Source organism: Mchenga conophoros, linkage group LG7 (genome assembly GCF_057382185.1).
Source record: "Mchenga conophoros isolate Kocher_MC1m ecotype Shallow Benthic linkage group LG7, M_conophoros_male_GT1.1, whole genome shotgun sequence".
NCBI lineage: Eukaryota > Metazoa > Chordata > Actinopteri > Cichliformes > Cichlidae > Mchenga > Mchenga conophoros.
Window position 1 is genome coordinate 53,660,085 of NC_140532.1, and position 243,601 is coordinate 53,903,685.

Here is a 243,601-nt window from a genome sequence, read left to right on the forward strand (position 1 = left end):
CAGGAAAAAAAAGAATCTATATCAGAAAAGAGGAAGCACTCAGAGAATGCAAACCTACCCCAAAGCAGCTAACTCTCTGGGCAGTATTTACTTTAAAGGGAATAATATTGTATTTTGTATATAAAAATTATATACAAAGGTAATGGATAATAGGTATTGATTTGTAAATAACTGGACAGAAATAACTTGAGCTTATTATATCTTAAACTGCATTGTATTTCTAACTAACTAGGCAGCTCATTCCCTTTCTCTAGGCAATACATCATACATTTTGGGGTCAACTGGAAAGAAAGGCAGATGTGAAATATAAAAGTGAAATCAGAGATCAGGTGTGACATGATATTTGGATGGAAACTATAATGTGCTAGTTTGAATCCCCATATGCCAGTATCATTCCCTAAATGTTAATAATAATAGACATTTTATGAACATTTGACCTTATATGACTTTGAAAAAAAGGTCAGAGGTCCAAACTAACATGATATGTCACTCCCTATATGCTTATATGTTGTCAGTACAAATAATGGAAGTGAGAAACATAGTTTTAAATAACTCTCCATGCATTATTATCACTTTGACCTTCAGATCAATCTATTGACCTTGATGAGAAGTCAGGGGTCAAATGTGTACACTGTACTTTCTATATGCTGACAGCACACTTGTAACAATTGTAGTTTATAAGGCTTTTTGTCAGTTTTCTCCCATCAAATCACTGAAGACCATAAAGACATTGGTGGATGTAAGCCAAATTTTAATGGATTGTTAAGTAACGACACCTTACACCCCTGCAAAGTTTTATCGGAATTAATTCAAAACTTTTCCAGCTATCTCCTTTACAGACAGAATGACACACATGCATTGAAGTGCTACCAAAAACAAAACGTCCTTCCGGAGATTACAGGCGGTAAAAAGAAAAATAACCCGCTGCCAAGAACAGCAGAAACTTTGAGATTTAGATCAGAAACTCACACTTACTTACTTACTTATTACAACGAAATGAAAAGCTGACTTTCATGTGTGATGGAAGAGAATGCCCCATGTCCTTCACTGAGAAGGCTGAGGATTAAGGTCCACTAAGGGTCAGCTGCTACAATGTTTTCTAGCAACCTTTTGAACCCTCCCCAACTCCAATTAATTTCCCAAGTCATGTAACACAAATAGTTGACAGGGATGAATGACAGCTGCCCAAAGGTTCAAACTAAGACCATCTAAAAGATCACATCTTTAATATGATCTTTAATGGTATATATTCTAAAACAGCAAATCTAATATTCATGTAGTTATTATGAATGAAATATAAATCCAAAGCCTCTCCACATCCTGAAATAAACAATCTAACAAGCATAGGATAACTGGGCTACACAAAAATGAGCAGAAACGGGTCGAATTTTGTAAGATGCAGATGCAATAAAGGATTCATTTATAGACATGTAGTGATATCTGGCACTAGTGTATCCCCCACCACCCTGTTGCAGATTCATGGTTTGAAGCTCAGTATCATTCCAAGCAAGGACTCATTACCTCTGACCAGGGGCTTCCGAGTCACTAAAGGCCTAACGTCATTTAGCATGATCGTGCACCTAAAGTAGACCTGGCAATTATAATAACAGAGCAAAATGCCAGCAACTCTCAGTTGTTGCTGTGAAAGGGGCGTTTGATTTATTTTCCGTGTTGGTAATCATTCCTGTGTGTTTTGACCTCAACCTCAATCAGTGCACATGGGGCAAAACATCCACAGTCGTGCACATCACTCAGCTGTTCTCCAGCTCTCCTCCCCCCACTTAAACCATAAAATTGCTTCTGTTTCCTCTCCCCTGCTTTTCCTCTTTCACTGCCCCACATATTTTATCAAAGTCAAGTGATTTCTCTGGTGCAACTTTTCCAGAGAGGCACAATGCTCTGCAAAAAGGCACAAGGCAGAAAACTACTTTAAATTGAAGGGGTGTTTCTTTCTCTAATTTTTTTTTGTTTGTTTTATGTTTTTTTTAAGGAAATAATGGATTGTGGTGCGCCATGGTGGTTAGCACGGTCACATCACAGTAAGAAGGTCCGAGGTTTGACTCTAAGCCAGGGATCTTTCTGTGTGGAATTTGCACGATCTCTCTGTAAACTCTGGCTTCCTCCAAAAGACATGGATGGGGTTAGGTTAACTGGTGATTCTTAAGCTGTATACACAATGGTAGTGATTCATTTGTTACACGTTGCTTTGAAGCTGAACAGCTGGTCACTGGATGTTCCTGGTTGCCACTCGAATGTATTTCCTATCAGGTCACATGTCAGTCATCAGTATTCTACAATTACCTTCTTCTTCTATTGTTTTGCTCATAACTGCTTGAAGTAATCAAATATTATTTACTTTTTATGGTCTAGGATTGCCATATTGCTGCACAACATGACAGTCAGAATGTGATCCACTGCACTTAGGTAAATAGCATGTTTGTACGAATGACTGTAATAGACTTACATATTAGAAAAAAAAACTTTTATGAGTCATGTTGATGCTTTTATGGCTAACTGCTGCTGCAGCTGTATCAGAATCAGAATCAGAATCAGAATCGTGTTTATTGGCCAAGTATATGTGCAGACACATACAGGGAATTTGGTTCCGGTAGATGGTGGCTCTCAAGCACAGCAATGTAAATCTCACACACACAAGTGTCTATATATACACATTACACATACATACACAAAGCTATGTAAACCAACTATAAATAACGAATCTAAACTTATATACATAAAATACAGAAATGAATGAGGTGGAATGAATACTACAAAATGTACATAAGGTGCAGTTGCAGTCTGGCAGTGGGAGCAGTGTGACAGGTCAACTGTTAAGAAGGGAGATGGCGAGGGGAAAGAAACTGTTCCTGTTTCGGGTGGTCCTGGTCTGCAGGCTTCTGTACCGTCTGCCAGAGGGCAGCAGATCAAAAAGTCTGTGTGCAGGGTGTGAGGGGTCTGTGATGATTTTCCCTGCCCGTTTCCTGGTTCTTGAGAGAACCATTAGGACTCGTCAGACTAACACAGCATCCACCCAAAGACTTTGAAGTAGAAAATGCCATTTATTGGGTTTCCATAGGCAAAATGCAAAGGTGCCAAAAAAAGGAAGCCCCGCATTTGTCTTTGATCTCTGCTGTGCCACAGTTTTCAGTAATTAATTAAAATGAATACCCAAATGATGAGAAAGTTCATTCTTTTGTATATTCACATTCTTCTGATGGAATAACTGGTTTGGTTTAGTTTGTAGTTCAGTTTTCTCCTTTCCTTCAACTTCTTATATAGCTTGTGTGTATGTTTGAAAGGTCTATAAAGTAACAAAGTCCATTCTAAAGCAAGTTATACTCTCTTACAGAAAACACTGCAGCTGAACTGACTTAAACACATTGTGTGTAGTCTAGGCTTTTCTTCCATTACTTATGTCACTGTGTGAAATATTTGCATAATGCCTGCCTTGCAGCTAGTTTGGAATGCCCTCAAACAAGGAATGAGCAACTTTCTCTGTTTTTGTTTTGTTTTTAATTTCTTGGCTGAGGCACACTGTGAACTTTAAGGCCCAGTTCCAATATAACCCCAGCATCCTCTTCATATACACTCCCACTCTGATTGCAGCTTAACGTCAAGGGTTAAGTGCAGCTTCAAATCAGTGACCCTTAAGTGGGAGTGGGTTATAAAACCATTCAAAGTCAAGTCTGCATCAGTGCAGACTTACTAAACACACTCACCAAAGACAGTACTAGCAGTGTAACTCTAACTTGTTGTGAACTAATCAGATTACTGTCTTTGTTTCACAAATAATGTAACTCTTATATTTAAAGGTTAGCTTGTTGCTTTCTCTAATAAGCGAGTCATTACTGGCAAATATTTCCCTGTTCCTATTGTTCTGACTAAACAAGCAAAACATTAATAATAGTAATAAAGAGTCGGCATACAGCTGCTTACTACTTGAATACTCAGTTCAGTTGTATCAGTCAGGTCAGCTAGCAGAATTTCAAAGAGCGCGTTATTGAAGATTTCACATGACTCTGTGTCAGGCTGATAAGTGTTGAAGCTGTTATGGTGCTCTGAGTTCCACTTCATATTTCACAGAAGCAAGCTAAGCACACCTCCACAACCCTAGTCGTAAGGCTAACTGAAGAAGAGAATGACACCACTGCTACTCCTGTGAAAATCTAATGGTTAGTGTTTTGCTAAAGCTGTCACTTGGAGGGAAATAAACAATGTTGTTGCAGCTCACAGAGTGAAAAAGGTCCATATTAACACACTATAACACTATAACAATGATGCACTATCACTGCATTAAGAGACAGGTGTAGAACAGGCTCCACACACTGTGGAAAATCCCCAATAAACCTATCAAAACCTAAATTTATAAATGGATCTTTTGTTTTGCTTTTTTGCATTGCAAAAGTCGCTTTTCTTCATAAGTAATGCTAATCCCTTACTTGATTATGCGTCAATGGCAGAAAAGTTAGAATATAAACAATTACCTTTAAAGTAGACATGAACCCTTACATATATAAAGGCAGTTAGCCAAACAACAATCTGCTTAAGAGAAAGACAGTGAAAGGATAAACAGATAGTACAACCTTTGTTTCTCACAGAAAAATCATTGCTGCAGCCAGGTGCAGTACAAAACGGATCCCCAAAACTGTTCCAGTGAGTTAATGGTTTTGTCACTAGTTAGCTAACATAATCTAATCTAAGTATTAGCCAAAATCAACCAACCAAACACATGATGTCACATTCTGTTCTGGCAGAAAAGGGCACTGAACATGTTCTATAAACTTAAACTTTAAACACTTGTTTCTTACATCCAGCCTTACAGACAGTTTTAAATCTATGAGCGTTCATAAGAGCAGGGCTCCACAGTTTACATTAGTCTTTAGTGGAGTGTATCATGTCCACTTTAAACGTTACACAGATGTTGCAACTGATTTGAGTCTGACATGGACAACACTCTACACACTTCAAACAATGAGTTACAATTTTTTTTTTTACAAGGGCTGCTTACAAAAAATTCATACAATATATTGGTTAAACAAAGCTCCAAACAGAAACCCTTCTGATAAATAATAAATGCAGGAGCATTACTGATTAATTTTTTCAGTGCACTTTAGAAGATTAGATCATGGGCTGGGATTGCCAAATGAGATGCCATGTGAGAGCTGACAGAATTCCACAGAATTCCAGAGGATACCACTCAACTGAACACCAAGACGAATGTAAAAGCTGTTCAGAGTCGATACCACCTGAAGAAGAATTGTTGTGACAAAGGTGCCGGAAACGGACTACTCCTGGGGGGAAAGCTCAGCATCTGGCAAGGAACGAGGTTAAATGGAAGGCACTTTTTGTGGTCATATGTCTCACTATGGGATGAAGAGGATATAAGCATGAAGAGAAAGGTGAAAGGTGTTCCAGAGTTTGCCACTGTATTTTTAGCCTCTCCCTAAGTTAAGTGACTCTTGTGCAGATGCAAACTTTATTTGGGGTCACTCTCGTCATGGTGTGGGAGGATTTAGGGACCAGATTGGAATTTGGCCTCGTCTTACCCATGAGTAAAGTAGACCAAATGTTCTGTTGGCTGGAAAGGTGAGTCTTCATGCACTCCCAGAATTTAAGGAACTGAAGACCCAGCAGATAACACTATTTAGGCTACAATGGCAATGTTTCCCCATAAAAACAGACAAAGTGTATAGCATATCATTAGCTATGATTATACACCCACAGGCAATTACAAAATTATAATGGTGAGGTACAATTAGAAATTGCATAAAGTTTAACAAAAGAGTGGGTGTGGTCTGTGTTTTCCGGTGCATTCCATGACAGTAAAAACACAATTCCATGAATAGGCTGTATTGCACAATCCAATAGCTGCACTTGTCTTTTTTTTTTTTTTCATGTTCAGATTGTGGTCCAAACTTTCACAGGTGAGCTAAGTGCTGTTGGCTTTTCTATACTCATAGAATTGGACCAGCAGATATTTAACCCAAGTTGCCTAATTTTTTACCCATAGACATTATAAATGATGGAAATAACCACATAAGTTGGTGAGACCCTGTTATAAAACTAGATGCGACAACGAAGGGGTGAATTTGACTCAGAGAGTGGATGATCATTGGCCAACAACTTATGAATCACAAATGAGCAAATCCTGTGTGGATCAAGATTTACAAAACAGATTTGCTTTTTAGTTAATATAGTGCAAAATGAGTAACCAAGATCATAAAGTCATCCAGAAAAGCATTTATGGAGGTCAGGGTTGAACCTTTCCCATATACCTCTACAGGACAAGGCGTCTTGCTATCAGAGGGATCATACCCCAGTGGCCTTTAAAAAAAAAAACTATACAGGTTTAAAGTATTTCCAGATTGGCTTCATTTTTCAGAAGCTACATCGATCTTGAAGAAATCCATCCTTCATACACATTAGAAATCCCATCACCAGCTGTGAGAGGTAACCAAGAACACCAGGAAAGGTATAATTTTTAAGTTATATTACAGTAAAGTGTTAACGCTGGCAATAAAAAGCATTTATACACGAAAAGAGTTGTGTAATATTTCTGTTATTATGATTCCTTCAGCCACATATGTGTTTGCAGATGCACAGACACACATAAACTTATATATGCATACTCCAGTACTGAATCAGATAAGAGGACTCTTCAACTACAGCAAAGAACAACAGGTATGCCTGTTCAGCTCTTGTCAGGAAGGATGTGCGCCTTATGGGTGGTAAAACCAGAAACGCATGCAGGTCACACACAGGCACGCATGCACTCGCACACTGACACACACACAGGAAAAACCTGTCTGTGAATAAGAGCCTCTATTGAAATTCCTGGCCATAGTCTAGGCTCTAAATAAGCACAGAGGTGTGAGGAGAAAATCACCATCTCCATTTAAAGGGAGCAAAAACTTCACACTTCCAAACGTCATTATGCTTATCCAAGCCCTTATCGCAGCTCAGGAATTACTCAGTCCGGCTGCAGTCAGATCACAGGAGGCCGCCAGATATAACCTTCCAAGAAAGGAATAAAATAAAATAAAAAAATAAGCTGAAATAAAATGCCCACAGCTACTTTACAACCACCCTATCAGTGCTATGCTCCCGCTTTCACTCAGCCATGCCGAGGGTGTTTTGCGCTGATAAATTTACCTAGTGTACATCTGAGTGCTGCAGAGGGAAAGAGTTCGTTGCCAGCCCGAGAGATCGGGAGACCCTACACGGGACTAACACACCACAACTGCCAATACTACCCCTATCTGCCACGGGCTGCACGATGGTGACATTAATCATTAAGTGCAATGAATGTGAAAAAATACATACAGGGGGACAATGAAGGCAATCGCAAGAAGGACATTCAGAGCGGCAATTTTAACTGATCGCAAAATATGCAAACATGAGCTCTGTCTTGATTAGGGAAGTAGCTTAGTTCACTTCTTCTGGTGCAAATACTATCATTAATATCATAGTAAAAGAGTAATTTGAAGAAAAGCAACCTGTAAAGACAGTAACACAGGTTGATTCTATTTGCAGTCTACATCGTCTGTGAGGTAGGAGGTGTGAGGTGCAGAATACTAATATAGAAAAATGCTTTTAAGCTTCAGGGGTCATAACCTGAGACATTTTAGCCAAGTCTCCAATCAATTCCAATTTTTTCACCACAGCATCTTGTGTCATATTTGCAAGCACAAAATGGGAGCAAATTGTTGTATCTGAGTAGGGACAAAGAGGATGTTCCAGGTCATCCCAGACACATTTGCATCCCATCAGTTGTGGAGCTAAGCATTCTGGGTATTATCCATAATTCTATTTTCTCAGTGGTGAGCATTTCAGGAGCAGTTCAGTGCTGTAGTACTTCATATAATGTGTAAAGAACAATATCATTCGATTTTTTTTATTTAAATTTGAGCCCCATGCAATATTTTAAATGCACTTTTGACTTCAAGATACTTTATATCATATTTTAAAAACCTACTGAGCAGAATTACACTGTGACGTTATCTTTTCCACTTGAACTCGTTGTTCATGGCTCCACAAAAGCCAGAAATACTGCAAGGGATACACAGAAAATCAAATGCATTACACGTACATTTTCACAGGTGAAATCATTCGCAGGCCGAATTCTTGTTCATAAATTTCTACACAAACGTCAGCAATAAATGCACAAAAACACCTTTTCATTCGTACACACAGACCTCCACAAACAAACCCTCACTGCAACAGCACAGCATTGTGCGGATTAAGGGTCCTCGGTGGTTGTTTGCCTTTTTAATGGTGTCCTAATTATCATTTAACCCTAATTAACCTGCATGGATAGGAGCCGGGCCTGATTAATCCCGCACATTGTTGGCCCGCTGTGGAGCGGAAATCAGCTTCCTCATTCACTCTTTAATCAGCTTTCTTCCGAAGCATTGCATAAAATGATGTGTGTTCAGTACATGCGCACACCCACACACAAAAAACCTTTTCAGCATCATCATTGTTGTTGTAAACATGACTCCACAAGGACAGGCAGGGTGTTCCAAGGCTTTAAAGTTTCCTTAAAAAGTTTTGCTAGTTTTGTCATTAAAAAAAAAAAAATCCTCCTCATTTACCCATAACCATTTTTCAAATATAATGCTTTTCGATGTCATGTGAAAATTCATGTTGTTTCTACTGCTACCTCAAAGTCTCCCTTTCGAGTTTTAGATTTCAATTTGATGCTTTCATGAACTGCTGGTTTTAATTTTTGGAGTTTAAGGCATCAGTGATTCTCACTCTGCAGAGCTGTTTATGAGAAAAGGGAAATAAATAAACAATTCCAGTCGGACCACCCGAGTAACACCTGTGTTGCTGCAAGACACAGAATTCCCTAAAAGTCAGCCAGGTTGGCCAGAATGAAGAGCGACTTAATACCTAATAGACATTTTTAATTTTGGTGTCATGAACTTTCTTGAAAAGCTGTTAACATATTTGCATTGTTCTTATATTACACTAAAGAATAAAGTCTTAAAATGATCTTTGTTGGCTACAGGGTAAATGACACTTTTATATGTTTATACTGGTTTTGAATGAGCAGTCTGACTTTTTTCTTTTGTTTTCTTTTTTTTTTTTTTTTTTAGAAAAATGTGTATTCTTCCAGTAAATCTAGAGGTACAGTGAACGTGATACAACCAACAGCATAGCATCAATACTGCAAATAGGGGCAAAGCAAAAACTTCAGCTGTAGCATCTAGCAACTGTACAGTTTATGGGGCTGTGTGTGTCACCGTTTGCATAGCTTTTCTGATACACAGACAACATGACTATGGGAATTAAACCATAGCTGGGACTGCAGAGATGCACGTGCTGCAACACTTGCTAAAAGAAAAAGAAAAAACCGTATGCAGAACCCTAACCATCATTGTAATAGACAAATCCAGTCAGGTAGGAGGCAAAAACCCAAAAATAGACAAGATGTCATCAAAAAGGGAACCAAGGGGGCGGGGGACACATGTAAGAATTCAAACAAAATACCAGCAACACTGTGGGAACACAAGGGACTAGTGGAAAAGCTGGATAACACAGTACAAAGACAATCTGGGAAGTGATGGAGAGAAACAGGGGAGTATATTCTGGGGAGAGTGATTAGGCCATTGGGAACAGGTGGTGCAGAAAGTTGTCGAGAAACCAACAAAGGGACAAAGGGAGGCAGTTAAACTAACGACAATGTACAGAGGCTGGCGATGGGTACTGTGAAGTAGGTTTAACAAAGTGTCCAAGAAATCATTTTCTTACCCGTTTACACAACATCAGCAACCCTGCGAAGCTGTCACAGAAGGTTTGGTTATTAACTTGATACGCCAGCCTTGGGTTTCCAAATTTAGCTATGAGCACATACACATGAGAGAGGTGGTGCTGGCAGCATTTAAACAAAGAAGTCACAAGTCGATCACAAACAGGGACAGGTTACAAGCTGCAGAGCAACATATTTTAGAGAGGAAGGGCAAACTATCATTTTTTTTTTTTTTTTAAATGCAAAAAGATTAAAAACAAGCTGTTGAGTCAAAGCAGCAGTGTGTGAGTGTGTGATAGGAAAAGTGCTCTACAGAGTGGAAGGTCTATCCTAATGTTAAGAGCTCTAGCAGTACTTATAACAGTAAAACTGCTTTGAATGTGGTCACTGCCACAAGACAAAAAGACTTTCAAAGGATCTATACTTTTCATGGATGCTTGTCAGGGAAAGAAAAAGACTTCGCTGAATGGACTGATAACATGCAAAGTAGGCGAGATGCCCTTTCTATCTCCCCACAGAGATGAGAGCCCTTCCAAGAATGGTAACACTATTTTACAGAGAACTGATTTGTTTAAGACAAGACTGTAGGCAGTGGGTTCCTACATGCTGATCTTCTCTATCAACCCCAACCAGTTCCAGAGCAGCTTAGGTATGCAGCAATGCAATAAGTTAGCAATTAGAAGTGTATCACCTTTGTAAAACTGAAAACATTGCTAGACCTGAAGGTTTTTCATCAAGCACCGAATGCTGATTTGTGGTACAATTGCAAACATTAAAACTTTAAATGACTTGAAGCTAAGCTTAGCCCCAATCCAGAGCCATAATGTTTGTGTGCAGTCATCAGCACACTGGCAGACAGCTAGTTGTTTCAAAACTTGTTTTAAGCAGAAAAGGTAACTACAGCAGAGTGTTTAGAAATATCCAAGATTTAAAAAAAAATAGATGATAAGAAATATGGTTCTTAATATGGTATATCATGTATATCATGAGCAGCATTAGGAACGCTAAAGAACCAACATAAACACAAGTACTGGTAGATTCCCATATTTCTGAAAAATGTGGGCTAGCAAAGCTCTACATACTGCTAACCATGGCAGGACCATACTCTGTTTCACTCCTTGTCGTTAAACCTATTTTCAAAAATAGTGAATATTGCCTTAACATTTTGGTGTTTACTTAACTTTTGCACTGACAGGATAACTTTCTCAACATGCACAATTTTTATTTGCCCTCAAGACATCTATCTATACGTATCCCACTGTTCTGATGATAATGCTTGAAAACTGCAGCATGCTGGAGTAAGATGGAAAAATAATTTGAGTCGGTGGTTTCACTCTTTTACTGTTTTACTGCATAACAACACACTACTTAAATTGTATGCAATACTTTTGCATTATTTCAGTGAAACCATGTCTTCACATCAAATGGCTATCATTTCCAGAAAGGCAACAGGTGATATTTCATGGAAAAACTGAAATTCATTAGAAAGCAATTACTTTCCAGTCACAGCCTGACATTATCAAGCTGCTACATACTATACCTCTGAAGGCAATATTCCAGCAATGACTCTGTATCTTTTCCCTTTTACGCTTTTTTTCTTTGTCTTATCTATCTTTCATTTGTTCAACCATTTGTACCCAAATGCATCAGCCATGAGACATTGTGGTCCAATGTCTCGTGGCTGATAAGCTAAACCTGGCCAGCATTACTTATTTTCTGTGTAACAGTTCCTGTTTTCCATCCATCCTTCAGTTTCCCACTGATTAGCTGGGTCTGTCTCGTGGTAGCAGCATGCTAGGACCACACATCCTTCTCCCCAGCTATGCCATCCAGCTTCTTTAGGCTCAGTAAGGATACGTATTCCTTTCAGTTTTTTGTTTCTGCCTGACGTCGCTTCTCTATGAAGCCTGTCTGAAAAACTTTTAAAAGAGAAGGCAACAGGACCTTCGTAAGCAACTCCTCGGGCCAAAATGGAAAAAGAACAAAAAATCCTTAAAGATACAGAAATATATATACTTTTAAAATAAAGGGATTTTATAAGGTGGCATTTTATTTTATTCTTTTTCTATTCTTTTTCTTTTTACCATTTATTATTACTATAACAAACAGATAATGTACTGGCAGAAAGTTATCGAGACATTTTGTGTCTTTTCTACTGATTCAATTTTTCCTTTGCTTTTCTTTTTAACAGAGCACAGATGATATGATCATATGATGATCTTTTAACATTAATGAATTATATTTTAAAACATAAAGATGTATACTGATTCACTATCTTAAAAAGTGGTAGAATGTGACAATATGCTTTTTTAATATTTAAAAAAATGCATAAAGTTATGGTAAAATAAATGATTTAACCTTCTTCTGTGCTCCTCCCTGTCTGTGCCTTGCTCACCTGTCTCTGTCGCCTCGTCTTGCTGTCACAATACTTCTAGAACCTAAATTAGACATATTAACATATTAGCCCCTTCCAACACATCAACACAAAGAGCTGATGGTTGACTAGCTCCCTACTATATCTCACACCCTGTTCACTTCGTTTTGTCATCTGTTTTTAATATTGTAACTTACTCTTGTATAGTACATAGAAAAATAATTGAAAGTATTAATTAATACACATGATGAAATGCACTCACGATGACAAACTGTGAAAAAAGTCATTCGTAAGGTGTTTTACAACCCCCAACTTTATAGCTAACAGGTGGATTTTCCTGTTTTGGTGGAGCTAGCAAACACACCACTTACTCCTTATCTATCTATCTATCTATCTATCTATCTATCTATCTATATAGAGATAGATAGATATGACAAAAAATTATGGAGATAGTGTTGCTTGTCCTGCTTACTTGTTGACAATTAAAACTAAACCATGCTGTTCTAATAGGAAGAGCTGATGCTGTGAAATCACTTTACTGCTCATTAAATTGAGTCTCGGCTCAGCTGTATCGTGGACACCCTACGGGATGTTTGTAAGAAAGAAAAATCAACCACTGGTCAGTGAAATCGAAATGTAGCAAGGTCTGCTACATTTCAGCAGGAGTGTGTTTTATAGCTTTATAAAAATGGAAAGGAGTTATTGTTAGCTTAGCCAGATTATGTGTGTTACTCATTATTCCTCACTTTTTTAGAATTATAAGAATTGCCCTTTGTCCATTCCTCAGACTACATTGGGAAAACACTTTAAGGGGGTCAGTAAGTTTAAATTGTACTAAACATTTGGCTCATCAAAGAGTAATTTGCAATAAACTCACAAGTCAACTAGATTTAATAAAGGTGAGGGATTTAGACTGAGCAAAACTAAAACATATTAAATTTATATTTCTGGATTAAGAATTCCCGAGTTGAATGTACAATTTCCCGTCTGTAGTCAGTGATGGAGTTTATGTAAGTCAACAATAAAATATGTCACAAGTCAATATTTATTTAGGATTATTTAAAACATTTTCTGAATGGGACCCCAGTTAAATCAGTCGAACCATCAGTCGAACCATCGATCCATACGAGACATAAAATTGCTGCTACAGTATATCCTTCTCCAAAAACTCTTTCCTTGCTTGCCTTCTTTTTTCTTCCATTCCTTCTTTTCATTCTTGCTCTGTCTCTCTCAGCAGGCAATTTTACCCATTCACTTTTTTTCTCCTCCTCATGACTCAAGTCACGAGTCATTAGAAAAGCCTGACCTTCTGGGAAAGGTCTTGGGTGAGCAGTGATAAAGTGGGGTTGGCCCATTGAAGAAAGCTATGCTGTAGCACTAAAATAGGTGCAGCTATAGTCCAAAGAGCAGACTAATGGTCCTTAACCTCCATGTGTCATTAGCCTGGAATAAAGACTGGAGGGAGGAATACAGACTAGAGGAAAGTAAAAAGTCATACCCCCCTTTCTCTACCCTGTCTGACATGGATACGTGGATGACGTGAACATTAAATGTCCTTTATGTGCCTCTGTATAGACATTTTGCAATAACTGACAAAGTATTCGTTTAGTTATGCACTACTCAAAAAACAATAAGGGGAGAAAATCTTTATTGATATGCACTGTGTCATTTGCTGAGAACAAAAGGACAAAAACAATGGTTAAGTTTTGAGGCCTGGATTCAAAAGTCATACCAAAAATTCAAAGGAAATTGAAATTACAGGCTGGTCTAGCTTATGTCATAGTGTGGTTCACTGATGTCTTGATGCATCCAGGTAAGGAAATGCTACAACGTTAATCTGAATGTCATGACCATTTAGAAAGAACCATTCACAGAGAGCAGGGGAAAGGCTTCAATCACATTAGCGATCATGATAATTTGCATACTGCAACTGTACTGTTCATAAGGCCAAGGAAACCAGCAGTCAGCTGAGACTGAAGAAGTCACTTGGTTTAGTGATAAAACAACACTCAGTAAAATATATGTCTCCAACATGCTTATATGAACTCTTGACAATGTCTGCTGATGAGAGACAAGATGTGTCCTGCAGGATCTCCTCACAGAGACATCAGATGTTCTCAGAGTCAGGTCTGGGGCGAGTGAGGGTCAGTCAGTGACATGAATACCTTTGCTATGCAGGAACTTCCAACACACTATCTTGCACCAGCGGGAATCCAAAGTGTTGCAAAGGTTCTTCAGTTATTTGAAACAGAATCAGAATACTTTAATAATCGTTAAGGTAATTATGTAATTACGCCAGGTGAATAAGCATTGGCTACAATCAGCTGATTTGATTTTGCTTTTTTAGAGGGAAAATACAAACTTTTTATTTTTATTGAAACAAAAGGACAAGAGTGCAATGGTGAAATGTGTAACTCCTGCTAAGGAGTTACACATTAAGTTTTATATTGCTAATGGGTAATTATGTGACAGTGCAATTCAGGTCATTTTATGGAGTAACACAAAAGTAATGTAATGAGTAATGTACAGCAATTAACTAACATACTTTTAAGAAAGGTATCGTGTATTGTGCCCCTCCTCTATGACCCTGATGAGCGCTCCTTCCATATTGGCTCATCTTCTAGTATCTGTTCCGCATTCTTGAGACTGTTCTGAGACAGAAGGTGAACCTTTTTTACAATATCACATAGTGATGTGCCAAACTGGATTGGATTTCCTGTGCAAGCAGAATGGGAGTAATTACTGTTTCATGCTTTCAGCAGTGACAAGGACATTAACAAAAAGAAAAACTAGACAGTAATCAAAAGAAATAACGTGAAAGTAATGTTCTGTGGCTACCACGCCCAAAACAATTACCTTTTTGGAGATATTTCTTTTGTGGCTTTCCAGTGCACCTGTTGCCACTTTCATTTGCCACAAAAGCTGGTGGAATTTATTCCCCCCTTGCTAAACATATTGATACCCCTGAAGTTTAAAATACTTGGAGTTATACTGTGATCGTCAAATGTTACCTGAACCTTTTTTGAGCACTCCATATTGAATGCTTATGATCACATTCTTATGGTTCAACGAGATTGTGCTGGGTTTTGCTTACTTTTCGCCTTTTATATTTTTTTAATTTCTGTCATCACTCTCAGGTGTAGTTGCTGGGCTGGCTTGGCATTCCCCGCTCCACCCATGTTTGGTATGAAGCAATCAGGTGATATGTGTCAGGGCAGGGTTGTGCCACAGTTCTTTGCCAGATCGTCATTGTCACTAAGGTAACCTCTGCGGTTTTTGCTTAATCTCGGAGTCATTCGTCTGTTTGCTCAATTTCTGTCCTCCTCACTGTGCAGTCTGCATGGAGCCTTACCTCGAAACTTGTTCTTGAAACTTGTTTGTTCAGGTCGCTACTTACTTCTGGTCTGCGTATACCACCACCACTGCTCCATTGAGTTCGAATACTGCAAAAGAAGGAACTCACCTGCTTGCAACCTGCCTGCCTGCACTTTACTTGTGTTGCCTTGAAACTTCTGCACCCACCCCACCCTAGTAATGCTCCTGAGATCTCATTCGCTTATGCAAAAAGCAAGACAATGAATATCCAAAAGACTCTGTGCCAACTTCAAACCACCAATCAGCGTCAACACTCACTCTCTTCTCCAACAGCGCTCTCTTGCGCTCCCCTGAAATGTAGCCAGATATTAACTCCTTGAACAGAAATGTTGTCATAGTTTTTAACAGGGTTTTGATATCCTAAAATATTTTGTTTTGAACTGCAATTAGTTATTTTCATGACATTGTTTTTACTAACATGTGTCCTAATATACACACACACACACACACACACACACACACACACACACACACACACACACACACACACAGAGTCCAGGAGAGGAAAGGTAAGGAGAGTAGAGAGAGCAAAACACACTTAAATATAGTCAAGTGCACATAAATAACATGAACTTCAGGCCATATTGCGACTGTAAAACATAATTTTCATTAGATGAGGGACTTTTAAAACATAGAAACTTGGTTTTAAACTCTAACTATTTATTTATAAGATCGATCAGCTATTTAGCACTAAATAAATAGCATCATCTTTGAAAAGATTTTATGATATGGAGAGTTTAACGCTAACAGTTTTATCAAGACTCCGGCTGCATTTTTATCAGATCTTTTGTGAAGGCAATTGAGAAAAATACGTTTTCCGCACCGAGTAAAACTGAAAATATATACACTGTCACTGGTGAGAAAAATGCTTATTATGGACACATTGTATGCATAAATCATGAATTTACATTTTTTGACTTGAGTGTTTTTAAGGCTGAGATAAACACATTTATCTTGACTAAGGCCACCAGTTTTGACATTATTTCAAAAAAATTTATACTGTGGCAATGCCTTTGCTGATATAGTGATAAGTGCTATATATCTCCCCCACCCTGCTGCCCCAATCTTCTAAAGCAACAGCACAGGCAGTCTGTTTAGCATATCATGACCAATCGATTCATGGGTGTGTTAAGGAGTTGAAGTCGAAGTTAAAACAAGCAGACCGGAGTTGTGTATGTATGGTTGAGGTCTGCTCCTGTTATACTATTGACTGTATGAAGGTCAGCTATATCTTGCAGGTACATAATTTGTAAATATACTGCTTATGGTGGGAGAAAGTTTTTCCTGCTGCGGGCCAACACATGCTTATTCTAAGGTTGATTATTGAATAGCTGTCCATCACTTCGTTACTGTAGTAGACAGATATCCTGCTCAGAGAATTGGCACAGGCAGGAAACAGATGGTGCCATTTTTTATTAATGACTAACATCAACATCACGCAGTGTACACATCAAAACAAGATGCACATATCACATATTACACCAGTGACTTAATATATGCAGCGAAGCCTCTGAGCATAAACTATACATACATCATCTTGTGAAATGCATCAGGCTAGGACCACCACTCTGATGTTTGCAGTTTCTTGTGTGAAATAGCTGTACTACTAAGAATGCAGCAATTAACCCAGAAAGGTTTGTCCATGTATGTTTAAATTGCTGGGATATGTACTCACGTAAAACATGCATGCATGCAATGCCATCATCCACATTGTCTTTCACTTGGCACATAGCATCACATATTAGAGAAATAACAGCTCAAGGCAAGTAGTTTAGGTGAGTCTCTATTAACAAGTATGGTCAACAGTAGTCGGCTCTATAAGGGTTTTGCATTGTTCAGATCAGCAAAAATCCCCAGAGATGCTGTAAATTGTGAATCTATTCAATATGAAGTATCATACTGCTATGCTGCTATTTGTGTCTACAATAAGATAAAGGCTAATCACAATGATTGGATATTCTATTTTCTTTTGAATTTCCTCTCTTCCACAGAAGTGCATACGAGTTCAGCTACTGACCACAGTAATAAAATCAAATAATAAAACATTACGTCAATAATATCTTAATAATATTTTATTGTAACTTTCTTTCAAATATTACATTTTCAGTAAAACAATATGAATCCCTGCTTATTTTTGTTATCCTCTTCTTATACACTCAAGACTTATAAAGTCAGTAAGAAAAAAAAAATACTGACAGGTGAATTGGATCTCTCATTAAAATGCAATGTGTAGCCTTGGCATTGTTGCAGACCAAGCAACAATGTGCCTCACACACTACAAAAACTGTTCAGGAACAGCTTGAAGGATACAACAAAGAGCCCAAGGTGTTGACCAGCCACAAACCATTTGCAACTCCCAGATCCCAAAGGATACACTCCTCATGTTCTGAAGCCCTACACAGCAGGGCGCCACAATATGTGATGTATAAGTAATACTGAGAAACAGAAAGACAGAATCCTTTGTGTGAAGTTTTTCCGCAGTAACAACTTGTATCAAGTGGGCAAAAATATGATAACTGGTAAATTTTACAGCTGCCATGTAATATGCAGTGACAGCTAGTAAAATTCCCTGTAGAAAAAAATCGAATTTAACCCTTTACAGAGCTTACTCCACGAACAACTACTGTTCATTTTTGATCCTATTTGCCAGGAGTTTTTGAATATAGTGTAAAGATTGCTAACGTCCACACCCACACATGAATAACTAAAAAGATGAGCATCAAAACCGTCTTTCTTTGCATGAAGCTAAGCTGCTAGTTATTGTTAATACAAAGTTACCATTAGCATATTTAGGACCCAGTTAGGAAAAAACTCAAATTAGTTGAAAGTAAATTACAAATTGCTGCATATCATAACATAATAATGTAATGCTTTAAATATAAATAAAATAAAACAGACATTCCCAAAGTCACGACTGCTGTTGCCCACTTAAAAACGGGAACATTTCATGAGGCCAAATCTCAAGTGTTCATTCTAATCAAAATACAACAGAAAGTGTATTTTCTTAAAATTCTTATTCAAAAATCATAAACCACACAAATTAATGGCTATAAACTGCTTATGCTACCCATTCATATGCAAAGTGTTAAAGCATATATATCAGTCAATTTAGGTCAGAGTCATGAATAATATCACAAACTAACTACCTTCGATTACCAGTTTTAATTGAATCTTTATAAAAATAAATAAAGTTATATAAATATGTCTCTTAACATACTTGTAAATAATTTCAAAGCTAGTTTCTCTTATCACTGCACTGCACTGTAAGTATCCTTTTTGGCCCACCAGGGGGGCCAGTAAAGCAAAGACTACAGCTTAGCTACAAAATGTTATAGGTCAAGCCCTGAACATTTTGGTTCTCATATATAGTCTTGCACATAAAATGTCAAGCTATAGGTACCCTATATGACACTAGGACCAAATTCCAACATATTATACTGGAGATTTAAGAATGAGTTAAAAATGCAAGAAAAAATAAACCCTTGAATCTGAAAACTGCAGCATGTGTCATGTTGTGGGAAGCATTTTGCTGCCTTGATTTGTCATGCAAAATCAATGCAATGTTTGTTCATTATAAATGAAAACAGGAAACATTTCTCCCCAGAGTAGGGAGTAATCTCTTTCAAAATGACAGCACAGTATGTATGATGTGACTCATATGTACATTTTTACGGTCAATAAAATTTTAAATGAACACCCATGTCAGATTTTGGAAAGATTTGTTAGGCAGTCCTATCCAACCACCAAGGGAGGGAATATCTGTTAATCAATGCTGAGGTGCAGTAAAGTTGTAGTGATGGGATTTCCGGCTCTGTTTTGGAGAACCGGCTCTTTTGGCTCCGAACCGGCTCTTCAGGTTGTTTTGTTGCTTTAATTAATCTATTATTCACAACAATATAAAATTATGCACAAAAGGAAAAAAGTGGCTTTATTTATATATGTTTATATATAAATATATGCGGTGGCCCCTAGAGACAAAACACATACAAACGCCAAAACACATTTCTAGCATGAACTGAACTTCCAAAACAGAGCTACTAGATCACTTAAATTGCGCAATTGAAAGCATGAAAGCATATGTGTATTGTTTGTGTATTTATACACAAACATTCATATATATTCAAATAATTAAAAAAAAAAAGTTCATTTACCTGTTAAGTAAGGCCACAAGCCAGTGCTCTGGCTAAATGTGGAGAGTTGAGTATGGAATGCCATCTGGCATAAACTCTTTGCCAAATCAAACATGCTCATGAAGATCATCAAGAATAAGATTTCAGATGAGAATAAAAATGGATTGGTTGGCTATACCAGTCTGGCTGTCCAGATTAACAATGACACCTACTGTCATTGTTAATCTGGCCATTATTAACCTGTTCCCCAACTGATCCACAATGGAAACTGTGCTACTGCTGGCCTAAGACAAGGGAAGAGAAGAAGTGGAAGGGATGTTTGGGAGCAGTGAAAGAGAACAAAAGGCAGGAGTGCAGAGGTGAGAGTAGGGACTTTAAATGTAGCAACTAATAATGTGAGAGACGTCACTCATATGACGGAGAGCCGGAAAGAAGATGTATTGTGCGTGTGAGAGATCAAGTTAAAAAGAAGTAAGGCCAGGGGGTGGATACAAGACTGTTTGACCCCAGTGTAGAGAAGAAGCCAAATGGAATAGTGGTAAACTTGAAGAAACAACATGTCAGTAGTGTTGTAGAGGTGAAAAGGGAGTGTGAGATAGAATCATGAGTTGACGCTGGAAAAACGGGGGTGTGATGTTAAATGCTGTCAGTGCATATGCCCCAAAAGAGATGACAGTTAGAAGACAAAGAAGAATTCTAGAGTAAGTTTGATTAAGTAGTAGAAAGTATCCCTAAGGGGTAAGGAGTGGTGCTTGGAAAGGACTTCAAGGATGATGTAGGTAAAGGGAACAGAGGTGATAAGGAGGCGCTTGGTATGGTGGTAAGGAGAGGGACACAGAAGGGGAGGTGATAGTGGATCTTGCAGAAAGAATTGAAATGGCTTTAGTGAATACATACTTCAATAACTGAGGAACATAGGGTCACAGGCTGAAAGAGATAGGAGACTACAAGGTTGGGGAAAATAGAGCTAGTAAGCATCAGATTGTAGTGTGTCAGATGACTTTGGAAATAAAGAAGGATTAAATGATGGAAGCTGAAGATGGAAGAACATTATGCAGTATTCCATGAGGAGTTGAGACTGACTCTAGGTGGTAGGGAGTGGTTACCAGATGATTGTGAAAGTACAGCTGAAGTTGTGAGGAAGAGAAGAAGATATTTGATGTATCCTCTGGACAGAGGAAAGAAGACAATGAGATCTGAGGGTGCAAAAAGGAGTCACAGGAAAGTAGTCAAAGGAAGAGGTTAGCAAAGAAAAAGTGAGATAGCTAGGGGAGCTTAAGAAAGTAGACAGGAGTATTGGGAGGCTTGGTGTATAGTGAGATTTAAAACTCAAAGGAGAATGTTTACAGTGATTTGTATGTGAGGCTGGGCAATAAAGAAGTAGAAATGAACTTCTATACTATCGATGGGCTAGACAGAGAGATCAAGCTAGAAAGGATGTGCAGCAGATTAAGGAGAGTCTGTTTAGAAGATGAATGGGTTGTTCAAGACTTGCACACTACTGGTAATCTATCCAAGAACAACTGAAACTCTGTATTTACGCAAATACTAATTGCCTGCCCATTATTACTTACTCACATTACTTAACATGCCATATGTTTACATTCCAGATGAGATCAAAGCCACAAGAGGCAAGATTTCAGTTATTGTCATTAGTTCAAGTTGACCAACATGGCAGACAGGAAAGGTCAAGGGAGAACTAAAGTTACAGTAAGCTTATCCAGTCTTGCCTGAAGTCGTTTGAGTATAGTAAAAATGATTCATATTTTACTGACTGAAAGGTGTTCACAATAACCTTTCCCTCAAGACTCGTCCTGTTAATATAATCTATTACATTAAAAAGGAAGCAAACATGGGTTAGTGGCAAGACTAATAACAGACCCTATACCGTTCTCAGGGTATCAACAGTTTTCATAAGAAAACGAAAAAAGAACATATGTGGTCTTAATGAAAATTGCACATCAAAGACAGGAAGTAGATTAATTAGAGCAAACATCAAAGGCTGGATCTTACAGGAAAGCTTCATATGATCACATGGGTGATTCATGGTGGTTCTTAGCACATATCATATATCAACGACAATGTTGTTTTTTTTCTACAGACACCCCTTTCACCACCGATCACGAAAGCCTTACTGTTTGTCACAGCAGAAAACCAGTATGTCCTATTGCACTCGCTACTGCCTGGATTTGATGGAATTTCAAAAATGCCAGCAGCAGCTTTCTGTTTACATTACAGGGTGACATATACAGGCCAATATATAGCTTTGATGAACAGAAGTGCTTTCTTGCATCAAAGATCAATCAGATGAAATTCAATTTTCCTTATATTGCTTTGGTTGCCGCAAAATGTTATGTAAGCTAGCAAAACTATAACCGTGTGTGGCCTCACTAGGTGTCAGCTCAGCAGCAATTTGCTTTTTTTTTTTTCTTTCTTTACTTCAGAATGCGGAGGGATAAAACTGAAGTGATGAAGGAGATGCATGCAAGACTACACAGCTTTAAGTCAAGCTTTGGTTTCAATAAAAAATGCATATATATGTTCCTCCCTGCTGTTTTGAAATAATATATGCACTCCCTTGTGCTGCGGTCATTTATTATACTGTAGCTTCCACAGTGCTTATGAACAATTTCATTAATGTATCCAATATTCCGCTAGCAGTCATCAATATAAAAAGGCTGAATTAATCTTACTGTGTCTCTCACATTGACTGATTGCCTTGTCGTCTATACACTAAGTGAATTAATTATGTAGTCTCATGTCAGCTTATGAGCACCTGAGATGAGAAAAGGAATGAGGAAAGCTGATGAAAAGATGTGTAGTACAGTTCATTAGAGACAAATCATCCAATGATTCAGACTTTATGATTAATATGCATGCTGATGAACATAGCAATATTAAAGAATGTAAAATTCAATTTCAGGACCTCTGGTGTGTGCTGCTTGAATACCAATGACGATCAAACATTTAGTTAGCAGGATCAGGCTAGTGCAGGTTTTCAGCATATGTGTACACGTATCCCTTCGCTCTTTGAAATTCATGACGGTGTTAAAGCTCCTGGATTTAATTAAACCAATTCAGGCGCAGTGGCAAACTGCATTGGTTAATGCAGTGCTGTGGAACAAGCAAAGGCAAACTGGGAGGTCACAACAGCAGGGACTGCATTGCTACGAAAACAATAATAAAAACATTGTTGGAGCAGTGGCGAAATGACAAGATATTTTGTGCGTATATCTGTCTCTCCCAGTGAAACATTCAATTGTCTGTCACACTAACCATACACAGAGTTGATAAGGCGACTAATTACTAAAGCTAGCACCAAGCAGGAATGTAACTATTTTGATAACGCAGTCAACAAATTAAGCAATTTACTGGATTACTGTTAGATTAGCTTACAAAAAATCTTTAAAACTGAAAAGAAGTAAGTCAGAAGAATTTGACTTCAAGCACGATTTCTTAAAAATTGGAAGCATTTTCCCCCCTGGTGAACAAGCTTCATGCTGCACCAGGTCAGGCTGCTTAGAGCTATGTGCAGTGGTATGACTGGTTGATGAGTAGCGGTGCAAATTCACATAAGGGAACCAATCCAACAACATTAATACCAGCACTACGGTATTATTAGTTGCAGAGAGACAATTTTCTTCTTTTATTTTTACTTTTTAGATTTCTTTTTGGGACATTGCACTGCACAACACAGGGCAGAATCAAACCCAGGCCCCCGTGGTAGCCTTTTGGCACATGGGTCACCTGCTCAACCTGGTGAGCTATAACAGTTGTCCTCTTTTATAAAGCGAATAAATCAATGCAAGATGTCAGGAGGGGTCATGCTGATGATTTTATCCTTTGGAAGATTTGCTGTTGGTGTCCTTTTTTTGATTCCTTAAATTTTAACACACAGATTTGTCTCATTTTCAAACTTCATTCATTCTTCATTCTTCAAGTTTCGTACAGTGGCCCTGAGAGGTCAAACAAACTGAAACTTGACAAATAGAAAATTGCTGCAAAAGCACACAAAACACAACAGAAGTTGAGTAAAGTAAAAGTTCAACATACAAAATCACTAATGTGACGGGAGAGCTGCGTAAATGACAGGAACCGAAAGATGCAAAGGATTGCACTTAAGAGCTGTGCAGGATTCGCTTGTGTCGTGTTTTTAGAAAAAGATGCAAGGTAACGTGAGCTGTAATCACATGAATCATATAATACTGTAGATACATGTTTGATTTAGTTGTTGTGATGTTTTTCTATTTGCTGTTCTTTTCTGACGTTGCAGTGCGTTTGACCACTCAGGGCCACTGTAATTTGGGGCCTAAAAACCACTGGTTTGGATTAAGGAAAAGATTGTGCTGTCAATAGCTCAAGCTGACTAGAAATCCACCCACACTTATTATTGGGATTGCAGTTATACTTTTAGAAAGCTAACTGCTACCCAGAAACTAAAGCCAGGTAATGGTCTCAGTTCATCCAGAAATGTGTCTCCTCCATGAAATTCTATGGCATTAGCCATCAGCAGCCAATCATGCCATTTCTTGCTGTTCATGTTCATCGGAGCCTCTAAGCACTGTAGCAGTCAAGTGCTGTAGCTTATATAAGCCACTGCACAGTAGCGTACTGATGCAATTTGCTATAATTGCCAATGACATGATCTGACACAAAGTATAGCTCCAAACCATCTCAACAGATGTTTCACTAGTGCACCTTTTGGTCGTTTGAGCAAAGCATTCCTCACTTACCACTGAGACCTGCCAAGTTTATCTGATGACAGAAAGTAATGGCAGGGCGAACAGGGAGTCATTAGAGAAAGTAAAGGCAGTGCACTGTGGAGTGTTTTTGGGGTTAAATAAAAATGTCTAAAACTTGTAACAATCCCCAAAGGCTTTAAGCCTAACGTGCACTTGCTGCATGAAAGTCTGAGTAAAGTACAGTTTTTTTTACCCTCAGGTTGCCACTTGACTTTTAAAAAGTTGTCCTCATTTATGAACACGCAGGAAAGAAGATTCTCTTTCACTCGCTCCCACTATCTTGAGTGGAAAAATTCAACTCACCCACATATCTTACCTTGGGAAGCAGGCAATCTTCCATGTGTCTACAATTATCTTTCAAGCCTGTGGCATTCCTGTCTGCATACCATTATGATTCAATTTTGAATAGGCTCTAGCTTGTTTACTGTTCTCATTATGTACTTATTTAGGCTATAGCTTATGTGATTTTGAAGTATTTTACTTCTTTATTCATTTAAACTCTGTCTAATGTCTACAAGATTACACATATATTATAATAAGTCTAGAGTTTTGTGTACATCTGAGATCACTGAGTTGCAGCTGGGTGTTTTTTTACACACATAATTTTACTCTTATTGAGATATGTAATCCACAGTCCTGCTTTTTAAAAAAATAATCTGCCACAGAGAAGGCGTTCGTTTTTAATTTGAAACATACAAGCTTTTCATGTGCATTTTTTGTGGCCTATAAAGCTATTGGGTCAATTAAAAGCATGACATACAAAAATAAAAGCTGTAAGATTATGTTTTTATTAGATGCCAAATCCTTCGAATACATTAAAATAACTGCTTCAAAATCATTTTGATAGTACACTGACTCTTACATTCCCATTCCAGCTTCTGCTCTGGCAGTATATAAGCTGGGTGAGCGGGTACAATCTCCTGGGAAAGGTGCATTGCCAAGGACGCTGAGAGTGGAGCTTGGCAAGATACAAGGCCAAGCAGCAGGGGACTGGCTGAATGACCTCTGAATGCATAGAGTCAAGAGGGAGCAATATGCAAGGAAGCAGGAAAGAACAAGCCAGCATACTATTACAGTGGCATGCAAACGATTGTACACTTGGGGCAAAATTTCTGAGAATAGCTGAGAGAGTAAAAGATGAGGAGTAATCTTAAAGGGGACATATTTCTTTTGAAATATATTTTAAACAATCTTACTTGGGCATTTGCACACTTTATAGCCTCATAATAACAGAAAAGCAGAGGTTTGGGCATCCTACATCCCCTTTTTCAAGTACAATTTGTGAATGCTCTTTAAAGCCTCTGAGAAAATTCAGTTGTCTTTTAAGGGATTTTCACCAATTCTCTCTGCAAAAAGCTTTTTTGCTCCTGTGAGATTCTCCGGCTGTCCTGCATGCACTGTTCTTTTGAAGAGCATCCACAGATTTTCAGTTTAGGTCAGGGGACTGTAAGGGCCAACTCAAACATTTCCACTTGTGCCTCTTATGGTAGTACACTGTGGAACTAATGTGTTTTTTCATCAAAAATGAACGTGTTTGCTTTCAGAATTTGCCGTAATTTAATTGACTCTATTTTTCTCTCTAACACTGAAATACTCTGTATGCCACTGAAATACAAACACAAAGTATACAGCAAGTGATCCACCCCCGTGCTTGACAGTTGGAGAGGGTCTTACTTTTCATCCCTCTAAACATGGCTTTGCACATTGCGGGTAAAGTTTCACTGCATAAGGACCAGTACTCTGCTAATTCTCCCTCCGCCTTTTAAATGTACCATTCTAGTAATCCCAGTGTTGTCTTTAAAAGTTTTGATGATCTTAAATTAACCTCCACTGTTTCTGTGAAGTGCCACTGATGGTCTACATTCATAAAATAGTCTGCTTCTATTTCATGGACATCAGGTGCTTTCATTTTCAGAGTGATGGGTATCCTCATAAAAGAGGATGGCTGTCTCATGGCTGTTGGTTGTTAGGACAAGCTTTGAGAAATCAGTGGATTTATACATTGTCTACTTTTATACTAACACAAGTCTTTACTTTTAACACAAGTGTTGAGTAACATTTGCAGTAATGTAAAAGTACTTCTACTTCAATTACATGAAGTTTGGGATCTCTGTTTTTGCCAAAAGGCTTGTTGTGAAAGGTTGCTACATTCTTCAAAACTATGCAATTGGTGCCTGAATGACTTAGTGCGCATGGCTTGAACTCACTAAACCGGTTTGACGCTGCAGGTTTTAAAACTAGTTCTTTTTAATATAGCCACCCATTAATATAGATTGGCTGACAGCATAAGTATTAGATGCTATTTCATGCATTAATTTATGCACTTACTGTAGGTATTACAATTTTGCAGCATTATTGTTTTTTAAACTATATACATGTAGTAATGTGGCCCTCACTGGACCTGGTAGCAGCACTGGTTTCCAGTGTCATGTATTGATTTAAAGCGAGCACCAATTCAATTTTTCCATTACAGCTGGTGCCCAACAAAGACTGATGAAAGTTAGATCTGCTGAGGCAACAGGGAGCGGTCTCTGTGCTGACTGATCATTATCTTTTGTCCTTAGCCTGAGCTTCAGCTCTGTGGGTCACTTACTGTACAGCTCCTACTAGCAGCTGGCTTATCATACATCTTGGACTCAGCTACTTTTCTAATAGCATTACAAGCAAGCAGCGATAATGTCATATGTTGCTGCAGCACTGCAAGCGATGACGAAATGGTGTTGTTACCTGAATTGATAAATCGACATATTTTGGATTTAAATGATAGAAAAAGTGGAAGTTTTAATTTGAGATTGAGTGCTTACAGTAGCTGGTAAAGCAGATGCTCCACTGCTCACAGGACAGCTGGTTCCTTTCCTAGCTCCTTCATAAAGTACATCAGGAGAGAAAGTTTACCACTTAACCCCATCAGTTAAGTATTAAATAACATGGAGACCAATGCAGCATTTGATGCAGCCAACTTTATAGAGCCCACGGGACATGTGGAAGAACCTTAGCAGAAAATTTGCTATCTTAATTTGTTTAATATAATACTAAAGTGTAAGTATTTCTTAATTAGCCTGAGGAGGCGCCACACATCACTGATACTACTGAGCCATTTAAGCCTTTTAATCTGCAGTGTATAGTGCTGGACAGAGAAAGGCTTTTTTGAAGAAATTTATTTTGTTTTATTTGATTTTATTTTTGGTTAGCAATAGAATTTCTAAGCTGATCACATTTATGTTCCAGTAGGCAGATCAAGCATACAGTAATAGACTAACCTTTGCAAATTATGCCATCTCCACAGCCAGGTGGCATGTTTCCATTTTGTGACATTAAATGAGGTGCTGTAAAATGCTTAAAAAAATAAAATAAAATAAAATAAAAATACACTATTTACATTTTGCACTGCTTTTTCATAGATTCCAGTTCTCATTTAAATAACATGTATGTATTTTCCCAGTGTGCTGAACTAAAGTTCAAAAATGCCACGATCATTAGCACTTGTGAAACAACAAGCCTGAGTATATGTGGTATATTTGGTGGCTTTTCCTTCTTACATTTGTTGATTTCATTGTGCTTCATTGTGTTTCTAAGTTATCTTCCCTTCTGTGTCATCATGTTTAGTGTCAGTCTTAACGTTAGTTACTTCCCTCTGATTACTTTCTGTTTTACTCCCTAGTTAGTTTTCTAAAACTTCCTGCTTTCTCTCCTTTGTGATTGTCTGCCTTGCCTACTTGTTTTCACGTCAATCTTATTTCCACCTGTACCTAATCCCCAATCACCCCTGTGTGTTTTGAAATATCCCTGGGTTTCCCCTAGTTATAAATTTATTCTCACGTTATTCTTTGTGCATATATTTTTACTTCATATTCTGTTTTACTTTCCCTATTCACATTTTGTGTACCTTTGATTCTTTTTGCTTGCATGGGCATTGATGGCTCACCTTTTGATCATTAAATATGCCTCTCAGTCCTGCCTGTGAGTCCTCTCTCCAACATTCATGTAATTTAGAAATTACTCAAATTTTGCAAAGTCTAGCTCTGGTTAGTCTATTTGGTGATGGGAAAGTGCTGCATGCAGTCTAAACTCTAATTTCATTTCATTTCAATTAATGCAGTCTCAATTCAGTTGCCATACAATGGCTCATACTTGCAAAGTAAAAAAAAAACCTGAAGCATAATATTAATTCAGATCCTTTAGTTGGTCCTTGGTTGAAGCACCTTGGCAGCAATCCCAGATTTGCCTGTCCTTGCCTTGACAGGATGAGGTTTGCACACATGAACAACTACTTATCTTCTGTTAAATTAGATGAGGACAATCATTGAAAAGCCATTTCAGGGTCTCTCCAGAGATGTTTGCTTCCAGTAAGGGCCCTGGATGGGCCACTCATGGACACTCTCAGGGTTGTTTCTTTGCCATTGTCTAGGCTATATTCTTAGAAAATTACTGTTTCTCAAAGTATAAGTCTCCTCTAGGTCCGTTTAATTTTCCCAGCCAATTGCAAACCTATTTTCATGGGTTATATGAGTTTCATGGGAGGAGATTCCATACTGTATGAGTGTTGATTTCTGCAGCGATGTTCTAGTGAAAGTGTCTTGTGTCTCCACATAGGATCTTTGGTTCTTAAGCTGGGCAGACACTGTGCGATTTTTTCAGTCGCGCGATTCAGCTCCTGCTCAAACTGTACGATTGACTCGCAGGGGTTAGAAGTTCATAGGGTCTCACACTATACGACCCGATGCTCTGATGCGACCCGAGTGCTCACACTGTGCATCCATAAAATGAAGGTTATAACAGAAATTCTGTCGCTCGCTCTCCCTCTCTGTCTTTCACTCACACAGACACACCACCACCATCAACTTTGCTAAATTGCTAATGAAAAACATTGACCAGGCAGCTGTGATTGAGCAGCAATGTAGATCCAACTATTTTTGCGGTTGTTGTGGTCGTGATAATTTTGTGAGGCCACATCGAAAAGGCTCGGATGAGCTTGCCATAGTTCTACAAGTTGTACCTCCATCGCTTGTGTCCAGATCACACGCTGCACTGCCGTGCTGCGCAGTCTTTTTCGCTGACATTTGTGTTTGCGCGTGCGCAGTGTGAGAAACTGCGGTGACACCCTCACGACGGTCGCGAGGATTTCAAACCGGTTTGAAATCCTCACGACCAAGCGATTGATGATCGGGAGCTGGTTGTGAGGTGTCAATCGCTTCTCGTTACCCCACGTATACTACACGATGCACGATGAAGGCCAAAATCGGGCCAATCACCAAATCGGTCGCACGACTAAAAAATCGTCTCAAAATGGGCCAAAAATCGCACAGTGTTTGCCCAGCTTTAGTTACATCTTTTAACAAGATCCCTGATGATCAGATAGGCAGGTAGCTGTTAAGAGTCCGGATTTGTTTTGTATTTTTAAACTCCTTCTTCTGTCTTAGTGTTCCTGGGATCCTTTAGTGCAGCAGAAGATTTCTATGTAGTTTTCAAAGTTAGTCACTGCAGAGCATCTTGTGGAAAAACCCTAAACTTGCTTTATTTCAATGGCCTGCAGGGGGGAAATGTTCAGTTGAAAAAAGTAAGTCCGGCTTTATAATTCAATTCAATTCAATATTATTTATATAGCGCCAAATCACAACAACAGTTGCCTCAAGGCGCTTTATATTGTGAGGTATACTCGACAATAATACAAGTCTTTATAAAAGCCTGTGTGAAGATCCAACTTCTAACTTCAGTAATGGCTTCAGTGTATGGAGTGTGTGGTCTCTAATGCTAACCTCACCCAAATCCAATGCTAAATGTGAGGCTTCAAAATACTAATACCAAAGGTTGTTGTGGCTATGCAAGCCTTTTTGTACAGCCTGCACTTCAACTTCATTGCTGGGTTTAGCCTTATATCCACTCTCAGGTGTCAGATTTCATATAAATAAGTAACAGCTTTACCAAATGTTCCTGGATTTTATTCTTAAAGTGGTCATTGCATACACAAATCAGTGTTCAAAAAAGATATCTGACTTCCAATGCAGAGGTTGGGACCTATAAAAACCAAACTTGGTGGGAAAACGTGTGGACCTAAATTGAAACCCTAAGAAATGTGCATGAACCTTTTGGAGACAAATGAAATCGCAAAAGAAAATGGTGAGGAAGTGAACTGAATCAAGACTCGCTGAGGAATCTACATAAAACAGTCCCTCAACTCATCTATTAAATTTCACTTTATATTATTTTGTTTTATTTAAAGATTCTTTTTATCAAGATTTCAACCAGCGGTGGTATTTGGGCATCTGCTAGTACCCAAAAACTACTCTTAGAGTGTCTTTCAATTGTAAAACATCACAAATCTCATCGCTGTCTCATCATCCCATTTCACACTCTCAGCAGGCTACATTGGTAGCTTCTATTCAGTTTTTGTTAGTGAAATAGCAGCAGTGAATACTAGTGTGCTGTCAGGCAAAAAAAAATTACATTTTGGTTTTGCTTTGTCATTATGTGGGATTCAGTGCTGATTGACATGGAGAAAACACATTTAAACCATTAAACCATACAAGGCTTTAATGTCACAAAGTGTGGGCAGAAAAGCCTACGACTGCATGGCAAGTAGATTCACACCCTGTACAGACTCAGTATACTAGAGTTACATGTCAGTCCAAGTTAAATCCTTGGTACTTCTTCTGATACTTCACTACAGTGCATAGATTAAAGTCAGTGACAGGTGATAGCTGCTGATTATTTTCTCATGCAGGGCTACAGACAGGAAATACAATGATGGATTTTCAGGGCTGGTGTGTAGTAAGCAATCAAAACACTCCTATACTGCAGCGACAAAGGGAAAGCGCTCATGCTTAAAGTGTAAACCCAGTGCATTTGCTGACACACAAACACACTCCCTCTGTCAAGCTTAAATCAAGTCTTCAAGGAGGTTGCAGACCTGAAATAAATAGAATTCACCAGAAGCGCTTTGCTCCAATTCTCATACAAGTCCCTTTTGGTACTTTACCTTTTTAAATACTTCTTAGCTACCCCGTGTAAAGGGTATTGACTTCCATGACTTACTGTAAGTTGTTACTGTGGCTCATAAGGGCAGCACCAACATTAATATTGAGACTTCTGTTGGATCTGTTTATCAGCTTTGTGAATAGAAGTTAACTTAATAATCTGGCATCACCTTTGAATGGAGGAAAACAATAAAACAATCAACTAAGAGTTAGAATCAGCAAAATCCATGGGAAATCTAGACAAGTTCATAGTTCAGTAAGTTTCATAAAATACCCTAGACTGTTGATTTGGAACTAATAATTAAGTAACTGCAATCAAAGGTACATCTCAGTAGTCAGTGATGTTGAAGGATTTGAAAGTTCTGGATAGCACAGGTTGGCAGGATTCACACCTAAGCACCAATAATTACACCATGGTATATATATATATGATAATTTATTTACAAAACTCATGAGGAAAAATTCAATTCAATTCAATTTTATTTATATAGCACCAAATCACAACAACAGCCTTCTCAAGGCGCTTTATATTGTAAGGTAGACCCTACAATTATACATACAGAGAAAAACCCAACAATCATATGACCCCCTATGAGCAAGCACTTTGGCGACAGTGGGAAGGAAAAACCGGAAGAAACCTTCGGCAGAACTAGGCTCAGGGAGAGACGGCACTCTGCTGTGACCGGTTGGTGAGATGGGAGGAAGACAGGATAAATATGCCTGAAAAGTAAAGGCTCTCCCTCCCATTCTACTTTTAAGCACACTAGGAACAACAAGTAAGCCTGCAGTGCGAGAGCAAAGTGCTCTAATAGGGTGATATGATACTACAAGGTCATTAAGATAAGATGGGGCCTGATTATTTAAGACCTTGTATGTGAGGAGCAGGATTTTGAATTCAATTCTGGATTTAGCAGGATGCCGATGAAGGGAAGCCAACACAGGGGAAATATGCTCTCTCTTTCTAGTCCCTGTCTCTTGCTGCAGCATTTTGGATTAGCTGAAGGCTTTTCAGAGAGTTTTAAGGACATCCTGATAATAATGAATTACAGTAGTCCGGCCTAGAAGTAATAAATGCATGAACTAGAAAAATACACAAAGATCCAATTAAGACTATTTAACTAACAAAGAGAAGACTATATGTGTGAAGGAGACGGAGTGTCTGCCATAGGAATGTGTGTGCCTCTTTGTTCTTCTACATGTAGTTGGCTGGAAACAAAGAACTTTAAATTTCCTTACAATGTCCAGTGATGTTTAAGTAAAGTAAAAGTAAGTAAAAGGTATGATCTAACAACACTTCAAGTCAATTTTCCAGTTGTTGATCAGAGTAGAATGGTTTAGTCCAAACAGGGAAGTTTGGTGGTCAAATTCATTTGCTGTCTTTTGACTTCCACACAAAGGGAAAAGTGTGGTTTCCTCAGTCCTATGTTAACCAAGTTAGCATTCTGTGCTAAACATCTCACAGCTAACATGATGATGTTAGCTGCCGTTGCTAACGTAATCCTTTAACTTGGTTCAAGTAAGAGGAACATAAGGTAGCTGTGGCTCAGGTGGTAGAGGTCTATGAATTGGAAGGTCAGTGGCTCAATCGCCTGACTCCTCCTGTCCATGTGAATGTTAGATTAAAAGTGGTTAGCTGCTGTATAGATAACTATCAATGTGTGATTGGGGGAATGAAGCTTAGTAGAACGTAGAAAACATTTTGGATGCTCAAATGGAGTAGGTCCCTTTTTTTGGTTAGTGGTGGGTACCAGCTAACCAGGAAATCTTCCACAGAATGTCACATCACTATAGTTAGAAGGTTTCTTTTGTACGTACTGTATGTTTTTATGAAGTTGGATCAGTCTGATGGTCCGTTCAATTTGAGGCCAGAAATCAGGATTTACAAATTCCAAGTTTACAATATTCAACTGGAATGCCAGATCAACTCGAAAGTCAGAGCATCCCACCAACTGACTGAACAATCCAACATGTAAACACTGCACTGTCAGTACTGTGTATTTGTGATTCACTAGATAACCCATATGCAGCGCACTGACCAAGCTCTCTCTATGATTATGCTGCAGCAGTAGTTTTAAGCTAAAAACACCCAAAACAAAACAAGCCTTGTGCTGTAGTGCTCTACTTTTGTTGTACACTGCTTAGGTGCAAAAAAAATTATATACACACCGTCTTAAGCCAATGAGGTGGGGCATTTGTAATGTCACTGGTCCTTGTGTGTTGAAAAAGATGGAAAGAAGGTTTTGGCACTGATCAGAATACCTCCTCTGTGCATTCTTTTGACGTTTACTGAACACAACCAGCTGGGAGAACACCTTGGGGCAGATCCAGAAACAGCTATACATCTGGAAGCTTCTCAGGATCCTCCAGAGAAAAACACACTATTGTGACTAAATGGAAAAGGATGGATGGATGAATGCACTTAGCTGTTGAATAACATTGACACATACCAAAAAAACTGAATGCTACAGTATATTACAGAAGCTGGTAAATATCCATACACTGAAATGTCTGAATGAGTAAATTCAGCTTGTAGAGTTGTTCACAAACAGTACTGCAAATGACGTGCACTTAATCCAACCTGCCAAAAGTTTCTCACTTCAAGGAAATACTAACAGGATCTGGCAAAAAGTCATGTAGTCTCTGTCAACAAGTCAAAGAAACATAATGATAAGGAGTGATTAGGGATTTGCTTCCACTGCTGTATGAACAGTATGTCAGCATTGTTTTGATCATACCTTTTCTTGTTCTGACTAAGTAGAAAAGTGACTGATAGAGGCACACACTTTGAAAACTACACATGCTGCTTTCTCTCCTTTTTCCATCTGTCTCCCACACACACACAGTACAATGTTCACTCCGGAGTATATGCAAGCCACAGGAGCAAGCCCCATTTTTAAGGTGGAATGCCAGTCGATGTGAGCAGATCCATCAGTGTTCGTCTCCCACTGAGATACGGAGATGATGGATGGATCTAATGGATTGATTTAAGACTCAGCTCCCCGTACTGGCTCACTGTATAACTGAGTGAATGCGAGAGCAAATAACTTCAGCTGGTGGGGAATGCATTTATACCGTGCACTTCCTCAACAGCTCATCCGGCTCAGTTCATCCATCACTCTGGCTGATTGTCATGTTAGGCTTTCTCAAGGTTATTCTGTATGCATTATTATTTCTTAATAAGGAGGTGGTTTGACACCAGCATTACTAGATCACTTTGTTTATGTTTACTTTAATACCAAAAAGATTATTTTTTACCCTGGGCCTTCTTGGAGTGACTGATTAGGAAGCTATACATTATGTCAGTTGGGATTATATTACAGATTGGATTCTTACATACTGTAATTACCAGTTACCTGACAATAAAATTATATTCAAATTAAGGAGCATATTAAAAAAAAAATTATTTATTTTTAGGTAAAACAAATATCTATTAGTCATTAGTTTCATAAATCATACAGCAGATAATCCCATACAGTTTGCTGTAGTAAAAAGTAGCAGTGCTTTGTTCACCAAACTAAAGAATCTATAATATATTCATTTTTGCTAGCATTTTAATACAATTTTGTTTATTCATGTACGAGCACTTCTTCACACTTTGCAGAGAGCGAGTTTAATAATGAATATTTCTGTAGCTGACGTTTCATTTATATGTGTGTTCATGCTGTGAATTATTCCATTTACGATTTTCTGTCTACCTTTGCCTGCCTGGTTTTTATTTCTTTCTATTAAAGGGAAAATGACACATAGAAATCAAAAACAATGTGTCACCTGCATCATTCAGCTGCTAATTTGTGGATCTGGTGGTTTAGACTCTGATAAAGCTTTCATAAATCCAGACAGCCTTGCTTTTGTTCTGCATATTTCCAGTCTGCTGAGAAAATGTGGGATCATTGTCTTTGTATAACCAACTGCAGTCGAAAAAATAAAAGACTTCTGAGACATCTAGAAGACTCAATGAATTACACATACAGGTGTTCAGCTGGAAGCATGTGGATCAAGCCAAGTGTGTTTATGAGCAGAAATTTATGTTAATTACTCCTTAGACATGTGACAATTTGGCGAGAAAATTAAAGGAGCTTCATTATCACAGTACAGTATGTCAAGTAAAAGATAATAGACGTCTTGGTTTTATTCTCTTTACTCCTTAATTCCTTTTTTTCCTGTTTTTCAACAAGCACACACAGAAGACTACTGTGCTGCTCATCATCACAGAAAGGAAGTGAATCATTATGATTCAGTGTTATTTGCACACAGAGCCACATGTCCCATGGCCATCGAGAGTCAAAGAGATTAACACTGGTTGGGAAAATCTGGAAATGTGCAAACAAACAACTGTGAGCCCTAGATCCACAAGATATGTTGCATCTGGGCCAACTCCCAATGTCCACACGCGTAGCTTCAAGGACTTTGATGAGCATTCCTGCTGAGACACTGTGATGGCTTAATCTTGTCCTTATGTCAAATTGTGAAGTGCACAGCTTGCTGACAGACTTTTTGAGGCACGCTTTGCATGTGCATTTCTGTAGACTTTGCCTGAGGAAATTACCCACATTGGAGAGCAGTGTTAAACAAAGGGTTACAAGCATGCGACCAACAGCATTTACAACTTCTTTTTGTTGTTTTAAACCTACTCAAATAAGCATGGAGGGAGCAACCAGCCCTGAGGTAACAGAAAAAAAGATATTTGCAAGAAATAGAAAAGGCTTTATTAAACACATCTTATCCTTGAACGTATAGACTGAGAGACTCAACTAGCACAAAGCCTGTTTTGATGCCATCAACATTCTTTGCCATTCATAGTCATACCATTTCAGGCCATAGCACAGTAAATGCCCCTTGTAGGTGACGTCTGTTAAGCCTGTGGACGTTTAGTCATTAGGGCTAAAGGTGCCTACAGAGTGACTCATTATAGAAGCAGGAGGACACATCATAAAAAGAAGGCCTCTGCTTACACAACTCAGCTAGATATTTCCTTTTTGATGGAATCTCAAACACACTGACCTCTATGGGACATTGGACCATGATCAAAGGTATCTCCACTATCACAGTCACAACCCGCCATGATAACACTGGTCTATTGCCCGCTGTTATACAGTGTATCTGCCTCTAAGGTGGGTACTGGTTTGGGGCCCTCATACTAGTCTAGATATTTTCCTCAATTCTCATTTGCTTTCGAGCAGACCACAGGACTGCATGTGATTCTAATTTTCTGAAAACGAAACTTTTGTTTCATAAACCTATCAGGGAATTGCTGATCATCATCTGAAGAGTAATTTGTACTTTCAACCAAGAAGGTGTGTTTCATATCCATCCAGGTAGTCGCTATGTTGCAATTACAGCTGTGCAAACCTTAATCACATGCATACAGTTGGAGAATACTTATGCGTTTTTGCTCCTAGATAAAACTACTTACATTCAGTTGAAAAAAAATCAGCTAAAGTAATTAAAGTGGCAAACCTGTTTCAGCTAATTAAGTGTCTTTGAAATGTAATACATTTAAGAGTGCTAAAGCCTAGCTTTTATTCTGCAATTTGTTTTTGGCCTTTCTTTACCCAGCTATGGATGTTGATAATTTGCATTACTATATTGTTGAAAGAAATAGAAATACAATATGAATGATCTCTGTGCAGGCAAGGGTAAGAAAGTCTCTACTGTGGTCTAATACATAAGTGACTCTAAAGGACATGAGCGATTAGATTAAATAGAAAAAATAATAATTTCTAGGCTGTAAAATCAAGACAAAAGAGTTAAAGGCAAAACGAAAAATTTGTGCCTTTAAATTTGCACGTGTTATTGGTGATTTTTATTATACAGGTGAAAAAAAAACCCTGTAGGTTATGTGTAATAACCACCAGTCTTATTACCATTGGCTTTATATTCATATTAATAGTAAAAGCTGCTGCATCACTGTGGCTGTGACATGTGGCTTTAAAAGAGTACAGACCAGACTTGAACATCACTGCTGTGCTGATATATTCTTGTTCAGTCTTAAATTGCCACCTTCATCTCTGCATTACTGAATACTTCTTTGTAAAACCTATCACCCACTGTCATTGTTGGCCAACATAACCATAACTTCAAATCTCAACTTGTGCTCAAAACAAATGGCCCTCCATTTATCGCTCCAGGGATAGTGCGTCTAACAAGGGCAGAGGCTTTTTGTTACTCTCTGGTATTTTCACCCAGATCAGCTTCTCTTGTCATACACTGACACCTGTGTTTTACCGCAGCATGTTTTCAAGCAGCATTTTGCCCTTCTTTTAAGTGAGAACGGCTGACTGATTGAGTAGGACAGATGACTATTCAAGTTTAGGCTAGAGCCAATCCCAATCCTTCCTCTGGTTTTCCACTCAAGGTCGATGGTGGAACAAGGGTAAAGGGTGTCATTCGGCCTCCCAGAGGTACAATTCACAGTGGCAGACAAGCAAAACACCTGAGCTGTCAAGCACCAATTTAAGACCTTGCAATATACTTGCCTTACTTTTTCACAACTTTTCACAACTCAGGAATGATTGTTACAAACTGCCGGTTGGAAAGCCATTTTTTAAATTATGACTCGTTGACATCAACAAAAAATGGCAAAGACAAGAAGTATGCATACTTCAGTGATTCACTCAGTGATTTTGAAGAGTCAGAGGCTCTTTGTGAATAGCACGTTCTTTGTTGTAAGTGCCGATGGTAGAAATGTTAAGTCAACAAGCTACACAGTCACATGTTCATCTGACTTTAAGGGAGTGAAGCATACCATGATGAATATTTTGTTCTTTGATAATTTACTGCCACCATTTATAGGTTTTCCATTTCAAAAACAGAATCTTACATACACATATTAAATCATAACCGCACACAATTTATTGTGCTTGTTTTGAAATGAGAGGAAATTTAAAGCTTTGTGGTTAAGAAGGAGAAACAGATAATTGGTCTCAGAGGATGTGATACATAATCTGAACTTTGTTCTGAGTATCATTATGCTGTTTCAACATGTACACTGCCAGTAGCACAGTTGGCAGTTTTCCCAGATTTTTTAAACTACTTTAATAGCACTTCAGCTAACAAAGTTAAACTTAAAACTACCCAAATCTAACAATGTGCATCAAAGTACATCAGTGTTCAAAGTACATCAATGTACAAAGAGCATCATAAAAATATTAAAAAATAGCAGTTTTAGATGCAAGTTTTGCCATATACATGCACGTGTGTACTTCCATTATTACATTATTATCTTAAACAAACTAAAGTCGTTTAAAATAGCCTTTCATTGCTGAGATGTATTTGAACTCAGTGAGCACAGGTATATACAAGTATTTAATTAAGGTCCCAACTTTAATACCACTTGAAAGAAAACACATGTATTGCACAATATTAAATATAAATATATAAAGTACTATGTTTCACTTACTGCATTATAGCCTTACATTAACCTGTATTATCACTATCCAGCCACAGGGTGGGACACAAGTGTACTCCTAGCACTATTCCCAAGTCCAGATAAATCGGAAGGGTTTCGCCAGGAAAGACATTCTTCAAAAAGTCTGTGCAAATCACATACGAGGATCATCAAGAATGAGATTTCCATATCAGTTCAGTGGAGCCCCTGGGTTAACAATGACTGGGCCAGTGCTGTTAACCAGCAGGGTGCTGGTGGAAACTATGCTGATGTTGGGTAGAGACAAATGAGTTAACATTCTTGTATGTAGTGAAGGACGACATGCAGTGTGTGGCAAAAGAGGATAGGAACGGTGTGAGATGGAGGCAGATGATTCACTGTAGCGACTCCTCAAAGAAATGGTCAAACAGACCTGCATTAATAACCACACATTTTTTAATATTTGTACTTATATGGATAGACTATATTGATATATTTTGTAAGACTGCTCCTAAGGACAGAAAATCATTGATTATAAGATTTGGACATGATCCACGTTCTGGTTTAAACCTCTTCTATTTACTCTTCTCTTGCTTCCTGTGAACCTTGACAGACACTTGACAGAGAGAAAAAAATCTGGCTCTGGAGCCTACCTATATTTCAAGCATGCTGATTGGCTGTAGCTCTAAACCCTGGGGCAATATTGCACCAATCACCAAAGACAGTTTGTCTTCACCTTTGCATGAATGTCAGAAGCTTCAGGGCAAGATTACTGGAGGGGCTTTGCGGGAATTCAGTTAGTCAATTTGATTTCCATAAAACATAAGAAGCAACATATCTCTGCACATCTGACTTGAATAGATTTTTTTTTCCCAATCACATCCTAGTGTGAGAAGCATTACTCTGTTGAGAGAACATGGTTTTTCTCTCACAGTGGGCTTGATATACTGTGCACTTTGAATTTTCTGAATGCCGACTTTTAAGGCAAATAGAAATTAAGCTATATTCGTCTTATTTAGAGGTGATCTTACAGTGATACAAACTAAGAGATTATGTACATTTTTCAGGCATCGTAGCTTTTGGAATTTCAACATGTTTGTGGCTGAATTGCATATTCATGACTAATTTCAATCTTTATTAATTCAGAATTTTTTATAGGATATCTGCATCAAAATGATAGGGTGCTTTGATCTATAAGGTAATTTGCACGATTAATGAAAATAGACTTAGCTGTTTTTCATGACTAGTATTCAAATAATTTTTTCAAAAATCACATCTAATTCAATAATATATTAATAATAATAATAATACAATATGATATAAAATCAAGATTAAATATCCCCAGTTTATTCTGACAAATTCGTCTACAAAACGGTCAAATTACATTTCAGCAGTACTAAATGTGTCAAAATCAGGGTTTGGTTCATGTAAACCAGCGCTACCAGGATCATTACTTTGTTATGAAATCATATGGGAGTGCGGTGGTCTACATATTGATAAATATTAAATATGATATCCAGCATGTACTTGATTACCCTTGTTGCATTTCTTTCTTTTCTTTCTATTAGACCTACATTCATAAAATCCTAAGCCTCATTCCAGAAGCAGTTTATGGCAATATATTAGCATATATATACTCTATAATGATGTACTGCTTCACTCGACACTCAAATATAGTTGAAAAGCAAGGAAGAGAAAGACCTTGAAATCGACTATATCACTGTGCCCTTCTGTGTCAAGAATCTCTAAGTATCAACAGTAGAAATTGTTGCTTGAGAGCACGATGCAATCCCAATCTCCACCCTAAGGTCTAATCGCTGAACCCTTACAGACTTAATGGAAGTCACAGCTGTGTGACTTCACAAAAGCCCCAAAATTGTATAACAAAGGGAGGAATGGGAAATAATATTGTCATATCACAATACACATTACTTGGAAACGGCGAATTACCATTAGGAAAAGAAAGAAAGAAAAAAAAATAGCTATAGAGACACAACACCAGAATGTTTTAGAGTCACTGCCAAAACTATCATGTCAGGAGAGAAATAAACATTTGCAAGAATGCTAAGCTAATGGTTAAACTCGCCATAAATAACCACATATTATAAATAACCATGTCAGCAAATAGCCACATACTGTCATGTACAGATGCATTTCTCAACAGTTTTATTCCCTAACCTATTCTTGTGCATACATTATACATTATGGGTCAGTATAGAAGGCTAGTAATTTTATTATGAACAAGTCCCTAAGGATGAGAATGTCTGCAGATATGCAGACCTAGAAATTGAGTGAAAAAAAAAGTTTGGAAAGACCAATTTAAAGCCCTTGTGCCTTTTTATGCCCTTGTGCCCTCAGCCCTGACATGTTTAGCTGGAACACGCCCCTCAAAGTCCATGTCTCAGGAGCCTGGGTCTTTTTGTATAGTTGTGCAATTTCTGAGCACAAACACTGAATAAAGACAATTTCTAGATTTTTTTTTTTTTAGTACTGTCTTTCCTGGACATAGCAGGCACTTACAGTTGTGCACGTTCTGTAAGTATTTGACATAGGTTTGTAATTTTGCATTTGTACATCACAACAGTGTATCCTAAATTAAGTATTCAAGAAGTGATTGGAGAGAAGCTTTTCAACTTCAATTCAAGGTTTAACAAAAGGAGTGCATTAAGTGTTTTAGTATTATGGCTATTTTTATACATAGTCCCCCATTTTCAATTGACTGAAAATCAGTTTCATGGTTGAGTGAGACCTGTATCCTCATTATTCTGTGAAAAATTAAGCAGATAAAAGATCTGGAATTGATTCCAAGTGGCGAATTTGCATTTGGCAGCTTTTCACTACAATATCTTAAAAAAGAGGGTTAAAGAGATGTTAATGTAACTAAAGGAGGTCACCAAAGACTGAAACACTGAAATAAATCATCACTTTAGATGATTCTTGAAAAGAAACCCTATGCAATGCCCAGATCAACAACACCAGAAAGCCCAGAAAACCGTGGAAGACAGTGAAGTAGATAATTGCTCTTAGGGAGGTGGGGATATCATTGTTAAAATCTACAATCAAATCAATGCCTTTGTGTTTACAACAAGAAGCAAACCTTTATACTAAAAAAACAGGAAGACTAAGACAAACTACCAGAAATGATCTAAAAGAGTCTGCACAATTTCGGAAAAAGTATCTTGAAACTAAGGTCAACTTGTACCAGAATTAAGTGATGACAGCTCATGATATGAACCATAGCATATCAACATATCATCTGTCAGATATGGTGGAGGTAATCTTATGGCATATCCATGTCTTCAGCAGTAAGTATACAGGGCTAAACGCTCTGCTCAGATTCAGCCAAATGCTGCTTTACTGTTTCATACTGCAAAAGGATAGTCACTAAAAGCAAACTGGAAAAGCAACTCAGTAGCTTCTCAAGGCAAAGAAATGGGATATTCTCCAATCTTTAAGTCAGTCACCTGATCTCAAACCAACAGAGCATGTTTTTTATTTACTGAAGACAAAACCGGCAGAGAACCCCAGAATCACTGAAGGAGACTGCACTAAAGGCCTAGTAGACCATCTCAAAGGAGGAAACATAGTACTTGGTGATGTCCATGGGTTCTAGACTTCAGGCAGCCATTGGCTGCAAAGGATTTTCATCCCGTTATTAGCCATGTACAAAAAAAGCTGGGAAATCTTGCAATACTTTTGTTAACCCCATTATGTCATCATTCAAAAACGTAGGCGCCTAACTGTGTCTGGATTTCATACAGTTGCATTTTGCATTTGATAACGCACTGAATTCACAGAAGTTACTGGCAATAAAAATCCAGTTTTAGTCAGATTCTCACATACACCAATTAATTAATTCAGCCCTGTCCTGGACCTAAGATCCAGCCAAAGGCGAATGATTAGCAGGGGGAGGAAGAGACCTTCAGTCATATCCCTCTTTGTCCTTTTGCACAGAGAATCTCCAAGTATCAACAACAAAAAATTGTTGCCTGAGAGTTTGTCCCAGGGGTCTGATTAGCTCCATGGGCCCCTGGTACTGCCACTGGAATGGCTCTCTAAAGTTTGAGCCCACAGCTTGAGGGCAGTGACTCTTTGTTGTCTCTGGTGTGTCCTGCTTCATTTACCACACACAACCACAACCACAAACACAGACACTCATGCACACAGAAGACTCGAGTCTGCTCCTTGTGCACATGAATCCTGCCTCTTAGTAAGTGGCATGTACCTACTTGTTTATGCTTAAAAGGAGAACAAAGGTTTGTACCTCTAAACTCAGTGGAAGAACACAATCTTTGTTTTTATTTAACTCATTTTCTAAACAAGACCTGAATTCCACATATACTGTCTATCCCATAATACCTACAGGACTGATTCCTAAACTACCATCCTACCATTTACAGGAAATAGGTTCAGGGAGACATCAGCATCAAAAAGAGTGTGAAAGTGAAATAACACTGTCATAAACTCATAAGCCAAATGCGTTTTTGTTTTTTTCCTTCTGATTACTGCAAGTCCTCTTGATGTTCAATGCATTGAAGTGAATGTTTTTTGTCTTGCCAAAATAAAAAAAAAACAGGCAGCCGAACTGGTCCACTGTGGAGAGTTTATTTTACATACAAATATTTCCACGTTTGTATATAATATTGTGTATGAGAAGGAAGAGCTACACAGTGATGAGGAAAAACGTGCACATATCCATCTTCAGGAAGCTGATTAAGCCCTTGTCAAAGTGTGCTGTTTGCTGTTGAGGAAGAAAAATCCTTGACATCTTAATGACCTTTGTGAAGTTACACTACATCCAATTAAGTATGGCACATGCATACTGTATGAAATCCCAATATATCTAAACAGACCACCAGAAGTCTTCATGATTTAAATTAGAGTTTAAAAAGAAATGTGCGCAACTGTAACTGCAGCAATTGTTACTTCACTTCCTCTATTGCCATGGTGATAATTGCTATAGCCATGAAAGGACCGCTGCAACAATTAACATTAACCAGTCTGGCACATGGCCTGCACAGTGACCTAAATAATAAACATAAAATAGAGTTATTCTCTTTATCACACCAAGTGCCTTATAGCAAATGGGTTTAAATATATATATTCACTTTTGAAAAAGTAACTTTTGTTATGTATTTTCATAATACTGTTGGTATTTTACAAAGTGCAGACCAGCTGCTTCATATATGTATATTTATAGTATGCCAGCCTCTTCAGTTAACAGTAGCTCTCTGTTTGTCCTTGATAGCTTGCCACGCAGCTGGTAGACTATGTTGCATCTTATTGTGAAGGGTTTTGACTAGATGTTCTAGCAGTTTAGCATCATCCAGCACTTCGGTCACATTTAGCTATGGGCAGAGGCAAAAAAAAGTTTGAGTTTTTGTTCTTCCAATGAACAATGTTTGACTTTTGTCTTTGTCTCAACTGTGACGTAGGGGTAGGCAACACACACAAACACACACATACACACACACTCATTTTCACATGTTAGTGAAGACATTAAATTGACATAATACTTCGTAGCCCCTTACCCTGACTTAAACCATTACCCTAAACCTAACCATAAGCTAATTGTAACCCTAACCTGAAAACCACATTTTGAGCCTCAAAAATGGCTTCAGATTTGTGAGGACTGGCATTTGGTCCCTACAAGTATAGTGGCATGCCAATTATTTGGTCCTCACAAAGATGCTTAAACAACACACACACACGGTCCCAAGCGTACATCCTCACTTGATGCCCAAATGATTCTATATGTTGTTTTTGTTATTGTCATTCTCTAAATCCCTGTATAGCTCTGGTTCACCTGTAATTTGTGCTCTCACTTGGTTAACCTAAATATAGATCAGTGCTAATTGCATGACTTGTTTTTGAAAAAAAAAAGAAGTAGAAGGTTGTTACCTGTGTTAAATCCATTGATTCCATATGGTTGTGGTTTACACATTCAGCTAACATGCAAAAGATCCCTTTTTCAGTTCTGGGTGGAGGCTCAAAGCCCTTGGGGGTTGCATCAGGAAGGGCATCCATGGTAAAATCTGCCAAATCAAACATGTGGACCTGCTGTGAATAAGGTGGCAGCTGAAAAGAGCTTTTTTAACTGTGTTACATCCATCCTGCCTCCTCCTTGCCATTAATTTCAAAGCTTTGCTTTTTGGTTGCCAAGGTGATGAGTTTCAAGTGCTGCTGAAACAAAAGTTCCTATTGAAATATATTATCTGCAAACTGGTCATAAAATAATGTGAATTCTTCTCGCAGTAGACGTGAACAAACATATTGCTTTTATCACAACATTTCACATTTCTCTGCAGGCTGTCCTACATGTGCTGCATATGGACTGGGACAAATTTGTTGTCGGTGTTTGTTTGTTTTACTTTTGTCGAGTTGTGCTTAGTTTTGGATAATATATTAAAAAGCCACCTTAGAGAGAAGTGATGCCAGTATCTTGACAGGGATTTGATTCAGCAACCAGCAGCTTACCAGCAAGGTTAAAGCCAGCCTCACCAAGGAACTTTTATTCCATCCAAGCTTTAAATTAGTCTCAAGAATATTGCAAAGAGAAAGATAACCACTTTTAATCATCATGCTTCTGTCATTTACATTTATATAGCATGGGTGTAAAGAGCCTTACTATCTAACCCAAAATGGCAATAGTTTCCTCAAACTTGGGGACCCTTTTTTAATAAAATAACAGTTGACATAGCTGATGTAAATATTTGTCACTAATAAAATAACACAGACATTTCTTTTTTGTCCTGAAGGGTGAGAATAGGGATAGAAATTTGTTTTGATGAGACAGCAAACGCCAAATGCGCAGCAGGTTAATGTGACCACCGTGTCTTTCGAAACACAAAGTGATTACGAAGAAGACATGATAGAAACATTTAACCAATACGTCCTTGCTTCTTTTTGCAGCACTGGCCTTCAGGCAAAAGAAACTTGAAAAATAAAACAAACTACACAAAGTCGCTGAGTGGGAGGATTAACGTTAAGAAAGTTTTGTTCTCTAAGCTGTAGGTGCAAAGAGGGTCGGCTATGCAACACTAATGCAGACTTTAAAAGTTATATTTTTCAAAACTTAATGTGGATAGAACAGAACAGAACTGTTTACCAGACTGATAAAAATAATATAAATTATAATAGTTTTTATTGTTCTCTGCGTTCATATATTCGGACACTCACTGAGCACTTTATTAGCAACATATGTGAAATATAATGTAAAGAACGAAGCTTGTGTTTTTTTTAATATACAAATAAAATAATGTTGTGATTGCTACTTTGGGCTAAACCCTTTATGTTGACCACTAAATTTTTATATCTGCCTTTTTGAGACGTGAGATACTTTAATATTTCTTCATTATGTTAAGAAGAAACAAGCATCAGCTAGATTATTTTATTCGTAGTATACTACTTGTTGTTGTTTTTTTTAATTTTTGTGTTTTTTTTTAATAAATAAACATGCTGGCCATGTTAGATCTTCTACATTTTACACTCAGTGGCACATAGGACAGAAAAAGAAGGGTCATTTTAGCCTTGCTGTGCCACAGAAGATGAAACGTACTGAGTTCTGCAGGAAATTTACATCATAGCTTATGAAGTAACTAAAACCTTCGACATGCACCTCCCGAGAAAATTACATGTCAGGTTAATGCAATGAAAGTTAAAGTGTAGGGTCAAGAGGGGTTACGGTTACGTTAGGACATACAAGTCTAAATCAAGCTTTAGCAATGATATCTTAGGTGTTAGAAACCTTATTAAGCCTAATCTTTCTCTAGTTTCAAGAAGACTAATTATGACGCCGTAATCCTCTAATGCAAATGGCATCTACACACTTTTGCTGTGTGTGGCTGTGTTGTCAACTCATTAGTCAAGTCAGGAAAAATCAACATGGTATAATAATAAAGATGAATGATAACCCTGAATTTCTCTTAGCCTAGCTTTCTGAAAAGGCTTCATAGTTTTTAAACTGGCTTCTTGAGCATAATGATGATTTAATTAATCGACACAAACATTAGTCTACAGATTTGGCACTAGGCTGTAATCTATGAGCCTATGAACTGATCCATAGCTTAAAAAGTGGAAAAACCTTAAACTGCAAATTTGTCATAACAAACGTAACGTATCAGTTATTTTGTGAACAAAAAAACATACTTGTAGTGAAAGAAATTCACACATCACTGCCACATATCAAGGGTACTTTGATTATGCAAAAATGTCTTCTTGATTCCTTCACTTGCGTCTCTTCCTTTTTTTTTTTGCATCTCTTCCAATCAATAACATCATGTAGACGTTCAAACTAACAGACCTTTTTTCTATACGCTTATTGTTGGGATTTTTACCATCATTTAACATTTCTTGTGAATTTTCTAATTTATATAAGGATTAATGTTATGTGTCATGATTTTCAAGGTTCAAGGTTCTTTATTTGTCACATGCATAGTTATACAAGTATAACACACAGTGAAATGTAGCCTGACACGCTCCTCGACATGTGCAAAAATTGGGGGGGGGGGGGGGTCTAGAGGAAGAACATTATATATATATATATATATATATATATATATACATATAGTATATACACTGGGTGAATGTGCAGTAGTAGCAGCAAGCAGGTGAATTCTGTACATTAATATGAATAGACATCTGACTATTTTACAGGATAGACAATATAAACATATTTAAAATAAAAGGAATTGAAATGTACATTGTGCCTTGGTTTAGTGTCTGGAAGAGAGTCCTGTCTCAGTCAATTATAGATGATGTGAGAGGGCGGGTGTGTGTGTTTAGGGCACGGATGGCTTGGGGATAGAAGCCTGCGGAACCTTCTACCAGATTGCAGAAGTTGGAACAGTTTGTTGCCAGGATGGGACGGGTCCTTCAGTATCTGCGCTGCTCTAGTCTGGCATCTCCTGGTGTAGGTGTCCTGAAGCGGGGGGAGAGCAATCCTGCAGCAGCGTTCTGCTGTACGGATCACTCTCTGGAGAGCTTTTTGGTCCTTCACACAGCTGTTCCCGAACCACGATGTCATGTTCTGTGTAAGGATGCTCTCCACAGCGCCTGTATAGAAAATCCTGAGGATCTTTGGAGAGACCCTGAACTTCCTCAGTTGTCGTAGGTGATACAGGCGCTGCTTAGCCTTTTTGGTCTGGACCTGAATGTGGGCAGCCCATTCAGGTCCAGACCATAGTGCCCAGGTCTGAGCACATAGTGCTCAGACCTGGGCACTATGTGGCACTTTTCTGGGCACATAGTAAACCACCACATAGTTCTGAAAAAAATGGGAACTAACACTGACTTGACTTAATAAGCTACTGCAGAGGGCTCCTCTCTTCTTGCTCCAGGTCTCCTCAAAGTGTAATTAAGGAACTGGAAAATCCTACATAGCACAGAGGGAACAATTTCCGGGTCGCAGGAGGAGAGAAGACGAGAGGAAGCATCGGTTAGACTAATGAAAAGCACCCAGAGTCTTTCAGTTAGTCGAGTGATTAAAGTGGTAGGTTCAATTTTAAATGCCCTAAAAAATGTTAATGCAGCCTCAGTTATATGGCACTCCAACATGTTTGGAGTAGCATACATTTTGGGAATATATTCGCATTGAAGAACATGATTTATCCACCATAAGGTCATCTCAATTCTTTTTTCCATACCATCATGTCCTGTTGAAAATCATACTGTTGTTATGAGGGGAGGCCAGATTTTCTTGGTCATCTTCCTGCAACATATATAGCAGTAATGTATACCTTTTTACACAACTTCACTGAGTGTGTTCATCCCGTGCATCTGCTCACAAAATTAATAACAGCTTCTTTACGCTGCCCAAACAGGGCTTTATGAGCATGCACTTGTTCCTGAGACTGTATCCGGATATAAGGCGATCTGTTACCTGTCTAATCTTCTGATATTGTACATGTCTGCTTCTCTCTCACGAATGAGGGGAAACCATAAGAAAATCCCTTAAAAAACAAAACTGAGTTGTTTTGGCTTTACATTAGATTTGCATTATTTAGCATCTATATTTGCAATATGCTGCTGATATATATTGTTCAGTATATGGATAAGTAATTCACCTTAACATGCAACTTGCTTTTTCCACTCAAATGAAATATTCAATAATTCTGTCTTTGATTGAGCAAAATGCTGTATAAACATTTAGCACTAAACGAAAAAGGACAAAATGTATTTAGTGTCACCATTCACCATATGAGTGATTTGTTCAATAAATAATGCTATGCTTTTATCTCGGCTTTTCCATTATAGACCGCAGTGACTGATTTATGAATACTAAGCACTTTTCTGTTGAATTGGATAGAAAAACAGACCAAATACTTTGGTTTTCTCCCTTTGCTTTTGTAACATTATTGAACCTTTTAGCCATCCACGTCCTTATAGCCTCTAAATAACAAAAGGCAGTGGTGAATTGAAAAGTCAAGGCTATTATTTCAGTATTGGCTCACACATTGTACAGCGTGGTTCAAGCAGAGCTGTTGAGCTTCAGGAATGTCGGACATGTACGGTTATGACTGAAGGTTGAAAGCATTTCTCTACAGACACTCCTGCTCAAAGACTGAACAAAGCATCTTCAACCATCTCTTACAGTGGTATACCTCATTCTTATAACCCTAATCTTTGACCTATGACCTTTAAGCAATACATACTAAAATGCTGTATTTTTTTGTCTTTACCCAAATGACTGGAGCAGAACTGGCAGAAATCTTTGGTTTCTATAAGTTGTAAAAACTTGAGATTTTAAATATATTCATGCAGTGTGTGATTTTGCTAAATTGTGTGGTATCACTGTGATGCCATAGGGTGTTGCATTGGGAAAAAAAAAGAGTATGTTCTACAGCTCTCTCCATACTCTTTCATTTGATATATTACTCATTATGGTTTCTTAAAAAAATGTTTCAAGTAAAGCGCTATACAAATGCAGGCCATTTACCATTTTACCATTCAAAATTGACCTTGGACCCACAAGGCCTGACCCAGTATTGTTGTGTAGTTTGAACCAATCCATAAAAAAATTGGGGCAGTATAGTTTTTACTGATTTACACATTTGCCATGGACCTTGACCCTCACCCACTTTTCACCAAAAATAAATCAGCTCGAGCTGTTATTGGTATCAGACAAAATTTTAAAATTATATCTTGAAAACTGTGGATGCTGTGTAACAAACAGACAGACATACTGTCTACCCTCAGGGGGAGGATAATATTTACTTGATTTATAGTAAGCTCTTGTAATTATGTAATAATTACTAATTGTAACAATAATGTTGCATAATTGGGTCATTTTCACATGAACAGAGGCATTTTATATGACTTTACAAGTTAACAATATAAGTAAAGCATATGTCTTATTTTCCTTTTTCTGTCAGAACAAAACTGGAATGTTTTGGTAAAAAATTATGCACTTTATTTTATTTTTGTAACACACTTTGAAGCAGGGTAACAGATTCCTTAATTGCAAAGTGCAAATCAAACAGTGCCAAATTGTAACTAACCCGAGGACAACTGTTTGAATCTGCCCGATTTGTACACTGAATTTTTTTTTTTTTTAAGAAAGTTAAAACAGCATCTTTTCATCGTGGAAGACAGTTTGATTATTTATTGAGTTTTTAAATTACTTTGTTATGAGCTATTAACTGTTTTTGATAGTGGGACACGTATCTGTACTACACAGAAACTGTCCATGTCTATAGCTTCTGGATATCTCTTAGTTCGCAATAGACAAACGCTGTCGTTTTAGTGGTCACAAAATGCCACCCAAAATAATATTACCCACAAAGAGCATTGAGCATTCTTTATTTCCTATGAACACTTTAGGGACAATATAGCACAGTTCAAAGCCTGATAGAGCTGTCAAGGGACATCCAGTTATGTTATTATTTTATTGTCAATCACCAACAAGCTTCTCAGGATTTTAGCACTTCTGTCATCTCTCAATGAGTAATTACAACAACATATTATATGGAAGCGTTACAGTGCAGCAAGTCAGTGTGTCATTTTACAACAGCTGTTTTCAAAACTGTAAACCAGACATATCCATTCAGTTAGAGCATTTCTATTGTCTATGTTTTCTTTTTTCTGTTTCTTTTTTTTTTCTTGGGCTTTCTGATTACTCAGTACTCTTAAAGCCACATCAAATATTTAATGCACAGTTTATAGCTCTTTATATTATCAAGTAGTTAACCTTGCTTGACTGGCTGACCTCTGGCTATGACTTGGGGAAATTAGCCACTACATTTAGGTTCAATAGGGTAACAGCCGAGGTCAACCTGTGGTGATTTAAATAAAAACAGATACACAGTTTGAATGAGAGATCCCAGTATTTGCTCCAAATTGAAACTGATATTGCGAAACAGAATATTTCAGACTTTTTTTAAGTGATTAGAAGGCTGCCATCATCTCGTGACATTTCAAATGCAGTGACAATAGACAGGCTCATCACCATATTCTCACAGTATTCTCAGTAAACGCCAGCAGTAGTTTGCGAATGTGGGTTTTTATATAATCCTGTATTTAGACACAAATTTAAGGCAACTTAATAAATGAATATTAACTTTTGATTACTTTATACTTCTACTTCAGTACTTTTCTTATGGATTTATTGCACTTTAGTATACTCTTATGCCATTAAATTCATCTTACATACAACTTCAAGACATACTTCTCAGTTAAATATTCTTTGAAGATGTATCAAATCATTATGGACTGATATCAGTTAAACTACCCAACTGCATATAATGTAGAGTGATGAAAAGTAGCTATGCATATTAGAGAATTGTAATTGAGAAGTTCTGAGGCACTTTACTGTTTTAATTTCATGCTACTTTATACTTCTGCAGAACCATTTCAATGAGAAATTGCCTACATTGTTCTCCACTACATTTATCTGACAGCTATAATGACTTACTTTACAAATTCAAATTTCAAAAACCTTTAATGAGAATATCTATCCAATAGCAAGAATTATTTTCACCTCGGCCAACTATACCATTAAAATCCTATTTAAATGCTAATGTTTCTGTAATTGTATAACACAAAATAATACAACTCTGACAAAAGCCAATTAGTCGGTACTTCTATATTTATTGTAGAATTTGCAGATGATATGCACTTTCACTTAAGTAGTGTTTAATTCAAGATCCACAGTTGGAGTATTTTCTTAGAGAACAGCACTACTTTTGCTTACAAATGGATCAGAGTATTTCCATTACAACCATATCCCAGCTGAATGGCTACTTACAGTACGGATGAAGGCTTCAGTAATAGTGCAATATCAAAAGCAATGCTTTGCAAGTGTTCTCTGAAAATTAGAGCGGGTATATTATTTACATTACTTAAATATTTCGCGCCCCATTCCACATCTCATTTTGAAAAGTGAGAACTATCGCTCCAATAGAACTTGGGTGGAATGAGAGTAAAGTGAGAAAACGCCCACTTAATTGACACCAATTGTAAGCCATATGGTCATATGTTAACGGCAGTAATTAGAAAATCGTAATTTTCCAGACAATGCCATTGGCAAGAGATGCAACACACCGGTGTCGATTTTAATGACCACACTGTCGTCCAGAACTACAGGTTCGAATGCCACTGGAAACGTCAGAAACAGGACAGAGGTAATTGGTCATTACATCTGGTCAATACAGGCGCGAGCACAAACAACTGTCTGTGTGCACGTGCACACACGCACACGTTTTGTCAAGCCCTAACAGGTCCACCGGGGTTTCAACAAGACCTCGTACTCACTTTTTTTTTTTTAATCTCCCTCTCTCTCTCTCTCTCGCCCTCTCTCGCGCTCTGAAACAGCGAAAGCTGTTGGCTCGCGCGCGCTCAGTCTAATTATTCCACTCTCGCGCAGCTGAGTGGCGAGTGCTGAAAGCTCCGCACCGCTTTCCATCTCTTCCTTCCGCACTGCGATTCCGTTAGGAGACGGTCCTCTTTGGCGGACACGTACTAGCCCACCTGGACAGAGGTTTTCATCAGGACACGGAAACGTGTTAAAAGGAGGCTCGTGCAAACGACAAATGCACGCGACCCGAGGCCGGTGCCCCCAGACCCGACGGGGAGGGAGACAAGCAGAGCAGTGATGGGACAGTTCTCGGGAGGATGCTACCTGAGTTTTTTCATCTTTGTGCTTCTTGGTTCGCAGGCGCCGACCACATTAGCGAGAGGTAAGCTCAACACCGAGACACTTTTTGAAGAGCTCAGTGCTTTTGGTGGCGTCTCACTCCTCCCGAATAAACTCAATAAAAAGGTGTATGCCCCGACAGACTGTGTTTCTGATGCTGACTCTACTTGTTTAGGATTTTTTTAAAGTAATCTTTTTTCATGTCCAGGTAGTGTTAGCAATTTATGTTTGCTTGACAAACAAACAAACAATAAAGCTTCAGACACCTTTATAAATCACATAAATTCAAATTAAATTAGGACGAGTTTTTTCTTCTTTTTTTGTCGTGCGCAACAGACTGGCTAAGATTTGTTTATAAATGCTGCTTTAATAGGTTTAACGTCAGTTTCTTCTAGTGCAACAAAATGCTTATTACTAATCTAAATTTGCTTCCTTAAGGATATTCTCTCTGGAGTACAGTTAAAATGACTAGGTTCTGGTTGACTTTGATTTCACTCAAGAAATGTTTGAGAGTCTCCTCGTGTTTTTTGTTTATTTTATTTATAAGATAACATAACCTTTATTAGTTCCACGCGTGGGAAATTTGTTATATTTTCAATGTTAAACCCATCTCAGTTAGACAAAGTCAGTATTGTGATGGACCAGTTATAAGTGGTTTAATAGCAATTAATAACAATGTCTTAATTCAATGGCAGTGACTTTTACCTCAAGAACACCGACTCATATCCTTTAGCACGGCATAGTCCTGTCCTGTCACTCATTTTCTTACTGCTCTCATCTTACTTTTCTTCTTCTGAGGCTTCTCAAAAAAGCTTACCATTCATTCATTCTTTCTGTTGCTCATGATGACACTCACTGTGAATGAAAGCAGACTGTAATAAAACTGCTCACACTTTAAATACTGATTATATCGTCTATAATATACAAACGTGCTGTTTAGTGACTAAATTATGCACAAGGTATGGTATAAATGACACATTATTCACATTTCAAGTGGGCTTTCTAGCAATTATATGCTTTTGAATATATTAACATTGGTGCCCATGTGCATCATTGTTGGTTGCTGGGTGATTGTATGGTAATGGAGCAAACTAGTGAAACATGCTTTGAATGTAGTTTTCCACTCCTATGCTTTGTCGTACTGAAATTGAGAGCCAGGACAATGTTTAACATTATTTGTTAAATCATGGCATTTTGTTTAATTATGATTGCTGGTGAGGTGGGGGGGTGGGGGGGGGGGGGGGGGGGGTTATGTTTCGCAATGTGCAAATTGTGATGCTATGTTGATAGCATACTGGTAAAACTAGAGAAGCTGATAGCTTGGTGGCCTTCCTCATTTTTCTTGCTTTACTTTAAACAATAAAATACCTCCCCCCCTTCGCCAAATATGCACGCACATGCATATCTTCTGACAGTAGCTGCTTTTTGTTCGAATGTTGACAGGCATGCAAAAAAAAAAAAAAAAAGGCTAAAAGGCTCATTATTTGTGCGCATACAATGTAACTGGGAAAAAGTACTGTACTTCAAAAACCCAATTTGGGGCTTGCTCTAGCCATTTTTATGTCCACTCCTCTGCAACTGGATGATCAGAGGGTTGGGTTTTTTTTTTTAACCTTATGAGGTTGCAAGTAGACTCCTGCAAAAAGCTGTAAACAACAGATGCAGCTTCAGCTCCTTTGAACATTTTGTCAAATCTAGATTACATGTGTTTTTGGTGTTTCCCCTACATAAGACAGGCCCGTCTTTTATGACATTATATCACATGAAAGTAAACATCTGAATTTATCAGTTATGTGTCACTACCAGATTCAGAATGTCTGATCATCAGTAAGCTGGTTACTCATGATGTGACGTGTTCTATTTAGCCAGCAGATTTGAATGTTCATTGACTTAATGATAATACAGAAAACTGTTTTACTTAACTGACAACATTTAATGAAACCTGTGGTTATGCACATGTTATATGCTGTCTTTTGTCAGAGAATAGATAATCAGAGAATCTTTTTTGCTTCCGCCAAATCCATCCTGACCTATTGACATCCATTTATCTCATATGGTAGCGTAACAAAGGTGCATTTGCAAGTCAATTAGTTAACTAGCCCCAAGGTTTTTATTTTTGCATCCCAAGTTTTGAAATCAGCTTCAACTTGGAAATTTACATAGCATAAATATTATATTAAGCCAAAGTATCTTAAGGGCAACTTTGCATGTAAGGATCAGGGGGTTTTACCGATCTTTTAAAGAAAAGTAGGTTTAAACTAAGGCAGAAATGTGTTTGAGATAACCTTTCAAGACTGACTGTAAATTGTATTTATAGAACCAGCTACCATGGCTACATTTCCATGTGAAGTGTTACATGATTTTTTCAAAGGCTTGACCTAATATGCTTGGATAGAAAAACAATAATAATGTTAGTGCATGAAAGGAAAATGTGCTTGTCTGCCCTACACATTTTTTAAAGGCTGCATGGACGTATTTTGTAATATATCTTTCGGATTTGAAATGGCTTTCACTTGGGCTTTAAAAATATTTATAACATACAATAATACTGATGTCTGCAGTTAAATACTTTATTCAGACATGAAATTAAGTGCTATGGAAAGGTAGTCTCCACACACACACACACACACACACACACACACACACACACACACACACACACACACACACACACAACTGGTTAAATAATGTAAAAGCAAGATTACTTTGCACATGATAAAATATAAATGGCACGTTACTCACACGTGTTGACACTAAATTTCACTTCCATAGCCACATACATGTAGAGAGTCCCCTATAAGTAAATATTATTTATCAGTTAGATGCCAAGTTAAAACACGGTCATCCAAATGCATTCAATGATGGGATAAATCACTTGTGTTCAACAAGCAATTTTATTCTTAATGTGCCGAGAACACCAAGTGACAACAAAAAAAAGACCTTAACCCAAAAGAGGAACCTTGCAGTCAGTGCCTGCAGGGGGATTCAGCGAGGAAATGCTGCTGATAAAATGTTGAGCAGCACCAGTGAACATTACAGACGTGTTCAGTGTTTCTCCTAGGTTGACTGCTTTGGGGGACAGGTAGGCTGTGGGAGTGATAACCCCCACAAAGCTTCTTTAACCTTATCAAGTCTAATTGAGGAAAACACTTCTGACAGCTAGTAAGGAAGACAAAGGGTGAGCTGAGCAGGGTCGCACAAAGATACTATCAAAAACAATTCCAGCAGTGCCAAACAACACCACTTGAACAAGAGGTTCACTGGTCAAGTGCCAAGGAAGGCTGGTTCTGTGGCTTGATATCCACCTCCACTGATGATCAGATGGATTTCAGGTGTGGATGATTCAGGCGCTCAGAGAGGGGCGTAGCAGACAGGCGTGAAATATAATAAGAGAGAGATCTCTTTTAAAAAGAGGCCAGAAGAAAGTTAGTGGCCATAACAAGCTTATTCCCCTGTGAATAAGAGCTCTATTGTTGTCTAAGAAGAATTAATATCATATCTGTGCGACATGGCTGCAGTGGGTTGGAGTGGGTTCTTCATTATGATGAACATGGGCACTCTAGATATATATTTCTGTACTCTAGATGCATCGAATATATTTGCGGCTGAAAATTGCTCCCCAACAAAAACAGCATCAATTTGTTAAAGAAAAATCACGTAAATATGACAGATTTACAGAGCACAAAGTGGACAACATACAATAGCATATACATGCATACAAATAGTATAACAATGACACATACTATGGCATATAAAAGCATTAAATAAAGCATAGAAAACCACCTGAACACAGCCAATTAGCAAACCATTGGTATAGCAATTACTTTAGGCTATAGCATAATGCACTTTATGTATAGCTATTAATAATGAAGTAGCCTAGTTTTAAATAACGGGTTCACGATTGTCAAATCTTTATGCATAACATCTGAATTAGTGGTTTTGGAATTTTTTTTACTGTCACACCAGTGGGCGAGTCAAAATTTCAAGGTGTATTTATTGCACATGATGTTCCACCAGTTCCTCCATAATAATCCATAGTCATGACTTTTCAGTCATAGCATTTATTTTTGTCTGTGTTTTTAGCTGTTTTCTTATGCATAGAATAACATCAGCAGGCTAATAAAATATTAAGTTGCACTAGCTAGGTTAATGATTTTAGCTTTTGTATTTAAAACCTGGCTTACAGTACACTGGTGAAAAAGGCCAGTCCTACTTCTGCTTTAGCTTGCTGCCCACTATATTAGCAGTGGTCAACTTCTCCTGACAGGTGATTTACTCAGGTGCAACTGAAGTCATAAGACAGGTAGCTTTAACAGCACTGTCTACTGACAGCCTTTCCCCTCCTTTTTTCTGTGGTCAGTCATGTGGTGTGATGGGTATGTATGATTTTCTATACAAATGAAACTGATCCATTTCCTCCCTTGTTAACCTCTTTGCTGTCAATCAAATTGCTTTAATCTGTAATGCTCTACAAATACACTGGTTTTCTCTGTTACAGAAGTTCTTTAAATTATTATTTTAGGGCACCCATACATACAGTAAAACAGTCTATTCATAGCTTTTTGTGTAGGTGTATAGCTTACAGTTTGCAATAAAAACGTATCCCTGCCTGTCCTTGCCTCACAGCCCATCAGTAGGTACACCGTTTGGCAACAACTAATTTCAGTTTTTCAGAAGAAAAGTTTCTGTTAGTCTTAATTTTGAGTCAAAATTCCCATGTTACTGTAAACGTATTATTTAGGCTAACATTCAAATATTAAGTCAATAATTGGTAATGGCACCTCTAATTTTTTACTAATACTGCTAGTATTGTGATTTTGGCTTCTCAAAATTAAACGAACATGATTGAAAGATATTGAAAATGCATTTTCTGCCAGTAGAACACAAAGCAATCAAGTGCTCCCTAAAATCATTGCATAATAACCATGTCTACATGTGCCAATCACAGCTGTTCCCTGCACCACTCAGCGAGAACTTTCCTGAGTGCACTTGACCGCACTGATATACTACAGACCATCAAAACAAAAATCAGCTGTCTGTCACTGGGGAAGGCAAAGAGCTTGTCTCTTGAAGCAGATCATCATCAGTTCTTTAGAGAGACTTCAAATTTAGGGAAGTGATGTTCACCAAGAACAACTCATATGCAAAGAATGCTGTAGAGCTGTGTGCACTGTAAACCATCACAACAAACTTATTCAGCTATCTGAAAATACACCACAACTTGCAATATGATGATTGCATGAAAGCAAAGAAGAACAATACAGTGGTTGCTAACATAAATTGTATAACTGAGAATGAGCCTGTAAAGCGGGTGAGTGTATTCATCCAGCTCACAAAGACACACTGAAATCACCACAGGAATCACATTCAATTTGGCTAAATATATTTGTTCAAATAACATACTGGACAAAAGATGTGCTATGCCCTCGCGGATATTTTTTTCCACTGTGGCAAAACCTGTGCTTTATGCAAAAAGCAGGGAAAGTAGAGAGGGATCTCACAGCTGTTGGGACTCTGCAATAAAATGTTGATGTCACCAAAATCAATTATGTATCAGTGACAAATGATTGTGATCTCAGTAATTGTGATAGCCCTTTTGGGCATATTCATGCACCCCTAACCCCTGTGTATTATTTTTAAAATTCAGTCAGTATTTTTATTTCAGGAATATTATTTAGTTTGTCATTTAACATCTGTTTTCAGTGAAGTATTAATTTTATATATTGAAATTGCCGCCAAAAACAGCAACAATAAATAGCAATTACTGCATCTCTGGAAAATAAATATCATTTTATGTAACTTCTACTAAATGTTTTTCTTAAAAAAAGACTACATAAACAATTGTTGATAACACTGATGATGATAAGTATTGTATCAAAGCTGTAAAACACCACTATCTTGATGCCACTATTAGTTCAATCAGTTTGTATTTGCATTTAAAGTCTTTCAATTCTCTTAGTCTCTTAACAAAGCAGAAGAACAGAGAGAGATACCAGCCTAGCTGAGCTTTTGAATTCATATCACTGCATACAGTGAGAGAAGACCATCATTTGCATGGCAGTACTGTCCATAGATTTTTGCTGAAGGGCTGTGAAAAGTGGCTACATCTAGTAACAGAGTCGTTTAGTTGGCAACAGTGATGGGATCTGAAGCGTGATGATGGATTCTGTGGGGGAGAGGGATGTTAGGTGTACAAGCTGGCACAGTCTGCATTGAAAAAAAAGATTGAATTCTAAAAGTGAAAAATGAATATCTACCTAACAAATGAAAACTGGAATAGTTGACAATTGTGTTACAAGCCTATTTTGTCTAGGCTAACATGTAGACAAAATTTAAGTAATCAAAGAACCTGATAATTCCAGAAGGTTCACAAACCTTTTCTTGTAACTGTGTGACAAGGTAAGACATTAAAACAAAAACAAACAGCAGAAAGGCAGGTTTCTGTGAAAGGCATGACCTAAGGATGTGAATGAATTGGACAAGATTCAGCAGCTTCTTTTAAAACATCTCTCAACATCTCAGGTCCAAATGGGCTATATTAGGTAGGGTCGTAAATGTGCATTGGACCGTAAATTGTCAACCCAAAGCAAGACTAATCAGGTTGGTTGGATAACTACAGTGCTGTTATAACCTTTGTGCAACAAAAAGCTTATGCTATATGTATAATATTAGGACCATGTTTGTTGTCTTTCATAAATTCATTGATCAAGCTTCTGTGAGTTGACCATGCAACTCCTTGTGCTACTAAAAATGCATCTGGGCTTGAGCATGGAGTAAGTGAAAAAACTTAAGAGAGAAACAGAGATACAGAGAGGGAGGGGAATTGAAATGGGGAGGTGGATAAAAGGCAATGGAGTCATCTCTGCCATGTTTAATTTATCACAAAAATGACTGCCAGAATCTTGCTCAAGCTCTGGCTTTCACGTAACTGACATTACACATGATATGAATTCACGAGCCCAGCTGGGCTAGTATCCACTGTTGTTTTTATTCTGCTGGAGATCGCATGGTGGTCATATTCCCAGTTTCACTACTGCATTATTTAAGGGGAACCCATTTCTCTCCCCAACCTATCAACCCCATCTTCTGTCATTTATTCTCCACATTCCGAAGGAGCTGAGCTCATGCAGTCAAAGAGCCAAAAGAAATATTCTCTACAGGGAATATAGAAAGCTGCAAAATCAAATATGTGGAAATATTGACCGTGTTTTGGCTGCTTGGACAAAGCCCTAACTGTAAGATAGCTATTCTTTTTTTATGGGATCCTGGGATTTTGAAAACTTTTAGATATAATATTTCCTGCAGATCTTTGATTGGAACAGAGTCCTTTTTGTTGGCTAAAAAAGCCAAAAATAAATAAATAAATAAAAAACCAATAAAAAAACCACTATATTATAAACTGGTTGCTGGAACATTATATATCTATTCAATTCAAGCATGGTTGTGTAGAGCTCTTCCTTACTACAGTTACTACAGTAGAGTACAAAGACCACTAATTGTCTCAGCAAAGATTTCAATTTATTGTTTGGGATTTTATTTTTAAACACACAAAACATGAACAGATTTCCCTGATATTTATTATGTGTAGTTGTGCATTTACTCATTTAGTTTATGCTCTGCCCTATTTCAGTCATCTGCTAGTTGTGTTTATGGTGCTCCAAATGCAACAGGAAAGTTGCAGAATGCTCTCTGCTGGACAGACTGGACAGATTACAAATGCGGCTACAGAGGGATTGCTTTACAGTTAATGTCAGATGATAATATTTGCTTGGCTATATACTGGTTGAGGTCTACTTAAGTGTCTAGTCGGCTTATGTGAGCTTATATATTTTTATAATCATTATTTATTAAACAGTATTGTTACTTATGTTATCCAGTGACCAGAGAGGTTTAGGAATAAAGAACTGTGGACAAAAACACCAATAGCCACAGAGATCCCGAGAAGAACAAATGAATCCCTATTAATTTTAATCTAGAGTGACACCCCAAATTTTTCTGGAATAGTTGCCATATTTTTTCTTTATACTGTTTTAACATATTAAGGTTTATAAATTTGACAGCATGAAAAGCATTTTTGTATATTTTTATTTACATTTTGTACGGCTTCTCAGTTTTTGTGGTGTAATAGTAAAAAGAGAGGACAGACTAGGGCTGCTCGATTATGGCAAAAATGATAATCACGATTATTTTCACTGAAATTGAGATCACGATTATTTGACGATATTTATTTAACCCTTTAAGACCTACTATAGAACCAAGTCCACCAGAGCTTATGTTATTATTTTACATGCTGTAGTGCCATTTGTGGGAGCATTTCAAGTTGCTATACATCAATACAACTGTTATAGCCCATATTTTAATAATATGTATGCATTAAGTCCATAGTAATTACATAAATTGCAAAAAAGTGCAATAAACTACAAAAAAAATTGAAAATCGCTTTTGTTTTGTTTACATATATTTCTACTTGGAGAAATTTAAGAGGTTTATCCCTCAAAACTTTAAATACAATAAAGTTGCAAAAAATAGTTTCCCACCACAGGAAATTTATTTTGAGTGTCTTCATAGTTTTATTTTGGAGATACAGCAATTTTTATATACTGCAGGAAAAACAAAAAACAATCCTATGATGCAAATTTGCAAAGAAAACAGCATGTGCATCATTTCACTGTGGGAAGTGTTACGAACAGCTGATAGGAACGGCAAAACGTGTTTCTGGAATATTATGTTTTTGTTCCTGCAAGCGCTTTTTATGCAATTTTTGCAAAGCTATATGTGGAACAAAACCGTGACCGAGGACAAGCTGATGGCATAAGATGTAAGTACAACTCCTCCGGTTTCATATGCAAAACAAATTATTGCGCTAGCTTACACGGTTCAGATTCTACAGGGATTTAACAATAGTTACGCAAAACGGAGCGTGCTGCTCTGACCGGCTTTAAAGGGTTAACAATGACTTTAAAAAAATAATATAAAATAGTGTGCAACACCACTGAAGTTTTTTTTTTTAAACTCTCTTTTCAACCAACGGCAGTCACTCTCCAAATAACTTCTGCTTAGCTTTCCGAGCTTCCCTCGGGTCCTCTTAATCAGCGGTCTCCAACCTTTTTTGCGCCACGGACCGGTTTATGCCCGACAATATTTTCACGGACCGGCCTTTAAGGTGTCGCGGATAAATGAGGGAGGGGCTAATAATCGGCTCAGTCATTTTTAATGATCGTTGAAAGCCCAGATCGTAATCGTGATTAAAATTCGATTAATTGAGCAGCCCTAGGACAGACTAAAAAATAGATTTGTAAAAGTCAGCCAAACCACTATTTATCCATTAACCTAGATAAACCCAGTACTGACAGGTACTGATAGGTGTTGAATCCTCAAGCATAGCTTATACAGCTTGTGTTTTCCCATAAACCCACTGCATTATGCCCATATGTAAGTTCTATGTGCTCACAGGTGGGAAGAATAACATGGTGCCAAATATTGCTATTTCACTTCCCTCCTGCAGGTTTGCCCTCAGCCTTGTATCCACAACCTTTTCACTTACTCTTCGATAAAAGCGCGTATTGCTTCCTTGTGTTTTGAAATAATACTGAAAAGGAGGCCTTGGAGATAACTGCCCATCCACAATGCACCATTGAATGTCTCACTGTTTAACTCAAGGGCACTGGCACAAATGTTAGATTCATAGCGTACACCATTCACTTCAATGCCAAACACTCTCTCTTAACCTCTCTTTCTCTTTCTCTCCCTTGTAGCTCACAGTTTATACCTATGGGTAGCACTGTTGTTTCCTCTAAAGTGCTTGTGTTTTTGTAAATGCCCAGACCCTTCATCGTTTTCTTGTTGTCCACACCTCCCTTGCAATTCCTTTCGGTGTAATTTAGTTTCAGTTGTTTATAGCTGTGACAAATGTTTTGGTTCTGCTATCATTTCTCAACTCACCTGACTGAAGGAGGAAGGAGCCAGGACTGCAGAGGTAATGTAAGAGAGCAGGGCATGTAAGATGAAAAAAGCAGAGGGAGAGAGAAACACAGACGCGAGGTTTACAGTGCAGAATATCTGAGTATCTCATGTTATCAGTAACTGCCACATCAGTTTGTCAGTAACACGAGCGCCTATCTCTGCTCTCCATGATAAATTAATTTCAAGCATAATCAGAAGCAAATACATATTTAATGACTGGGTAGTAAAGTACTGGTATAGTGTGTGTTTACAGAATGTCTGCTTGGTATGTGTACATTTTTTTTACATGCAGAAGTCATTATGATTTTAACCATCACATCAGCAGTTTTTGAAAGACACCCCAGTCTAAAAAGGACCCTCACCATAGTCTATCATATTATGAAGGACATAACTGATTGATGTGAAACATACTGGAAACGTATCCAAAAAAAAGGAAATTGTAGGAATTCCAATTAAGGCTCCTTTGTTCCTCACAAAAGATATCTTGCCCCCCATTATATTAAATGGTTGTGCTTTAGACCAGTATGTTTGTCTTTTTTTGTTGGTGGTGGTTTGTTGGTGGTGGTGTGTGGGGGAGGTTGCGTAATGCACAACTGAACCACAGTTATGCACTTGCGTAGACAAAAATCAAAGTTTGCGAGATGAAAGAGTTCTTAAATGCCATGCTTTTTCCAAATTGATGGCATTCAAGATGAACTATGTTTAAATGTTCTGGATCTTGTTTTTTGTTTTGTCTTTGTCCCTTCTCTTTTATGAACACAGTACTTTTTGAAAAGTTGGTTGACTGTTGCGAGACAGGCTGGTTCATCCACATTTCTTATGTCTAGTATTGCCTTTTTGAATTCATATGCATCCTCAAGGGCCATTTGGTGCTTTTATGAGTGTCACAGAAACAGGATGGGGTTTAAGAGTCCCTCTGAGCATATGAAGCTGACATAATACCTCTCTGAAGTCATGTGTGACTGTATGTTTTAAAACCAACAAAGCTCTGTCATTGATAAAATAAAACGCAAAGCTGGATGACAACTGCCTTTGTGCCTTTATGTTTTTCATTCCTGGAGACAAAAGAGAAGATTATCAAACACTCTTTGACAATTGCTAATCTAAAATGTATGAAACCGAAAATTATAGTGAACTGTGCAAACAGACTGTCTCATCGGTCAAAAAAAACAAACAATGAATAGCAACTACAACTCAAAATCGCAGCTTATTGCTATGGTAACCTATAATTGGTAACTTCTGTTCCCAAAATAGTAAGAGATAATTATTTCTTAAGCAAAGTAAGCTTTTAAACAACTCTAACTCTGTTTCCCAAAGTAATAATAACAACATTAGTGTAGTAGCGAGACTTAAGAAACATGTGTATGCATGTGTCAGTTGTTTGTAAAAATTTAACATCAAACAAACATAAAACAAAATAAATGAAGCTTCTGATTAATTTGATGGCTCTGGATCCTCAAATAGATGCCTGTGTTTTTGATGGAGAACCCAGAGCTCCTGGAGAACATCTCTCTACAGAAAAAAGCCCTTTCTTGGTTCAAACTTGCCCCTAACATTAGTCACTTGAGACTGTTCCTATACATTTGTTCTTTCCATTTTTTTTATTCATTTTTGAACATATTGTGTTCCATCCATCCATATGTTCAAGACAGATCCACTGCTGCTATCTTATCTTGAATATCGATTTCAATGTGTTGAAGTGCAGTTGGTCTGCAGTTCATCTTTGGACATGCATTGGGTCAGAAGGTTTTATTGGTTCAGACAGGAGGCACGCAAACTGCTATTCAATTCAATTCAATTTTATTTATATAGTGCCAAATCACAACAGCAGTTGCCTCAAGCCACTTTAGATTGTAAGGTAAAGACCCTACAATAATACAGAGAAACCCTAAGCGGAGGATGTAGAGGAGATATTTAAAACCACACTGTGCCTCATTACATCTGCTTTTTATTTAACTGTTTATCTTGGCTTACTGTTTTGTTTTTATTTATTTATAGCAATGAAAAGCAGGTTTATCCACAGCTTCAGTAATTATAAGTTCAGAGTTCACCAAACCTTCTGTGACGTTGATGTCTCTCTCTCTCCTCTTAGACTCTTACAGCTGTGCTAGCTGTGAGATAAGCAACATAATTGATGTTGGCAGTTATCTAGGGCAGAACATTTTGGGTGTATGTTTTTGGATAATATTACAGTAACAGCATTACCGTTTTAAAAAATAACAAAAAAGTAAATAAAGACACAAAACCAGTTTCATTCACAAGCATGATTTGAACCATGTAACCGATAGGTTGAGGTAATTAGTCAAAAAAAGTGATGAATTACATATTACTTGCTAGTTTTCTTAAAAGTAACACTCTACGTTACTTAATTACTCACTGGAAAATGTAATTTTGTTACACAACTGCATCACTCTGTAACTCTGTAAAATGACCTGAAATGTAATGCCACATAATTACTTTTTAACAATATAAGCCTAATAATTTAAAAGCAAAAATAAAATAATAAAAAAGAACCAGTATAAACCTGAGACGACAGGCCCACACACTGATATTTCCCTATCCTAAAAAGGACATGCATAAGATCTTGTTTATGAACACAAAACCAACAACACAAAGCAGTTGAAAATCAGTCCATGGAGACTTCAAAGCGATGTAAGAAGAAATAAATACAGATGAAGCTAGCAATACCATACCATAGCAATCCTGTCCTTGCAATACAAATAAAGGTAATGTCCATCTCCAGTTCGCACCACCATTTTCCTCTTCCATGCAGACATACTGAAATCAGCATATTGTAGCAAAAAGCTCAAGAAGAAAAATGCATTGTTTATCTTTTTTTTTATTCTATCTGCCTGACGTGCAGGTAGCATAGTATTATCTGCACGTCAGGCAGATAATCTGATGTTATTACTTTTGTAATCTTTGTAACACAAGTAATAACATATTGTAACTGTAATATGATTACTGAGTTTAGTACAGTAATGTGTTGCATTACAATACTACAATACAGAGAAATGTAATGCGAATACAGTATACCTGGAATGGATTATACCCAACAGTGAGCACACACATTATCAGCACTACTCAAGCAAACTTCAGACAGAGTAAGGGGACTCCTCATAGCCTTTTTGTTATGAAAAAAAACTAGCTTTCTTTGCAGTCATTGCAAGATTCATGCTCTGTGCGTTTAAGTTACCACAATGTGCTGTTGAGATGACTGTGACTCTTTATTAAATGTGGCTTAAAAGGGTTACCTTGAAGATCCATGTGACCATCACTAACGTAAAGGTATTTAGGAAATTCATTGATTATTCATAACTGAATAACTAAACATAAAACAGGATAATGCATAACTGCATTTGCTCTTGTGTTTCATAGATATAAAGCAGATGGCATGCAAACATGAGCTGCTAGGTAAAAATGTAAATCTATATCAACCGGTGAGGAACCCAGTGAAAGGAAAAATGGAAGTAAATGCTAATAGTTTAATCAGAATAGTCACACATGTAAAAGGGGAAGCATGTGTAAGGGGAAGCATCAGCCAAACGATATATGACTATACAGGGAGTGCAGAATTATTAGGCAAATGAGTATTTTGTCCACATCATCCTCTTCATGCATGTTGTCCTACTCCAAGCTGTATAGGCTCGAAAGCCTACTACCAATTAAGCATATTAGGTGATGTGCATCTCTGTAATGAGAAGGGGTGTGGTCTAATGACATCAACACCCTATATCAGGTGTGCATAATTATTAGGCAACTTCCTTTCCTTTGGCAAAATGGGTCAAAAGAAGGACTTGACAGGCTCAGAAAAGTCAAAAATAGTGAGATATCTTGCAGAGGGATGCAGCAGTCTCAAAATTGCAAAGCTTCTGTAGCGTGATCATCGAACAATCAAGCGTCTTATTCAAAATAGTCAACAGAGTCGCAAGAAGCGTGTGGAAAAACCAAGGCGCAAAATAACTGCCCATGAACTGAGAAAAGTCAAGCGTGCAGCTGCCAAGATGCCACTTGCCACCAGTTTGGCCATATTTCAGAGCTGCAACATCACTGGAGTGCCCAAAAGCACAAGGTGTGCAATACTCAGAGACATGGCCAAGGTAAGAAAGGCTGAAAGACGACCACCACTGAACAAGACACACAAGCTGATTTTCATGCAGGACAATGCTCCATCACACGCGTCCAAGTACTCCACAGCGTGGCTGGCAAGAAAGGGTATAAAAGAAGAAAAACTAATGACATGGCCTCCTTGTTCACCTGATCTGAACCCCATTGAGAACCTGTGGTCCATCATCAAATGTGAGATTTACAAGGAGGGAAAACAGTACACCTCTCTGAACAGTGTCTGGGAGGCTGTGGTTGCTGCTGCACGCAATGTTGATGGTGAACAGATCAAAACACTGACAGAATCCATGGATGGCAGGCTTTTGAGTGTCCTTGCAAAGAAAGGTGGCTATATTGGTCGCTGATTTGTTTTTGTTTTGTTTTTGAATGTCAGAAATGTATATTTGTGAATGTGGAGATGTTATATTGGTTTCACCGGTAAAAATAAATAATTGAAATGGGTATATATTTGTTTTTTGTTAAGTTGCACAGTAATAGTCACCTGCACACACAGATATCCCCCTAAAATAGCTAAAACTAAAAACAAACTAAAAACTACTTCCAAAAACATTTAGCTTTGATATGAGTTTTTTGGGTTCATTGAGAACATGGTTGTTGTTCAATAATAAAATTATTCCTCAAAAATACAACTTATCTAATAATTCTGCACTCACTGTATACGGATCTTGAAATTAGTCCTACTCTTACCATGGACTCTAAAATCATTTAGACTAGCACTGTCTTAGAAGAATAGAATAGAATAGAATAGAATAGAATAGAATAGAATAGAATAGGCCTTTATTGTCATTGTACATGTACAATGAAATTATGGAATAAACACAAAATAATAGTCAGCTGTTCATGACTTCCATGGCAGACACTGTCCGTTCTTGCTCCTTTTTATCCTCATCTGTTCTGAGGTAAAATGGCACTCTTTATGCTCTTTATCCACTTCTCTTTCAACCATCAGCATTCAAAGTAGCACTTGTGTTGGTGTTGTTCTGTGAACAAGAGTCTTGCTCTTATTTTCTTGATAATAATTGTTTTCACAACATACCATGGACAAATAGCATTACAGTAACATAGTCTTCGTAGTGAATTCAAAGCCACATGACCTCCTGCGGTCATATTGAATATGTTATATTTATAATTAATTTAAATGTGAAGCTTGTGCTGTTTGATTATTATTTAAATTGAAAGTCATTAAGAATTTTGAAACAAAATATGAGTTCTTTACATTGGTGAATGACTTGAACCACTTAAATGTTCATTCATACATGAAGGGTGTGTGTTTTCCTCTGCGCCGTCAATGTGGTTGCAAGGTTATGCATGTGTAACTTTGATGAGGTTCCCCTTCAGCCAAGGACTCCCCTTTGTCATTAAGACAGATAACGTCTATTCTGTGCATCGATGTGGTTACATTCGTTTAAAAGCTACTTTTGTTTCAGCTCACAGACAGCAGAATCAATAAATCGTGTTACCAGTTTCTGCTTCATTTCACCTTAGCCGGTTTAGACCAACTTAGCCCCAAAGCTGAAGACAAAACAGAACATATAGTATAAAGCCACAGTGCCTTTATATAGCATTTAGCATAAAGCATCTCAGATTAAATAATTATTATTAATTTAAGACCAAGTCATAGCATTTCCCTGAAGACACCAAGAACATCTTATTGTATGCCTTCACCTATAAAACCCCACATTCCTCCCCAAAGTATTAAAAAATAACCTTATTATCCTACAATTCCTTAGAATAATGGATGCTGTTGTTTCCTGATATTTTCCACAGTATAGCTTGGTGATGGACACACATCATCCTGCGGCACTCACTTCCACGTTTAAACTGTTTTGCATCATCTGAGAGGGATAAAGGTCCAACAGAGGTTTGCTTAAATACAGATTTTTCAATAACCTATTGGAAAACATAAAAAAAATATGTCACCACATTTATTGTGTTGTCCACATTAAATGTGGTGATTCAGGTGTTTTGTAAAGTGGCTGCATATTCAATAACGCCTCTTTGTGTTTGCGTATATTACTTTTTGACAACTTTGTTGTCAAAAGTCACATTCGAAATAGATGTGGAACCCTCCGTCTTAGAAGGTGAGATATCTACAGTGTTTCTGCTGAATGACTCTTGGAATTGTCAGCCTGTCATGGTCTTCAGCCTGTGCATACACATGTACTGACAACAGCCATATTCAAAGCACTGAATTGTAGAAGCATTCGAAATTGAAATGTCAGGTTGAAACCGACATGCCGCGAATTAGAATGAGGGAAATGGAAAAGATGAGCTATTGTGCAGTAGCATCTTCTCTTGATATTTTTTCTGTGCATAGTGTTTACTGACTGTAGCCAATACTTAGAGACCACAGTGGATAAAAACTGCATTTTTCAACAGAAAACAGTCGAGCTTGTCCTCTGTGAAGTACTATAATGAGAGTCCAGCAATGGCCACATTCTCCCACTTGTTATCTTGAGATTTGCTAATGTCTAGGTATACTTCTCTTTTCCTGTGTATGTGTGTGTTGTATACTTGTAATCCAAAACAAGGCCTGATAAAATGAAGAGATAAAACCCAATTACCAAGTAAGCAGTCCTGAGTCATCTCCCATTTGTTCCAACCATTGTCTTCTCTACTACTCTTTATCTCGATTTGTATGGTTTACTCAAAGACCAGACCAGCTGATTGTAATCTTAGGTGAAAAGAAACGAGATAAAAAAGAAATTCTGAAAAAACAGAAGTGCGAATGAGCTAATCGATGCCAAGCAGCTTGCACACAGGGAATCTCTTTTTCTTTAGTGTAATCTTCCAGCGTGATTGTGAAGTTTGTGTGCGCCAAGCTTCTGAGGGGACCAATTAAGGAACGACGGAGCAGGAGTCTGAACTGGTGGCTCTCCTAATAGCCTACAGGCTGGAGTGGTCCTGATCCATAGTCAGTCGATAACACGAGCCTCCCTAGTCTCAACCAATGAATGCCAACAATCAGATTCAATACAGCAAAGAAAAATAAAAGCCAGAATGTGAATGTGACAAAACGTCCTTTTTCCCCCCTTTTGGCACCACAAGATGTAAGATGTTTTGCACAGTAAACCCAGGTCATGGCTGAAAATAAATTGAGCCGAAAAGATATTTGAACCCCCAAGCAAGTGTGAGACAAACCACAGAATGATTTTGACCTTTAGAAAAGATCCTACAATCTAAGATCTTTTTAAGCTTTAAGCTCATCATCTGAGTGCAAGTGTATGTGTATTCTTTTAGGTTGGATTTGGTCTGTTTCTTCACTGCCAGCTGAGTACTGTGTTTGTTGTATCCCGTACATAGTGGAGTGATATGCTCCTGACATTCAGCTCTCTCTGCTGACCTACAAGGTATATGATAACCTACAGGTACAGGAACAGTGGGTTTGTTTTCAAGGCTAATGGAGAACACTCCCAAGACAGAACAGAAGTGGGTGATGTTATAGCCCATCTCAAAGGGATTTTGTTCACTCTTTGCAATTTCACCTAGATGGTATACAGCCCATAATCTAATGTGACTGCTTTAATCTAATCGATAACCATAGCTATCGTTTACCACATTATAGTAACAAAGTATACTTTGAATTACTGCACTAAGTGGGTTCCTTTGTGTTGAGCTGCATGATATGTGCAGACTTGGGTAACCCAATTGCATTGTGATAAATATAATGCATTTAATAATACATTTAAACTCCTTGGACGATCGGGGCAAGCATTTCGCCTGTATACTGGTATAGAGATATCTGAAAAGTTCTCACTACAAATGAAATCATAACCAATATACTGGTACGTCTGGTATATGGCCCAGCACTCAATATAATGTAATATAGTATATTATAGACACACACAGAGAGATATTACTTGGTTGGGCTGCCCAGGTACAGCCACCCATATATACAGCAACTCATCTGTGCAACCATCTGTGATTGATTTGTTAGTGGACAATCCCTTTGCTTTATTGTTTTTCTTGGAAAGTTGACCAGCTAGCTCCAACCATCTTGGTCTTATGTATTCCCTGTTGGCTGACTCAGTAACTCCGGCCTCTGTTGTGGTTTAATTCAGTTGCTTCTCCAAAAAGATCTTGTTCCAAGGTTGGGCATACTCCAAATCAGCTCTTGGACTGCATAATATAATATAATATAATATAATATAATATAATATAATATAATATAATATAATATACACTTAGAAGTGTAAGTTTCATTATGCTGGTGAAAAACCTGCTTTGACATCCTGTCATTTCATATTATTTCCACTCTTCTCTTTTCAACCTGACAGATAAAGGCATTTTTGCATGTCCATTGTTCTTTCTATTGTGTTGTTTCATTAATGCCGCCCATTAACTGCTTCTGGGAAATATCTGAAAGTGGGATGGACAGAAATGCATATTTTACAAGACAGCCTTGTTGTTGGCGTTAAAGCTGTGCAAGTACTGTAATGCCCAGGAATCCTTCTCTTTGTGCTTAATATGCTTTATTCTAATTCTTCATTGAAGTGAGATAAATTGCTAAATGCTGTGAGTAATTGAATATATTTTGTACTCATCCTCACATCTGTATTTGCTATAACCTAATACTGCATGTCCATTGCCATATAAAATTAACATTAATCTAAAATGAATATATTTACATAGGAATAAGGTATTGATTGTATTTTGTGGTTCTTCTAGTGAAGGAAGCCAAGAGACAGGTGAAGTTTGCAGACCTAATGTGGCTATAGGTGCCACTGATTTCAAAAGCATTTGCACCTCATTCCTTCAATTCAAAGGTGAAGTCAGTTTTGCTTGAGAAGATAGCTAAGCAAAATAAGAGTGAAGTGATATTAGTGATATTAAGAGCTGTTCAATTTTTATAACAAATAGTAAGGAAAAGTGTTTCACTGCTTTATTAACTCTTTAAGCATACAGCACACTGGACCATCCTTTATGGCAGATATTTCTGTCCTGCAGTTCATTGTGACACACTATCATACTGTTCATGAAAGCAAATGATGACAAATGAACATAACTGTTAAGTGGTGCAGATAATGTAAATACTAATATTAAGTTTTGAGTTTCATGGGTTAACTTGATATTATGCACTCAGCCTTCAATAATAACCAAGGTAAACCCACAGGTGAACAATGAACATGTCACGGTCCTGGGTCGGTGACCCAGTGCTTTGAGTTTCTTGTGTCTCTGAGTTTTTGTATTATGATCTTAGTTCTCTTTGTTGCCCCAGTTTATTCTATAGTCTAGCGTCTTAGTTTGGCTTTCTTGTATTCTGTTTAGTTTTCTGAGTATTTAGTAGCTGCCCTCTGTGTCTCTTTGTTGTTTGTTTCTGTGTTTCTTAGTTTCTCTGTCTCCACTAGTCAAGTCTGCATCTGTGCTACTTCCTGTTTTACTTTGAAGGTCTGTGTCTCATGTGAGTGTATCGTACTTTGCTTCCTTGTCTCGTCAGTTCTGATTTCCCCCAGCTGTGCTCTTCTTCTGTGCCTCATTCCCCTCGTTTTTTCTCCAGTGTATTTAAGCCATGTATTTCTCTGTGTCAGGCTACGTCCACACGTACCCGGGTATTTTTGAAAACGCAGATTTTTCTATGCGTTTGCGCCTTTTGTCCACACGTAAACTGCGTTTTCGGTCAGTGAAAACTGAGATTTTTAAAAGCTCCTGCCAGGGTGGATATTTTTGAAAACTCAGTTTTTGCGTTTACGTGTGGACGAAAAAACGGAGAAAACGCAGCGTCAAAAGTGTGCGCATTTTTTGACGTCATACTGTGTGCCAGGTTATTGTTTCGGTCAAATGAATTTCTACAATGGCGGACTTACACAAAATACCATACTGTTTATTTTACTCTCTGCAATGCTTACATATACACACACAGTTACTGCCCCTCCACACATAGGACTCAGTTCTACTTCTATGCGCCATCTTTGTTTACTCTTTCCCACCCAGGCTGACTTCTATTTGGCCAACATTTCTACACGGATAGGAATATAGCGCCACCTGCTGCTTTGGCATGTTCCTAGCAGCGTTTTCCTTCGTTTTTGACTTTTACGTGTGGACGGGATTTTTAAAAAAAACGAAAACGGAAAATCTCCGTCACAGAAACCTTAAAAAAAGTGGCTCAGCTCTTTGCCAGGAAGCAAATATAAGAGTGAACAGTGGGAGCAAGTAGTCTCAGTGTGGCAAAGATTTCATTTCACAAGCTAATACATTAATTTTGTCTTTTAAAAAAAACTAGCTGTGGTTGAAAAGTTATTATTTTCACAGTTTAGAGAACATTGTAGTTTCACCACAGCAGACCCAAGTCAACAACATCCCCTGTCACATTATTAGCTGTATCCAGATCTGTGGCACTTAGATTCTGTGAGCACTGAAGTTCACTCTTCTTTATGAGCACTCACCTCATGACATTTTCCATCGAGGTCAAGGACCAATGAAGAGGAAAAGAAGTAGAGGCCATTCTTTGGACTGAAAAGTTTTGTAATACTTTTTAGTCACATGTTTGCTCCTAGATATGCTTCTACAGCAGGTCTACTTTTAATCTCGAATGTGTGGAAACGTTAATGTTTCAATGGTGATCACTTAGCGCTATGGAGTTGTGGATTAATTTGAGGATTTTTGATAATAAAGTTATTCAAGTTACTCGATGAGTCAAGTAACAGTCTTTACCTGGAAAAAGTGATGTTAATATTTAAGCTGTTAGGATTTAGCAATTGCCAAATACTAACTATATTAAAATGGGACATCTAAGTAAGTTGCTATTTTTTTTCTTTTTTGTAGTCTGTCCTGTCAGGAAGCTTTTGCAATTAGAATTATGATCTGAATACACTGTTGTGCCAAACACATTTTGCTTTTCCAAGGTCGGCTCTATAAATTCTCTATAGGCTCCTCTTGTTCAGGGTTTATCTGTTTATTTCTTCATTTCTGTTTGTGTTATTTAAAGTTATTACATTATATGTGTTAAACAGTATAACAATGTATAAGGCAGGACAGGTGGGAGAGAGAAAAAGGGGGGGGGGGGGCATGTAATAAAAGGACAGAGTACAAATAGAAATGCATAATGTATCGCCAACTACTCCACCTGTAAGAAAAACATACAATACCTGGAACACAAAAATTTGAATCTAGCACCACACTAGAGCAGGGCGATATGGCCAAAAATATTTATCACGATATATACCGTATTTTCACGACCATAAGGCGCACTTAAAAGTCTTAGATTTTCTTCAAAAAGTACGGTGCGCCCTATAGCGCAGTGCGCCCTGTGTGTTGTAAGGAGGACGTAGTAGAGAACACCATGAGAACGCTAAAGGGTGAAGTGTGGGCGTTGATCGTATATACTGGACAATCGCACATACCTGTATAAAAGGACAGGTATGTGCATTATGTGGAACATCGTTGTTTTAAAACAACCCTGAAAATGGCAAAGAGACACGCTTATGAAGCACAGTTTAAACTGAAGGCCATCAGCTATGCGGAGGAACATGGAAATCGAGCAGCGGCGAGAGAATTTAAGATTAACGAATCGATGGTTCGCAAATGGAGGAAGCTAGAAAACAAGCTCCGGCAGGTCAAGAAAACGCAGCTGAGTTTCCGCGGACATAAGGCGAGGTGGCCCGAGTTGGAGGAAAGACTCGAGCAGTGGATCATCGAGCAAAGAACGAGCGGGAGAAGCGTTTCGACGGTCACCATTCGGCTAAAAGCAGTTTCACTAGCTGAAGAGATGAACATTGAACATTTCCAAGGAGGTCCGTCTTGGTGCTTTCGTTTTATGAAACGGTGCCATTTTTCCATCCGGACCAGGACTACGGTAGCGCAGCAACTTCCAGCGGATTATAAGGAAAAGCTGGCCATCTTCCGCTCCTACTGCAGCAAACACATCGGTGACAAACACATCCAGCCCAGCCACATCACAAACATGGACGAGGTCCCGCTCACTTTTGACATCCCGGTGAGTCACACTGTGGAGAAGAAGGGGACCAGCACGGTAGCGATACGCACAACGGGGTATGAAAAGTCTTCTTTTACTGTTGTGCTTGGCTGCCATGCTAATGGACAGAAACTGCCGCCTATGGTGATTTTTAAGCGAAAGACTTTGCCTAAAGAGAAGTTTCCAGCAGGAATCATCATTAAGGCAAATGAAAAGGGCTGGATGGATGAGGAAATGATGAAAGACTGGCTGAGGGAGGTGTATGTAAGGAGACCAGGTGGTTTTTTCCACGCATCACCATTGCTCTTAATCTGTGACTCTATGCGTGCCCATCTCACAGCCGATGTGAAAAAACTAGTGAAACAAATGAACTGTGAGCTTGCTGTCATTCCAGGAGGCCTGACAAAGGAGCTCCAACCGCTGGGCATCGGTGTGAACTGCCCGTTCAAAGTAAGGCTGCGAACGGCCTGGGAGCGATGGATGACCGATGGAGACCACAGTTTCACCAAGAGTGGAAGGCAGCGCCGGGCGAGTTACGCCACAATTTGCCAATGGATTGTAGATGCTTGGGCTAACATGTCTGCTGGCACTGTTGTTCGAGCTTTCACAAAAGCCGGCATCATTTCCGAGGAGCCGCACGGCACGGAAAGTGACTCTGACAGTGAAGAAAGTGAACTTGGCATGTTTGATGGAGATTTAGCGCAGCTGTTCAATTCAGACACAGAGGATGAGGACTCCGATGGGTTTGATTGATGATAAAAATGTGAGTACCAAACTTTGTTTTGCTCCTGCTTTATTTTTATATACGCACACTTGTATGCTTGTGTGTTGTTGATGATGACGATTACTGGTAATAAAAATGTGAGTACCAAACTCAGTTTTGCTCCTGCTTTATTTTTAAATATGCACACTTGTATGCTTGTGTGTTGTTGATGATGACGATTACTGGTAATAAAAATGTGAGTACCAAACTTTGTTTTGCTCCTGCTTTATTTTTATATACGCACACTTGTATGCTTGTGTGTTGTTGATGATGACGATTACTGGTAATAAAAATGTGAGTACCAAACTCAGGTTTGCTCCCGCTTTATTTTTAAATACGCATACAGTACTTGTATGCGCCCTATAATCCGGTGCGCCTTATGTGTGTGTTAAATACAGTAATAGCACACATAACTGAGACTGCGCCTTTTAGTACAGTGCGTCTTATGGTCGTGAAAATACGGCATTTGAAAATTTGCGATAACGATATAATTGACGATATAATTGATGCGAGACAAAATACCAGAGGTGTGGACTCGAGTCACATGACTTGGACTCGAGTCAGACTCGAGTCATTAATTTTATGACTTTAGACTTGACTTGAAAAAATGTTCTAAGACTTGTGACTTGACTTGGACTTTTACACCAATGACTTGGGACTTGAATTGGACTTGAACCAGTTTACTTGAAAAGACTTGATATTTCACCCCAAATATAAAATTTAACATACATATTATATAGAGATTGAAAATGTGACGTCATTCACGGGTAGAACCGCAAAGGATTCTGGGAACTCGTGGCAAGAGGTACTAGCGCACGCAGGCTTTCAATTGAAATCAGTCACACAGCGATAAAAAGAAACACAAAAAATGGCAAGAAGCTGTTGTATTATTAACTGCAATAGCCGGTCGCATGACAGCCACGGGAAGCCGACGGGTAAAGAGATCGGTTGTTATCGGATTACGTCGTTGAAGAGAAATTGTTCGAGCCATGTTTCCGAAGTAACAAAGACGCGACGGGTGGCCTGGATTGCAGCCATTCAAAGACAAAATATAACGTCCCAGAACACTCCAGCTCACAGGTTAGTCTGCTCCAAGCATTTCCACAAAGGTCAGTCTGCTGTTGTAGTTAATGCGTCATTTTCATAACATAATTGATGATATAGGTTACAAGCAAGTCTGGCGCTGAACAGAAATTGTCGCGCTATGCTCCTTTGTTTATTGTGCATAAATAGTGAAGTGTCCTGACACAATATTGCGTTTCGCTTCTGTTATTATGGTACATTGACAAAAACATATACTTTTATTCACAGGATAAAACAGTTTTTTTGTATCACTAATTGCCCAGTACGATTACAGCATACAGTATTATTGTCACTGCTACATTTCTGTAACACGTACCAGAAATTATTTCCACTACTAATTAATTACCGTTGAGCTCAAAGGTCCTATTAATAAACGGTTAACGAATGTGTATTTATGAAGACGATTTGTGAGACTGGTAAACTTATGATATCTACGATGGCCTTTACTTTTTACACGGTGCATTTCAAGGTCCTGCACCCATCCGTCGGTAAACTGTACCTGGGCTTGTTGCAGTGACCTGAAGTTACTAAACTTCATGAGTGTATGCACTCACTCCAAGAACCATATAATTATAAATATGCATATAAATATGCTACAATGAGATAGCTGAATTCATCTAACTAGCAAATGTTGTCCAGGCTACGTTGGTGATGCAGTTTTTTTTTATATGTATGATATTTTTGTCATGCGATTTTAAAGCCGGTCCTACAACCGCATCCAAGAATAACATGCAGCGTATCTCAGAACTGTCGGTGAAAATTATTCTTGGAGCTAGGTTTAATTGAGCTGCATTTTAAAGAGGTGCAATTTCACAATTTGTGTATATTTTCTAAGTTCACTATTTTGTCATGTGTTGAGAAAAACACAGATTTAAAAATTACATGGTCTAATATTTACATTTAGCATAACTGCAACATGCTTTTTTTTTTTTTTAAAGACTCGAAAGGACTTGAAATTCAAAATTTCAGACTTGTGACTTTACTCTGACTTTTACACCAGTGACTTGAGACTCGACTCTGACTTGCCTGACATTACTTGAGACTTGACTTGAGACTTGAGGATAAAGACTTGAGACTTACTTGAGACTTGCAAAACAATGACTTGGTCCCACCTCTGCAAAATACAACTTCAACTTTACTAGCGCAAAAAAACCATCCATTTATTTTCACTTAAACAAGCAGCTGTTTTTTTATGTGCATTAAAGCTATATAAAAATTTAACAGTGCAAATGCAACTTCCTTGCTGAAAGTTTAACCAAAAAACATTTCCAGTAGAAATGGGCTGACATATCCTGAGCATAACCATGTATAATATCCACTGAAGTTAAAAAGAGGTGCTTTGCAACATTAAACTGCAGTGTGCCAAATAAAAAAGTCAAATATGTATTTTTCGGACCACAAGGTGCACGGGATTATAAGGCACATGAAGCAAAACAAAGCAGTCAGATAAATCAAGCTTTATTCAACTCATTCTTCTTTCTTCCTCCACTTCTGTACCATTGATTCATTAATGCTGTATTCTGTCACAGCTGCTCTATTCCCATGTTGTTGCAGTATATTAATGACTAACCTTCTATTGTGGATGGACTATCTCAGTTGTTCTCCTGACTGAAGTTTTGTCTGTTTACAGCATCCTGCCATGCGATTGCATTTGTCTCTAACCATCAGGAACCCTCACGTTAACTTCATCAAGTGGAAAAGTGTTAGCGTTCATCCTGTAGCTTCACTGTTTATGTTATGCTAACATAGCTGTGTCGCAAGCAGGGACTGTAATCCGATTACTTTTTTCAAGTAACGAGTAAAGTAAGGGATTACTATTGCAAAAACGGTAATTAGATTACCGTTACTTTCCCGTAGGAACGCTGCGTTACTGCGTTACTAAAACTGTGATTTTTTTGCGAGAATGTCTCATGACAGTGACGTAAGCAAGTGCGACGTTCGTGACAACAGCTGTGTGCAGATCAACAATGGATAATATAACGAGTGCGGGAGAGAGTATGAGCGTGCAGCGTTTAAAGCGTGGAAGTACTGACCTTACTTTAAGTTTGATTCCATAAAAAGTGACAAAAACATTAGCATCCATTGTGCGTGGGAAGAAAACTCCTTTTTTCAGCGAAAAAAACCCCTAAACTTCCAAGCAAGCACCGAGTGCGCTACGAGGTAATGGGAAATTCACAGAGAAACTCACGGATTCTTCAACTGACCGCTGCGGCACACCTGCACCAGGGTAAACCTCCGCCTACCCAACTCCTGCTTTACAGGTGAAAATAGAGCCAAAGGACCGCTAGTCTTTGACTTTATTTATTTTCTGCTGTTATTTACTTGCATCTATTTGAAAGACTGAGTGTAAACACAAAAAATAATTTATTTTATGTTCTGGAATGTGCAGAAAATAGGTTGAAATATTAAACAAATTTCTTCCAGTTAGAGAATGTTGCATATAATTCAATTTTTGCTTGATGCATAAAGTTAAAAGATTAAAACTAATAAAACTAGTTTTAAAAAGGGACTTTTCCATTTGATTACATTTTGTATGATAGCTTATGCAGAAAAAGTAGAATTGGGCTGAAAGATCTATCGCTTTCTCACCTATTCAGGTTGTAAATCATGTTTTTAAAAGGTAACTAAGTAACTAAGTAATTAATTACTTTTGAAAATAAGTAATCAGTAAAGTAACGGGATTACTTTTTTGGGGAAGTAATCAATAATTAGTTACTGATTACTTTTTTCAAGTAACTTGACCAACACTGGTCGCAAGCGATCACGTAGCACATCATTATATACCAGCTAGCCCAACTTCAGTAACCCTACAAACGTCACTGCTGTTTAGTTTTCTGTCTTCATTTATGTTGAAGTGATAGCAGAGCTGTACGTTAAAATTTTGTCAGAAATCTCTCAGTTAGAACATGCTATATCATGCTTAGGTAACTAGCGAAACTAGCGAGCTAACTTCCTGCTAACTCTGTTAAATGTAATAAATTCTGTTTTCATGGATGCCTGGATGTTAAACTTAATTGTCACACCTGGTAAAGCAGCAATGCTGATTGTTTTATTAAAGATGAAAGAATTTAGACAGTTTTTAACTCTCAGTGATGCCGCAGTGTTCGTTTGACTTTGGGACCTGAAGGGGACGGAGTTTTGGACCCAGATTACTCCCATTTTACGAGCACCTTAGTCCAACAAATACGGCAATAACTACGGCCCGCTTGCATGTTCTACTAAAAAAAATGTGCTTTGGTGGGTATCTAACAGATAAATATGTGCGTATGAAAACAAAGTCACTGCACATGCGCGTTTTACCCATATTCTATCGCGATATTTTATTTTCTTATCGTTGCCTAACATTGTACCGGTATTACCGTGAACGGTATAATATGGCCCAGCCCTACACCACACACATTACAGTCTTCTTGTGGTGTGTGTGTGTGTTTGCGTGAGTATGAGTGTGAGAAAAAGAGTCAAGAGGTGGGAGTCCCAGATGACCAGCGCCAATGGGCAGCCGACCCCACTAGAGGTCAACCACCCTGGTTCGAGCCAAGATCAGGGTCCCAGGACTTCCGACACCCAAGACCCGACACACACACATTCACCATTCGCTCAATCAATCACACAAACCTAGCCAATCAGTAATGACACACAGAGACACGTAAGTTAGAAAGATCCTTTCTAACTCACCATTACAGTGGTCACTTTGCACTTTCAGGCATAAATTATGAACCAGTTCCATTCAAATTCCCTACATGGGTGTTCACCAAAATATGCTCATTAGAGTTTTCTGACCCACTGCTCCTGTCATACAAGAATGACTAAATTGAAGCAAATAAACATTGTGTTACATATACCTTTTCTACTGGGAGAGCACTGTCATTTTTTTAAAAAAGGCCTGTCATATAGAAATAATAGTATTCGAACAAATCACCGGTGCTTCGATTTTTCTAGTTACCACAGTCTTCTTGGAATAATAATGTTGCAGACACAAATTGTCACCCAAGACCCAAGACAAGACATCTTTGTGTTGGGTCCTTTTACGGTCCTTTATTTTCAGTGCTTTTTCTTTCTACTTAACATCCTATTGCAGATAATTTAATTTAATTTGTTTGCCTGTTTTTGTTAGAGAGAACAGTTTAAAATACAGTTCTGCTAAAAATGTAGCATTACTTTAAAGCAGATTAATAAGACACCAGCAATGCTGTGTAGTGAATGCTAGCATAAATAAAATGAACTGAAACAATCATCATTATGTTTTCCAGAAAAAAAAACCCTTTGTCATCATCGTCATTTATTCCCTAGACGATAAACTGGCACTTGCGAATTGAAACTTTTTGATATAAAGTCAACATGCCTGCAACTGCCGTCTTTTCCCTGTCTGCCTTCAGATCTCTGCAAGCAGTTGTTGCATAACGCAAGGTGTTCAACATCAAATTTGTCATTTTTTTTCAGACATAGCTAAGGCTGCTGTATTGGTGGGGTTATCCTCCAGCTTTGAACTACAGTACAGTGTAGCTGGTGATTATCAACCCAGATGGGAAATCAGTCTGTTTCTGAACTAACTGACTCTCTCCTCATTGTACTTCCTTAATGGAGGCTTTACTGTTGAATTATGGGAGAAGCATTGATATTAAGCAACAAAGGACAGAGCCAAGGCAGTCATTAGACATTCTTCTTCATCACTGACCACACATTGCATTGTTTGTTCCTTGACAGTTTTATTACCTATAAAACTTGATGTCCTTTTTCAAAGATAATTAACAAATTTTGCCAGACTTCAGTATTTTAGTGCCCATATCCACTGAGTGCACTAAGGATTAGTCATTAAATATATTTGGAAAACCTTTGACATTGTTAATATCATGGCACTGAAGATGTAAATGTTGCTCAAGCAACCTCTGGATGACCAGTTTCAATCATAAGGTGATTACATAAGTTGATGGTATTCAACCTGTCTCCAAGTAATTGTGGCCCAGCTCAGACTGACAGGAAGCACTCACAGGACAGTTGGCGAATGTTTGGTGTTAAATTTATAAATGCAGTCAAGCTGCGCTGATGAGAGCAACTCGTGTGGAAAATGTCTCAAATGGTTGCCAGCTGGTTGTATTATAAATATATATTGTTATAAAACCAAGGTTACAACACGCCTTTCTCATTTTACAGTGAAATCTGTGTTCTGCAGAAAGTTTGTCAATATTTGTGAAGGAATTTCTGAATTTCTTTGAGGTTCTGGCAAAAAGAAATTCAGAAATTCCTATAATATTCCTAATTTAAAATAACTATTTAAGTTAGATAGTTAATGTTAAGAATAGAAAAGCATTTGTATGAATGTGTGAATGGTTGAATGAGGTTTCTGGTAAGAAAACGCCTTGAGTGCTCAAATAGAGTAGAAAAGTGCTATATCAGTACCAGTCCATTTAGCAAAGAGACTCAGCTTGAGGTTTCACGGTGAAACTATTAGCCAGTGGGTTAAATCATTGTAGCTATTTTCTCTTTTATTTACAGTCTGTGGTGGAAAGAAGGGCTCATACTGACACAGAAATGTTTTAATGGTAATTTAAAAGGAAACAACACACTGTTAAAGGTCTGCAGTCAGTGGTCTTGGCAGCCAGCATCCAAAGCTAATAGAAACCTGTTACGGATAAGAGGAACAGGTGTGAAGCAGGTGGCTGAATTTGATTTGACTGTCATGGTGGGAAAACAGAATAGGGGCAGTGAGAGGGCAGACATGAAAGTTGTGATCTCCCTGTTTTATTTTCTTCCCCCTCCCCCTCCTCTACAGGTAGTGGAGCATTAACCTTTAGCCAATGCTTCTAAAATGAGGGCTGGGGCGAAGGGAGTCTGGTACCCTAACAGTACGCTACCAATCTCCAAAATCTCTGCTTTTTACCCCTGTGACCCTTCCTTATTCATGCAAAAATGAGAGCTCAGCAAAGGTGGTAAGCTTTGATCAAGTTAGCCCTCTCTCCATATAGCTTACACAGGACAAAAAAAACCTGTGTGAGCACATCAGAGAATGTGTAACCTGAAAGCTGAGTTAAAGAAACGTGATCAGGGGCATCAAATGAAGTCCAGCTGTTTTTATACAGTGTTCTCTGACTGTTTGACTTCTCAAAGTTTAATTTCTTTTAAAATTATGAATTGCTAAGTAAAATAAATGCTTACAGTCTTGTGATAAGTTTTTTCCCTTTGCATTCCAGATGGTTTAATTAAGCAAGACAAACTGTGTTTTCTGAACAGTTTTTTCTGAATCTCAGCTGTAGACTTCTAACTACTGTAGCTTGGGATAGGGAAAGTGTCGTGCCTTTATGATTTTAACCCTGAGGCATCCTTTGTCGTTGTTGAAACTGATATATGTAATAGGCTGTTTTATCTAGCTATGCTTTACAGTTCCATCTCCTTCTATGATTTTACGCCTAAAGGATGCGCTGATCCAGCCTTTTTTTTCTCTAGACACCAATTCCAGCTAATCTCAATAAAAACTTGGGAGGCTTTAAATAGAAACATAACTTATAGTATTAACTATAAGTGGAGTTTTCTACACATTTTAATTTCATTGGAAACTGAGGTTCTGAAAGCAGTCAAATGCATTCCAGTTGCTAAAACCATTTTTCTTCTGATTTAAAGTCATTTACACTTTATCTTTTTGTTCTGTTGGAGATGTGGAACTGGTGCTGTAGAAAAAAGAAAGGTAATTTTGTGTAAATGTATGTTTTTGTCTATTAGGCTTTTAGGCAGTTGTTATTTCAAGTTGTGGAATCACTTCATCTGTGTATCATTAACATTAGGGCTGGACCATATCATACCGTTCATTCATTGTATGTATAATGTTGGACAACGATAAGAAAATGATATATTGCGATAGAATATGGGTAAAAGGCGCATGTGCAGTGCCTTTGTTTTCATACACACATGGCAGAAAAAGCATGGCGGCGATGGAGAATGAGGAGGGCGAAAGCGGATGGTTAAAAGAAACAGATGAACTAGAATTGGTTTGTAAAAATGCGAAGACTTCAGTGGTGTGGAACTGGTTTGGCTTTCGTCTGTCAGATACACAACAAAGCACTATTTTTGGTAGAGCATGCTAGCGGGCCATCGTTATTACCGTGTTGTTTGGAAAATACAGCACACTTAAAATCAATCCTTTGATTTTTCTGAAAATCAACAGTGCCCCTTATAATCCCGTGTGCCTTATGTATGAATTCTGGTTGTGTTTACTGACCTCGAAACAATTTTATGTCGTACACGGCGCTCGAAAATCTATCAAATGTTTCAGTACGACTTTGATAAGCTACGAACCCGCACAGTTTGATGGATTGTCAGAGCATTACGGCTATCGTAGGCAGGAGCCTCGCGGAGTGATACGTACTGTGCTTCAATATAATATTACAGTACTGTGTGTGTATAACCTCTTTTTAAGTTTTGTGGATATTATACATGGTTATGCTGAGGATATGTCGGCCAATTTCCACTGGAAATGCCCTTTTTTTTCCTACCTGTTTGTCTCTCTACAGATACATAGAATCTCCAAACTATCAGGTTGTACTGTGCCACTGTACTGTGATACTGGAGTTCAGTTGTATGGTATTTTACTTGCCAAAAGGCGCCATATGCTATTTAATGACAGGTAGCTCTGTTCAGTTTTAGGACTGGTGTCCCATTGCGAGGTAATTGTCACTGTAACCCAGATGAACCACCACAGTATTAAATGTCGCAAAAGTCTGGTTTGGAATAGAAGTGAAAAAACTGGGATTGCAGCTATATCATGGGGAGATAATGATAAGTCAATATTTTTTCTGACATACAAAGAGTGTAATGAAATTATTGCTTAAGCTCATGACCCAACTGCATTTTTTGATACATTTTCTTTCTTTGTGGGCCTATTTTTGACACAAATTGAAATCTGATTGCCAGTGAGTATGACAGCTCAGTCTAACCTTTGGAGAAAGGCTAAGAATAAACACTTCAATAAACTGTTTTTGATGGCTGGTAGCTGTTGTTACCTGGATATTCAGACACTGTACTGTTTTGGAAAGGTCACCTGTCCCAAACATATGGATAATTGGGCCTAAAATACCACCTGGCATGTTTTCTTCTCACAAGGCGTCCTGTATTCTTTCAACCTTTACAGACATCCTATTATACCTTGTACCATATGGAAAGGCATTCATGTTCTGTCAATCCACATAAGACATAGTTCAATTCATGTATGTCAAGTTTAGCGGATCATTTCCTAGAAATTCTCAGGGTAAAGTATTTGATGCTAGATTAAAGCCATTTCCGTCATGTCTTTTTATGGACTATAATTGTTGGTGATGAGCAAGATGTGGTTTTGATCCAAGTTTCAGTTAATAACGTGCTTCTTCAGAAGCCAGCAACACTTCATGCCTCCAGCCCACATTTTTTTTTATCAGTGATTAACATAAAAAAAATATCAGATATTTAATTTAAGTAAAAGGTCTTTTATTTATATATATATATATATATATATATATATATATATATATATATATATATATATATATATATATATATATATATATATTCTCTATGAAAATCATATTAATTCACATTCATTTAATAATAATAATGGATTGCATTTATATAGCGCTTTTCAGGGCCCTCAAAGCGCTGTACAATTCCACTATTCATTCACACACTGGTGGAGGCAAGCTACAGTTGTAGCCACAGCTGCCCTGGGGCAGACTGACAGAAGCGAGGCTGCCATATCGCGCCATCGGCCCCTCTGGCCATCACCAGTAGGCGGTAGGTGAAGTGTCTTGCCCAAGGACACAACGACCGAGACTATCCGAGCCGGGGCTCAAACCGGCAACCTTCCAGTTACAAGACGAACTGCCAACTCTTTGAGCCACGATCGCCCCGATTTCACTCTCAACCCACAGTAACTCTGTGTCCCATGACTTGAATGTATTGAATGTATGTAGGTTTGAATGTTTTATTGTAGGGCCTACCTTACAATCTAAAGTGCACTTACTTTATATATTTTATATCACTGTTGTTGTGATTTGGCAGTCTATAAATAAAATTGAATTGAATTGCTGCACTATAATTTTACAAAGGCTGTGTTACATGGTTAAGTTACTTTTTTGGGTTATGATGTTACACTTTTACTTAAAAGTTAAAGAAAAAACTACCCAGACTACATTTGTTCTTACATCTAAGTTGTTATGCCATGTCACTGTGGAAATAGATTCACACTTTGAATTAGGTAGTCTGTCATCAATGACAGTAGCTCAGTGTTTGAATTGCTTTCTGCAAGCTGCAGTCATCAATAAAACATTCGGTATTGTCTTTTCTATCATGATAGCAAATTTCTTTGAAATATTAAGATAAAATTTTGAGGCAATATTTTCTACACCTACTTCGGATTGCTGCTTAGTTTCAGACAGTTTAACAAAAAATCTTAGCCCTGTATGATGACTGTGAGAGCAGATATTTCTATTATGATAATCACATTGCTTTAGTTGTGACCACAACCCCATCTACTCCATCAAATATTAGGTGTAATTTAATTTTAATGCAGACTATAGAGGTGGCTTGGAAACTGTAAGATGAATAAATTGGTCCACCATAAATTTTTGTGAAAATTTTTTTTTTCAAAACTCACAAGGGTTTAATTTCAGATGACACAGGATACAAAAGAATGTCATCGAGTAGAGAAGAACTTTAAGTTGTAATAGAATAATTATACAATGACTGAATGTGTCTGACAGATGGCATCGCATGCTGTGTTTTGGGGTTTTTTCTGAGTCAGTTCTGAGAAAACCTCCTTTTAGTTCAAAGTCGGGACATTAGTGGGGGCTTCTTCTGTTTGTAAAGTGAATGATTTCCTGTTGTCAAATGAGAAGGCCATCGTATTTGAGTCATAGTGGTCTCTAAACATAGCAACAGATGTGGCCTTGGAATCAGAGATTGAACAGAAGGTTATATTTGTTAAGTTAGTTATGTTTGAACGTTATATACTTCTTCCCTATGTTCAGTGTGTGTGTGTGTGTGTGTGTGTGTGTGTGTGTGTGTGTGTGTGTGTGTGTATTTGATTAATAGTTGATTACAAACTTATGATGTCTTTGATACTTTGTACCAAGCCACAATACAGGACTGTTTGTTACTTGCTCAAAAACAAATTTTTGTAGCCTTGTTCAACCACAAGCACACAACTGTACACTGCAGTGACAATATTGTCCACCTGGGCAAATACATGTGTGTGACATGATAGCGTCGTGAAGTTAGAAATGAGGAAAATATGTGATGTGTTTGTCTGATTTTCTCTCAGCAGGCAAATTCACAAATTGCAGTTCATTTACTTCTTTGTTGTTGTTGTTTTTTTCCTTTTTTATTATTATTATTGTCTGCTCATCCACATTTACAACAAAGCTTTTGAGTTCTACCACTTTTGATGTTATTCACTTGTGTGGAGGTGGGAAATTGCTATTCACTCAGAAATGCCATCACCAAGGGGAGTTGTCAAGCTCTGATCTGCAGCAAGGGCATACATCGATCTGACCTGTGCATGATGGTCCCCCTGGACTAACCACATGCAACCCCACTTCCCACTGCTAGCTGATGGGTGTGGGAGACCACGAGGTGCCCTCTTCCGCTCATCTTGCTGTTCTTCGGTTTTCCAACTCGTATGCTTTTTGTCTTAGTGTTGCAAGGATGAGTAAGGGCTCTGTCCTGGAGGCATCTTACTCGCAGCCCTCTCTGCTTCTCTGCTTGTTCTTCCTGCCTGCTTCTCTGGAGCTGTTCTTTTTTTAAAAACTCAAGTGTCAAAGTTCTCATCTTTCCTCTATAGGCAGGTTTGCACTTTGTCTTAATTTGGGCAGTGTTGTTTTCATCCTACCCTTTTAGGAAGTGCAGAAAGCAAAGAGCAGCTTTGTAGATTTCTGTGCCCCACACCTACACTACAGAACTACTAATTCTTGTTGTTTGAAGTCTGGTCTGTTGGTTATAGCTGTTAGATGATCTTGTGGATAAAGACTGAGAATGAAGTTTGTACAAAGTTTTCTATCAGCAGACTGGAATTAAAGCGATTAAAGTAGTTGGTCACTGTTCTTAGATAGTAGATGCTCACATTTCATTAATATCCTGGTACTGTCAGTGGTTCTGTGGCATTTAAAACATGCTGATTGAGAGTTTAATTATGTTCTCATCATAAAGTTGGCATAGGAAAAGGCCTGTAAAACAAAGTCTCGGTGAACTTAAGCAATAGAGGACTGTAGTGAGAGAAATCATGGTGAGTAACTGCACTATAGCATCTTGAAATATAGGGAAATAAAAGTCATGCGGTGTAAGAGTCAGAAAATGCTTTGTGGTTTTGCTGCAGCACTGGGTTGCTTTCTGTTCAAGGAGATGTTGTTACAGGTGATTGCTGTTTTGTGTGTGCTATGTGTATGTTATCTGTATTTGTGTGCAGGGGATGTAGGGCTGTCAAGGACTGGTATTGAATAGTTGATAAGTACCGCACAGCTGGCTGAAACTGTCAAAATCCCTACTGTGCTGTTGTCCACACTAAAAGTTGAGTCCTGTCATCCTGCTGGTCCCTTCTGACTACAAATCTGAAGGGGTTTACCCACTCACAATTTAACCATTTAACTTAAATTCTTTTCTAAATCCACTTGTAACATTTTATCTTCGATTCTACCTTTCTTAAGTGACAAAACAAATTTCCCACGTGTGGGACTAATAAAGGTTATCTTATCTTATCTTATCTTATCTTATATGTTTTAATTGTAAGTTTTCTGTCAGCATAAAATAAAGCCACAATTTTTCCTCCTACTTTTGAAGACCGTTACTACTGCTACCTAACCTTTTACAAAGACGATCTTATAATAAACACATCTGTTCTGAGTTTGCTATTTAACCTGTGTGTGAGAGCCAAGTTACACAGGCCTAGAGACCAGCTGGTGACCTCTTGGCAATTACCAGTCGCTAGAGAAAAATTAGCTGGTTGTGACTAGTTTCTATAGCAAAGGCAACTTTGCAATTGATTGCTAAACCCCAGTCAAACACTCACTAACTAACCAGTGAGCTGCAGTGAAACTTGGCAAAAGTGGGATGCAAAACCTAGTGACAAGAGGAATCACAAGGAGGTTTTTGGTTCAGCATCTTTTTTGCAACTGATTTCACCCAGCAACAGCCAGCAGCCTCCAGCAGTTTTTTTTTGCCTAATGACCAGAGGTTGACTCTACTGAAACCATAGATATTGCTTGATATTAACATAAAAAAACCACCGCAAACAATTTTAAGAATCTGCCAAATTTCCATATATATAGATTACCTTTAAATGGAGAATTGGAAGGAGTCAAATCAAAGACATTCATTTAATGAGTACAAAGAAATCAAATATCATTAATTATTAATTATGATAATTAAGGGATTAATCGATACCAAAGCTGTGGTACATTTAGCCTTAAATGGTACAATTCCAATCCTTATCTCTTAGTGTTGCCACTGTTCTTTGTTGCTTTTACGGTAGATGAATGAGAATATGTTGTAATTACAGTTAATCAGAATAGGGGAAATGCCAAGTCTTAAAATGGAATGAAAATTCAATAACCCCTTTGTGTAACCATTAGTTCTGCTCCAGAAAATCTCTAAGAGTTCATTTAAGTGATTAATTATGACAACAAGAAAATGTTCAGCCTTGGAAAACACTGGCTTGCAGTAATTATTTTGCACAAGCTCGAGAAAAACTCAGTCGGTCAAAAACTCATTTGGTTAAATCTGCTTATCTTTACTAGTTACACAGTTGATGATTGGTTAAAACCTTTACTTACGTGGCTTCTTATTAAGCCTACATAGAACTTCTTTCATGTTTAAACTCTCACAAAATGCTGATTACAGCAGACGCACTTTATGAGCAGGAAATGTTGCTTTCGTTTCATTTTTCACTAATCTTGTTCATGAGTCTTGAGTGCTCCCAATAAAATGCATGCCAAGGTGAACGAATTTCTCCAGAAATGCTTTGCAAAATGCAAGCAAGAGCATGCCAAGTCCCCTGATCTTCAGCTCATTGAATTTAATATCATTTAACATGTCACAGTGTTTTAGGGTATGCTTTATGTTTTCTTATTGGAATGTGCTTGTATTAAACAGTTTTTTCATGCTTTTAATTACTTTATTCTCAGATGTGTTCCTCTGTGTGTTTTTGTGCATTATACAAAAAATATTCTCTCCACAGTATTTACAACCACAGCTGTCAGAACCATGAAAACTTAACAGTTTATAGTTTAACAGTGCTGCAAGTATTAAAATTTGGCCTTCACTATCAAGGAAATTATCCTCTGTTGTTGCATATCACATTAACCTTCCTTGGCCTTTACCCTTGTTGTTCAACCACCCCTTAAACAGAGAAAACATCATAAACTAGATGGGATAAACTCCTAATGGTTTTTTGTTCTTGCTGTGCCTAAGGGGGTGTCGTGGCCTTTCATCTGCATCACCACAAACTCCACCATCTATGAGTTGGACTCTCATATTTGTCAACTTGAAATGCATATTTTTTAATAAATTCATTCGCCCACATTGGTCATACCTTTGAACCAGTGGAGATCTTATGCTGATACCAGCTGCACTTATGCATGCTGGAAAGTTTTAGAAATTGATTTTTTATTTTTTTTTTACTTTAAGTCAAAGTGAGTTTAAGTCAAGGACTACTGAAACCTCCTATACTTAGTAACTTTCTTGGATCTGGTGCTAGGCATGCTAGCAGCTGGTAGCGGGTTTAATTAGGCTTTTAAGTAACCTTAGCACGATAATTTAAAACTAACTTATTGGATAGATTAAACTTTTTAATGTGTGCTGGTGCTAGAACTAAAATCTATAGTAGAGTACAGAGGGGGAAGATGAATGTCTGTCAAAGATGTTGCAATCCTTTCCATAGTTGCTGGAATATTCCAATTGAGCTGTTTGGCGAATGAGCAAATTGTTAAAGAAACCGCCATTCCTAGTGTGCCAGTGAGGTAGTTATGTGTATTTAAAAGAAAAATAAATAACTAAACTAACTAAAAACTAATGCATGAGGATGAAATTCAGAATACCAACTAAATTGTGTAAAAAAGGTGGGACCAAAGGAAGTGATCCAATCAGAAGTAATCTTCTTGTGGCATAAGGTTGATCTGCCCCCGACAAACAGGATGAGAAAGAAGCTCCCATGTTCCCTGTTTCTCATGAAAACCTGTCAGTGCTTTAGAGGAAGAGAAGAATAGACAAATGGACACATTTCACATTTGATATCAAGGAAAGTATGAGGCTTTGTAAACTTTTACACTGAATCAGCTTTAGATTTAGTCTAAAATATTTAGCCTCAAATCTAAAATTTAGATCCTAACTCACATTAATTTTAAACGGACTCTCTCAAATGCTTTGTTTTTACATTCATTAAATATTATCCTTAAAAAGTCTGCAAACAAAAAGCAAAGAAATCACTGGAATTAAACAGCAATAAATATTATCATATCTTAAATTTGATTTTTAAAAAAAACTTGAAAAGCTTGAAGGCAGCAGATCTATGGCAATGAGAGTAATAGCTTTGGTTTTTGGGGTACTGTAAATTCTAATCTCGTAAGTTTAAAATGTGATATTAACTCATTCACTGCCAGCCATTTTCAAATCAGGTAACTCCCCACTGCCAGGGTTTTTGAGCATTCTTACTCATTTTTGAAGAGCCACAGAAAACTGTGTGTTATGATCATATAAACGCTGAACCTACCAAAATGAAGAACAGACTCTCTTCTTTCATCCAAAAAAAAAAGCTTGTTTCTACCATTTTCCATTCTTTAGTAATCAGCTGTAGAAGAGAGGTGGGTTCCACCAAAAATGCCTGTTTTGACCAAAAAAAGGGAGAAAACGAGCTTTTTGTGAAAAATACATTTCAAGCAGAAAAGTGCCTTTGACACTAATATTTCATGCTTTGTGACACCTCTAACATATAAAATAGTTTTTCACTTCTATAAAACAGAAATAACACTGAGAAAGGTTATGTTTTATCAAAACAATTTATTTACAAATATATGAAAAAATAAAATTCACTGACAAGCTGCCCGAGGTTGTATTCTGGCCCCTCCCATTGAAAAACGTAATTGACGTCTATAGACGTCAATGGCAGTGAATGAGTTAAGCAATTCTTAGCAATGTGAACCTTGTTGTTGTGTCATTAAAGATGAAACACAGTTCATAATTAACTCACATAGAACTAACAGGCTTAATAAGCAGCCCATTCAACCTGAACCATGAATTGCCCACAATTGCCCAGCACAAAAAAAGTTTAAATCTTTGCTATAAAGCATTGGAGATATATTTCACCACAGTTTTTAGAGAAAGATAAATTTTTAAAAAAATGACAGAAAGATAAATATTTTTGCAGACAACAAACATGTCTTTAGTACTTTGTGAGTGGATATTTCTTTCTGGCTTCATATCTAGTGCTAAAGTGCAGCAGATGTGCCACTTTTGTGACGCTAAAGTGGAATGAAGTTATTGCATTAATGGAGCTTCAGTTATATTTTAAGTTGAAGAAAAATGTTAAATGTCAAAGTGTTTGGAGGTAAAATCAGTTCCGTAGGAATAAGTGCTCAGGTGTTTGAGATTTTTTATACAAACTTCCTTGATAATTGGCGTGTCAGTACAGAAAGAAAAACACATGAAACACACATTTGAGTCTGTTTCTCTACCATCCATCAGTGAGAAGAGGGAAGCAAAGCTTCAAAAGGTAATTACATTTTGATATCAAAGAACAGAAAGCACTTAAAGCTTAAAGCCCCAAAACATCTAGTCCGACCTATTCCTCCTTTTTTTTCAGAGGACGGGGGTGTAATGGTTCTTTTTCATTTCTTGTGCATGCTTGTCTCTCTGTACGTATTCATGTGTTCACTGCGGGTCAGGAAACAGCACTGTTTATTTGTGTTTGCATATTGTTTGTTGACAGGAGTCTTTACGCTTCACAGAACAAAGGCAATGTTTTCAATTATAGCGAATTTCATTTGGGTGATGCATTGTCATGGCTACCGACTTAGACAGGTGCTGTTAGTTATAAAACGTATGCGTCTCTTTTTGGGTCTGAGATTGCAGCAGTAGGGAGGAAGCGGGGCTTCTTAGAGGGTTTCAATGGCCTCGGGGACAACTGTAGCACTCAGTGTATTTTATTCATTACACATTAGAAAAACCATCAGTAGTGTGTCCTCCAGAGAGTGTTTTGTTCAGGGCTGCTATGGCCTTCACTGTATGTCTAGCATTTCCATCTGAATAGCAAAGTAGTGAGAGTAAATAATCATTGTTAGAGTAATTGTGATTTACCAATTCACAGAAGAAAAATAATCTAAAATGAAAACTAACATTCAGGGCTTGAGATAATGCTAATGATGTTGGGAATGTAGACTGTGCAGTATTGAAGATTGACTGTAATGATAATGATTAAAGGCATTGATGACACCGATGCTAATGGTGATGTTCCACGGGCTATGATGGGGCTGATGGGACAGGTGCTTGAGGTCAGAGGGGCTCATTCACATTTCCAGCCTGACCATATATGTATATAATTATTTACATGTCCATCATTTCAGAGGTAAGACGAAGACTTCAAAATTAGATCATAATTGTGTCCTATATTCGACCACAGGGCCCCAGTGCCCTTCGCTGGTAGGAGCGCAGTTTGAGTGGTGTCAGGGGTAATCAAGCATTCTATTTTCCCACTCTCATCACTTACTGAAAGTGGGACGCCATCTCCCTAACTGGACCTAGCAGACACACTGCAGCCTGTACAATTATCGAGCCATTGCATGAGGTCACTTACGCGATCAGCGGCAGTTGAAGACAGTTCTTATGTAAGGGTCTACATGCAGAATGTAGCAACTGACAAGAGGTTAATGTGAAGCTGTTGCTGGCATGTTAATGTGCATGTCGTGTGCTTAACTAATTATTCATTTTTTAGCATGTTATCGAATCAATAAAGCATGAGAGACAATTTCGATGGTTGCTTTAACTTCTGAACAAAATCAGTAGCTTTGTATGGAATATGAAATGACACATACGGGGTAAAATGGGGTTTCATTCAGTGTTGCGTGTTCAATACCTTACAGACACCGTGTCTGGGTTTGGATAAGGACTCAGAGCTGAATAAGACAGTGAAATTGGTTCATCACAGCACCAGAAGAGCAGAGTCAAGAATTTTCTAGACGTGTCATTTTAGCTTCAGCTGCCCTCTCTCTTTCATTGGGTTCTGTTCTCTTGCTTTCTTTTATTGTCCTCAACAAAGCTTAAAACTGCTCCATAAATTCCTCGAGGTTCTGCATGCCTTTCTTGTTAAAGGGAACAGGCTCAATAATGAAATGAATAAAAGCAGGCTTAATGTATTATGAATGTAGATGTGCAAACGGATTCTTGCTGTAAGGCCTTGTTAAAATGTGAGCATGCTTGCTTACTTATCAGGTGAGCTGATTAGTGTAGCTGTATAATATGCAGTTGTGTGTTGCTTTTTGCATTACTTTTCTTTGCTACATCTTGTGTTGTCCGTGAGCTTGTGCTGTGCGTCAGTCCAAGTTTCCAGGCTTTGTGCTGCATGTTTTCTCTTCATGACACTGTTTTTTCCCCCTGTGTTCCCTGCCTTGTGATATTATGTTTTCATCCAGCTGCTATACCCTTACAGTATATTGAGTCATCCACGATTCTCCAGAAGCGCAGAAGTGTGTTGTGTGCCAACTGTGCATCGTGACCTTGCTAAGGTGCAAAGAATCTCAACTCAATCAATGCTATTAATTAATCACACATCCTTGTAGTCTGTGATAGAAATTCTGGAGAAAGGTAGTGGGTAAATACAAGCACCCTTGCATACTACTGTACCTGATGGGTAGGCAATAGGCTGAGGTTTTAAGGTGGAAATATATTAATATATTCTTTGGCCCCTCAACCAACCTAGTGCTTAATGTCTGCCGCTGCGCTTTAATCCCATTTTTGTCGGACTGCCATTTTTTTCTGATGAGGAAATATTGAGTTGAGAACCACAAACCCCAGGGTTGTTTCTCAGCAGCTTGCCGATGTGCTTGAACTGTGAAAAGGAGAGAGGGGGAGGAAGGAGAACAGAAGCAGGGGGTGATGATGGTGTTGTGGTAAAGGTGGGAGAGGGGGCATAGAGTTCTCTTGCAGGTGGAATTGTTTTCTATCTGCTGAACTGGAAAACATTTCAGAGAAAATATGTGGGAGGTTTTGTAGAGGAGTGCCAAACTGCTGTGGTGAATAGTAAAGCTTGAAAATACAGCTCTTAAATGAAACATACTTTACCTTTTTACTTTTACCGTTTATTGTGATCGCAATGAGGAAAGTGAGCGTACAGTACAGTAGTGACGCTGTTTTCATGACATATTCACATAGTACAGATTTTTTTTTCTCTACTTGCAAAAACATTTGAATGAAAAGTAAAAAAGGGTGATTTTGTTGATCCAAGTCTCAAGAAAATCTGTTGCCATGTTTAACTGTGATCATCTAAATGTCCTCCCTTAGGGAAAAACCCTGCGAACTACATGCCTCCTAGGAATTTTTCTTTTCTTTCCATTTACATTGCCAATGTTAGCATTTCTTAACATCAGCTCCAACACTTTAGAGATTGCCTTGATTTGATCATGACAAAGAGGTGGAAAGGCAGGGTAACAGACAGAAAACCTTATTAAGCCATACATAAATGAATGTGGAAAAGGGATTTGCTATGTTTTGTTTAGTGCCGACCATTGAGTGTAACACTGTCATACTATTTTGCTGTTACACCAGACAACTTTTCACATATGGTCATGTGATTCTGTATCACATTGTTTTCTCCATTACATAAACACAGCTAATGTTCACACATATATTTTTTTAACATGCTGGATTGCCAGACTGCAGTAATATATTCCTGTATTTAGATCCATCTCTGTATACGTAGAAGACTGAAATCTTTTTCTTTTTTTTAATATTTTTATATTTTTTATTGAGCGTCAAGAATGTAATACAAAGATATACATGTAACGAAGTCACAATGCTCCTTTTTATATGTGTACCCCACCCCAAGAACATATTGGACACCAATCCAGAGAGAAAGAAAAAGAAAAAATTAATTAATCAATGAATTTAAATGAGGCACATCAAAATTCACCATATTTAAAGATGTGCACTTAAAAGGCAATAGTTTGCACAAAATTAATCGCCATCACAACAGTAAGGGTATACAGTAGCTGCCAAGCGAGTATCAGATGGGTATGGTTTGAATTTTCTCTAAATGTTTTAGCAATGTATCCCAAACTGCAAAGAATCTCTCCTTCGACCCCTTGACAGTATACTTTATTTTGCCACTTTGGGTGGCTTTTTTGACTTCCAGTGCAATAATATCCTTCTGCGCGCAAGCAGTGTAGTGAAAGCAGTTATGTTTTTGTAGCTTTTCCTTAATGTTCTATGTCCTCTGTCTGTAGCACCAAATATACCCATAACTACATTGGGTTGAAGCTCAACATTGAATGCTTCAGACAGTGTTTTGAAAATTGTTGACCGGTAGGCTTTTAAAGTTGGACATGACCAAAACATATGTGTTAAATCTGCAGAAGAATTTCTACATCTCCCACAGCTTGCATCTATGTTTGGAAATATTTTGGCCAGTCTCGTCTTAGAGTAATGAATGCGGTGAAGAGTCTTGAACTGTATGATGTTTAATTTGGCACAAGAAGTGCTGTTGTTTACTGTTAAAAGAGCACTCTCCCAGGTCTCCTCCTCTAAGTCCACCCCCAGCTCATTCTCCCAGTCCGCTCTGATCTTTGCCATTGTTATATTCTTAAAGGAGGCTATACAATTGCTAATTCTTGAGATAAGACCTTTAGGCTTAGATGTGAGTTTCAACAGATCATCAACACCAGCAAATGGTGTTATATTTGGAAAGTTGGGGTTATAATGCTGAAGGAAGTGGCGAACTTGAAAGTATTTGAATAAGCTGGACCGAGGGAGGTCCAATTTTTGTGACAAATCCTGAAAACTTGCCAAGACACCGTCTATGTTCATGTCAGAAAAATTGTGGATGCCTCGTCTCTGCCAAAGAGCAAATTCAGAGTCTAGTCGGGCGGGAGGGACAAGGTGATTATTATGAATAGAGCTCAAACGGAAAAGATTTTTAAACCCAAAGTTCTTTCGAAATTGAGCCCATATTTTAAGAAATATGGAAGGCTGGAGGTGACCAAGGCTCTAAGGGAGGTGGAATGCAAGATGCCACTTCAATTTGGCACCAATCTTCATCTGGGGTGTGGAGCCAATAAATGATTTTTTGAACATTTGAGGCCCAGTAGTAATGGCCAAAATTTGGAAGGGCTAAGCCACCGAGGTTTTTAGGCCTCTGTAACAAATCCAGCCGTATTCTAGGATTTTTCCCATCCCATATAAATGAGACCAAAGCTTTATCAATAGATTTAAAAAATTATTTTGGAAGGTAAAGTGGGATACACTGAAATAGATAAAGAAACTTGGGGAGTACATTCATTTTTATACAATTTACCTTCCTTGCCAACGATAGATGAAGTGGCTTCCATTTGGCTTCCGATTTGACCTTTTCAAGTAGCGGGCAGAAATTTTCTTCATAAAGATTGTGCAAATCTCTTGTTATATTTATGCCTAAATACTTAAAGCCGTTTTTGGCTGTTTTGAAAGGTATAGCACTGCTCTGTATTTGAAGAGCCAGGTCATTAACAGGATAGCATTTGCTTTTACTGAAGTTCAGTTTATACCCAGAGAAGGAGCCAAAGCTGCTTAGGGTGTGGATGATATGGGGGACACTTGAGACGGGATCAGATACATACATTAACAGATCATCTGCATAGAGAGACACTCTATGCTCTTCATCCACCCTATGAATACCTGCAATTGATGGCAAGGTTTTGAGTGTAATAGAGAGGGGCTCTATGGCCAGTGCAAATAACAATGGGCTGATTGGACAGCCCTGACGGGTACCTCTTGTCAACTTAAAATATCATGAACGCTTACCATTAATGATTATAGAAGCTTTGGGTGATGAATATAAAAGTCTTATCCATGAGATAAAATTAGGGCCATAGCCAAATTTCTTTAAACAAGCAAATAGATAGCCCCCATTCCACCCTATCAAATGCTTTCTCTGCATCCAGCGTGATAACCACCTCAGGCACCACGCCGGACACAGGAGGGTGGATAGCACTTAGGAGCCGACGGCCATTCGTAAATGAGTGACGTCCTGGAATAAAACCGGTTTGGTCAGCAGATATTACGTCGTGGATTGTAGTTTCTAGATGTAGGGCAAGAGCCTTAGCCAAGATTTTTACATCACAGTTTAGGAGTGAGATGGGACGGTATGAACCAGGCTCTGTGCTGTCTTTACCTGATTTCAGCAGGAGGAAAATAGATGCTTCAGTCATTGTCTATGGAAGTGACCCACAAGACAAAGAATCATTAAACACATTAAGTAAGATTGTCGTTAGTTGGTCAGAGAATTTTTTAAAGAACTCAATAGGATCAGGGCCCGGTGCCTTGCCATTTTGCATCTCCCTTAGTGCAGTAGTCACTTCTGCATGCTTGAGAGGAAGTTCAGCTTCATTCCTATGGGCCGCTGTTACAAGAGGAACCTGAAGATCACCAAAGAAATGCTCCATATCAGAGCAGTCATTTGTAATCTCAGATGTATAAAGATTTGAATAAAACACAGTGAAAGTTTCTTTAATTTCTTCGGGGTCAATCGTTAACTCACCATCATCTTTTCGCATTTGTGGGATTTGTTGTGCGGCTGAGCAGCTAATGTGCTAATAAACGTCCGGCTTTGTTGCCATGCTCATATACATAACCTCGTGACTTTAACAGACGTTCAGTTTTTTTGGTTGATAGCAAATTATATTGTATTTGGAGGCCTAGCTTCCTTTTATAAAGCTCAGGAGAGGGAGAGACAGAGCATCTACCATAGAAATGGTTTTAATTAGTTCCTCTTGCCTAATTCGATTAATTTTGTTTTTTCTAAACGAATATGAGATGATTTCTCCCCTGATTACAGCCTTTAGTGTCTCCCATAAGAGAGAAGGTGAAACATTATCTTTCTGGTTAAAAATTAGAAAGTCATCTATTTTGTTTATATCATTTCACAGAAACCCTCCTCTGCCAGGAGAGTCCTGTCTAATTTCCAGGGCGGGCGTTCTGATTGGTAGAGAGGAAAGGCGAGGTCTAAAAGTACAGGGCATGATCTGACTCTACAATGGTTAAATATTCACTATTCTTGACTAAGGGGAGAAGATTCTGATCAATGAAGAAATAGTCTATTCTACTATATGAATGATGTACATTAGAGAAAAAAGAAAATGACTTACTTTGTGGAAATAAAAACCGCCAGGGGTCAACACATCCTATTTGGGCCATAAAATGAAATCTTTTTCTTGTGTCATTGAGTACTTACCTTTGAGCTAAAGAAAAAGGAGGTTTCTGAAACTTCAAGGGTCTCTCATTTCTGTAGTGCAAATATAAAAAGAAGGAAGGTCTGCCTCTGAGAATCCGAGAAGAACTTTGGTTCCTGCAATTCACAGTCCATCAGTGTAGAACATGATAGCTAAGTAGCTGGAATTGTGATAGCATCAATAGATATTATGATTAGTCAGATGGTTTCAAGAGAGAAGAAAATGAGACTGATTAAAATAATGTAAACTCCACAAGAATTAAGAAAAGAAAACCTCCAACATTTAATGCCCCAAAAATGAAAACTGAACACTGAAGTTCCAAGTGGCTGTTTGGCACTTCAGTGTTCTCAGGTGAGCTATATAGCACTTCTATTCAAAACCCCACAGTCGCTCTTACACTGAAGAGCAGCTTTGATAATGCAGATAAAATAAAGCTTATAGTAACGTGTGTAAAGTCTTTGGTTTGTTTACTTGTCCTTTTTCTTTTTGTTCTGTCACCATCGCTTTCACCTCACAGTTTTAAATGCTGTCTCTCCTCACCCTGCCCTTCTCTGTTTGTTTTATGTTTTTTTCTCATGTTGGAAGTATTTCTCTTTTATGCTCTGTTTGTCTCTTCAAATGTTTTAATGCGACATATTTGTGGTAATTATAGCACTGTTTGAACAGCAAGAAATAAGGTGCCTTTATTCAAGGAAAGGATGAGATGAAGTTGTGACATTGGGCTGCTGAAACTGTAGATTCTCTTAGCACATGACGGAGTATTTTTTGCTTTGTTTCTGATGTTTTGTAATGAATATAAGTGATATGTTAGACTGAAATGTTGACATTCCAGAAGTAATTAGCCTCCATCACTGATAGCTCTGACGTGTGACATAATGCAAAGAGAGTATCAAAGAGTAAAGGTCAATAAGTGTTTAACTGACTTGTAATTTTCTCAGTCGCCTTGTACTACCTTGATAAATTGTTTAGGTGGCACCTTAAAAGTCCTGTAATTCTGCCGGGTTTATGTGTAAACAATTACTGCATTCAATTATTGAGTCGGTGTATGTAATAACCTCTGTCGTCAGCCCGCTTGTACCAGCTTGTAATTCTTCAAGCTTTATGTGGTTAATAGAAGAGTATCCACAGTACCGAACGTAAACGGCCTACCAGAAGGCTGCCACGGTAAACTCGTGTTGCTGCCCTTGGACAGAGTCACCTCCAGCAATGCGACTGGTGTGCTGTGCTTCCCTACGTTATTTGTATAAACAGCTATTGATCCTATAGGAGGGACTGGCACAAGTCAGCAACTTCATCAGGAGCTAAAAAGAAATGAAATTACATTTTTGATGGATGCTCCTGTCATAGAGAAAGAAAAACAAATGCCTGCAGCATCATAGGTCCTGCTATCCTTTCCAAGCAAGGACTGTGCAGGTAAACCAAACTATACTGTAAGTTAATGTAAAAGCCCTTAGATCTGTCATAGTTATTATTATTCATGTCTATGACTAGCGTGTCTCTGACACTCTTAGAGGTTGCTAATTTGTTTCTTTTTGGTGGGTGCACCTTCGCATTCCTTTAATGTTGCCTTGTTAACTCTCGACTCAGTGATCGAAATGTAATTCCCCAGAGCAGCGCTGGCTTGAGCAGTAGCTCTTGGAATGAGAGTGCTAATGAGAGCCCAGCAAGCTCTTTCATAATGAAACATCTTTGAGGCCAATTGTCCATCACTAATAATCATATGGTAATAACCACCGCAATAACCTGCACTGGGGAGTTACAGTCGGTTTACTCTTTAAAGTGCACTCTCCTCTTCAGTAAGAAAAAAAAGAGCGAGAAAGGCGGTGATAAAAGTTAAAACGGCAGAAAAAGACAGTAATGAAGAGTGCAGGAGTTTTATAAGAAGGAAAATATGTAGGTGGAATGCAATTAGTCAAGAGCTGGGAAGGAAAGTGCAAGAAAGAAAAAAGCAACAGAGCAAGAGGTGACTGTTTCTAACATATGACATACGAAGCATGAATAACTGATCAGTTGCCATCTTACGGACAGCGTTTAGGTGTTAACAAATGCGCCGTTCATCACAATTTTCTTCCTCTGATGCAGGGTATGAGGACTGCATTAGCGCCACCACAGGGACTGGCAAACGGGAGAACATAGTGGAATCTAAATTTATTCCATCCAAAATCACAAGTATGCAAGCAGTAATTTGAGAATCAGAAACGGGCACAGAGCCATTTTGAATGCCACTTTAGGTTTGTCCATGCTTTGTTCAAGTTTCTTTCTCTTTTCTTCGTCTTTTTAAGTGTTAGAGATTTGTAGTGCAGGTTTATTAGTATGTTTTCTTGCCTGTCTTTAAACACTCAAGAGCAAATTATGTCTTCAAATACTAATCAAAGCCACAGAGACATTGCATTACTAGAGCCACTCTAAAAGAATGAATATACAGCCACGGAGTGAATATCATTAATTTTTGGAAAATTAAAAATATCAAGGGCAAGGACATCCGAGGCGTTTTATAACTCCATCTCCATGGTTACAAGGACAAGCTGTGTGACTGGTTTTGAACAGAATACACATCACTCTGATATCTGCTATGACATATTTTCCCATTACTTTTCAGCAGGGTAAAATTACACAGGGGAATAAATGGGGAAATTATATAAGCTTTTTATTTTCCACAGTAACTTTTCTGCTGGTCAAAACACAATACAGCTGAAACAGTATAAATGAATACCTTAGAGAAAAGTGGTGGAAGTTGGCACATTAATGGTATAATTGCAGCTCAGTGGAGAAGCCTAACGCTGTGGGTTTCCAGAAAAGCTATTATTTGTGTGATGCCATGGAGTGAGGGAAGGTCTGCAGTGATGGGTCAATAAGAGAAAGAAGAGATGAGCCAAGATAAACAATAATGCCACAGCTCTGTCTGTGCCGGCATCGGTCACACTGGCCTTACATGTGCAGCCCAACACAAATATACACACATACTTGCAGACAAATAAACATACGAATGCTAACCCAGTGGACCGTGAGAGACTGCTGCTGAGGCTAAGCACAGTAAATAGAAATGGCTCAATGCCCAGTGAACCCAAGCCTTACAACGAAACACAAAATGTTACACAACAGGGGCATGCAGGGTTTTTTTCTAAGGAAGGTCGTTCATTTTATTTAGGTTCTGTTAATCTATGATTAATTACCAATTATGTTTGGGCTTCCGTGCTCCCTGTTTCTCATTAAAAGATGAGAAAATGTCAGCACTTAGGAGAAAGAGACATATTGACACATGTCACATTTGATATCAAGGAATATAAGACACTTTGTAAACAGTGTTAAGCAACTCTCATCGGGAAAAACACAGCAAACTGATATTTAGTCGATCAAAACCACATGAAAACTAACGTAATTTAACATGGATGTTGAACAACTGAATGACATTTTAGTCAAAAGACTGACTAAATGCTTCATGATGCATTTGGAAGTACTACAGGTAAAAAGGCATATTTACAGTAGAATGACAAAGGGACCTTTAATGACCAGTATGATATTACAGTACATTTCTAACTCATGGAGAAACAATTATCTCTAGGAGATATTTTAAACCTACTGCAGACCAACCCTCAATTAGCAGCTTGTCAAGTTAAATCAAATTGTGATGAACCAAAAGAGTGCTATTTAGCTTTTAACCTTGAGTTAAAAATAATGAACGCATTATGTAGGTCCAAACTGAGAAAGATAGTGGAAGTGATTTGTACTTCTGCAGGTTACATTACATACTATCTTACTTCTAAATGTTCCTGCCTCTCAGGAATTACTTCCTAATGTAAATGTTCTTGACCAGAATTATCTAGAAACGATGCTGAAAAGCTACTTTCTACCTGTATTTGTTGTGCCAGCTTTTCTGACCATAGCTGCACTGATCTGCTAAGCGTGTCCATAAAGCTCCATTTTCAACCATTTTCTTTTTTGCTTGTTTTTTATGCCAAACAGAGCTAAAGTCAGATTCTTTTTCTTCTGCCATATATTGAGCCCAGACATATTTTTCCTGGATTGATGGATTCAGTTACTTCTGAAAAAAAGTGAACAATAAGACTTTTGATTGTCGGACATTTTGCATTGGCCACAAATAACAGGGGAAGTGGTTATAAGAACAAATTACAAAAGCGAAAATAAATGTATTGAAGTGAATGAATTGGATTGATAGAGTGTATTAAGAAAATTGAGGACTATGTCAACACATAATTGGATTCCCTTTTTGTGTGAACACACATTCCCTGAATGCAGACAGAAATGTGGGGTGCATAAATAATGTTGACAAGGTGTATAGCTTGAGTCATTAGCATTCTCATATATCAAAGCTGGATTTTAATAAAATCCTTAATGGAAAACTAAGTGAATCATTTGTTCAGATGTGTTTGTGGCTTTGCTTTTATTTCTAAAGCTGTAACTCTACATCCTCTATTAAAACTGAATTTTGAATAACTGGTAGCAGCCACTACCAAATCGCGTTTTGAAAATGGTCCCACAAACTAACAGTGAATCTTGACCAGCAAAACATTAACCACTGGGTCAGTGAAACTCTTAAACTAGTCATTAAGCGAGGAGTAAACATCACTGTAGCACCTGGAAACAACGCTGCCTGACCTTGAAATATGAGTGTTTTCAGCTCATCATCTCTGGGCAAAGGCATCCACCACATCATTAAAATCCAGTGCTTAGACAAAATCTGATTCAATAGTCACCACTGGTGAGGAGCGAGGGGCCCCCTAGGGTCATTTTCCTCATTTTCCTCTTACTTTCTCACCTGTTGTCCTGGTATGTGACCCTTTTAACACATACACACTGGATAAGCCGTTCAGTTTTCCAATAAATTTCATTCACAGTATGTCTGAAAATGATGTAAATTCAAATGGTTTGTTATGTGAAGGATGCCGGCGTAGTGCCAAATTGGTGGAGAAAAAACGCCTCATGCTACACAGCTTTTTATGTCTTATGCTCATTGTTCTGGATTTACAGCTGGCACATTTACTACAGTTCACTCATTCTCATCAACTCAAATGTTTTTAGAGGAAAACCCTCTGATAAACCCGCTCCATGCCTGACACAAACCATGGATAAGGAAGTTAAAAATGCTTTTTTCCAAGAATTGTTGGACAGACAGATAAACAGAAACAACAAAGATACCACCAGCTAAAAGCGTGAGTGTTGAACAGAAATCCCAATCTCAATTCATTCGAATGTACACTGGTTTGTGTTAAAAATCTAAGGAAATCATTTATTTTGTCAGCATCAGGCAGTTTCACCTTGAAACATGATAATATTTGTTGTAGTCAGTTTGTTTGCTGGCAGCTTTTAGTCTTGAGTTGATGGGATTTTAAAAATGAGAAATTTGTCCGTCCTTGGGGAGTTTACCTGTGTGTGCGTGTTGGCTCAATTTCAGCGCATCTGGGCCGATGAGCTTAAGCCATGGCAAGGCCTCTTTCCTCCATCTATATGTCCGTCCACAGTTCACAAGAATCCCTACTGCTCCTAGAGCATTGGTCAGATTTTATTGAAATGTGCGCGCAATGATCACCTTATAGCTCTTTACCCAGACGGTGCTCAAGGTCAGGGTCACATTTGTTGTTTTACTGGCAATAACTTGTGAATTGTGATGGATTGTGAGCAAGATGAGCTACTACATCACTGGTGTCATTTTTTATGATTGTAAAGGTAAATGCATTTTCAGTTTTACTAAAAAGTAGTGAGGAAAAAGAAAAGGAAACAGTCTTGTCTCTTTTTATAATCAGACCACATTCTTTTAGGCGAAACAACAGAAAAGTCTGGTGATGTAGTTAGCATGATTTCCGTACCAGTGCAGTATAATTTGTAACCTCTGACATATATATTGTAAACACATTTAAGGATAACATTTTGGACAACACAAACAAGAATATTGGCAGCCTCTATACACGTTTGGGATTTAACCCTCTCGAGGCAGGCGTTGCCAGTTTGCAACAGTTAAAAACTAATAACCTGATTTTTACTCAGAAGTACCACTGCAGGACTTGGTTGTGCATTAGCAACAAAAAGTTTAACTTTAGCCTAAGAGGGTTAACCACTTCATTCATTCGTTTACCTGTAAGTTAGAAACTTATTCACTTATTCACATGTTACCAGCTTTTTCGTTGACTTCAATGACTTTGAAGGTTGGAATTTGCTTATCTGTATTTTGTTTAACATTCCATAATTTGCATAGATCCCTATCACACTTGTGCATCTCATTGAAGGATGTTTATTTTGTCCCTTGAATATCATTAAAGTTCCCTGTGCAGTTCTCTAAGACCAGTAAGTCATTTCCATATTAAAGAACATGATGCAGTGAGTATATTTCAAGGTAAAAAATAGACAAGGTTAAAAACACAAGGCAACAAAATGGCCAAATTAACTCCAAGTACATGTACATGGATATTGATGATTTTCCTCTATACATTCAATTATTTTGATTAACTAATGTTTGTTTGGCTAGATTAACAGAATCCAAGATGATAACACAACAAAGAACGATTTGTACTCCTTAAAAATGGTTTAGGGTGAAGCTTACTGCAGTGCATCTAACACTGCAGGCAGAACAGCCAATAATAAACATTAGTAGTGAATAAACTGCTTTTAACTGTTATTCATGGTAAGGCCATCTTAATTACAAACACTAGCTAAATTGGTGAATTAGAGGAATTAGATCCCCTGGGATATGCAGTGTAGTGGCAAATAGCACCAGTTATCAATGCAGGGTTATTTAAAGGCCCTCTGGCATGCTTTTATCACAGATGTCGTTGTAGAAAATCTTCATCTGCAACCGTCTCTGGAAACGTACACTCCCACTTCTGCTACGTTACGTATTTCTGCATGCAAATAAACACACTTCACAATGCAGCAGTTTATTACTTCACTCCTATCTGCAGCCTGGTTTTGTATAACTGAGTTTCTAAGTGTGAAAAACCGCACATACAGCACACACAAACACACGTATACACATCCTTAGTACAAAGGGGTCATAGCCACGTTGGCTGCGCACCCTAAATGAATGTAACAAGCATTTTAGTTGACCAGCTCATTATGACGTGATAATTGGCTCCGGACCATCAGACTGTGAGATGATGGGCTCCAATCTTGTTAGTTTGGTGCATGTGTGCAAGTGTAATATAGAGTGAATTGTAGTGTGCTTCTGTTTACAACAAAGCCTCTGCCTGTTCCCCTGGGTAAACTAACCAGCCTCACAGAACATAACAATAATGGTTCAATTCAATTCAATTCAATTTTATTTATATAGCGCCAAATCACAACAAAAGTCGCCTCAAGGCGCTTCATAGATACAGAGAAAAACCCAACAATCATATGACCCCCTATGAGCAAGCACTTTGGCGACAGTGGGAAGGAAAAACTCCCTTTTAACAGGAAGAAACCTCCGGCAGAACCAGGCTCAGGGAGGGGCGGCCATCTGCTGCGACCGGTTGGGGTGAGAGAAGGAAGACAGGATAAAGACATGCTGTGGAAGAGAGACAGAGGTTAATAACAGATATGATTCAATGCAGAGAGGTCTATTAATACATAGTGAGTGAGAAAGGTGACTGGAAAGGAAAAACTCAATGCATCATGGGAATCCCCCGGCAGCCTACATCTATTGCAGCATAACAAAGGGAGGATTCAGGGTCACCTGGTCCAGCCCTAACTATATGCTTTAGAAAAAAGGAAAGTTTTAAGCCTAATCTTAAAAGTAGAGATAGTGTCTGTCTCCCGAATCCAAACTGGAAGCTGGTTCCACAGAAGAGGGGCCTGAAAACTGAAGGCTCTCCCTCCCATTCTACTTTTAAATACTCTAGGAACAACAAGTAGGCCTGCAGAGCGAGAGCGGAGCGCTCTAATAGGGTGATATGGTACTACAAGGTCATTAAGATAAGATGGGGCCTGATTATTTAAGACCTTGTATGTGAGGAGCAGGATTTTGAATTCAATTCTGGATTTAACAGGAAGCCAATGAAGGGAAGCCAAAACAGGAGAAATATGCTCTCTCTTTCTAGTCCCTGTCAGGACTCTTGCTGCAGCATTTTGGATTAGCTGAAGGCTTTTCAGTGAGTTTTTTGGACATCCTGATAATAATGAATTACAGTAGTCCAGCCTGGAAGTAATAAATGCATGAACTAGTTTTTCAGCGTCACTCTGAGACAGGATATTTCTAATTTTAGAGATGTTGCGCAAATGGAAGAAAGCAGTCTTACATATTTGTTTAATATGCGCGTTGAAGGACATGTCCTGGTCAAAAATGACTCCAAGGTTCCTCACCGCGTTACTGGAGGCCAAGGTAATGCCATCCAGAGTAAGAATCTGATTAGATACCATATTTCTAAGATTTTCAGGGCCGAGTACAATAACCTCAGTTTTATCTGAATTAAGAAGCAGAAAGTTAGCGGCCATCCAGGTCTTTATGTCTTTAAGACATTCCTGCAGTTTAACTAATTGGTGTGTGTTATCTGGCTTCATGGACAGATAGAGCTGGGTGTCATCTGCATAGCAGTGAAAATGTATGCTATGTCTTCTAATGATACTGCCTAAGGGAAGCATGTATAATGTAAACAGAATTGGTCCTAGCACTGAACCCTGTGGAACTCCATAATTAACCTCAGTGTGTGAAGAGGACTCTCCATTTACATGCACGAATTGGAGTCTATTAGATAGATATGATACAAACCACTGCAGCGCAGTACTTGTAATACCTACAGCATGTTCTAATCGCTCTAATAGGATATTATGATCAACAGTATCGAACGCTGCACTGAGGTCTAGCAGGACAAGCACAGAGATGAGTCCACTGTCAGAGGCCATAAGAAGGTCATTTGTAACCTTCACTAAAGCTGTTTCTGTGCTGTGCTGAGCTCTGAAACCTGACTGAAACTCTTCAAATAAACCATTCCTCTGCAGATGATCTGTTAGCTGTTTGACAACTACTCTTTCAAGGATTTTTGATATGAAAGGAAGGTTGGAGATTGGCCTATAATTAGCTAAGACTGCTGGGTCTAGAGATGGCTTTTTGAGTAAAGGTTTAACTACAGCCAGCTTGAAGGCCTGTGGTACATAGCCGATTATTAGAGATAGGTTGATCATATTTAAGATCGAAGAATTAATTAATGGCAGGACTTCTTTGAGCAGTTTTGTAGGAATGGGGTCTAAAAGACACGTTGATGGTTTGGAGGAAGTAATTATTGAAGTTAACTCAGAAAGATCAATTGGAGAAAAAGAGTCTAACTTAATATCAATGGTACTAAGAGTAGCTGTAGATAATATTACATCTGTGGGATGATTATTGGTAATTTTTTCTCTAATGATAAAAATTTTATTTGTGAAGAAGTTCATGAAGTCATTACTAGTTAACGTTAAAGGGATGGTTGGCTCAAAAGAGCTCTGACTTTTTGTCAGCCTGGCTACAGTGCTGAAGAGAAACCTAGGGTTGTTCTTATTTTCTTCAATCAGTGATGAATAGTAAGATGTTCTGGCTTTGCGGAGGGCTTTCTTATAAAGCAGCAAACTATTTCTCCAGGCTAAATGATGATCCTCTAGATTTGTGACACGCCATTTCCTCTCCAGATTACGAGTCATCTGCTTTAATCAATCATTAAGACAGAGAATCAAAGACATGATAGATTAAAGAGAAAATGGCACAGTTCAATTATGTCTTGTAAGTTGTTGTGGTAATATATTTAATGGACATTAAAGGCTTCCCAAAGACTTTCAAATCTTGGTTTCACATCATGATGTCCATCTGATTTCAACTTTGAAAGAAGTCCTTGTTTTTTTAACTTACAGGACGTTATTGTACTTGACCGGAAAATTGCATGCGTATTCAACTGGTTTTCTCTATCCTACTAGATTTCTAGAGCACTTTACCAGCAGTTATTGATGCCTTCCTCTCGACAATTCTGAGCTAATATCAGTTGTGCCTTGATGAGAAAAACCAGTCTAAGCAAAATGCTTGAGACATATTAAAATATTGATGACACCAATATGGATGTGATAAAGTTTGTTTGATTATCGCATTAATTTTGAGTGGTGCATCCTTAACCTGAACTGATTACACACAAGTGTGCATCAGTCTTTCCTGTAATTATCCCTCTCAGCAATAAATGATGCATTAAATGAATCTTTTTTTTAACAAAAGTGTCAGTTATCAAAACTTTGTGCAAAATTTTAAAAATAATTTCTTCATTAACACTCAATTAAAGTGCGAATAAACATTTCCATTCACAATGATTTTAGAATAACAAACTACATCTGAGTATAATTATCGGCAGAACATGCCATCTATTTTAAGTCTGCCCCCCATAGCTAATTACACATTTATTTAATTCTGTCTAGCAAAATATCTGAATGAAAAGCATCTTTATGGTCTTCCAGCTGGTGTCGTTTTCTTATTAAACTCTGTTTGTTGAGTTGGACTATTTAATACTGATGGGATGATATTAGTAATTTTACGGGACAAAGGAGAAAAAGATGAACTAAGAATTAAAGTCAGAACAAGATGGAAAAGGAGAGGCACGAGGTTAAAGAGTAGGGGGAAGGAGGTAGTTTCAGAGAAATGAATCAGGGGTCTTGACGGTGACAGGGGCCCTAAGGCTGCGTGACACCTGGCATCTTTCATCTCTAGCCATGTCACGTCTCCCTGCCACAGTCCTCAAGCTAAGGATGCTGCAGCTACGCAATGGTATAGAAATGACAATGTGCAGCAAAGAAAGAAATTAAACAAAACCTCAGCATGGGCTGCATGTGGGGAGAAACTAGAAAGCAGACGTTTTGCCTCAGATCTATCCATATCACTGATGCAAAGACGACCCCCAAATCCATTACAAGCCAATTATATGTGCTGGGCCAGGGCTGGGGCTGGGAACTCACTCGTGAACTGCAGTGCTTAATCCACAAAGAGGAACTAATAGGAAATTTGAAAATAGAATCCACACTTGAGTAACTTTGGAGGGATTTGGTTGGATTAATGAACTGTCAGACTCACTGTCAACATGCTGGGGAGTGCAATCCTTTACCAGCCTTTGCTAGTCCGTTTCTAGTCTCAGTCTTTCTAGTTTCTCTCTGCTCTCTCTAACACAGCAAGTGTTTAAACTGACATGTTCTCTTCCTCATGAGCAGGATGCCAGAAGAAATAAAAATGGCTCTTGTACCACCTGTGCCTAATCTGTCTGTGCTAATGTCTCTGTGCTTTTAACTGTAGATCTCATCTGTTATATCCACACACACACACACAAATAGGGCAGAATACTGTTCCCTCATGAGTGAAGAGCCTAAATGAGTTTCCCCTCCTGGAGCAAAGGCAGCATCTGCTTTAGTCCGAGGGGACACATACTACAATCACCAGAGCTACCAGTCACCACTTAAAGATAGCACAAGAGGAGAGGAAACGAGGGCTGAAACCAAGAGGAAGAGAGGTTAAAGCGACAAAGAGTGGCTCACAAACAGAAGGGAAAAACACTTAAAGGAAAAGAGTGAAGGAGAGCTGTACAATTGAGCCTGTATGAGATCAATGGTAAGGATCCTCAGCGAAAAGCCTGAGACAGGAATACATATTCAAAGAAATCCAATCCATGTTGTGGCTGTCCCATTGTTTTCAAGACACTTGACAGGAAAGATAGATACACCATTTGTGGTATCTAGCAGTTCATGTCATTGTAGAAAATTAAAGGATAGATCCATCAGTGCATGATCTGGCCACAAACACAAGCACAATAACAAAGAAAATTGCTTTTTGATGAGCCTGTTTATAACAGATCAAACAGGAAGCACAGCAGCACAGTGAGTCATTTGGTTACCCTGAGGCAAGAATGTCTGAACATGTTGTAGACCTTTGCCTGTGGGACTATTTGTTGAAGCAGACATTTTTAGATACACAAAAAAAGAGTCGTGCCACTAAACTGGATACATAGACAAAAATGGTGAGCGGGAAAGTCCAGAGCATGTCATGTTCAAAGGCACTAATGAAATCCTTGTCTATTTTAATTCTGCTTATTTCAGCTACTGCTTTTGACACCACTATGTCGCCCCCCTGATAATTGAAGTTGGTTGATGTTTTTCGTCACACTCTAAAGGGTCCATACTTGGAATTTTTGAGCAGCAATTGCAATCTATTTGTAGCTGATTATTTTCATATTTTTAATTTGAGTGAATTTAAGTGTCAGAAATCATACTGATGTTACATTTATGTGAGAGCTGGGCTTGTCTGGCAGGTGAACTATATGGCTCCTTGTATTGAGATTTGTTTCAGCACAGAAAGCTGGGACAATAAGTAGCATAGCTGCAAGTGGTTGCAACAAAACAACAGCAGTAGATGAATGTTGCGTGGTTTGTTTTAGTATTGGAGCTGTCCAGCTGACTGAGAAGAACAGAGTGGAACTCGTAGAGAAAACACCTCTTAAAGAAACAGAAAATACATTAGCCGTGATGGTAGTCCTTGCCCTTGGGAGTAAACCACGGTAATTCTGCAAACAAAAGCCCATTCACTTTATAGCTTTCTTGCCAACACTATTCACTGTGATACGTCACATACACCAGATAAAATGAAAGGAACAGCCAATGACAACCACAACAAGCGCAGCATCACTTTACTGCTTGGTATGGTAGTGCTGTTTCGTAATACATTTTTAATATTAGCAGAAAAAATATATTTTTCAGCCAAGCTGTCATTACCACTACCGTTTTCACTTCATGGCTATTTTTTCTTTAGTCTTAAATGAAAGTAAAACTCTGCCAAATCAAACATGCAGAGCAAACTGCTGTGGTGACCCCTTGTGGCAAGAGAACAGCTAAAAAGTTTCTTCTTCTCCTGGCATCTGTCACTCCTCTCATTTACAGTTTCTCTCTTCTCCAACATTGAAACTCCCACTCAGACTCCGTAGTAACTTTTCCATCCTACTCCTGTTCTTCATCTTCTACCACTTCTGTTTTTCTTCAGGTCAGTTTGGTGCGTGAGTGGGTGTGGAGATAGCACTTTTGCTCTCTACTCAGTGTTGTACTTGATTACCTTGCATCATCTGTCTGTACTATAGGGAATAGGCTTCTATCCAGTTTGACTGGCAGTTTATCTGTAAGTAGAGAAAAGGGCCACGGCAGAAGCAATGAGTTTTGGTGTGTGTTGTGTATTTTACACATGTTGGATCACTGCTCTATTAAAGCAATAAGATATTTGTAGTGATAATCTGCCAAGAGAGACAAGACACAAAGCCCACTACTTGCACACTTGGTCCTACATCCTTGTCTTTAATATTGATTTTTCGTAGACATGATACATGTTTTTCCATTTACTTGTCAAATTTTATGTTCACAGACCCAATGCTGATCTAATAAAAGACAGTCTGAGATCCATTCTTGCTATTCGCCACCAGCGAACAGAAATGTATTGGCCTATTCCTGTTGGAACTATAGAGCAGTACGGCAGTCTAAAACACAGCAGCCTTGGGCATTTTGTTTGCATTTGTATGTGCGGGTAGGAGAGATGTTATGGCACTGGAGGTGATGTGTGTGTTTTGTGTGGGTGAGAGCTTGTGACAGCACTGAGTGACTCCTTTTTCACCTGTTAACAAAGACAAGTTGCTAAAGTTTCACATCAAAATAAAGTTAAATATGAAAGAGCACCACCTTTCAAATGCAGCAGACAAATGAAACTGTACTTAAGTCAATAACATAGCCTTTACAAGCCTGCCTCTGTGCCCCGGGGAGCTTTGTATGTGTTGGCACTTACAACCTAAATGTATATACTCTGCCGGGATCACATGAGGAGGAAATGAGGCCGGTGTTGACAATGAGTTGACATTGGAAAAGCTAACAAGCCATTTGTTGTTGGTATTAGTCCAATACACAGTAAAGTCATGGACTGCAAATAAAAGATGGACATGGCTGTCCACTGTGACGTGAATCATTGATTGCAAGAGAATTCCAACCAAATATGTCCCAGAATGCTTTTTCCTTCCACTTACAGGTTTACAATAATCAAGTCAAAGCAACACTCAAGAAAAAAACATTATAATCCAGAAACCCAGCGCTTACAAGTCAAGAGTATTTGTCATCACATTCTCAGCATGAACTTCACATGCAGGCCTGTAAACAGTTCCTGGTAGATTTAGAACTTTGACTGCATTATTGGAACTCTTTTGGGTTTATCTTGATGCACATGTTGTCTTTTTGCAAACTGTGAAATAAATAAGCATTTTATTTTTTACTTCTGGTACAGTTTATAAAAAGGATTGTATATAGTTATGACATTTATATCTAGATAAATATGTGTAAAAATATAGACACTAATGTTATCACATTTTATAGTAGTTTATTTCATTACTGTGGACTTACTGTGTTAAGCTGGATTTTTAAACATGACAGTCTTTGAGTTTTACCTGCTTGTGCAACCAGCCTCAAGTGGCCTCTCAAGGAACTGCATTTTTGACGCTAACAATTATATTTCAGCCCGGGAGATTGCCGCTTGGATGAAACGTGTTTGATAAAGTCGTTTCTGTTCTCGTGCAGATGCCTGGCATTTGAACATATTTAAACTCAATATATAAATACAGTTTAACAAGAAAAAGAAATTATGAATTAATAGCTGTCACGAGTGGAATGCGACCCATGTGACTGAATTTTTAACAAAACATTAATTTTCTGTTTGTAAATATGAAAAAATAATAAAATTCATAATAACAATAATTTAAATGAGTAACTAAGAAGCAGTTTGAGAAGTATTCGTCACTTGGATTCAGTCGTATTCAAAGGAGGATGCAGTGTCCCACTCTCACTGAAGATTCCTGACGTTGCTCCAAAAAGAGATAAATATGAAATATGAGAGCTTTCAGTACTGCTTATGCCTGCAAAATAAGTCAATTAGTCATGGCAGGCAGCAGTCAAATGGAGATTCTGCATGATGGTCTTAACGAGGGCCGCATAGGACAAGCGTCCGACAGCTCGTTAAATTAATCCTTTGGGTCTGCTGCAAGTGGAATGAGGCATGTGTCTGTGTGACCTGCTTATGTCCTCCACATTACATTACACAAAAACGTACACACACAGGCACACACTCACACAACAGAGTCTGAGCTCCAAATGGACTGGAGAAAATATTTCTGATCAAAGTTTCTTTCTGGCCCCATGGTTGCTCAGATTACATGAAAAACCCTGCCAGCGGGGAACTCGGGAGTCTCTCGCTCGCTCGCTTACTCACTCTGTCGCTTTTCCTCAGTCAGTTTTTTTCTGTGTTGTTCTATTTTTCCTTTTCTCTGACTCATTACATCTTATAAACATAGCCCCCTGCAACACAAGCGGTCTCAGTATGTGGGATCTAATGACTATGTTATGTGACAGCTTGATTCAGGAAGTCTGGGTTTTCCTGTGTGGTTTATGTATGATTCACAAATTAGACTAGCAAAGTTTGACTTTTTGCACCATGTTTAAGTAAATATGTACGCGTGTGCCTTATACATGTATATGACAGACACAGATAAACTTGGAGTATTTTCCTTTGTTCATTCCCTCTATGGCCTCTTTATTCCCAGAATTCTCTCTTAACCAAATATTTTCCAGCTCCACACCGCACCTCCATCATATATGAAAGATCTCACCCGAGTCCCTTCCCATTCCACTTCATGAATAGCAAATCCACTGATACACTCTGTATTGCAGAATGGACATTCAGCTACCCTGGTCAGCAAATGGCTTTGTCCTATCCATCTCAATCTATTCAGCATTGCAGCCTCTGGTCACCCAACTGAAACATAACCAAAACAGGCTCTGGTTTATGTTTGTCATTCTGTGTATGAGCAGAATGTGAGACTCTTTCTTATCCTTGGGTGCATCAGCTAGCAATTTACTCCCCACTTCTTATTTCCCAACCTCAACAGAGTCCAATAAATTGCCCTGGGGAACTATTCTTGACCCCTTGTGTTTTCTGCTTTTCAAGGTACGTCTGCCTAAATCACTGTCTCACCCTCTCTGACACCTGTGTCTATGCGGCACAATTCAGATACGCCTCATAAAGTTATCACAAAACAGCTTTGATAACCCCCATACAAGCCCACACACACAGACACACAAATATCCACACAATATATACTTCACCATGCAGATAATAATGGTATAGACATTACTGGAGTGATTTAAAGTCAGGAATTGCACTAAAATATGTTATTAGAGAATGTTATTGGCAAATTGTGAAAGGATGCTATAATGCAGAGTAGAGTGAGAGCGAGAATAGCTTCACAGTAAATGTAGAGGATGAAGATGTGAGACAGGCTATTGAGGCTAGCTCGCAACCATCATTTGTTTTTCCCGGGTCCAAAGATTATCTGGTTGAGTGATAGAGGTGGCCTTGATCAGCTCTCTCCCCACGCACAGCCATATATCAGATGTCACACTGCTGCAAAACCATCAACCCTTTACTGGCCTGGGATGCACATATTTACCATGGTAAATGGCACGCCTTCTCAGTAAACACTCCTCTTTTTCACCAACCATCAGCATGCAGGAATTGATGGTGCATCGCTCGCTGTACATTCTCTGTAATTGCTCACTTCCACATATGCAGGGCGAAAAATGATCTGGACTAGTTTCTTGAGTGAAACTTTCTAAAGGCAAAGAAGGCTCTTGGTGCTTCCTCCCCCTTTTCTTTGTGCTTTTGATTATAGCACACACTCATTAGGCTGCCAGCATTTGAATTGTACGAATCTATCAAGTCGATCAGAATTAGCTGCAGGTCCTTTTTGTAAAAAGAAGTACAGGCTTGTCATGATAGAGAGGATGAATGAGTTCACTGAGCAGAGAATGGACCTAGAAAGCTGATTGCAAGGACTGAACGGAGAGGGGGAAATATGTTCACCCATTAATTAATCTAATAGTTTTCATGGGACAAAGACAGCATATCTCTGCTGACTGCATAACGAGAGTCTGGAACAAAGTCATTCACTGCATCTCATTTAAAATTATGTTAGTGTGGGCTAAAGACCAGGAGACGAGGCAGCTCATGAAAAAGAAAGCCTTTACCATACATATTTCTCTTGCTGTTTATTTAATAGAATATTCATTAAATCCTTTCCTGCTAAATCCAAAAGAATATATATATATATATATATATATATATATATGCTCTTTTGGCTGTAGAAATGAAAGATGTTCTTTTCTCTGAGAAAGATTTTATTCTGCAGGGTTCAAAACATTAATCAGTTATGAGCGTGTCACATTGGAAATCAACAAATTAATTTTTAGCTGTTTTGATTGGTTGATGTAGCAGTGTGAAAGTGGTACCGGGATTTGATTGGAGAATTGAGGTGATATCACAGCTCAGTGGTGCAAAACATTCTGGGAAACAGCCTAGATCTTATTGAATTTTAATTCAATGGATCTATGGTCCGTATGATACAAGGGGAATGGGAGCAGGAGGCCTTCTGGGCATCGTAATTTACCTTACCCATTTTTTCCAGAGATTTCATATGATATCAATTTAATCTTCAACATTTTATTTCACACATAGTGTACACAGCCACACATAGGCGAAGGATTTTATTTAAGGTGTTGTTTTGCTTGTCTATAGACCATTTCTATAACCGTTGTATGAAGTTGAATTGTATGCATTTAACACTAAAATGGAAAGGACGGCACTTCAAATAATGCTCGACAGGCTAAAGGTCTTGAGGGATTTTTGATCATTATAACTTATTCAGCTTTTCTGCACATTCACAAATGCTAGCTTTAGGTAGGCTGTTGGACCAAGGTAATTATCTCACCCACAGATCATGTGGTATTTTATAATATTTATTTACCAACGTTGGTGGTGAGAAGTATTTAATTAATTAATTAATTAAGCAATTAAATGTGTTGACTTTTGCCATCAGAAGTCAGAATTTGTGTTTCAGAATGTATGGTGAAGGCCATTAGTGTTACTGCACTGTATAAGGCATGTGGATTGGTTAAAAAAGAAGTTCATTATACTAACAAGTACTAACAAGAAGGTCACTGAGATTGCAGTCCTCCACCAAGGCTAATGCCCTATCTCGTAGTTTATTTAATGGAACGAGATCCAGATCTGCACTAAATTTACTGGGAACAGCAAACCAGCAAGTGGTGCTGAATACACACCTCTGTCAACTATAATTTATTAATCTAAAAAAGGGGAAGACATTCTAAAATGGGAACAGATTAAAATATGACATGACAAAAATAAGAGAGAAAATTTAACAAACAAAACGAAAAAACACATGAACAAAATAATGACAGCTTTCTGACCTGAATATGGGACCTAGGAGAGAAAACTTGCTCTCTCTCAGTCATTATGTTCCCTGAGCTGCAGCATCGCTTTCATGAACCAGCACACACCTTATCATCCCATGAGAAGACATGAAAGATGTCGTTTAGGGATTAGAGGTAGAGTCATTTTGTCTACTAATAAAATCAGAATCTAGAGTCATTACCTTAGATTTCTGAGCATTTAACTATAAGAAATAATAACAATTTTGAAGTTTGTTTTTAAAGTAAGCAAGTCAGCATTCTGCCATTTACATCAACCACAAGAAATTATTATTAGCTAAATACAATACATTATATTTACATCACGGTGACCAATGTCAGAACTGAAAATACTCCACAGGAGCAGTACACAAGTGGAAAAGTAAAGTCTATTATAAGATTCTTTCACTACAATAATGGACAAACCCATGAGAGAAAATGAAGCTGCTAACAGGTAAATTATTACTTATGCAAAAAGCAATTATAAATATAAGTAGTTGTGTTAAACAGGTTAGCCGAATGCAGTTATTGACACTTTGAAATTTAGGAAATGGGTAAAAGAACACATACAAAAAAGGAGTTTCGGTGTTTGTCTTGGCAAAAATTTGCAAATAATCACTAACTTATAAATGTAGACATGTTGACAGAATGTAGCAATCAACCAAAGTCTGCAATGCTGGTTGCCAACTGGTTTTATTCTGATTATATTCATGGTTTGTTCATAAACATTCATCATGTATTTGAATGTCATGGTAATTTGGGCTTTTTTATTTTTTTACTTGAACTGCTCTTTGGGGTGGCATGATTCCACAACATATATCTTCAATGACTAAAACAAGAATTTGAATTTATTTTATATTTCTTATATTTCAAGTATACATACAGACTCGCATATATCTTATAATCTTATAAAGTGCTGAAGGTTCTACAATATCTTTTAACTCGACGAGGCTGAGGGTTGTTAATTTTTTATTTATCAACGACAACTGTTAAAATTTTCCAGCATAAAAAGGATTTTTTTGACAGAACTAATTAGAATTAGAATTATGCTAAAAGCTTGTTGATGGGTACCAAAAGCCCTTGGATGAGGTGCAACTTGCTAAGGGACTTATTGGAGGGGTTCTGTGTGAGTATTGGATAAAATAGTAAATATATAGTGGGGGGGTTTCCCACTTGAGCACTCAAGTGCTCTATACAACATCACCCATTCAAGTCCATTCATAGACAGCACTTTTTTCTACACCCAAGTGATTTCTATCTAACATTCACACACATTCAAACACATTGGAGAGCAGCTTAGGATACTGTGGGATGCAGACTGGAGCAACCAGTGTTTGACCCACAACGTTCTGACTTTTGAACCCAATTCTTGTTTTGGAAAGTCATTAAAGATGTGTGATATGCAATTATTCCACAATGTGAAAAGAAAAGTGCAAATAATTCATTAAAAGTCCAAGATTCTGTCCTATATTAACTCTGTAACTATTTATGGAAGAATTTCTGAATTCCTGTGAGGTTCTGGCTGGATTGTGAATGGAAATAGTAAATGGGAATTTCTGTGTATGTAGATGGAAGCAGATTTGCAATAAACAGCAACATTTTCATAGATTTATTACAATTAATCACAATATTATCACAAACTGAGCAATTGCCAACTTGACTCCATTCAGTTGCAAACAGATAGCAGACTGACTCCAACTTATTGCTGTTTTATCTGGACATATCAAAGTCACTTTGAAGTGAACTGGCTGTGAGTGGTTGCAGACCTTTTTCCTGTGTTTGAAGCAACCATTGTAGCAGCTAGTTTATTGCACATGGGAGAAATAATTTAGGTTGTACTGCAGTCTCCAGCCAATGTTTTCCCTTGTGTAACTGACTGTAACATGAAAGTTTGTTGTTTTGGTGCAGTTTATGGCTTTGAGATTTGCCCCCCTTTTCTTTTTATCAAGAAAAAAAATATTTTCCAGGGCTCAGAGAAAATGTGAAAATGCCCTCAGTTATGTTTCTGCTTACAGGTTGTCTCTTGACCAGATTACCCGAATTACACTAAGTATTCTATGAAATGCACTTAAAACTTGAAAGTATATTGAAAAGATTAATAAGAGCAATATTATTACAAAAATTGTTAAATTATGTTCGATTTCATTTCTGCGGTTGCTTTAATCTAGATTTTCTAAGAAAGTGCCAACAGGGGCAGGTGGCAAACTCTCATTAGTGGTGTGGTTTAAACTTTTGATTTGCATTAAATTCCTTTTAATGTGCTTTGCTTGTAATTATTTTTGCCAAGACATGGCATTCTGACTGAAAACTTAATCACACTGAAACAGATTTGCAGCTTTATAACGCTGATCAGCTTGGTTTCCCACAAGTTTGGGAAACGATCACATTGTACTCAATAGTATGTGCTCAAGAGCAATCAGTCTTTAATGAAAAAGAGAAAACAGCGTGACTTGAAATAATCAGCGAGTGAGTTGCTGGAACTCTGGAGGGCCATTACTCGCAGTGTTCATATTATTTTATTTTTATTTAATTAATAAGAAATGAGTTACAAACTTCATTGAAATTAGATAAAAAGACAGGCAACAGCACACACTGCAGAGCATTTCATAAAAAATGAAGATATTTCCATAGTACACAAAATGCTACCTTTTCCCAAACAAATTATTATATCAAATGAGCTTATCCCATTCTTTCAGCTTGTGATGGTTGAAAAGCTGCTTCAGCCAACCAAACTGTTCTTGCCCACCAAGAAGCCATAAGGAAATCCTGTAGCCCAGCTGAAAACGGTGAAACTAGACAGTTACATTTATCTCGACTCCGATTGTGCCTCTGTCTGTTTAGTGGTAGCTTTATATGGACACCTGACACGGGCGCTCTTACTGCTCTGGACAGTGCTCAGAGGGACTTGGGCCCCAAAGCTTTTCTGAAGAGGAATGACAAACCTAAGGTGGCGAGTTGAAAGTCAATCCATCAGTCTGAATGAATCTCTAGTAGCACAGCTGTGGACAGGGAAGATAAAATAGAAAAAAACATTATTGTAACATTGGATTGAGGGCAGTTCAGGGAGAGCTCCACTTCCAAGCATTTAACTTCGACTAGGCAAGGTTCCTTGGCAACAGGGATTAGTCACAATGCTCTGTTTAGGTGAAGATATGAAATGATGTTTTATGGATAAATTGTCATTGCAAAGGAGAAGATTACAAAACCTTTAACATAAGAAAAAAAATCTTCTGTAAAATCCATTAATACCCGTGAAATTACGGTTTTTAGTGAGTTACTTTGTAGGTTGTTGAATCAGTTTGTGAGAAGTTAACTCTGGGGGACAGAGCCATGGATTCACACCTGTGACAAGTTGTCTTGACAGCAATGACCTTTGAGGAAATGTATTACGGAAGCTGATACCTTATGGACAGGGTTGATTATTAGTCTTTATGTAGATTTTATAATTGTAAGATGTTTCTGAACCCTTAAAGAGTCATAAACCCTCCACTATAGCATGTCTGGCTAAAAAACAAAACCCCCAAAATCTGAGACTGTGCTTCTCATGTTGCCTCTGCAATATTTGCCTTTCTTTGTATTCATTGTTGCAGTCTTTGGTCAACTGTTGAGTGGTGTGCTCTGCCCCATAATGCTCCACTTTGTTCACTACAGCTAAAAGCAACACACTGGAGAAGGAGACAGAGAGAGACAACACTGAGCAAAAACAATTCACTACAAAGCTTTATAAAGACGGATGTGGGGGGCTGCATAATTTAACTGATAATTCTTTTTTAAGTTCATCAACATAAGCACAGTGTAATATTCTTTTATAACATAATTTTATGCATCATTGGTATAAAATATTTATTATTGATGGCTTTAATTTCAGAAGCAAGTAAATGCCATGAAATTAAGAGGAGCTGTGTTGTTGTCTGTGCACTTTTCTCCTATGACCTTGCCATGACTCTTGTGAAAAAAGAAACAACTAAAGGCCACAATAGTTCAACATTTTGTGTGTGTGTGTGTGTCTTGAGGAATATCTTAGCTGTGAGGTGAGATTTACTGTTTAGGTTGTATTTTGTTTGCTCATCCATCGACTTTCTATTCATACTTATCCTTTTAAGGCTTGTGCGGAGTTCGGGTTGGAAACTAAAACCGCATCCACAAGTCAATAGTCAGTAAATACCCTGAACCCTGAGAACAGAGCTGCACTCTGTGCCTTAGAGAGAAAAGTAAAGTCTTTTGTTCACCTATCAGCTGAATCAGTGATCACTAAAAAATGTTTTCCCTTATCTTCTGAAAGGAATTGTAATGAAATGTCTTCAAATCTGAACCTGTTTGAGGTAATATTAATAGTATATGTAATTACATTTTGTTCTCCATCTGTGTATTCCCAGTTATTTATTTTTGCCATTGCGGCATTGAGACCCCTCTGAATATTCTAACACAGCAATCACTTGATAATCTAGACAGGTGTGGGCTGATCCTTTAGTAAACCAGGAGGTAATTACACTATTTGCCATATCGACAGACTAACCAACAGTGATTTTACTCACACAGTCTTGGAAAAAGAAACAGAGAAAGCCACATTATATCCCAGTCTAACCATGGGAGTCTCCAAGGAGGGGGGTGGATTTCAGCAGAGAAGGAAAGAGTGAACACAGTATAAAGGGAGCTGCTGAAAAGACCAAGAAAGGAAGTTGGAGTGTTGCATAGTGAGCCAGTGGAAAATGGAAGCGTGTGGGAGAAAGAGAGGGAGTGAGTGAGAGGTAATGAATAGCAAATCAGCTCCTTTATAAAACTCCTGCTTTCACTGTTCAATCAGAGTAGCCCGGATTGGCAATTTTCCTCCGGCACAATAGAGCAGGCCCAAGAGGGCCCTGGCCTCAGTTCAGAGAGGGAGAGAGGGAGAGAGGGAGAGACAGAAGTAAGACCTTGCCAGTACCCGGCCCTACCAGCCACACTTCTGTCAAGTTTAGCAAAAACAGCACAGACAACAGGAGGTACTCAGTAGCGACTTGCCCTTTGACTCGTCTTTTCTCATATACATTTCTTCTGTTCACTGATGTATGAGGGTCGTGAAAGTGAACCTGTGAAGGTGCGGCAAGCTCCTCTTCCTCGCTACAGTTCATTTGCATAGAGGAACTCCCCGTTTCCTCCTGTGATGCAAAATAGCCTCGGGGGTAGAGAGAAAAGGGGGAAAGATGCAAAGTGACTGACAGTAGTTCACATTGTGCACACTGCTGGGTCAATGCTCCTTTTGCATTTTTTCCACTGCTTGGAGCTTTCTGTGTATGTGCACACACTTTTCCCGTCCTTAATCATTCTGTTGGATGAGACGTGCTTTAGTTCAGGAGCAGCAGCTCACCTTTCATATGAACATTCTGAATGCAGGATTATAAGTTAGTATGTGTTTCATTTGTTTTTCACACCCAAGCAGTAATTCAGTTAAAAGACAGTTCGTCCCCAAACTAGAGTTAGGCATCTTTTTTTTCTGGCCTGCAGTGCTATTCATCCATCTAGATTGTTTGGGGTGAATTGTCTGGTTTTGGAGATATTGGCTCTTGTCTCTTTAAATAAAGTGGAACCAGATGGCAATCCTTTTATATTGCTCAAATTGCTACAGAAATTACATTTGGAAAAGTAAGCATTAGTGTCTGTTACCAGAAATTATGGCCCAGTTATTGGGCAGTTTCATTTTACTATTTGCCTTCCCCAGCCAAAAGAAGTGGGCAGCTAGCTAACATTACAGCTGAGCTAATGGGGCGGATGCTATTAGTGTTTACATCCAGTCACAATGTTACTAGTGTGACTGTTGTGATGGATGGAGATAGGTATGAATACATCCATGGCTCTGGAGAATGATATGGTTGGAAGGTGTAGTTTGGCAAAAAGAAAATAGTTCCTTCCTGAAATTGCTCACAACAAGTTTGGTGGATATTTTTTATTTTATTTTATTTTTTTGAGTAACTTGGTTACAATTTCTGGAAGCAGACATTTCTACTGAAATATCTTTTTGGGGGGGCGATTAGACTGCAACTAAGGAGTAGCCATTTAGTTCCATTATATTCAAGAGAAGGCAGACGTCTCTACAGTGGTTATCCAAATAATAATAATAATAATAATAATAATAATAATTGAGACAGATAAATAATGCTGAAGGCCAGAGGAAATTTTCTGAAGTTCTGATGATCCTGAGACATTGGTAGTATATTTCTACACTGAGCAATTTATGGAGTGAAGCAGCTGTCTTAGTTTAAGACAATTGTTATTGTATGACATGCCAACTGAAATTAGAAAAGAACTGCTCATTAAAAGTGAACTGAGCTTGAAAGAAAAAAAGCCACACACAACTAATTTAGTCCAGCATAATAAGACACTTGATCATACCGTTTGAGCATTTACTCTATTAATTTAGCTTTGACTCCTTTAAACTGTGGCGGTTACATAAAAGAGCAGAAAACAAAAACATCCTAATTGCCTCCATAAAGTAATATGAAGTGCTCCACAGCAGGCTAAGCAGTTGAATGGTTTTGCGAAGTCAGCACAAACTGAAATCAACGACAAACGCGTACATTTATACGCGCGCAAGCGCTGACTAGCTGACATTATGTACATTCTCTCACCTGCATGAAAATATGGTCGCGCACACTTCATGGCTTACAGCATGCTTTGTATGACAAGCTGGGTGGACGGCATTAGTTGCTACTCGCAGGAGGAATAATTACTCTGGACAGTGGTAGGAGTGAATCCAGATTTACTTGGCAGAGGCATGTGGAAATCTGCTGCCAGTGTACACAACTAATACCTGCCCTGTGTCACTCTAGGCCACCAGGCCCCTGAAACAGCAACATCTCCTCCCCCTGCATTAAGTCCCTTACAGCTGGCAAGCAATGTAGACACAAGGCTTAGCACAGAAATCTAATACTGGCATAGGCACAGCATCGGAAAGGCAGAATTACTAGAAGAGCAAGTTGGAATAAATAAAGGAGTTCAATATTCTGAAGTTTGCAGACAAGACTGTCATTGACAGTCTCTTCTAAGCATTCTCTTCATCGCCTTATAGTAGACCACCACAAAGTGCAACACAGTTTTTCAACACTAAGAAGTTTTATGTCTGTTTTGTTGAATCTATTCATACATTATCTTTTGTCAGCTGGTATGGGTCACTGAAAAAAAAATACAAGTATAGTCACAGTGTGCAGCAAAATGATAGGTGTTACACTGAATGACGTTTCTCACGTTTAAGGTCAGGACTAAAAATCTCTGACTGTTCTGGCTGATCCTCGCCACCCTTTGTCAAAGGATTTGAAGTTTTTTCTGTCTGGATGCAGGTACTGTATGCACGAGAAATAGACTCAAAAACTCATTTGTTCCAGATCTCATTGGTCTTTTGAATAACTTACTATAATTTTAATGTTGCTTTTTTTAAATTTATTGGCTATTTATTAAATTTTCCTTAATGGGTGTGTGATTTGTGCTGACTATACAACAGATTGCCTCTTGGGGATAATAAAGACATGCTTGATCTTCAATCCTTGATCAGCAGGGGTAACAAAACATAGTAGATACTGTTGTGGTTTAACTGTGAGGTCAATATTTATCAGTTTCTTCATTTTTACGCCTCAGCACCGACGTAACCGGAAAAGTTGTATTTCGTGTTTATTAAATATAGCCAGGTGATTCAAGAATTTTATCTGCTTTAACTTGTTTCAAGGTTTTCTCTTACAAAAAAATTGGCCTGGCTCTGCATGTCGTATTTTATGTTGTACACCATCTAAGGCAAGGCTTTTATTCTATTACTGAACACTCAGAGAAGGAGTGCTTCTGACATCTGTTTTTCCTTGTTGGTTATTTAGCTATGGTTATTTTTTCGGCTCTGAGGTACTGACCTAGGGCCTGAGGAAGCGCTTGTTTTCTAATACAGCTGATACAGACAGGAAAAGATTATTAAAGATAGGTTAGAGAAATTGTTTGCCATCATCAGTGCATTAGTCTCATTTCCCTGAAGTGTTCACATTTTTTTTATTGACTCCAGCATCATGATTTCTGCAGTTGTTTGTCACATAGGGGAATTTCAGAAAGCCAGTGAGGCAGCTGTATTTTTATATCTACCTGTTGCTCCTGACTTTTATATTCTAAATATACTTACCTGTATGTAATGTAGGATTTTGTTGGGCTCATATTTGTAGCAAGTAGCAAAAATCCTATATTAATTCTTTAACTAAATAACTGGTACAAAAAACATCCAGTTGAAATTTTTTAAGAATATTTTTAAAACAAAATACAGGTTTTTTTAAAAAAAGAAAAAAAGCCCTTTTTCTCTGGAGTACCTATGAGTACCTACTTGGATAAACTCACCATGGTTCAACAACGTTCAAAAGCAAATGTGACATTGTGAGACTGCATGCCATTGATTGGCTGGTTGGTGGCATTGTGCGATGAGTCATGAGAGCATCTCCTTCACAAAAATCAAAACTACCATTTTGGAAACCTGGCAACAAAAGACATGGCGACAAAAAACAACGCAGTGGTCCCTGAGTCTGACAAAAAGCTACAGACCGAGCAGCAGGTATATTCTTGCCATCCACCTTTGTTGTAGCATTCATGTCGCATAATAGTTATGTCATGGGATGCTTGGCCACGTTGCTATGACAACGGCCACGTAAATTAGATGGTGGTCAATTGTAATGAAAAAACAGTCAATCTGAGTCGAGTTGTGGTGAGCCATGGCGAGTGCGAGTAGATACTAATGAAAAGGGCTATACAGTTAAGGCAACAGGGACCATCCATTGTGATGATGTTTAATTTTTGTTTAGTCACTTCCTGCTTAGAAAGCAAAGGTTACTGTTTTAGTTCTAGCCAGAGGCACAAATCCACTTTGAGGGTTGCATCAGGCAGGGCATCACCTTGCTTTGTTCTTGTCATATTTTTAAATTGCTCTCTTTGGTTTTATTGTTTCAGTTCTTGGTCCTTTATTTTCCTTCTTTTATTTATGCTTTCTGGCCATTTTCTGTTTCCCTTGTCCTGATATCTAAGCCAGTATATATACAGCCGTGCTTCTTCTTGCTTCCTGTCAGCTTGTCTTGTACTCTCAATTAATCAAGCATCCCAGCATTCATAGTGTGTCATGTGTTTTATTTTTATTTTTTTCCTTATGTTGACTTTTGAGCTTCTTGTGTATAATCTTATGGAGTGTGTTTGGATTTTGCTTTTGATTCCTGCCTGCTTTTACATTTATAACTGCCGAATGATTTTGGATTAAATATTTGGATTATTGAACTTTCATTCGGTTCTGCATGTCTCCTGTGTTTGGGTCCTCCACCTGTGGAACCCTCACATCAATTATATGATTGCAAAATTAATTGCAAATAGTAATAATGATATTAAAATGTGGAACTAGGCTTGCACCTTGAGATGACTTGTTGTAATTTGGCACTATGTAAATAAAATTAAATTGAGTTTAATTGAAATGAATTGATGCTGCTTACAGGGAAAATAGTAGTTGGACCCAGTGGTGATCTCAAACCACTTGTCAGGAATGTTAAAAGCCCACCAGAGTCAGCCAACTGATAACTGCTGTTCAGTTTAATCATTATAGGGATCCCAAATAAATGGTGCATATGATGGAAATTATGCTCCCATGAGAGGATGCTGATGGGGAATTTTCAGAGGGTCTATTGTTTATATGCAAACATAACAATTACAGTTGATCAGTTTTTGTGACTGGTATTCTGGATATTGTGTATGTATACTGTCTTAAAACCCCTTATTTAGGTAGACGTGTCGACCAAAAAGCAAAAGGTAAGACAAGAAGTTGTAGATTTCTATTGACGTGAGATGTTTGGAGTAAATCTTTGTATCTGAGGTGACGCTGAGAGGTCAAACACAACTTCCATTGTGTTTTGTGTGCTTTTGCAGCATTTTTCTTTTTGCTAGTGTTTTCTTAAATTGCAGTGTGTTTGACCTCTCAGGACCTTCGTATATATCCTTAATAGAAATACATTGTCAGGCTTTATATAATAATTGTTAAGTTAATTGGTAGGGATCTGCATTTTAAACTAAGCACAAATTTATATACTTATATGAGTTGTTTTTTAAATATTGATTAATCATTAGGTTTGATGTCTGTGTTTTCTTGTAATACCAACAGTTAAAAATGCACAGAGTATTTTTGTTACGCCAAGAACAAGTCTAACACTTGAGAACTTAAATTTGCATGATAATCACCTTAAATGATTAAGCTATATCTTTTTTTTATTTCACTCCCCTGACAAATCTGCAGCAATAGTTTATATTCGTTTATATGTTATTATATTCGTTGTCACTTGTTTTATGTTTGTAACAATACCCGTTCTAAACATCCTGTAGCATTATTATGTCCTCTGTCTTGTCTTCATCTGTTCATGTTGCATACTTCTTAATTCAAAGTGGTGGGACTTTATTCATTGGTTTCTTTTATGTGCAGAGCATCCTCATTGATTTATTGACCACATGTTTGGCCACATGTAGTTGTCCTCTTTCTGCTATCAGCGGGTCCCATATGGATCCCTTCAGGATGGACACAGATGGACACAGTGGGGCTCCAGAGCCAGCCTGGCTGACACACCAGCCTCCTGTTTCCTAATGTCCCTCACAGAATGGCAGCACATCACAGAGTCACATCAGGAAGACTTTTGATTTATCCGTTAGCAATGAAATTATTAAAATGCAAATTTTCCTTAGCCTCATATATTTGCTCTGGTTGTATATTTTTCAGATTAATTAGTGCCCAGTGCTAGTTTATTCAGCTAGCATTCATCCATAGAAAGTAGTGCTTTCTATATGATGATGTTACACAACAACCATTTGAAAAGATACACATTACAGTTCAGTATGATTATCATCCACATACATGCACAGCTGTATAAGACACAACACTATAAGAAACGTTCCTCGTACTTCCAGTTATTTAACATACATGTATTCAATAAAATTAGTCCACAACAAGATTTGTTGCCCTCCAGTGAAAAAAGGGAATTATCAAGGGAATTATCAAGCCCTCGTGATTTTGTATTGCATGGTGGCACTGAAAAATTAAAAAGATAAAAGATTAGAAAAGTAGAAAATATATTAAACTTTCAGCTCTTGTGTGGTGATAATAACCAAGGGGATCCAATTCCATCTCAGACAGACTGTTTGAAGATCAAAGCATTGACTTTATCTCCCAAATAGTTGAAAGCGACCAGAAAGAGGGCAGGGAAGGCCAGTGCTCTCCCTACATTCTTTTCCAGGCCTTATGTACCACATACAGTAGCATATGCTGTTATGCTGGACAGTAATTATATGATTGATTCAGATGTGAATGTATAGAATATCATTCTCCAGTACAAATTTTAGATTTTGAAGAAGAAAAAAAAACTCTTAAAGAAACAATTTAGCTGAGCCTGGATCTTCTTTGCCTACATAAATGATCTACAGTAGATAATATTCTTTCATTAGTTTAAGAGAAATGTAGCTTTCAAGTAGCTCCAGCTTATATTACAATTAAATCAATTTTTACATGTAATCACAAATCATGTTGTAAGCCATGTCTTCAGGACATGCTCGTGAGCAGCAGTAAATTATAAAAGATCCCAAACCTATGAAGTTCTGAATATTAAATTAATTTCTACCTAATCTCCAGAACTCAGAAAATGGTACTTTGGGCTGCTCTATAGTCATCGTTCTAATTCTGGGCTGGTATGATTGAAAGCGTGAGTATGTTATATGTAGATAGAGTATGTAGATATTAATAAACACTATAGCTCAGAATAACAGCTTTAATTACAGTGGCAATATTTGCCGTGAAAACAACAGTTACACACCTTTCTATTTTTAAAGTGTAATGTATTATCAAAATTCTATGTCAGTGCCATATTGAATATAGTAGACTGGTTTGACTGTATGTATGTTCACATTTGTTCATTATGCAGCACACCTTTCCTGTGCTTTAGTAGGAGTCAAATTTATTGTTTGTTTGGGGTGCAAAAGCACCGGAGATTAATTTTGCAAAGGGTCGCGCAACCTTAATCATTTATTTATTTTCATTGCCTGAGGCTCATAATATTCATCAGCATTTTGATGTATAGGTGGATTCATTTACTTCCATTTTAACTGTGGGGAGGCCAGACATTTATGAATATTTTCTGTGCAATTAACATGCCTTACAGTGTCGATGAAACATTTCACTAAATTACAGGGGTGAGATCATGTTTTAATTATCTCCCAGTGTATTCGAACAATGCTGTGAAAAAGTGTGTTCAGAGTTATGGCCATATTCAGTTCATTATTCAAAACATTAAAGTAAACGAGCCCAGAATATTGTATTTGTCCTCCTCTCACTCTGTAAACATCTGGGCTCTGAGGACAACTATCAAATTCACTTTCCAAATCAACAGCTATCTTGATCGCCGGTCTTACTGGTGTGAAGAAGCAATAACTCGATCTAAAAAATTATGACCTCTAGTTAGAGACATTGTCCCTGGTGAATACTATAACAAGGCCAACATTTGGCACTGGAACCGAGCATTTACCCAGTGGGAAGGCGAGCGGGATCAGACCTCTGGATGTCAGGATAATTGGCAAAGGCACCTGGATCATACAGCAGGAATGACAGACTGACATTCATTACCTTTAATAGTATTTCCTCCTTCACTCTGTCACATCTCCCTTTCTCCTTTTCTCACCATCACACACATTCACTCTTTTTTTTCCACTCTGTTTGTGTCTTTGCCCTCGTCAGCCCTCCCACCGTCATCCCGTGGGTCACCATGCAATGCCTCTTTGCCATTGTTATCCTTGGCACCTGAGAGATAAAGTCACTCCTGATGACTGATGACCACAGGTCCATGCAGAAATGAGCAGCAGTTTGTAATGATACAGATACCCTCAAGGCTGTATCTGTACAGCCATGTCAGGTCACAGGCTGGATCAGCAGCAGCGTTATGAAGTACATCGTAAAAGTCCTTGTAAATAAAGCAAGTGTTCTTTCAAGCAGCACTCACAGAGCAGAAGTTGAAAGAGACAAGTTCTTAATATGAATAAATGGGAGTTTCATCAACCTTTAACCTGAACACAGCAGAGGACTACCTAACTGATATTTGAGGGGCTTTTTTATGATTCTGCAGTGACTGGAGCAGATAATGACCAGCTGTGGGCATCACTCTCTCAGCTACTAAGGGACCTCATTGGCACACTAAACAACCTCATTATGACACTTTACAGATGCCATCTTGGCCACTTGTGAGGCTATTATGTTGGCTTCTCACAATCCCCTGGTCCTGACAGTGCAGCCACGGTTCGGCTTTAGTTGGGGACCTCCGGGCTTCTGGGCCGGGGAGACATGAGGTCGACAGCCAAGCTTAGACAGTAAGCAAGCTGCAGCTCATTGTGCATTAATTATTCTACATCTCTCTTTTAACTTTCCACTCCCTCAGGTTGTTTACAGAGTAAAGTGAGATGTGAAATCCTGCCATAAATTGACTTGAAAATAACAGATTATCCAAAGAATTATGTATATAAAGTACACCCTCACACTTGTAAAAGAATTGCAAAAGCAGTTCCCCTGTCTTGTGAACAAGACGCAGAGTAAACAGTGGTTCTTAGCCAAAGGCACTGCTGCGATCATTTGTACAGCAAGATGTTTAAAGCATTGGTGTACAGTAGGATATTGATTTGACCATTCAAACCATCTTTCTGCAGGGTTTAAGATGTACTGTGTCTAGAGGTTAGTCAAGTGTAAGTGCAACTACATATGTCAAACCACACAGCTCAACTTCTAAAACCACTCAGAGGAAGGAAAATCACCCAAAGGGCAAGTTATGCAGTACAAGTGAACTCATCTCTGCTTTGCATGGAACTATATAGACGTACAGGAAGCACCTAAGCATTTAAAAGTATAACAAAAGACTGGGAAAAACACATTCCTGAATGCAGAAGCAAATCAAAGATGAACAGCACTAACAAATGTATTTTAAAAGAAAGATATATACTGGGCTTTTGGGAATGACCGAAAAACTCAATTTAGGGAGTAAAACAATTCTATTATCGACTTATTAGCCTGTATTGTTTACAAAAGTACATACATATATAAAATGCCGAAATTGTACTGAAAAGGAAAGTGATGTAGCCATTGTTTCTTAATATTGCAGTAATGTTTTTCGTAAACTACTTTGCATGAAAACACTGGCAGACGCTCTAATGCAGTTTTGCCAGATGCTGCCTGCATTGTACCATTACTCACAAGGTATCCTTTGGCGGTGGTCCTTGACACACTGGCCACAGCATTGTTGGCCACTGAGAGATAATAGTCCCATTAGAGACCTGCAAACTCTGCGTTAGGAGGTTGTGGTGATTTGTTCAGGTTCATTCTCTGTTCTATTTCACTTTAACTCACTTTTTACCTTGCAAAATAATTAGTAGTTAGGATTAGGGACTAAAACTACTTTAATAGGTTTGGGAAAAGATCACGGAACCCTGCAAACGGAAGACATTACATGCTGGGAGTAACAGGCCCTTTCACAAACCACCTTCAAAGGACATTTTTGTGCATTAGTGTGGCACCCAGCTTTGACAAAACAGCATTATCTGACACCCTGGAGTTGTACCTGCACTGATGGACAAACTATGCTAGGACACCATATTGTAATAACCTCTAGCATCTTTATATTCCCTAAAAGTACCAGTGCATATTGGATAGCACTAATATTGACTACTTTATTTGAAGGTACGGATTTCGCTATCAGGTTTTCTTCAATTTTAAGTCTAATTAGCTGGAGATAAAAGAAAAGTCTTAAGGGAACCTATAGCATCTGCTGTGAAGAGCTATACTAGACATGTAAAGATCTTATCTTTTAATGCTCTTATATTATAAGCTGAACATATCTTTTCGGTGCTGACATCAAAAAGGTAATTTAAGGCATGAGTCGACCTTTGTTACATGATAGACAGATAGAAAGTTAATGAATGTTAAAGAAACCTGGCATGTGCAGGACTGGATTGTAATAATAATTATTATTAGCTGAACATAAACAGATTTCAGTTGAATTTTCAGACTGGTGATTGCCAAGTGGAGGTGACATTGCTTCTGTAGCTCCAGTATTACCACTTAACTGCATCAGCATTCATTGCCCTCTATGCATTTAGTACTTTCCAGATTCTTAGTTAGATCCTATGTGTTGCAAATTGCCAAAGATAACATATACATGCCCTCCTCCTAATTTGTAGTATTCACAGGGAACACCCTAAAATATTTCCATGGAGATCGGCTAGTAGCACACAGCCTGAGTTTTAGTTCACAGCAGAAATTCCTTTTTCTGTAGATTAGCAAATGATGTTTCTGCTGCTAGTCTTTTTTCTTCTAGTAACAGCCTTAGACTTTTTGCAAATGATAGCTTGTTGAAGTGACAAAGAAGTTTTTAAGGCACAAGCAGCAAAATGTTCACTATTCAAAACATAAACACCAGCATTAAGCGAGGTCAAAGCAAAACTATAATTACTGCCACTTGACAAATAACTAGAACGCACTGCTTCTGTTCTGTGTGTGATTGCTTCTTCTTTACTTTGGGCTATTCAGTTTCAACCTTGGTATTAACGTGATATTGGAAAGCTCCTCTACAATTTAAAGTATTTTCCTGCAACTTCATTAGTCACAGCAGACAGATGCATTAATCCTGGCAGTTAATGAACTGCCTCGTTCTGTTACTCAGACTTGATTACATATAAAAAATGTGCTAGCTTTCAATAGCGCCGATGCTTGCAGATGTTATTCATTTCAGATTTGTTACTTGGTCAGAACACAAAATTCGAATTCAATTTAAAGAGTATAATTTTTCTTTATAATTTTTCCAATAATAAGATCCTTGCTATGTCTGCATTATGCACTGTACCACTAAGATCAGATCAGCATCACACTGCAAAGTAATTATGCAATCACAGTGAAAATACTTGAAGGTTCAGGTTGTAACCTTGCGATCTGCAGAGATATTTTTAGGAGCTGGGACACACACAAAACAATTTTCTCTGACATTTTCAAGCAATCAAACTGTTACTCATCTTCTTGACAAACCATATCGACACATCAGGAATTCACTTTGGTGATACAATTAGAAATTATGCATACATTTGCATAAATGTTTCCATAAAATCCTTTTGTTTTGTGCTTTCCCTCCAGTGAATGATGGCCTATATTCCTCTACTGATTGCAATCTAAACCTACTGCAACAGCAAGAATATTAATGGATAAGCTGTAATTCAGTTAGGTCGTGATTTGTAAGTACTCGATGTGGTTGAACTCTAATAGCGGCGTTAACTGACAAAGTTATTGACAGCATTATTCAAATGTCAATATGTTTTGAAAACTGTATCAGTGTGGCCATTAACCACCTTTCTGTTTCTTCCTAATGCTGTCAGACAGTGTTAGGAAGAGAAATCTTTCTGCTATTATCCTTCTTGAATTCACAGTTTGTGTGTGTTAATCTGAGTTTTATGCATTTGTAGCTTCATCTCAGTAGGTATGCAGTGATGTTGATGTTGTACCTTGCTGTTTTTCTGCAACATGCAACCTGTGATGATCAAAAGCTTCATCAAAACAGCTCGCTGTTGCAGATCAGCTGCATCACGCTCAGAATGTGCATTACAGAGTCTACATTGTGAAACTCTAAACGGTTCAGATAATTGGATTCCTCACAGTTTATCTCTAAATACACTATACTGTTCAAAGAAACACTCTTCAGGCAGAACCATTAAACTAAAATTATAGCAATTCTTATGGAGTCAGAAACATACAAGTGGAGCATGACAGCTGTCTTTGATTAGCTTTGACTCTACTGTTACTCGGTGGCCATCCTTATCTACTGTGAAACATATTTGCAACTCTCAAAGTCTTCGTGTTTCGGCTGCTGCGATATCTGTCTCCATCTCAGCCTATTCAAGCATCTTCTTCTGTCACACCAATCCTCTGGATGTCCTCCTCCATCACCTCTCCCTGTGGTCTTACACTTTTCGTCCTGTCTGTCAGCTCCATATTTGCCATCTGTTGTTCAGTATCTCCACTATCCCTCCTCTGCACATGTTCTAACCATCACAGCCTTAGCTTTGTCTCGAACACCCTCAACGTGAGCTGTCCCTCTGATGTACTCATTTCTAATTCTGTCTGTGCTGGTCACTACTTCTCATGCGCACAAGTATTGTGTCTTACTTCTAATGACTTTCATTCCTCTTCTCTCCAGTGCATACCTCTACCTCTCTAGGTTCTCTTCTACCTGCTCCTTACTCACACTACAGATCGCAGTGTCTTTTGCAAACATCATACCACATGCATACACCTACACAACGTCATCTCTCAACCTGTCCATCAAAAGTACAAACAAGAAGGGGATCAGAGCAGCCCCCTGTTTTAATCACACCCCCACCTTAAATCCTTCTCTGCCATTACTTCGTCATGCAGTACCGCAGTCCCTCTCTTGGCATCCTATCCCATGCTTTTTTTGAAACTCTCAAAATACTTGAATACATTTTTAGACAGCTTTGATGGCACAATACAATCAAGCTGTGCCACAAACTGCAGTTTTGAAATATCCACTTGGTCCAATAAAATCCTCACAGGGCCCCGTGTTAAATTGGCAAACTGAATTAAGGTTTGTGACTCTATAGCTAATTTCCAACTGCATCAAAATTGCACGGTGTGGGGGTGGGGGTTTAATAACTTAACCATTTAACTTTTACAGAGACTTAAAGTTATGCAAGATTAAGGATTTGGCTGCTTTGAATGAAAACTGGATACAGACACAGGCAGTTACAGCTACTAGCTAACTGCTGGACATCACGCCCATTAATTCCAGTCACTGAACTGTAGCAAACAACTCTGCTCGTGCTATTGTTGGTACTTTTTGAATGTATATTATTATTATTATTATTTTTATTGTTGTCATCTGGCAAATACTATTGATTGATTGATTGATAATACTTTATTCATCCCGAGGGAAAATGGGTTAAGGCTGCCGGCCGTGCCAGCGCCATCTTACCCTTCCGACCATACATACATTACACAAACATCACATGGGGAAGACAGGTCAGAGAGGTATAACAATGGAAAATGCACAACATGAGGAAAGACGAGGAGAAAAAAGAACTCCCCCCAGACTGAGCTCCAACAGGGAGATCAGTCTATGCTATGTCTATACTTTGCTCTGTGTATAATTTCGCTAACATATCATCCAGAAAGTCTGTGCTCTAGTTTTGTTGTGTGAATTGTTATGTGAATAAGGTTAAGGTGGCAACAACTATCATTAATATACAATCTGCAGTTACAAAAGTTCTTTCAACGTTAATGTAACTCTCTATGTTATTTTATTATGTTTGGAAATTTCTGAAACGTGAATTATATGACACCAAGAGTCACACTTAAACACCAAGGCTGCCTTGCAGTTTTCCCTTCAAACATATTGATTTAGGTAAATATTGTTAGCTTTGTCCATAAAGAGAGATTGCACAATAACAGCAGGGAAGATGCAAAAGAAATGGAGCATGCTTTTTGCTGAATGAATTGTAACATTAACTTTCATATGTAAAATTGTCAACATTAAAGACACAGCTAGGAATTTTAGCATCTGTTGGCATCAGCTTGACAAAAGCCACACTGCTAATTTAATATGTACTGCAGCAAGTCTGGCTCTTAGCGTCACTTACCTGCATGCCAGATACCAATTTGTAAGGTTTTTAATTGGATATGTGGAAAACGAGTACATTTATAATGTAAATACTTGAGATTTACATTATAAATGTAAATCTCAAGTATTTACATTATAGTTAGCAGCGATGCAGGTGGATGCTTCTCTGGTGTCCTGGATTGTTGATTACCTGACAGGAAGACCACAATATGTACGTCTCCCACAGTGTGTGTCTGACAAGGTGATTAGCAACACAGGGGCACCACAGGGGACTGTCCTCTCCCCCTTCCTCTTCACCCTCTACACCACAGACTTCAGCCACTGCACAGAGACCTGCCATCTTCAGAAGTTTTCTGATGACTCTGCGGTGGTTGGATGCATCAGCAGGGATGATGAGACAGAGTACCGGGCTGTGGTCGACTCCTTTGTCACGTGGTGTGAGCAGAATCATCTGCAGCTCAACGTGGCAAAGACCAAGGAACTGATCGTGGACTTCAGGAAGACCAGGAAACACTTGACCCCTGTTTCAATCCAGGGGGTCAGTGTTGACATTGTGGAGGACTATAAATACCTTGGAGTACACATTGACAATAAACTGGACTGGGCTAAAAACACCACAGCACTTTACAGGAAGGGCCAGAGTCGTCTCTATTTTTTGAGGCGACTGAGGTCCTTCAACATCTGCCAGAAAATGCTGAGGATTTTCTATGAGTCTGTTGTGGCCAGTGCGATCCTCTATGCTGTTGCATGCTGGGGGAGCAGACTGAGGGTCGCAGATGCCAACAGACTTAATAAACTGATCCGTAAGGCCAGCAATGTTGTGGGGATGGAGCTGGACTCCCTCAAGGTGGTGTCGGAGAGGCGGATGCTGTCCAAGATAAAGACAATGTTGGATAACACCTCCCACCCACTCCATGACATGCTGGTCAGTCACAGGAGCTCGTTCAGTGAGAGACTGAGATTACCGAAAAGCACCACTGAACGACACAGGAAATCATTCCTGCCTGTGGCCATCTCCCTGTACAACGCATCCACTTAACACACTGTTTGCTGCTACAGCTACACATGTTTCTTTTCCAAATATTTATTTATAAGTGACTTATGTATGTATGTATGTATATATATGTATATATTGTACTATTCTTAGTTAGCGTATTGTCTGTCTTGTCTTAATGTTGGTTTAAAATGGAGCACTGTAACAAAAAATAATTTCCCCCAGGGATCAATAAAGTATTCTGATTCTGATTCTGATTCTGATTATAAATACTTGAGATTTGTGCAAGTTTTATTGCACATATTGCTACCTGTAAGGTCAAGATGTTCTTACAGTGTAATAACATGCATGACCTATATAAGATTTAGCGCTGCTTACTGATCACGTCACCCTAGTTAATAGTCAGGAATTGGAGGAGGGGGTGGAGCTTTTGTGACAACATTGTCTCAATTAAGCCAGCCAGCCAGCTAAAACATGCTTTGTATATTAAAGATGTGCCATTATGAATAGATTTTGATGGACAAAGCACTGGCACCGTCATTAAAGAAGTCCAGTGACACGCGTGACCTGGGGTGTGGAAAAACAATGAGGCTCCCAGAGGAGAACATCAGGCCAGGGTAACAGTGTCAGAGGAGAATTATGATGAAGGGATACTGATGCACTTGAAGTGTTTTTGTTCTAGAGGCTTGTAATTACAGCCAAGAGAGCCAGGGAATAATTATGTAAGCTCTATCAGTGAATGAGGGGTAGGTGGAGAAAATGAAAATCAGAGATATCATCAACCTCTCAAAGAGGAGGGACGAAAGAAAAGTGGAACATTACTACATTTTCTTCCTGTGTTCAAAATAAAAAAGAAAGAGAGCAAAGACTATTCTTTCTTCTCTCTCTCTCTTCTTGAGCTGTTCTGATATTTTCCTCTCCTTTTGTCTCCTTCTCTGGCATTTTTTTCCCCCCTCGACTCTTTGACTTTTCTATCATTTGCACTCTCCACACTGGTCTGTCCGCCTTTCCCTCCCTCCTTCCTCTCTGAGAGTGTTCCAGACTACTCAGGGCAATTACAATTTAAAATGACAAAATGGAGATCATCATCATGTCACAAGATCAAGTGAAATGAAATGGCCCATGGAAAAAGCCGACGTATGCTAGTGTGCAGCCCTGTGTGTGTGTGTGCGCGCGCTCAAATGTGTGTATGACGCAGTGTACTGTGCTTATTTGCTCTGCTGTACTTCTAACAGTGTATGACATCTGCCCAGTACAGTGCATTTGTATCAGAGTTTCTGAGTGAATCGCCCTCAGATGCAGTCAGAGCTAATGTAGTGGAACAGAAGGAGGGTCGTCCTGGTCTGCTCATTTTCCCATCACCATTACTCCCAACTATTCACTTGCACTCTTGATTGGAGCTGCATTCCTCTCACGGTGAAGTCAGCATTTTTTGTAAGCCAGTAAAATACATATAAATCCTGCATGCACTGCTCCTTGATAGTCGTGATCCCTGAGCGGGATTTTATTCTGCGTCTCACCACACTTTGACTCTCTTCACAGGCTTTTGAGGAGGGAAGAGAATTGGAGCTAGTCATAAAAACACACACTCCAGTGGGTTCTGTGTATTCTGTGGGTTGCTGAATTAGTTTTTCCTTTCTCTGCTTCCTGTAACAGATGGTCTTATAAACTTTAACACGACTTATGGAGAGAAAAAGATACACTAGAAGGACTTTAAATTCAGTTCTGCTGTTATTCAAAAACACACTTTTACATCCTAATGCTCTTCCAATATTGGGTGTGTGTTTTAAAACATGTTTCCCCCGCTTGGCACTAAATGTGGCATTAAAACCTGAGGCTTGTGCATTGAGCACTCAAACTTCCAGGTTGACCATACTGAGCTATAGCATTTCCTCACACATATTTCTCCAAGCGGGGTAACCTGTATTCAGTGCTACATATCTTTTTCCTCAGCTTTAATTACACTATAGTCAGACAAGTCATAGCAGCAGCCTCCCCCTCCAGTTGCTGTGCTGATCAATAAGTGGCCTGAATCCAAAGCCATTGCTTCGTGTAAGGTATACTAGCAGGAAAGTGGTTAAAAAAAAAAGCAGAGAAAAAAGCAGAAATATGAGAAAATTATCTCATTGCCTTGCTGCTGTGCACACATGCAAACTATTCAACTGATCATCTTTTCATAAGTGATTTAATTTTATCGTTTCAAAAGCTAATTTAATTCTTTACGCTCATTTTAAACTTCTGGTTAAAGAGGTACATTTTTTTGCTTTTTGTTTGCAGCAAATCAGCACAAAAAGAGTGTTTCCCCCTTGTTTTCCTCTTGAGCAGTCACAGGGCATATTGTTTGGTAAATGTACATGCTGTTTGTCTAAATGCAAAGCTCAGGCAGACAGGATGAATACAGCCTTGCTCATCTTTAAAAGTGCCTCTTTTTTCCTTTTCCTTTTTTTTTGTTGTATATCTTTTCAAAAGAAATGTATTTCTGATATTCAGATATAAACAGAGCCACTCTGGGGATGATGCTGAAATGAACACGGTGGCAGAGTGCACCATTACTGTACCAAGTGCTAAGATAGAAAAAGAGGGAGAGAAGCAGGGGGTAAAGTGGGAGAGGGAGGGATATGAAGTGAGGGACACAGTGCTTGGATGGGTAGAGTGGAAGATTTGTGTAGACAGAGAGCAATATGGAAGAAGATGATTGAGAAAGATGGACAGGGAAAGATGAGAGAGAGAATAAGAGGGTGGATGATTTAGAGACAGCAGGAGAGCGCAAGAAAGAAATAGGGCCAAAAAGCAGTGAAAGGAATGGAGACAAGCTAAGGAGCCGGTGACAGGAATAGTATAGAGGAGGTGTCATCGTCAAGGGTGTCCAAGTAAGATGCCATAAAACACTCCCTTATTCTGCGTACTGTCACAGCATACCGGCTGAAACCCACAAATTGTCAGGAATCGCTGTGCGGCAGGCAGGAGTTGGACCCAAAATGCAGGACTCAGACTCGGGGAGATGAACTCAAAACACAGCTTTATTTGCTGGGAGAACAAACATACAAACTAGACTAAACTGGGAAACCATAAACTAAGAACACACAGGGAGATCCACACACAGCATGAGGGACGACGTCACGCTGAACAGAGGGAGACGCAGACAGAAATACACAGAGGGTTAACGAGGAAAGTGGGAACACACGGGGAACACAGGTGACACTGATAATCATAACGAGACAGGGCGGGGTGAACTGAACATGACATGTACGGGCGTGAGAGTCACAAAGTAAACAGGAAGTGCACAGAGGTTCAGACAGGAGGAGAGAGAGCACGGGGAAAACACAGACATAACGGGCTGGGAAAACATGAAACAACCACAAAGGGAGACGAGGGCTCATAAATACATAGAGGGCACACAGGGGGAAGAGAGAGCACGGGGAGAACTTAGACATAATGGGCAGGGGAAACATGGAATAAAACATAAGGAGAGACGAGGGCTCACAGATACACAGAGGGGCACACAGGGGGTAAAAGCCATGAAGGGAAAACACTTAGGGAACAACACAACAGGGCAACTCAGAAAACATGGCCTAAGCAAGGAACAAAAGACAAACATACAAGAAAACTAAGAACACTGGGCCAACATGGCCCAGGACCATGACAGTACCCCCCCCCCCCCCCCCCTCAAGGGCTGGCTCCAGACAGCCCAAACACAGAAAAACAAAACCAAACAGAAAACAACCCAGGGCGGGCGGCGGGGGCCCAGGACGGAGGGCTCGGAACAGAAAACAAAAGAAGAGCACAGCAAACACCGGAGCCCAAGAAAACAACCCAAACACAGAGCAGTTCAGGGGGCCGACCATGCGGAAGGCAACGGCGGAGACGTGAAAACAGTGCAGGAGGCCGGCCGTGCGCAAGGCAACGGCGGCGACGTGGAAACAGTTCAGGAGGCCGGCCGTGCACAAGGCAACGGCGGCGGCGAAGGAGACAACGGAGCAGTTCAGGAGGCCGACCGCACGGAAGGCGGCGGCGGCGCCGAAGGAGACGACGGAGCAGTTCAGGGGGCCGACCGCACGGAAGGCGGCGGCGGCGCCGAAGGAGACGACGGAGCAGTTCAGGGGGCCGACCGCGCGGAAGGTAGCAGCGGCCCTCCAGTCCCAGGCGTGCTGGCCATGGCCTGGTGGGCACAGGACCAGTCGAGGCAGGACCAGACGAGGCAGGACCAGACGAGGCAGGACCAGACGAGGACGAAGACTCGGAGGCCGGACCAGACGAGGACGAAGACTTGGAGGCCGGACCAGACGAGGACGAAGACTCGGAGGCCGGACCAGACGAGGTTGCAGAGGCTGAGGCCTTACCAGGCGGAGCTGCAGAGGCTGAGGCCGGACCAGGCGGAGCTGCAGAGGCTGAGGCTAGACCAGGCGGAGCTGCAGAGGCTGAGGCTGGACCAGGCGGAGCAGAAGCACAGGCAGAGGCTGGCCCAGGCGTAGCAGAAGCACAGGCAGAGGCTGGCCCAGGCGTAACAGAAGCACAGGCAGAGGCTGGCCCAGGCGTAGCAGAAGCACAGGCAGAGGCTGGCCCAGGCGTAGCAGAAGCACAGGCGGATGCAGCCGGACCAGGCGACGACGAGGCGGTCGCAGGTGGCGGCTGGACAGGCTCCTCGGGCCCTCCAGCTGATGCGGCGTGAGGCTGAACGGGCCCCTCGGACCCTCCAGCGGATGCGGCGTGAGGCTGAACGGGCCCCTCGGACCCTCCAGCGGAGACAGGAGGCTGAACGGGCCCCTCGGACCCTCCAGCGGAGACAGGAGGCTGAACGGGCCCCTCGGACCCTCCAGCGGACGTGGCTTGAGGCCGGATGGGCTCCTCGGGCCCTCCAGCCGGAAGAGACGGCTGAAGCAGAAAGCAGTCCGAGGCGGAGAGAAAGCTCACGCCATTCCTAGCAGGCTGCTTCCCAGCCTGTACAGCTGACGTGGAAGGAAGCTGAACGGGCTCCTCGGGCCCTCCAGCAGACGTGGCATGGTGCTGGACGGGCTCCTCGGGCCCTCCAGCAGACGAGGCATGGTGCTGGACGGGCTCCTCGGGCCCCCCAGCTGACGAAGCAGAAGGCTGGACGGGCTCCTCGGGCCCCCCAGCAAAAACAGTTTCAGAACCAGCAGGCCCGGGGACCTCTGGAAAACGCAGAGCAGGACTAGCAGGCGCACGGGCCTCCGGCAGGGACAGAGCAGGACCAGCAGGCGCACGGGCCTCTGGCAGGGACAGAGCAGGACCAGCAGGCGCACGGGCCTCTGGCAGGGACAGAGCAGGACCAGCAGGCGCACGGGCCTCTGGCAGCGTTGATGCTGACTGGGGCTGAGCAACACATAGGTTAGGCTCAGGAGGCAACAGTTGGGTGCAGTCCTCGGCTGACTCCTTAGCTCCCAGGGGTCCAGAGTCAACTGCGGGTTGAAACTCGGACTCTGGGGAGGCCCTGGAGGTAGTAAATGTCTCTAATCGGGCCAGCTTTCGAGGGACGAAAACAGTCCTGTTGAGCATGTTTTCCTGCTTAATACGAGTGAGAAAAGTTGGCTGCTCAGCAGGAGACTGGGTTGAGAAAGACTGAAGTGACCGTTGTGGTGAGAATGAAACTAGTGAAGGAGCAGATGATTGAGCTGCAGGTAACGGAGTAGCTAACTGGGCAGCTGACTGAGCTGAGGGCAGCTGAACAGCGAGCTGGGCTGCTGAATGGGCTAACGGTTGAGGAGGTGTTTGTAGTGAGCGTGATGCAGGGGGTGGTATAGGCTCCCCTGAGCCTCTAGGGCTCGGTTTAACTAGCTGAACGAGTTCAGAAGAAACAGTTCTGCTTAGGCTTCTCTGCTCTAAGAGAACAGGGCAGAAACAGCCCGTTAAGTCCCCCTCCCCACTCTTGGGTTGCGAACCCACAGCGTCATTCATAGATTCAGCAGTACATGTCAAAACTGAATTCAAACTGTCCAGGGTTAACTCTGTATCGACAGAAGAGTTCTTAGCAGGCTCCAACAGAGGGTGCACAATCAGAGTTTTGCCCATGCATTCTGATTCTTCAGCGGAAAAAGCATCAACATAATTAGTCAGGGAGTCTTTTCTTTCTACGGGGCCGGGGTGAATGTCCATGGAACAAACCGCCTTCACCTCACTACTCTTAGCCGTGAGAAGAAAACAGTTCCCATTACTATTTGCAGGTGAAGCAATAGGGGTACAAGCAATAGGGGTACAGTCAACATCACTCACCATTGCCTGCTGTTCTGACGAGTGATTGGGCTCCGGTTGTAGTGAGGAATGACGGCGGTGGCGCCGCTTCCTCCTGGCGGCAGGGGCTGAGGCGACAGGAGAAACTGGTGACGATGGAGAAAAGACGTCCTCGTCCTGCGACCACATCGCCGCCAAGCAGGAGGCAGGTGAATTAAGCCCTGAGCGGCAAGAAGTGGAGCTCTGTGGCCGCGGTGCAGAAACGCCTTTCCCCTGTTGCAATTGCTGCTGTACGGCGGCCGACTCCGCGGAGAGCTCCTTGTGTTGCGGCCGATGCCGATGCGGCGGCTTCGGCGAAGAATACTGGGCGCGGACAAAGGCTGCAAGCTCCCGAGCCTGTAGCACCTCCTGGGCTTCATGCAGCTGGTCCATGAAGCCCATAAATCCCTTTAGTGTGCGCAAATGAGGATTCCCCTCCAGGATCGCTTCTATAGCGTTAATCCCAACTGCCATGGTCTTAGCGTCCTTAGTGAGGGAAACCCGCTCGATCAGGCGGTGGATGCGGGAGAGGTCATGTTCCCGGGATGAATCCGCTGGGTCCATGTTGTGGTGACGTCGTACTGTCAGGAATCGCTGTGCGGCAGGCAGGAGTTGGACCCAAAATGCAGGACTCAGACTCGGGGAGGTGAACTCAAAACACAGCTTTATTTGCTGGGAGAACAAACATACAAACTAGACTAAACTGGGAAACCATAAACTAAGAACACACAGGGAGATCCACACACAGCATGAGGGACGACGTCACGCTGAACAGAGGGAGACGCAGACAGAAATACACAGAGGGTTAACGAGGAAAGTGGGAACACACGGGGAACACAGGTGACACTGATAATCATAACGAGACAGGGCGGGGTGAACTGAACATGACATGTACGGGCGTGAGAGTCACAAAGTAAACAGGAAGTGCACAGAGGTTCAGACAGGAGGAGAGAGAGCACGGGGAAAACACAGACATAACGGGCTGGGAAAACATGAAACAACCACAAAGGGAGACGAGGGCTCATAAATACATAGAGGGCACACAGGGGGAAGAGAGAGCACGGGGAGAACTTAGACATAATGGGCAGGGGAAACATGGAATAAAACATAAGGAGAGACGAGGGCTCACAGATACACAGAGGGGCACACAGGGGGTAAAAGCCATGAAGGGAAAACACTTAGGGAACAACACAACAGGGCAACTCAGAAAACATGGCCTAAGCAAGGAACAAAATACAAACATACAAGAAAACTAAGAACACTGGGCCAACATGGCCCAGGACCATGACACAAATAGAGGTGTGAGACACGCACACCAAGTCTCAGACACTAAAGGCGCACTAATGCATTAACATCTCGCTTGGGTTTATTTGCCAACATTTTTTCTTTGGGTTTGTCGCGTATTACAGGGACACTGGTTCCCCTTCATATTTTCTTTTGGAGCAGGAGCGGCAGAAACAGAATAACCATTGAAGAAATTTATGTGAACAGGTGTTTTCTTTCGTGGGTAATTTTTCAGCCAATAAGAAGTGAGCGTATGAAAAAATGTATCTGACTGAAAAGTGTACTCCCCATCAGTTGCAACTTGTTGCCGGCAGTCACTGTCAAATCAGTTGAAGTCCCTTTTATGCTAGCTTAGCAAATCTCTGTGATTTCCTTGTAAATACTGGTTGCTGGGGGGAAATGTGCATCCACAACTGGTTGGCAAGTGTTTGCTTGCAGATGCTAGCATTACATTTTTCACACAGTCAAACTTCTCCCTGTGATTGCTCTGGTCACTAGCAAACATTTGCAAACTACTCAGAAAGTGTTAGTGAAACTGTGAGAGGTGTGATGTGAAACAGGGAACGTTAGCATTTGGTGTTAAAGTCGTGCCTTTTGAAATGTGTATTGCAGCAGCAAAGCTGCTTTTACTCTTTGCGGTTGGTGTCATACTTTCTCAAGTTTCACTGCAGCCTGAGAGTTAATGGTAAGTCTTTGCAAAAAAGTCAGCATCTTCCATGCAAACTATGGCCAAACGTGGCAACAGCTTTGGTGGACTGCACTCTTTGCAAACAGTTTCAGCTGGCAACAGTCAGTAACTAAACCCCATGCGGTCGGGGAATTCACATTTTTGCCTAGACGTGACGGTTTGTGTGCAATTTTATGCACAGTGCAAGTGGTACACAGCAACAATTAAAACAGTACACAGTTATTAAAGAATGTTATTAAAGGTTTAAAAAAAAAACCGAAATATACTTAAAACACTTTAAACCTGTCTGTTATTGTGCACAGGTCTGACTGTTGTGTGAGTGTTTTCTTAGTTTTAGAATAGGCAGTTAGTCTCCTGTTTAATCAAACAGGAACATCCCTATTAAATTGTCTCTAGGTACATCTTAGCTTTTCTTTGCTGCTACCTACATAATATAGTAGTCATTTATGCTAAGTGAAGTCATTTAAATCCTCTAATGACATATTTCAAATTTGTGGCAGATGCTGCTTGTGCTCTGTTGCTTTTCCAATATTTTTTCATAAATTAGGGCCACTAATTGGATAATTATGCTGTATTTTCTTTACCGACAATCAAGACTAATATTTTTCACTATCATCTTTTTCAACACTAACTCTTCTTTGAAACCACAGAAGACAATAAGTAAACATAAAAGAATGAGTGAAGTACCCCCAAACACTTTAATGTAATATGCATAATACATACAGAATGGCAGATGCCTGTACTTTCTTATTAGTGAGTCAGTTTCACACTAACTCCTGCCTTTTGGCCAGAAGTTATAATCAAATATACATAACTTCTTTCTTTGTTCAGACTTTTTTCCCTACATAACTAGGGACTCTCTGATCCCTGGAAGACTTAGTGCCTGCCTCCTGTCTTTCTGGCCACTGAAAGATAGGAGGAAGGCAGATACGCTGTGGTTCAGGAGCTGTTACAATTAAAGCTAAACAGTGCTGACTAGATCATGCCTATGTGTCTACAAAACCAGAAATGCTTTAGACAACTCATGCCATGCAAATCGACCTCTTGCAGATTAATTATATCTAAACTGCCACTGCATGTAACAGATGACACCATCTGCACATCAGTACAGTGCACAGATGACACCATCTGCACATCAGTACAGTGCAGGCTCAGACACACCTACCATCATTGGTAAGGTTACACTAATGAAGCTATTGCAGAGGAGTGTGAGCAGGTGGTGAACGGGAGCCAAAGAAGGGTCAGTAAGGCAGCTGAAGTGACACTCAGCTCAGAGTTTCTAATTGCTGTATTGGGGGAAACATGGGGATATGACATGTTCCTACTTTGTTTGTTGCAGTATGGTGTGTGTGTGTGTGTGTGTGTGTGTGTGTGTGTGTGTGTGTGTGTGTGTTGTGCTGCTGTCATTGCCAGATGTTGTTATTTGTTAATAAGAACTGTAGAAAATCTGTTTTGCGGGTAGCATTCACTGAATGTGCTGATGGATATTTTCTTATTATTGTACAGTGACCCACACATAACACTCTTGTGATAAATGACACCTTAGTGCCTCAGTATAAACTGAGATTGGCTGTCATTATAGTGTAATTGGTTGTGAGGGTAATGTCCACACAAGGGGTGAGAGAAATATTTATGCTGATGATGTCGTACTTGGCATGCAGGAGGCAGCACACACTGCAGCCAATTTTTGTGTGTATTTCTGTGTATGCACCTAAATGTTAGTTCGCGTGACACTGCAATGTGACATCAGACAGATGTTGAACTAGGGAGTTAAAGAGTTAAAGACCGGATAATGTCCAGTTTTGGTCTTGCATGCTTCTCTAAAGGGTAAATTGTAAACGTTCAGGGCTGTTGTGCATCTGTGAAAACACAAATAGTTTCCTGAAGTGTCTCCAACATGTGTTTACTGATACTACTGCGAATTTGAAAAGCTGCTACAGGTCTCTAAGACTTTTTCAAATAATTTCAGTACTCTTTTAAACAGTCAGCATTCCTCACTTGCTGATATCAGGATTTCAGGAACAACCCATTAAGCAGCTGTTCAATTGATTCCCATTAGAAAGAAATGGCCAACAGCAAAAACAAGAGCAATTTTCACCAACATTGAAACCTCAGCTTTGGCAATTACTCTGCTACTGCAACAGGGGTGCTGTGTTCACTGACAAGGAAGGTACATGACTCTTAGATCTTTTCAAAGAAGCTGCGATTCATCTTTTGGACATTAATAAACTGAGAATCCTTGTTAGGAGGATTAGACTTGCTGACACTTGTAGGCTTTCAACAGCAGACAGACCAGAGAGAATATAAAAGTACATGTAGGTGAGCTAAGAAACCAATCAGTCATCAAGAGTTCTCTTTTAAACAGTATGGTTAATATTCCCCCAGAAGTGCATGCATCTTTCTCTGCTACATGCTTAAATTTCATGCAAAGTACAAGAGCAGAAAATTAAGCAGGATAGCTGCTTAATTTTAAAAGAACACACACCATGCATGAAAACTTTCTGTTATTGCTACAGAAGTCTCATTCATGTCCCATCAGTAGCTAAACTAATATAATGTTCTCAGCCATAAAACACATCCAACTTTCACAACAATGTGAACAAAAGTTTAAGTGACCGCAGCCTGTGGTCAATCTTTGTTCCAATTTTTGCCCGTTGATGGCCCGTGATGTTTTCTACATCATAAACCAACACAAAGAAAACAGCTTTTAATCACAATGCATCACCTCAGGGACATTTTGCATGCTATGTTAATACATTTTAAGTTGTTTTGTTTTTGTTAATCTCATTTCTTTTCACGCTTTTTACTTTGAAAAAATCAAGGTAAATCAGTTACAGTTACACTGTGTCTGCATAGACACATGCACACACAGACACACACTAGTGTGACACTTGCAACATGACACCTGCTCTCTCCCTAACAAGGTTTCGATCAAACTACTTTAGGAGATGTTAAAATTTTCACCAAAAAAAAAGAGCAAAACCAGTTTCGTGTAGTGAAACTAATTTTGATCATCTCACCCCATCTCGTTGGGGTCTTCCTTTCACTGCTGCACATTTTGAACTTCTGAAGATCTGCCATGTGTCCTGTCTGTTTCAACTCCAGAACAATTTAGTCACTAAACTGGCAGTCCAGCAAGCAGAAGGTGGAGTTGGTAAGTGGATTGCTGGAGCCCTAAAGCTGATTTTGCTGATAGATGTTTGGACCTGACCTGAAGGCCTGACCTCTGGGGCAAACTATAAATTAGATTTTTTTTTTTTTTCATCCAGCACAGACTGTGGTGCTGTGTCGCCTGTTTGTCATCTCTCTACCACCATCAGCAAAGGAATCATTTGATATACAGATATTATGAACTCTATGACAGTGAGTGTGCTGCATCTCCTGGGACCAGTTGAAGTTGTGGATGGCGTGACAGCATTAAGGCAGAGAGGAGAATGGAGACAAAAGAGGAGGCCTGTTTGGGATGTGAGTGATAGATGGCATGGCCAGGGAAATGGTCTGGAAGAGAATGCTGCGTCAAGCAGTCAACTGGCCAGGCATCGATTTAATCTTGTGCACTCTCCTGATTTGACCGCGTTACAGAGAGATTGAAAAGCCTAAGTGGATGTGGGCCTCTGTTCACTCACCTGAGCACACAGCACTGATAAGAGCACAATGAAGCTAGAAGCAGGCTGAAACACTGGCCGAAAAACAATGGGGGTAGAACATCACAAGACACAGGGTAAGACAGTTGTTTCAGGCCTGCTAACAAGCAGCTAAATCCACTAGAGGGGCCGCTCTATCGATTTATACCGGGGTTGGAGAAGTCACAAAGCTTATGCAATTGGATCTTGCGTATCCAATGGATTTTGACTCAGATATCTACAGAGATCCCTCTGGCTCTAAAACTATTGATTGGGCTTAAAAGAGGTTATCTAATGAATATTCTAAATGGTGTGCTAACCGTGAAGCATGTGTGTTTTGAATAAGTTTGATGGATTCTAATAAAGCATGAGGACTATCCTGTGGTCTGTTTATGTATAGCAGAGGGAAATTGATATTGATCCCACAACCATCCATGGTTTCTGTGCTACATGGCACTGCTTCTTTGATTTTTGCTGACCCTCTGCAGCCTCCAGTATAGGCGTTCAAATGTCACAAAGTAATCTTTCATTTAAAGAGAAGTTGTTCACGAATAGCATTAAATGTAAATGATCACATTTTGACATTTAGTCTGCTCACATTGCATTGTGGGATCGGTCGATGTTCAGGATTAGTTGTAATCCTGGGTATTTGGTGAACACATTCATTAATGGAGAAATGTGTCAACTGTGGACACTTTTGCTGACTTATGTAGTTTTGGAAAATACTTGAACATGCGCACATGCGTTCTGCCCCAGTCACGCCGCTCAATAAACCAGGCATCGGTTCTTCTTCACCTCTCCTCTCTGCCTGCACATTATGCACTGGTGCACATGCAAGTAGGCGTGCAGACACACACTTGACAAGCTGCATAAGCAGGAACCTCACAGGTCGACACACCGTGGACCTCTCGCATGTTTTTAAGATTAAGTGGCAGCCTCACCTTGACCCCCCGTGACCTCACTGTTGTTATGAATGCCATCGCTGCACTCTGGGATCCCATTAAATGAATTGTCTGGGACAATCAAAACAATATTAATTTTAGTGCTATGGTCATAACAGGCTTCTATTTTCATGTAGATAATGACTGCCACATTTAATCATGATTGCTTATTGATCTGCTCAGTATCCTCAGAGCATTTCTCATCAAACTTGTAAGCAAACAAAACCATTCCTCAGTAGTCAGATAGTGTAGAGTTATATAACTGCAACATTAGATGCATGACCAAAACCAGCATTTCCCGGCATCTATAAGAAATCCCTGTTTGCAAGTTATTTGTTTCTCAATTCTAAATTGGGTGTTGCCTGCGATCAGCAAAGATTTGCATGCTTATATGGCATTATTTAAGCATTGCTTACACATGATTTATAAGGGGAACGGTACACAGTTGCACCTTCAGCAAAACTGCTTGTATTCATATAGCTACAAACACATGAGGGAGCTGACCAGTAGATTCAACCCCAGTTTTTTTCCTGCTGTCCACTGACCAGAATACCAGAGCAACTGGGAGCCTTTTGCCTTTTGTTTTGCCCAAAGGCAACACAGCTGACAGCACAGTATCAAGCCGAAGTGTGTAACACACATGTCACCAAGTTTCCTCCAAGAAATCAAAAAGAAATCCAAAGTGGTTTTTCTTGGAGTGCTTTTTTCTGACACTGGCTTTGAGTCAGGTGAAAAATGATTAACAGGCAACAGAAAACTGCTTTGTCACCAGTTTTAGGCAAACAATGACCAAAACTCCAAACTTTAGCCTGTAGCTGCATCCACAATGAGCTGTTCTAAATTGCCAGTAGTTCATACAGGGTGCTCAGAGCTCCGTAGACATTACTGTCATCATCGTCTCAGTTTGAACATGCACAGTAAAAACACTGCAATTAATGAAAGAAAAGAGAAAAATAGAATCGAGGCATCTTTTTTTCATTTTGTTTTTTTGTTTGGTTATCTCGACAACATTTGTAAATAGAGACAGTACCCTTTAAAAGTAATGGGTTAATAACCATTCAATAGTTATTTCTCTACTGCATGCTTTGGCGAGATACTAGGTTGTAACAGATTCCTTAATGAGGCCTTTATGTGTGTGTGATAAAGAAACCAAGATGCAGTGATTTTGACTGAAGGCTAAAAGCTACTAGTTATCAATGTATCAGAACCTTACTGCCTCTGACGGTTGGTTGTTGCAGTGAGTTTATAGTTGCCATAACCTGTTAATTAAAGTCTAAATAAGAGATACCCTTCTGCCTAAGGTAGTGGTAGATGTTATTTTCACAATATTCATCTGGACAGCTGATGGCGCAGCAACCTCCTTATGGCCGCTTTAGAATTTCAGCTGGCTTTACTCAGCATTCCCTTTTGTGAATCTCACACATTGTTATGCTGAGATAGCAAGCCCAGTGTATAGTTCGTGCTCAGCGAGGTAGCCTGCAATACCTGAGACACTGAGCAATGAATGTGCGTTCTTATTTTTTGTTTGTCATGCGTATTTGTATGGTGTGCACAGATAATCAGGTTGCATAAGGTGGAATCTGGGACACTATGTGCAGAGGATATGCCACAAGGTGCTGAGCGTGCCCTGCTCCCTTGCTCACTTGCTCATTTGGTTGGTTATTCGAAGTGAAGCATCATTTGTGTGAAAACAGCAAAGAGATTATGTTGACATACTTTTGCCATGTCCAGCTAAGCTTGACAAATTTGGGTATTCAGCCTTAAAAGATTTCAGTTCTTGTTGGGGTTTTTTCAACTTTTTCTCTGTTTCTTTAAAAATTCATTAGGAGTCTTTGGCATATTACACTGAGGTCCTTAAGTTACTTGGAAGCAAAGCAGGAAATAGTCCATTTGGCATGTGTTACACAATGAAGCAGGCCTTTTCAGCTGCTTTGGTTTTCAAAAATGAAATAAATCCTGGTTTATGATATTTTTTGTGCATCTGAATGTGACTTGTCGTATTAAAAAAATCAGTAGATAACATGCCTGACAGCTGTCTGTATACTATATGATTTGAAAACATCCCTTGTTGAATTTCCCTTGTTTATTATTCATGTTACCTTGATCACATGAATGCCATTTACTGAAGAGCTTTTTGGCTGAATCACATATTTGCCATCCACACAGACTGCATTACTGGGCTAGTTAAAAGTAATGTTTGAAGGCCTCCACTGGGACATAAAATGCAGGCCAGAATGGACTCCAATGCAGTGCTTTGAACCACTGGTCTATGCTCACAAAAGAAAATCAGAGAGAAGGTGAGAGAACAACGCTTGGTAAGAGAAGGGTTGCAGGATAACATTACTTCCTTTCTTAAATTTTTAAGGGGCCATCAGAGATCTTTCCTTTTGATATAAGCAAAGACTCTGGCTGACATGGAAAAGCACTGTACAGATGTTTGATTGTTATAAATTTTAAATATGAAGAAATCAGACTACTTTGGGTTTCTTGGGTCAGCTCTCTACTGTTGTCATAGATTCTTTTACCTTTTATTTGTCTATATTGCCATATATTTGGGATTAACACCAAAAGTAAGCAGTTATGGGCTGTGGGTATGACTCAATTCTCCAGCAGGAAAAGTAAAAAGAAGTAAATTTCAATGATCCAGGCTGATAATCAAAATGACAGGAAGACTGTTTTTCCTGAGATACATCTTGAAGTAATATATTACAGTACTAAAGGATCCCATTTTGGTATTGTTTTGACTTAAAAAATTCTACTGTAAGTCTTTTAGTTGCAAACCAGGCACCAGTACCAGTATTTCACTGACAGACTGTAGCTTCAAATGATAAAATCTAACAATAAAATGAAAAAAATACTATTACCAATCCAATAGAAGTGTTTTAATTTAAGATATTGATTATGTGTAACGATTTGTAAGTCCTGTCACATAGTGGAGATCAATATGGTGCAGTTTGGTGCAGTTTTTCATGTTTCTGTCAGGATGAACTGTAATGATTTATTACTTAATTAATGCTAAATGAAGTCAGAATTTTATGCCCCAAATCTTTAAAACTAATTTAGAGTCCAAAACATTAATTTTTGTTAAGTAGCAACTGACAAATGTAAGCAGGCTGACAAAGTAAATAAATGTTAGGTTATAATCGTCATTACTTTAATACAATGACATTTGAAATGAGCCTATTTAGAACCACACAGAAAGAAGAAGAAAAGCTTTTAAAAAGCTGCGGTCCATTAACCACCTTGTACTTTATGACAGGCTAATCAATGATAATAAGAAATAAGTGCAGCAAATAACTTTTAAAAAAATCTGAGTGTAATTTTTCCAGTCTCAAACATTTAAAATGGAAGAAAACAATTCTTAGCCTTGGCTCACATGTGGCCACATGGCAATAATTTATTGAAGTACCACCACTCTCATTTGTGGTCAGCATTAAAGCTCTCAGGAAGACATGAACAAAAAAATGTGTGAAAAAGAGCACGAGCGGGTCAGTAGCTGGGGTTTGACTTATTTATCGCGCCCTCTTACGAAGTACACTCACAATAGAGTGAGCTGTCAGGTTGCTGGTATGAATGCAGACGAGATTGTATATGCCACACAATGCCTTTAATTATGTCGCCGTCTCTTCCCTGTCAGAAAACACAAAATGGATCAGAGGCCATAAGGGAAAAAGTAAGTAAGCAATTATCTTCTTTTGTCTGCTATTGCTGTCAGTCAGTGGAGGCTTGGATTCTAAACGACACCAATGCAAAAGCGGAACCTGAGCTCTGATAGATGATGTAATAATAGTGCTGCACACAACATTTTAATAAAGACACTCCATATCTCCATTTGTCATTTCTCAAAAGTGACTTGATTTGTCTTGTGAAACTAAGACATCCAAGTCATCTAGTAATCTGGAGGCCTTCATATATTTCCTCCAGAGGTGCAGTTAATTAAATCAGGTGTGCGGCTGTAGAAGAATAGGCATTACAAAAGCTCATGCTATGAGCAAAGGCTTGCTGATCTCGCACACAGTGCAAGTAATTTTCCACACAACAGAGAACAGTTGGTCATCTTGGCTTTGGAGCTTGTTGATTGCAACTTTTCATGTAACACCTCACTTTAGTTTCTCTCCCTTCCTCCTACTGTAGGTAGAAAATGGGAATACTGCATGAGAATTTATTTGCTGAATAAAAATGCATTAGTAGCTTGCTACTGCTGAGCAAGAATTGTATCAAAGCAATTACTCGTTCATTGCAACTCTTACTTCGAATAATCTATTCCATACAATGGAAATAAATGGGATGTATAATTTACCTCTTGTGCTCATTTCCATGTGTATGATTCATAATTTTTAAAAAATTAAATAAAATAAAGATCCATTTTTACCTGATGCTGGCTTCTAAGCTCAGCCCATCAGTTCATCCTCCATCCAGAAAAGGAAAACGAAAGTTCCTGTATCTGGAAGGATCCCCATGTTAAAAGACTTCTGATTGGCTGCCTCTCATCTGGTTCCCAAGAGAACAGTGTCCATATGTGTGCGTGATATTAGTTGGACATGATGCCAGTGATTATGTCACAGTTTCTAGGACAGAGGTTTGTTTGTTGTTTGGTGAGCAAATTTAAAGTGAAATACTTGAGTCCAACAAAATATTAAATTAAAATGCTCACATATCAAGACACCATAATGAGTAAATTGGAACTGTCCATCACTGAGACCTGGTCATTAGAAGTTTTAAAAAGTCAAGTCACAACTCTGACTCGATTTTCTAGGATTATCCCTGCACTCTGTGCAGATACAAGTCTGGAGCTTATTTGTTATATTTTTAGTTTACACTTCTCATTTCTTTGGTGGAATAAAAAGCCTTCTAGTGGGATCCTTGATGAAAGGCATATGAGAATGTGTGTGGCATTTATTTGGATAGGTTTGTCCCCCCTTCCTATATTAATCTGTATAAAAGCAAAATCTTATACAGAAATTGTTGATGGGATGGAGATTGGAGACTTTTTCTGTCAGTTTGACATCCAGGTAACCCACTTTTGCTTCAGCCTGTTTACTCTTTGATTATCGGGAGAGCTGAGGGAAGCACTATCTCCCACCTGCCAAAATCAGCCTGGCAAGCTGTCACAATAGCAATGAAGACACATATACCACCTGGGTGTTTGTAGGTGACACACATTCATGCAAAACTGCAACTGTACGCACACATGCACTGCTTTGTTATGTTGAAGTGCACATAGTTTTGTTTTGACAACAAACTATTCCTGTGGTGCTTTAGAAAAACATTATATGTCTGAAGGTATTAAGAAATCATAACAGCAAAAAGCAGGCCACAGTTTCTACACAAACGTACCAAATTTCCTGAAGCTGCTTTGAAATGCCTCCCATCTAGATATTAATATTCTGGCAAACTTTATTAACTTTCATAAATTTAAAAAACAATAATTGTGTGCACAGGTGTGAATTTATTTTAGATTTTCTCTAAACCAAACACACTCAAAAGTGTCATGGGTTTGCAGGAGGAGGACCCAAATGCAGACTCTTAAGGCAGGAGAATAAACTGAAAGTGCATCTTTATTTAAGCTGGTAGAAAAGTCCAAACTCCAAATAACAAGGTCCTTGCAGTGATCTTATAGTTCAGGCAAGGAAGACACAAGCAGCAAAAACAGGATGCTGTGAGAACGACTGGGGGGAATACACAACTATATATACACAAGAGGGGAATTAGAGGAAGTGAACACAGCTACAGGACATGAACAGAATCTAGGTAACGAGTCAAGCAGGAAATAAAACTAAATACAAAGCACAAGAGGCGAAGGAGTGCCAAAATAAAGTGAGAACATAGACGGGGGAAATAGACATAGACACCATCTAGCTGTTGATTTGAGGTGAATACAAAGAATTTGGAAGCAGTCCTCCATCCTCATAATTCAGTCCACTTTGTGCAGTGTGCTAGGACCACTGGCAGCAAAACAGGTCCAGAGCATGATGCCACCAACACCATGCTTGACATCTTGTACAGTGTTTTGTGTTCGTTAATACTCCTAACATACACTGTAAAAAAATGTAATATAAAAGTATTTTACTGTGTATTTTACAGTTTTGTACTGTTCTTGTAGAATATCATTAAATTCACATAAATAGACTGATTATACATTTCAAATGTAAATTAACGTAAAATCACTGTAAATGTAATAAAACATAATTGTTTTGTTTGTTAAATGTATCTGTCTGTACATATGCATATTTAGATTGTTAAAATACATTCACAAATGTATCATAATTTCACAAATATCTGTCCGTTATTTGAAAGATTGAACTGTTAAATTCAAATGTAATGCTATGGAAAAAATATATAAAATGATTCTTATAAACTTTTACATCAAATAATAATTATTATTATTGTTATTTAGGGCGATCGTGGCTCAAGAGTTGGCAGTTCGCCTTGTAATCAGAAGGTTGCCGTTTCGAGCTCGGACAGTCTCAGTCGTTGTGTCCTTGGGCAAGACACTTCACCTACCACCGACTGGTGATGTCCAGAGGGGAATTATAAAGTGGATTATTATTATTATTCCTATTACCGCAGTCATTGACCTTGTTTATAGGTAATTTCATTGTTTAATCACATTAAAATGTTCCTAATTTAATGTTTAAAAGCACTTGAAAAAGGCACAATCCCATGTAAAATTAGGGCAACAAACTATATTGTCATTACTAACCGTATTTTCATGAGAAAGTTATTTTCTGTTATTTTCTGGTATTATTTTGGCGCCCCGGCTGCCAGAATATTAGTGTTTTTTTAGGATTTTTACGGTGTACCTCTTATCACTGGGACCAGTTAGCCTAGTTTTTGTCTCGTCTGACCATAAAACCATAAAACTTTTCTCTAGAAAGCGTTTAGCTTTTTGATGTGGGCAGCTGCAAGTTTCAGTCAACTTTGAAGGTGTTGATTTTGGAGCAAGGACTTCTTTATTGCCCAATAAGATTTGACGTGTCAAGTTAAAAGACACTGTAGCACCTTCAGCACTATCATATTTGAGCCTGTCAGGATAGAAAGTAAATTCTAACTTGTGAGCTTGTTGTTTAAAGTCATTAAACTCAAGTGCACCAGTGCTAACACCTGACCAGTCACTCACTAACATATGTGGGAAAAATCTTCATTGGGATGAGTAGTGCTTTCTCCCTCCTTTATTTTTCACCATCCAGGCGTCCAACCCCCTACTGCTACAGTTGGGCTGTTGTCCAAAAGATAAGAGTTTGCTCATACTGAGCAGCTCCCATGTGAAGCAGGGTATTGCTGATAAAGAGGAACAAGCACATTTTCTCTTGCTTTGTTCATGTAAATGTGAATTGAATGAGCTCAGGAATACTAGCACCTAAAAGAAGTAAAAAGAAGTGGTCTTCAGAGGCTAAAGTAGTCAATAACAGTAAAGAGTCAACATTTGTCTGTTGTTGTTTTGATTGGACAACATCTGGCATGCGTGTCTTTGTCAGTGCTTCAGTTGCACAGAGCACATTATCTGAGTGCGTGTATGTGTGAGAGCGTTGTGTCCTAAGATGACAGATGAGAGGTTTGCATCAATATTTGAACAAAGCGCTCTGGCATCTCTTTCGGCTGAGGCCATGCTGGTTTTAAGACTCTGAGAGGCAGAGCAGAAACATATTGCTTGTGTGACTCACAGTGCAAAGAAATTACAAGTTGGAGAGTAGATTTAGCGCTCCGGGCATTACTGCAGTCTGACTGAAGTCACTGTGAGACTTGCCTGGGGATAGGGAGGAGAAAAACTGTAGGGAGGAAACAGAAGTGTGACTTAAAATAATGGTATAAAATCCATCTATTATCTGTGGACCAGCGTTGTTAATCAAACTTTAGTTTGGCAAGTTATTGCCAAAGCTATCAATGGGTTGTGCATAGTGGAGTCTGTTTTGGGGCATAGTATTTGTGTGCATCCTGCTGGCGCGCATAACACATTGAGTTTAACAGTTCATTACCTGTCATCTTGTCAGCAGGACACCTCTTGCTAGAGGCTGATGGGTTTTGATGTGGTTGAATCACAGATACTAAACATAATCAAAATTTCACATGTTCTGCGCCTCATTTGCCATTGTACCAGGAGATCAAGAAATCCTATTGTTCCATATCTATCTTTCTCCTGTGGCATACTTGTCATTCAAAAATCTTGAGTGGGAGTGGGGGGGGGGGGTGTCAATAACAGTAAAGAGTCATAACTGCAAAGGTTGCAATTATGCAGTCAGCTATAGTTGGCTGAGGAGCATAAAACTAGCGCATTTTAGTTCAGACTCATGGCTTATGTGCATTTCCTGAAAATGCTAAACATTTTTTTTTTGTCTTCCTCCTGTACACTCGGTGATCTCAGCAGATGCTCCCCCAGTGCTTCTCACGATCTTCAACACCCACCTATCATCTGCTTCACCAATCTCCTTCCACCCCCATCTCCTCTGCTAGCTTCACCTCTGATCCTCAAACTAGACCATCCATCTGCTGCACCGATTTGCGTCAATAGTGCCTATGAAGACACCTCACACTGGGCATATATAATTAATGCAGCGTTGACCATTGCCAAGCTGTATTTATTCATGTATTTACAAAGACACATTAGCCTGAAAGTCAGTGTTTACACAAAGGCAAATAGCAGCAAATCCACAAATGTGTCTCTGGTTCACCAAGAAACTTTGCACCTTCTTTTTTCAAACTGTGACTGAAATGGCAGCACGGTGAAATAATTAACAAATAATTATGCCACTGACCCTTAATCAACAAATTTAGAATTAATTAGTATGTTTTTTTGTTAACCCGTGTACATACAGCTGCTTCTACTTATTTTTATCCTGAAACCTCTCGTGTGAGTTAATACCATTTCCTGTGTTTCTCTCCAGTTTGTTGTGTCATTTATTTGGTTTCCCAGGCTAATTAAAAGAGAACTGGAGATGCAAGATATGTTTTAGTTGTAATTATGTTACCAATGCTCCATCTACAGAACATTAAATGAGGTCCAGTTACTCATATGTAAGAATAATACAAAACATGAGACGTGCTGTAAAATGTTTCAGGCTTCGAATATTGGACAACACATTAAGGGAATGTTGCATTTTATTAAAGCCATACATTCTCCTCCTTTCTTTGTTTTTCTCCCTTTGTTTCCTGCAAACGCCCACACAGTCAAACACATTTTTCTCGTCTTTGCACTGTTGTCGTGCTTATAATCTCTGTACTGAATGGTATACGCTGGAGAATTGTTTTTGGTGCCTTACACCTGTTGGAAGTTTGAAATCAGAGGTCACACATGTGCCTCTGTGACAGAAAGCAATCTAATTCAATTCGCTACAGTGAACATTATGCATGAGACAAGAGACCCAGGAGCCACAAAAGGGACACAAGTGAGTAAATGTGCATTTAAAAAAAAGCTTCAAAGTGTAGAGAGTGGTGATGTGGTGACAGAAACCGCAAATGTAAGTTCTTTTTCATCCATTATGACTCTTTCAAACTGAAGTAAGCATGCTTTGTGTGAATGAAGGAACAGAAATTATCAAACCCGTCTATGTGGCACTTCATGCCTTGCTGTATATTCAGTTCCTCTCACTACAGCAGGAATAAAAAGTGCTTGTTGCAGCAAGCAGCTTTTCAGGGTGACCAAAATTAACGGGCTATATTAGCTATTGGTATCAGTATTTACAACAGCCAATAAATAAAAAGTAAAGTAAAGAAGAGGTATGGAATACTCCCCTCAACCATGTTATGAGTGCTGATGCTGCACTTTGCAATTTCCCTGTTGGCAACATGCATGTTTGTTACGCCACAGACTTAACAACCAGCTGATCCAAGCAGACACGAGTATAAACAAGTAACTAAACAAGTAGACATTAATGTTTTGTGTGTCTGAAAAACAAAACAATAATTAAATGACCAACATATAAGAATGTCAGATTTTTAAAATCATCACAATTGTTGATATCAGTCTTTAAATTCTTATATCAGTGGTGCCCAAAACCATACTGCAAAGACAGCAATGATCAGTTAACCCAGAAGAAAATATTTACTGCAGATTGTCAAGTTTGAATGTTTGATCATTTACAATAAAATTAAGAATCTCTAACTTTTATTGTAGTTTTATTTTGATGCAGAGAGAAAAAACAAAAAATGCATTACATAAAAATTATAAGCCCATCTGACTTAACAAATAACACTCAAACTTTTTCTTTTTTGAAAAAAACTGAGCAATCACACACAGCACATCCTGGAAAACAGTACATTATAAAGCCACCTATACAGCAAGAAGCTTCAGCTCAATAATGAGGAGAAATTTTGTGCCATTCCTCCTAATTGTGTCATAGACTTGCGTTAAGATCAAGACTTAAAAAAAAAACAAATTTTTTGTGTTGGGTCTGTGTTCATAAAGTGTTACAACCACTTCCTGTTAAGAGCAGGGCTTTAGGTTCTGAAGGCAATTGGCTCCTTAACAAAGAGGATCCTTCTGCAATCAGTTCTGCCAGGAAATGGAATATACATGCCATTTGTGAGCCATTCACAGGCTTTGTGTGGAATGTGGGTTGTGTGATTTTGTGTGACATTGGGGAAAATATCTATAAAGGCAATGTGGATCATGGTAAGCCTTTTTGCACTAGATGCTGGGTGAGAAGAGGTCTTGTTGTTAACTTTTCGTTTCCATATTGATAGCTCGCTATGAAAGCTGTGACCAAAAACAGTATAGTTTCTCCTCTTTCGTGATATTTTGATATAGAGACATGGGTTATTGCATCAGTGAATCCCCGGGAGCCAAAACAGAAGACTAAGTAAGTAAAGGTCAAAAAGGCTCTGCTTAAATCGGCCAATGTCAGTAGCATGCAGGTAGAAGCAGACAACACAGACAAAGACCAGACAAACAAATATCAGATTCAGGCAAAGGTCACAATAAAGCGGGCACAAACTAGCCTAGCTCTGTGGGATGCTATAAGCCTACTGAAGACTATCTGGGAAAAAAACTGATATATTTAAACTGATGATAAAGGAATGAGCACCAGATGTGAAGGGAGGCTGGAAGGTCAAGTGATGCAGGTGGTGGGGATATCAAGGTAACTGTAGGGCGAGGAGAAGTTTAAAGGTTTGGCATAGAGACACAAGAGGCTACTGGCAGGGAAAACAGCAGAAGAAGTGCACACGTAACATCTGGGTCATGATCTGTAGTCTGAACTCTAAGGTTGGGGTGGAAGTCCATATAATGTCTGAATTTGATAAATTTCCATCCATCCATTTTCATCAATTTATCGAAGTCAGGTCACCGTGGCAGCAGGCTATGGAAGGTATTTCAGATGTCCTTTTTCCCAGCAACATGTTACAGCTCCTCCTGTGGGATCCCAAGGCATTGACAGGCCAGACAAGATACAAAAGCTCTCCAGTGAGCTCTTGGGTCTTTCCCAGTTTGGCTCACCCAGAAAACCTTTCAAAGGGAGCTGTCCTAGAGGCATCTTGATCAGGTGCCAAGAATTTGATAGGCATAAAACAAGAAACAGCAGGAAGAGGACATGTTGTTGGAGCCCTGTGTTTGTGCTGGCACAGTCAGAGTACCTACATGATCTTCAGCAGTTTGTGTGTCAAGATGTCAGTTTTCCATAGCTTCAGCTGATGTTTGACATGGATACAGGAGAGCGATGGGACATTTGAGTGTGCTGAATGTAGAGTAGAATTTGGCAAACACCAGCTTGTCTTTCTGAATCACAGCTGTCATCTTTCTCTTTGGGAAACAGTCTACCACCCAAAAGATTTACCGAATTAGTCCAGTCAGCGAGCGGCTTCTCCCCCTCATTTTCTTTAGATAGCAAAAGCGAGGAATATATTGAACTGACAAAAGAGACCACACATTGCTTGTAATTTTGCATATGAGGAGATGGCGTGTTAAATTGAAACATTAACAGGTGTCCTTTAAAGATGCCTTAGAGCTAATGTTATATTAGCAGACTGTTTGTGTTTATGGTACAAAAGTTTGTTTGCTTGTGATGCTGATAGAGAGGCAGGGAGAGGAAAAGAAAAAGAGGGTGTTTAATAGAGCCATCACTCAGCCCTTTGGCAGTGATATCTTGTTTTCCTCTCAGAGTGGGCTAGATGTGTTGGTGCCCCTTATGTGTTATTGCCAGGCGAAGGCATTGGTTGTAGATCACTGTGAAAACCGTGAAAGCACAAGGTGCAACGGTTCCCTGAATGACAGCGACGAGAAATATTGATAGGAGAAGATTCAGCCTGTCCTGTGAACATGCAGATGAACCAGTATAAAATCTGGCCACAAACTGAAAGAGTGCATGTTGCTAGAATGTTAAAAAGTATAACGTAATTTGAGCCAAATTGCAGAATACTTGCAGGAAGTAATGTGTGCATACCTCAAGCCAAGCCTGATTTTATGTATGTGTGTGTGGACTGGACTAAAGGTTACTTCACCTTGCTTTGATTTTACAACCACTACCAGTTCAGTACTGAATGATGTAAGGTGTGTAGTAGGCTTGTGTTGCTCAGACCTATCAAAAATATATTTAGGGCCAGCTCCATGTAAAGAAATGCTACAAGACTTTAAATCCTATAGCTTACTGGCAGTGAGTGTAAAGATTTAGGAGCGGGAGTGATGTAGGTTTTTCTAAAACTTAGTTTTCAAGTTTCTTTGGCTGTGTTTATAAGATGAAACAATGCTGATTTTATTATCACTTTTGCACGACAGTAAGGTTTAAGACACCCAGGATTTTAAAAATCTTTAGAAATTTTGAGAGATGTATTGTTAATGTGGTCATTGCATTTGGATGACACATTTTAAACATAAGGGAACCGAGGACTGCTCCCTGAGGAACACCTACATTTTAAAGACTGTACCAGGATCTAGAAGCACTTCAACCCATCTTCTCTAAAACAGCGTTAACAAGCAAAGAAGCATCCTACAGTATAGGCTTTGCTTGATGTTTGTGATATATGATCAGTAGTTTCAAGAGTAAATAACATAATCTTGCTGCCTAAACACTTAAGTCCTTATGTTTCCAGTTATACACCGAAATTACCCAGCATTTTAAATCAGAGCAGGTTCTTTTCCTGTATCTGTCTTATTATGTTCCAAACAGCTGAATAAAAACTGAAAACCTGAACAGACTACTTAGTGAAATAAACCTGTAATACTTTACTAATGCAGATGTTGATGGTACAGGTATTAATAGCAGAGGCATTAAACTGCCATGTTGGTAAGCATTAGTATAATACCTGATCTATTACCAGAAGAGTCATTACTCTGAGTGCTGTTGCTTTATTTGACAGCGATTTGTTTGCGTATTCTTGCTCCCATCTATCATTTTCTGGATGCACTCTCACGTCTATGTTTTGCATCTATCCAAACACAAACATGCCATGTCAATGTGCCGTTCGCAAAACAAATTGGAGCACTCTGTACAAGAAAAGCTTGCCTGCGGCTAGTCATTTTGAAATTAAAAGCATGTCTCTTTGTTCAGCTTCAATTCCAGGAATGAGGGAGAGAATGTGAATGTGAATGTGTCGCACGGTGGGGAGAACACCAGGCAAGTGCTGTGATTTTCACAGCCAAGGAATCACACAGACACTTTTTATCTATTTCCCTCGATCAGGAGACATCCGGCAGGAAAGGTAGGAGGATTAGATTAGCTAGAGAGAGGAAGAGAAAAGGGGAGAGTGGGTTCTCTAATCCTGATGGGATTTTTCAGAGGTACACACATCACTATGGAGTGCAGTGTGCAGTGGGGAGTTGGTATCAGGAGGGGAGGTGTGCGGGACGGTTTGCCTCACTAAACCCTTCACACTTGCATGAAAGAGGTTCCAGCAAACTAGGGGATTAGTCAGAGTGTAATTACACTTGTGGGCCTCAGAAGAAGCAAAACGTGTGCCGACTGGAACACATCTCAGACGGGCAAAGGAAGAAGGGAGTAATGCCTGTTAATGTGTTGCCAGTGTCTGTTCAGTGAATTCTTAAACTGAATTAGCTGTCTTTAGTGAACACCAACAACTGACTTCAAAGCTGCTTTTATAGGACTATCATTGATCTTCCTGATCAACATTAGGATGTCTGTATCTTGATCAATTTCAGTGAGATATTTATTGGAGTAATTACACTTAAACTTTTTTATAATAGCTATTTTTACTTTGTGGGAGTGCTATCCATAAATTCAGTTTGTTCATTGAAAATTGTGTCTCATCACTCAAATTCTAGCTGGTTGTGAAGTAGTGTTTATATTTCATGTTTAGCACTATAGCAGGTTTACCTCATATCTCAGTTATCCCGAGAAATTCCCGTAAAATTGGCATTCTTCACTTTCTAGCAAAGCTGTTTCGCTGCTGTTTTTTGTTACCTTTTTTTTTTTTTTTAAACTTAAGAAAATAATATATATGTTGAGTCAACTATTGATGCTAACTGAAGCTCAGGTGTTGACACTCTCTTGTTGTTTTTGCACAACTGTGCACCAACTTAATGTGACTGAGGTAGTAAAGACCACAAGCTGGGCTGGTTGCAGAAATCCAGAGGAAGAGGATGAAATGAGGGAATGCAGAGAGACAGCTAAGTTAGCTTTATATGATATATGGATTTATATAGCACCTTTCTAATCACTTTTGAGCACTCAGAGCACTTTGTACTACATTCACCCAAACACAGTCACTTTTTCTACACCCAAGCACTATTATCTAAAATTCACATTGTAGATCCTGGGGTTCAGTGTCTGGCCCAACGATACTTCAAACACTGACTATTGAAACTGGGAATCAAGACCCTGACCTTATGATCATTATTATTATTATTATTATTATTATTATTATTATTATTATTATTATTATTATTATTATTATTATTATTATTATACACACTTTACCACCTGAGTAATAGCCAATATTGTGGAAATACTGCATACTCTAATTAATAATGATAGATTATTGTTTAGTAGGTGATGTGGCCAAGCAAGTAGCCAAAGTAGAGTTTTCCCTGGACATTTTAAGGAAAAGTAACATAACTGATTAGCATTTTACTTTAACTTTTACTTTAAATTTCTGTAGTCTATTGATACTAGATAGTGGAAAAGGGGTGGGATTAAATAAGCTTATGCTTCTTCCTGCTCCTTTTTGAACATGGACGTTATTTGGAGTTGTGGTTGCTCGTTTTCCTTTTGTTTGCTTTGTTCATTTGTCTCTTTTAATTCTATTTTTTTATACTTTTTCAACATGTTCAAAATAAAGATTCAATCAATCAATCAATCAATCAACAGTAACTCAAGTAAATTAGTTCAGACTACAAGTAAACCTTGTGCCTGCACAACATTATTGCGTAGTTAACAGAAAAATGTTTTCTAACTGGGATATTGCATTTAGGGTCAAGTAATTTGTTTACATTTGGGTGGCACATCACCAGCTGCTAGTATCTCCAGGTTTGCAGACGGTTGTAGTCGACGGTGTGTCTTTGCCTGTGGTGAAGCAAGTTTGTTTTGACCTTTAGTGAGAAAAGTTTTATTGTGTTTGTTGCACAGCACTGTGCTTTGTTAAAATTATTGAAGTAGCTCTTTTTATATGTACTGCAATGTCACTGGATGCTCACACTTGTGTGTCAGCTCTTGCTGCAAAATCTGCCTGAATTAGTCTTGTTATACGTGCACTAGGGAGCGCAGGAGCTCGGGGTTGCTATGACAATGATAAGGTATGATCAGACATGATCTTGCATTATTGTTTCATCAGTCTGAATTTCGTTCTCATTTAATCCTTTAGGTCAACGAGGTGAAGCCCTCCAACATGGACAATCTGGGACCCTGCCTCACTTCCTGGAGGAGCCTGTCGATGCCTACATTGTCAAAAGTAATCCCATCAAGCTCCGGTGTCAAGCTCGGCCTGCGCTCCAGATCTTCTTCAAGTGCAATGGTGAATGGGTCCACCAGAGCCAGCACATGTCTCAAGAGCACACTGACCTCACAACAGGTACAGAAAGTTGTTTTTTTTAACATACATAACATGTGTAGGATGTGTGTATAGCGATAGTGTATGGTGTATTAAAAGAGTTGTATACACACATGATGTGTAAATGTACACATAATACTCAATTCCATCCTCCCTGTCAAACCGTATCTGGCATTTTACATTATGTGAATATCACTCATATCGCAGACAGCAAGCACTGAAAGTCTCAAGCAGGAACTTTGCTAATGGGGCTTTGTGACAATGCCTACGGCTACATCCAACCCTGTAAATGTATTTGCCTCACTTCTACAGACTACACTCTGTGTCACATTTGATCTGAGCAGAAATGACAACTGTTAGAGCATGAAACGCATCAACTTGTTCAATTTTGGGATTAGACTTTGAACTCTGAATGGTGTCTTTTACTGATGCAACTTACTGAAATCCAGTTGTTGTTTTAACTTCAAAATAAATCCATTCAGACCACAGAGGCATTTTTCCCTCTTTTCTAATACTCTTGTCAGTTTTTGTTGCATCACCTCACGATGGGTATAAATATCTCATGATTGCACTTGTGTTTATACAGCGAATTTAGCTGTAAAACAAAAATAATTATACTTCCCTTTTTCCTCATAATGTGCTTGTATTGTAATTAACTTTTTACAAGCGTATCTTGCAAGCAGCTCCTGTTTTTATTTCAAAAAACGTTCGTTTTATTTGTGGTCTTGTATCCATTTGTTCACAATACACATAATCACCCGTACTCAAAAATCAAAACTGTAAAAAAAAATGTATTAGTTGAATGATGGTTGGTGCTTCACTTAACACACAGTAGCATGCATTAATTCCTCTCACTGCTAACAACGGACCTCTAAATTTTTACTGCCTCTAGTCTGGATTCATAGCTCTGCTCCCATCTGGCTTTTTATCACCACTCATATCCGTCTCCAGTAGGACGGTCATAAGGAAAGGGATGTACAGAAGGCAAAGGGTTTCCAGAGACAGAATAGTATCTCCTCAAGTAAAATAGTTTTTTCTGACCTGGACTGTGTCAGGATGTTCTAAACGCTGGCTGCTGGAAGATGTATCGTAATAGTTTATTCTGAACATTTGAGGAACTTTTGCAAAACAGAGGCAGAACACAGAAAAACTTAAGTTTTCCATGTACATCTGTATTTAGATGAATTGTTAAACTCACTCAGATTTTTAATGCTATTCTGAGGACTGTTTTCTGTCCTCCAACTGTTGTTATAGCACCAAAGATGTGGTGACAGTAAAGATAAGAAGCTCTTGCAAAGTAATTTAATAAAATATTTGATCAAACATATACACATATGTACCTATATATAGAGAAACTGGTAGAAACCACCCCCATAAAGTGACAGCTTGATCCTCCTACAAGTAGGATTTATATTTTGTTTATTACAGTTATACTGCAGACTCTTTGGAACAGTTCTGTTAAGCATAATGCATTTTTTACTTGAACTTAATAAATTAAGTTTAAGTTTATTAAAGCAGTAGGATCAGATGAATGTTATTAAAGGAGCCAAAACCCTATGCCACTCTGCTGTCTTTCTCAGCTCTGATGAGGTTCATTTTATTATTATTATTATACTACACACAGCATGATCAAGAAACTGACCTGACAGCCCATTGTTGATCAGCGGTGCTAGTTTCAGTCATTGTGCAAAAGTACTGTTTATAAGGTTGGGAAAATCTGCAGTCAGCTGAGAAGTCACTTGGATGAGTGACGAAAACATTTCTCCCACTGAAAACTGTCTTAAATTTTTGAGCTTAAGTTTCTGTCTCCGTGTTTGAGTCTACATTTGGGTCCTCCATTCCTGCCTACACACAGCCAGACCATGCATGAAAACATACTACACACTGGCTTTTGAGTCTGGTCTTATTGTTACACTACTACTCTACACTGCTATTTTGAAGCCAGCTTTTGTTTGTTTGTTTATGTTTTGCTTTTTTCCTAAAAACCAAATTATATTTCCCTTTTCCTGATAAAGTGCTTAAACTATGTTGCAACAAGAGTTTCGAAATGGGTTAATTATACTTGAAAAGCACAGAAGGTGGAAAATATGGATCTAGCCACAGTGATGTCATCGACTGCTGTGTGAAGTCTGTTTTATTTTCATTGTCACCATCTTGGTAAAAGGGGTAGCCATTGTTGTTAGCCAACTATTATAACTTTTATAAGTATTTGAGAACTGGGAGAGAAGACAGCATTGCAGCTAGAACTGTTGCCTGTGATGGTCGCGGGATAGCGTTTACACAGTTTCTCTGTCAGTTTAGGCACCTGGCTGCGTATTGGTTCATTTCAGCTTAGAAAACCATTTTTGGAGATGTCATATTTGGGAGCTACAAGGGGTCCATCATCATCCTCATTTCAGGGTCTGCTTACAAGTGAGGACACAGGAGATTGACAGATGGATTGGTGCAGTGTTTGCAGTAATGTAATAGGTGTAGTGGTCTGTTAGGATGAAGAGAGAACTGAACGTGAAAGTGAAGTCAACATCCTCACCCGCCACTAGCTATGGGTAGTGTCCAAAGAATGAAACTGTGGATTCACGCAGGACAAATGATCTCCCTCTGAAGAGTGGGAGTGGGAGGGTGAGGTGCTCAGTATTTGGTGAGGGGCTCGTGTCAAATGGACCCAGTTTTTGTGGCTCAGGCGTCAACCATAGAATGGATAGATGGCATTAAATAGCCTTAATGATTCAGTGGGGTATTTCCATATTTTATACAGTCTGTGTTTGGAAGCCAGATTCAAGTGGGCATTTCTGGAAGTGCTGTTTTTGGTACTTCTGTGTGACATATTTTTAGACCCAGAGCTTGCTGGTTGACCTGAACACTGAAGGACATAAGGGCAAAGTCAGTGACAAGCTGATGAACGTAGAGGAGTTTATAGTGACTAGAAGGCCTCAGAGTCACTAAACACACGCATGTGGCACATATTCAGGAAGACAAAACAGTCACTAAAAAATATTTGCTCGCTTCTTGAGGTTAAGAAAAACACAGCGAGTCTGTACTGCTAGTTACTGATATTCCCTCCTCTTATGTGTGTAAGCAAACACACATGTGCAAGCAAACACACGTGTGCAAACAAACACACGTGTGCAAACAAACACACGTGTGCAAACAAACACATGTTACAGATCCCGACTGATAGATAGACATCTGACCTCTGCTGCATATTTCAACATCTAACCCATGCCAGAGTTATTTCATTACTCGTGTATTGTATATGTCACGGTTCTGGGTCCGTTCGACCCAGCATTTTGAGTTCCTTATGTTTTGGTTTATTCTGCATCTTGGAGTGCTTTGGGGTTGTCTGGTGTTTCTTGATTATTTGTGATTTGTTAGTTACTATTTGAATTCTATGTTCTGTTTATTCAGGTTTAAGGAATTGTTGCCTATTGTTTGAGTTGCGTATTATTAGAGCTCCATGTTTCTGTTTACTTGTGATTTGCGTTCTCATGTTTTGTGTGGGTTTAGTTCCGTGTGTCATTTTCTGTCAGTGTCTCAATGTCGAGTCTGCGTCTTTGTGTAGTGAGGTCTTGTTTCCTGTTTTATTGTGAAGGTCTGCGTCTCTTGTGAATGTGTTCAGTTTTACCTCTTGTCTCGTCTCGTTAATTGCTCCCAGCTGTGTCCACCACCTGTGTGTAATCTCCCTGTGTTTCTCTGTGTGTATTTAAGTCGTGTCTTCTGTTATTGTAGTTGCTGGTCCGTCTGTGTATCTACCATGTTCTGTTTGTGTGTTCTCCCTGCTGTCACGGTCATATCTTCCTTCACGTTCACGTTCAGGTTCGTGTTCTTGTTCAGGCTCAGTAGTTTAGTTGTCCCAGTATAGTTTAGTTCTCCATTTACCGTTTGTCCATCTATATTTTTGTGTTTAATAAACCACCCTCACACCTTTATAAGTGCCTGTGTTTGGTAATGACTGTAGTGTATATATGTCTGTATGTGTTATATCTCAGCAACACTTTGCACAAACATTATCAGATATACAGCGATTATTAATACTATATGGTTTGAAAAAACATTTATTATAAATTCTTTTGATTGAGAAAATGCAATGCTACATTCTACATTTGCATGTTTCACATTCAACATATGTCATTCATGCCCAACCTATTATATATTCATAACATAGTGCAGTGTGTTTTATCATGGACAATTGCAGTGGTTCATGTAAAATGTATGGTAAATTAAAAAGTTTGCATGAGGGTAAATGGATTGTTTTATGTAAGTAATCTTAAAGTTTTTTTAAAAGTTTATATTTTCTATTTTGAAACAAGGGATCAGCATTTCTGTGTTGAAAAATAGCTCACTGTAAAATGATCTGCCATAGCTACCAGATTGATTGAGTTTAAAATAATTCAGCTCTGCACTTCATGTTTAAATCCAATTATTCAATGTGTGGCCCTTAATTTATCTTAGCCAGTGTGGCCCTCTGGGGGAAAAAGAAAAGAAAAGTTTCCCGCTCGCACACTAGCAACTGAATACTGGATTTACTGGATGGGCAGAAACACAACACTAAATATATCCTACTTGTCAGAATGTCTCAAAAGGATTTTGTATTCGTTAAGAGGACATTTGTCTCATTGTTGACCATCTCAGTGCACAACCATGTTACCCGACACTGCAGAGAGAAACTGAAAATAAATGGAGCAGTTTGGTGTGGAGCTGGGGAGAACAAGCATGAAGCTGTGACCCTCTGGCGTTACGTTAAGTGTCTACAAACTCATAAAGCTACTTGATTGGATGATGGCTGAAATAGTACAGAACAAAATGTTTCGACATTAATGCCAGTATCATTAGATTTTAAAAAACACTGGACCTGGACATTTGTGACAGCCCACACTTGGATGTGACTGCATACTCTGACAGTCTCCCTTTGAAGGCAGTAAATCGCTTCAAATCTTGAAATTATCATTTCTTAACACATCATTTGTGCACTGTGGAGTTGTTCTTTCGAGCGCAGCATAATTTTTTCCCCTATACCATTTTTTTCAGATATCACCCCATTCCATATTTATTTGTTTTGTTCAGTTAAATTGTAATGAGCTTTTGCAACTAAAATGGAAAAAATAATAGCCAGCAGCATTATTACCCATCACTTTGTGGCTCTCTAATACCCTACAGTACTTTTAAGTGAATTTCTCTTCTTTTTTTTGTACTGAGGAAAAATAATATGCCTTTTCCACTTGCATTCTTTGATCTTTTTTATATAAAAGCACAATTTGCAAGCAAAATAGAAAAACTATTCGTTATTGCTACGGGGTGAGAGAAAATAAGACTGCATCTTAATCATTTAGTTTAGCAACTCAATACCAGGTTTACTTTTCAGAAGTAACCCTTTCTTTCAATGACAAAGAAAGGATAAAAAACATTACATTTTGTGTCTGAGTTTATGTCTAAAAGATATTCTATTCACGTATTATGATTTTCTGACATTCTGATGATGATGATTATGTACGTATTTTGTATGACTCATTAAAAGCAGAAACCAGTATCTCAAATTATTAGCTCATTTCCTAAACTCAATCAAAGAATGATTCACAATAAACGCTTAAAAAAATGAACTGTGCTCAAAATGCTGATTTAAATCATTTGAATACATGTAAATTCTATGTAAGTACCATGTGAAATTTACTGTTAGTAACAAGCACTTTTTTCTTTAATGATTAATTATTTGGATTAATAAACCTTTAATTTTAAATACCTCAGCTGAATTTTACTCAGAATCATGTTTATAACGATGAAAAGCATGTTTTTGAATCCAGAAATGCTCAACTTTTTTATACATTACATACTTGCTTCAGGCTCCTTTGTCACAAATTACTGCCTGAGAGTGGACTGGCATGGAGATGATCAGCTTGCGGCACTGCTGAGGTGTTATTGAAGCCCAGCTTGCTTTGATGGAGGACTTTGGTTCTTCTCTATTTTTGGGTCGGGTGTTTTTCATTTTTCTTCCTATATATTGAACATTACCTGTCAATTACTGACCCGTCCTCTTTGTTTATATGAGAATCTACCTTAAAGCTATTGCTCACAGAGCCCTTAGCATGGCTAAGACAGTCAGACTGCACATCACACTGACTCTCAGGGGGGTGAAATGACAGCTTCTCTTTCACAGACACTTTTTCACTCACATATGCTGCATGCTTGGAAAGTAATGTGTGTTTTCTTCTTCTCGGGTCTCAGCAGATGGTCACTCTTACTGAGCCTGGTTCTGTCTGAGGTTTCTTCCTATTTAAAATTGTGTTTTTCCTTCCCACTGCGAAACAGTTGAGTACTATAAGGTCTTGGCCTTACTATGTATGTCATCATTGCTGTGTAAATATAATAGAATTGATCTGATTTATATTTTTTCCCTTTCTCTCACATTAATGTATTTTGATGACTTCTGCTCTTTTTCTCACTTTTTTGTCTTACCTAGTTACTAAACCTAAGCTCTAATGCATGCATGTAATAAGACAGTATGACCTGTTGAAACCCCAAGCTGTTTGGTTACCATAGTCATATGTGGCTTTGCTTCTTGGCCATGCTTTAGTACTGAGACTTCATAAACACAGAGGATTTCTTTCAACCTGACCAAAGATTTCGTGGGCCTTTTCGAACAGTATCCGTTACCAGCCATATCTATGTTACACACAGACAGAGCTGAGCCAACGAAGCCCATGTTGAGAAAATGAGCATCTTGCCTTAGACACTGGCTCCCCATCAAGCTTCATCTGTAGGAGGCAGTTGAACAGCTATATCTCTGGACAACCTATTATAGTCTGACTCAGGTGGTAGAATGGCCACTGGGTTCAGGAGAGAGCAGGGTGCTGTAGCTATTAAAGCAGTAAGCTGTGAATTAAATGCAGACAGACTCAGCAACACATGCCATAACACTGTCTGCCCAGGGGGTTTAAGGCACAGGATGGACTGTATCTTTCCAGAGGCAGGTAACTCAGCAAGGCAGATATACATTTACCATTGTGTTGTTCTGTTTTCCTCAGATTTAGCCTTATATATGTCCCTCCCAGGAGGCAACGCTGTAAAAAAGGAAAAGAAATGTAGATGTGTAAAGTGGTGGCTTTGGCTCAGGAACTAGAGGAGCTTGAGTAGAGATAAGATACTGAACCTCAAATTGCGGTATGTGAGTGAGTGATAGATAAAACCACCGTATGCCTATGGGTGTGTAAATTTGACTTACAGTGTGAAAGTACCTTGAATGGACAGTAAGATTAGAAGAGCGCTGTACAAATGTGAGTCCATCAACAGATTAAGTGCAATAAGCAGAGCATTGATGAATCATGAGTTTCACAACTTTTAAGATGTGTAGCACAGTAAAATATTTTTAACAGCATGTAATGGCTAAATATGTGTTTTATACCTCTAATTCATGTCCTCTGGGAGCTAATCGTGACTCAGCTTAAACTTTAACACAAAAAATACTGAGGTTTTTTTTAAATTTTTGTGCAGAGCATATCTATTTATTCCAGGATGCTGCTGTGTATGTAACTGAACTCTTACCACTTCTCTGAGACAGCACTGAGCAACAGGGTCACTGTCTTTCTTCACTTGAGGTTATGTATTTTCTTCTTGACAAAGTGTGTCTACAGAAAGATAGAAGTGCCTTTTCATTGGCATTTAGTTACTAAGTGGTAAACAGCCAAAGTGCTGAAAGAGTCAAAGGTATAATTTCTTGTTTTCTGAAGAATCAAACCATGTCACTGAGATATATAGTGTAGGTTGTAGAACCTCTAATGAATGTCCATTTGTTATCATTATCCATGAATAATAACGTTGTTGTGCTATTCAAACCATTAAGTGGGCAATGGTGCGCTGTCACCCTGAAATATATTTCCTCTATCAATACAGAAATGTTTGCTGAGATAAATGATGACACTGAATGCTGAATTTCCAAGCATTGTGGAAACCATTTGAGTTTTATAGGTTTTCTTGCATTTGAGTGAGGTGATTTTTGATTGTATAGGTTAAACTTTGGGAATGAGTGCTTTGCAACTGACCACGTTTTATTCACTTTACTGTGCAAACGTCTCGAGCCACCAGTAGTTTATTTCTGAAAGTTTTTAGAGTTTTTCTTTGGACATTCTTTGCTTTTTCACTCAGACTTTGTATATTACTTGCTTCAAAGTAACTGTTACTTATTTGGTAAGCTCCGTAACATTGACCTAGGAATCATTCAAGCACACTGAATCCTCTCAATTTGAAAAAATGGACAACTCGAGGACAAAATATAAAGGTTCAGGCCTGAAAAACTATCTACAGCAGATCAAAAGTATCTGAAATAATGCTCTTAAGAAAATAATCCAGCAAAGACCAAACACAGGACCTTCAGTTTATCTATCTACTGTTCACCGAAGTTTCATCAGAAATGGTGGCTGCCATTCCTAACAAAAAGAAAATAGGGTGAAAAGGCTGAAGTCTGCCAATTACACAGGAACTGAATTGAAGTGTCATCGGGTCTTATGGAGTGATGAATCCAAATCTGAGATTTCTGGTTCAAATATGTGTCAATATGTAGAGAGGAGGTCAGGAGAGAGGCATAAACAGTGAGTGCCAACAGCCATCTGTAAAACTTGGTGAAGGCTTTATCATGGTTGCCTTTCAGACACTGGTGTTGGGGATTCTTTAAAAGTGTCATCAGTATTTTGACCCACTATGTAATACCATCTGGAATGCACCTAACTGGAAATTGCTACATTTTTTTTAGCATAGCAACAATTCCAAACACACTGCCAATGTAGTAGAAGCCTGGATAGATACCTGGATAGAAAAATACACACAATGAAGACTATCGGTCATGAACTGGTTTTCCTCAACACTATTGAAGCAGTGTGGGATCACCTTGACAGAGAACAGAGCAAAAGGCAGCCAACATCCAAAGAAGTCCTTCAAGAAGCCCGGAGAACTAAGATGTTTGCAAATATAAAACAAAATGAGGCAGCTATATATATATATGGGGGGCGTATATATATAGCTGCTGTGCACCTGCAGTTTAGAGGTGCTGGAAGATGGCCTTTTGTTACAGAGTCAGGCTAGCTGTTCATCCCATGAGACATGAGATCAGCATCAGTCTTATTTTTTTGCTCTCATCACAAAGGTGAATTACTCCTAACCCCCAAATTCCAAGCTCTCCCATTTAGATACAGTTTTTTGAGCTGTTACAAAAAGCAAAGTTTCTTGCGTGACGCCAGGCATTGTTGGATGAAGGGGAGACGCTTTGGATGGGCTAATCAAAATCATGAATCAGTGAGGGAAGAGCTAAAGCAGACAACAAGATGGAGGGCTGTGGGGACAAACATTAAACTTCTCCGACAGTCTCATTACTGCTCTCATACCTTTTGAACAGATCTGGCAATCAGAGTGGCGTTTTGAAAACAACTCACTAAAAAAAGAGTTTCTCCAAGCATGTTGTCTGAATAATGCAGAGTTTGACGTGAATGTAATAAGGCAAAACAATCCGCAGCTGAAAACAGATGCTGTGGCATTCAATAACAAATAGTGGAGATGTGTGATATAGCCCAGTTAGATTTTCTAGTGATGTACTTAAACTAATGTTTGGGCTGTACATTAACTATAGAAATCAAAAAACACAATAGGAATAATTTATTAATGCCATTACTACATTTGGCATTTTTGTATTTTTATCACATAAAAGCTAAAATGCTTTTCAAAAATTGAAAGTAAAACACCACTTTGCCAGACAAAAAAGGAGGCCATGACACATGGGAATATTGCCTGCTGGTAATCTGGTGTTTTCAGATAGGAGGGGGGGTGAGAAGAGAACTAATGGTCATGAGAGCAGTGTGAACTTTTAATCATGTCTGATTTCTTTTTTCTTTTTTAACCCTAAACTGCTTGTGTCCGTTGCAGCCACGGGATGTCACATACACTGGCACAACAACAAAGATCTAATTGAGCAGTCTGATGTGCGCAGAAGTCTGTGTGGTTATTCTGCAGCAGCCTACTTCTGTTTGCACATGATTTAATCAATGTAAACACAGTGAATCACTGCACACAATGGCTCTGCCCAGTGCTCTACTTTTCAAATTAGAGGCTGCAGATTTATCACCAAGCTGTCCTGCTTCCTTTAGACAGGCATGTTTAATTAAAGTAACTAAAGGAAAAGGTTGTCGTATTTCTTTTAGTATAAAGCACCTGTGTGTGCTTAGTATCACCTATTAATTTCCAACTCGTTGAATTATCTTTTCTGAACTTTCGTCTCCTCATTTGTAAATGCTAACTCAAATGTATTATTTTAATTTTTAGCATTATTCCTGGAGTTGTGGCTCAGTGAGAACTGACAGAACCTGGTTCTTTTCTGCGTGTATTCCCAGCATGCTTATGATCCAGCTTTCACCAAAATACCAACACTTTGCTTTTGTGCAACCTCATTTGAATGAAACTACAACTACTCTCTGTGCCTCTTCTCACACATTTGTGCCAAACACACTATGCAATAAATGAAAATACCAAAGAGAAAAACACCAACATTTAAAAGTGCTACTTGTGGCCTGTCATAAAAAGTAAGCTGTTGGTGAGGTATCCAAAGGGAGGATGCTTTACTTTATAACAAACACAAAGCAGAAAATGACCACTCGGTTGACTCATAATTGGCAAGACAGTAAAAATAATGTGTCACTTACTTGGCATCTGCATCCAGTCAAAGGCATGAGAGTGAAATATGTAATTGCAGTCACAGAGTCCAAGTCAGCAGCCCACAAGGAATAAGAGACGACCAAAATCTCCTTCTTGAGGCTAAACTGCAGTATTATTTTTTTCTCTCCCTATCAGAGAAAAGAATTTTCTAGATTTTTATTTGCCTTCTAGGCGGGTTCTTGTTCAGTTATTGTAAAAATTACATTAATGATATCACAAGTGGTTAAAAAAGCGCATAATTTTTACTTGACTGACTTATTCCTAGAGGGCAAAACGTTCCAACATACTGAACAGCCAGAGCTACAGCCCAGACGTGTTCATTTTCTGTCTTCGGCCACAAATATTTAGATCGCCTCTCAGAAGTGGCAAGTTTTGGGCAATGCATGCAATCCATTCTGCTCCTGCTGTTTCTGTATTTCAATGAGTAAAAAGAGTCCCTGACATTCATATATATTTCATCTGGATGAGCCAGAAATTCTGTCTGGGAACAAGATACTCTGATTATTCAAGATATTCTGTTGTCAATTAAAAGGTTGGAGCTAATTAATTAATGCTAATAAGCTACCTAAGATCAATTATGAGTAAGTAGTTTAATCTTTTAGGCATTTTGAAGGGCTTAAGAAACAAAACACATTGGTCAGAGGTACAAAAGTAATTGGACAAAGTAACATCATTCATGTAAATCGTTTGCAGGCTATGACTCTCTGAAGTCAACAACCCATGGACATCACCAGATGCTTTTTGCTCCCTTGAGATGAGAATTTACAGTTGACACTTTCAGTTGCTGCTTGTTTGTGGTTCTCTCTGCCTTTATTTTTGTCTTCTGTTCCTGAAAGGCATGTTCTTTATAGGTGAGATCAGGTGACTTACTTTGCAGTATGGTGTGAATCTTTATCCATTTGGGATCCTGTCAGTTTTGCAGCATTTGGTTGAATATGAGCAGAGCCTGTTTGTTTTTGATTCACAGGACAAACTCATACTGCTACTTCGGTCACAGTTTTATCAATAAACATTTGTGTCCCAGTTCCATTGGTAACCATACATCCACCATGTTTTACATATATGGAAAGCACAGTTGTAGATCCAGGCAATGATACATTGGCAATGATACACTAACAAAAGTTTTTGACTTGTCTGCATTTTGTGAAGTTTCTTTTCTGAACCATGAAAATAGTTCATTCATGTGCTTTAGTTGTTTTCTGTGGTCTTTCAGGCCTTTTTGTTTTGCCGAGTTGGTCCAGATTGGTGACTCGGCAACTCCTGAAGTTTTTACTGTCTTTCCTATAGGTTCATTTTGGTTTTTCAGCTGAAAGACCACCTCCATCATTTGCACTAAAATGTCTTTTTAGCTTTCACATTTAAAATGATATTATTAGAAAGTTAGAAAGCATAGATGTAACACTAATAATAAACTTCAGATATTAAGTCTACTTCATTTGTCCTGAAATAAGAAGGGAATGGACCCCACCTGTCCATGTAACTTCTTGTCAGTCAGTTATCCAGTTAATTTTGAGCCTTTGAGAATGGGGGACCCTCTATTCTTTCTTTCTTTCGTTTTTTTGTGCAAACATTGGCTGTTTGATTTAAACTCAACACTATGGTGGTGTAGAGAGGCAAAACTTCAAAAATTGTGCCTTTGTCCAACAAATTATGGACCTAACAGTATCTGGCAGACTGCAGAGGGAAACCGTGTTTCACCATCCAGGTTGGAGAGATATGAATGGGCAAATTGATATTGAAACTACTAATATAGAGAACATGACCCTGTCAGATTAACACTTGTAATCATTTCATTTATTTAAAATCCTAGAAAATACATTGAGGGAGAACCCTCATTTTCAATAGCACTGGAGTGAATAATAATACATAAATGTAGCAATGAACGTGCTCTTTATTGTGTGTGCACTCTGTGCTTTAGATCTTCACAATCAGCCAATTTTTATGTGCCACAAAGGGTCTGTGATCAAACCATATTTTATTCTGGGATCAATATGGTGTCCCTGTATTTTAGGGAAAGGCAAAATTTGACTTTTTTAGAAAACAAAATGTAAGTAATTATTGCTGTGTGTCAGTTATAATGATTATGCTCCCTCCTGATTGCAAAGAGCTCGGAGAATAATTTAACAAAAACAAAAATTAGACATCAGAGGGTTAAGGCTACACAGGACTGTAATCACTAGGGATGGGTATTGTTTAGGTTTTATCCAATACCAGTACCAAACCAGTACTTTTGACACGGTGCCGGTGCTTAAACGGTGCTTAAAGAATGGAGAACACAAAATTGCCTACTACGCTTGCAAAGGTAAAATAATTGGCTAGAATCCAAAGTGTATGACATTTCAGGAAAAAAAAGAACTGTGGTGTGTCTGTGCGCATTTTTTAGAAGTGAGGGGTGTGTCTGTACGCAGGTTTTAGAAATGAGGGCACTTCTAATGGCACCGGATACCGGTACCCATCCCTAGTAATCACCAAGCATGCATGTCTTTCATCCTTATAAAAAGTAAGACTTAAAGGGCAGAAATTCTTATCCTCACAATCAACAAAACACATTATAAACCAGCAAATGTTTGAAAAAATAGACAGGGGTATTGGCAGGCTGTTTATTAACAATTAAAGATGAAATTTTCAAACGAATTATTAATTATTTGTAATTTGTTTCACTTTAACCATTAAAGTGCAGTAAAAACAACTATTTAATAATTTAATAACTAAAAAACAATTTTGAAAAATCAACACTCACACACACACAGATGTTTCAACAAATGCTTCATCAGTCCATCCAAGCACTCAAATGCTACTCTTTAGTGTCTTGATAGAGACTGGAAACAATGAGTTTGGTAGAGGTTTAGTTTATATTTTCAGTTGATGTCGGAAGAGAGAGTGAGTTAGATCACTTGATATATTGTTGCTAAGCACACACTGCTTTAAAAACTACATTGAATTGTATCCCTTTCTTCCAATAATCCTAACACAACCTGTCCAACATGACAGAGCAGCAAATCCTTTCCTTAGCTGCTTATCTGACTATGGTAACACCTTTGCATATAGTTTGTGCTGTATCACACCATGGTATATATGATGTCACACATGATTCTTTTTTTTGACACATTTAATATGAGATGATAAACATAACACCCTTAGATGATGTGTTTTGACAAGACTGCAAATGACTAAAGTTCAGTTCATTCACCACCCAGTGAAAGGGTTTATCATTAGAGTTCTTAGAGTTATCAATGAGATAGTTAACTTTTAGTGTAGTACAGGTTTTCAGTAGTTTGGTCAGCACACTGTTAATTAATGCAGGAAAGCAATAACAGAAGTCAAAAAGCAAGGGTGGAAGGAACCATAATGTAAGTCTTGGCGAGGAATAGGTGGCGTAGCCTGACTGAATTTACAGCATCTTACCAAAATCTAAATGCATGTTGTATTTGTATATTTATGCAATAAGTCAATTTCCCTGTGGGTATCTATGACTGTTTGAGAAGTGTAACTGCATACTGTGTTTGACGCATCAAAAATGGGTGGTTGGTATTAACCAAATAGACCGACTTTGCTAAATGGGCCATTAATGTATGCATGCCTTAGCTTTAGCACTAAAGGCAACTTTGAAACATGAGAATGATCGGCACTGACATTAATGGGAGTCTGACATAAACACAAACAGAGAGCTTTCTGTAGGGAACATATTCATATCCATATTCATACATTGTTATGCAGTTCCTGAAACTCTGAGGGGTTGTCTTGTCTAATGGATGAAACATTAGACAAGATACGGAGAAAGTGAAATTTACTGTGGGAGAAAAGAAAAGAAGAGACAAACTAAATTATGGCATAGAAAGTTTAGCACCCCGAAGGCTTAAATGATTTTTAAATTGCTGGAAATTTGATCGGAAGGCATCTTCATATTCACTCTGAGTACAAACCTATAGTTTGGATTTTGTAAGAAAAACAAAGGCATCACTGACCGGCATATAGGAAAGCACAATTACTGCTGAACGGTACAACAACGTAATCTATTTACTTATCCCTTTGTGATTGCTCATTTTTCTAAACCTGAGGCAGACAGAGCTACGCTGGATATTCCATGTAATCATCACTACCCACATTCTAGCCTCCCTTCAGGAAAACAACACACACAGATAAACTATGTTTTTAGGGAGTAGCATCAAATCTGTGTGCACGTTAAATCTATGAGTTTCTGCTTTTTGGTTGGAAATGGGCTTGGCTTAAGATTCTAAAGACAAGACAGCGCACCACATGCTCTGACCCGAGTACGATGACTTTATTTCTGTCTCTTCTGAAGTGCTGTAAGAGAGCTTGAGAGATGGAAATGAGTGATAGAACTCAAAAGATAATTGAAGGACAGAGTGAAAGAAGAGGAGATAGGAAGGTGGAACAGAGGGGATATCTGTGCCAATAGACTTCAGCTGAAAGCATGATACTCTGATTGAGAGATAAGAGAAAGAGGGGATAATAGGAGAAAGAGGACATTGGAAATAGAGAGGATGATTGTGGAGCGAATGAGAGGCTGAAAATGGATACTACATTGGTTGTCTCGAGAAGGAGAGGATAGCAGCTCATGCAGATCTAGTGATGAACTGATTAAAGGAGAGTGTGTGAGTACCCACTGCACACAGGAAGTATGGATATCCATTCCTGTTGATGTCCTGTCAGCAGACTGACCCCACTGCTGTGCATTGTGATCCTAGAAGTCGGCGTGATACCATCAGCCATGCATAAAGTCACAACAAAGAAAGGAAGGTGCGGACTGGTGAGAGGAAAGCGAGGTGCCTTCGAGTCTCTAAGTGTCGCAAACTATTAGTTAAAGAAATGTAAGTGAAACAAATGAAGTGGCCCACAGAGTGAAAACTACTTATGTATGCAGAAGTGGTTCCTAATAAGCATCCATGCGGTTTTTGGATAAACATAAACAAGGCAACTGGGGGAATGACACAAATAAGGACTCGCAGCATTTTAATGGCTGAATTATCATGATTTTTTTATGCATGAAGTAATGCGTCCCTTTGGTTCCCGGATTAAGTATGACACACACAGCTGGGACCAGACTGAAGATGTTGCTGGGAGCATGTTCCGCTTGTCTAGCAGGGTTCGTCTGTGTCTGGCCTTCAGCCAACCCTCATAGCCCCCACATGCTGAGATGCATGCCGCAATGTCACATCACACAAACATTTCCCCAAAGCTGGGTTCACATCAGACAGACGCTTTCCTAAAGCTATATCCATCCACCTCAACCCTCAGCCCACGCCGTGTCACCCACTAACTATGTACACAGCTGCCTCAGAAGGATCCCTCCGACAAACAGAATGCTGAAAATCCCCTTTTGCTGTGGCGTTAAGTACGACAGAGACATCCTGTGGACTGAGCTGAGCCGGACTAGTCAGGCCCTGTCGGATCAAGCCACTTGTAGTTGGCGCTGCCTGGCTCTCCTAGGGCCTCTTCATCAACTCAGCCAAGGCGAAACAATAGACTAAAGCTAGTAGGAAGACACCACAGGCCTCATGCCAAATGCACTAAAAGAGAGACAGTGAAGGAAAGAGAGAATGAGAGCAACCCAGAACGGTACGTGAGCATCAGGATTGGTATGTCTCTTGTGAAGGCTAGATTAGAGATATATTAGTGTACATGATTAAAGAGGAAAGAGAAGCTTACTCTTCATTGAGGTCTGTTGTCAGGGCTTTGTGGTGCACTGTCAAAAGCTATTGGCATGAGCCTGAAGGGAAAGCAGAATGAGCACAGGAGGGAAAAAGTGGTAAAACAGAAATAAACGGGCACCTAGGGACAGGCGCGTGCAAGGAAGTGAATGGATGTTAGTATTCCTGAATGCACCATCAGGACCAGCATGACTGAGCAGTTATTGGATAATTTCTCTAACATGGTGTCACTTAGTGGCATTTCAGGACACTTGAAAAAAGGGAATAGACCCTTTGATCTCTGCCTAATGTGGTGGAAGCTTGTACTCAGAATAACTTTCAAAAGAACAGCCAGAGAGACAATACCCACCCTTCCAATTTGGGCTTTTATTACCAGTTTCTCAAGGATTTGTACACATTTGTGAGGGAAAGACATATAAGAATACTGAGATTATTTTTTGTAAGTTTGCTTTTGCATAATTATAAACAGCTTGACAGGGAAGACGTCACTTTTATTTTCTTCCTTTTAATTTTTGTTTAATGGTGACTGTGTGCCAGAGAAAGGTGTTTTTGCACTAAGTCTGCAGAGCTGTAGCTCCCTTCACCTCAGAATAAATTTCGCCTGCTTTCAGCTTAAAATTTGGCATCAGGGACAGCAAACTGGTGGTTTTTTGTTGTTTTTTTTCTGCTTCCCTCATCATTAATAATGATGAGAAGCTCTGCATTTGGAGCTCACATCCTCCACCGAGAGAAGTGACCTATTATAATCCCGATCTGCCCCAAAATTTAATGAGTTCTTTCCTTCCCCATGTTCCACCTTCCCATCAAGTTTCATTAAATTCACCATTGTGATTTGGTTATCCAACAGATAAAGAAACTGATCATCATCATGTTGCCTCAATAAAGAGGCAATATGACCACCCCATTAACTAGTCTCCTTACCTTTAAATTATTTTCATACTCATAAGCCCAGTGGATCAACTGGACCAGTTTTCTATTGTCCATGCACTGTAGTGTACTTAAAAAACTACTACTATTTTAGCAGCTCGTATTTTCTCTGTATTGACAATTGCATATCTTACTCTTAGGTTCAGGGTGTACAGTCATTTGGCGAGGCGTATGTTTTATGGCGCCGCAGACCTGGCAACCAGCCTGATAAAAAAAAGTCCATGTAAACATCAGCTGTGTAAACAACATTTAGCTCTAAAAATAGACGAATATGCTGAGAAGTGGACCGCTGGTGAAGTCCAGGCTTTATTAATGCTGTATGCGAATGAGAAAATACTGACTTGCCCGATTCTTAACCTGCTACTGGGACGTTTACACAGGAATGTAATGCTGAGAGAAAAGGATGAAACTGGATTACAGGGAGTGCAGAATTATTAGGCAAATGAGTATTTTGTCCACATCATCCTCTTCATGCATGTTGTCTTACTCCAAGCTGTATAGAAATATCTCAAGACAGATTTTTCTAAGGTTTTATGGACTGATGAAATGAGAGTGAGTCTTGATGGGCCAGATGGATGGGCCCGTGGCTGGATTGGTAAAGGGCAGAGAGCTCCAGTCCGACTCAGACGCCAGCAAGGTGGAGGTGGAGTACTGGTTTGGGCTGGTATCATCAAAGATGAGCTTGTGGGGATTTTTCGGGTTGAGGATGGAGTCAAGCTCAACTCCCAGTCCTACTGCCAGTTTCTGGAAGACACCTTCTTCAAGCAGTGGTACAGGAAGAAGTCTGCATCCTTCAAGAAAAACATGATTTTCATGCAGGACAATGCTCCATCACACGCGTCCAAGTACTCCACAGCGTGGCTGGCAAGAAAGGGTATAAAAGAAGAAAAACTAATGACATGGCCACCTTGTTCACCTGATCTGAACCCCATTGAGAACCTGTGGTCCATCATCAAATGTGAGATTTACAAGGAGGGAAAACAGTACACCTCTCTGAACAGTGTCTGGGAGGCTGTGGTTGCTGCTGCACGCAATGTTGATGGTGAACAGATCAAAACACTGACAGAATCCATGGATGGCAGGCTTTTGAGTGTCCTTGCAAAGAAAGGTGGCTATATTGGTCGCTGATTTGTTTTTGTTTTGTTTTTGAATGTCAGAAATGTATATTTGTGAATGTGGAGATGTTATATTGGTGTCACTGGTAAAAGTAAATAATTGAAATAGGTATATATTTGTTTTTTGTTAAGTTGCCTAATAATTATGCACAGTAATAGTCACCTGCACACACAGATATCCCCCTAAAATAGCTGAAACTAAAAACAAACTAAAAACTACTTCCAAAAACATTCAGCTTTGATATTAATGAGTTTTTTGGGTTCATTGAGAACATGGTTGTTGTTCAATAATAAAATTATTCCTCAAAAATACAACTTGCCTAATAATTCTGCACTCCCTGTATAAAGAAGTAAAAAACAACACTGACTGCATGTGTGACGAGCTCTGCTGTGCCATCTGTGCCACATGCAGCATTTTAGTGTTTTTGTGCTACAGTGTTATAGCACTAAATATTAAATTGAACCCATCCCCCCTTTCAGCCTGGTTGCAGCCGCTGGGATCAACAACTTTTTCTGTCTGTCTTTTCAACTTTGTTATAATCATGAACCCACAAAACACAGAGCTGAGATGACATCCTTCATCTTGTTTTTGGAGTTTTTGCTGCTCTGCCAACTGCCAACATCACATTACTGTTACATCTGGCTGCTGTAAATGCTAATAGAGAATAAAACCCTTAAAGGTATGTGGTGAGCAGTCCTTCTCAGAGATTCCCCAAAACGAATGCATTTAATAATTAGTTTTTATTCATCTCTGGCTCTCTTCCACAGTGTGCCTTTTGCCCTGCCTCCCTCAACTTAACCCCAACCCATCAAAGCAGATGGCTGCTGGAAGTTTCTTCCTGTTAAAATTGAGTTTTTCCTTCCTACTGTCGCCAAGTGCTTCCTTGAGGAAGGTTTTCTGATTGTTGGGTTTTTTTCTGTATTATTGAAGGATCTTTACCTCACAGTATAAAGAGCCTTCAGGCAGGTGTTGTTGTGATTTTGCGCTATATAAATAACAGTGAAAAATTTAACAGAACTGTGTGGTGTTAAAGTGCCTGCTGTAAAGGCCGTGTAAAAGTAATAGTAGTAGTGTATGAATGGTGTATGTGTGTTTCCTGAGTTCTCAGTGTCAAAAGAAAATGAGAGGGTCAAAGGGAAACAAATCCACCTGTCCATATTAAAATAGCTGAATTTCAGTGGCACACCACCCCTGCAAATTTCTCATGATTTGATTTGACAAAATTGTCCCTCTCAAGGGTGCAATCATGTGTTTTTTTATTTTCCTGCAGTTAAATGTTCTTCACTCTCACTTAATCAGGACTCTTGATTACGTCTCTAATTTGTTACAGTGGAAGGGAGGAGTGCACTGAGTGTGGGGGCTTATTGTACATAATATCAGCCAGTCATTGCAGAGGATTACAGTGTCTTCAGAGAACATTTCTGTTTAACATTACTTCATTAGGCTCCCTTTGATAACCTTTCATTTCCCATTATTAGTTTTCATTTAATCCCAGCCCATGTCTAAGCTGCCGTCTATGTACGGAATGATGGCAAACGCCTGTGGAAAGACGACTCCTCTACAAGTGTAGGTCTGTGTAATTAAGCAATAAGCCACATGAGGCCAAGCTTTATGGTGATTTTTGAACAGCTGTTATGAGATATGCTGTTAAGTAAGATTTGGTAGCTGTCCCATAAATCAAAGACGATCTGGCTTTAGGACGTTTTTTAAAAAGTTTTACTTATATGGAAATCAAACCATTGTTGATTGAGTGTATACATCAGTAATTACATTTCTATAGAGAAAATATTCTTGTATGTGGGGAAGTCACCCATCCCCATGCTGGATTCTGCATGCCTACAGATAAGTAATTGAAAACAATGCATCCATACATCCCAGTGTTATTGCTGTCAGTGTAATGTCATTGATAACAGCCTCACAGTTTGCAATTATCTCTCCGAGAGTCATATCAGAGTTGTATTAAAATACTACTAAATGGAGACCCAATTATTTTTCTAGCAAAACACCAGAAGCCAGAGGAAACAGAGTATTAATGCGGCACTGAGCATCCAACTTTTGGCAATTTTTACAGCTGTCTTTTGCAGTTTTTATCATTCTAAGACATAATAGACCGAGAAGAACCAGCTCCAGATGGAGGTTTGTCAGCGAAAAAACTGCCTATGGTGGAAAAAGTCCAATTAGTCCATTGTTAGTTTGTTGGCTTCATTTGAGAACAGAATTCACTCCTTTGGTGTACTTCTATCCAAGCAGCCACTGGGCAAGAGACAGTGCAGTTGTGTCAGGTTGCCGTTCATCACAAGGTTACCACAGAGAGACAGACAACCAGCCATGCTGGTATTCATACTACCAGATGTAGAGCACCCAGAAAAAAACAAACAGAAAGGTCTCAGCTGACCAGAAAATTTTAAGCCTGTGCTCCAGCACATTGTTCATTTATTAGAAGTCAAACTCAAGAAATGATGACATGAGTGCATATAGTTACTGCACTTCATTTACATTTCTGTTGTAGGTCATTGCTGCTCCAGGCTCTAATACTAGTTTCTTTCCAGGGGTGGGTCTTTGTTATTATCTTATTCCACAGTGTTCAGGTTTAATTGCATGCTGCTGGGAATGACAACTTTGGTCACTAGAAACTGAACATCAGCTCCCCGTTACTCTGCGTACACATATTAATAAGTCTGTTCAACCTGGATGGCTGAAATTGAGCTTTCTGCAAGGCTAGACAGACATCACACGTGTTGGGTGAAAGCTACAATTTCCTTGATACCCGATGAAGCTACCCTATTATGCATTAATGGTCCAAGCTTGTCATCTTGCGTGCATGGTCTGGCATACTTGATATACAGCACTTTTATATTCTCATCTGTAGTCTCAGAAACTTATCTCATTATGGGTGCATCACAGACAATACACATCCATAAAGAATGACCAGAAATGGACCTTTAAATGTTTTTAAAGAAAAAAAAAACATTATCATGCTGTTCTTCACAACAATAAGAAGCTCATGTGTTCCCCCTCTCTCAGTTAATGCTTCCGCTGGAAAGCATTTAGTGTCACTTCATTATAAATGGATTATGGTTTGCAGGCTGTGTGAGAGAGGATATGAAGGCTCAAAACCAAATATATCTACCACAACAAGAACTTTGCACTGCTGCCCATCTGTTTGCCGGGCTAAAACTTGAACAAGGCTTTGTTAAAGTGCTGCTGGTGGCATATATATATTTGTGTCAATAATGAAATGGTCTGCTCTGTGACTTAGCCAGATGAAAGCATAACATCCGGCTACACTTTCATCCGGACAACATTTTAAATTGTCTAAACAAAAATCCCTGAAATTGATTTGATTTGACAAGCAGACTGTCCTCCATCTCCTCCTGGCAAATGGCAGATCTGTTTACTGCTGATAATCTTATCAGATTCAAATTTCACTCATCATCTTGTCCCTGCAAATCTTCATCTCTTTGATTGATCATTCCTGCAATATAATGAAAGCTAATCTAAACAATCATGCGTTTCGCCTGCAGGGTTGAAGATCCGTGAAGTGATGATCAACGTGTCGCGTCAGCAGGTGGAGGACTTTCATGGCCCAGAGGACTACTGGTGTTTGTGTGTCGCCTGGAGTCACCTGGGAACTTCCAAGAGCCGCAAGGCAACAGTCCGGATTGCCTGTAAGCGAAACCATGTCACTTTGATACCAGCCTGACCTTACTGTGTCTGCGAAGGTTATTTGACTTTAAACCAGTGAGGGGATTATATAGAAAGCATTCATTGTACATACATAAACAGAGAAGGTCACACATGAAACAATTGTGCATATATGTTTGTTTGCTCCTTCGTGCTATTCTTCTATAAAGCAGGGCTGTTTATTCTCTTGCCTAGACCTGCGGAAGAACTTTGAGCAGGACCCCCAAGGCACCGAGGTGCCTCTGAATGGCATGATTGTGTTGCACTGTCGTCCCCCAGAGGGAGTGCCTGTGGCTGAGGTGAGGGCTTTCTTGCACTTCAAACAAGTAACGTTTTCTCCTGTGTTGCTTGGAGAGAAGCCGTCATCCATCTGCTTTACTCACAGTATAGCTCTGTTTACGTGACATGTTGTTTTGTTTCTCTCCAGCCACAGCAAATCCAGGACACATCTGTAATTTTTTCTCTTCATTTCAGTGTAAACAAGACTAATACTTGATGAGCTGACACAATTAATGTATTCCTTTCACTTTTGCTATCTTTGTCTGTTTTCTGAGGGTGAGTATTTCTGTATGAGCATGTCTGATAGAGAGTACCCGTCACTGCTATTTTAATTTTTACTATGAATATAAAATGAGGCTCTTGTGGACATACAATTCCTGTCAAAATATCCAGACTTGGCTGTTTGAACAGAGCTGTTCTTAATCTGTTTGTCCTTCTCACTCATTGTTAGTCTTGTTAAACTTAGGAGTTATCTGTCTCCATTACAGGGAGCAGCACCTTTCAGAAACAGATCCACTTAATATTAATTATTCACTAAATTATTCACTCATTCCTCTTTACAGGATTTAACTTGAGAAAATATGCTACATAGCAGGATAACATTAAGTTTTATATCAGATAGTATTTGTTTATTTCATAGTTATATATGTTCTCATTAAGTCATATTTAATTGTAGAGCTTATTCATTGCTTCTGGTAGCTCTGTAAAATATATAACATTAACATTACAACCAAATCACCTTTTATATTTCCACTCATAGTAATGAGTCATTAATTAATTGCTTAGAAGAACTGGTAAAAGTTCACATCAATGTCCATAACATCTGCAGTTACCACAGACCATGGGGTGTCAATTAAATGTGGAAAGGCAAAGTGAGCCCCTCTCCAATGTATTCTTTTTCCACTTTGAGGGACCCAATTAAAATGAATATCAATGGAAGTGAGAGACACTGCTGATAGGGGTTAATAAATACCAGTAGGGTCCAACCATCAGCTACAGTACTATTTAATAAGGATAGGGTCTCACTGGGATTAGAAAAATCATTTTTTACAAGTGTCCTAAGTCCAAAAAAGTAATAAGTAAAGATGACACCATGTTTTCTGATGTCTGTAGGCTTGAGGCAGTGTTTTGGTTTATAGTAAAGCAAAATGTCGTCACTGATGTTATATCAGTGATTTCTGGAATGCCAAAGCAGCAACATAGTATACGATGATGTAACGGGGGTATTTTCAATTATTATATTTTAAATCTTTCAAAGTTATTATTTATTAATATATTTTGTATTTATTTTTTAATCAACAGACTTTTTATTCGTATTATTTTTATTTCGTCAGTTTTATCAAAGCAACTGACCACATGTATGAATTAATAAAGTTCAGTGAAATGAAATGAAAAGAACAGGGGTTAAGCACTGTCTGCCGTACTGAATATTGTTTACGGATATTTGAGAATTTGTATTGCTCAAACATTTTCTTTGGTGTGCTTCATTGTTATGTCTGTCATGTTGTGATCTGTCATATTAACAAACTGTTCTAAAGCCATTTGTTTTTTCAGAATCCAAATCGATGCTTTAGAATTCCTTAAAGGTGAAAATGGACTCCAGTTCAAATTGTGTGTGTGTGCCCGTGTGTGTGTGTGTGTGTGTGATGAATGATTCAGCTCACACAAATGGAGCATCGGTGTACCACGAGTCTCCCCGATGCATTGTGGTCATCAAACTCCTCATGCATTCATTAATGTGACTCCGGCTAACAAAGAGAATGGTTATAGTAAATAATGCAGTGACAAATCCAGCTCCCTCTAGTATGACTTGCACTGAGGGAAGAAAAAAAACTACTGACATCCAGAGTTGGAGATGTGGCAGTAATTTTTTTTTTCTTTTTATGACTTTAGACATTGCTGAGAGCCTTTTTTGTATCCAGCACTGTGAAAGAGAGAAGCTCAAGCTCAGCTAAAGTTTGAGTTTTAAGGAATTGAGGTCATGCAGCATGATCTGTTAAACCCTGTTTGTATTCTGAGGGATATTTATTTTGGCCATGACATTTATCTGAACGTCCATACTCCCACATTCAGCTGGAAATTAATACTTGAAGAAATGTGAACAGTTAATTTTTTGGAGCTGATATTAAATGCACAGTTGACGAAATGCGGATTTAATACGTTCCAACTTTCTAGGCTGTTTTAATACATTAATGCTTTACATCTGACTGTAAAGCTTGAAATCCCTTTATGTCACTGCTCTGTTCATGATCTCAGAGGCAATGCCATCAGTGAGGGAGAGGGAACTTTATCTGCATCTTGCTGTAACTAAGCCACCCGGGAGTTTACTGGGCTGCTGTGTAGGATGTTAATGAAAACCAGAGAACGCCATATTATCTGTCCCAGCAGTGACAGAGGCAATAATCTGTGCACAATGCAAGTCAGACCACAGAGAATGGATCATAGTAAAACAGCTTAAGTCTGCTTCAGTTTATTGGTGACAAGAGTTTTAACTGGCTCTGCTTTTTAGAGACAGAACAGTTACCAGTACATATTATACTCAACTGTGTCCTTACATAATATTTTTGTAATTAAATGTCACTTTTTCTCAATAAAAACAATCTTGTTTTGAATTAGTAGTTATTTAGTTAAACTATTAATAGCGCTTTACAGCTCAGTGATAACATGGTAAATGTGGGGTAATCTCAGAGAAAAGTCAACACTTAAGTAACAATGCAATAGTTTATTTTGTTTTTGATAGCAGTATGGTAACCTGCTTACAAGACAGCTGGTATTTTTCAGTGCAATATTTGGATTTAAGAAATTATCTGTCAGACGCATTTGGAGTTTTTTTCATTTTGAGTCTTTTATTGTCCTTTCTGTTGTTTAGCTGTGTTACAATTTCTACGTCTGGCCTTGTTTCCTGCTTTATTTTGAAAGTCTTGTGTTGCTATGTTCAATGCGTTTAGTTTTGCTCTTCCTCTTTGACATCGTTATGTTGATTTGTGTCAGCTGTTTCCCCATGTGTTTCCACTTCCTCTGATCACCTCCAGTGTGTATTTAGTCTGGGTGTTTTCTTTCAGTCTTTGTGAGGTTGTTTGGGTCACAGTCATAGAGTGAGCTGGAGGACCCAATAGCAGACATGGAAGGAGACAGGACTAAGGTTAAACAAAAAGCGAGCCGTTTATTATGGCTGGTAAACATGAATACAAAAATCAAGCAAAAGTGAACAGGAGCGACACTAAACTGAAACCTAAACTGGGAAAACTAAACTGTGGTAACTATGAAAACAGACATGAACACTGTTCTACCAAGGAACATGTGAGCAACTGTGATGGGGAAAAACAAGAACAAGAAACATAAACACGACCTGAGCAGAATCATGGAATACATGGAACAGATGACAAAGACTGAAAGAAAACACACAGAATAAACACACATTGGAGGTGATCAGAGGAAGTGGAAACACGTGGGGAAACAGCTGACACAAATCAACATAATGACATACAGGACAAGAGCAAAACTAAGCACACTGAACATAGCAAACAAGACTTTCAAAATAAAACAGGAAACAAGGAGAGATGTAGACATGACAACTAATAATAGCAACAGAAGAACTTAACATATCTCCAAATACAATATAAGAAATCAAAAATACAAACATAAACTCCAAATGCTGGGTCATAGACATTATCCTAAAGGAATAAAAACTGGATTCTTTCACTTTACAAGCTGATATCAACCTAAAACCTTCAATATCACATTAAAATTCTCTAGTAAGGTTATACTATATAACAGGTCTAAAAATATTGTGACGTCTCAGATATACTTGTCCTTTTCATCTCTGTTTAAAACTATGAACTTAACCATGTCTTTAAAATATAAACCTCCCTTTTTCTGTTTCATTTCATGATAACATTGCCTAAAATTGGAAATACAAAGCTAAATAGTCACTTTCAGTGTAATATTCATGAGTTAAGCATGAATACTGTGGCAGTTTTAAAGTACAGTGGCACCACTGGGATCTGGAATTTTAATAAAATTAAGGATGCCACATATTAAAGTAAACATCTAATACATATAATCTAATATATATGTGATGCCTGAAGGTTGTTTACATTTATTGATGAGTAAATATATGATGCCGTTGCTGCTGGGAACACACTGCGAACACAACTGAAGAGCTTTGCAGGGGAACAAAAATTAAAGACTAACATCTTTAAACAACCTGACCACATGGCAAAATAACCACTTGTTCAGCAAAGCATTAACTTACTTAATTTGTGCACTGTTCACATTATAAACTTTAGATACTGGAAAAACACATAGACTGAACTGCTTTTATAACTTAGCCATTTGTTCAGCTTTACAGAAGTCAGCTAGATCTAAAACATGTTGTCATTTAAAATACAGCAAATCTATAAAAAGTGTCACGCAAATCCCAACCAGCTTTGTTCCCATGTAAGTTAGATTCTCAATTGTACCATTTTTCTGCATTTCTACTTTTTTCACAATGTTGTCAATCCCTGAAGGTTCAACTCAGTGTTTTACAAAGGGATTGTTCGTATCACTCATAGACAACACTTTTTCTACCTGTTAAAAGTAGAGTGACAACAAAGATTTCCAAAATCTTCTCTGTGAAATCTTTAAACTCTTAAAATGTCAAGAAAATATACAAAAATTTTCAACATTGCTATACCCAGTGTTCCGATTTATAGATTTATGAAAGAGTTTCCAATTTCAGAAAAAAAGGGCAAGTGAGTAATTATGTAATCAGGGCCTGTATCGTACATGTTTGACATGCAGAGAATGAACAGCAGAAATCATGCTGGAGAGATTAAAAGGTTAGCAGCTAACTAAAGGAATAAATGCTTTCAATTATTACCCACCCAAGTATTCCCAAGCATTCCAATCATCAAGCCACTCACCCCGAGACATTTAGATTGCTTGAAATATAATTATTAAGTGATAAGCATAACGTTTCCAGAGATGGTGAAGAGATAATCCAAGAACGCCCTGAAAGTTTAGCCACTCCTGCCTCCAGAACAGGCGTGCGTCAGATTTGGTGGATTAATTTGTTTAATGTGATTTCATGAAAGCTGTTGTTGCACTGAGAAAAGGCCAAACATGACTGAGGGGAGGCTGAGAGGGTGCAGGCATGAGTGAAGGGAAGGAGGGGAGGGGGCGGTTAATGAAGCGCAATCTTAATTGAATCAGATGGTACAAAACTTACTGCAATGCTTTGTAATTGTCTTCATGTCGCTTTCACTTCCCATTTAAATGATTGTAAATGTAGGTCATTACATCTGCTTTCAGAATAATCAAGTGTTTAGGCCAGATGCTGAGGGGAATTGAAATGACTTCTCTGTTAAGTTTAAGATGATACCTTTCTGCAAATAAACACGGCTCTCCAGACTTGCCGGCTCTCTCACCTCAACAGCTTTACACAGCTTGAATTTATCAGAAAATGAAGCCCTGCTGCATGCTTCATAGACACTCTGCTGATGATGTGATGCTGCTTACCTGGCTTTATTTTATTTGCTTTCTCAACCAAGAGTGAAAAAGAGCAAAATATACTGGTACGTATGAGTGACATGTAGAGGTCAGTACGGTGGCCTTGACACCATGCCAATAGACTGCCAGCGCTGCTAGGTCAGGTGTTCTGTAGTGCAACACTAGTTGCTGCTATCGAAGTGGGACACATTTGCCAATTAAGCAAATATGTTTCCTGTCGTCCCCGGGCGCTGGCTTATCAGGCTCATTTGAGCATCCCTGCCATCTCATCAGCATGTGCATCTCTCCATAGTTTTTGACTCTAGGACCAACAGAGAGTGTCTCGCACTCCAGGATTATACTCTTCTCTGGAAGTGAGGGAGGGTCAGAATGACACAGATTAATCAAAGCAAAATCACAAGAGGAAAAACCAACCAGAGAACAAAGAGATTATTTTAATTTACTTCACTGTAAGAATTTCCTGAGATAAAGGTCCCAAAAAATGAAAAGTCACCACCAAAGAGGATTTGTCTGATCACAGAGAGGATAAAGAGATAATTATTGGTCAGTTTTATTGAATAGTACTGCTGTTTAATGGTTTAATTAAGTTTCATCTTTCTCTTCTTATTATGTACTTTCACAAATCCTTTTTTTAAATCTCAGATGGCCTTTACCACGATGTGAATGAGAATCAAACACCATCACAGTTTAGAAATTAGGATAATGTTAGCATGAAAAAAAAAATCATTACATTAATCTCTCAGTCTGCTTCTTTTCTGTTTTGGTTGCCTGTTAAATTCTATCCACAAACACAAACACCCACACTACTTCTAAAAGTGTACACGTGCATCTTTTTTAAATCACATATAACTTTAAAAAATCTTAAGTGTAAGAAACTAACATATATAATACAACACACTGATTCAAAAGGAAAGCACATGCCTTACAGCGAAACAGTACGAAACTTGGAATCATTTTCTGAGACAAACAGCGACCTAACTAATTCAACGGCATTGCAGAAAGGATGAGAGAGATCTATACACCAGCAATCCATACTTTACCACTCAAACTTGGCTTACTTTCTATCAATACCACCTAAAAAGAGTTGATTAGAACATGTAAAATTCATGTAATAACAGCCTTAGTTCAGTGAACATAAAATGAGCCGTCTAATGAATCTCCACATACTTGACAACTTCTGTCTTCCGGAGTCAGTGCTTATTGTTTGTATAACACATTCTGGAGTGTACAACTGAAATGTTTAATCTCTAGTTACTGTGGAGTGGCACAATGGGTTTGCATGTGTGCCAGTTTCTCTGACGTTTGCTGTCTTAGTTGGCAAGCAGTGCCTTCTCAGTTTCAACTGGTGATGTAAATTTAACAGTTTTAAAATTGTCCTTCTTTGTGTGTGAGAGAAGTAAAGCTAGAACAGAAAAGCATCAAATGCAACTCTGTTTTTAACATGTACTGGTACCATTGCATGACTAATGCGTAATAAATAGTAAATAAATAGTTTCTTTGCCAATGTCATTATGAGAATACATTTTGGCTTCTTTTTTCAGCTACTGAATATTTGGTTCCTCTGCATTTCCTGGTTTTAAATTGATCTCTAAAGGACTGATTAGCTAGGATTTGTCTTAGGACAGGATTTTTTTACGACCAATTTCAACACACCAAGTTTGGGGAAGCCTAAATGCTAACCTCAAAGCTTTATAGCAGATGAACTGTTAATGTCACAGTGACTTTTACCTACAGTCTATGTCACAGAACACCTCAACCAGCTAACTAGCCATCTATATCTACAAATACATACCTACAGTGTGTCCTGGAAACCCTAATAAGTAATTAAGTTTTCATTGCCAAGTTGAACAAATTAGGTTAAATGAAACGCTGCTGAGTAAAAAGCCCCAAGAGTCGATTTGAAATGTTCTCCAGGACGACTCTGGCATCAAAGTGCTTCTTTACTGGCAAGGGGCTAATCCCATCGGACCTACATTTTCAATAATTCCCGATTTCCCAGTGGTTAGAGTAGAAGAAATAAAAAGTCATGAATGTTTGATAGCTCACTCTACTTAGGAAAGATAGCATCATTTCAATTACCCTGATCTTAAACAGCAAATCTTCTGGCATTTCATGGATATCTTTCATAGATTTTTTGTTTTAACTGTAATGTATAATTTATCATCTGCATAGGTAGAGAGCTACAATAAACACAGGGAAAGGTGGGGAAGGGTAACATATAGTATCATATAATACAGTGTCATTTCCGTGCCAAAAAATACAAATTTTGGAGCTTTTAATGTTGAGTTGCGTTTTTATTTCAGATTTTGGATCTTACATTTGAGTTGAACGCAAGAGGAATGTGGTTCTGTTTTAAATGTATCATGTTGTCATATAGTCCTGTCATTTAGTCCAGTTATAGCACCGCAGTGATTTACCTTTGTATTGTTTTTTTTACTTAAATGTGGTGTAAATGGGAAAAATGCTTTCCTCCATCGTTTTGATATCTAATTTATGAAAAATTTCTACCTGCATGTGGAAGAAATTAGGTTTGTCATTGTGTTATGTAAAAGATGCAGATGTGAGTTCTTATTTTAAACAATGCAATTTGTTTTGCTCGGTGTTTCCTGTGGTGACATATTATCCACTTAATATTGAAATATATTTAATTTACACAGTGTAATAGTTACATCTTGGTACCTGTCAAACTCAGTTTCAACACTTTGCTCTAAATATTCATCCCATCTGAATATGAGAACAAAGCACTGGAGGTTAAGCTTCGATATAGTCATATATTCCACACTATATGACTATAATATACATTAAGTGAGTAATATAATGTAGACCATTTTTAGTTCAGCTATTTTCTGAAATAAGGGGTGAGATAAGTGCATATCTTATAAACCTAATGTCTCATGGTGACATACAGTATTGGTCTTTGAGATGGGATCTCATTACAGTTTAACAAGCAACAAGTCATTTAGTTAGTTAGGCATCAACACTACAAACATGGTCGAGTCTTCCATTTCAGTTTGAATTAGCTGATGTGAAGCTTAGCAGCTATCTAAGTACCTGTCTTTCATTTACTGTAGGCTTGCAGACTAATTGAAAGATGGGTGCAAGCCAGTGTCAAGTGACCATTTGAAGAACTGCCGTTTTTGCAACTCCACGGTGGCTTTGTTTTTTAACCCCAGCAAAAACAACAAAGCTCACCAATCAATCACTTCAACTCATTTATTACTGTTTGAGAAGTAAGGGTCACTATTTGCTGTCAATCCTTGCATAAAGCAGACTACAAGAAAATACTGTGATTACATGAATAAGCTTGTAAAATGGGCTCATTTTGTATGAAATTATTCAATTATATTTGCTCCATTTTGTAGAAGGTCAAAACTGACTGCTTTCATAACTGACAAGACTGACCAGCCATGACAAACACTGGGGTTGATTAGACACTGGCTGTGAAAGAGTGAATTATAAAGAAAGAACTGATGAAGGCGCAATGTTGCACACTAGTATGAGCACTTGGTACTGTATGTCTTGAAAGCAGCGGAGCCAATTCATGAAAAAAAGCTACATGATGAAAGACTTCTTGGGCCATCAAAAGGAGCAAAAAACGCTTGTGACAACATGACTCCAGATTTATTGATTTCCTAGCTCTTTTTTTTTTCATCTAGAGTGCTTTGACAGAGCAAAGCAATCTCTGAGTTTGTTGGCTGTAGTTACATTCCCTTGGCAAATGGACACTATCCACAAACACACATGCTACTCACACACTGGAGTACAACCCCATGCACAAACACATGGCTCTCCCAGTGGGGCGGAGTTTTTAATCCTCAAATACACTGCCATAAATCAAAACGCAATCCAAGTGCCCTAGCTCGTCTCTCTGAATGAAAAGCTCAAGCTACTGGCACATTAATAGCAATTTACAGGGCCAGTCATGCGAGGAGAGGAGCATCAACTGAGCGTCTTTTATTTTGTAATTCCTTATTGGTTTCGCTCACTACATGGCCACTGAATTGGTAACGCTGGAGGATGTGACCTACCTACTACATCACTTTACTCTGAGCTGTTGTCAGATGTGTTGTGCTTCCCAACCCCCTAATCTTGCAATCAAAATGTGTCCCCTTACATATCTTCATAAATGTAGTGAGGGACGTGTTTCAATTTTTGTCCTCTCCTTTTTTGCCAAGAAGAGAGAACAGAGACTTCTTTACATGATGAAATGCAAAATGCACGCTTCAATCAGCACGACTGTGAAGCATTTGTTAGCAAATACTGAACTGTACGCAATCCTCAAAGGAACAATTGTAGCAAAATTTTTCTACTGTTATACTACAGTGACCTGCACATAACTAACTGGATTTTGAACCAGTTACCAGGCATGTGAGTGTGGGGAAATATATTCAGTTTTAATTAAATTACTAAAAGGGAATAATATAACTTTTAAAGGTAATGAATTGTTGTCTTAAATTTTCTCCCTCAAATATTAGGGACTCTTAAAAATGTTCTTGTAATGTTTAATTAAACAGGTAGATAGAAAAACGCTTCATGTATCACATCATTTACTATTGATGGTGCCTTCAAAGGCTCTCTTACTAATGCCATATGCCATTTGTGCATATCACAAATACTGGCTTTTTATAGTACAGTCGTTAACAAACCCGACGATCTCTCTTTTGCCCACGGGACAAAGTGTCCATGATTTCTAAAGACTAATTTTCATTGGTGAGCAACAAGACCGTTGACTGACAGCACTTAGAAATAAAATAATTTTAATGCACTTCCACCTGATGCCCTCAAGAATACGGCCATTACTAGTTTTTACCCTGCCTCTCCTGCACTGAGTACAGTCTCTTTAACGCTTTGTGTACCATAGATGATGAAAGAGAGCCTTTGCCGTTATATTCAGTTCAAATTGTTGAACTTTTCTCATGTAACTTTGGGTGAAGTTCACTTTATCTCTGAAAGCCTTTTGTGATACTCTATCAAACTACTGACCTTTTTTAAATTACTCTGATATGTTTTGAAACATTCCACCAGATGTTGTTAAGTGTATTTGCTTTTTTATCACTCACACCTGTCCGGTTGTCAGATGTTTGTCTGCCTGAATGAAATTGACATACTTTTGTTTTCAGGTGGATTGGCTGAAAAATGAGGAAAACCTGAGCTTTGATGATGGTAATATCATGGAGAAAAAAGGTGACCACAACCTCATCATCTCAGAGGCCCGGCTCTCTGACTCTGGAAACTACACCTGTGTTGCCAGCAACATTGTGGCCAAGCGACGCAGTGCCACTGCTACTGTTATAGTCTATGGTAAGATTACAGTTCTTTTAATTTTGCAATTTTATCTCTGACAAAAAATCATTAGAGTAGATTTGCCTGGTAACTTATTACAGTAGTGTTGAAGAATAGTCTTGCCTACATCAGAATATCAGTTTTCACTAGTATGGTATTCAGTTAGCGGCTAACTAAGCTTTACTCCCACCGAGGTTGATTATCTTGTTAATAGTGTTAGATCCTCAGTGCATAAGACCCTGGAAATTGTGGCTCGTTAGATAGTAAAATCTGCCTTAAAGCAGATAACATGCAAGTCAGAAAGGAAATAGTGCTGCATTCTTTTGGGCTGGAAAAATGGTTTGTTACTTCATTTTGTAAGTCCTCCTTAAAGCTAGGACACCTCACTGTTTGTCACTGATTGAGAAAAATGGGAACAACCACACACTTCTTTTCAGCGCTGTAGCCAAGCTGACAAATAGTCAGAGCTCATTCTTTTAACCTTAACTAGAAATGACTTTCTTCAGAGACAAGATTTTAAAAATTAGAGAGAGAAAAATAGATTCACAGCTGTCCCGCAGTTATGCCACAGCAACTTAACACTTAACTGCTAATATTTACCTCTTATTTATTTCTCCCCAATAAACCTTGTTGAGTTATGGTCACAGTAATTTATCCTTCTGAACCATCAATGTGCCTTTTAGACCCTATTCCTTCAAAACTGCTCAAAAAAGTCTAAGTATAGTTTAATTAGGTTTCTTCCTGTTAAAAGGGAGTTTTTCTTCCCTACTGTCACCAAGTGCTTGCTCATAGGAGGTCATGTGATTGTTGTTGTTTCTTGGTAGTGTTGTAGGGTCCTTACTTTACATATAAAGTGCCTTGAGGTGACTTTTGTTGTGAATTGCACTAAATATCAGGGCTGTAGAGAGTGAAATAGTGTCATACTAGTAAAAACTCCTTTTAGACTGAAGGGCAGCCTTAAATGAAGTGTCTCATTGTTCATTTTGCTGACCTTTCATCCTGTTATTTTTATTCTTTTAAAGAAGGCATTTAACTGCTGCAGGAATACATCTCATTCTTTCTGACATCCCATTGCTCCGGTCCATCAATCATTAATTTCCATAATGCTAATGAAGTCCCTGACAAGCTTACTATTCCCGATAGCCTCCAACAGATGTACAATAATGGAACAGTAGTATTTCTTCCTTTCCTATGACAGCAAATGAGCTCATTAGTCAATCATCCTACATTACTTTAGGAGACATATCCGAGGAATAAGTGTACATTGACAGAAGGGAAGACACTATTGATCTTTTTTTTCTGATGTTCATTACCGTCTTTGAGTGAATCCTCTGACTGTGATGCAGGCCAGAATTCCTTTAGTGTTTCTTCATACCCTCCTCTTCTGACACGTGCAGTGAATGGCGGCTGGTCATCCTGGACGGACTGGTCTCCCTGTAACGTGCGCTGCGGTCGAGGTGTGCAAAAACGCTCTCGCACTTGCACAAATCCGGCGCCTCTCAATGGTGGAGCCTTCTGTGAGGGCATGTCAGTACAGAAGAGTACTTGCAACACAGTGTGTCCAGGTAAGAGCAATAGCATGTTCTTTTCACTCTTAGTGATAAAGAGCATGTTTTAGTGTTACTAATTTTGACCTTTTGAAGCTTCCCTTGCATCTTACAGCTATGGGTTAAATAAAAGATTTACAGTTGCCAGATAAGATGTGCAAATTTTAGATTTATGACAGTTGAAAGTCTGTATTGTTCAAGTAGTTTTTTCTGCAGAAATCACTTCTTATTGTGAAAATGCACTTATTTGCATTCATGAGAATATTTGCATAAGATCAATACAATACAGCACCTGTGTCTTTGCAACAAAATCTAGATTTCTGTAGATGGTTAGCTTTACTTTACGTTGCACAAAGAATAGAAACTGGAATAATTGCTGGACTGACAGCTAGCAAAACAAGAAGCTAACAAAACTCTTCATCTGTCATTGTACAAAATGTATTTATATTTACGTACTATTTGTATAACATCCTTGTGAATATAATATACCTAAGTAATATGTAAATATCATTAGCACAAATACACAAGATTGCATATAATAGCATAAATAGTTTAGTAATACTGTCTTTAACTTCTTTTTCATTATTTGGTCTAAATGTAAAAAATAGTTGGCTTACTTTTTCAGTCTCTGTTTGGAGAAAACTGAAACTTTGTGTTTTGTAATAAATAAATAAAAATTATAACCAAAAACTCAGTGATGAACCATAAACATTGTTTAATTGGTCCAGAAAGCTCAGTCTAAATACTATTATTTGTGTTTTTGCAGGAGCTACACAGTTGAATAATTTTTGTGCAGCACAAGACCCACTATTTAACCACAAATTGTTGCTGCTATCCTTCAATCTTTCTACAGAAATTAGATATAACATATGCCATGACACTTGTCTTAAAAGCTTTGGGTAGGTTTTATAGTTAGCACTAGTCTTCTTTCAACCTCAGAGATTTTACTGTGAAAGCATCTGCAATGCACTGGTGACAGTGGGTTGCTATCTGAAATCAAATGCAGTGCACCTGTGAAACAACTAATGAAGGGGAAATGTCTGGCAAGAGGAAAAAGATGCACAAATGGAGAGGGGTGAAGATAACATGAGAGAGAAGCTAAGAGTAGAATCTCAGGTTGTAAGAGGAAGTAGGAGTTATCAAAATTGTGCCTCTACCCGTGTGTTTTTTTTTCTTTTATAGACAAGCCCAAATTTATGATTTCAACCACAGTGGAGTATAAAGAAAAACGCTCATCAGGTTTAAGTTTAAAAAAAAATTATCAGTCGAGTACAGTGCACTCCTCCAAACATTATCTCCTCTTTGCCAAATGTCTCCTTCTGACGGAGTCTTTCTCTGCATCTGGGTTTGAGCATAAACAGGATGCCTTTGCTTTCAGATTAGCAGGAAGAGGGGATCTTTTAGACCATATGGAGGGGGAAAGGCGAATTGATGGAGTCTCTTTATGCTCCAGATCAGAAACACCAGCTTTGTACATGTTTTTGACACTTTAAGTGGGACATTATTTTTAGTTGCGCAACTGTTACCTTGAAAGTGTTTTGCTGTAAAGTTCCACAGCGCTATTAAAAAAATACACTTAAACCTGGAGTATGAGTAGCATGCATTTTTTAGTTCCTGTTGTGTTTCATTGCATTTCTTTATACAGTAACATGTGCATGTATTCACATTCAATGGCTCTATCTTTGTGTTTGCCCCTGCAGTGGATGGCGGCTGGGGAGAGTGGAGTGAGTGGTCAGCGTGTAGTTCGGACTGCGAGAGGCAGCGCAGCAGAGAGTGTACGGCTCCGGAGCCCAAGCATGGGGGGCGACTGTGTGACGGGGTGGCAGTGGCTACAGAAAACTGCACAGGCGGCCTCTGTACACAGAGTGAGTAACATCAGCTCCACACTTCACTGGTTAAAAAGGAGAAAAAGATATAGTGGTTTAGCACCATTACTGTCAGTCCCATTGTGTTCATTGACTGTGTCATCATAGACTTACTGTTCATAATTTTTGGCAGTGTGGGCTAGATCATGATCGTCATGATAATCATGCTCATTAGCAACGCCCTCATCCGTCTTCATTATTCAAACACTTTGTTTCACATACATCACACACAGTGTGCACCAGCGTGGATTTGCACGCAGGCAGTGATTGAATCAGCTAACGCTTAAATGATATTGTGTGTTTCTGCAGATCGGAAGTTGCTGCATGATGCCAAGCCACAAGGTGAGCTTCTGTTTAGTTTCATTTCTTGCTGATGTTTTATTTAAAAGATATCACTCTCTCCAGCCGTGACCTGGACGATTGCAAGATTAGGGATTGGGATTAGAAAAAGGTGTGACCAAAAGTTTTTTTCACACATTTTGCAACTCTGAACTTTTGTAAACAAAACCCAACAGAGGAGTATATAACAACTCAAACTAGGCATTTTTAAACACCCTTTAACCTGAACCTCCCTGACACAAAGTCCACATATACTACAATAATAAGAATTGCTGAATTTACATTAGCAAGTCCAACATCCTAATTATCTGTCTGCTCTACCCAGACAGCATCCTCACTTTAACCAAAAAGTTTTGAAGCCGTGTAAAATGTAAATGAACACACAATACAGTGGTTTTCAAATTTTATATGCACATATCAAATGTTTAAATTGAGGCTAACAAAAGGCTGGAAAAGTGAGCTGAACAACGAAGAGACAAATTTTCAACTAATTAGGTTAATTGGCAAAATGTAAATATGATTGGGTAGTACAGAGGAAAACTGAAAGCAAGAGCTTGAAGGATAGATGGGTAGAGCTTCACGAGGTAGCAAAAAAATCTACACTCCCAATTATTTTGTTTTAAATAAAAGTGGAAGTTTAGAAAAAATGGAAAGATTTATTTAAAAAAAAGAAAAACAACCACATCTTTATTTTACACCAACACATATATGATTACCAGTAAGCAAAGTGGTTGTTTGTTTACATATTGGTTAAGAGTTTGTTTCTAAAAACATTTTCCGACTATAATATGCAGTGTACCTTTAAATATCATTTGAATGTCTATTATAAGGTTAAAACTGATGTTTCACTCAGTTTTCAGTTTTGTTTTAACTGTTTGTTTAGGTTATAGCACCAATACTAATGTGTTAGGTAGAAGGCAAATTATAGTTTAGATTAAAATACAGTGAGTTATGGGTAAGACCTGACACATTATTATGTGCCATTCATGCAGGAAACATTGTGAGTATCTCTGAGACGCCAATTGTTCATACTTAAACCAATAGCATGGATGAATATCAATTATAACACTGCTGATTATGGAACATTATTAATATCATTACCATTGCATTGCTATTACAGTAAGTATTCAATATGTTTACTCAGTTTTACATGTAATTTTAATGTACTGATGTACTGATTACATGTACTGATGGTATTACGAAGCCCAATATGTTTTCTAAAACTAAAGTATAATTTAGGCTTTTTTTGTTAAATGCAGGTATAATAAGTTATTTTCAGAGGGTAGTTCCATTCACACCTAGTTGAGTTTTGTCTTGTAAACACCTTCTGGGCTGATAGCAGCAAACTGGTGCGATGTCATTAATGGCATTTATAGGAAGAGACTGGCTCTGGCTGCATAATCCCACTGTTGGAGTGACAGAAATTCTCTAGCTGACAAGAATAGTTACAAGAAAACACCACGCTCATCAGCAGCCATTTGGTTCTGGCACTGGTTAAGCTTAACAAATTACTAATGTTGCCCTCAGAGAGGGAATTGCCCTGAAATAGGAACAATAAGCTGCCAAGTGGTAAATCACAGGTGTGGCCATAGAGAATAACGCTGTATGACTCACTGTGAATTAGCTTATTTAAATACATATGTTTTGACGAACAGACAGCACATCAAATGACACGTGAATGAATAATGATGATTAATATTAACAAATGGCAAATTAAATTCATTTCTAAAGGTTGTTTGGCTTAGCTGTTTGTTTCCCTAACCAAACATTTGTCATTGATGCTTCTTATCTCATTTCCTGAAATATTTAAATAAAGTGCATTGTGACTTTTGCTGTGTTCTTTACACTCTGCATCCGTTTCCACATGCTGTATGTTGTTTGACTTGGATTGTTACCAAGTCTCTGTAAAAATAACACAAGCTGTATCAAACGTCCCAGCTTTTATTGCCATTATTATCTCAGTTTCACTCCTACATTAATGATGCTGTACACTTCTACTTATTTTTGATTATATCGGGCATTGTGTTTCAGTTTGAGCTCTTTGCGGTTAACCACTGTAAATCCACTGCTTTATGCATTATTGCTGTGTAGGGAAATGCTACTGCGTAGCTTGCACAGAGAAAAATCAATTTGCCCATGTTTTCCTGACTTGTCCTTTCACATAGTTATGTCTTCTTGTTTGTCAGGAATGGGAAAAAGAATGCGACCAGGCTGCCAAAAACTTCCCAAGCCCTCAATTAACCTGCTACTGTAGCTGTTAATACCGCTTTGCATATTTTGTCAATTTCTCCTGATTTGAGCTTCAGGCTACGTAGAGGATTTCTCAGCATGTCCTGTTTTAGTGCAGATCTCATTATCTTTCAAGAACAAGCTAGCAGCTCCTTTATTTCCCCACTCATTCGTTTGCTTTGTGGAGTTGGACGCCGCAATACTGGTGGGACCAGATAGAGCATAATCGCTGCCGATGAGCTAATTTAATGAATTGGTTTTGTCACATTATCCCAGTGGAACACAGAGTGCCTCCAACACCAGAGCCGAGCAGTGTTTGAAATGACAGTCAGGTGCTGGGTTGATTATAATCGCCTTCCTTCCAAGGTTCCTCATTAGTAACTTTAACACTGAGGAATGGAACAATGAAGCTGTGCATCATGGAAAGAACAGAAAATAAAAAATGCACTAAAGTAGCATGAAACCAAGGTAGACTTCCATAAAAGCGCTACTAAGCAACACAGATTTTATTTTGGGAGAGAATGTCTCCAAGCATCCTAATTAACCACAGAGACTCCGAAAGCAAATATAAGAAGTCTTGATGCATGCTCAATCATCCAGATAAGGAAATCCCAAAAAGCTGATTGTGTTCATATGGACATTCAAAATCATGTTTGTTTGTGTTTTTTCACTCATTCTGACATTTCAAGGTGTGGAGAACAGCAGTGACGTTGCCCTGTATTCAGGCCTGGCTGCAGGGGTGGTGACAGTTGTACTGCTCATCGTCGCTGTCACTCTTTACCGAAGGAGCCAGAGTGAGTACGGTGTGGATGTCATTGACTCCTCCGCCCTCACCGGAGGCTTTCAGTCCTTCAGCTTCAAGACCTCTCGTCAAGGTGAGTCATTAACTGTGGCTCTCAAATATCAGAGACAATTTGCCCTCGAAATTGTGTCATAAAACACTGAATCCAAATGAGAACTTTGTACAAAAATCTAAACGTGAAATTTTCAAAAGCAGCAAAGAATGGATGGATTTGGGGGTTTTCCTGCAAAAGGCAACTGAATTTGGTTTTAAATCCAAGTATGCATCCTTTATAAAGCTCCTTGTAAAAATTGAGGATTCATGTTGTGTTGGAAATCTTTTTTGGCGTTTTGACATTTCACTGTATGCACATTATGTGAACTAGCTTAACAGTGTGCAGAAGTTAATTTGTTGAAGTCTATTGCAGCTATGATTATTTAAAGAAGAATTTAAAGACTACACAAGATATGCACAGTCTTTAACTTGTCATTTAAAAGCACAGACAAATTGTACACAATGCAATTGGAAACTCAGAGAAACTCCAATATGTAAACACTGTTTATTTGCTCTTGAAGAGCCTTATCTCCATGTAAAGATATTTTTAAAAAATTGTTTGTTGGACTTTGCAGTAAGATCTTAAAAAGGCAGTTTATAACAACTGACAAAATCTCTGTGACACCTCTACACCCACCCTGCCACAGATGGAGCTAACATGCACAACAGTTAAATATGATGTGCAATTAAAAGTGCATCACATTATAAACCAGAGCGTCAAAATAGCTTGTTTTTATGTTTTTATTTTGCATGTGCTTTTATTGCTTTTAACTTTTATTTTTTATTTCAGTTTGGCTGTTTAAAAGACCACAAAGAAAGCCCTAAAAATTAAAGCTGCAATTGTTGCCTGCTAGTGCAGAGAGCTGGCATTGTCTTTGACATTAATAGCCATTCTAACACACACATAAAAGCAAAACACAGAAAAAGAATACGACATAGACATACAATCATGTAAAAAGGAAAGTACATCCTCTTTCATTTCTAACATTTTACATATTAGGACATAATACAGAGTCCTCTGTTCCTCACCAGGTTATAAATTTGTGTTGATAAAGCCTCTGATGAACAACACATGACATGTTACACCATGTCATTAACTTTAGTTGTTGGAGGTACTTGTATATACACAGCTTTCTCAAGGTCCTGTTGCAGCATTTCAGTTGGTTTGAGGTCTGGACCTTGACTGGGCCAGCCAGAATACTTTAGTTTGCAGAGGACTTCAAAGTTGACTCAAAAACTGCAAAGTTCCATGTGGCTGCAAAACAAGCCCAAATCATCCACCCTCCACCATCGTGCTTGACAGTTGGTGTGAGGTATTTGTGCTATTTTGCGGTGTTTGGTTTTATCAGATATAGCACTGTATATTCTGGTCAAATATCTCCAGTTAGAGAAGAAGATTTCTCCTCGCAACATTTCTAAACAAGCCAATTACAATGTCACGTATTTTAACATTTGATATGTTAACTGAGCCCCGTGGAGTCTTAGACATAGCTCTTGGGTTTTGTGTAGCTTCTATGAGCATTGCATGCTCTGGTCGTTGGGTGGTCTGTTTTCCACTTTTTTCACTGTTTATCTTTCTCCCAGATTCATGGGCAGCATTTAGGTGTATTAACACCTAAAAGCTGCAGAGCAGAAAACTTCCAAAACTGCTGCTTTTATGGAGATCACCCTTCCTGATTGTCAGTCAATTAAATGCTTTTCATTAGTAGCACTGGGTGGTTCCTTACCTTCGTAATTCCTATAGGAGCAGAAAAGGTGTTTAATTTTTGTTAATAATGACACTGTGTAATATGTCATGAGTTGTTGCTTATCTCAGGTTGTATTTACCTCATCTTTAGAGCTGCTTAGGACACAACTATTGATGATGACCCTTGATTTCCTTTTTTACTCTGCTGCTAACGTTTTAGCTGGCTATTATAACTGAACACACACCCCCAAAAGTTCAATGGTGATGAACTGGAATAGGAATTAGTTTATTATTTAATTATAAATAATAATGTAATAAATAAAAATAATGTAAAATGTTGTTTCTGGTACACCTTGTAAGAGAAATACTGCAAAGTGCTTTATGAAAAAATTCTAACAACAGAAAGGCAAAAAATTACATCTAAAGCAAGTAGAATAGTTATATAATGAGGTTCTATGTAAATAACACCAAAGATCTATGCAAGCCATACAGTTTTCTATGTATCTGTATTTATTCATCTTTATGAAATATGAATACATTTATTTGTACGATATATATGCATTAATTATTAACACGCTTTAGGGGCCAGAACTGAGTTTATCTGTTTGTTTGCTTTAGCCATCTCAAGCTTTTTTTCTGTCTGTGCTGTAGTGCAATAAATGTCCAATAATTTACAGCTTAACCTATAAAACATGCATTGCATTTATTACTTTATTGCAAACATCCATATTCAGCAAGCAATAAACTTATGGTAACAAGCAGATTGTGCACTCTAAACAAATGTATAATTTCACTCTTATCTATTATTACTCAGGCCTCCTCTTAAGTACCATAACTTGAAAAGTTAGTTGAAAGGAAGTTGAAAAGTTATCAGATAATGTCTCAGTTTTTGGTATTGTATTTTATTACAAAACCACAATTAATAATTCACGTCTGCAAAATTAAAAATGTAATTTATTACCGCCATCTCTTTTTTTCGCTGAGCACCACAATGGAGCGTTTGCGGTCCCGTGTTACTAAACGAAGAAACATCAGAGCGCCGTAGCGTGCTGTTTTACTCGGCAGATTGAGGCATATTTTTGCAAGGCTGGCATTATGGGTCGCCACAGCGGCAGCCCTCAGCAGGGCATAATAAAGTTCATTTTGATAACACAGCAGGAGGCAGGGAAAGCTTTAATCTTGGTCCCTGTTCACTGTGTTAGAGGCGCTAAAACAGCCAAGCCTCCATAACATTCTGCATGTCCTCCCCTCCTTGCACGTTGCGCCCTGCTGTATGCTGCTGCAGTTATCATTTCATCACGATCATTTCATTTCAATACTTTTTTGCAGTCACGTTTTTCATTATGAGTAACTGTAATAACAGCTCACCCATTAAAATTATTGGCCAATTTACAGTACTTTGCTCATCAGGAGATACACACACTGTGTACTCAGTGTCTTCAGGTCTTATTTAATGCTTGCTGGAAGCAGCTGTCAATGGGTGCTGTTCATTATGGCATTGTCTCTGCACGCCTTTCTTTACTTTCATCTCTTCTCCTCTTAGTTCCTCCCAGCGAGGATCTGAGAGAGAGAGAGATGCGAAGAGAAGATGTGAGAATGAAGGAGCCATAGCTGTCATATGAGAAATCCGTACTTTTAGAGTCAGTTTTAAGCAGCGTTAGTTACATCAGCAACATGCTGCACAGCTGGATCACTTGTCACACTGACTGATTCAAATGTCCACAGAAATTCTTCTCACACAGGCCTTTATTTAAACTCATTAACACAGCCGATAAATCGTATTATTGTTGTTGCTCGTGTATTGATCAAAAATGCTGCTTTGTTTGATGCAGCAGTTATTGCTATTAAAGTATCTAATATATTCTAATGTCTTATATAGACATAAGAAGAATAAGACATACTTCCTTTATCCCAAATACTGGGACATACAGGTATATTACACAGTACCATATAACTGTGATGTGTGTTAATCAGTCGGTTTATATACAGCACTGAAAAGTAACCAGTGTGAGAACATCTCTGTTATTTATTCTTTTTTTCAGTTAGATTGTAGAGTCAGATCAGTGTTGTCAGTTTAGTTTTAGCTTAGATTCCATCGGTTTCAGTTTTAGTCTAACTATTAGAATACGGTGGGTGTTTTTTAGGGGCAGATTTAAGAATTTCTGAATAAGTTATTTACTTGCTGCTTGTTTGTGGTCTCTCTGACTTCAGTTTTGTCTTCAGTAGCTTTAAAGCATGTGTATACGTGCCCATTTCATAATTGCATCCAGCTCTTGCTTTCTTTTCCAAACTTTACTAATCCCATCATTCTTGTGCAAGTTAATTTTGGCTTTATTTTGGCCTTCCTGTTCTTGAGTGAACCAGTGGTTTTAACTGGTTTAACTGGACAATGATGCCTGGTTTCTCTATAATATTCTTGATAATATTCTTGATTTGGTTCAATGTTTTTCTTAAACATAGAAAGAATTCTACGATCCGCATTAAATGTCTTCTGTGTTTTTTGAGGCCTTTTGCTGTGTTTAATAATATTCCACAAAAAAATTTTATCCTTCTCTTTTATTGGTTTTTTTTTTCAACCTAATGACAACCTTAAATAACATCAAAGTCTTTTAGGGGCCTCATCTGGAAAGTTCCAAACATAATTTCAGCATTTGAAATCATCTTCTGCATAATTAAGATGATTATCTGCATAATTTGTCTTGGAAAAACTGAGGGGACATGTCTTACTTGACCTGGTTTGTCAGTCAGTTATCTAATTACTTTGGTCTAATTACTTTAGCCTTTCAAAATGGAGTATATGTATTTAAAAAAAAATCATTGTAATTACTTAACTAAACAGTTGATTCTTCAATTGAAGCTCACAGTCTGCACTTCAGTCACATCTTAATTGTTTGATTCAAAATTCACTGAGGTGTTGTCCACAAATCTATGGAGCTAGCTGTAAATTGGGTTATCAGTAGAAAATGAATAGAAAAAATCAATAACAGTGTAACTTCTAAGTGAGTCACACTAAGATATATGTCTTTTTTTCATTGTATTACAGCAACAGCCACGGACAGAGAAAACATATTTGTGATGACATACTCTTCAGGTTGTTTTGTTTTTTTATTGATGATGTGGGCTCTCATGTGTAATTGCTGACATTCATTTGCTTTTTCTCTGTGTGTGTTTCAGCAAATCCTCTGCTTATTAATTCATCCATGCAACCTGATCTGACAGTGTCACGTACCTACACCAGCCCCATGTGTTTTCAGGACTCCATTGACAAGGAGCTAATGGCTGAGCGCTCACTCCTTGACCCGTTGCCTGATCTTAAGGTTAAAGGTTAGAAAACAGAACTCTTATGAAAGTCCATGTCTGTGGTACTCAGTTACTTTTGAAAGGGCAAGTCTCACAGAGAAGTGAACGGCTCTGTGGATGCACTAGGGCAGATAATCTTACTTTGGATCTGTTTTTTCCTAAGGCAGTCTCTAGGAAAGTCAATTTTCAGTGCATCACGAACTAGACACTCAACACTTCATGTTGTTGTTTGTTAGTGCTGGTTGCTGCCTTTTATTCCCTTGGTGGCATGATTAGCATTCAAAATTAAGGGGATCTTTGAAATAATTGGTCCTTAACTTAGACAGTGTATAAAAAAGTAGATGCTTAGTCCAATACAGTCATTGTCAGAAATGTCGAAAAACAAGAGCCTTTTTATTGTACTTAGTGTGATTTTATAAAGAAAAATATTCTTATTAAAGTCATATCTCCATTTGGCTGCCTACATACTATCAGAATTTGCTAATGATGATCAGAAGACTGTGCCAGCTTACATTACAGCAGATAGACACACAATTTAAACCCCATTGCTCTTGTCTTTATGGGTTTGTTCCGGATAAATGAAAGACTCCACCCCCCGAACTCATTTAAGTGCAGTGTTGCAATTACTACAGCCCCAGGCATACACTTTTTACCTTGAGGCAAAAAGCTTGACAGTGACAGGGTTCTTGAGACTTGTTAGTTGGGTTTTCACTAAGCTTTGGCTGGACAGTTACTGTTTAGAGCAGGGGTTTAGTAAACAGTTTCAGAGTGATTGGTTTTGCAGTCAAGAGCAAGCTTTTAAAAAGCTTTAAAGGGCTGTTTTCCTACTGTTGGATGTTTGACTGTTGGACCTGAAAAAATGTGTTAAAGCTACACAAATTCTAATGTCACAGAGCTTTCACTGTATCCTCAGGGGTGACGGAAAGGGCAGAGTACCACGTCATGTCCCACCCTCAGACATTTCCAAGGGGACTGGCTCCAGACTATAGAGGGGTTGCAGTGGGGACAACACTGGGCAGAAGAGGCAAAAACCTTTTCAGTCCACACGTCTCTCTGACTCCCCGCTTGCCTCTGCACAGAGCAACTGCAGTGTTTGGCCATGCTGGAGGCAGGCTCGTGGTACCCAACACAGGTGAGTGTACGATGAGGCAATTATCATTCAATATCTTCCTGCTGAAGAGCATGTGTCGACTTCAGTTCCTCCAAATTCAGCTAGCATTCACAGAGGATAGAAACTATAAAAACAAGTTGTTCTCATTTGCACTTTTTAAGTTGTTTAACCTTGTCAGAGTTGATCGGTAGCAAAAATGAGGAAAAAAGTCACATACTGAGTAGGCAACATGATTATGGAAATATTATTTACAAAATGATGAAGTTAAAAAGCACTAGCATTTTTAGCCAATCGGTTCCTACCCTGCAAAGTATGGAAAATGTTTTTGATCACAAAAAATACTAAACTTTTTCCTCAAATAAATTACTTTTTTTAAAGCATTTTAGGAACATTTTAAAGCACCTAATGCGTGCTGAAGAAATATAAACAAGTGTATTTAATGTGCTGCTCAGTCTATTGCATTATGCAGGCAGCTCTTTCTCGTGGCCTACATTCATCATTGTGTCCCCTGAGGGGCTTTATGTACTGCTAGATTGGCAGTAATTGTTTATGATACAGTAGAATGTTATGCATATGTCTTTGTGTTTAAGAGGAAAGGATGTCTGTGATGCCTGCTTCTGTGCATGCTTGTGAATAAGAGATCGCTGCCAGCATCGAATCACAAGGGGACTTGCTCTGGCGACCTTTTTCTGGGGCCCGTCACCCCTCTGGCTGTCACCTTCACTAAACAGACCTGACAGCTGAGCAGGTGTGTGTCATAAGTGTGCATGTCTGCTTGTTTGTTGATCAGCATGCCTCCTTCTCTGCAGGTATCAGCCTGCTGGTGCCTCACGGGGGGATTGCAGAAGACACTACCTGGGAGATGTACATGAGCATCAACCAGGAGGACAGCAGGTGAGGGACTCTCACTGAGGTGGTGCTGTATGCTTCCTAGTCTGCTCTCTTTTAATCCTTCAACAACACATTCCTCATCCCTCATCCTGCCACCTCGTCTCCTCCTCCTTTTGCCGAATGAGCGCCACAAACACAAAACCTTTCTTATGAAGGCTACGCTGTGACATGTAGTGTACACATGCACATGCACATGTTCCCACACGGCATGCGGTCCTTGCTTATCTCACAGACACTACAGGGGAGGACATGGTGTGTCACAAAATACATTGGCAGCTGTAGACAGATTGCATTACTGCCTTAAGCAACTGTCATAGCAGAAGAAGATATGCTCCGTGACTCTAGTAGACCGTTTTGTGTTTGCATACGTAACTGTGACAATATCTCTCTCCATTTTGACTGGTTAGAGTGATGAACTTAGTGAAGTCATGATGATGGGTTATATTGATTAGGCAGACAGAGATAGAGTCATGGGCATGTGTCAGAATTTGGGTGACTATTACCTGCAAGCAGAAATCTATTTCTGTAACTTTCTTATTTCTCGCAAAGCTATCACTTGAGGAAAAAAAGGGCTTGATAGATAATAACTCGGTGCAAAAGGGCTGTAATACCTTTGGATTCCATGCAGCAGAGCTTTGGATGCTATCTGACAACCAGATGTCAGTGTTTGGACATGTTCTTGATTCACAGCAGACAGTATCAACATGTCAGTATGACTGCGTGAAGCCCTGCTAGCTAGCTGTCACCCCAACCACACCGCTAACCACCAGTGATTCTCGATGAAATTGGATTTCTACGTCCAAGGGGGAATCATAAGTGACATCTAAATATCAGCTGTCTTTTCACCTTACTTCCACCCACCCATTTAGTGCCTGGGGTCACGTGGGAGAGGGAGCATATCAAAGGTCACATATAGGTTGTGGCACAGAGCTCAGTTAGCAGACTGGTTGCACACTCCCCCGCCTTAAGTCTCCCCAATTCAGCCAGACTGTTGCCCTCCAAGCTCCTGCTTTGCTCTGATAAGCCCGATGCTGTTTACTTCTCTGGCTGCCGCTTAAGAAGCTGCAGGAGCCGTGCACCACTGAGCTGTCACTCAAAGCCTATCTTCTGACAGCCACAGAGTCCAGGGGAGAAATTGGATGCTTTCTCCCCATTCAAACCTTAGCCATCTACATAAGACGATGCTTTCCTCTGCAAAGAATAGGAATCGATCAGCTGGGGCTCAGTTTCATGTGTTCGCGAGAGCTGCCATCCATCCTCTGGGCTTCACGAGGTTGTTTTGTGTGTGATCTTCTTCAGCTCAGCAGGGGACAGTGAGTTGTCCAAGGACAAAATGCACCTGATACTCTGCATCTTGCAAAAGTTTCAAGCATATTTACGAGGCAGGCAGTTTTTGCTCTGGTGTCAGTTACATCAGACTACGCAAACTTTAAAATTGATTGGCACTTGTTTTTGGTTGAGTCGATCTACCAGTGCGTATCTACAACCTACAGCCCGACCTACAAAACTCACCCTCAGACCTCCCTAATGATCCTTCCCTCTTCCTTCTTTCCTAAAATCCACATTTCCATCATGCATTACTATTTTTAATGCATGATGGAAATGTGGATTTTAGGATTTTAACCTTTTTATTTTTCACACTGACTCTGACAATGAGTAATTATGGTAAAGCTGATGAAAACCGTTCTAATCAGAGTGGGAGTCAGAAAAATAAGTATTTTTTTAAGTTTTTACATTTTCTGGCATTAATACACTTACATTGCACAAAATATTAAAGGAGATTCACATTACCTTAAATCTTGAAGTCTTTGTCATGGCTTCCGTTGTTACCTTAATTTTACATCCTGATGAACTTGATGCCTTGGCAAGATATCATTGTCCAAGTCTGGCTAACTTTCAAACCATGGTCACCTACAGGGTTTTTATCGAAGGTCTAAGATTGTGTGGAGGTCTGAGTCATATTTTGTCACGGTTCTGGGTCATTTTGACCCAGCATTTTCTGTTTCTTATATTGTGGTGTTTTTCTAGATTATGATTTATGTTCTAATTCTTGAGATGCGCTGTTTTGCTTATTTTTATTCTAGGTTTCAGTTGGGTTCTGGTCATGAGTTCAGTTTGATGTTAATTCTTCCTTAAGTCTCTGTCGTCTCTGGGTTCCATGTGTTGTATTCTTTCAGTCTGCCTCTCAGTGTCAAGTCTGCGTCTTTGTGATTTGTTTCCTGTTTGATTTTGATAGTCCCAGTCTGATGTCAGTGTGTTCAGTTTTACTTCTCCCCTGTCTCGTTAGTCTAATTTCTCCCAGCTGTGTCTCCCTCCTGTTTCCCATTCCCTGATTACGCCCAGTGTATATAAGCCCTGTGTTTTCCTTTGCTGTCTGTTGTGTCATTAACGTCTGCGCACCCTCAGGTTGCTGTGTGTTCTGTTACCTGGTTTGCCTCCCCGTTAGTTTATGTTTCCCCCAGTATAGTTAGTCTTCTGTTTGGTCAGCAACCTGCAATAAAGCTGTTTATTTTTATTTTACTTTTCCACCTTTCCTGCCTACCTTCACACAGACATGACATATTTGTCATTTTTTTAGTGCAGTAACCTATGAACTGCGATGGATGATGAGCTGGATGAGCTACTACACACGGACATTCTGGTTGACTTTTCTCTGGTTTCTGAGTTTTTTCCTTTTTCCTTTCTTTCTCTGCTTCATCTTGTTTGTTAGCCTAAATTACATCCTTGTATTTAATTTTCATTTAATTTTTCATCATTAGGTTTATTATTTTCACATCCTCCCTTAGATCTCTTTCCGCCCTCATTAGTGCCTACTTGAGTTCACCTGTGCTTTGTTACCACTTTTCTCATGTTGTGCATTTTGTCTGTGTGTTTTTGTCACATCACTGTGTTACTTACCTTTGTTCCTGCTTCTTCTAATCTTCAACGTGGAGTTTCCTGCTTCCTTCCAGCAGTGCCTTTTGTTATATATTCTTCTATAAAACCTTAAGATCCTTTTCCTTATCCTGTGACTTTTCACTTGGTTTCCTACCTTTAACATCTGATGGTTTTATAGTGAGGAATATTATAGTAGATGTGGAAAAAAACATAAAAACCATTTTGTAAAACTGCACTAGCACTGCACACTAGGTATACATGCAGCCATTGCATAGCTTTAATTTTAGATTTTTACCACAAATACTTTTTCTGACTATAACAAAAATAATCTGCATGATCCGATAACAACTTGCTTGTATTTTCCACAGAGTGCCTCCTTTAGCTAAAATTCCAGCTAATGAGGACACTTCTGTTTCTGCAATTCCGTCAAACGGCATGCGGCTGTGACAGCTTGAAAGAAAGACTGTCAAACACTAACAAGGAATTGTGAAAATATGATTTGCAAGTGTGACCTGAGAAAAAAAAAAAGATGCATTACACTGGATGTTGTTTTGTTTAAACCAAAAAAAAACAAAACAGGAAAAGAAGAGTGAGTATGAGACAAGGCTCCACTGTTAAAATACACACAACCATCATCATGGAATGATATTTCTTTGTTCGCATATAAACAATCAGAGTTGCTAAATAACCATCTTTAATCTTTGCTCGCAGGCAATCCAGATAATTAGTCTCAGCAGTAGGTAACCTTGGTTTCCTCATAGCTAAGGGCTGATTAGCACGAAAGTGCAGCTGCAGGCCAAGGTGCTACTGCGATGTGTGATTTTATTTTTAGACCCCAGATCATAACCTCTTTAATTTTTTTAGTGTTGATTGGTAACAGCATAACGGAGAGGGTTGAAAAAAGCTTCACACATCACACTGCACCAGAAACTGTTAATATAACAGGAGGTGAACAGTCTCAACCACACATCATACCCTGTCTGCATGCAGGCACATACACACACCGTCTTACACCATGCTCCACCTAAAAAGGTTGATCTTACAGGTAATTTGCTGGACGGGCTGGAAAACTAAAAAAAGAAACAAAAATTCAGGTGCTGTTTTTTGAATTAAATCTGTGAAAACTAAATTTACTTGTTGTTTCTGTGGCTTAAATTATGCTCATTATAACTTTACTTGCTAACAGTGCATACGCTTAACACTTAAAGATGAGAAGTCAGCTTAAACTGTGCAATGCCGCTGCCAGTTAAATGTTCCAAAAAAAAAAGTAATAGATATTTTCTGAAGTGCCATTACATCATCATCTTCTGTGTCAGGCGCTACAATCAAGAGCACCCTTTGAAAATTAAAAGTGCATTTTGTGTTGAGAAAATCTGGTTACTGGGGAACAAGACTGACTGTATGATATCTAGTGAGGGGTTTTTTTTCTACGCTGCACTGACATTTACTGTGATTGTGTGAGCAAAACTATGAGCTGCATCCTAAAAGTCAGAGACACTGTGTGAGGGGGCCATGACGCTCAGAGGATCCTGAATTAATGTAGCAGATTTATACGACAGTAGAGATGGTAGTGGGAGTGGGAACAAAAAAGCCTCAGATATGATTCATGATCATTTACATGCTGTCTGGGGGGACAACTTATGTTAGTGTAGTCGTTGACAAATTTGCCTCTCAAGCAAAAAGTCACAGGTTTGATCCCAGGAGGAGATCCCTTGGGGTTGTGTCAGGAAGGCATCTGGTGTAAAAAAAACCCAAAAACAGCAAACATGCATGAAAGTAGATTTACACTTCAAATTTAGATAATAATAAATACCTCAAGAAGCCTGCCAAGTGCCCAGACCTGCTTCTAAAAAAGACTTTGTAAAAATATTTGCTCACAATCAGAATATAATTTGGGCGTAGCTTTTTGCTTAGTTATACACGAGTCGGTTGCTGCTAAGATCGAAAACTACATTACACACAATACACAAAACACAATAACAACAAAAGAATTGACAAAATTCAACAGCATTCAAAAACGAAATAATTTTTTACCCTTTGGCCAAAAAATTGTAGGTATTGTCGCCGGGCAGGCTGGTGGGCTGTGTGGACACCCAAGTCTGAGAATATCTCAAGAACAAGGCGACAAAAGACTTTCAAATTCATTCCATAGATGCAGCTACTAAAAATCCCAGATGACCTCAAGGTGAAGGTCAGAGGTTAGCTTTTCTGAGAATCACAAAGGCGTTTCAGCTGTATACCATACATGCATCTACTAAAAGACTGAGGGGTATACACTGACAGGCACCCATATTTTGTCACATGTACAGTGGGGCAAAAAAGTATTTAGTCAGCCACCGATTGTGCAAGTTCCCCCACTTAAAATGATGACAGAGGTCAGTAATTTGCACCAGAGGTACACTTCAACTGTGAGAGACAGAATGTGAAAAAAAAAAATCCATGAATCCACATGGTAGGATTTGTAAAGAATTTATTCGTAAATTAGGGTGGAAAATAAGTATTTGGTCAATAACAAAAATACAACTCAATACTTTGTAACATAACCTTTGTTGGCAATAACAGAGGTCAAACGTTTACTATAGGTCTTTACCAGGTTTGCACACACAGTAGCTGGTATTTTGGCCCATTCCTCCATGCAGATCTTCTCGAGAGCAGTGATGTTTTGGGGCTGTCGCCAAGCAACACAGACTTTCAACTCCCGCCACAGATTTTCTATGGGGTTGAGGTCTGGAGACTGGCTAGGCCACTCCAGGACTTTCAAATGCTTCTTATGGAGCCACTCCTTTGTTGCCCGGGCGGTGTGTTTTGGATCATTGTCATGTTGGAAGACCCAGCCTCGTTTCATCTTCAAAGTTCTCACTGATGGAAGGAGGTTTTGGCTCAAAATCTCACGATACATGGCCCCATTCATTCTGTCCTTAACACGGATCAGTCGTCCTGTCCCCTTGGCAGAAAAACAGCCCCATAGCATGATGTTTCCACCCCCATGCTTCACAGTAGGTATGGTGTTCTTGGGATGCAACTCAGTATTCTTCTTCCTCCAAACACGACGAGTTGAGTTTATACCAAAAAGTTCTACTTTGGTTTCATCTGACCACATGACATTCTCCCAATCCTCTGCTGTATCATCCATGTGCTCTCTGGCAAACTTCAGACGGGCCTGGACATGCACTGGCTTCAGCAGCGGAACACGTCTGGCACTGCGGGATTTGATTCCCTGCCGTTGTAGTGTGTTACTGATGGTGACCTTTGTTACTTTGGTCCCAGCTCTCTGCAGGTCATTCACCAGGTCCCCCCGTGTGGTTCTGGGATCTTTGCTCACCGTTCTCATGATCATTTTGACCCCACGGGATGAGATCTTGCGTGGAGCCCCAGATCGAGGGAGATTATCAGTGGTCTTGTATGTCTTCCATTTTCTGATGATTGCTCCCACAGTTGATTTTTTCACACCAAGCTGCTTGCCTATTGTAGATTCACTCTTCCCAGTCTGGTGCAGGTCTACAATACTTTTCCTGGTGTCCTTCCAAAGCTCTTTGGTCTTGGCCATGGCGGAGTTTGGAGTCTGGCTGTTTGAGGCTGTGGACAGGTGTCTTTTATACAGATGATGAGTTCAAACAGGTGCCATTCATACAGGTAACGAGTGGGGGACAGAAAAGCTTCTTACAGAAGACGTTACAGGTCTGTGAGAGCCAGAGATTTTCCTTGTTTGAGGTGATCAAATACTTATTTTCCACCCTGATTTACGAATAAATTCTTTACAAATCCTACCATGTGAATTCATGGATTTTTTTTTCACATTCTGTCTCTCACAGTTGAAGTGTACCTCTGGTGCAAATTACTGACCTCTGTCATCATTTTAGGTGGGGGAACTTGCACAATCGGTGGCTGACTAAATACTTTTTTGCCCCACTGTATCTTGTGTTTTCTGTTCCATTGTTGTGTTTTTTGTTTTGTTTTTTTGACATAGTGTTTTGCACTCGAGGGCCATTGTAGCTCATGTGTTTACATGAGAGGCGCCGTCCATAGAAATTGTACTTTCAGTGTGTGTTGGTGTTTTCCATATTTGTACAGATGTGTGGTGCCCCATTCACGCCTTACACATTAGTAATGCATCTGTGTTGGCTTGTCATGGTCATTCCCCGCTGCAGCTGTATTAATGACCCTGAGAAATATCCACGCTGTGCCTGTGACAACAGCACCAATATCGTGTCCTGTGTATGTGAGGTGTCCACCCAGGGCAGCTGCATGACTGATGGTGGTCCCATTGATTACTCTCAGTCTTCGGGGCTTCCAGCCAAGATTGGGCTCCTGGCCAAGAGCAGCTTGGCCTGGCTCATCTGTCACTGGACTGGCCTGAGCAGGCTTCATAAGCTCCATCGACCCACAAAGCTTACACGCACTGTGCTAAAGCCTGTCCTCCCCAGCCTCACTGTCCATTAGTCTTGGTGCTTTAATCTCCTTCTATCTGTGTGTATGTGTGTCATCTAGTCAGCAATTGATTCATTATGAGTATCCAAGGATTTGAGTTTACTTTGTTCATAGGCAAGGGTCACACTCTGAAAGCTTGTTGAAGCAGTGATTCATGTTTTTGTTAAAAAACTTGTAACTTCCACCACTTCAAAAAAAAAAAAAAAAAAAAAACTTGTAACGAACCCATCCAGCTTCATTAACATGATCACAGATCAAACATGAAGTTTACCATAAATGTTTTCTAATCATATGTTTCTCTACCTCTACAGTACTGCGTCCGACGATGGGTCAGAGATCTTTTTGAGCCCTGCAGTGACATACGGCCCACCAGGCCTTGACCTCTCCTATCCAATAGCCATGACCATAGCCCATTGTGCAGAAGTTGCTGCTGATAATTGGACCATCCGCCTAAAGAGACACATCCAAGACAACAAGTGGGAGGTGAGCAAATTCTGTTACCCTTCACCTGTAGTTAACATGTTTGAATTTCCTCCTGTGGCACAAGTGCAGAACGCTAACAAATACAAGCACACATCTCCCGCTAGTGCCCAGAATATCAATAGGATCAGATAAACTGCTTCGACCTACTTTGATGAAAATTTTCTTCCTGAACTGTAGTCATGCAGGCAAGGAGCTGATTTCAGGGTTGCCAGCTTAGATTTGTCATTCTGCATAAAATTTAGCCTTTCAAGCTCTACCTCATGCGTCATTTGCATTTGGTCTGACATTTCTTTTGGATGTAAGACAGATACCTCAACATGAGGTCAAAACCAGATAAAAACCAGCAAAGGTGCTTTTTAAAAGATTTAAGACGTTGCTGCTCTAAATGTGTTATTCTTGTGATAGCTACTTTTTGGATTTTTTTTCCCATTTATTTAGGTCTTTCAGTGTAATAACCCCTCTGAAAAGCCCTTCCACTCCACCCTATAGAGCTACTTCACAAACCCACAGAAGAACACTCAGACATCCACCTCCACTCCAAACACCCTCTATTCATTTTCTTGTGTTTTCTTGGCAGAGTACACACATCTGAGATCTTATCTAAGATCTTTTTAATGTTTAACTAACCTCATCAAAGACCTCTAAGAACCTCATTGAGGCAGAGCGACCCCGGAGCCACCGAGTTTGCTTGACCTTGGGGGTCTGTCACTCTCTACCAGCCGGGTCCTTTCACTCTGCGTGACATTTACACAGATGTAATTTGTCAGCACACGCATTTCTCAAAAGGAAGCTATCAAAAGACCCATCACTGGTGGGAGCTATATGCCAGCAGAGAGGAGAGAAAACAGGAGTAAGGACTCAACAGACAGAAAGGGGGAGGTAGACTCTGGCAGAACGGCAGAGAGATTCTTTGAATGTAAAGCTGTGGACCATCTCTGTCACTGAGAAATAATGAGGCCTTTATCTCAGACAGGATGCTTACTCAAAATCTAATCTCTGGAATTAGTGATATAATGGGAGATGGAGGTTCCTCTTCCACTCTTTCTTTCTCTCTTTCCTTCTTCCACCTCCGCTTCTATTTCACTGTGTCTGCCTCTCAGTGCCATTCCCATTAAAGTCTGCACTTTGGTACACTAGATTTTGACTCTATCATTTTTCCCTGGCTGCCTGGCGGGGATGAGCTATGTCATGGAGATCCTTCATGTCTGCTCCAGCGCTAATGGGGCAGGTTTAGGAAGCTATGGGACACTAAATTACCCTACATTGCTTTATATGCCTCAGCCAGGCCATATGCAGAGGGAACCTGTGGGTCACAGTTATGTTCCAAAGGTGATTTAGGGAGAATTGAGCACAAGATGAGTAGCAATTGGCCGTTGGATACAACTGCGCCCCACTAATCCGTTTTGTCAGTGTTACTATATCCCCATCTGTTTAGTGAGATGTGTCATTATTCATTTGGCCGTCATTCAGCTTTGCACAGCTCCTGGTCCTGTTTAAGTCTATGTACGAGGGAGAGATTCCAAGTTACTGTCTGCAAAGTGTCTTAATAAAATGCCTAACAGCAATGCAAAAACGCTGATCAGTGGCTCCCGTGAATTGTTGGTTAACTGCATGACCATTCAAAGTCTTTATTTGTCTTTATTTTCTACAGGAAATGGTGGCCAATGAGATAATGTCCAAGCAGTCAGCTTACAAACTATTGCCTTAATCATGCCAATACAGGCTGGATGTGGTTAAGCTTTTAGTTTGTAAACTTAAAGCAGGTTTTTAATGCAGTTATGTGCATTACAGTCAGCACTACTAAAGAACATATAGCATGCATGATTGCAGCACAGCTGAGCACAGTGATGCAGAGTCAAGTGGTGTCTTCATATTAACAAGTGAAATGCATTACTGAAAAGCTGAGAGTAATTTAAGAGCACTATGCCCTGGAGCCACTAAGACCTTTGCTTGACCTTGGGGGTCTGTGACGCGCTACCAGCCGGGTCCTTTCAGGCCTTGTGACATTTATATAGATTTAATTTGTCAGCAGACACATTGTTCAAAATGAAGCTATCGAAAGATGCGTCGCTGAAGGCAGGTGCCTGCCAACAGAGAGAAAAAATAAAAAGCAGACTGTACTGGACAGACACATTAGAATTTTTTCAACCTCCTGAAACCCGTTTTCAACAACAGTATCACTCAGGATGCATCAAAAATCACGAGTATGACAGAATTCCAATATTACAGTGTTCTTATGATTAATTACTAAGCCACTGAAGTCGTTATACTTAACACCTCCATATTTTTATCCTTGGACTCTACTAGAGTTCCTGTGCATGACTGACAGCTTAAAATAAACTTATTTAACTTATACTGTGCCTCGTTGCAGCCCCTCAGTTAATCCTCTGTCTGAAACAAGCTGTTTTAGCTCCCTCCACTTTTCCTTTAAGCAAGCTTTTTTCCGACTGACTGCCCCTTGCAAACAGAGGGTTTGAGCAGCAGGTGGGTGAGGCTTCTACTCACAGCCAGAGCTATCTGCTCTCATTGACATCATACGGAGCCAAGAGTCAAAAAAAACCTGTCTGACTTGGAGTGTTCAAACATTCTGTAGCCAGAGCATTTGGCTCACAGGGCTTACTTGAAGATATGCAAATATCAGTGTTTGAAACTCTGGCCGTGTTTAATGTGAGTATTCACCAATGCAGCGGATCATGTGTGCATATATGCATAATATAACCAAAGTAAGAAAAAGCATATTACATTTAATCCTGGACCTAAATTAGTCTCCTTTTATGTCCCTACCACCAAAGGAAGTGATGTCTGTAAACGAGGAGAGCACCTCCTGTTACTGTCTGCTGGAGGCCCAGAAGTGCCATGTGCTGTTGGAGCATCCAGGTCGCTACGCTCTGGTGGGGGAGCCGCTGAATCAGGAGGCAGGCAAGCGTCTGAGGCTGGCTGTGTTTGGTAGTCCGGATGCCAGCAACTCTCTGGGCTTCACCCTCAGGGTTTACTGTGTGGACGACACACCCCATGCATTTCAGGTAAGAGGGAAGAGAGAAATGATGAAGATCAGGAATATACCTGGTCATTATATGAATGTAGGTGTTTCCTACATTAATAATTTTATCAATAAACCTCAACTCGTACTAGCATACTCACATACTTACATTTGCCACTTGATTACTCAGTTGATTTTATCAGTGGAGCACCACTAACTATTGGCTGAGAGCGCCATTGGATGCTCCACAAAGACACACAGTATGCTCCATTTTTGTCTTCTTTGTCTATTTAAAGACTGTGAAAGTGACAGAAACAATCTAATAAGTCTGATGTAAACAGCCTGCTGCTGAGTTATTAAGCTCCTGTGCAGGTGCAGGCTAGTTTTGTTCTGAACTGAAAGTGACAGTTCCACCTAGTAAAGGGCTGAATGTGTTACTGATCTGAAGGCAGCCTAAACCACATCAAAAATGAACAGTGATGCCTTCACTTATTGCTAAAAAAAAAAAAAAAAAAAAGCGAAAGTGCCTTTGAAGGTTGACTCATTTTCCTCCTGTTGTACGTACTGAAGTCGCTTTGACCTGTGACGTATTCACTTATTCATTGACATACTCATTGAACTGCATTCAAATGGTAAAAAGACTGCTTAACTTCACAAAAACAAAATAGATTCATGATTTTCCCTTCATGCAACATCAAGAGAAGCACACAAAAAAAAGAAAACACAAAGGAAGGACAAACTCTGTTTTGTTTGAAATGGCCAAACTTGTCTCAGTGGTACACATGAAGTCATATAAAGGCTGCTGAACATCACTGCGGCTGTGATTTAGCTTAAGGCTGATGTCATCATTGCAATATGCTAATATTTAGCTAAACAGAGCGTTGGAGAATCAAAAATTTTGACCAGATTAAAGGTGACCTGCAGAGTTATAACTAAAGTAACAAATTCAAAGTATTTCCCTTGTAAAGTTAGTGGTAGTACTACAGTTCAAGAGCAGAGAATTCACCTCTACACCTACATTCACAGAGTTATGCTGCTAGCCTGGTGACCAATATTATTTCCTTAGAATTATGATGTATAATGAAGTCTGAATAGATTATGTAAGATGTAAAATATGCTGCAAAGCTAATGCAGTAGCCTGGGTTCCACTTTGACCTGTTAGCCCTCGGTGGCTCCCTCTCTCTTTATTGCTTCCTCTTCAATGTACTATGTAATAACAGAAAAAGCCCAAAAGATGATTTTTAAAAAACCTCTAACTCTCACTGCCTTTTAAACAAATAAAATGCCTGAATCTTTATAGCATGATCACACATGACAGCATAGTACCCTTCATAAAAAAAAAGAGTTAATGAGCCTAGCCTTCTGGTGTCCCACTAATAAAAATCTTCCCCCTTTGATGAAATTCAAATCTTCTAATGGTGCAGGATCAGGTCTGGAGATTAAATGTATTTTAATTGTAAGTTAAAAGAAGGTGCCATTTTTAAAGTTGGAAAGTTGCTGGTGGTTTTGTCTAGAAGATTTGCTGTCTGGAAGAGTTTTTTTGTGCTCCACTGAAGATATGTTCTGTAACATAGCCGCTGGGAGATGCCTGAAGAGACAAAGAGGGACTTTTAATTACAAAGACAACAGATGCTTCAAGGTTGCCCTTTCTTTAAGTAATTTAATTTGCTCTCTGTTAATTAAATGTGTTTCAGTATTGCATTCCATGTGACGAGTCTTAGAATCAGACACAGTCTGAGATGGTGCACAAGTTCACTGGTGTGCTCTTGAGTGATGAAAAGTTTGCCTTTCTCCTCGCAGCGAAAGCCAGACTCAAAAGTACAAATGTACCTCTTTGTTAAAAGATGCTGCAGTTTAAAACACGACTTTTTCAATGATTGTTTCTTTGCTGTTTTAATTAAATTATTCTGAAGTTGTGCTGAGAGCTGTCCCTTAGCCGCTCGGCCTGCTTGAATTTTTTGGCTCCACCCCAGAGGCAGAATTCCAAGTGAACAAAGAGAAATTGGATGTAGGTGCCAAGAGCCAATTTACTCCACCTCTCCATCAGTCAGACTTGGTTATTTGTTCATTTGTTCTTTTTTTTTGCCTTTGTTTGTGCTCCATACGACAAATAATTTCCCCTGTGAGCTTGAAGCAGGAATCGATCAGGTTCAAGGCAGCCTGTGTCGTTTGCATTGTGCTCTTTTTCCCACCCTTCCCTGCAAATCCAAGATACAGAAGATGTAAACACAAACGTGCAAGTCGAGCACACGCCAGCACATGCACGCATACAGAGCCCTTCAACAACAGAGTGAAATTTGATGCTTTTGCTGCTTTAGGCGAATAAATTTCCAGAGACTGGCTCTGAAAGCTCCTGAATATTTTAGTAATTTTATACAATTAGCCATTCTAATGTCTCTCTGTTCATATGTGCAAAAGTCAGCTGTGAGTCGCTGCCCCGGATGTTTCCAACTACATGCATCGTTAACACGTAAAAGGTGGCAGCAGCTGTGTACCCTTCATTTTACTCTGTCTTTTTATCTGTTAAGAATGCTGGGAGGCATACATCAATGTGAGCACCCAGAAAATGCTCCATGACTTTTAAAAAAATACACTATAACAAGAGAAAACAAAAAAAATGTTGAGGAGTACAGCAGATGCAATAGATCAATTGTGGAAAGGTCTTAAGACAAAAACGGAAAGGAAAGCTGTGGTGGACTTAATAAACAGGTTGCCCACAAAAACAGCGATTGCGGACGAAAACCTCGACACAGTGGTCAGTGGCACAATCATCATCATCACAATCTGCTCAGAGGAGACTGTGAAAGCAGCATCAAGGAGCCTCTTGCAAAAATCAATCAATCAATCAATAATTAACTGTTTCTAAAGTGATGGAAAGCCAAAGTATGGAGAAAGACAAACTATTTCACTGCATCAATATAACACGGATCATGTCAGAGCATGGCTGCCTCTGGAAGCGGCTCATTTGCCTTTATCGATGATGCAGCAGATGACGGCAGCAGCAGGAGGAAATCTGAAGATAAATTTTGTTTGGCTGCGTACAAAGGAGCTCTCCCAGTCTCACAAGACTGTGGCCACCGAACACACTGGCTGTGAAACCAAAGCTTTTATCAGTGACAACTCAGACCTCACCAGATTGAAACCCTTTTGGGCATTTTACCTGGAGAAAGAAGATTGAAGAGAGAGCAGCTGTAACAAACATCAGCTAAAGGCAGTTGCTTTGAAAGCTTAGAAAAGCATTTGTTATGTCAGCGGCTGTCATTGCGTCTCAGGGCTATGCACTAGACATTTCCAATGTTATTTCCCTCGACATTCATTTGTTAACTTACCTATCCACACCTAAATAAATGGGGAACCTACGCAGTCTTTCTCTTTTTTTTGTGGAGCACAGTAAGTTCCTGTCACTCTGCATATTAATATTGTTATTGTGAATTTTCTCTCTGCTTTGAGGGAGCTTTTAGTATTTTTAGTACCCACTCAGTCTGGGCACATTTTGAAAGCATAAAAATTATGTTTTTACATTCATGGTCACAGTTGCTCTAAAAGAGTGCAAGCCTGTCTGGCAGGGGGGGAAAAAACAGAGTTTTTCTTCCATTTTTTTTTCCATTTGAAAAATAAATATAATGTTTGGTCACATTTTTCAGACTGGTTTTAGGGAAATAGCTTAAAAGTTCTAGTTCAAATCTGACTGTTAATGCTGGGTATTACTTTCATCAGACCATTGCTGTTTGGTCAATAATTGTCAGAAAATATTCACAAATTTCTTTAAATTGTTCATTTTCTCCAACCAACAGTTCAAAATCCACAGTGACTTAATTCAGTGTTAAAGACAAAGACTAAGGCTGATGTAGCTGATGATTAATTTCAATCAACTAATTGTTTGAGCTGTTCTCAGTTTCTTTCATTCTTCCCTTTTTCAACTTGAACTTTTGGCTCTGATTCATTGGTGCATGTTTTCAAATCTGTGCTCTTTTGTCTTTATGTCTTTTTCCTGACACACTGACACTTAACAACCTTTTTTTCCTGTACTTTGCTAACCCGTACCCCACCACTGGAAAAAAAACATGTCACACCTTTCCTTATCAGGAGGTGGCAGTGGGCGAGCGCAGCAGGGGCGGGCGGCTGCTGGAGGAGCCTAAAATGATGCTGTTTAAGGCGAACACTTTCAGCCTCCAGGTATCCATCCAGGATGTCCCACAGTTGCTCTGGAGCATCAAGCCTTTCACCACCTGCCAGGTAGGCACTTCCTGTTTTCTATCGTTTCGAGTCAAAAGCAGGACATGTGTTAACTGCGTGTGCATGTTCAGTGTTTGTCACGGTCATGCACAATGAAGGAAGCTGTGCACCTTCATCAGCTTCCCTGTTTTTTTATTTGGTCACATCAAAGCCAGAGGACAGCAGCAAGGGCACAGCAGGGGATCACTATGGCTGGCTATCTCGCCCACACACACACCCTTACGAACTTAATTATGACTTCCAGGCAAGGCATATACACACACACACACCCACTCTCATATCATGCTTATCTTCCTTGGGGTCTCCATGCTGCATGTTCTGCTCTCCCCCGTGATGTTTATCCCACCAGTGACATCCTATTAGCAGAATTAGCCTGTTATAATGCCCCAAGTATACTAACTAGGATTTCTCAGGGAAGAGCCGCTGTGAGAGGGTGCTGCAGGGAAGACGACGACAGGCTTTCATTCAGACACTACTCTTGTCTAAAGGAGGCTTTTATAAGAGTTTGTCCCGCTGTCTGATGGATCTGAAGAGAGGATGATTCATCTGTAGAACAGTGTTTTTGACCTGTTCTTACTGCACCACTGTCTGGGTTACACAGTAGTTAGTAATTGAAGGTGAAATGGACCTTTTAGACTGCATAGCTCTGTTACTTTTAGTTTTTTCAGTTATTTGGAGGAAATGTAGTGCGAGCTGCCCTAATACCATCAGCACAGCACAGCTCCTGATCCAACAGGTTGCAGTTACATGTATGGGTTTTGTATTAGGAGTATTAAAATGTGGAAAATTAAAAATAAGTTAATGAAGTGTTTGATGTCAGTAGTGTCGTTATGTTGACCATCTCTGGACTTTCAGGTAAGTTTGGTATTTAGTTGCTTTATTAAGAATGCTCGTGCATTTGTAACTTAACCATTTTTTTCTCAAGCAGTAGTTAAGTTTTTGCACTAATGATTGTAGCCTTTACACGTGGTTAGCAGAATGTATTTACATCCTGAGGGCTCTAACACCCACCGGTGCTCCTTCTGATGGGTAGACTTCTTGATTAGGCAACATCATCGATTGGCTAAAGAGGCCGCTCGTTCAGTCTTAATTAATCATGTAAACAGCAAAGCGGGTGGCAAAGCAGGATTCAAATAACAAATGTCTTTAGTGGGGATTTAATGAGTGTGTTGTCTCCACCAGCCTAATCCTTTCATCATTATGTTCATCCTGTCCTCCCTCCCGTCTCTCCTTGCTCCGCAGGAGTTCTCCTTTTCTCAGGTGTGGGCCAGTAACCAGCATCCCCTGCAGTGTGCCTTCACTTTGGAGCGATACAGCCACTCCTCGTCTCAGCTCTCCTGCAAGATCAGCATCCGACAGGTCACGGGCAAGGAGCAGATACTACAGGTCTACACGTCTGTAGTGGAGGTGAGTAGCACTCAGAGAAGGCGTGGTGTGTGGGCAGTCATGCGGCCTGTTAATAGGTTCTTTTACTGCGCTGAATAACTCTTGATTTGATTTAAGAGCTTGCTTAATGAGCCTCTCAGGGAGCTTTTCATCTATAGATTGCAAAGTCCTTGTCCTTGTCTTCACGTTGAGGAGGAGAAACTTTTTGCATCAAATCACCCTGACATCTCTTACTTTTTGTCTTGCTACTAGAATGAAAAGGGAGTGGTTCCCTTTTTCACGCAGTCGGACTGTACCATCACCTCCCAGACAGGGTCAAGGGCCTTTAAAATCCCCCTGTCCATCCGTCAGCGGATCAGCACCACCTTTGACACCGCAAATGCCAACGGGAAGGACTGGCAGCTCCTGGCTCAAAAGCTCCACATAGACAGGTCTGAGTTTTAACACTCTGAATGCTGCATTTCATTCTCGTGCCTCAGCTGCCATTTACATACTGCTGAGTCAAATAAAAGAGCAGGTATGTTTTCTTTAGGTCCGAGGAAGAAAATGGAAAATGTTCCATAATGTAAACACTGTTCCCACTGTGAAGACTTTTGTTTAAATCTGAAATTTAGACACCACGTCAGAAATTATCTTCTCCAGCCTTCAATAACATGCCACACCGCCAGTTTCATTATAGATCGTAAAACACATGCAGAGAAAGGGAGAAATGTTAGGCACAGCCAGAATACTGTAGAGAAGAGATGCAGTGTTTTGTAGAAATCTGAAGAAAGGTCTCTGACTGCTGACAGGCCAGCCTCTGGCAAGAAAATGTGTTCATGTTAGCACTTCTCATTAGCAGCATCTCTGCATGTGCTCCGTCCTCCAGCCTCTCAAGAGGTTGTGCCAGGTCAGTTATTTGCGTAGGCTGTGCAGGATTTCAGTTGTTTGTTGATGGGGTGATCTCTATTTGTGCTTCAAAGGAGAAGTCAATAATCAAGTGTTTATAGCCACGAAGACTTTAGATCTGTGCACCCAGCTCCATCAAGTACTTGAGGAAGAGAGTACTGACAGTGAGTACACTCTCCATCTTGCCAGTTGGAGACACATGAGAGGGAAAAAGTTCACTAAGAAGCTATGACGGGAAACTGTGTGATTATGGAATTTCGCTTCAGCTGAGTCTGAAAACAAACACCTGTGACTGAGAAATGGGGAAAAGGATTTCTGAGCTTTTTCTACCCAGCCAAACACACCAGGAAGCATCTAATGGGAATGTCTCTACCTAGTTAAGCTGATTTTTGTAATTATTTCTCTGAGTGTGTGGGAACATCAGCATACAGAGGTGGGAAGTAGATTGGCAAAGACAGGGAGAAGGCAACAAATGAAATCCCATTGTAATGAAACAGTGCACTCTCTTGGAGAGGTGCTGTAACAACATCAGAGGAAGAAAATAAGTGGAGATTGAATTTAAAACCTGTTTTCTCATGAACCACACAACAAAGTGTGGCTTAATTTTATTGTTCTACTGGTGTGTTGTATTATTTTTTTATTGATTGTTACCATTGTTTAAAAAATAAGAGTTATATTTATCCAAGGATGGTAAATATGGAGCTGCCAGGCTGGACTTGAAGAGGAAGATTCATGGAGTTGTTGAAGGAGACACGCAGAGGGTTTGTGTGGCAAAAGAGGATGCTAGAAATAGGATGAGATGGAGGCAGATGATCTGCTGTAGCGACCCCTAAAGGATCGTACAAACCCATGTGAATCAAAACAGAATGCAATGATTCTCTTAAGCCCGTGTTATTAAAAATGGAACATAGAAAACATATGAAATGTGCCATTTTAAGACAAATATTGACTCATTTTGACTCACTTTGACAAAAAAGTGTGGACAGGGCCATGTTTACCACTTTGTAGCATCCCCTCTTCTTTTAACAGTCTGTAAATATCTATCTAAATATCTGTTCTTGTCTGATAGAGGATTTATAATAGTTATCAAATCCAAATATTTTCAGTTGGTGAAAGGTCTGAAATGCAAGCAGGCTACAAAGTTGTGATGTATAGATGCAGTATGCACGACCTTTTCTGAAAAGGTTGTAACCTAGACGGGAGCATATTTTCCTCTAAAAGCTGTACATACCTTTTAGCACTGATGGTGCCTTTTCAGATGTGCCAGCCCCTGAATTGGATGGATGGATCAATGGATGGTAAAATGCACAGTTTGAACACTTGATATGTTTGATATGTTCAATTGTAAATAACACAAGCTTAAAGGAATTTGCCATTTCGAAGGCAAGAAGGGTCTATTGAAAGATTAGACTGAATATTCACAAATCCCTGTACCAATTTCAGGCACAAAGTTCAGGATATCCCAGCTCCTGCAGCTTTGACTCCTCTTTTTAGTCTCATCTTTTGTTCATCGTGCCTTTTTTAAAAAAATATGTACTTAGAACAAGCAAAATTACCTCAGTGATTTGCATTGGCATCTTTGGCATAATAACTGCAAAGTGATCGCCTCATTACTACTTCACTTGGTTGTTATCCATCGTCAATATTATAATGTTCGATTTTTCCTGTTCTACAGGAACTTGTGCTACTTTGCATGTCAGGAGAGCCCGTCATCAGTGATTCTGACTCTATGGGAAGCCCAGCACCCGGATTCTGGGGACCTGGACTCTCTGGCCAGTGCCCTGGAAGAAATCAGCAAGGTTCATTCCCCTAAGGCGGTCTCTCTGAGCTGCAGCAAAGAGGAACGGGACTCTGAATTCACAAAACTGGCGTAGAGTGGCTGTACATCAGATGAAAATGATGAACCTTTACTGCATGAACATTTATGTTCAGGTGTAGTAGCTAACCTACAGTGAGGTGGAGGAGATGCACAGAGGCCAGCAGGGCAACTTAATTATTGACTGTTACTAAAGGAACACCTCTGTTAAACCAAATGAACCATAGAGGCAGAAGGAAATCAGGAAATGACCAAGAGATGTGTTATTAGGAGGCACCAAGAAACTTTGGAAAGGCATATCAAATTGACACACAAACACACACACATTCATCTTTCATTGAGAAATGTCAACTTCTGATACTTCTGAAGACCAATTTGATACCCTGTGTTGAAGGATTACAGAAGCCTGTGAAAAGAAGACAAAGTGTGTTTTAAGGAAGCTGCCAATCAGGTTGGTGCCGTGACCTCCCAGGATTGGATGTGCCGGTACTTGCCCTCAAACAGTCATCTGGGCTGTCAAAATGTTTAGTGTAATGCCATATTTTCTTTATGTCACTGACACCTCATGCTTTTTTTTTCTTTTCTGCACATATTTCTGCTGAAGCTTTTTAAAAACACAAAGAAAAAATGAATATTGGCTCTTTATTTTGTCAGAACATCTTATTCCACAGTGATCAGTATATAAAAGGACCTGGAGTCCACATGCTAAGGAGATGGAGATTTATGAGAAATTACTTTTTAAATGCCTTTGAGAGTCATTTTACACACTTTTTTCAGCTCAACAGACAGAGTCCACTGTCAAAGCACCGACAGCAGAGGAGGGTAACTCACCCACCACTGATCTGTGCCTCATATAGCAATGCAGCCAGAGGTCCATCCCTGAGTGTCTCTCTTCTTAATTTGGAGGAAAATTACGTTTTACTGTGAGTGACCTCATAGCAGGCAGACAGTGGGGACAGAAGTGTGTAAAACGAAAACAAAAAAGATTTCTGGAGCATGGAGATGATCAAATACCAGGAAATGGTTATTCAGAGACACTTTGCCATCTCTTACTCCCTCTACTCCTGTCTGATCTTCCCAAGCAGAGGCAGCATCCACTTGAAAAAGAAGATAAAAAAAAAGATATCCTGATCAGGAAGCTCCCACATTCGGTTGCTCCAGCTGCCCCCTCAACTTAATAAAGTGACTTTGTGTTGAACTCTGCGTTGGCACTCTCTTTTCATGTGCTTAATGAATTGAATTCTGAAAGGCCAGACAGCCCACATGCTGCACAGTGGTAGAAATCAGTCCATGTTCAAAAACTCAGATAAGAGATTAAGCAGAGTTTCAGAAAGGTGTAAAATATATACATATGCACTATTTGAGTTTGGACAGCAGATCATTGCCATGTTGGTGTTGCATCATGCAGCTGTTTGAACTCCATCTGAAGAGAAATATCTGACAGTCTCTTGGTTCTAACCCATCAAATTTGCCTAAATTAGTAACCCCCCTTGAAAGGCTCAAATATTTTTAAATGCCTAAAACTCTTGATGGATTTAAATTCTTAATGAAGACTTTCAGCAGAGTTCGTCTGCTCAGTAAGACCCTGTGCTCCACGGCACTCCACAAAGTTTGACATGGTTTAAACATTTTAAAAAGCAGCATGTTGAAAGAGCACTGCTTTCTTTCTTACTTTGATGCATACTTTGGCATTTTGAGAAATTCAGCCATCGCACATAGTTTGCCAAGAATGTTGAAAATTTGACACTACAGCCGGTAGTTGCTTAGCTTAGCATTACAGCTGAAAATGGAGAGAAATAGCAAGGCTTGCATAGGAGTAACAGCATGTGCCCAAAGGTACCTCTAAATCTCAAGTACCTACCTGTAAAATTTGATTATAAAAACATTAGATTACATGCAGGACTATATGCCATCGCTTCACCATGTATCTTTAAGCTAAAGGCTAAGTTTATTGCTAGCTGTAGCCAGCATCAACATTAGGTTCTGGGAGTCCAGGCTTACCTAGTAAAGTCGCTGTGTCCCCTCAGCTGAATTCCACAATTATACTTCAACTGCTCAACTAATTCATCCAATTTGGTAATGAAAAACGCATTTGTGGTAACCAGGATGACTAAGGAGGACACTGAACCCACAGGCCTATGGAGGTCAGGTCAGGTCAGGTCCCGAAACTAAATTGAGATCATTTCAGCTTGTGCAGCTAGTTTTAGCTAGCATGCGCCTAGTCAAATATTGCAAAAACACACGAAAACGTGTTGAGAATACTGTACGCTCACAGTCAGCTTTCCTACTGTGTGGTGATTTTACTTATCCACTTTGGCACCAAGAGAAAATGCCTACTACTATGCATATATCCTTCCAAATATGTATAGGGTGTTTGGGAAGTGATTTGAGCCGAAAGCCCCCTGCTGGGAGGGGGCAAAGTTGACAACCATCCAGTTGTCATGGTCTGCTATTGATCCACGTTGGCTGTATCCTTCCACAGACAAACTAGTGTGCAATCTAGTGAATTTCTCAACATGTGGAACAGTTCTTCTATTTAGCCTCCCAACTTTGTGGTCAAGCTGGCAGAAAAAGATGCAGATTGAAGTGCTCATGCTGGCTTCATACTAAAAAATGTATTTCTTATTGATTCGTGCCATCGTGGAAATAGCACAAAGACATGCAGTTCATTCAATAACTGCTGGGAATCTGTTTTCAGTTACCCACGACTGCTCACTGAAAATAATGCAAACCTGTACACAGTTAGCAAACATATCCAAACCTTGTTTTTCTATCTGTCTGCATCAAAGAACAGCACAGAATAAGTTGGACTGATTCTCCACTATTAGCTAAAAAGTTGCTGACCAAAGTTTGGAATGCAGTCATGACTGCAGGAAATTTATTGACAGACGCCCTCTTAGTAGTCGCATGCTGAGTCAGACCTCTTACGTTTAGTCAGGATCTAAACATAGCATTTAAAAACACAGCTCACAGTACAGTAAAGATATATATTTATATATCTATATTTTACTCTTGGATGTATCTTCTGAAGAGTGTAAAGTGTCCGTTCCTGTCTTTTCAGTTTTCCCATTCAGATTCCCCCATTCCCAGTTTATAAAAAGTGTGAAAAGCAAAATAACATTACGATCTGCCTTTAGTCAGCATGGTGCTGACTAAAGGCAGATCGTAATGTATTTTTCATGTCTTTGTAATGCTGTTGACATCTATTACCTGCATATCTGCTGAATGAGGACTAACCGCAGTGGAGTTCTTGATTCATCAGCTACAGCTCAACAGCTGAACTCCATTCACTCCAAAACAGGTTTTCTCAATTGTGAGAAAACTACATGGAGCAGATTTTTGTCAAACTTACGACGGAATATAAAGAGTTTCAAAATTAGAATCAGGTCCCAATAGTGAACAAGTAAAGTAATAGAAACTGATGTATGAACAGGAAAAGAAATTGGTCCGTGCAGTGCTGTTTTTCTACAGCAGCTGCATTATTCCCATACTTGCTTCTTCTGTTTGCCATCAGGAGATACTTTCCATTGCCACACGAACGGGGCCAACTTTTAGCATGCTCACATATGGGAGTGCAGGAATCATCTGGAAGAACAATCTTACCTATTCAGAGTTTGGTGCAGGGGATCTCCAGCAGAGCTGCACCGTTGGCCTGCGTTGCTAAACATTTTTCTGCAGTTGCTCACCAAAGAGCAAAAAAAATAATCTAACACATACCCCACTGATACATCATCATTCCCTGAGCTGACTCCTTGAAAATGACTTCTGATGAAAGGCTGGATCTGCCCTGCATCCTCTGCAAGCTGCTGTGTGGCAAATCATTTCTATTAGCTTTCAATTTTTATGATTTTTTTTTTCTTTACCGTATTTACAGATGTATCTTAGCTCGGGTCTTTTTAGATCTCAAGAAATACACACCATTCCAGCCATCTACAGCCTTCTATAGGGCAAGTACTGGGAGAAAAACATCACATTGAGAAGAATGCATAAAGGGAAGGAGGGCATGCAAAAATATGTGTGCTTGAATTGATGAGAAATACAGCCAGAGATGAGCCTTTTTATAAAGAAAACAGTCAGTCGCTCTGGTACTGCTGCTCCACCCTACACATTATTATTATGGAAATATCAGAAAGTCTAGCAGTAATACAAACAGCCTGAAAAAGGCCATTTCTCCAAGCTGAGCATCTTGAGAATGCTGCAGTGGATGGGTGAAAGCTGATGGTCTACTGAGCAACCAAATTGTATTCAAAGAAAAGGACTGTGAGTCTTGATTGAAAGGTTGACCCACAAAGACGGGATATAGCCAGTATTTTCTGGCAGCACAGAAAACCACCGAGCACCTGCCAATGGGCAGTATCCATTTTTCTACATCAGAGTGGAAGATACTTTATTAAGTCATTTTGTCTCCATGTGGAATCAGCATTACTCTGCTCTCCCTAGTTTTCAGTGAGCTTTCTAGTCAGGGAAGGAACCACACGATGCTATGCAGCTCTCTAACAAACAGTGACAACTCTCTGATTTATGCCACCTCGCAAAGATTTTGTGGACACTGCTTGAATTAAAAATGACTTTGGACATTTGGATTTTGTTTCTGGAAATTAACAGAATTTCTTTTTTTCTTTTTTTCTTTTTGGCAGAAGGAGGAAACTTGTCAGACTTTTTTTGGCTCAAGATTTGGACAAGAAGGTGTTGCTTTGCCAAATGTTCCCCTTTTCCCAGATTGTCCACTCAGTGTCTCACATACCTTGAACTTTGGAGATTTTTCTTTAGTGAAAATGTTCAAATGCCAAATTTTTCCATCTTCTTTTACTACTTCAAGCCAGCTTCCCTCTCGCCCTACATATGCACACGTATACACATGCATACAGGAGTCACAACAAAACTGAGAAGCTTTACAGTTACCCGTGTTGTGCATCACAAAAATGAGTTTTCTAACTAATTGTGCCTCTTTGTGTGGGTTTGGTGTCATAGGAAAAATCTGTCCAGAATGTTTTATTATTGTTATTATTATTATTATTATTATTATAATACATCATATCAAAGGAACTAATTTGTTAGTTGCAATTTGTTATATGCAAGCTGTATTGTTTGATGCCATGCGCATACATCTTATATACACTGCAGAGGTGTTTCCAGAGAATACTGAAGCATTCAAACCTGCTAGCTCCGATGCTAAGACGTGCAGTGGCGATAAGCTAGCTAGAGATTGAGGATGCGCTTTGTGCCCATCAGTGTCCTTTCCATAAACTCAATGACTCAGAGTGTACATGTGCGACAGTGTGAAAGAGAGTTATGTGTATACTTTAAAAAGCTGTATAACGTGTCCTTGGAGAATCCAGCCTATAGTAGTGCTACCATCTCAGTTTGTTCAGAGTGTGATGTAAAGTGTTTGGGTTTTTTTTTACTGCCTACTATCTTAAGATCGACACTTTGGGAGAAAAACAACAGATGCTAACTTAAGTAAAATGATCTGAGTTCATGAAACGTGGTGACAGTTTCAATCAAAACTTTCTCATTTTACTGTTTTTTCTTTCGGTTGTTTTTTTACTTCTGCTGCTGCCTTTAAAAATTCGAGCATCCTACAAATCTATTTATTGTATCGAACAGCTGGGTATGTTCAGTATCTATTCAGAAGGTTCTGTATATAATTTATTGCATTTTCTGTATGTTTAGTTGGAAACATTTCAATGCATTTTCTGTGCTAAACAGTTGAGTTAAGTGCTATATGAATGTTAATGTTGAGAACAGTCACTGGTGATGTTCCTATGGGCCAATTCTTTGTCCTTTTTCCCATTTTTTTTTCAAAGTTTTGCAAAAATTTTCAAACTGTATATACTGTATTGTGTTGAAATAAATATGCAGTGAAACGGTATTATTTGTTGTTGCTCTAGGATACAATCAGTTTCCTTTCAGATTAGCTAAACTGCCCTAAATCTGGCCAATTTATTAGGTACCTAATCAGCCAATCATGTAGCAGCAACTCTACTTCTGCTACTACTCCTCTGGGTATTTCAGAAGACACTGATCTACTTCCACATAAACCTCTCTACAGTTTACAGAATGCTCTGAAAAAGAGGAAATATGCAGCGAGCGGCAGTTCACTGGGTAAAAGATCCCCTGGTGATGCCACAGACTGACCAGGCAGATTTGTGATTTGGGTTAAATAGAAATTCAAATCACCACTTGTTAAAACCGATTTATGCAGAAGAGCATCTCTAAATACATAGCACATCAAATCTTGAAGCAGATTGGCTACAGAAGCAGAAAACCACACCGGGCACCATCAGGAAGCTGAGGCTATTGGACAACAGATGATTGGAGACTTTGCCTGGTCAGAATTTGGCATCTATAATATGAAAGCATGGATCCAGTCCACCTTGTAACAGCAGTCTTTGGCTCTTTAGCACCAACTATGTATCACAGCCTAGCCGAGTATTTCTGTTGGCCAAGGCCATCCCTTTATGACCAGTGTTGAGTATAACCATCTCCTGATGGCTGCTTGCAGCACAATTATTTGTCATGTCACAGAACTCCAGGCATGTCAAACTGGTTTCTGAGTTCACTGTACTCGAATAAGCAAAACTGAAACTCATCACTAGAATAATCACAAGTTAAAAACAGAAATGAAAGCTTCAAAGGTGTCACTGGAAATAAAGCTTGCGATCACCTGAAAAAAAAGAAATCCAAAAAGGAACCAAGAAATCCAACAAAATCAAAACTTCAGGCATAACAATAAAGCAATTCGCAAAGAATTCAAAACCGCCAAAACAACAAATAACCTGAGGACGATGACAGGAAGAGCTTACAGAGAAGGAGAAATTCGCTTTCTTTCACAATTAAACTTGTTTTGAAGGATTTTATAGTCAACATAGAAAAAAGTATGAGGCATTTGTAAACAAGCTTATTGATAGACACAGCAATGCTGCATGCTACATCCTAACGTCTGGATCCTCACATGCACAACAACAAGAGCAGCAAGAAAAAACTTTGCTGCAGTACTACTGAACAAATAGCCGCTAACTTTGCTTAGCTTCATAGCTTGGTAGCATTTGCTAATCACTATGAAATAAATGAACAGATGGATAAACCTTGACCGTATAATAGCACAAGATGGAAATTCAGGGGTAATTCCAGTAAATCATTTTCACTCAGTACTGCACTGTAACGGTTACATAAATATAAAGTGTTGAAATTGAGAGCTTCAGCAGACAACCATGAGTAACACTTGAGTATACTGAGTTGAGACTACTGATGCTAGTTTATAGCTCTAATACTGAAAATAGTAAATGAATGAGAACTCATGCTCCCATAACACTGAAATTAAAGTCTGAATTCATTTAAAACCTATATACCTCTGCTGTGAACATTAATATTAAACATTAAACACTGCTGTTTAATATAGAAGCCTAGTTATGTAAAGGATTTACTGTGTTTTATGAAAAGCATCTTGGTGCTAATGATTTTCCCCTTACTCTAAAACACAGGTTTGTTCTAATAACTACTTGGTTCAAATAATGGCTGTTTGATGATTGAATACCCTGTTATAAGCCCACTAACTTTCACTTTATAAAAAAGTAGTTAGTGGCAAATTAATTTGCAGCAATGCGCAGCTCACTGTGCTGCAGGAAGCTCTAACGCCTCCGCCAAGCACCAGGTAGGATGAAACACGGGAAAGCTGAGAGCTGAGCTCAGTGTGATGCATTACTTTTAGTTCTGCATCTACATAATTGCAATAAACAATAACATAAATAAATAAAGGAACGCTGGACTAGAACTAAAATTTGTCTACTGCCATTGATGAATGAACTCTCTTCCTTTCAGGAAGTCTGTTCTTATTAAAAAGAAGTTCTTCCTCCCCATTATTGCCAACAGCTGGATTATCAGATAATTGACATTCTCTGATATTTTAGGTTCTTTATAATATTACATATCACTGTTAAATTAAAAAACCAAAAAATGATCCATCTATATGAATTAAATCAATGCCAACAATGGCAACAATCAAACCTCAGTCCAATCAGCAGATGGCACTGTATGCTGTCTTCCTATTAAAGGTTATCTTGTCTAGACATGCCTCAACATTCTCTGTGTGCGCATGTGCACACAGAGACAACTGTAGCTTGTTTCCATGACATGAGGCAGCCTCACTTGTATGTGCCCCTTCACAGTGTAGGTAAGGTCTGCTCAGGCCTGGCAGTCAGCAGGCAGCTACACCCTGTCTGCCAACACCAGCAGTGGAACATTCACCCAAGAGGCTGCAGTAACTGCAAGACTCTGTGAAGCACAAGTGTCACTTTGTCCTTGCAAATCCTGCTTGATCTGCATTACTTTATACTTTCCCACAGCAGAGCTCGAATTCTAAGTTAATTTTTATCTATTCTAGTTGAGTATCGTCACTCAGCCATGCAAGCGATCTCCCGGCCGGATGTCATCTGTCCCAGGAAGGCAAACAGGCAGGCTGCAGGCCTTCCCAGCAGGCCTCTCTTCCCCTCCAGACACTACACACACACACACACACGCACACAAATCCCTGGCACAGCCATAGCCCTCTCACCCCTTCTATACCATGCCCCACCCACTCTGTGTCTCTGGACAACTGCTCTGACTCAAAGTCATTAAAGATGACTCTCTTCTCGCACTTTCTTTTTTTTTTTTTTTCAGCCCCTCTCTCCACTTCTCTTTTCTTTCCATGCTGGATGAAAGGCCTCCCAGACACCCACTCCATGCACATACCATTCAGGCCAGGACACACAGGAAGTCTATGTGCTGCGCTGAGAAGGGGCTAGGGAAGGGGAAGGGGAGGGCGAGGGGAGGGGGGGAGTGACAGAGGAAAGGGGATGGGAGGAGGGGGGTGAGCGTTCAGCACAGAGGGAGAAAGAAGGGAATGAAGAGAGGAGCGGGGGGGGGGGGGGGGGGGCTAAATGCAAGTCATGTGAAGCTCATGAGAACTAACCTACAAAAGTTGGAATCTTATTTTCCTTTTACCAACTCTTTTCACCCTCCGCAGGCTCTTAATCTCACATGTGTTTATTTGCTGCTAATATGCCAGCTCCATCTATACTTTAAAGAACATTTTTTTGAACTTTGAGCTTCAACTTGGTACAAAATGTTTCTCTCATCTCAAACAGCCTCAAACAGAAGCTTCAGTTAAGTTGTTGTCAAAGACTGATTTGGACATTGCTAAATGTAGTGCACAGCGATTATCACATATTAAGTTTATTGAACTGTCCTAAACTTTGGTTGATAGGAAGCCAGATGAATTCCTCGCAGTTGTTTGGAAGATCTGGGTTTTTCTTCTCTTTTTTTTGCAAAAGGCACCATGCCTTTTAGTTATGAGATTAGCTTCAGCCAAAATTTGCTATGGAACTGTGAATAATTGCATCACGTGGAATGGAGCACTCAGTGCATTTGTTACTTTTACAGGGTGTACTGCTTCAGTGTGTGTGTGTGTGTGTGTGTGCATGAGTGGGTGGGTGACTGCAGCTCCAGCTAGCAGGGAACGGCGTCACGTCGCATGCTTTGAATTACTGTACATTTGCGGCTGGTAGACAGGCTGCTGCCAACTGTCTCTGAGTGGATCAGACAGCTAACATCAGCACTGTGGGCTCTGCCACGAGTCCCACTTTAATTCCCTCTCACTTTTTCCAGCGTGCTCTCCTTTTCTGTCTGCTGGAGTTCTCTCGACGCTCTGTCTCATTTTTGCATGCTCTTCTCCATGCCTCTATTTTTAATCAACTTCACACTCTCTGCCATTTTTTTTCCCGTTTTTCTCTCAAATCGCAAAGTATATACAACAGACACACAGACCCTGACACCCACACACATTCCTATAACGCGGCTCAGACAAACACCCACATTTGTCGGAGGGTTTACACGGTTCACCACTCAGCTAATCTTCGTGGCCTTGCACACAGTGAAGTCTGCCTTCTGTCGAAATGCGATTATAAAAATGTAAAAACAAAAGCGGACTCAGGTGACTACTTGGGGCGCATTACAACAGCGTGATTGCTTTTGCTTTAAACTGGCCTCCTCCTGTGGATCCTGCCACAGGTGGTGCCAGGGAAAGTACTGATGACATCATGGGCAAAGGTTTCAACAAAGACGAGCATTCCTCACTCAGTCATAATCCGCGGCCTTCATATACGGCTCGTCTTTAACCAGACAAAACCGGTCCGGACGCTTTTCTCTCACACCTCCTTTTTGCTCTGTGACAGCTCCTTTATTTCACCCCCTCCCTCTCCCTCATCGGCACCACTATTAACCCTTTTTTTCTCTAACTCAAGCAAAGTGTTAATTGGTTTGACACAAAGGCACTTGACACTGTATTTCCAGTGTATCTTGCCAGGAACTCCCACACGACGTGTCTTCTGTTTTTGTCAAATGACTTTAGGAATTTGGCATGAGTTGATTTTTTTTTTCCAGCACTACTAAGAGGACATTGATTCACAAAGGCAATTTTCACAAGACCCGTGTCCTTACTTATCCTCACTATTGCAGTCTAATCTTGTATCAAATATTACTAGCAATAGAATAAATTGTCCTTTTTTATGTAAATCTACTTCATGGGACATACATTACATCCAGGAAGTGGTCATACATGCAAACCAATGCCAAGAGTTTCTTTGAGTCAACAGACTGCAGGAGACATTTACGGACTGTGCACCTCAGTGCTTATAATACCACTTTACACCTGATCGTGGAATATCGGGGGGAAGAAAGTTCATGAATAGACTTGTTGCAATGATGGCTTCCTGTTACAGTGCCACACTCAAATTCACTGAGCACTTCAGCGTGATCCCTTATTTCACAAATGGCGCTGGGCAGCATGCATCTGAGGCAATGAGACTGAAAACACCCAAATTCAAAAATTAAAAGTGTGGCCCAGTACTTTTCGTCCATATGTTGTGTGATGTGCTATACTTCCTGCAAAGCTCACATTGTCAGTGTCAGTGTTGGAGTCAAGGCCTACACACATTTTGTCTGTAGTTTCTCAAGGTGAAACTTTTTCCTTACCCCTACTTTTTGAGCAACAACAAAAAACCTCACATTCAAGAATGCTTGTGCTGGACATTGAAATATGCCTAAATATCCATTGCCCAGCATTTATGTGTGGGGGAAAAACCTTGAGTCTTTTTAAAGCACACTGCTTTCATCTAAATTAAATTTGCGACAACTGATTTTTTTGGATGACTTGGGAACAGCACTAATAAATCAGCTGATTTCTTGATACATAAACTGTTTATTTCTACCAGTTTTATCACCAGCCGAGCTTCTGCCTTAATCATGCAATCAGTAGGTTTTCTTTACCTGGTTTCCAGTCTGTGACTAGGGTTAGGTGAAAACTAGCAGGTCGATTGCCATTAAACTTGGTAGGTAGGCATCTAATTTACACCCCGATCTAGCTCTATTACTCCTAACTCGTCCGGTGTGACTCGAGCAAGGCTGAAGTGGCAAATAGTTTAGCCATCTTATCGCAAAATAATTGACTAACGGTAAGTCAAGCTCATTTGTTGAGTGTCTGAATTCACGAGGATGCCCAAACTAGATGTCGTGGTTTTGATGAGCTATGATCAATGAGCTACGATCCAGAACTGCAGTCATATTGGTACTACGAAGCCACGCTGTTTAAAAAACGTGCATAATGTGTCCCTAAAATGCAATTAGACAGCACCATATGCTGCTTCAACACACTTTTGGTTGACTGTTCTTCCCCCACAACAACCCTTTTATATAAAAAGTAATCCTGGTATGTTTTCTTATGTGTAACATAGATTATAGCAGGTTCATTTCTTAACGTGTTTTGAATACATAACACCATTTGTGTGAATGC

At 39.1% G+C, this 243,601-nt stretch overlaps 1 protein-coding gene across 1 annotated transcript; it reads left to right on the plus strand.

Annotated features, from left to right (window-relative positions):
• Positions 1–52,327: 52,327 nt before the first annotated feature.
• Positions 52,328–237,643, plus strand: LOC146571141 (netrin receptor UNC5D-like). The gene is made up of 18 exons (XM_085280169.1): positions 52,328–52,889; positions 165,548–165,754; positions 187,659–187,802; positions 188,014–188,117; positions 198,711–198,891; positions 200,271–200,438; positions 202,121–202,285; positions 202,595–202,627; positions 205,543–205,728; positions 210,550–210,699; positions 211,589–211,807; positions 212,596–212,680; positions 220,294–220,465; positions 223,258–223,488; positions 227,532–227,681; positions 228,924–229,088; positions 229,320–229,498; positions 231,631–237,643. Exons 1-18 carry the CDS (start codon positions 52,805–52,807, stop codon positions 231,827–231,829), a joined length of 2,823 nt encoding a protein of 940 aa, XP_085136295.1. The 5' UTR covers positions 52,328–52,804; the 3' UTR covers positions 231,830–237,643.
• Positions 237,644–243,601: the final 5,958 nt, after the last annotated feature.

Coding starts and splice junctions, on each gene's coding strand:
- LOC146571141 (XM_085280169.1), top strand. CDS start 52,805: ATGGGACAGTTCTCGGGAGGATGCTACCTGAGTTTTTTCATCTTTGTG. Junction 187,803..188,013: donor GGCAACAGTCCGGATTGCCT/GTAAGCGAAACC, acceptor TCTCTTGCCTAG/ACCTGCGGAAGAACTTTGAG. Junction 198,892..200,270: donor TGCTACTGTTATAGTCTATG/GTAAGATTACAG, acceptor TGACACGTGCAG/TGAATGGCGGCTGGTCATCC.